Genomic DNA, 288,358 nt, shown 5'->3' with positions numbered 1-288,358 from the left:
TGATCAAAATTTTCTTCTCTTTGTGGGAGCATTTCAGCCAGTAAAAATGGGAAAGTAATAAAAGATGTGCTAAAATGTGAAGTAAAAGCAAACATAGCTTTACAACTATTAGGTCTGTGAATTTTATTTATTCATAGTGGTAAAAATAGCACTTCCCTGGCCCACATCCACAGCACTCTACCCTTGAAGACAAAGAATCATTCTACCTGGTTGAGTTCTATTACTTCATGCTACTACCCAAACAGTGCCTGGCTCCTAGTTTCTTCATGTACATTGTTTGGGTCCTGGTTGCTAGTTGGAGATCTTTCTGAAAAGGCTTTTTCCCTCCTAAAATAGCTGTTTCAAAAGTTTGAGTATTGTTTACACTTTTAAATGTGTAACCATCTCAGTAAGCATAGAGACATATATCTATGTAATGTGATCTATGTTTATCTCCTAAGGCTGTGCATACATTCCTTAACTATTCTTCTGGCCCAGCACAGTCCCTTACCTATACCAAAAGACAAACTACTAGTGGTAGCTTTCAGATGCACTCACCAGCTAGAAAACAAAGCAAATAGAGAGTGTTGGGGGTTTTGGTCAGTATGGTTTTTCAGGATGAGAGTAAAGAGGGGAAGTGTGTCCAACAGGCAACCCAAGCAGGGCTGCTTCTGGCTGGCTGCATCCTGTTGAAGAGATGCTCTGCCTCCAGTCCTGAAGTTGTGGGACCTCCTTGCTTTGCCCAACGAATTCACAATTTCCCATCAGCTCTAGATCTAACCTGAGGCAGACTGTCCCTGTGCTTTACTTTGAAAAATCAATAGTTATAAGAAACATGGGTATAACCAGACTCTCTCTCTTTTTTTTTTTTTTTTTTTTTTTTGTATCAGTGTTTATTTTCTGAATTGATACTGCAGTCCAAAAAGAGCATGAGGTTGAAGTGTGTCATGGGTTAGCAAGCATAGTCCCGGAAGTGATGTTCTTGCAAAGAGGTGCTTACAGCTTCCTCTGTGACCTGACAGAACCTATCAGCTGGCTAGTTTGAATATTGACAATTTTTTAAGCCGCTTAAAAAACTGACCGCCTCTGTGGTCCACATTTAAGAATGGACAAAGCCCGGGGGAGCTCTGTTTCTCATGTCTGGCGCTGGGACAGCTAGCTGCAGAGCCCGTATGGGGCCCAGCGGGCCCAGGCCAGGCCCTGTTCGGGCCAGGCTGGGCCGGGCCATGGCCATCCTGGAGCCGATGGGCCCTGTTCCACTCACGGCCCCCCCCACAGCCCTGCTATGTGCAGACAGAGTGGCCTGGCTTCTTCCCCCTCTCCAGTGCGGCCAAGATTCAGCTGAAGCTGCCCCGCTGCCCGGCAGAGATCATGTGACCAACAGCGATAAGCGAAATTCCAGCTGCAAGGCCGGGGTGAGATTAACCCTTTTAGTGCTGTAAGTGCTGCAGACATTAAGTAAAGAAAGAAGAGCTGAAATCCTGAGGGAGGAGAAGGAGGAGATGCTTAAAGTTGAAATTCTGTTGTAAAGCTATGGTGGTGATGGACTATGATAAATCAGAGTACCCGTTGTAATTTCATGAAGGCATTGCTCACTTGTACTTGTGAGCAAAAGCACCTGTGCTGGACTAAGCAAATGCTGAAGCAGCTGTAAGTTGATGAGAAGTTTGAACAGGGAGAGATGGAAGTGATGAGGACTCTTGCTCCAGTGGGAAGGAGAAGACCTCAGTTCCTAGAGATGCTCCCAGAGATAGTCCTAGAGATTAAGATGATGAAGACCCTCTTTGCTCCCAGGAAAGGAGAAGGGCCTCTATTCTTAGAGATGAAAATGCTCCCAGAGATGGGTGAAGAGAACTTTTGTTTCTGAACGGCTCAACCTTAAAATGGCACCCCAGTAGCTCAAGATTGGGCCCTTGAAAGCAGTTGTGGGAAAAGCTGCAAGTCGTGGGTAGGGACTGTCACATGATGCGAGCAGAGAACCAGCCCGGGAGGCTGTCTCATGATAATGTCTCCATAGCATGAGCAAGAGAGACATTCCTAAATGAACTGAACAAGGTTATTATGGAAGTGGTAAACAGACTGAACATCTCAAGGGTTATCTTTTTACACTGTCAGTGGGAGAAGGGAGAAAGGTGGGGGGAGGAGAAGTGTTCTGAAGGTGTGGTATGATTTTATTTTCTTCCCTTCTTTTAGGTCTATATATTCTTTCAAGTCTTGTGCCTGCTTTGATTTTCTCCTAATTCTTATCTCACAGAAGGTAAAACAGTAATGAGTATTTTGGACCAAACCACTACACTAAATTGGTGTTTCCGCCCGGTTTTCGAACTAAACCCGCTACACAGTGACAGAGGAGTGCAGAAACTAACCATGATGGTGTGAAAAAAATTCCCATAATTTCAGGACAAAAGGTTACTTGAACAAGTTAAAAATACCTTTGTAGAAAAGAGTCATCACCTGTAGATCTCTTTATGGTCTCATTTACACCACTGGTATCCCATCACTGGTGTCAGCTTTCTGGGATTTCTATTATTTCCAGGAGGGTTCACCCTTCCACTCATGTGCTGAGCAGCTGATGGTGCGGCGGTGGCCTGCTCCTGGCCTGGGGTTTTATAGCTGGACCAGAGAGGTCCCATGAACATTTTATGCGCTTATCAGCCTTCACCCCTCAGTTCTGGCTGCATGTTGCTGTCTGGAACAATGGTTTTGCCAGATCCACCACTTCTCAAAATGTTCAAAGACAAGGAACTCCACTTATTTTAGGTTTTTCTTGGTGTTGGCCAACAACATAGATATCTTTATATGATAGGCTGCAAGAAAAGTAACACTAGGCTCTTTTATGGGTTTACTGATCTAGCTACCCACATGCCAAGACACTCACTTGAGATTTAATTTTCTATCTCATTTTCCTTAGTGCCAGCCCTATTTTTCTGCAATGTCCTCCCCCTGCCACCAGCCAGACTCCCCTGACACCTACCATTAGCCTCTCTTGTCCGATGAGCTCCTCACCCAGGAACAGTTTCTTTCAAACCAACTCACACAGTATTCCTTGAAAAGGTGACACTGATATCCACAGAGATAAGTTTCTACTGTGAAATTCTGACATCCAAATGAGTTTAAAATTTCTTTCTCTCTGCTATCTCAGTGACTGTGCAAGTTGTAACTGAAGCAATAATTGACATGTTTTGGCAAGTGCAGCTTTTAAGTAACTGTTGAGGATGCAGATGCCTAGAATAACTATATAAAACAATAAATATAAAATAGCTTAAAGTGGAATCAAGTCACTCACACTAATCTTTTATAACAAGACATAAAAAATGTCCAGTTTTGCAGAATTTTTTCCATCTTACAAAGAGGGAACATGCAGATCCTCGCATGGCATATTTGGGCTTCATTTAGCAGTGAAATTGTCTGTGTGCAGTAGGGATATGTGTGCATAACTGATGGCAGTATTTAGGCCTGTATCTCCCATCTCATTGAAAATTGTGGTAATTTAAAAATAAAAAAAGGCTTTGGGAATTTTTCAGGGTCCTAATAATTAATTTCAGAAGTTCCATTAGTTTGATGGAAGAAAGACTGTACACTGGAATCATGTGCCAGCTGGTGATTTATAATTTTAAGTAGATGTAGGAACACAGTTTCAGCCTCTGGCTTCTTTGCTTTACAGAGCAAGCAGAGAGTCTACAGAGGCCTCCAAAGACTCTCAGACATATCAGATTGGATGTTCTCCACCAGTTTCCCACTGGTGTCCTAGCCTTGCAAGGAAAAGGGCACACCAGATTTCCCTGGTGGATACTCCAGCATAAGGTCAGCATGACAAAACATCTTTCAGGACAGTCCATAGAGTGCTGTAAACTACATCTCTCTGTTTTGGCTCCAGGAAAGGCCAATCATGGGGAAGGAGGTCAACAAGATCTTCTCAGCTTGTTGGTGTCTGCTCAGCTGTCAGAGCAACACTTTTATTTGGCTGGGGAGCCAGTCTCACAAGGATTTCTTACAAAGTGGCACTCTGAGAACAACATAGCTGGCTGCCGAATTTGTCTCGTTCCATTGGGACCTAGATACGATTTGCTCAATGTACAAATAAAACAGTCTTCCCTAAGTCCTGACCTTGAAAACTCAAGTGAATTTGACAGCCAGTGTGGGTTGTTTTTCCTTTTCTCTGCTAATGATATGTGAAAGTGGGAATTCAGAAGTCTCCACAGAAATGCAGTTTTACATATTTCACTTTTCTTCTTTATTTAGAGATATGGGCAAACGTTGGCATTTAGTGAGAAGCTGGCTGTACTCTGGAAGTCACCAGCACCAGGGACCAGGACTTTGTTGATGCATGAACAAGGGAGGACAGAGCTGTGACGATAATGCTGGCAGTCCTACTCCTGATGAACTCAACAATCAAACCACTGCCATGCTAGGACCAGCATTGAGAGGAGAATGGAATAGTTGCTATGTGGAGCTAGGATGAACTGACACTAGTGCCAAGTTACGCGGCATGAAGCAGCAAAAGCAGCAGAAAAGCACAGAGTCATGACTGTAGAGGAGGAAGTGAACACCCACAGTTGTGTGAAACCTTAAAATCGTAGAATCACAGAACACTTTAGTTTGAAATGGATCTTTGAAGGATGTCTAGCCCAGCCCCCCTGAAATGGACATCTTCTATTACAGGATATATTCAAGTACCTGGGGTGGTTCAGAGTCCCTTCCAATATGACCTTGAATGAGCCCCAGGAATGGGGCATTTACCTGGGCAGCCTGTTCCAATGTTTCACCACTGTCATTGTAAAAAATTTATTCCTTATATCTAGTCTGAATCTGCCCTCTTTTGGTTTAAAACCATTACTTCTTTTCCTGTTGCAACTGACCCTGCTAAAAATCTGTACCCATCTTTCTTGTAAGACCTCTAAGTACTGGGCCAATAAGGTCTTCCTGGAATCTTCTCTCTTCAGGCTAAACAGCCCCAACTCTCTCAGTCCTTCTACACAGGAGAGGTGTTTCAGCCCTCTGATCATTTTAACCTCCTTTGGACTTGCTCCTTCCTGTGCTGAGGACCACAGAGCTGGATACAAGAATCCAGGTGGGATCTCACCAGAGCAGAGCAGAGGGGCATAATCCCTTCCCTCAACCTATTCAGTCTTTGGATGCAGCCCAGGATATAGTCGGCTTTCTGGGCTGTATTCTGAGTGTATGCTGCTGGGTCATGTCCAGCTTTTCATCCACCAGCACCCCCAAGTCCTTCTTGGCAGGGCTGCTCTAAATCCCTTCACCCCCCAGCTATATTGATACTGGGGTTGCCCCTGTCAGGTGCAGGACCTTGTACTTGGCCTTGTTAAAACTTACGAGACTCCCACGGGCCACTTCTTCAGCTTGTCCAGGTCCCTCTGGATGGCATCTCATCCTTCAGGCGCACCAACAGCACGACTCAGTTTGCAGTCATCCGCAAATTTGCTGAGGGTGCACTTGACCTCACTGTCTGTGTCACTGACGAGAATATTAAAGAGTCCTGGTCCCAGTATAAATTCCTGAGAGACACTACTTGTCGCTAATCTTCATTTGAATGCTGAACTATTTTTCACAACTCTCTGGCTCTGTCCATCCATCCAATTCCTTATCCACCAAATAATCCACCCATGAAATCTGTTTCCATTCAGTTTGGAGTTAAGGATGTCAGGGGGGACCATGTCAAAGACATTTAAAAAATCCCGATAAACATCATCCATAGCTCTTCCCTTGTCCACTCATGCAGACACTTCACCAGTGATATTCACTGCAGCCCTGGCTGCCTCCAACCTGACATCACCCATGAGTTCACTTGCACTGGTGACCACCAGCTCCAGTAACAGATCCCCTCTGTCAGGGCTGTCCATTTCCTAGCTTAAGAAGTTGTCCTCCATGCATTCCAGCAGTCCCCTGGACTGCCTACAGCTCACCAGAGATGGTGGGGGTTGAAGTTCCCCAGAAGAACAAGGATCTGCGAGCACAATGCCTCCTGTAGCTGGAGCAAGTAGATTTTGCAGCCAATAGGCTCCCCTTGATCAGGGGGCCTGTAATAGGCACAATCCAAAAGGTTCTCTTTGTTACCCATTCTCTGATTCTCACCCAAAAATTCTCGACCTGTTTGTGGCTGTTCTTCAGAGAGAGCCCTTCACAATCCATTCAATTCTTGATGTACAGGGCAACCCACAGAGGGCCTTGCCTGTCCCTTCTGAACCACCTGTAGCCATCAATAGCTACACTCCAGTCATGGGATTCATCCCACCAGCTTTCAAGCTCATAGCCTTTTAGCAACAAGTTCATAGCCTTTTAGCAGCACAGTGGCTTCCATCTCCTTCTGTTTGTTGCCCACACTACACCCATTGTTGTAGAGGGACTTCAGCTGCACTGTCATCTATGTCGCCTTTTTAGAGGAATGCTCTTTAACTCTGAGATTTTTCACCAGTGTTCACCTGTAGGCTTCTGTTACCTCAGGAGCCCTTGGGTCATCTCTATAAGACTATTGGTTTCTTCTAAAATAGGGTATCTTTACCAAAGTGTCACTGTTATCTATGATATATCATGTACATCTTGGCAAATCTTTGCAATTACGAGGTTAAGATGAGTTTTACCTTAAAAATGAAGAATGGTACAATAGATAGTTTTCCAGAAGAAGAGGAACTTCTGGCTGCTGTCTATGACCTAGAATATGCAACTCTAGATTCTTGAATTTTCCAGTTATTGGCTTTGGAGTGCCCATTAGATTAATTAGTTATGCAGAGGGCACAGATCCATTTTGGTGACATGCCACCATCACTCAATAAATATAAAATAAAAATATTGTTCTCACATTTATCTTTAAAATACCTGCTTAATCAATTACACTGAACAGAGTACCTAAGGAATTACATTGGAGTCCATTCATTTTAACATGTGTCAGCTAACTCTGAAGCAGTATCGCCAAAACCAATTCATCAGCCGTATGGGTATTCCTCATTTAGGCAGTTTGATAAGAGGATGGACAGGACAGAGAGAGAGGTGCACCAATTTCACTAAGTGAGATGCATTAAATAATGACAATACCTGTTGCACTGCGCTCAGAGAAGGTGTGTCACTGCCTTAACATTGCCATAACTAAATCAGTATGTCCTTGCTTCTTACATCAGACATCAGAATCTAGGCACTTAAAGTTATATGTTTCCTTTGAAGTCAGTGAAGGCACAAGGACACTAAATTGAGGAGAATCAGCACCCTAAAATGTTTGTGGTGGTAGGAAACAGAAGGGAAATCCTGGAGTGGAACACACAATTCAAAGAGAAGATTTCAGCTTACGCCAGTCTGGACCAAGTCCATTGCTTTTCCCCATCTTTATGCCATTTCCCTGTGCAGAAATCCCTTGAAGCAACAGGTTGAGCATCAGAGATAGGCATGATCAGAACAGAGCGTGGGGGGCTCCTGAACAAGATTATGAGCTCCGGCTGGCTCAGGCCAAAGCTGCTTAAATAGCTCCCCACACCTTCCTTCTTCAGCTACCACTAACAGTAATATTTAATAGAAGACCTTACTGGCAATGCCTCATTTTGGGTACTTACAAGCCCTGTCTACCTGAATTCAGGTATGCCCTGTGCTACTGCATTGGCTCTGCTGTGGTGGGATTCTGGGTACAGTCACCTGCTCTGCTGTTGCAGCTGTTTGCCTTGAGGCCTTATGGATCCTGATTCCGTTTTGGGGTATGGACTTGCTGCCAGGTTTAGTGTGATACATTTCCCTTGGGGTCATAGATTCACTTTGCCTACAAGACTACCTCTTGTTGTGCTACTGCTGTTTGCCAACCTTGTCTCCTGTTCTAGACGCTGGAAGAGTCATTAATTTGGAAGAGGAACTGTCAGGTTCTTGGCATATCCATTGGGGCTTTTGATGTTGCATTATGTAGTTGATAGGTCCCATGGATTCTCACAGGAGTTTCAAAACATGCCAGTGCTCCAGCTTTGGGTACTCTGTGGGACAAAAGGCTAGCACGTGACATCCATGCTTCATTGCTCACATCCAGGTAATGCTATGGGCAGACTAGACTCCAGATCCACAAAGGTGGAGTTGGAGTGAGCCTTAGGGGTGGGAGTTCTGTGCTCCTCAGGGTTGCAGTCATTGCAGAGCTTCTCCAAAAACTCCCCTGTGCCCTAAATTCACCTCATCCCCTAAGCACTGCTGGGTGCTTAGGGTTTCTTTCCTCCAGAATAGAGCCAAGAGCTCTTAACAGAAAATAGAGGGAAAACTCCTGTTGTGTTCAGCTAAATTAAAAAATTAAAGTACAAAAGGCCAAGAAATTTCTTGTTTACTTGGTTTATTGAAAGGTCTGTGCATCGGAGTTATTTTTATCCTGAATAAATGTAGTGTATTTTCAAACATTTGTCTTTAAATCACAAAGTAAGCAGCATCTGTTATGGCACAGAGTGGTTTAAAAAATACACCTGTGTTACCGAGGAAATAGGTCTTATATAGGAAAGAAAATTGCGCCTTCTAACTATCATAACTAATAAAGCAAGAGAGAGCTCTATACCTCCATTAATTTAGGTTGGTCCCTTAGTTTCAATATTATCAATTACACAAATTATTGCACACCGTTTTAGTGGCAACTCTTTCTCTCTTACTCTTTGAGTGAACTCATTCATTTGCAACTTCCCACTGGAGGTCCAAAGCCAGGCTTTGAATGTAAATAGTCACCATGGGCAGTTTCTGCAATAAAACAGTGTTGGGGTCTCCCACCCTGCCACGGAGCCCTGGGAGAGGAGCCCTGGTGGGGAGACACGGGGTTTCCCTGCCCCTGGTCAGCCTCATTTGCCATTGGTTGGTTTGTGTTCCCCTGTGTGGCCAAGGACCCTCGGGTCCCGTGACTGCGGAGTTCCTGAGCACAGCCCCGGCCATGCGGCTGGAGAAATAAACATCTCTGAAACATCTACCACAAATCTGTCCATATATACTTCTTTTCCACGGGCCTCCTGGTTTGATATATGCTTGTTGCAGTAATCCCCGCTGTAACAAAACAGAATAAAGTAATTCAAAGGAACTAGTGGCTTAATTTTGATCTGCTTGTTCATCTCCTCCCTGAAAGAAAATTGGAAGACACCTAAAGTTTCATTTAAATAACACCCAGTGCTAGGGTTCTGACTTGTGCATACTGGACAGAAAATAAAAGGGTTAATTCAGTCCTCTAATCTATTGTTATAGGCCTAATTATTTTACATGTCTTCATTTCATTAATGAATTGCTGTTTTTTCCATGCATCTCCTTCCCCATTGCTTTTGTTTAAACCTCCTGGTGGGAAGGGATAGATTAATTTTGTTGTGCTTAATGAAACTGTATGCTACATTAGATTTAACCATTTGGCATGCACTGCCAACATCACCATTATGCATAATGAATTACTTTTTGTGAGTCCCAAACTAACACAGATCTTCAATGTTCCTCTGTAGATATTGCAACTGCACAGCTGGCAGATATCATTACCTTGAACTTACATGGAAACCTAGAGCTTGACGCAAGAAAGCTTTGGAAATTTTTCGTTAAAGAAATGGGAATTTCCTTTAAAAAATGCAAACACTTTCCTGTGAAGATGTGGAAAGCTCATTAAGCTTTGCCATTATCTACCATTAACCATGTTTGATATGTATATGCATGTGTGTGGGTGCATGTCTTGGGTGTCCATGCAGAACCCCCAGTGAGGCAGCATGTGCTTTGTGTCAGGACCAGACAAGCTTCCTGTCCTCTGAGCAGCTTGCCTGTGAGTATGGAGATTAATAGTTGTCTCAGCTGCTGAAGCTTTTCATATGTGAACTCTTTGCCTCAGCAGTCAGTCTGAGGACCCTGACAGGATTTCTCTCGCACACCTTATTGCCAATGGAGTGATACACGGAAATAATTGATTAAACATGAAAACTGAGGTTCTTTCTCCCGGGTCCAGTGTCTGGTCACCTTTGGTTTCTTTGTTTGTTGTTCCTCAGAGGTGCTTAGCCAGTTCATCAGCAGGGCACCATATGCAGTTCTTCATGAGTCAGGCACTTGGAGGCTTCTTTCACCACTTCTACAGTCACCTGGTTAAACTTTGGGACATGGGGGCCCCAGATGCAATCTACCACAGCAGAGCCCTTTTCAAGAAGCATGATGGTTGAGTTATCCAAGGAGAGGAGAATTAAATGTGGTACATGCACCTGCTCTTGCGCCTTGTTCCAGGACCAATTGAAGTCTGGACACTGTAGCTCAACCTAAATCACACCTGTCATCCCATCCATCTGGGACATCTCACAGTTACAAAAGTTGTTTGTCCAGGAGTAACAGAAGTTGGTCAAACCAAGAGACAAATGTGGCAACCTCAGCATGTGTCTGATAGCTGGTAGTTGGTCAATATGTCCTGAAGAGCCTCTACTGGCAATGTCTGCCTGTCTCTTCACCTCCACCTTCAGCCTCCTTGCACCCAGCTCTGAGCACTCAACTCTGTCTCTTTCACATGCCCCCTCTGAACTCTCCTGTCTTTGCTGGACACAACAAAATTAGCCCTGCAGCAACACGGAACTCTCAGGTAGAGACACAGGACTCTGAAGCCTGCCTGTATATCTTTTCCATGCCAGTACAGCTGTTACGAACACCAATGTGTGTGCTAAGCTAAACAAGGGTTTCAGACAAAATCTGACATTAGGCGAAACAAAGCACAGGGAAAGCCAGTTCTGTGAACTCTAAACTGATCAGTGTTCAGGACTCATCAATGAAAGCTAGGAATATTCCCTGCAATTTTTAATTACAGACACTGAAACTAATGAGTGCAGTATTAGATTGCAAGCAGGGACACTGACTATAAAACTAAATTTAACTTGTGGAGATCTACTCTTTTTCTGTTCAAATGTCCTTGAAAATTACAAATAAAACTGCTTGGCAACACAAAGAGAAGCTGGCAAGGTTCTCTTCTAATACATTCTTTGTTTGCCAATGGAAGATATATTACAAGGACTGTACCTGAAGGGAATTAATGCACAAAATCTTCATTAAAGTTATATTAAGGTCTACCTTGTAAAGTTGTATTTATTTTAAGTCTGTGAAAGTAAAGAAATTTATTGTCAAGTCTGAGTGTCTCAGCTGAAACTCTCCACTTACACTGGACTGCTCTGTCACTGAGGATTTGGAGATAGGTAATTTCAGGACGCTCTGTTAGTGCATTAATGGTGCTCAGGACCAAGCAAGCAATTGCCTGCTACTTTTCCTGATCTGAAGAGAGGTCTGCTAATCTTTCTGCGGGTCCATATTTTTGTGTCTGATGCAATGACTGGAGAAGCTAACTCATGCATTTGTGAAACTTTGCACCACAGTTACGACTGCTGTAAACTTTATCTTCTGCTTTAAGGAGATGTAGGTGCCAGATGAAGAACAGTGAGACATGAACTTCTGTGACCTCAGTGTCAGAAGAAGGGCTTGGCACTGCTCCTGGGTTAGCATCCCTTATCCTCCGAAGCTGTAGAGGAAGTTGTTGAGAATCCAGTGAGTGCTGACTGACTGTGCAGATGTGCCAGGATTCAGAGGTTCGAGTGCAAAATGTTGGTGTAACACCCCGACTGAATGGAGTTCTTAGTCTACAGTGCAGACATCACCAGGTTTTACTTCAAGTTAGGGACTGTTCCTCTGGAGAAAAATAACAATAGCTTAATTTCCAAGGCCCATCCAGTGAGAGTAATGGTCTCAGAGCTCTCAGGAAGACCTTAGATACCACACGGAGGAACATCTAGGTGTTTATGCTGCATGCAGAGCTGTCCCGAGAGACACACACAACATATGCTGCATCCTAGAGGTAATCAGCTGTAGGGGAGCCAAGAGTAATGCTGGGTGTCAGGATACCTTGGTTATTCTCAGTCTAGTGATTGGATTTAGGGCTGCAGATTGTGTAATCGGGAATTTCAATTTGGCATGTAGAGGGAACTGACTTAGATATGTCACTTTGGAGACTGGAGTTCTCTTCCCTGACAGAAGAATGAAAAGCCTAGCTCAGTAATGACCATGGTGCCTTGTGGAAATATTAGCAACAGTCTTTGGAAGAGATACTCTTAGAAATTCGGGCTTTTGGCCCAATACTTCTTTCCTTTGGTTACAGGGTGTCTTAAACAGGGAAGTTTTCCTCTCACATTTTGCCTTATCTGCAACAGGCACAGGAAGAGGTGTGGCATGTGACTCCCCATGAATTAAGGACTTGCAGTGTACTAAATAAGATACAAAATGTAGCCCACTGCCTCAGTGAGATGAGATAGTCATTTGATCGATTTTGGATCTCCTTATAGCATTCATATCACTCAATCCAACTTGCTTCATGGTGCAGTATAAGTTGTGGAGCAGCAAATCCCACACACAGGCCATGAGGAGGTGTTGGAATGACTGACTGCCTGTTTACCTGCCTTACTAGTTTCTGTAAAACAGTGTCAGCAAGGTTCATGAGTCCCGTATTTCTGGTCAGATGTTGTCACTGAGCATCAGCTTCTTACACAAAGGTGAAGTGAGAGCTGCTTGAAGCAGAGGCAATGCTAATGAGAATGCTGGTAGCACATGACTCCAGGGGTTGGGCTCTTGCAGGCCTCACACAGAGACTTTTAGCAGTATCACTACTTAGTTGCTGGCACCGAGAGGGACCGATGGGCACAATCAGGCAGTACAGGTCCCCTGAGTCAGCTTCCCGAACCAGACCAGCTCTTCACTTCCCCTTGCCCCCAATGTCAGTGTGCAGGTGAGCTGGAGAGAACAAGTCTACCTTGTTAAAACGTCATGTTTGTGTTACCCACACAGTCTGACTGCCCCCGATCTGCCCCAGATCTGCCATTTCTCTTCTGCTGTAACTCAGTCACCCCAAAATTGTTATTGCACTGAACCGTGGACCACCATCATATCTGGCTTCAATCCAAAGCCAGTAATGAGTGGAATGAGCACACTCTGTCTACCTGTTTGTGTCACACTGCTAACATATAAACAGATATTGAATTAGAGGATAAAGATAGCCAATAGTAAAACACAGATGGTGAATCACATTTGTCCAGTCTTCTAAGGTGCTCTAAGAACTGTCAACAATAGGATCATCCACTGTGTCCCAAATAGTTAGATTAAGGGACATAGGGAGATCTCTGAACTTCGATCTTGGGGGTATGCAAACCAGGGGTAGTTTTATTTCATTTCCCCAGCATCACTTTTTTTTTAACTGACGCTCACTGTTTTGGAAATTGGAAATTAAGCTTTTTATTTGAATTTTACATTAATTGAATTGAGTCAGCATGCCTTTTCCACAGCTGAATAAAATAAAGATATTCCTCCTTCAAACCAATGTGGCAAGCCTAAAAGGAGGAGATTAGGACACCTTAAAAGTGTTCTGGTGTTGTAAATGCATGCAGTAAGTGAAGGAGGTGGTCCATCTTGTCTTCCCTGCCTCTCATGTGTGTTCCTACTGCCTCTCTTGCACCAGATTTTGAAATCACATTGTTAACAAGTGTGTCAGACTAGTCTGCTGACTAAATAGACAACCACTTACAAAAATAAAATACACATTTTCCTCTAAATGTGCTGTCTTGGGTAAAATGTGGCCACCCTTAAACAGGTGCAGCCCAGTTGTACTGGGGGCCTAAGGATTGTTGGGGTAACTCTAATCAAGATCCATGAAAACATTTTGGCTACATCCAAAAGACAAAGCTTCAGAGCTGTTCAACTCACAGAATTTTGCTGAGAATACTGAGCTACAGCACCACTTTTATGTATTCTAATTTACGGTCAGGAACAACCCTTTAAAGATCAACTATGCCTGTGCTTTAAATATACGGAACATTTTTCTTCTGGAGTAATATTTCTCTTAGCTAGCACAAAATTTAGCAAAGAGCCAGAGTAAATCTTTTTCAAAAACGTAAAAACATTGACACTTATTTATCCAAAAGACCGTAGTCAGAGCCATGTTCCTGTGTTCACACAGGTCAATTGTGTAAAACAAAAATATTTCTTAAAATTCTTACAACACACTAAGTAGAATACCATGCTTATTTTTTACCAATATTTGGTGCATGAATACAAAAGATGCTTGGAAGGAGTTCCAAGAATGAAAGAAAAGTCGTGGAAATGAACAAGTACCACTTTCATAATAATTGTGTAAGGTCCATGTGGAAAAAGTCATCTCCTATAATGGGTTTGGGCTTTCTCCATTAGCTTTGGTTCCTTTACAGGAACCGAAACACATTTTCAGTATAGTCCATCAGTGGCTGCTTTCGTCCAAATTAATGTAATTTCCATTTCACATTTCTACACCTGAAGAGTAGAACATACTACACTTTTTATAACAGATCCCGAATGCCTTTTTACAGTCTTGCACTGAAATTTTGATCAGGCTGTAATTGTCCAGGGAGAGAGGACCAACTCAGGAGAGATTCCTCCCAGCTCTAAAGTGGGAGTGGGAATTGAGAGTGATCAGCTCAGCCCTGAGTATGGAGTTCCCCAAGTTTTGTGGAAACAGGAGAAATCATCACTGTGCGCTTTCCTGCTTCTTTGCATTTAGGTCTAACTTGATTCCTACCAAAGTTTATATGATTTAGAAGTTAATTTCAATGGGATCCTTCCTGAATCTTTCCTGGCTATTGCTGGGATAAGATACAGAAATCCTGGAGCAAAGCCCTAGACAACAGACATGAAGATGAGAGGGAAAAGAAGAAAAAGAGATCTGGACCAGTTTGCTCCAGGTTCTAGATGTTCCCATGAACTCCATATAGCTCCTCACCATTTCCTGCTCTGATGTTGCTCTGCACACCTGAGCAAGAAGCATTTTGTAGAGATGTTATTCCAAACATGTCCCTTTGCCAACTGTGTTGTTGCAAATTCCATTCTGCAATGGTCACAGTAGGCGCTCACAACTTACCAGAAATCACAGCAGGCAAAAGGTGAGCATAACATGATTTTGCCCTCATTTCTTCTGTATTTCTTGCATGTTTCTTGGAGCCATATCATTGCTGTACTGCATTAATTGGGTGATATTTACCTCTGGTTCTGGTCCACCTGCAGTCAGACAGTTTGTGTATGCATATTCTGTATGATTACTCATTTATATTTTACATACTGCGGTGATATTTACATTTCTAAATAATACTATTTAAGGTGTGTTAATTAAAAAATTTTAGGTTTTTTTTTTTACTAGCCATGTATGGGAAATTCAAAGAACAAAAATATGGAACAATTCTCTCACATTTTAAACATAGAGGAAAATATATTATTAAACATAATTGATAAATCAGCTTTTTGTCTGAAATTAAGTGTTTGCTAAGAAACTGGATTTTTTTTCCAGTACTCCAAGTAACTTACTATTATTTTTCGAATTACTGGATTCACCCTGCCACAATATGCTTCGTTTCAATACTCTCAAGGCATTATTGCAAGAAAGAAATTTCTGTGATTTTACTGCTAAATTATGGATACCAGACTGAAGAAATTTGGGGTTGTATTTCTTTGGCCGTGTAGATAGCTTTTAGACAGACATCTCAAAGTTTTATTGGCAAGTAATGGAAATTTCTAATGCATTCTTGCCATTTCACAGTCAATGCAATAGTGTTCCCTCACTATTTAGTTGTTTTGGGTTACCCCATCCAAGAACAAATTCAGGAACTTTTTATGGCCACAGATTTCCTTGGGGTATTATAGTCATTGAGCTTCTATTTTCTCTGTGCAGTGTGTGAAATGATTTGTATAAAGTCTGTACAAGTTGGAACATTTTTAAATGTTGTATGAAATACATTCATATTAGCAATTATTTAAGAACTATGAAGCCAGCAATTAAAGCATATGCATGAGATTAATAATCAAAATGGATATAAGTCATGAGCTTTTCTGATGTGGCAAAGGACAGCAATCATTTAGGTGAGACACCTCCTGGGTGGATGAAAAAAAATCCCATTACCTTTGGCACTGACCCAACTTATTTACAATATAGCTTGTTTTCCTATGATACTGCGATTTAACTAATTTTGCTTCCATACTATTTTAAGATAATTACCCCCACAAATTATTTCTCTCCACATCTGTGCAATTGATGCAAACCTTCACAACTGAAAGGAAAATGGTATCCATTAACTTAATATTTAAATGACTTTTAAAGTTTTATTAGAAATTTTGAAGTATTTGCTGTACTTATCCCAGAAGTTTTTACGCGTCCCTCAGGTGAAGCATGGTACACACTAGACTGGGCATCAGTAACAGTATTGACTTACCTCTCAAAACAGTTTTCCCTTTATCTGGCATGGGATGAAAACTGTTGTTCTACATATTCTTCTATACTGATGAAATGTATGAAAGAGAGACTTTTGAAATAGTATCCTAATTTCTTTCCGTGAATTATTAATATGGCTTCTTTTACCAGCCAGGATGTGAAATAACTGTTATTGTCAGAAGCTAATTTTATTTTGGTTTCCAAAATCTAGCATAATAGTTACACATTTTCTGTCTTTTGCCATCTAGTGAGAGCCTCTCCCAGCCGTGTGTAGTTTTATTGCTGACTGCATTTTATTGCAGGCTATAGTGCACAGTTGCTGCTGCAATTTCTGCTTGGTGCCTCACAGGAGATGACCACATGGTTGTGATGCAGGACAGGTGCTACATACTGTGGGGCTGCAGAGGTGGGGTGATAGCACCTATTATCCTAAACCTTGGCCTTGCCATCCAAGCACGTGCCTCCCCACAGGCATGGGTATGCCACGAACCCTCCAGTGAAGGTCTTTTACTGCAGAGCTGTTCTGCCTAAGCCATTGAGGAGTTCTTGGTGGATTGCCTGGGCAGTGGTGCTGCAGAAGAAGGATGTGCCCTCACCAGACAGCCTGCCCAGTTGGCTGATGCTCATTGGAGCCAGCAGTCAACCCATATTGGCAGAGAAAAGTTGGAAGTATGAGGACAGGCAGAGAGGATTTTTCAGTCTGAACAGTGAACGAGGATGGGAAGAAAACAAGCAGAGGAAAGAGACATAATTTCTGTTTCAGCCTCAGGTAGCCAGTCTGTTGGAATCAGGCTTTTCCTGAGTCACTTAGGCTGTCTGGGTTGAACATGCTGGTTTTCACATTTTCAACTGATGCATTAACAGTGGTGGCATGACATAAGAAAGCTTGTAACCTCATGCTGAGCAGTGAAAGCATGTAGTGAAATGGACAATTTCATGCAGTGAATGCAGCTGCAAGTTCAATGAAAATGGGAGCCTAATTTCCGAGCTTTGGTGGGGTGTGTTTGTGTGTGTGTGGACTGCTGGCACAGAGAGAAGAAATGCTGCAGCCCTCCATGGCCAGCTTTCTGGGAGGACCTGAGTCAGACTTAGGCTGTGACCCAGCACACAAATGCAAAGCTACTGACTCCTGAATTAAATGGTGGACAGTGCCTTTGGGAACAGATGGAAGGTTATGGAGTGCAGGGTGGGTGGAGGGGAAAGCAAGGAATACAAGAAAGGGAGAGAGTAGAGAAGAGATAGAAAGAGAGAGCTTTAGCAGCAGAAAAAAAGGTCCCTATTCCTTAAAAACATGGGCTATCACTCCATTCTGTGCTTATCTCATGGCAAAGTCCTTCTGTGGCTTTAACTGTGTTTGAGACAGGCAGCTGCACTCCTTGAGTGCTTAGAGTGGCTGATAGCAGCATAGATCATGCAATTCTTCCAGAAACAGTATAGTTTTACACAGAAAGTGCTATGTAAAACCCTATGGCAACCAAGCAGGGATTTGGTTAGTGCTGCAGCTTGGCAGTCATCCCCAAGGGACGGTGCAATATCAGCCACAGTTGGCTACTTGGACATATGTATGTACTCTGGAAAAAAGGGGCTTTTACCATCACATTCCTCTTTGGGTCCATAACCTCATTTGAAATGATCTTTGGCAGCAAATGCAGAGCTGGCTTAAGACAACATTGACTAAACAAGATTATTTTTCTTTCATCTTCCAGCCTCTCCAGGCTGATACAGAGGAACAGGAAAGAAATTCAGGGAGTGAGTTTCTGGGGGATGTTCTCTGATCATTCCTTTTCCTCTGTTACATAACACCTAAGTGATGTGTTTTGATATTTTCAGTTATAAATTCTCAAGACAGATTCCATGGTAAATTTGCATAATCAAAGGACATGTTCCCCTTTTCATTGTTCAAAGTTAGGGAAAAAACCACCCAGACAAATCTGGGAACTGTTTCACTGTGGCAAAACAGAAACAATGAAGTAAACTACTTTTACAACATCTTCTTAAACTGTTAAATTATTAACAAGGACAGAAAATGCAAAGTAACACCTTTAAAAAAATTACTTTGATGTGTTAAAATGATAGGAACTATAATTTTCAGACCTGTGTACAGTATTATGTACAGAAAAGTAATAGTTCTCTCCATTAATTTTTAAATCTTTCTCCAGCCTTAGTCAGGGCGCTGTTTTTCAGCAGGATGTATCATTTGTCTGTTGCTCAAAAGGAAAATGTGGGAAAAGAGAGAAGTAGAGTCATTAGGGGCCAAAGCATGCTTCCACAAAATTATTGGAAGTTTTTCCCATTGTCTTCAGTGGAAGAAAAACAGTGAAAACCAAGACCTCTTAAATTTACCTTCTGTAAGCATTGAGAAAATCAAGCATGGCATGGTTTGAGACTAGGAGGCTGCTTGCTCATATGTCCATATTCAAGTAACAAACTTGCTTTTATTTTGAAAGAGTATTTCAAAACAGGAGACAGTAATCTTCTGATCACTTACCCTTCTGTCTGTAATGATATCCCCTGGTTAAAAGAGAGCTGACATAGCAAGTTTTGGGCAAAACCTAAATTTCCTGAATTCAAGTTCTTTGGAGTGACAATATGGCTCAGAAAAATTATGTTTTCACAATAAGATTCTGCATATAAATATTTTTGTTTATTTGCACTTTAGTAGTCTGATCTTGTAATAGTAAGCCTAGTGCTAGGACCCAGTTTTCAGGAAAAAGAAAAAAAAAGAAAAGAAAAAAAAAGAAGAAAAAAAAAGTCTAAACCACTCGCACACCTGAAGCTCTAATGGATGTGATTGTGCCCTGGCTTCTCCTGACTCCTCCCCCAGTCCAGGCCCACAGCTGAGCTGTGGGTCCCAGCAACAGCACCATCCACATACCTTGTGCTGTTGGTTTGATGCAACCAAGTTAGAGAGAGGCTACTGAATCAACCTGTTTTGATGCTATAAAAATCTGTCAACAAAATGTCAACTCAGTTGCATCTAAAAACCATCTAAAAACCACAGCAGACATTGCAGCAGAGTAGGGTACAAGGTTGACCAGCCAAGACAAAGTGATGTCATCTACCTGGACTTCTGTAAGGCCTTCGACATGGTCCCACAAAACATCCTTATCTCCAAATTGGAGAGACATGGATTTGAAGGGTGGACTTCTCAGTGGATAAGGAATTGGATGGATGGATGCAGCCAGAGAGTTGCAGTCAATGGCTCTATGTCCAGGTGGAGGCCAGTGATGAGTGGTGTCCCTCAGGGCTGTCTTGAGGCTTGGGCTCTTCAGTATCTTTATCAGTGACAGAGACAGTGGGTCCGAGTGCACCCTCAGTACATTTGCAGGTGACAGGAAGCTGAGCAGTGCAGGTGACACAACGGAAGGATGGGATGCCATCCAGGGGCACCTGGACAAGCTTGAGAAATGGGTCCGTGAGAAATTCATAAAGTTCAACAAGGCCAAGTGCAAGGTGCTGCACCTGGGCTGGGGAAATCCCAGACAAGAGCACAGACTGGGAGATGATCTCACTGAGAGCAGTCCTGCTCCTGAGAAGGATTTGGGGGTGCTGGTGGGTGAGAGGCTGGACATGACCCAGCCATGGGCACTCACAGCCCAGAGAGCCAAATGTGTCCTGGGCTGCATCCAAAGCAGCGCGGCCAGCAGGGCCAGGGAGGGGATTCTGCCCCTCTGCTCTGCTCTGCTGGGACCCCACCTGCAGTGCTGCATCCAGCTCTGGGGTCCCAGCACGGGAAGGACATGGATCTGTTGATGCAGGTCCAGAGGATGCCACAAAAATGATCTGAGGGCTGGAGCACCTCTCCTGTGATGTCACACTGAAAAAGCTGGGGTTGTTCTACATGAAGAAGAGAAACCTCCAGGGTGTAGTGGTTTGGTCTAAAATACTCATTACTGTTTATCTTCTGTGAGATAAGAATTAGGAGAAATGCAAAGCAGGCACCAAACTTGAAAGAATATAAAGAAGTTTATTAACAGGCCTAAAAGAAGGGAAAAAGAAAAAAAAAATTATACCACCTTCAGAACTCTCCTCCTCCCCCCACCTTCCTCCCTTCTCCCACTGGCAATGTAAAAAGACAACCCTTAAGATGTTCAGTCTGTTTACCACTTCCATAATAACCTTGTTCAGTCCATTTAGAAAGAGAAGTCTCTTCTTGCTCGTGCTATGAAAACAGTATCACAACCAGACAGCCGCCCACTTCCAAATATTGTTCAGTCCATTTAGGAAGAGGAGTCTCTCTGCCTGCATGTGAGTCCCTTCCCCCAACTTGCAGCTTTTCCCGCAACTGCTTTCGAAGGTCCACTCTTGAAGTTTTTTGGGGTACAATTTTAAGGTTGAGCTGTTCAGAAACAAAAAACAGAGGCCCTTCTCCTTCCCTGGGAGCAAAGGGTCTTCATCATCTTCATCGTTAGGACTATCTCTGGGAGCATCTCTAGGAACTGAGGTTTCTCCTTTCCTATTTGGAGCAAAAGTCCTCATCTGGTCCATCTCTAGGGACTGAGGTTTTCTCCTTTCCCATTTGGAGCAAAAGTCCTCATCTGGTCCATCTCTCCCTGTCCAAACTTCTCATGAAATTACAGCTGTGTCAGCATCTGCCTATCTCAGCACAGGTGCTTTTGCTCACGAGTTGAACACTCCACCCCCCGTATCTTCATGAAATTACAATGGGATACTCTGATATATCATAGCTTCACAACAGAATTTCAGCTTTAAGCATCTCCTCTCTCTCTTCCCTCAGGTTTTCAGCTCTTCACAGCAATAAAAGGGTTACTCTCACCTCGGCCTTGCAGCTTTGCAGCTGGAATGTTGAATTTTTCTTATCGCAGTGGAGAGGGGGGAGAGCCGAGCCGCTCCGGCTGCCCACGGCAAGGCAGTGGGGGGGGTTCCATGGCTGGAACAGGTCCATCGGCTCCAGGATGGCCGTGGCCCGGCCCGGCCTGGCCCAAGCAGGGCATGGCCGGGCCCGCTGGCCCCCACACGGGCCCCGCAGCCACCTGTCCCAGCGCCAGAAACGAGAGAGAGCTGGGGGGGAGTTTGTCTACTCTTAAGTGTGGATCACAGAGGTGGTCACAATTTTAAGTGGCTTAAAGAATTGTCCATATTCAAACTGGCCAGCTGATAGGTTCTATCAGTTCCCAGAGGAAACTGTAAGCACCCCTTAGCAAGGACATCCCTTCCGGGACTATGCTTGCTAACCTATGACACAGGGAGACCTCATTGCAGCCTTCCAGTACTTGAAATGTATAAAAATGGGGAGAGTGACTTTTTAAGTGGACAGATAGTGACAGTACAAGGGGAAAGGCTTTACACTAAAAGAAGACAGATTTAGATTAGACGTTAGGAAGGATTTTTTATTGTGAAGGTAAAACAGGTTGGAACAGGTTGACCAGAAGCATGGAAGTATTAAAGGCCATGTTGGATGGATCTTTGAGAAACCTCGTCTAGTGGAAGGTATCCCTGCTCATAGTAAGGGAGCGGGAATTAGACGATCTCTAAGATCCCTTCCAACCCAAACCACTCTGGAATTCTATAAATCTCCCAATGGTTAGAAAGAATCAGGAGGAGTCAAAATAAATAAGATTATAATTACAATATAACAGTCAAACATAAAGTGATCAAATTTTGCCACCCAGTTCCCAAATGCAGGCAAAAATGGTATTCCACATTTGCAAATACTTCTGTAAACTGGAGTGATTATCTTTCCCCTCAATTAGCATTTCTTATGTAAGCAGACTTTAAGGGTATTTGGACAATGTACATAGCCCAGACAGCCTGGGACAGGTAAGGTCATAAAATGCGTGCAAGAAAGAGTAGCAGAAAAATATTGATTGGCAGCACTGGCATTCAAGCAGTGTTTTGGTTTTAGAGAGAGGTGCAAAATTTAAATTTGTTAACCACAAACGCCTTTGATCATCGAGTGAGCGGCCTACACAAGAGGAATATTTAGTGCCGTGTCCCACATACGGCTCCTTAGCAGCCATTCCTTGGAGAGAGCGAATCTCCCCCACTCTTGAAGAAACAACAAACAGTCTGCTTAAGTTTGGAAAAACATGTTTGAATATAGATCATAATTTAATTTTGCTTTGTTATTCCTAAATGTATTTGGAATGGCTAATATTATTCTTCTACACATGTCAGGCAACAAGACCTATAATTCCAGCAGAAATCTTTGGCAAGTATAGAGGGAGAGCTGAATACCCTGTAGAGTCCATGAATATTCTATGGATAGCCAAGTAATCATTCTCCAAATAAAGGTGCTTGTCAGATCAGAACAGTCAGAGCTGATTAAATCATGCTTGTTTTATTGGCATTGTCTCAGCATCACACAGATTAAAGCAGAAACTAGTTTAATAGGACATGTGAACAAGATTTGACTTTTTTCTTTTTTTTCATTAAGCTGATAAAATTGGATGTTGGCAAACAAGTTGTGATTAAGCAGACCTGACTCTAATTGACAAACATGATGGTATTTTAGGATTTTTAACAAGGTTCTCAGGCTTTTCAATGTATTTTTGATGACCAGTTCTCTGTGATGAAGTTCTGCTGAAGGTGATGGCAACATCCTCCCAGGGCAGAGGTTTGTCCCGACTCTGCTGACCATCTGGACCAAACACAGCTGACGGATGTCAGGTCCGTGTCAGGATGTCAGTTTATACATCTGTGTTAGCTTCAGAATCACAGCAAGCATAAACATCAATAAGCTTTGTTTGGGAACAGAATATATTTGACAAGATCTTCTTAATGTCACGCAGGAGCTCCACAAAGTGGCAGCGTCTTTGTCACAACCCTGTTTTTCCCTCTCACGTCTGCCTCACTTCTGCATGGGCATTTCCATCTCTCCACTAATGTCAAGGACAAATACTTCTCATAAAGTAAGTCAGGAAGTTACTGAGCAAAGAACAAATGAAATTTCAAAGAAAATCCAGCAATGGAACAATCTGGAAATAAAAACTCCAAAGTTTGCACAAGTGTCATACCCTCTGTTTGAGTTATGAGTCATACTTCCTTGTCCACAGCACCAAGTTATTTAAGAATCTGCTTCACCAGATACTTGTATCTGGAGTTTTTCTAGAAAGTTTAATGGGCTATGTGTGGGAGACAGATCTTCTTATCTCCAGATTACAGACAGAATTCAACCCAGGTCAACTAGCTGACAGCATCTGAATAAACATCAAGAGCATAAGGCAGCAGAAGACACCAAAAATTCAACAGCATTGCTCACAGAGAGTCTAAAGATGGAATATGAACACTTTTCAAGAGAGAAATAGTATATCTTCTTAGGCAAGGTAAGAGAGAGAGTGGACAATTTTTAGGACTTACCTTTCCTTCACCTGGTCTGACCAAGCAGTAAGAAACTTCGAGTCAAAACAAGTCAGACACAAAGAGGCAGTGATTCAGTGTGAAAGAGACACTGGCCTGAGGTTCAATAAATCATCCTCATTTCCCATCCACTCCTAGACCTCCTCTGCCCTGCAAATGCAGAAGATTTGTTTAATTCTCTGCATGTGGGAACCGTCATGTCTCTCTGACCTGGCTATCAGTCAGCTTCTCGTCTCAGTACCTCTGCCTATTTTATTCATTTTTCCACCTCTGCTCCTTCCCAGCAGACTCACATGAAAATGCTTTATGAGGGAGAGGAGGATGAGAGAAGATGGCACAGGCCATCTTTTTGCTTATTTTCATAAAGCATTTGGAGAGTTAATCTCTGAGGCCTTTTGCCTTGATCCAGATGAGGTGAAAAATGGTGAATGAGTTGGGAATTTACTGAAAGACTTGCTAAAAATATTGCAATACTTGATGTTTTTTCTTACTGAGTACTTCACATTCATCTTATCTAGTGTTCACTGTAGCTACTTCAGCACAGCTGAAGATGCTGCCTCCACTGTCTTCCTGAAGAACTGGAGTTTGACTCTTCCTTTTTCATACTGCTCTCATACATGGAGTAAGTAATTACAAGTAATTACATGAGCCTCTGACTAAGCATGTCAAAGTCGTCATGGATGTATCTTGGACTTTGGACTTTGACAAGGTTACACTGAGATAATTTAACTGGTGCAAACACCACTGGCCCTCATGTCATGAACTCCCATTCAGGCTAGATATAAAATGAAATTAGGATATGCTCTCACAAACCCACATAGAGCAGTATTACATACTGACTGCCAGCTGTTTGTTACTCCCCACAATGTAAGGACTATCTCCCTAAGCCAAAGCAGGTGCTGAACTGAAACAAGCACCTCCATACAGAGGGATACTCAACCATCTGAATCACCATGTTTTAAAGATATAATAACTGGTGTTGTCATAAGGCTGTAGGTGGACAAGATTTCATGCGTTGGCAAAAAATGAACTATTACTGTTTAGGAGCCCTCACATATGCCAAGCCCAGCTAATGGTTTTTAAAAATATTCTTGCTGGGTGGTGAGGGACAGCTTTGTGAAGTAAATAGTCCTTTAGTATAAGTTTCTCAGAGGCTGTATACAGCACTGCGTTATTCACCAATGTCTTTCACACAAATTACATCATCTTTAATTTGTTGCACTTGCTTTGCCCTGAGGGCACTGAGAGATCCCTGTGTTGTGCTTTACTGCCACTCATGAGGGTTTATGTCCTGCTCTGACTCCTAAGGAGCCATTCACCTGGCCATCCCAGCTGGGACCTTTTCAAAGTTTCGTCCTTTGCTTCTCTGTGCCAGGGAACTGCAAGTCCCATTGGAAGAGAGCAGCCCTATATCTTCCATCTCATTCTCGCAGTGAAACTGCAAGTGAATGGCTCAGTGAACTTCCAGAAGGAATTCTCACAAGGCCAGTCAGCAAAACAGAATGAAGAGATCACATTTAAAGTCCAGCTGCCCATCACACAGGCTGTTTGGTGAGATTTGAAAGGAAGCTAGCTCTTTTCTCAAGGAAAAGGATACCAGAACACCCTCTTTGTTCTTGTTCCCTGCTACAGTTGGAGATTTGGGGTGTACCTGGAAAGCTTTTGTCTCCTGAAGCTGGGTGTACACTGATAGTGTGCTATGGGATAGACTTCCATTTATTATGGTATAGAAGGATATAGGCCCATGGAGGGTCCTGGATACATTTTGATGAGGTGACTCTCACCATATTCTAAGTGCTGCTGGAGCAGCTGAAGCCTCAAATGTTGCTTGAGAGTATATTATTTGTTCTTTCCTGACAGGAACCAAATATAGGGTTGGCAGGATAAAGATACATTGAAATGGTTCTCATGGAAACCAGGTGAAAAAATAGCATAGAAAGTAGCTGAAGGGGACACTGGAGAAAACTGAATAATAGTGACAGGTAGATGCTAATTGCCAGTCAAAATTTAATTGAGATAAACAACTGTTTTTCCACCACTGTTAGTAGGAATGAGTCAGGATAAGTGTGAAAATCAACGAGTATGCACAACAGTTTTGTCAACAGAGGTGATGTGAGACAGTTTTAGTGTTTTCGGTGCAGACAGAAAAACCAAAGGAGGGAGAATAGTGAGGCAAGCTGAGAAGACCAGAGGAGGAGAGTCAAGCTGGCAAAATGAAGAGGCCTTGGTTCAGAGAGTCAACTGAATAGAATATGGGGGACCAAAGATAAAAAGACAGAGTAACTAGAAAAATCAGGACACAAATAAGACACCTCGCAGACATAAAGGGAGCTTGATGGTTCAAAAAGATTTGACATGGCGATGACCAAATAACTTTAGGCCATGAAAGTCCTTGAAGCCTCAGACAATATCTCAAACCCACCTGGGACAGTGTTCCCATTAAAAATTAGTTGGGTTAAGAAGCTCCTAACCTACTGTCTTTGAGATTTAGATGTCCTCAGCACCTAATAGCAGTAAGGGCTGCATGGCAAACAGCCACCACCAACTGAGAAGTGTCTCAGAGTGACCTCCAGAGCCTCTTGCAATGACAAGTCATGGAAGAAGGTGCAACTAAAGTGTGCCAGCCTGGAGAAATGAGGTCCAGGGTGGCAGAGCTGGAAGGAGAGAGACCTACTTTAGGACAGGTACTTCTTGAATAGGCCCAAAAACATGTAAGCAAATCAGACCACTGGACATGGCTCTAGGTATGTAGAAGTGGACTGGCAGTGCATTTGACAGGGTGGGAATGGAAGGTGGGTCTTGAAGACCACTCAAAGCTGAACACTCTTCAGAAGAAGCCTCCACCCCATGCTTTCAGGGAGAAGCTTGCCAGCACTCCTGAGGAGGGATGGAGCTGTGGTCTCCACTGTTTTGAAGCTTGTATTCAATCTGGGTTCCTATTTCTGCTACCAGGGGCCTTCCAGCCCTTCACAGTCTTCAACACTTATTTCTGATTTGCCCAAGAGTAGCTCTTCTCAGAGACAGACCGTTCAGGCTCTGTTCCTCCAAAACAGGAGGTCAGTTGCTGAGTTTAAGCCACAGAGGACTGGACATGTCTTCGTTGTATAGTTCTATTCCCCAGCAAAAATAATTTATTTTAGCAAGGCCTTTTTGTGAAGGTCTAATAACTCTAAGCTAGAGCTTCTGCTGCAAAAGCAATGTCATTTAAGAAATCACTGTCCTAACCACCCAGTGTCTGGATCAGCTGAGGCTTGTGCAATTTTCTATTTACCATGATTCTGGTTTCCCTCAAAGGGAGAAAAACAAAGGGGACAGCTGTGTCCAAAACTCTCTGGATGTCTGTAGCAGCTGCAGCAGTCTGTGGGTCTGCCCAGGCTCACAGGCAGAGGAAAAGAAACTTGTGACTATGGGACTCTGCACTAGCACACCACATAGAGGAGGAGAGCAGATACCTTACATCCCTCTTCATGGTTGTTTATACCCAGCCAGAGCTAACCACAATCCATCCCCAAGTTATAACACATGGCTCAGGCAGAAGTGAATGGCATTTCTTAGCCAAGCTAATTAGATTTCAGCAGTCTCAGCCCATAGGACGGTACTGTCTACTCTGCAGAATACTCACTCCAGAAACTGAACTCAACAAACAACACTGCAAAAAGTCTTGCTAGAAGGAATATATATTAACATAGGAACATAATAAATAATAAATACTGTTAATACTGCTGTAAATAATGTATCATGCTAGATTTGTGCAATAAATAATGCATAAATATATAACCATCTTTTGAAATACTATAAAATTAGCAACTGTGAGCTTAACCTATTAACATGCTCCAGGAGAAGAAACTCCAGGTTATTCAGAGCCTGAATCACTGTGGCATTGTGATGGTGTAGCCCTAACAGCAGGAGCACCACATGAGGATGCAAAGGACCAGAGTGTTGCCTGGTGCATCACAAAACAAACAGTAATGTACTTCTGAGTTTTGTCTTCAGGGCTAAAGGTCAGTTGATCTACTGGGTGTGCTATGTTTTTTTGTTTAAAAAGTTAATTTATTGCTGATTCAAGGCCTTGAGCTAGTTGTTTTCTAACAACTAAGATGAAATAGAGCAACGCAGGCAGCCAGCAGATTTAGGAGAACAGAAAGATCATTCCTGTGGTAGAGCTGCACAGAATTACTCAGGACTACATCAGGGAGACATGTTTTGGCTCCATTCCCAGAGTCCTCATAACACCTTTTATCTCAAGGCACCTTACAAATTTGGGGAAATTAGTATGCAGGCAGTACCTTTGTGGTCAGCCTGTTTTATTTGGTTTTGTTGCCAGAGGGAGAAACTGGTATGTAGATTTCTGGGGCAGATTGCTAAAGATTCCCACTCTTCTTTAGAGTGTGCTAGCATGGACTAGTTAGTGAGCCCATTGTATCTATGGCCAGACTTTCTGAAGATTGTCATCAAAATGTTCTGTACTTTTCAGCAAGTCGTGCCATACAGTTTTCAGGGCTAACTGACAGGAGCACTAATGAGAATAATGTCTGAATGATTAATTCAAAAATTCAGCAAGACATTAACTAGAAGAAAAGTATTTACGTAGCTTAAAGAAGTCATGAGTAGTTTTCAAAACTGGCCTATGAATTTTCAAAGGTATTTGAGCTAAAATTGCAGGTGTGCTCCTGGCAGTATTTTCGTGAGCATGCAAAACAGGGAAGTAGCTAATTCCTTTCCCTCAGGCAGAGCGGTTAATTGCGGAAAGGACCTGTGAGAAACTCAGAAACTAATCATGTGAAAACACCACTTGTCACTAAAAGCCGGGTCTAAAGCTTGTGCTTCTCTCTTAAATGAGTGGTGAATTCCGTGACTTACAGCTCTCCTAAGAGCAAGGGGAATGGAAATCTCCAATATTGTTTCAGGATGTTTACTTTGCAGCCATGAAAAGAAGCAATGTCCTCTACAAAACCATGTAGGCAGCAATAAGGTGAATTCAATATTGTGATTCACTAAATCTCAAATCCCATAAAACTAGAATGAGGGAGCACTAGAGATCAATTTAAAGCAGGTAAAAGAAAACATTTCTCTACAAGGTTGGCGTAGGAATTTGCTGCTACAAGAGATGGCAGAAGTGGACAGTGTCTGTGGGCCCCATGTGGGCTCGGGCAAATTAGAGAGTAGAAGACCCTAAAAGGGCTTCTAGAAGAGCTGTGTGGGGAGATAGACTCTGGATCCCTCCCACCACATCCCTCTCTTCTGGAGAAGTGTGTGGAAATCTGCATACAGGGGCAGGGGTTGGCCAGGCAGGTCATGGCCAGGCTCACAAGCCCTCCCAGTGCAGCATCACAAAAGACACAATACAGGGAGGGATGAATTGTCTCTTGGATCCAGCAGGACACTTCTTATGGCCTTGTGTCATGGTGCAAGGCACGTCAGCAGAGGAAGCACTGGCATACCCCCTAAAAGAAGGAAGCAGCAGCGTCTGGTTATGTGTGCTACAGCCCTCATTCAGTGGCAGCATTTGATGAGAGGACCACAGCGTCAGAAAGCAAGCCACACTGGCTGGGCAGGCAGCATGAGCTCTGACAGGGACAGGGCTGCCAGAGCACTCACCACCCTCTGGGTCTGCTGCTAAGTCCTCACCACAAAACAGGCTCTCAATTCATGCGTCAGAGCATAAATGGCTACTCTGCCTCAGTGGGGCATTCATTTCACCTTGCTCACATTGAGCTTGGCTAGTCTAGACACAGTCAGGGTTGCCTCTGAAGGGAGCCAGGCTCAAGTTCTCCCCACCAAAGACTCAGCTCTGACACTGATGAGCTAAAAAGCTTCTGGAGCCAGCTGTGGCTGGCTCTAAACTGCCTTGGCTAACTGAGGTCAGTCAGTGAGTTACCAAATTAAGAAGCTCACTTGGATTGCTTTGTCTTGTTTGTATGCCCTTCTCAATTAAAACTGAGGAGTTTTTATTCTGTATTCTGTAAACCAGACCCCAATGCCAAGGCTAGTGACAATTGCATAGTGCATCAAAGATGTACCATCCTCAGAAACCTATGATCCGAAGATTGCTTTCTTGGAATTTCCTCTTAGGTATGATTCAGACAGCCAGACCTGGGGGCAAAAAAATGGTGTTTTTCCATCTGGAACTATTCCAATTGGGCTTTGAGATTGCTGAGTCTCTCACTGCTGGATTTGTAATTCCTGCCCAGACCCTTCCCATTCCATCAGCTACAGAAAGCAGAACGAAACCAAGTAATTTGTCCTGCTCTCATTCTAGTGTCTGAGGAAGCACAACACCTTGAAAGGCTGTGGCAAGCAGGGGAAGACTCAACATGATCACCTCTGCTGCTGGCTCAGCCAACAGCCCAAATATCCTGATAGTCAGGATATAAATTGTCTTATTGTCAACTGTGAAGACTTAGAGCAGTCCAGCAAGCAGGCACCTGGGGTGAGGGACACTGTGCCATGGTATGACATTCATCAAAGACTGGCCTGGCAGCTGGGACACCACTCAGAGGCACTGATAGGCCTCAAAACAACAGGAAAATAGCCCTGAAAAAGGGTGTATTTTTGCAGGGCAGGAGTGCTTGTGAAGCTGGGGAAGAAGCATCATGGAAAGAAGACCCATCAGCCAAAAATCTCTTCAATGCAGTCTTGAGGGAAGTGAATGAGACATGGAGTTTTGCAGAGAGATGTCAGAAGTATTGAAACTGAGTGATCAAAGCCTGAGAAATTTGAACCAGCTCCACCAGAACCAGTTTTGTTTAGTTCAGTAAAGGTTTCCTGAAGGGAAAACTCATTACAGTGCTGATTCCTGGCAGCTCCACCTCCTCTCTGTACCAGAGGCATGCACCATGCACCATGAAGGATGGGGATTTGTATAGTCATTGTGACCAAATACACTCTACATCTGACTTTCTTCCACCCCCTGCCACGCAAGAGTGTGATCACTGACAGTGCTCCCATGAAAAGCAGGGGCTGTGTCCCTGGACTGCCTCTGGGGTTCCTTGCAGCCAAACTCTGGGGAAGCAGGCATGCTGTAGCTGTCATGCCTCGGCAGGCAGAACCATGACTTCCTCAAGGGTTAGCACAAAGTGCAGGCAAGGCCCAGAACCCCTGCTTTTCATGCTTTCAGGTTTCAGTGATAAATTAACTCGGCTGCTTAAGATAAACTTCAGCCTACTGAAGTTGGTGGGAGCTTTGCTACCAAATGAATGGTGCTGAGATATTACCTAATGAATGTAGGCATTTTTGAGGTAAATTGGTCTTTTTCCCTGAGATGAAGAGTTTTTAGTGTATTTTGAAAGGGAACCACCTTTGCAGGGAGAATATAAGGAAGGGATGAAAAGAAAACCTTGATATTTGTTTCATTTGAGCCTGTGTACAAATTTATTATTAACTTTTAAGAACTCCACAACAAATTACTTATTTCTGAAACACCTTGGGATATATGTTACGATCCAGTTCTAATTTTTCTTGCACTGATGATTGATCTTTCTGAGTATTGCAGCTTGCTACCACTGGGTCCATTAAACTTGGGAGCAAAAACATTGTGGTATTGTTCCTGCATTGCAGTTTTCCGCCTTTGTTAATTTTGGATCTAGTCCTAGATGTAGCAAAATTATTGAACTTGGTTTGCTTAGGTGTCTAATTTCTGTAACTCCTCTATTACTGTGTAGCAGGGCACCATATAGGCACAATAAATAAATAATACAACACTGAAGGCTGTAACAAATCACAAAATACATTATTAAAAATTAAGAAATAAATATCACTCTCTTACTTAAATGGAGATTGATTTAGTAATGTGGAATGCTGAGGAGAGCTGCTGGAAATTACATGTGGGTCTTGGGACGTGGAGAATACACTGTAATGAGTGATTTTCACCCCCAGTTAGAAAAATTTTAAAAAAACAGTGAATGGATGTATTCGTCAAATGGAAACTGAGCTCCATGTTCATGGCCCAGGTCGGGCGCAGTGCTTTCTTCAGTCCTTTGGTTCAGTAGGATGGTGCATCTGCGCAGCAAAAACACCAAAATAACATAAGCTGGCACTCAAGGCTTACTCTTTACACCTTAAACTCTGCAGCGGGATACATGAAAAGGTTTCAGAAATGAGATGCAGGCAGTGCCCTCCCTTGGTTGCTGGGACACCTCTCAGTGGTCTTTCTCAGACCTTGAGAGAGGGTCCTTGGAGGGGATGGAAACACACCTGGGACATGATGTGCTGTGGATCCAATGTGGGTCCCAGCAGGCCCGGCTTCTTTTCTACATCCTTGGCAGAGATTTGATCACTGCAGGGCACAAGGAGGGGCAAGCAAAGGTTTGTTTGCTCCACCTTGTGCCCTTCGGTGATCAAACCTTTGCCCAGGTTGCAGCAAAGTGGCAGAAATGTGGAGCACTGCTGAATGATCAACAAGTCTTTCTTGTTTTTCAATGAAAGGAGGGAACCCTTATGCTCAGTGCCTCATTAAAAGGCTTACAGCAGAGTCAAGCCCTAATCACATTACAGATGCCCTTTCCTCCTTGCCTCTGGCACCTTCTTACCCTTCCCCAAGAGCAGGAGAAAAGAGGCGCTCAGGGAGCTGGGCAGTTCACTTCTGCGCAGTGGAAGGACCTGTGACAGATCCCCACCTTGGTCACCGTGGCACTCCTCACCATGTACATCCTTCTTTTAGAGTACAACATCCCTGCTGTGAAATCCCAGAGCTGTGCAGTCATTTTGAGTACAGCTGTTGTCCATAGCTGAATTTTAAGAAGTAACACAGGAACTTACTCTTACACCTTTTTTTTTTGTCAGTAGAACTTCTTTATGCACCATTTTACCCACCCATTGTCTCTGGCTCTTTCCAGTGCTGAAAACCTTCAGGGAGGATTTCCAGCCTCCCTGAACAGCCTGCTTCTGTGCTGAACTCCTCACCTAGGAAAGAAATTTCCTCATGTTTACTCTGACCTTCTCAAGGCACGCTTGCAGCCATTGTTGTTTTCTGTATCATCTTTCAGGAAGAGTTTGTCTCTGTCATGTTTCTACATCCCCTTTGAGCTGTTGGCTGTTGAGCTGTTTGAGCTTTGGCCCCTTCTCTTGTGATTGAACATCACCTCCTCAAGCCTCCCCTTGGCAGCCATGTCTATCCTGGCAGTATTCTCCTAGACCTCATTTCCAAATCCTTCCTTAGCCAGGCTCTGTTCTGGGAGAGCAGTAGCACTGAGTAGAGGGCAATGAAAGCATCCCTTGACCAAAAGCCTTACTCCATCTGATGCACTTCAGTGGGCATCTGGCCTTGCTCACAGCAAGTGCCTCTACCTGCAGTCCACTGCAAGTCCTTTGGTCTATTTCAGCAGGGTGGTGGCATAGCCTGGCACTCCCCAGCTGTGCCGTGCTTCTGACTGTCCTGCCCAGTGGACAAATCCTCTGCTGCTTCAGAGGCAGCTAAGCCTCATGGGGCTACTGGTATCTGGATTGACACCCTGAGGTGCCTTACCTTCAAGGTGATTCTAGACTGAAGTGCTGCTGTTCCCTGCTAGGCTAATCTTCTTCATTTAGTGTCACCTGCAGATTTGCTATGAGAGGGGGTTTCTGTGTCACCATGCAGGCCACTGATGAACATACTGAACAGCTTCACAGAAACTAGACTCTTCTCATGGCTGGGCTTCAGGAGGCCACATTTCAATCTGTTACCCATGCTGGAGGCTGAAGAATGGCAGCACAACCTCACCATACTCACCAGGACAGTGCCCAGGTTTACCAAACACAACCCTCTATTTCCCCGTTCCCTTCCTATTCCTATTCAGCTCTTACCGTCTGCAGTGTCTTTCTCTTTGTGAGTCAGAGTTGGGTTCTGCATCCCTGTACTGAATTTTCTGCTAAGAGTGCCATGGAAAGGGTGCAGTGTGGTAGGGAGGGTGGTCTTCTGTGATAAGGACTAATGCCTCAAGAAGAAGACAGCCACTATTTGCCCCTAGAGAGCAGGGGTACTGAGCTGCTCTCCAGGTTCATTCAAAGGACAGAAATTACCTCTTTTATATAGAACTACTATTGGCTTGTACCTCTATTTGGTCTTCATGCTAAAGTTAGTCTCTTTGGTTTACAAAATGAAACAGAGCTGAGTTGTTATGCACATAACCAGAATGGGGGATAGTGACGTAGAGGATCTTTAGCCAAGCCAGCAAACCTCCAATACACTCTGCTATATTATTATGAGCTGGAAAACACTGATGTAGAAATACCTTAAAGTAGAACTGCCTGCAGGCTATTTCTGTTCTCCATTGTCTATAGACAGGCCTGAACCAGCTTTAGAATAGCCAGCTCGGCTATTGCAAACATTGTAGTTGTGTGTGGAGGCCACCTGACACAAATCAGTCCCATGGATATTCCCTCATCTCCTGCATGAACTCCTCCACTGCCCCAACTGCATCACCAGTGGTGCCTTCCACAAAGCTGTCTGGAAGTTGCATGGCTGCACAGAGTAGTGGTGTGTCCTGCACCTCTGGAGGAAGAGTACGGCATCCCCATATGCAACTCAGCTTTCATTTCATGTTCCAGAGAGGTGGCCAAGAGACAGCAGCCTAAGCTGTGGGGGTTATGAACAACAGCCACTGACCTTACTGGGCTCATGGGAGAGTTGGGTAACTGGTCTACAGCTCCTTCCTGCTGCCCCTGTTTCACAGCTCCTTTTTTATCCCTTCTTGCAAACTTCCCTGTGGTGAAGCTGCATTTCTTCATGGTACCACAGACATCTTTAATGTTGCTTATGCCTATGCAAATAGCTCCACTATTTTCCTAGGAAGCAGAAGGATTAAAGGGATTGTTTTATTTACTGATACCCAAATGCTCTACATCATCAGCGGCATTTTTATGTATTCATATAGCTACCATTTAGCCACTCAAAGACAGTTCCTATATGCACTAGAATTGGGATGTATTTTATAGAATGACTGTTGCTGACAGCACACCAATCCTGGCAAACCTTATGGTAACACATCATGGCAACAATTCATCACAAATGTCCCTTTGTTATGAAACCATTTTTGCTTTGAACTCAGTGTGTTGCAACATTGAAACAGACAGCATGACACAAGCTTCACAGGAACCGTGAGGTGACATGTATTTCTCCTCTTCTCTTTTCACCTCCCATCATCCTGCAGGGAGACCCACCTCCAGCAGCATCTGAAGGGATGGACTTGGTTATTTTTGATGTTGCTAAAGAACAGAAGAGAACATATTACCCTTTGTGATGTGAATGGTAACTAAGATATTTGAAGGGTATTTATTCAACGCATGAATTAAATTTCAGGGCTTCAAAAATAAACATGATTGGAAGTTTAAAAATATACTTTTCCAAGTGCTATTTTTGCAAGGTTTTTATTTGCTGAAACACCTTTGTTTTTACAGGAGATTATATTTAACTGTAATGTGAAAACATTATATACTCTTTAATAGGTCATTCTAAAATTAATTAACTGTTTAGGTATAACGTGTTTATCTGAGGGGCTGTCTTGAAGGACCAGAGCCTCTTAACGTAGGGTTTCTGCTTCATCTCAACAATATAAGAGCAGGGTCAGGATGACTCTCCATGTGATGGAAGCCTGCAGTTTTCAGTGATCAAGGAGAGAGGCTGTCATTGCAGGACTAGCGTCATGTTTCGTGTCCTGCCAGCTTTTGGCCATAAAGGCTTTGGGACCTTGACAGCAGCACGTTGTGAGCTGCCTGGGTTAACCAACCCAGCAAGCTTCTTCATGGGGCATACAGCATCTGTAAGTACTGTAAATGCCACCCAGCCACCCAGGCCTGACACAGAGGGGAGGAAGGCCCATGACTGGAGGAGAGGATCAATATGCCTTCTTCTGGTCCTTGCTGTGGTCTCAAGCTGTTGTGTCTGGCCAGCTTGGGGAGATCAGGCCGGAAGCATGGCAGGGTGCAAAGGTGTAAACAGAGACAAACCTATTCACATCCTCTAGCTCAGGAGCAACACACACAGATATCCAGGGGTCTCCCATGACAAAACCAGCATCCAGTCTTGCTCTGCCTGTGCCACTCTCCTTTTCCTTTTGCAGTCTTACTTCCCCATCTCACCCTGTGACTTCTGCCTCCCGCAGAGGCTCTGAAGCCAGCACTGAGGCTGCCTCATACTCGGGTGCAGGGCAGGGCAGATCTTTTCAGCCTGCATGGGAGATGGCAGCAGCAGCAAGGACTTTGTGGGAGGCTTTGCTCGGGGGCAGTTTGAAGCTCACCTTTGTGCTTGCCTGGTTCTGTTGACTGTGGGGAGTGAGCCCAGGCTGGCATGAAACAGAGAGACCAGAGTGAGAAGACAGCAGATCCTGTCCTTTGTTCTATGTCCTGCACGACAGCTTATTGCCAACTCCTAATTACTTTCCAACATTTTCCCTTCTAGTATTAACACCAGTGTTTATTAATAAAGACAGTGTCACTTGATTTATCAGAGCCAAGATGGCCAGTCATTCTGGAAGTGAAATGGGCACAATCAATTCCTTTTTACCCATTTTGCGTTCACATACTCACTACCCTTACTGGGCGCTCTGCTTCTTTACAATTTCAGGACAGAAGGAAATTTTGTTTAGTAAATTTTCTTTGAGTCACCCTTTTTTTTTAAGAAGCCAGGCATACCTTTCTGGACTTCTCTGTCATGGGGTGACACAGGAAATAATGCACTAAGTAATTTGATCTGGCAACTAAAAGCAAGGCATTAATTACACTAACAATGATCATGGACAGCAAATTAATTCTCATAGTTACACTGGTACTGTAAATGAAGTATTACAGGTGATTAAAAACCGATTGTGCTGTGTCAAACTGTCTCAGAAAACCGAGAGAACTTTGTAAACATGCTGACAAGCGCAGTTCTGCACCCTAGGTGTGAAGGGCCTGAGCCCTTGCTTTACAGTTTAAACTGCAGTCACTGGGAACATCAGGAGGGGATTGTAGAACCACTGTGTGAGTAGATTACATCAGTATTCACCTTTATACATCACCAGCAACTTCCTGTTAGCTTTAATGAGTCTCCTCAAATGTAATGCTGCATGGCATCAGTTAATGTTCTCTGTGACTTCTGAGGGCAATGGTGAGGAGGAACTCCTCAAGTTACCACGTATGAAACCTCATTTCTGAAGTTAACCCATGTCCACAGCTTACAGCCTTTATATCAATTCTGACTTTCTCACACACACAAAACCAAAATAAAATATAAAACCTAAACCAAACAAAAAAGCTGAAAAACAAATTCTGGTTTTCCTTTGTGTTATTCCAAAATTAAATTTCTTAATGGGCTGTAATAAAGCATGCTGAATTTTTTCCCTAACCTCAGAGCACTACATGGGAGAGGCCAGTACCAGCCATCATGGCCAGTCTGATGCTATCACAGGCTGTCACATCATTGAATCCATCTCATTAACTCACAGTACAGAGAACACAAGAACTTCATTGACTGAGAAAATTTACTGCAGGGTGGTGAATGAAGAGAGAATGAGGACAAAACAAAAATTCACATATGTAGTGGAACAGAAACAGAGCAGCCTTTATGGTCATGATGCTGTCATACAATGCATGAGTCCAACAAGTCTATCGGGAATGTTATGCCTGTCTCCCAGCTATTTACACATCACTGCCATAAAAGTGTGCATAAGAGGTACACAATAAACACTGTCCTCAGAAAGCTGTTTTGAGAGTCATAAAATCAATTTCAGTAGGTTAGAGTTTCATAGTCAGTCAAATCTGATTTTCTCTGACTGGTCATCCTGGCAGAGCAGATCAGGTAAATGTCTTGAGGGCACCTTGCCAGCAGTCTGATGTGGCTCATTGCAAGTCCCAGCTTCACAGCACCCACATGTCCTTCTCATTTGTGACTGAAGGCAGAGTGAGGGTTCCTTCACTGTGCATGTGCCCACCCTGCTACTGAGCAGGCCGGGGTGTGGCTGCTTGTACTTCCTCTGACAAAATGCACACTGTGGAAATTAGGCTTTACTCACAGCCTGGCCTGTGACGGGTGAGCTTCCACCCTTTCTACCATTACTTTACTGCTTTCTTCCCACTATTTGGCCCTTCCTTGTCTCGCACTGTTTTCACAAGAGAGCTGTCCTCTACCTGTCAGTAGAGATGGCTAGTTAGTAAAACTTGTTTTTGTGGACCAACTGGCTCAGCTGGATGCCAAATTGAGAGTAGGAGTGGGGTCTGTTGGCAGGCTTCAGTGACTCAGCAGAGTGAAGCCCTGCTACAAAACTTGGATAACAACAGCAACCTTTTTGGTGGAACATGGGAAAGATTTGAAGAAAATTGTGCAAAATTCTTCCAACTCATTAAAATGAAACCAGTACTTTGCAACAACATTTCTGGGAGAAGAGCTGCTTTAGTTTTCACAGGTTTGCAGAACAGGAAGTATTTGTCACCCTGAACATGCTGTGAAAAGTATTTTTAACTTGTTTAATTACAACTGGCATTCCTGCAGCACAGCCAAACGCTAGAGGTGCCCAGCTCTCTGAAAAATGATCATTACCAGACTGGCACTATGGGAGCCCTGCAGGGGTAACTGTAAGCCAGTTTCCAACTCTCTTTCATCATTAAGCCATCTTTAACAGCTAAGCTCCCTGCTTCATTTGAAGTGGCTGAACGCTAAGTACTTTAGTCAAAACAGCATTAAAAGCAGGAATAACTTGGTTTTTACTGTCAGACAGATTGTCTTTCCACTTAGCAATGATAGGAGAATTGTAACCTTTGCCATAAACTGGCTATCACCATCCAGTTCTAGTTATAAACCATGTATATACATGCAGATATATATGAATTCCACTTGTATGGTTTGGGGTGAGAAGTGCTTGCTTCTTATCTTCCAAACTCTTAGAACAAGACACTGACAACAATTTTAAGTCCTTTTCTCTTTGTGGACTAATTGCTGTTAAATGCCCTCCCAGTGGGCAGCTTAAGACTGTGCTGGTTAATAAATTGTCATGGAAATAGATCGTTTGGGAATTTGTCCCTATATTCATTATGATTCTAGGACCTCCCTCCCAACATCTATAGCCAAGTGTCAGTTGCTTCTGTCTCCGTGTGGCTGCTTCCTCATCACGGTGATGTTTTCCTCAGTCCTGCAATGAAAAAGGACTGATAGCAGAAACTAAGAGCTGTGAATTGCCGTCCCAGGCAGAGATTCTTTGGCACATACTGTTGGGTCATGGTCATGATTGCAAGTCATCTCTGAGGCTGGAAGTAGCATGCATGCACACAGGCATCAGGGTGACATGATTGTGGGTTAAGTCCGTATACATGGTGAGAGGTCTTCTTAGTGGCTGTCCCATGAGGAAGCCAGGCAGCTCCCAGCAGCATCCTTCTGTGATGCTGCACTCCCTGCACAGGCGCCCCAGGACGCACAGGGACAAGCAGAGCTGTCTGACACGGTGCTGCACCATCAGGCAGAGATGCGCCTGGAGCTGTGCTGTGCTACAGCAGAGGTGAAGTAACTTGAAGGCTGTTGCCAGGAGCTGCTCTGACTGGGATGCCGTGGAGTGGAAGGAAGGTGTTAGTGATCACAACCATTTCTTCCACAGGAGAGCTAGGAAAACAGTTCCTGAACCATGGAAAAAACAGCATTTCCCTGCACCAATTCCCCACGCTGGGTATTTTCTTTATTAGCATCCATCATTACAGACTTTCTTTCCCCTTCGGACTTACTATTGTTTCAGCTTTAACAAGACTGTAAAGTGTTAAAATTACTAAACAATGGACCAGATCTGTAATTCTTTAACGTCTGTTAATTCACGCTGTCTCTAAAAAGGGAACTGCTACACTGCAACAACATGACCAGATCAGTATCTCTCTAGTACCTCTACAGCAGCTTTTGTATCGTACTTATTTTCTACAAAAATGCAGTGTGTTATTCAAATAAGACCTTGTGATTTATAAGTTTGCCACAACAATCAATTAAAGATACAATGTCTTCTGTCATTATTACATTTTTATTGTAAAAAGTAATACTTTTTACCATTTGCTATTCTGGTTACAGTCATGAAGGATTTGTTGAGAAATAATACATTTTGTACCACTTTGTCCTCATTATAGCTTTAAGATGTTCTCAATAATGGATTAATTCAATGCCACTTTTCACAATTTATCCTGAGAAAAAAAATTAAAATAGTTATGAAACTTCAGCAGGCAGTATTCTCTAGCTATTTTGTTTTCAGTCTAGAGATTTTATCAAGAAGAAAAATAGTAAGAAGAGGTATAATTCTGCTCGAGAGAGAATGCAAAGGGAATGAGTAAAATGGTGCAGGTGACCCAGTCCTTGTGACTGTCTCAAGGTCAAAATCTCAAGTCCTGTTCAGATGCTATAATTAAAAAGATCTGAATTTCATTAATTCACCATTTCCCAAGTGGAGTGGAAACAATTATTTAAAAATTATTATTTGAAAAAATTAAAGCTGTGCCATTCAGATTCCTCACAAATTTATAAATGTTTGCTCGTTACGAAAACCTGAAATAAAAACTAATAAAAATAAGCAGAGTATATTCAAAGAGCAACAGATTGTATTAGTAATTGAATACATACTCTGTCTCTACCAGGAAGATACACTTCTATCTTCTCTTGCCATATGCTGTTTACTACGAGTACCGGATACCTACCTTGCCTTACCTTGCCTAACCTAAGGAAGAAGCAGAGCACAAAGAGTAAGTGCCAGGCTGCATCCAAGACAAAACTGGATAAGAAATTCAAGTTTTGTTGTTCTGGGCTTTGGAAATTAGTTCTGTCTCCTCAAAAACCCCAATTGTGATATGAATAAACTAGAGCAAGGGGAACTTTCTTCTGCCTGCAGACAACTTCTTTTAATCTGCTGCATTAAATAAGCCGGTGATCCTTAGTATGACTGGATATACATAGCTGGCATCTTCTTAGCAGCCTATTATTGAACTAAAAATGAACTTCTTTTGATGAATTCTTCCAAGAATCACTTTCGCACCAAGAGTTTGTCTGGACAGACTGGAGATCTAACTCCTGTGCCCAGGGCCAACCCTAATCTCTTCTGTGGCGAGCTCAAGGCATTTGCTTGGCCTGAGACTAAATAAACTCTAAATCTTGTAAAATTAATGAAAGGAATGTGTCTTTCCACATAGCCAGCATTAAATCCCTAATTTTTAACTTTTTAAGCTATTAAAAAGTGTTACAGGGTTTTTCATAAGTAACATTTACAGTTTAAAATTGTTACAGTCTGAAATCGCACCTGGCTTGCCGCTACACAATTTGTAAGATTTATAGGTGCAGATTTTCGGTACTGTCTGCATAAAAGGGAGAACAGAGAGGTGGAACAACCAGAGAAAAATAAACAGGCACTGTCAGGGCCAGCAGTGCACTGCCAAACCTTACCATGCCTGCCCATCCCATCCCTCATCCAGCCAATCCCCAAAAGATGCCCAATGCCTAGGGATGTCCGGGCACCCTGGGGCGAGGTCTGGCACCCCAAGAGACACTCAGAGCAGACAGAGATGTCCAGTGTAGCCCTTCTGTCATCAATATTCAAGGTGCTTGCTGTGCTGGGCCGAGATGCAAATATGAGCCTGAGGCTTTGCTGGAACAGGACTTCATCATTGCCAGTGGATGGGAAAATGTTCTAAACAAGCAAAGATGCTTCATTTGATCTTACATGCTTGCTTGCTCTGATGAAATTCTTAATTTTTCTGAATTTATTCTGTAGATGTTCTCAGAAGACATTTTGGGTCAGCGCGCAATTTATAAAGAACAGATGTGGCATGAAAGTATGAGGAATGCTACTGGCAGCGATCCTGTTTGAACTATGAGCATAAATAACACCCCAGCTTGGTCCTGCGGGGTCTGGACCCTGCAGAGACTGCTGGGTCTTGTCTTCCTGCTCGCCTTTTACCCGTTGTTCTGTGCAGCTGATTCTTAGCTTTGGTTTGGTTTTTCATAAATATTTATAATTAAAGACAGACATTAGACTTTACTGGAGGTGCCACTGATAGCAATTATGAGAAAATCAAATGTTCCTCCAAACCATTTGTGAAGTTAATAGGATCCTAATACAGGACCAAAATATGACTCAGAGAGAGAAATGCTGAAGTTCAGTTAGTTAAAAGCATAATCCAACTTTAGCCATCTGTCTGTCCTGTAGATTTGCGGAAAGGAAGAAAGGAGCAAAACCTGCCTTACTTTGTCAACTGCTATTGCATTCATATTCTGCACTGCATTTGGACTGACATCAGTACAGTCTTCTGCCAATTAATGTGATTGCAGTTGCCAAAATGCTTATTCACACATAGGCTAGACTGTTGTCTGTATTAAGACCTATTTTTAATTAATTTTTCAAACCAAAAATTACTTGATCAGGAAAAGAGGCATGTAAAAAGACATTTCAACGCATGATTTTCATTAATATTTTACATATGTTTCATGTTACTATTACTTATTTCAGTCTCTGAAAGCTCTCTAGTTCTTCTCCTAGTCTGAAAATCTTGCCTAAAACGAATTCTGGGCAATCAATTGGTTTGATTACAGAAGTCTGGTATGCTCACAGTTAAGTCCTGTCATAAATTCCTTTGTATTCTCTAGACACGTATTTTAATAAAGTTTTTATCAGTGATTCTTCTCTGTCTCCATCTTAAACTTCAGCAGACACTTTAGGAGTCCGTAAAAAGGAAAATTATGTTCCTGGAGCAGGAGGTGGAGTTTTCACAAGTTCATCTACTCCCAGAACAACAGATCCATCTGTGTCTGCCAGTTGTGCAAATGTGGTCATGTGGTGTGATTGACAAACCAGATCAATCACGCTCCTCATCATTACAAGGTGATGGAATTGCCCAAGACGGCTGAAAAGATGCCGGCACCTGGGAGGAAATTTTTTTTTTTTTGAGTGCCTCTGTACAGCTTTGGGCAGATGGGTGTCTCTTTGCAGGGCCTGGCTGGCACACTCAATGTGAGAGTTTTGTTACCGGGCCTGTAATTAGCAACTAATGAAATCCCCCTCACCCCCAGCCTCCCCGTAGGCCAGCAGCAGGTGCTCCTATTTTCCGACGTATGCGAAATATCTGCCAAATCATTTGGCACATCTCAGCGAGAAATGTGCCAAATTACCTGTCACAGCTAAACCGCCTTTTTAAAAGAAAGACAAATGCTCCCGCGGCTGGTTTGCGTGGAACGCGAGTGCCCTCCCGTGGAGCCGCGCTGCCGGTGGGGACCCGGCCGGGACCGCGGCCCCGCGCCCGCCCCCGGCACCGTCCCGCCGGCGGCACCGCGCGCTGGCACCGGGGCGGGACAGCTGGGCTTGGCCCCGCTTCCAGCTGAGGAAATGCGCCGACCTCGGAGCCCGCCGTGCTGCCGGGAAGCCGTGAGAGCTCCCCGGCTGCGGTCGCGCCCTGCGCGGTGCCAGCGGCGCGGGGGGAGCGGGGCCGCGGCTCTGCTGCGCGGCTGAGCTCGGAACGGGCACCGCCACGGCAGGGCGCCGCTGCAATCTCAGCACCAGGCAAATGACCCATCTCAGCAAAAAGCGCCTGCGAGCAGAATGGAATGAACTTTTCTGGAGGACAGAGGAAGAGGGAGGTGTTTTACTGTTAATAGCAGCTGACGGCGACTGATGAAATTGATGAAATTCTCTTTCATCTAATTTTTTTTTTATTGAGATGTTTGAGTCGTCATTCTTGGATATTTCCTGATTTTTCTTCCCTTTCATCATGATCTCAGGCTCCCTCTTTGGAAATTTTAATTATCTTGCCATGTGTTCTTTCAGTATGAATAAGTTATTATTTTATTTATAGCCATCTTTACAAAAGATACTTCAAAAACCTGATCTAGCAGAAACTTAGCTGCAAGTAATACTTGACAGTGTTCTTGCTGTGCTCCCTTCTTCCAGCTAACAACCCTCATATGACCAAACTGCACGGGTGATAGCAAGACAGGGTTGACTGTGTCTCTAAAAAAGTCATCTCACCATGTCACAAAGCTTTGGCTTTCAAATCTGTCTGAGTAAAGGAGCAGCCCCCCAGGGTAATCTTGTAATTATCCGCAGCTCATCTATTGCAAAGCAGAGTGCAGCCTGAGCTCACTTACTGACTTTTCACTTATCTATGGTGATTGTTTTAAATACAGTGAAGTCCCTAATTAAAAAAAAAGGAAGACATTTAATCCAGTCTTGTGACTGCACCAAGCAGGACCCTGGCCTGCATAGCCTCCTCTGCCAAAGACATCAGCAAAGTCACTGAGCACCTTCTGGTCATATATCAGGCAATGTGACCAGCACCTGTCCTGTTTGTTTTCTCCACTTGTACTTGAGAGAGAGGCATCTCTGTGACTTTGCACTACTGACACCTTGCTATGCCATTTCTAGCATTTTCTCAGCCTGATGTCTTCTTGTGGCTTCTCTTACCTTTCCACGGCCCCTGTCAAACAAAGCAAAACAGTAAAAGAGCACTGAAATGCCACCTCCTTGGGGCTGAAGAGTGGTTGATGTTGCACCACACGCTATACAACTGGGGAAGAAATTATGTTTGGACAAGCACACAGGGACCAGTTCCCCTAATAAAAACACCTGGTGAGCACACTGAGAAGATTGCAGAGTGCAGAACAGTCTTTTTCCCAATTCCTTTTCACACTGTGCAATGAAGAACCTACTTTCTTTGGGAGATGATGTTCTCTGATGCTCGTACAGAGAAACCCTCTTCTCTGGACTTTGCTGTAAAGGCACAGCCATCCCTTCTCTCTTCCCATGCTGCCTGAAGGCTCTGAAAGGCAGATCAAGCAGACATGGATTGACTGTGTCCAGGCTTGTCGGTGTGCATGTGAGTGTCTGCATGTACATGTGTGCGTGTGCACATGCATTGGGCACTCCCAGGCTGTGGGACCTCTCCAGTAGCTTTTAGTGGATACATCCACAGCTGTGATTCAGCACTTGGCAGCCCATGAAACCATTTCTCACACTCACTCTCTCTGTACTGAAATGTTCCATCTTTCCAGTCTTAAAACATTTACCATGCTACCTAAATGCACCCTGTGACTAAAGTGATGACAGTGTTTTCCCTGTGTGGTCATCCTGCTTTCAGGAAGGAGCATTGGGGCAGCTGAGAGCAGCCCAGTAAGGATGAAGGTGCAGCCATGGGAGATCTTGCATGGGAGACCTTGCACGGGAGTCACTTTGAGCTCTGAACCACACCAGGTTTGTAGTTATTTTTCTTGGCTGTGATACACAAAGGTACAGCTCTTTGGCTTTGTACAAGAGAGAAGGAGCAGAAGTGGGAACGACCTCACTGTGGGAGACCCTAACCAAAACTCCTGCCACTGATGGGGCCAGTAGGTCAAAGCCTGAATTAATTAACTTTACCAGCAGAACCTGAGGCTTAGAGTGCCTTGAAATACACGGGTCAAGCCAAAATGTCTGGCCTTGTCCCAAACTGGCTGCAAAGGATGGTACCTTTCCTTCCCCTTGGGTGGGAATATCCAGGCTCACAATGCCACTTAAAGCAGGCACTCTTTCAGCAGTTTGATTTTCTATGTGGTATGCCATGCATGCACTTGCAGAGGGATAATTCACAATTTTCACTGCAAGTTATGAAATAATAATAGGTGCAGCGTGGTCCTCAGGCACTTGAGCAGGTGCAGCACCAACAAGATGTCCCAAGGGTACATGCTGCAGCAGGAGCTTTGGCAGGGAAAAACGAGTAGCAGTGAAAGGCAGGCACTCGTCACATGTGAGCAAGCCAGTGATTTGCTTGTTGAAACAGAAGTTCTGGTTTTAGCCCTCAATTAATGGAAAGGGGAAGGAAACTGCACAACAGGCCTGTAGCACTGAATCGGAAGATGAGTAAATTACATGCTTCAGCTGAACACATGTAATTGCTTCTTATGCTTCCTCTGTCTTCCTTTTCCCTCTCTCCTCCCCACTTGGAAGTAAGGCTGGGAAGGCAAGGATCACAAGCTCGCCTCCTGTTTGTGCATATACAAACAAGCAACAAGGCGTCTGGATGGGTTTTTCCACATGTTCAGCAAAGGGTTCACAGTGGTTTGCCTCAACTAAGAGCTGGTATCAGTAGTTAACTAGGCTTCTCCCCATGGGCGAAGGTACAGACTCAGCAGCAGAAGGGAACAAGGACTGTTCTTCCATTTCCTTTGCTCTGAGCAGTATGATGAGTCACTGACAGTCCACAATGATGGAAATGGCATTTGTTTCTTTTTAAATTGGAGCTGAATTTCTTACACACACACGTGCACTTGCTGACTTTGGATATGTTCTGAAACACCCTCCCACCAGTCCTGGTAAATGCAGGAATGGAGAAATGGAGAAAACAGCAAGGCCAATGTTTGCACACTTCAGTGCCAGTGACAGAGAGAAAATGTAGAATAGAGGAATACAGTTCAAAGTGAGATTTGGTTGCATATGGACATTAGACTATCCAGAGTGGCTACAACTACTGCTGACAAATATGTTTTTAAGCCATGCCTTCCAAGCCTGACTGCCAATGCAGGATGTCCTGTCTGACACACAGTTCCCATAGGTAAAATGTTCTTACTGCCTCTCCTGAAAACCTGGTATCAACCATAATTAAAGATGGAGTCCGAGAGGAGATAAACCTTGGGTCTGACTGAACAAGGCAGATCCTCATCCAGCTATGCCAGATCCCAGGTCTGTGGAGGCAGAGCAAATGAAATAGAAAAAATTAAAATATCAGAGTAGCCTTTAGGCAGTAAGGTAGAAATAGACACTGGTAACTAAAAATACTAGCAGAAGTGTACTTGAGCACAGTGAGAATGCACCGTCATGAGCTGAGGGTTTTCAGCCTCCAGGCATCCATTGGATGCTCCCCTGAAACACAGGGGATAACCCCTGCAACACACTGAAGGTCCCCACAGCTGTTGCGGTGGTGGATGGAAGATGTCAACTACACCAACTTTGACACGGAAACCATTTCAGTGCAAAGCAGAGCAGCTTTTAGGAGATTTACATTTTGTTTGGCCTAAATGGGAATAATCCCTCTTGCTCCTGCACTGTGGAATGGCCTGGAGAGAGGAAGGCATGGCCTTGACAGAGGAAGGCATGGCCTTGACAGAGGAAGACAAGGCCTTGCTGGAAAAGTTAACTCCTATTAATACACAATGTTCGTGATCCCCTTCCATAAGAGCTGGGAGTTTCTTCTGTGCAGCGTGGTGAATTCAGCACTACTGAATGTGGAGAGATCAAATTCAGTGTAAATCTGTTGCATCACTTAAGGCTCATTTTTTTCAGTCTTTTTTTTTGGTCCCAGACACACAAGGTAATCCAATTATATGTGAATAGATTTATGGTATTTCAATACTGATGTACCTCTGTTCCTTCCTGCAAAACATGTCAAAACAATTTATATGCACATTTGAATAAGTCATCTATACAAACACTTTACTTCAGGTAGAAATTGAATTTCTTCCCTAGAAGGTTTCTGTTGCTGTACAAACATGTGTAAGTCACAGTTAATAGCATAGCTATCCCTGAACTTTTCTTTTTAAAGCTAGAGAAGTCATTAGAAACTATCCCTGGATAGTTTGGTAAACACAGATATTAAAATTAAACCATTAAAGAAGATTTCTTCAGAGAGTTGATATCTTTAAAGAGGGGCGTTTCTCTTACAAGTTGTCTCTTCCCTGCTCTTGCACAACTGAAGAGCTCTCATTAGGACTACGTCCATGGAAGTCACATTAAACAGAGCTCCAACCCTTCCCTCCTGTCTGTGCAAATCTTTGCTCAGAGGAGCAGGCGGAACAAGCACATTATTCTGGAGGGAAATTATATAAATATGGGACCCATCTCAGTGCGAGAATAGGAATTAAAACAGTAATTTCACATAGCACGTGCTGGCTCTGCTGAAGGGGAGGAAGGGCACTGGATTCCTGACCTTGAAGAACAAGTTCATAGTTACAACCTTGCTGTAGGCTGGCAGGAGGTAAAATGTGATGTCAGCAGGTCTTAAAAAACGAACGAAAGGAGCTTAATGGAATGGGGAATAGTGAAAGTGGCTATGAGAAATTCTGCTGATCCCTGCAGAATGATGTCTCCCCAGGGGAGACTGCGAAGATGTGGGTCTCAAAGTCTCTCTGGCTGGACAGCAAGAGTCAGAGCAGTGAAGAAACACAGCCTCTAAAGCAAAAGAAGGAATTAATGCTTGTGCAGCTAAGTTTGATTATTAACTATAATAATTATAAATTTCTAATAATATTTATATGATTCTATTTTACATAGAATCATATAAATAATACATATAATAATATAAAATTATAATAACTAATATATTATAAAGAAAATAATAATATAATTATAATATAATAATATGTATAATAAATAGTATAAATACATATAATAATTGATACTAAACATATAAAATTTTTTTTTTTTCCAGTCTCCTCATGACCTCACTTCACCTGTTGAGGGCCTGATTTTGCAATTATTGCTGAGGCTTGAAACTGAGTGCCACAACTTTTCTCTTCCCAACCACTCAGTTGTTCCTGAGTGCAGTTTGCTGCCAAGTGCCATTTCTAGTTCAACCATGCAACATCTCCGGTAGCTGATATCAGCATCCATCTAGGGCTGCGGAGAGCTGGGATACGCTCTGGGATAGGCTGTGACAGACCAGGGCTTGGATGGATAGACGAAAGCTGTCAGCATCAATTGGTCATAAACAGATGTGGCAAGACAGGACTCTCTGGGACACGATGCTCAGATGTCTTCCTGATGGTGAGATTGGTGTGCACAGGTAGGTCTTCTGTGTCTCTTTCTCTGCCTGAACAGGTACAAAAATGTCTCCCTGTCACACCACTAGGGAGATGGATGCACAGACACAATGCAGGACACACTACTACAGAAGCATCCTTCTACTACTCAAGAGCAGTCTTTTGGCTTGGGATTTGCTGGGCTGCTCCAGAAACTCACTGCCCTCTCTTCCAGACCCTGGGCCATGGGTCACTTTGTCCTGCTATGTTCATTTCACAGAGCTATCCTTATGGCTTTAGTCCTATGGCACTAGATGTGCATGGACAGTAATCAGTTTCCTGAAGTTGCACTGACAGTCTGCTGGACAGACTGCACTTGCTCCATGCAGTGACTGAAAACTCGAGTTTGATACGCACATATCTCACTGCCTTTTCTAAGTGCATCCCTTGGAAACTACAGGCCTGTCAGCCTCACTTCAGTGACCAATAAAATTATAAAGACAATGATCTTGTGAGTTGTTGAAAAAACATGTGAAGAACAACAAGGTCACCAGTCACAGCCAGCCTTCATGAGAGGAAGCTCTCCTTGGCAAATCTAATTTCCTCTTACAACAAGGTAACCCACTCAGCTGATCAAGGGAAGCCAGTTGATGTAATCCTTTTGGATTTCAGCTTTTGGTACTGTCTCTCACAGTGTCCTGTTGAACAGAATGTCCAGCCCACAGCCTCATGGGTCAGGCACAAAGGGTTACAGTGACTGGGGTGACATCAGACTGGGGACCTGTCCCAGGGCTGCATCCTTGGCCCTGAGCTCTTCAACATCTTCATAAATGACTTGGACACAGGACTGGAAGAGATACCAAGTAAGTTCACAGGTGATGCAAAACTGGGAGGAGCTATTGACTCCCTTGAGAGCAGGGGGGCCCTGCAGAGAGACTTCGACAAATTAGAGGGCTGGGCAATCACCAACCATGTGAAGTTCAACAAGGGAGAGTGCTGGGTTTTGCACCTGGGGTGGGACAACCCTGGATGTACAGACAGACTGGGGAATGAGAGGCTGGAGAGCAGTGCCATGGAAAGGGAGCTGGGAGTCCTGGTGGATGGCAAGTAGAACATGAGCCAGCAGTGCCCTGGCAGCCAGGAGGGCCTGGGGGGCATCAGGCACAGCATCGCCAGCCGGGCAAGGGAGGGGATTGTCCTGCTCTGCTCTGCACTGGGGCAGCCTCACCTCCAGTGCTGGGGGCAGCTTTGGGTGCCACAGGATAAGAAGGACAGTACTAGAGAGTGTCCAAGGGGGGGGCATGAAGATGGTGAAGGGCCTTGAGGGGAAGCCTTATGAGGAGCAGCTGAGGTCACTTGGTCTGTTCAGCCTGGAGGAGACTGAGAGGAGACCTCACTGCAGTTACAACTGCCTCGTGAGGGGAAGAGGAGGTGCAAACACTGATCTCTGCTCTGTGATGACAGTGACAGGACCCAAGAGAATAACCTGAACTTGTGTCAGGGGAGGGTTAGGCTGGATATTAGGAAACGGTTTTTCACCCAGAGGGTGGTTGAGCACTGGGACAGGCTCCCCAGGGCAGTGGTCACAGCAGACCAGTCTGCCAGACTTCAAGATTTTGGACAATGTTCTCAGGCGCATGCTGTGATTTTGGGGGCTGTCCTGTGCAGGGCCAGGTGTTGAACTTCAATTATACTTGTGGGTCCCTTCCATGTCAGGATATATCAATGATTCTATGAACTCATGTTCTTTCCTTTCCAAGTTCAAGTATTTTCTCAGAGCCACACTGGCAGATTACAGACCTTGTAAATGCAGGAAGAACCAAAAGTACCCAGTGTGGTCCTTGGATAAAAGGTTGGGCAAATTGATGCTATAGAAAGTGCTCAGTCTCAATTAGATTCTTATTAAGTTGGTTGGGGTAAAGTGACCCTGCCTGTAACTTTGCTTTCCTTTATACAGATATGTCATTACTTCAAACAATAACCTCTGATGTAAAGGCAGGAGTGAGTCAGCTCCAAGGGGCTCTCTGAAGAGGTAATACACCAGAGGCACAGAAATTACTTCAGCTTTTCCTCAGAAATTTGATTGAATTCGGTTCATGCAAGATCCCTCTCCAGCCAAGGACTGCACATCTTACCCTTACCGACACAGTACTCCAGCTTGTTCCAGCCTGTAGTGGCTGCTGGCCATCACAATTGACATCAGTCACCAAGACTTCTGTCCATCAGCCTCTTCTTGAGTCACATATCACCTCTACAGCATTTCTTGTACATGTGATGGTGCTCAGAGACATTAAGTGCCTGTTCTGGCAGATGCTTTTTCCACACCCAGAGTAAAAGTGAGAGCAGGAGGAGAAAAGAGCAAAACCCACAGCCACTGGCAGCTGCTGGCAGAATTTAACTTTCAATGTGTATCATGACATTGGGATAGGAATTAATATTTCTCACTTTAGTAACCTGCATCCTCTAAAAGGAGGTACTGAGCTCTGCAAGGCCTGTTCCCCCTCTGGCCTCCCTTTGCACTAAATTGATGCTACTCCAGTGTATAGCCCTTTGTTCATCTGCAGTTCAAGTACTCTAATGAGGTGATAATGTCCAGAGGAGGTGAGCAAAACCTATGAGAGGGCGGGAAGGAATGTCCTATGAGAAGTGCCTGAGGACATTGGTCTTGTCTAGTTTAGAGAGAAGGAGGGTGAGGGGTGACCTCATTGCTCTTTGCTGTTTCTTGAGGAGGAGAGGTGAAGAGAGAGATGCTAATCTCCTCTCCAGGTATCCAGTGTTGGGACACACAGGAATGGTTCAAAGCTGTGCCATGGGAGGTTTAGGTAGTATTTCTTTACCAAGAGAGAGGTCAAACACTGCAACAGTTTCCTAGAGAGATGGTTGATGCTCCCAGCTTGTCGGCGTTTAAGAGTCATTTGGACAATGCCGTTTATAACATGTTGTAGCTTTTGGTCAGCCCTGAAGTGGTCAGACAGTTGGACTGGATGAAAGTTTTATGTTGCTTCCAACTGAAATAGTCTGTTCTACTGTATACTGAAGAAACACTGAAAAGATGTAATTTTGAAAATGCCTGGGGTTCCCATTTAAGACTCTGTGCTAGTTTGAAAACAAACCAGTGGGAGGCACCAAGTCAGAATAACAATTTAATGGAAATTAAAGAAAAGGGGAAAAAAAAAGGTAAAAGAAAACACTGTCAAACTGACAGAGTCAAGGTACAACCTGACACCCTGTTAGGCAGGGTGGTGGTAGCAGTCTGGTAGAATGGTGGCTGCAGTCCCCTGAAGCAGTGATCCTGTAGTAAAAGGGTCTGCTCTTCCTCAGAAGGTCCAGTGGTGGCTGTGTAGTTCCTGTCCTCTGGAAATCCAGTGGGAAGCCAGTGTCTCTGGTGTTCAGCCTCATCTTATATCCACGCTGGGATGCTTGGTTCCTCCCTCTGGGTGGAGCATCTCACAATGGGGTAATGAGTCATGAGGCCAAGTGTTGATTAGGCTCATTAACAGAAGATAGTCTGGAGGGAGTTATCTCTGAGTCATGTGGCAGGACAATGATGGGCAATTAACAGCAAGATAGTCTGGGGGGAGGAGGCAAGGAAACACTGCCCCACCTGATTTCAACAGCTGATGGGGATGGTAATAGAATACACTGCAACCCAGGACAGACTCTAATAATCATCTAGAAAAAAAGAGGGGGAAAAAAAACCTGAAAAGCTGTCTACCCTAAACAAGAGTCAGTTCTCCACAGTTAGACATGAGCCAATATCATAAAGTGGTACACAGATCCTGCCAAGCCTAGAGCATAAAAAATTAGATCAATTTTCTGATAGTCTGCATAATCTAAACCCAACTGAGTTGGGTCTCTTGTAACCTGATTCTCCCCATCCATGAATGAGAAGAAAACCTGAGATCTTCTGCCCAATGATTCTAAAATTTCAGCAGCACAGCTAAACTGCAAATTGCAGCCGACATTAGTAAGTAAAAATCCAAATGAGTGGGATAAAAATTAAAATCTTAATTATCCTGGCCCTTTTTGACCCAAAGTCTTTGTGTGAGTACAAAAAGCCCATGTAGAGTGTCCATATTAGTGGTTTTTATCACTTCGTACTTCTTTCTGTACCTGCTGTATTCTCTCATGCAGCGCAGAAGTGAGTGCTTTTACATGATGAATCACAAGATACATATCCAGCAAACAGTTTCCATTTTGGGTTATTACAGCTCCCAAGAACAGAGTTGGAACTTTATGAATAGCAGCATCTAACTGAGATTAAGCTGGTGGTTTTTTAAACCATACACTGCTTTCTTTTCTCTGATTATGCTCTGAAATATTTTTTTAAACATATGAAATACTAGTAAAACTTTAGTAAACAAATGATTAATAATAAATATTAAGTTAAATAATCTAGGCATTTAGTCATTCTAAATTAATTCTTTGCACAAAAATAGAAGTAAAGCACCAGAGAACAACAATTCATAGAATCACAGAACCACAGAATCACAGAATATGCTGAGTTGGAAGGGATTCACAAAGATCATCAAAATCCAACTCCTGTCCCTGTGCAAGACACCCCAAGAGTCACACCTGTGCCTGAGAGCACTGTCCTAATGCTTCTTGGACTCTGTCAGGCTTGCTGTTGTGACCACTTCCCCAGGGAGCCTGTACCAGTGCCAAGCCACCCTCTGGGCAAAACACTTTTTTCTTGATATCCAGCCTAAACGTCTCCTGACACAGATTCAGGCCATTTCCTCAAGTCCTGCCACTGGTCATGAGAGGGAGGAGATCAGTACTTGCTCCTCAGCTTCCCCTTGAGAATGATTTTGAAGAGCTCAGTGAGGTCTCCTCCATCTCTGCCAGGCTGAACAGACTAAGTGACCTCAGCCACTTCTCATACGGCCTCACGTCAATCCCTTCACTATCCTCATGCCTTCCTTTGTACACTTTCCAATAGCTTTTTGTGGTTTTTATGTTGTGGCACCCAGAACTGCCCTTAGGACCCATGCAGAAGCTGCCCAGTGCAGAGCAGAGCTGGACAATCCCCTCCCTGGCCCACCGGCTGATGGTGTGCCTGATGTACCCCAGGACACAGCCGGCCATCCTATATTACCACTTAAGTGCTGAGGGTTGCTGCAGATGTAGTTTTAAGTATTTTATTGCTTTTATGAAATGATGAACAGTATTTAGAGTATTGATATTCCCAACACACCACCATCACCACTGTTGTTAACTGCTTGGAGTTGGAATAGTGAAAATAATATCTAAAAACAAATTACAGCCAAGCCTCAAAACAATTAAAAATGCATGTAAATTATGGTGCTCCAGAAGTTAATCACTGCAACAGATGGCTGGTAGCTTGTTAATAAGAGTGAAGCAGACATTTGTCCTTTTTTTGGAATCTTGTACCTTGAAGAGAATAGGAATGCCAAGGGGCCACCAAAAATGGGATTGCTGAAGCAAAGGGATCTGACAGTAAAGTAATGATTAAAATGTCTCTAGAATGCCAGAAACAAACCATTTGGGGTAAATCTAATCCAGTTTTCCACTCTTCCTTATTCCCTGTCCTGTTATGGCCTTGAATGTAAACAGTATCCCCTAAATGCGGATTTGGATATGGACTGTGAATGTGGGCTGTGGATGTAAGTTCACAGGCTGCCTTACAGCTGGGATTGCAGCTATGCTGACAGCCACAGAGACTTTTCACTGGAGATTTGCAGAGCAAACCCTGGTGTGCAGAGGCAGCTCTTGGATCCTGGAAAGCAGAACTTCAGCTTACTCTGAGCAAAACATTCCAAAGTTGGCTTTGAAGATTAAATTCCTTTAAATACACCTGTGGGACTGAGAGGACAAGGTGCTGGTGGTCTAGAAGAATGTGTGTTCTGTTGTGCTGTTTCCTATAACCAAAAGAGAAAAAAGCCCCTTGCAACAGTGTTAGAATAATAAAGTAAAAAGCAGACCTTTTATTGGAAGTTTCCAGTTGTCCCAGTGGTGATGGGGCACACCCAGCACCCAATATCCACAATTTTATGAGGCTGGTTAATTAGGATATCTAACAGATAATTCCAATAGGAAATTCAGTTGCCTCCGTAACCCACCCCTGGGTCAAACCCTTGGAGGTGGTCCAAGGGCTTCTTTGCCCCACTTTTTGTTATGACTTCTCAGATTCTGGTTGGAAAACAAAATGTTCTTCTTGTAGGTCCTCTTCCTGACAATAACACTATACAGTATTTCGGGAATGTGTTTAGAAGGTCAGCTTATTGTTCTAAAATCTAAGAGAAAGGGTAGGAAACATACTAGAGTTTATTAAGGAGATATATAACTATGTAATAGTAGTTTACAGAGCTACAAATATATGAAAAATGTTTAAAAAGCAAAAATCTTTTTGGCATCAGTGCACACATGAACATGCATGTTATGTACAGTGATTTGGTTACGTCTGGTTATTACATAAAGAACATTTTCACAGTCACTCCAGGCCCTCAGGCCATGCCGTGCTGTGTCACGGGGCCAAGGGCCTGTCCTGCATAAGGAGTACAGGTGAAAACCTTAAGCCAGCAACATCTGAGCTAGCTCCAGAAGAAACATAAAATCATCAGCATAGCAGGGCAGAGCTAATTAGTAAATTAGAGTATTGATGCCTCTGTACACTTGCTTCTAGGATCTGATCTATTGTCTTCACTGACCATGGTCCTGTCCTCTGTAATTTTGTGTGGGATACTGTGGGTTTTTATTCTCTATTTTGGGAGTTGGTGTGGCTGCATATTCCAGTTTCAGGCTTCAATGCAATGTGGTTGTGTACCCCAACTTTCTCTCTGCACAGGGGTCACAATTTCTAACACATAAATTTCCAAATTCAAAAACTCGGAACTTTACTGTTGCTGTGAAATTAGTAAACCAAAGCCAATAGTCTAAATTAAAGATTGTGAACAAAGGAGGACAGAATCAAATTCTAAGAAATAACATACCACTAATTAATTCATAAATAATGTGATGTTGGAAAGCCTATATTGCAAGATAGCACTTGACCTCCTGAAATGACAGCTCACAGATAAATATCACTGTGCAGTCTCTCTCACACATACCATGTGGCTATTAAAGCTTCCATTTAGTCAGCATGCCCAAAGGAACCTCTTAGAAAGCACAGATTTTGTAGATATTTAGGCTATATTCAGATAAAACCCCCCTACCCTTTGCTGTGCAGTGCCACTGAGGGGAGGCTCCCACAGGCTCTGAGCCCTGACAACAGCTGGCAGGGGAGAACAGCTGCCTGATCCAGCACCTGAGGGTGAGGAGAAGGGGAATTGCAGACCTGACCTCATGGGATGTCAGTGGTCTTGGCAAATTAAAAACAGTGTTGGGAGTATCAGAAGTACTCTATGAAGACAGTGAAAGTTCCAATTGTATTGAATGGGGGCGATATTTGTGGATAAAGGGGATAGAAAGGACTTTCTACATAAATTACTAATCTGGAATGAGAAACAGTCCTTAACTTTTTATTTCTTTTCTCTCTCCTTTGCCAAGAATTACAGTGGTGAGAGGTGGTACAGGAGATGCTAAAACCCATTTTAGAAGCTTCCTTGATGAGTAAGATACTTAAACCTGCTTCTAAAATCATAAAGTGAGTTTCTAAAGAAATGCACACCTTTGTGATGTAGCTGTAAGATAACCAACAGGTCATTTTTTGCTGCACAAGAAATACCCTCTTTTCCCTCTTGCCAACTTCTCCTGCCTGCCTGATCTTCACTGCTATACATCTCTTCTTCAGTCCTACACATCTCTAAGCTTAGTTTTTAAATTGGTTTTTTTGATGGTTGAACTTACTTTGACTTTCACCAAAATGCATCTGGAAACATTGACAAAACTCAGATAAATTGCAAATAAAGGAAAACCTCTACTTCTTGAGCAAATAACAAAGCCTTTATATTGAGCTCACTCAGTTCCTTGTGCAGCTTCATACAATTATAAGGTTACATGATTGTAACAGTCTCTCCTTCTATTCTGATAATTCCTGTAATGTCTTCTGGAAACATTAACATAATCATGATAGAATGCATTGATACATATTACAAACCAACATCAAGAATATTCACCACTTCACCTTTATCCTATATATGCAGTTCACTAAAATTGAAATCCAGTGGTCAAACATTATTATTTAGTTTAAGTAACTTGCTGTTTTCATGCTCAAACTGAGTTTCCTCTGTACTGAGTACATTACTAGGCATGCAACACCTAAATTCAATTGTTCCTGTGTACCATGTCTGAGATCAGAATCTGACCAGTAATATACTCTTCCTGGATAGTTCAGAAGAATAATTCATTTGCAGATTTCCTCTGTTCATAAAATTTTCAATACTCTTACAACCTGTAAAATATCTGTTTTATATAAACCAGGAAATGGCATTTCTGACTGGAGAAAACCACATCAGACCATCTTATCTTGTTGCCTGATTGATGGAAAGGCATTTGTGTTGGAGCAAAGCTCAGAGAATTTTGAAAATGTGAGCACAGAGGTCACCCAATAAAAATCATATGTGCATTCTAAATATAGAGTTCTTGATGCAGTAAGGCATTTGAAAGGGTTGCTATGATGATATATGAATGTCAGCATGACCAAGATTAAAGGGCAAGATATTGCATTATGTTGTTTCTTATCACATAAAAAAACTACTTCCCATTCAGAAAATGCTTCAAAATCTAATTATTTTAATGTAATATGTCACTTCACCTCTTCTTCCCAGTTTTATGAACTACTGGAAGAGGATCCTCTGCTTACATGGATTTCATCTTAATGAATTGCCTGATCTTTTCAAGAAAATATGCTTTTATATATAACTTTTGAGCCCAGTCCCTAGTTAACAGCAGGAACGCTTGTGGACTGAAAACAAAGCCAGTTAGTAAGCTATAGTAATGCAAGTGGCCACAGCTACCCTGACTCCAGAGAAAACTCTGGATTCCCCTGTTTGGTGGTCAGACACCAATGTTTGAAGCCTGCCTTGGGTTAGGGTGAGATCCCCTCACCCCTTGGTGTGGTTATTTACATGTTCTAAGTTGGTTGGTCCTTGTTCTCCCCTCCCAAGTTTTATGTATAAGTTTGTAAATATTCATTCCCCTCAGTTAAATATGTATCAGTTCTAGAAAGTTCTGTGTTACTTGATACCCCCATTGGCTATCTCCTGTAGCCCCTCCTTTTAGTTTTCCCCATTGGTCACCTTATTGTAAATCCCACCTCCTTCACCCTATATTGGCTGGATCCCTTATCCCTGTTGGGGTCTCCCCCCCCCCACCATATGGTCCTGGGGGAAGGGCCCTGGGGGGGAGGCACAGGGTTTCCCTAGCCCCTGGTCAGCCTCGTTCCCCATTGGTTGGTTTGTGTTCCCCTGCGTGGGCAAGGACCCTTGGGTCCCGTGATTGCAGCAGTTCCTCAGCAGATACTCAGCCATGCGGCTGGAGAAATAAACATCTCTGAAACATCTATCAAGAATCAGTCCATATCTATTCTTTCCATGGGCCTCGTTGTTTGATACGCATCTTGCAGTTTCCCCACTGTAACAAATGGTAGGGAATTGCGAGCAGAACGATGCCCAAACCCTAAGGACAGTGACTGATTTGTGAGTAAACTCTGGATTTCTCTTCTTGTTTTTGTTTTGCTGTTCCATCTCTAAATTATGGAGGAACTGTGGAAAGACTCTTGGCTCTCAGAGCCGCATATGGACATTTATCTTAAACTTGAAAAGATTCTTGAACAACAATTTGTAAATTTTAGCTTAATTCAAGCTCAAATGAAACTGAAACACTTCCTGGCATGGTTGTTTAAGAACTTTTTCTATGTTTCTTGGGATTTAATTTTTACCAAAGACTTTTGGAAGACTGTTTGGACACAGTTAATCTCTGAGTTAAAATATATGCCGATGGAAGAATATTTTCGTGAATATTATTTAATTACTGAGACTGTTGAGCAATGTCAGCTGTGTCTTGGCGAAGGGAAGCCTGGCTCAGGGACCGTGCGGCCTCGCCCACGTGGGCCGAGAGCTCTCCGAGCAGCAGCGACGCAATTCCCGCGCGCGGGCAGAGCGGCGCAAGCTGCAGTGTCGGCAGCAGAGCGAGGCACAGCGGGAGTGATGCAACCTGGCGGTGGCCGCCCAGCCCCGCGCAGCGCGTGGTGGAGCCAGCCCCATGAACGCCCAACCGAGATGGGTGGCATGCGGGCAGTGGCTGGTGGCAGTGGAGAGGAGCCGCACCCAGCTGAAATGCACACTGGAGCAGGGCAGGGGGTAGTCATCGCTCGGGGGCCCAGACAAGACATGGGTGCAGCCCCAGGCGGTGGCAGTGCAGCTGAAAGCAGAGGCGTCAGTGTGCGGGGAGCTGAGCAGTGTGGCCCAGCCCAGCCCGCGCAGCCCCAAATGCAAACCCGGGAAGAGCGCGCATTGACAACCCTGGCAATTCCAACACGGGAGCAAGCGAAAGAGAAAGCACAAATGCAGCGAGACAGAAAACAGCAGCCACTCAGAAAAAGGAAAAGATCACTGTAGCTAAGGTTTTAGGAATAGTAAAATGGTATCATGTTAAACAAAATTATGGTTTTATAACAAGATGTGACAACCAAGAAGACATATTCATTCATAGAACTGCTATTAAAAAGAATAACCCTGAAAAATACATCCCAAGTTTAGGAGATAGAGAAGTAGTAGAGTTCAAAATTATGCAAGGTAGAAAAGGGTTACAAGCAGCAGAGGTCACTGGACCTGATGGTGTTTCTGTAAAAGGCAGTATATGTGCTAAAAATCGTAGTAATGTTAGACAATACCCTCATTATAAGCCCCTCCTACAGTCTCCCTTTCCTAATCCCTCCTTTCCCTTTTATCTTATATCCTCTTACCCCCAGTGTATTCCAAATCCATTTTTTCACCCATGGTTTCCCTCACAAAACCATGCCTTTACCAACTGTTTCCCCAAAAATCCCTTTCCAATGCCAAGTGGGGGATGAAGAGGGGGAGGGAAGAAATTAACTATTGTGGTTTAGAGTTCCAACAGGTACAAATGGAAGAAACCCTCTCCTACCTCAGTTTCCCCACAAAGCATGCTCGGAGAGTCATGTCTCCCTTCTGTCAGCCTTAAGATGTTCCACAGAATCTGTTTGGACATTTAAAGACTCAGGAGGGTGGCTTGGTTTTTTTTGAAACTGTTCTTGTTATGTTTATCCAGTTGTTTTCAATGTTAAGTTCTAAATCTCTTTTTGTTAAAAATAAACGGGTGAAATGTTGGGGCCCTACCCCTACCATGGAGCCCTGGGAGAGGGGCCCTGAGGGCACAGACACGGGGTTTCCCTGCCCCTGCTCAGCCTCGTTCCCATGGGTTGGTTTGTGTTCCCTGCGCGGGCAGAAGGACCCTCGGGTCCCGTGATTGAGCAGTTCCTCGGCAGAGCCCCAGCCATGCAGGTGGAGAAATAAACATCTCTGAAACATCTATCAAGAATCCGTCCATGTATATATTCTTTCCACAGGCCTCCATGTTTGATATGTGTGTTGCAGTTTCCCCACTGTAACATATCTCCACCTTTCTTGCCCTGAGTATAAAGTCCCTGGACCCTCTCCAAAAACTAGCTCTTTGTCCCTAGTCCATTCACTTGCAATAAACCTACTTGTGGAACCTATATGAAGAGTCCCCTCCTTCCTTCTCTGCCTCCGCCAGCACGCCCCGACAGCTTGCTCAGGACAAGCTCCGGACATAAAGGGTGCAGCCAGACCTCTGGGCTTCTTGTTACCTGGCTAGCATGCCCCTCAGTAAGCCTTGAAATAACATTCAGAGCCAACTGCTTTGGCATTAGCACTCCTGAACCGAAGTCAATATCTAGTTCCTGAACTGTGCAGTGACCCAGGAATTCAAATATGGAATAAAAAGCTTGGAGTACTGCCTTACCCAGGAGCACACTCTGCACACGGTAAGGTGAGCCTCGCCTCTATTGGCATGGTAACTCTCCAGCCTTTCTTTTTCTTCCCACAGGTCGTGGGGAAGGTGGAGTTGGTGGACTGAGGATGAGAATACACATTTTTTTAAACATTGTGAATGTCCTTTCAAGGACCAGGAGTAAGGCCGATAATCCTTTGAATAATCTCTCAAAAATATCCGGCACTTTTTTTTTTTTTTTTTTAAAAAAAAAGAAGATTCTGTGGGATTTTTTTCAGTTTCTGCATTATTAAGCATTTTTTCACCTTTTCCACTTGAGCTTTTCACCTGCCATGAATAGTCAAAATTTTAGGAAGTATATCAAATATCCCATGATGAGCAATAAACTTCAGACCATTTTACATCACTGCTTCCAACAGCACTACTTCTAAGACCAGCTTTGCCAGCCCGTGGTTGGGCCAGGATTTGAGTCAGGATCAAGAACCCAAAAAGCCACACCCTGCACGCAGCACAGTGTTCTAGTTCTTCCAGGACAATCCTTATCGTCGATCCTAATCTTCTTGCTGGAAACCCATGAGGTTTGCTGATGCTCTCTGGGATGCCCAAAATAAACCGGCTCAGGAAAACCAAGGTTAGAGGATCACTGTGCTGTGACCACTTCCCTGGGGAACCTCTTCCAGTACCCAACCACCCTCTGGGTGAAGAACTTTTCCTGATATCCAACCTGAACCTCCCCTGACTCAGTTTCATGCCATTTGTTTGGGTCCTGTCACTAGTCGCCAGCGCAAAGACATCAGTGTCTGCCCCTCCCCTTCCCCTCACAAGGAAGTTGTAACTGCAATGAGGTCAGTTCCTCAGTCTCCTCCAGGCTGAAGTGACCTCAGCCACTTGTCATATGGCTTCACCTCTTCACCATTTTTTTGGCCCTTCTTTGGACACTCTCTAATAGTTTTATGTCCTTTTTACATTGAGGTGCCCAAAACCCCACACAAGACTCAAGGTTAGGCTGCACCAGCTACACTCCAACCACATCCACAGCTTTGGTTAGGTCTGTAAATTTTTGCCTGGGAAGATATGGTCTCCATCATTGTCTCGGTTTTGAAAGACAGGTGTCTGCTAAGGAAGGCAGAAGCCCCCCCTTGAAGTGGCAGATATAACCCCTTTTTCCTCTAAGTTATTATATTTTGAAATCAAGGGCCTTTAGGCAAAGATGTGGGAAATAGGAATAACACTTCTTTACTATATATATATATATATATCCAGTCAAACAAAACAACAACTCTGGCAGTAACAGCAAACACAAACCCAGTCCCAGCCTTCTCGGCTGTCGGGCCCTTTCCCCTCGGGTGCAGTTCCGCTCGCAGCCGGCAGGGGCGCTGGCGGCTCCCGGTGAGCAGGGCAGGTGCGATGGTTCCCCCGCGGCTGCAGGGGGCGCTCCGGAGCGAGCTCAGGGAGCACGCGGCACCGGTGCCCTGGGATCCCGGGAAGGGATGGGACAAAGGCTTCACAAACCCCTGGGCAGCCGATCCCGGACTCTCAGGAACAGCAGGCTGGAACGGCAGGCTGGAACGGCAGGGACGGACGCAAATCCCGGGTGGCAGGCGAGATGTATCCAGATGGGAGAACCCCACGGAGGCCCAGGCAGGCAGGGCGAGCAGGGCTACAGCGTAGCGAAAGCTCGAAGCAGCAGCGGAGCAGGGCAGCCACAGCTCGGCTTCCAGCAGGGCAGGGAAAGTGGCTTTTGGGGTCCCGGTGTTGTTTCCAGCAGGAAGAAAGAACGGCCAAAAAAAGAAAGAAACAGCAGCTCCTTTCTCTGCAGCTCCTCTCTCCGAATGCTCAGAGCGAACTGCCCCCACACCCACGTGTAGACAAAGGAGTAGCCAGGCCCGCCCCACTCCCCTTTTTGTCTTTCTTAAGTACAGCTATTTGTCCCCTAGCAACACGCATATGGGAGAAAATTCCTTTAACAGGAAAAAAACTAAGACTAAACTAAAACCCCAACAATCATCAAATGAAATTTATATGATCCATCTGTTTCTGTTCAAAGGATTATCTCTCTCTTTCTCTCACTGTGCATATAATGAGTGACCATGGATCCACCCTTCAGATTTTCTTTTCTGAATGAAATTATGATATTGTAATGAGAGGTCTCAAAGTCCCCTGAAGGAAATAAAATGTAGCATTAAAAAGTACAAACCAAGTCCATCCTCAAAAGTCTGAGTCCCACACGTGCAGTGCTGGCAAATTTTCCACTGGAAGCAATCAGGCCTGCAGCTCTGTTCTACACAAGGGAACTCCCACTGCAGTGGCTGAGAAGGGATACCTGACACCTCCTTGGGACACTGTCTTTGTCTTGTAGGAGACAAGTGGCCAGGCACCTCCTTAATTGTCTTCCACTTCCCCATTATCTCTTCCTGCCTTTCAGGGCTAATATGCCCTTATAAATGTGAACCCCTCCCTTCTGCTCCAGGTCATCAGTGTCTTTTCACTATCTCTATTCTCTTTCTAATGAGTAAGTTTCTTCCTCACAAAAGGGAAACGGTTATTCTTTGTTCCAGAAACAATTATAGGTTTGTTTTTTTTAAATGGTTATTAAAGCTTCAGATTATTTTCATACCATTTATTTAGCAAGGTTTAACTACATAGTCCTTCCTAGAGAAGGTGAAGTCATCTTTGGCTGCTTTAACTAGTTACTTTTCTAGAGTAATTGGCCAACTCATTTCAGACATGGATATTTCCTCTTTCTTTTGTCCTCTGTGCTCTACCTTCAGTTTTCTGAGCACAAACCTTTACATTTTCCCCTTTTCTGCAAAAAGGCAAGGTACCAAATTCACTGACCTAAGTAGGTGCAACTTCTAATTAAGTCAATGAATTTACACCTGCCTATGTCAGCAATGAGTTTGGCTCAACATACCTAGTGAGCAAAATGTCACATTACCTTTGCTGAGCAGGACATTTCAAATAAAACATTAGCAAAACCAATTAACTCTAATCCATTAATCCCACTGAAGTTACTTTCAGCCTCCTCAGGATTGAAGTCAATTGTCAGTAAATGTCTTTGCCTTAATAGATAGTGAAGCTTTTGCATGAAATATATTGTTGAATGACACTGAATTAAGCACCATCATATTGTATTTCTATATATAAATTATATTCTAGAACACATCTGACAACTTTTAACTATAATACTTAAGGAACTATTAACAATGGAGGAGACCATGCAGATCTTTGCATTCTATAACACCTTTGAATTTTTGCAGAAATATATATGACGTTGATAGCTGTATATGTATAGTTCCCAGATATGGCACACTTTTGTATTTCATTACCAGCTCATTTTATATCAACAGACATGGAAAATTTATAATAGTATTGTTCCCTAATTAATTCTATTTGGCACAGAACAGGTAGTATCAAATTTGGGTGAGTGAGAGGTAAGAATGAAGTCTTGCTGTCAACACCTTCGTTGCAGCTACAGAAGGGGTCAGCACGTTATCTAAAGAGATTTAAAACCCAAGTTCAGTTCCGAGCTAGATTTCCCTGAGCAGCACATGACAGCTCACAGCCAGGTACATGTGGACCAGCACCTCCACTATTTGCATACTTGGGTGCCCTTTTGCTTTGCAGAGTTAATAGAACTACAGGCTACACAGCCTCCCACATCAGAAAAAGGTTAGAATTACCAATTCTTGTAGGCCAAATCTCACTGTAGGCAGACAGAAGGAAAAACTGGAGATAGAGATGGGTGTCCCTGGGGATGAGGGAAATAAATTTCTGCAGGAACAGAAGATTAACAAAAGACTTCCAAAAATGCAAGGTATCAGTTATATTTGGCCCTCAGGTGAAAAATCTCAGCTCCCAAGTCCCTGAAGCAGTGGGGGAAGCCCCCCCAGGCACCCATGCAGCACCACTGCCCAGGTGCCAGGATGAGCAGGTAACAGAGGAGGGAGAGGAGCATGTGCTCTCAGATTGGTCCATGGGGCCATGGGCAGAGAGACACTCCAAGATGCTGCAGTTTCAGTGCACACTGACAGCACAGCTCTGCCTGGTTAAATCAATGAACACTTTGCAATTGATTTCTGGGGTAGCCGCCATAGGGTTTTATGGTTTCATGCCTTGATTGCTTTAGTACTCACCTCATTTTAAGCACATTAGCAGCTTGATTGAAGTCAATGGTACAGTTCAGGTACTTAAAATTATTTAAGTTCTTAAGTTATTCTGTTGAATTGAGGCCTTAATGAACATTGTTAATGAAGGTGGGATCCTCTGAGATTTGGAACATCTTCCAGTCTCGCAGTTCACATTTCACAGTCACTTGAATTCAGCAGAAGTCCTTGTTGTCACCAGAAGGAATGTCACCTCCCTCTTTCCCAGAAGCTGGTCTCCGCCACATTCCTGGTGTTGGGACCTGCAATCACGTGGTTGTGCAGTGTGACAGTCTGGATCTGTTCCCTGCACATGGCTGGGCAGGCAGCACACAGAAACAAGGTGCTAAGGGTGGCGACAGAGGTGGTAGGTGGTACCACCTCCTCTGGCAGCAGAACAGGTATATGCTAGTTTGAAAGGATCATATAACCACAGCACCACCAAATCAAGGAGTAAAATAGCTTGTTAAACCACTGGAGGGATTATCTGGTAACTAAGTATTCAGCAATTACATCAGAGGTTTAACAAGCATATCAAAATTCTGTACCAGGGAAAACTTAGAGACTTCAGCATTTACGGAAACTGTCATGAGTGCATTCAGACCAAAACTTAACTGCGAAGAGTATATACAACGAAGAAACAAAATGTTTTATGTGTGTACCACCGAGTGGCAAAGGTCTGGGATTTCAATGTTTTATTTCTGATTGAAATAATATGCACATTCTGGGAAGAAGATCCTGTTAACCAGCTGTCCAACTATTTTGGATTTCTCTGGATAAATGTTTAAATCCATTAGCCTTTTTCATGCTGTATGCCTAAAACCTGCACTCACATTGTGAGAACATTTTAATGGTTCTGGACCCCCTGCGTATGGTGCTGATATATGCTACAGTGGGGAAGGAAATTGGGTAGTAAATGTGACAGAATCAGAGAGGGACGTACAAAGTAAGGCAATCAGGTATATACAACAAGCCCAGTGGTTTTAAGGTCAATGCCACTGCACACCTGTGGTTCATTAGAGGCACATTTCAGGGTGTCCAGCAGCTCAGATGCAATGGAAGGAAATTAAGGGAGAAACCACAACTATGTTTTCAGCTGGATCAGGAGAGCTAACAGGGTAGTAAGAGAAATCCTGTTTTCTGTATGGTAGCCCTATGACTGTTTGATTCATGTGCTGTCCTGATGATGTCTTAGGTTTTAACTTTTATATTTTTCAAATCCTGTACTGCCTAGTGTGTAACACTGAAGTTTCGTGTGGCCTGCTAGCTGCTGTTCTCTCATGCTGGTGAGACGTAACAAACCTCTCTAGGTTTCCACATCAAGGACACCAGGCCCCAATATGTGCAAACTAAAAAGCCTCTGAAGGGGGGCAAACATGGGGTAATTACACCATGAACTAAAGTTATAAGTGGACAATTAACCCTGATATGCAAATGCACCAAACTTTAAAAAGTGTGAAGAACTTGTGACCCAGGGGTCCATCTTGGATGTAGCCTTTGGCCTGCCCAGGGTGTACCTTGAAGGCCCTTCAAATAAATACCTACTTTTATTCCCTTATCTAGTCTGTTTTTAGGTGGCTACCCCAGGCATCACTGAGAACTCAAGGGTGAATGCCATGTTCTTTTGGATCATTTGCAATAAAATGTGAACGGGTTTTCAAGTGGAAAGTGCAAAAAGAAAAAGCCTCTGGATGAAAATACCTCCAGACATGGCAAATTGTTAGACAGGAACAATGAGATCATAACCCAAGAGAAAACAAAACACATCATATTGCAGACATTTTAGCTGAAAAATGTTCCACTTGAAAATCATTAGGCATTAATTTTTATAACCTGTACAATAAACTTTTCAATTATAAAAAGCATAAAAATTATGCTTATCCTTCACAACCATCCAGTCACTCTATTCTGAGCAGGTAATCCCATGCCCACACTTTGTGACATTTTCAGCGTCATCAACTAACTGGAAAAGGGCCCACAGATAGACAAAATGGTGTGGCAACAGACTGTCACTTGGGTCTGGTAATGCGCAGAAGCACAGCAGTTTTCTCTAAACAGGATGAGGAAACCTTCAGGCAGACCAGCCAGTGGGGATCTCCTGGCTCTACTGAGCACCTGTTTCTCACGGCAGATAAATCAGTAAAAAGGTCCTCCTGAGACTAGGCATGAAGTCCAGCCATGCTGAAGTTGATACCAAAACCTCTCTTAACTGCACTTGTGGCACAATTTTACCTGGTGCTTCCAGAGATTTACAGCACTCCTGAATTCGATTCTGGATTAATATGTTTATTAGTCTCACAAAGCCGTTTACAAAGTGAGGCTGCTTGATAGGACTGCAGCATGCATTGTGTGGGGATTATTCCATACCTGTTTCATCATTTCAATCCTGTTTGTCATACATGAAATCCCTATTTGTGCTTGGTCTTTGCATATTAAGTGCTTTAATTAATTAATTTCGAGTTAAATATTTTTAAATTGAATCTTAAAATTAACCCACCAGCCCAGGTACAAAAATCAAGTTCCATTATCAGTGTTTTCAATTGTTCAAAGTGGTTTATTAAGAAAGTTGCACCCTTCCCAGTTAAAAATTCCCCAGTTAAAAATCCCCAACTTAATGCTCTCTTTTCAAACTTCAAACCACCTGTACACCATAAGAGTTACCTTTCCTGTGTTTACTGTATACTTTTACAAGTGTTTTAAGATGTGTTGGATGTATTTTAATACCTTTTTTAGGTGTTTTCACTTGCATTCTGGTTCCAAGGCCAAAAACCCCAGTTCTAACAGCCAGCAGCTATTTTTAGCCACAGAGCCATTACTCTGCAGGCAAGCTCCATGGCAACCTGAATACCTGAATTTTAATGAAGGCATTGTAGCTCCCTTATCTCAACTAATACCACCCCTCTGACAACGATGAGCCATTGGTGGACGGAGATGATCTATCAAAGGGAAAGCACCAACCACTTTAAACCGAAGGGGCGGGCTGTGGGCGGGCTGGGGGGGCGGAGCAAAGACATTATAAAACAACGAGGCAGAGAGGCAGGGCTTCTTCCTCTCGCTCTCTGCAGACTAGCTGTGGTAGACGTCGGTGCTGGGCATTCAAAGCCTCACTCCTTTTAAGGGGCCTTTAGTAATTTTTTTAAAGTCAGCCCAGCACTGCAAGTTCTTTTTCTCTACCTGGGGTCTAGTGCTGTCTCAGCCAAAAGATCTCAAATCCCTGCGCTCCTGGGGCATACCATCTATTGAGCCATAGGATCCCAAATTTTTATATTTTTCTAATTTCTGTAATTTTTCAATTTTTCTGTTTTCAATAAATTAATCTTTTTAAGAGTTGTCTCATTTCTCACACTGTTGTTCACTATCATGTGAACAATACATTAACTTCAGCTTTGGAAAGCTACTAATAGTTGCAATTCATGAAGTTGTCAGCTAATTCTATATCAAATCACTTTTTAAAGATCTACACACCAATAGGGGTGGAAAAACCCACAACTATAGGTGGCATTGTAGCACCCTGGGCCAGGGCATCAATGCAAAGAATTCTTGCAGCAAAGAGAGCAGAAATGTAAGAAATTTACTTTCAGATTTAGAGAAGACCCATGGGTTTCACCTTAGATTAGCAAGAGTCAAGGTCTCTACTGAGAGCCTGTCTGAAAGTGATTTGTCATTTAATGACAAAAATAATGACCTGATAAGGTCATTAAATTACAGGTCCACTAGGGATATATGTACTGCAGAACAAGAACACAGTATATTTTCTTCTGTAACACTGAATTTCAGATCTAAGTGCCAGACAGTAAATAAAAGTTCTTTGAAAAATAAGCTAAATACATCACTCAGAGTCCATCCATCAGATCAGCTTCCCTCGCAAGCATCTGCAGCCTATCCTGTGTATGCCCACATACCCTCTCACAAGTGAAGCTCTCAGAGAGAAAGAAAGTAGGTGAAATAACAAGGGCACATTTATGAAACTGCAAAACTCTTGGTTGAGAGGGCATATACTCCTGATAAATAAAAACAGTCTTGTTCTATCTTGAGAATAGAGTGGATGAAATTAAACACTTTTCTTGTAGGAATCAAGAGTCTGTCTTCGTTAGCTGTATAACAAGAAAACATGAGTTTTGCCTGATGTTCAGAATTACTGAAATCTGTCAAGTTTCATAAAATTCAGTGGGTAAGGCTGCCCTTCAACCATATGATGAGAGACATTTCTGCATTGTTTTTGTCTGAGTTGATTTTCCTAAGCTGGGTCCCTATATAAATATTTCTGCCTTATAGGCAGAACCTCTTCTTGCTCAGCCCTGATACCTCCTGTCAAGGGAGAGTGGGTTGAGTTTGTTGTGGAAAAGGGCATGGCTAACACTTGTGCAGGCCCATAAAAGTGGTCCCATTGCAGGCTTCTGTGTCACATGTACATTCCTCCACATCCTGAAATAAACTGCGTTCAGGTCTCTGTCCTTTTCTACCTGCCCACTTTGTTGTCTTCCTTTTCTGGTATTACAAATACGGTGACCTCAGACCAGATGGCATTTAAGACCTTAATGTCAGACTGAAAAACAGCACCAAGTATTCCATTCATGCAGAGGCACAACCAAAGTATGTATTGATTTGAAACCATAACCACGGAGCAGCCATGCAGAGTGTAGTGTTTTCCTGAAAAAAATACTACATGAATATACTTTATTGAAGCTGCACTGCAAGTGTCAGTAATGGTAGGAAATAGCTGGATTGATAAGTATGACTTCTGAACTGCTCCCTTCAAGTATAGGAGAAAGTTTCCACAGAATCTCACAATTCACCTCACATTCCTGTCCTGGAAAAAAACATTCTTCCAGCAGTAAAGGACTACCTGTTTTGTCTGGACAATCAAAATTGAAGTGCCAGACCATAAGGTGCCTTCCTACAAATTACCTCGATTTCAAGGAAGCTTGGAAGCATCTCTCAAGTCAAATGTCAATACTGTCACTTGGCTCTGTCAGTTTAGCAACATATGCCTTTCCAAATACAAAAGAATGTTTTATAAAGTTTTGCACTCCTCAATTACATAAGTACATTTATTTTGTTTATAACCGATAGCTTGATAATACTCTTGTATTGCTTGGAGAGTGTTCCAACTGGTTAGAGTTTAACACAAAGATGTGAATCAAAACTCGGGCAAAACAATAACTGTCTCTCCTACCTTTTACTGATTAACAAATAGTTCTTGGCCTGCTAATGCCATTCTTGATTGGACTACACTGTGAGTAGCAATTAAGACTAAATGCCCACTTGCTGAGAGCTGGTGAAAAAGAAACTGCAGCTTTAGGCATTCATATTCTCCAGATAAAGTGTAGTTGTCTTAATTTGATGTTAAAGAAAGAAGCTTAATTTTTTAATGGCTTCGTATATTAAAAAAGAATGATTCAATTCACAGCAGGGAAATTGATTTTGGGTGGGATTATATTTTTTAAGGTCTTTTTTCTCTAAGACCACTTTGTAGATTTAAAGGCTCTTGACTGACAGCACTGGAAGTGGGACTCTCCAGTCCTAGAGAGAAGCAGTGACAGCTATAGCTGCAATAATCTTGCCACACTGACTCACCTGTAACTTGACAAATTCATCCCAGAACTAGAAAGAGATTTTCTGATGTAGTCCATGCACTGCTGATCGTCAGATAAATACTAGATGCATGATTTAGCAGTGCAAATGAAATCTACGTAACTATTCACATCTCTAGATAATCCTGAAGGTCCTATCAGCCCATGTAAGATCCTCCCTCTTCACATATAGACCAGTGTAAACCATACCTCATGCCCTTCCTCTGTGGTGGTTAAAATAAATGCCTACAGTGAACTAAATTATCTTTGGAGGATCACAAGTCATTATTTGAGAGAAACATCACATTCACTTCCCTATGGCACCAGAGGAAGGAATTTGCTGCAGTTAAGAGAAAATTTTATATTCCTGAATGGTTAAGCCTGAGGAGGACCACTGACCCTCACACCTGGCACTCTGCTGACTTTCACTCAAGCTAAAGCTGGGATCCTGACAGAGTTTCCCAAACTGCTTCGTCTTCTAACCTCAGTGCCACCCTGCCAGCATGCCTCCTTCCAACTCTGATGCTAAGCCAGCTGCCTATCACTCAGCTGCTTCCATTCCCAGGACACTTCTGAAAAGCCAGTGCCTGGACACCTTCTCTGTGGTTTAGCCACCACAGCCCTTATCAGGGCCTTCAGCTGCCGACTTCTCAGCCTGCCTGAAAGGATTTTGTCACTGGAAGCCTTCTGCAGTCCTCTCTAACTGGGAATAAATCCCCTTGTGGGAGACACGATCAGTGCAAACTGGCTGGATGGGAACAGTGAAAAAGGCAGCTATGGTTTCAGATGCTTGGTCTAACCCTAGACAAAAAGTACAATCAATAGGATATCAAGTTTTCTGGAAGGGAAGCCTATATTTATAAATGGACAAAGAGTTCAGTCAAGCTATCAGCTGTAACCTCTAAATGTGTTTCTGAGCTCTGAATGACAGCTTTTCCTCATTGGCTTGAACATAAGGAGATCTGATGGGTTTTCTAGGAAATTAAATTGTTTCTCTGACGCATCCTTACTGAAGAAAGATCTTTGTGAATCCCAGTGCTCGCATCACTTCCACATGGACTTTAAAAGCCTGTATGCCTAAGGATTTGTCTAAATCAATTTTATATCACATGCTAGGAATTTTTAGCATGAGTTTTTCTTTGTATAAAACATTTAGAAATAGGTAACATATCGGTTCACAATGTTGTCTGTATGCACATTTACATACCTTTTACGTTCCATATCCATTCTCTCCCTCCACAGAGACCAAGATCTGAATGCACTTTAACCACCACTGCAGGAAGTCTCAATATCATTAGCATTATTACATCACAGAGTATTATCTAGCAACACCACTAGATTGACTTAGCCTGATGAGATAACACTAGCAACACTGGTATTTCATTACTCCATTCCCCAAAAGGTATTTCTTTACAATTTAGCTACTACTTGGCAAAAATACTGTTGAACACCTGCAGGAAATAAAACAAGCTTAATCTGATTTATTTTGCAGGTGCTAAGTGCAAAGGTTCTCTGCCACTCATGCAGCTTAGAGATCAGACTTCGGCACATTTTAAATAAGAATCAAGTTGTTTGCCTTGGTTGTGGTAGTGATGATATAAACAAATGTAGTCTGTCTTTCGATGATGTTGTGTGCCTGGGACAGGTCAGAGCCTATGTGAGGGAGGTGGAAACACAAATGTCTCAAAGAAGCCAGGTATAAATCAGTAGCAATGGAGAAAGAAGCTGCTTCACTCTCTGTTCCTCTGACCTCTTGTGCATCTGATGCCAGTCAAGGCAAAACAGAAGGGCTCAAACAGAAAGCCACTTCTTACAGCAAATGATGTGCAGTGGGAACTAGACTCTGAAACACACTCTGTAATCTGTTCTGACTCTGAGACCGGACGCAGCTAATTGGCAGAACTCCTTAATTAGCACAGAGCTGCCATTTCTGCAGACAGTGCGGGACTGTGTGCAGTGTGCTGCAGTGGAGCACAGCACCTGTCAGTCAGGAGCCCTCTCCTCCCACAGTGATGCCCTGGCTGAGAAGGTTGCCCTTGGCTAGAGAGGAAGACTGGAGGGGAAAGAGGAGAAACTATGAAATGGTTCTTCCTTAAGTGCAGGGGCTCATGCAGCTGAGCAGCTGTCATGGTTCTCTCCAAGCTGTACAATAAGGAGGCTGTCCCTGGTGGACTGAAAACAGGAAAGCAATGTGCAAGTGGTTTCTTAGACTTGTTACCTCCTTATTACAAAGGAAAAAAGGTGGTTCTTCCTTTGACACGCTTTCACCTACATTCTCTAAATGCATTCAGCAGCACGAACCTTTCATGTCCTGGAATGGGCTGTTGTTTTCACCTCTAACCCACAGATTTCATTGTCACTTCAGTACTGCCATATGCAAACAGTTGTTCTGATCACAAACCAAGCACCTTTAACTAAAAGTTTTTACTAAGCAATTCATAAAGTAGTGAGGTATCTCTTCTAAGAATAATATAATATAATATAGATGAGGCAGCAAATTTTTCCTATCTACCAAAGCAGCCTTAAACAGGCAAAACAGCATTTTTTTCTATTTTTGGTTTCTTGGGAAGAGGAGAAATTTTGCAGAATACTTCTGAGGTTGCATTCGCAGAAGCAGTTACATGTTCTGTTGTCCAAAGGGATCCATCCAAAGTGTCTTCTGCCACCCCTCCTTTTCATGCTTACTACTCCTCCTGGAGCTGCTGAAGCAAGGGAGTCTCCTGACACTTATGGTGATGGGTAAGGATGCAGAGCAGTGATGTTTCCAGGGCCTTACTCAGAGCCCAGTCGCACTGTGGGAAGGCCACCGGGATAACTCGCCTAGTTGGGTTACCCCAAGGCATCTCTCCCTCTCAGAAACAAGGCAAAGAGATACAGACGCACTCACATATCTTGCAGACCGAATTCTTTACACTGTTACTACTTAAAATATCTGCAATAACTCCAGTTGAGCCAGGTTTCAATGTTTAGTTACATCTCTCTGCTGGGTTATTCTGGGTTGATGTTGCTGCATGAAAACAGAATTTGGCCCTTATTACAAGCATATTTTTATACAGAGGATGACAAATATCAAAAATGCATTTTTTTTTTGCTGGAAAGAGCTACGCTGTCCTTGAAGGGAAGACCCTAGGAAAGCTTCAGGCTAAAATAAATTTACAATTGTATGAGACCTTCTCCTTCTTTCTCCTGGAAAGAGTCACTACATAAAATTACAGTCCCATATTTTGGGCCCAAATAGCTTCCCATATTTACAAGCCATTGGTAGGAAGTTTTTATACATGAAATGCCAGTCTTTGTAGCTTGTGCTGGCATTTCTAAACTGGGACATAGAGCTATGCTTTACCAGCTTTTATCCAGGAGAGATAATGCTGCCAAGTTAACAATGTGGCTGTAAGCTTTTCATTAATATTCCAACGTACTTCGTCTTTGTGGGCACTGTAGAGCTGAAGTTCAAAATATTCATGGAAAGAAAAAGCCTGTTAGGAAGTCAGCAACTAATGACATAGAGCAACACAGTTAGCCCCAAGTTTTTAGGGCTATAACACAATTACTGTAATTACATGAGCTGTGTGCAAGTATATTTGCACAACAAATCCCAATGGACTGAGATGAGGTAGGCTGTGTTTTGGGTATTTTTTAAATTTGGAACGTTCTTGGTGGAAAAAATTCCTCTCTCTCTTGCTGGAGCCCTTTACACATACATATACAACTCCCAGACCTTATGTGCTTCATCCCATTTATGCCATTGAGGCTGCCCATGTGCATAGGGATGGAAGGGCATTTGTGTAAGAATCTCTGCAAATGTAAGCCAAGCAAGCAGGCTTGGTTTGGTTTCCAGGTCCTCCTACTCATGGGCTGGAATGGTAGATACTGAGAAAATTACCTGTGGCTGCATGAGAGTGTGCATGAGAAAATTCGGCAGGAGTTTTCCATAATTTAAACAGCTTGGGATGCTCTCCCTCATCTTAAAGGGTTCAGGTGATTCTGATGATATCCAGGGAAGGGAAAATAAGGCTTGGGGGAGGAGGAAGGACCTGGCTCGTGACTGGGTTCCTTCAGATCCAGTACCAGGCTGGATGTTTCAACATCTCCCAAGTACCTATCTGTGAACCAGTATTCAGATGTCTTTTTTCATAGTCTCCTGAAAAGTTCATGGTACTCCCACACCCTAGACTGTATGGTACTTATTAAACTGTTCATGATAAATATACAAAGTCTGCATTATGTCACTCAAACAGCAATGTCTCAATTCTGGTATCAGCAGAGTCACCTGCCATAAAAGCAGTATGATGCAAGTGAGAAAAATATATTTTTCACTGGCATATTGCTGAGGATTGTGAAGATTGTTTCTGGCTGATGATAATAATGTGGCAAAACTAGAGACACGATTTACTGTTTGTTTGAAAACAGTGGAAAATGTAGGTTGCCTAGGGAAAAGGTGAACTATTTCACACAGATTAAACGGAAAAAACCACTTTGGGCTCCATTATATCTTCTATCCTTAATGTTTTATGGGTTGTATTCTGCATTTTAAAACATTTAATGTCCTGGGGCAGGCTAACTCTACAAATGTCACTTCCTGGGTGGGCTTGTCCTTTTGCAATTAAAAATAAAGCACGGAACATCCATAGCAGATGGAACTTCCACACAGAACAAAATCTCCTCTATTCTCTCTTTTTCCTACCCAAATACTGTTTCCAACAGAAGAGACTTGAAGTTTGGAAAAAATGAGAGCTAATCAACCACAGCATTTTGTAATTAGTAAGAAAACCACATCCCATATGGAATGATGGAATTTGACAACCTATTGCCAAGCCTGTGGCTTTTCCACCCATTTATCTGGGTCGAACTCTGTTTTCTATGGAAGAAGAGTAAGTGAGGAATAACTCCACTGAAAGGCATGGAGTTACTCCATATTTATATATTATAGATATAGGTCCAGAGCCTTTTTTTGAGTAGCAGATGCAGATTCAAGACAATTCAGTACTGTGGCAGCCCATTACAACGGACTGTAGGAGGGGCTTTACCCTGCAGTCCAGGCTGTGTCTCCTCTGAGTGCTCCCACTGGTGTCACTGCATCATTCCAGCATCATTAGTCCTGCTGACCTCCTGCTATGCAAGAGCAGCAGGAGTTGAGGATGTAGTAACTCCCTTTGCTAAAGCAAGGTCCCTCTAAAACTCTAGGAAGAAGCATGAAAAATGGAGGAGCTCCCCTGACTCCAAATTTCCCATGTGAGCAGTACCCAGGCTCACTTCCCTCCCAGCAACTACAGAGAATTCTGCTGCAATCCTGAGATAACGGGGTGTCCCAAAACAACACCACCTGTGCCCTGCATCAAGACTTCCTTTGTTAAAAAGAAAAGAAGAGTAGTTATAATGGGAATCTCCTTTCTAAGAGGAATGGAGGCCAGACCAAACTCACACAAAAGTCTTCTGTCTCCCAGGACCTGGGGTAAGGGACATTACTAAAAAACCTCCCAGTCTAGTAAGGCCTTCTGATTACTATCTGTTACTGGTTGTTTAAACTGGCAGCAACAAAATAACAAAGAGAAGTCTGAGGGTAATCAGAAGAGACTTCAGGGCCCTGGGGTGATTGGTAGAGGAATCAGGAGCACAGGTATTGATTTCAGAGATGGGAGTGAAAAGTATCTGACAAGACATTCAAAAAACTTTGAGAAATATTAAGGCAGAACCCATCTGATAAATCTCCAGACAGCTGAGTATTCAATTCACATGCACTTTGTTTATCCTTTTACCTTGCATTGTCCAGACCATCTATTTCTGGATGCATACCGTGCCACTGCATTGCAGAGATTTTCTTCTGGTGCTTTGTTCAGTTTTTACTGTCTTCTAAGCAGAAGCAGATCAGTGGAGATATCATAATGTTTATTTTAAAACAATTTGTTCTTTTATGTAAAACATTTGGGAATTCCAGTAAACTGGCATTACTTAAGTGCTATCTTAATATTTCTCCCGAGGCTGATAAGTCTAAAACATTCTACCTGAGTTGTTTTGTGACATAGTTGTGGTAATTGCCTGAGCATGAAGATGTAATCCTTTTTTTATTTTTTCTTGTACAGGAATGACACTGTAAAGGACTCTTTAATTTATGGGGAAGTAAAAAAGTATCTGTTGGTAAATCACATCATGTCTTTCAGACATATAAACTGAAAAATAAACTGATGCACAAATGGCTTCATTAATGACAGAATTATTGAACACTTAAACCAAATAGTGAATGAGACCAAAGCTGTAGAAGGCTTTGTCCCTCACTTATTTCTAAGTTATTTGCTTCCTTACAGAATCATTTTCTCTAAATGAACTTCTGATTTCTAACAGCAAGTGTGTCTTCTGTTGGCTCAAAGCAAACAGGAACTAAAAAATAAAAGCCCTATCACACTGGTTTATATTTAAAATGCAACATGTTATACATAAATATGCACAGAGTCAACAAAGCAGCTGCATTTTACAGAAGAGACATGAGAGAAGTTCCTAGAGAACTGTTGTTCTGAGATAATAAATTTCTCAGTAGCTTTAGAGTACTTTTCAGATGGATAGAGATATTCCCTCTAATTACTAAAATACTGAACTAATCTAATTAGTGTCCATCATTTTCAGGACTTGTCTTACTCAATTTAATGGGAATGCTAATGGAAGCACTAGTTTTAAAATACTTCCAGGATATCTTTGTTTTTAAAAAACAACATGATATTTTCTCCAGACATGTTATGCAGATTTCAGCTGTGTCTACCACCCAGCCACTGTGAAAAGCCCTGTCATTCTCAAGGATGTGCCTGGAATCCCGATGCAGAAGGAAAATGCTATCCAACTGTCAGTTGTATTCATTTTTGCAAAGCCCTTGCCAAAATACAAATCTATTTATTTGGAATAAAACACACTACTGTGCTCCATAAATTCTAGGGTGGGTCATTCTTCTGGGTGTAATTCTACAGTTTTTATAGCGAGATCACTGTTGCTCCATGTGTGGGTTGCTTTCAGCCATTTCAGAAAGGTCAGAGGAGCCAAATAATGTCCAGCTATTCCTGCAGTGAGGCTCTCCTGTACAGGCACCCCTACCTCCCTTCAGTACCTCCATCACCGAGCAAAAAGCCAGAAAGTGAAAAGGAGGTTTAATCATAAAATATCCCGAGTTGAAAAGGACCTACAAGGATCATTGAAGTCCATCTCTTGGCACTACACAGCACAATCCCAGAAATCACATCACGTTCCTGACAACATTGTTCAAATGCTTCTCAAACTCTGTCAGGCTGGTGCTGTGACCACTTCCCTGGGGAGCTTCTTCCAGTGCCCAGTCTCCCTCTGGAAGAACATTTTCCTAACAGGCAACCCACACCTACCGTGACACAGCTTCATGCTGTTTCCCTGGGCTCTGTCACAGGTCATCACAGAGAAGAGAGCCCGGTCTCTTTCCCTCACAGGGAAGTTGTCAACTGCAATGAGGCGTCCCCTCAGTCTTCTCCTCCCCAGGGTGAAGAGGCTGGATATTCCTTGTAAGGTTTCACCTCAAGACCCTTCACTATCTTCATGCCCTCCACTGGACACTTTCTAACAGATCATTGTTTTTCTTACATTGCCATGACCAAAGCTGCCCCAGCACTCGAGGTGAGGCCGCCCCAGTGCAGAGCAGAGGGGACAATCCCCTCCCTTGCCTGGCTGGCGATGCTGTGCCTGATGCCCCCCAGGATGTGGGTGGCCCTCCTGCCTGCCAGGGCACTGCTGACTCACATTCAACTTGCCATCTGGGGCACTGCTGACTCATGTTCAACTTGCCATCCACCAGGCTTCAGGAGAGTTTTTGACATAAAACTGAACGTCCCTGTTTTAGATGTGTAAAACTGGAGATAAATTGGGCTATTAAAACATACCAGTATTAACTTCAGGGAAAACACAGCTGAACCAGCCTGAAATCTAGAGACCAAGAAGTTCTGGGTTTTATCTGGATATTTTAGTGACCTGCTTTGAGCTAGGGAGGGGTAGTCTTTGGTCCTCTGAGAAATTTTGAGTCTTGTCTCCTGCTCCAATGAACAGAATTTTGGTATTTATCCAAGCAGAAATTGCAAATGTGCAATAATAACATGGGAAAAGACAAAACATGGATGAAAAGTATTTACAGATTGAGGACAGAGCTTTTCTTTTGAGAAAAAGAAAAGCCTTAGAAACAGTTATCTTTAGTTTTGCGCACTCATGGGCCACAAACTATCACCAAAACCACAGAACGATATTCCAGCATCTTAGTGTTTAATGCTGGTTTATTAGGGATGGGAGATAACTTCCTACTCTTCCCATTCAGGACCAGCTCTGCTGAAGACTACAGACATTAATTATAGCTGTAGCTTCATTGTTTTTTATGGCACTGACACACAGCTGAATTTTTGTCACAGAATGTGACTGCAAGGAAGGCAGCTGCCTTAAAGAAGTGTAATGGTTTGGCCCAAAATACTCATTACTGTTTATCTTCTGTGAGATAAGAATTAGGAGAAACACAAAGCAGGAACCAAACTTGAAAGAATATAAAGAAGTTTATTAACAGACCTAAAAGAGGGAAAAAAAGAAAAAAAATTATACCACCTTCAGAACTTTCCTTCCCACCTTCCTCCCTTCTCCCACTGACAATGTAAAAAGACAACCCTTAAGATGTTCAGTCTGTTTACCACTTCCATAATAACCTTGTTCAGTCCATTTAGAAAGAGAAGTCTCTTCTTGCTCGTGCTATGAAAACAGTATCACAACAAGACAGCCACCCACTTCCAAATATTGTTCAGTCCATTTAGGAAGAGGTCTCTTTGCTCGCATGTGAGTCCCTTCCCCCAACTTGCAGTTTTTCCTGCAACTACTTTTGAGGGTCCACTCTTGAAGGTTTTTGGGGTACAATTTTAAGGTTGAGCCGTTCAGAAACAAAAGTTCTCTTCACCCATCTCTGGGAGCATTTCATGTCTGAGAACAGAGGCCCTTCTCCTTCCCTGGGAGCAAAGGGTCTTCCTCATCTTCATCTTTAGGACTGTCTCTGGGAGCATCTCTAGGAACTGAGGTTTTCTCCTTTCCCTTTTGGAGCAAAAGTCCTCATCTGGTCCATCTCTCCCTGTCCAAACTTCTCATGAAATTACAGCTGCGTCAGCATCTGCCTATCTCAGCGCAGGTGCTTTTGCTTACGAGCTGAACACTCCACCCCCCATATCTTCATGAAATTACAACGGGATACTCTGATATATCATAGCTTCACAACAGAATTTCAGCTTTAAGCATCTCCTCTCTCTCTTCCCTCAGGTTTTCAGCTCTTCACAGCAATAAAAGGGTTAATCTCACCTCGGCCTTGCAGCTGTGTGGCTTATCGCTGTTGGTCACCTGGCCTCTGCCGGACAGCGGTGCAGCTTTAGCTGAAATCTGGGGGGTTCTGCGGATGGTTCCATCGACTCCAGGATAGCCGTGGCCCGGCCCGGCCTGGCCTAAGCAGGGCCTGGCCAGGCCCGCTGGCCCCCACATGGGACTGCAGCCACCTGTCCCAGCACCGGAAACGAGAGAGAGCTTGGGGGGGAGTTTGTCTATTCTTAAGTGTGTATCACAGAGGCGGTCACAACTTTAAGTGGCTTAAACAATTGTCCATATTCAAACCGGCCAGCTGATAGGTTCTATCAGGTCCCAGAGGAAGCTGTAAGAAGAGCATCACTTCCGAGACTCAGCTTGCTAACCTATGACAAGAAGCAATTCAGTTTATAAGAACACCACTAGTGGTCTTGCACAGGTGTTGAGCATTCAGGCAGAGTCCTGCAGCTATTTTCACAGACAAAGTTTGCAGAAATTTTACACAAAACACTGTACAGCAGAACCGAGGTAAGTATAAAGATAATGGTAATTATCCAAATATAAACAGAAACTGTTAAAGAAGCATCCTGTTTGATAGCTTTTTAGTTGACAAGTATAATCCAATTACTCAGATTTTGTACTAGCATGATTCCAGAAGATATTACACAAATTAGAGTAATTTTTCCAAGCTGTTATTCCAAAATAGGTGAAGTAATTACACAAGCATCTAAGTTAAATTTCTCCTCTCCAAAACCTGAAAACCTGTATAGGACATGGGTTTTCTTTCATGTGCAGAGAAACGAGAGAGGATGAAGTGAAGAAAGGGTCTGGGTAAATGAAGAGAACAGGGAGAGGAATGACACAGTGGTAAGGGCCTGAGACCAGAACGGAAAAACACAGAGAACAGGAAGAGGTGAAGATAAGCAAGAGGTGAGGCACATCCTCCATGTTTAAAAATTCTGATGAAGATGTTTCCTTGAAGAGAGCATGAGCTTAACAGGGGACATCAAGACCTATGTTGAATCAGGGCAGTTGTATATTTGCAGGAAGAAATAAATACCTGGTGCTCTGTCTCCCTGGAATTGCTACACCCCATACATTCAAGCTGTCTCAGATCAGCCATGCTTGTGGTGCCCACAGTGAATAAACAAGCTCTTTCTAAACTATATCAGACTACCTGACTTGTGTCTCACACCATGCAGGCAATTGTACATCTTCTGCAATTGTACACCTTCTGCCATTTATAAACCTTCTGCTATGCAGAATATCCCCGAATCCTTTTTGATAGAAATAATTTCTAAACTGAAGTGGAGTTGAGGAAGGGGTACAAATCGAAATGTGAAGGTAGTGTTCTTGACTTTCAGTTAACAGGAAATAATGTTATTGAAGAAAACAAAATTTCTCTAGTTCTGCACCGGTATAATTGAGGGCAGCCCCTGACCCTGTGCTGTACTCACCTAACATTTAAGAGGGCATTGTGCTCTTCTCCAGCTGTAACTTTCATGATCTTTAAGTCTAACAGAAGAGGCTCGACAACTTTGAAGGATATTTTCTGGTCCAAGATGGAAATTGAGGCAAAGAGAAGGGAGGCAGGCTTGCCTGGAGGTAAGATCACCCAATTTATTAGCTCAGTTCCACTAAGCTTCTGAAGCTAGCTTGAACATTCATATGTAACCTGAAAGAAGAAAGTTAAAACAGCCACTTGCTATTTCAGAAAGGAAAAAAAATATATTTCTGTATTATGCTGACTAGCTGCACCTGGCAGAGGTCAAAGACAGCATAGCCTCTCTTGAGAGGGAGCATGTTGCTCTCTTCTGAATCTGGAATGAAATCTATTATATACACTGCATTGCACTCAACAGTGAAATTACTTCCAGCTGGGTTGCTGCTATTTTTGCTAATCTCAGTTAGACTTTAGCTGTCTGTTTGCTCCTGGAGAATCAGTGTAAAGAGGGGGAAGATAATACTCTGATTACTGTTTCACTTCAACATCGTATACTCAACAGTTTTTGCTAGGCTCCTCTAAATATAGCAGTACGTTTGGTAGTAGATGCCGTACACACTGTTCAGATTCACAGTGCTGCATGGGAGCAGTGACCTTCTGTTGGGGTGTTGGGAGTTCTCCTTTTGGGTTTTTTTCTCTCTTAAGGAATGTTCCCCCATATGTTTTGCTAGGAGACAATAACAACTGGATACTTAAGAGAGACAGAAGACCTGGCCATAGGGAGAGGGGTCCAGCTGGCTACTCTCTTTTATCTGAGGTTTTCTCGTGTAGGGCAGAGATGCTGCAAGATTCGGACTGGGAAAAAGGGGTTGCATGGAGCCCCCAGCTCTCTTGTTTTCTCAGCGTTTGGAGGGGAGAGAAGCTGCGGTCGCTGTGGGGAGACTTCATCACCACTGCGGGGCTCTGCCTTCTGCTGCCTTCCTTCTACCATGAGTGGAACTCTGCTTGCTGGAGCGGCTGTTACACTGGGACCCTATTTAACACCCTAACTCACTAAAAAAGGGACCTTTTCACCATCTGCTCAGGTGCCTCAGGGAAAACCCTGGGATTCCCAAGCTGGCCTTTCCCTGCCCCTCTGGGAGCCGGGCTGCAGCTGCCCTGCCCCTGTTGCTGCTTTGAGCCTTTGCTGCTCTGTAGCCCTGCACCCCCTGCCTGCACAGACCTCCCAGGGTTCCCGCCACAGCTCTGGAGTTTGATACATCTCATCTGCCACCCAGGATTTGTGCTCATTCCTGCCGTTCCAGCCTGCTGTTCCCGAGAGTCCTGCTGGGACACCGGGATCGGCTGCCCAGGGGTTTGTGAAGCCTTTGTCCCATCCCTTCCCGGGATCCCAGGGCACCGGTGCCGCGTGCTCCCCGAGCTCGCTCCGGAGCGCCCCCTGCAGCCGCGGGGGAACCATCGCACCTGCCCTGCTCACCGGGAGCCGCCAGCGCCCCTGCCGGCTGCGAGCGGAACTGCACCCGAGGGGAAAGGGCCCGGCAGCCGAGAAGGCTGGCACTGGGTTTGTGATTGTTTGCTGTTACTGCTGTAGTTATTGTTGTTTGTTTGACTGGTTATACACATATAGCTATATAATAGTAAAGAACTGTTATACCTGTTCCTCACATCTTTGCCTGAAAGCCCCTTGATTTCAAAATTATAATAATTCTGAGGAAAGGAGGTTGCATTTTCCATTCCAAGGGAGGCTCCTGTCTTCCTTAGCAAACACCTGTCTTTCAAACCAAGACACCTTCCCAAATGCCTTGTGTGCAAATCACTTCCGCAGCCTTCCTCATCATCAGTTGCATCAGTTTCTTCTTGTTTAATAGTGAAACAAAATTGCAACAGGGAATTAATTTTCACTGGCTGTGTTCTTCTGTCTCATTCACGTATTTTTCAGTTTTTAGCACACAAGTAAACAGGACTCAGACAGACTTGTAATTAAAGTGACTGAAGATCCAAGGATGAATCAGATGTGTATTGAGGAAAACAATTTCCACCAGAAATAGCAGTTAACTGAACCTAGATGGCTTCCTTCAAAACATCTCAGGATGGTCCTTTTGCTGGCCCCAGAAATAGATTTGGTGTTGCTATCAGCTCCTGTGAGGAAACCTGGAGCAGTGTAGGTGCCCCCATGCAGGAGCCAGGCCCCAAGTCCTGCAGTAGGTGCTGCTGGCCTGCCCATCCCCACCGAGGGTTGCTGGATGTGTCCAGTACCTCCTGGCAGCAACTCCCAGTTTTGCCCCAGAGCCACAGCTGATTTCCAGAGCCCCTGTCCACAGCAAAGCTGACAGTGACAGTCATTCCTGTGGCAGGCTGCTGGGTTGAAGGAGCCTCTGGTTCACATGAAATTTGGGTCCGAGAAAGATTTTCTCTCAAAATACATAAAAAACAACTACAAATCCATAAAGCTGCACACCTGGTTTCGGGGCAGTTCTTGTGTCCTTCCAAGGTATAAAAATAACACTGTCTGTATCAGCCATAAGCTTTGATTAAGAGACTAAGGGGAATCTTATATCCACATGCAAATCCTCACAGCCCCAATCCTGCAGTTTATAATGCTCAGGCAGACCACTGTGCTCAAGTGGAGCACTATTAACTTTAATGTGAATTCCAGCCATGCAGTTTAAATTACCAGATCAGAGGCTAAAATGATATGCATACAGGGGCAGGTGTTGTCTCCTGCATCTTCTACAGTGTGGAGCACATTGTGAGCATTTAGCAAAGGATAATAAAAATATCATAATAATAACTATAAAAATACCTATAGTAATTATGATATTAAAAAAATAGATCACATTGTCTACAGTATTCAGCTTAAATTTTCTTTGAGTAAAAAACATACCAATTTTTATTGGAGTAAACTAAGATTTGTGACCCACTATGCACGAAGCTGAGCCCAGTTTGAGAATATTCTTCCTGGAATACGGAATTATTTTGCTGAATAGGAAACGTCTTCGTACAGAGTTGTTTAAATAAGAAACTTTTTATACCTCATGCAGCTTCCAAATTTCAGGTCATAGACTAGTGATGGACTTTTTCAGGGCTGGAGGGACTCATCTCAGATTCAGCAGACTCATGGCTCTCTCCTCAGCACCTAGACCTGGTCCATTCACCCTCCCCAGGGCCTCTGGATCACCTTTCCTCAAACTCCGGAGGCATGTGGGCAGCCCTTGGTCAAATCCCTCCTCTGAACCTCTTGGTCTGTTCAGCCTGGAGGAGACTGAGGGGAGACCTCACTGCAGTTACAACTGCCTTGTGAGGGGAAGAGGAGGGACAAACATTGATCTCTTATCTCTGGTGAGCAGGGACAGGACTGAGGGAATGGCCTGAACTTGTGTCAGGGGAGGTTTAGGTTGGATATCAGGAAAAGCTTCTTCGCCCGTAGGGTCATTGGGCGCTGGGACAGGCTCCCCAGGGCAGTGGTCACAGCACCGAGACTGACAGAGCTTGAGAAGCATCTGGACAACGCTCTTGGACACATGGTGTAATTTATGGGACTGTCCTGTGCAGGGCCAGGAGTTGGACTTCAGTGATCCTCACGGGTCCCTTCAACCCAGAATATTCTGTGATTCTATAAAATGTAGAGAAGCAAAATTCTGTAGCCATGCCACTCTGTTGTTGACTCCCCTCACTGTGAAAATCTGAAAGTAATTTGAATTCAGTTGGTTTCAAGATAACTGTATCTTTTAACTGGATCTTTCTCTGGGAAACTCAAGCACACTGTATTAATGTTCTGTATTTTCTCCCCTGTAGGCACTCATATACCAAATAATTTTCAGTATTAATTTTGGTAAGACAAATGGCTCAATCTCCTGAAGTTTGTTCTTTGCAGCATTTCCTCTGTGCTTTTTCTGGACCTGTTTCTGTATCTAGATTGCTAATTCTTTTCTCAGAGGAATGCAACCAGCCCCAGCAATGCAACACTGCCAGTTTGGTTTATCCTCTTATCTGATACATTCTCTTATCCTCCTGTCTGATACATCTATGCTTGCATATAACAAACAGCTCACAGTGAGAGACCTCTTTTTGTGTCTGTCCTTTGTGTCTTTTTGTGTCTGACGGTTTTATCACTACTTGCTTTGCCTTCCACAGATTCTGGATTGTTGTAATGCTACACTTGCCTACAGTTGGTCAAGAAAAATATTCAATAAAGCAGGAATAATCCTGATTTCTGCACAATTACCCTAGAAACTCCCATGATGTGAAGATCCAGAAACTTGTAAAAATATGCTTGTTTCTGAAATATTCATGTCCTTAAGAAAAGAACAGCTGTTTCTCAAAGCTGGTGTTAAACTAGCTTTGAAACTAGTAGGTGTGTGCGTATATATATATATATATATATATATATATATGTATGTATATGTATAAAGATCTTGGAAATTATCTGTAATTTGTGACCTCCAGTCTGGATAGATTCAATGTACTCATTTTCAGGCTTCAGAAGAATATTGCTTAGAAATATAAACTAAGACAAAATAGAGAAATTCCCTTTGGCATGATCTAGAGTTTAAAACCGGAGAAATTTTCTTTATCTATATATTTTAATTTACACGTTTACTGGAATTGCTAAGAGGGATTATATGTTGCCTTGCAGACCAACTAAAATTTGAAATCCTGGAAGATCACTTCCCTAACCACATCCTATCACAGCAGATTGTGACACATTACAAGAGACTCTAGATATGAATTCATCAGGTCTTTCTCAAGTGTGAGATATAAAAGGCTTCATAAATCTTTATTAAATACTAGAAATTACTTATATCTTTATTGTTAGATAACTTACATTACTTAATATTGGACTGGAATTTCTATTTCCTACTTGAGCCCTTGAGGGTGGGCATAAGGACTTATATGGAAATGAATAAGCCAAAATGGAAGAGGGATATAATTTTTAAAAAACCTCAAACAAACAGCAACAACCAAAAAAAACCCCAAACAAACAAACAAACAAACCAAAAAACTAAACAAACAAAAAATAAACCAAACCGAACCAAACCAACAACAACAAAAAAAGAAACCAAACAGAAAATCCCTCAAAAAACCAGTAAACTCAAACAACCAACCAAAAGTAAAATCAAACAAACCAACAACCCAAAGCTAAACAAAGAGGAAATTCTGTTAGGCCTTTGTACTCTTGGCAAAGGCCATGACTCAGGAGGCCAGTTCCCCAAGAACGTGAGCAGTGCTGGTACTGCTGGCTCCTGGGCAGTCCTGTCCAGTCACTCAAATTTTGCTTTAGACAGCTCTAGACTTGTTTTTGTTCTTGTTCAGAGCTTTAATCTCAGTTTGATCACCAGTCTGTCTTTTTGTAGCTTTCAGAAAACCCAGGTATAGTCTGTGAAGCTGTTAATTGCTGACTCATTAGTATTAATGTGTTTAGTACAACCCATTTGTTATAAATGTGAGAAAGAACAAAGTTTTTTCTAATCTATCTCTAAGCAGAGATAGATTGTACTTCATAATTTATCTATAAAACTAAGTTTCTTGCAGACTATTATTTTTTAATAATGTATGGTATTTCTGTAGGAACATGTTGCTCATTACAAGTCCTTCTTAAAAGCCATAATGTAACTAGGGGAAAAAAACCAGCCTAACTTCATCATATGTCCTAACCTTTGAGAAGAGCAGCATGACCTTAAAGTATTGAAATTATGTCTGTCTGCCATTAAAGAGACTTCCATAAAAAACCCAGGCTTGATAAGTACAAGCTACAAGGAAGAGTGCATTTTTATAAGCACAAAAGCAGCCCAATACATAAAAAGAAATTTCAAAAACAGTGGGGCAGTTGAAGGAGAAGACAGACCCTTTCAGTAAGCCGCTCAGTCCATCTGGTAAATCCTATAGATTTATCTTCATCCCAGTGTTTACTGCATAACTTCCCTGTGAGTAAAATTAGCTCTTTTTCCCCCTTTACTTAATAGCAGCACTCATCTACTGAATGCAGGTCCATATTTGGATTACTGCCTTCAAACATTTAGAATCTCTTATCCTTTGAAATACAGAGTCTCCCTTTCTCTCTACAGACTATGTGTTCTTTCCTCCACATCAGCAATGTAAAACAAAACAGAATACATGGTCTCATGGTGATGTAATAGTTGTTTGCTAGTAGCACCTAACCACATTATCATTTTCTTCCTATTTAAAATATTTTTACATTTTCTGTCTTAAATAACTGTTTGTTGACGTGTGTAGCCATAGTCCCCTGCAACATGTTGACTTGATGAAGTAGTACATGTTTAGTATTGGAAAAGAGATATCAGTTGCTTCCTCTTAAATGGCTTGCAAATATCTAGTGAAGGATCCTACTCTGTTCAGATTTTTATCCTCAATACAGTGCCAGTGCACCATCTAGGAACTGATGAAGGAATGGAGCTAACTGTTCAGTGACTGAGGGTTCTTGTTGCATTCTTGACTGGGATGACATTTACTAGCCAAACCATGACTTGTTTGATCTACTGTTGTGATTGTCTAGATTAACTCGTATGTTCTGGCTCCCTGACTATATCATTCAATTCATTCATTCATTAGCTTCAATCATTTCCTGTTTCTGAGTCATTTACAGCATTATATCACATTATTGATTGGGGAGAGAGCCCTAGGTTGCAAAGACTGTCTACTTCACCCCAGGAAATCTGTTTAGCTTTTGATACAATACAGACTGTCAGAAGTCACAATTTCCCTCTTCTGCCTCATTTGGGTCAGGAAAACCTTGACAGCCTGCTGAGATGAAATGGAAGCAGAAACACAGTAAAACAGAAGGAAATGATACTGGGCTACCATTATCAGCTCATGGACCAAGCACAGGTTCCCAGCAGCCAGTCATCCCCTTAAGGTAAAGCCATTAGCTGGAAACAGAAAATCTGTTTGTTTTGTATTGTGCCAGGAGCTATGTGCTGAAAGCTTGTGGTCTAAGACACAGTGAAGATAAGCGTCAATGGCCCTGGTGTACTTCACAGAATTTGTTTCCAGCCTCTTAAATAAAAAGGAAATTATAGACAAAGTGAGTATCATTTAGATTTGTGAAGTCAAGAGGTGAAACACCTGATTGAAGGTAGTCATGCAGTGCTGTCCTTTGAGACAGGTGTTACACAGAGGGCAGACAGTCAGACCATGGCTCTGGGGCAGGCTCTGTGTGCGGCACAGGTGTGCACTGTGAGGCGCATGGTATGTGGTGTCCAGTGTGCAGTGCCCTTTCCAGTAAATTGTTCTTATCTCAACCCAAGATCTTTACTTTTTGTGCCTCCAATTCTCATCTTCAGCCCTCCGCAGAGAGGGGAGAGGAAGAGGAGAAGGGGCAAGGGAATGGCACATGGTTTGGAGAGTCTCAGTGGGAGCACTAAACTGGGGAGTACCATTCCTAAACCACAACAAGGTGCAATGGTGCCAATATGAAGATTTAGATGCATGACCTATAGGGTCAAGATACAAGTATTAAACGTATTTGAGTTACTAAAGATCCTTGGTCTTGTTCATTGTTTTTATCATCAGTTCAAATTATATGCCCAGATACAGCCTTTCTGTCAGCTTCTGCCCCATTCATCATCCACAAGGGATATACAGACAGGGGTTTAAAGATCTCAGCACTCTGAATGTTGATGTTTTTATTTCTTTTAAACTTTGCAAGCCAAGCAAAGGGCACAGAAATGCAGAACAGGTGTGATGATAGTTGTCCTGGTAACCATGGGCTGCACCTTGCTTAGGCCTCCCTTGTATTAAGGACTGTGCAGCCATGAAGAGGGATACAGCCTCTGCTTATGAGAAATTCTTAAATATGACTGTCTCAGAGGAAGAAGGATATGTGAGTGTGATAAAAAGCATGTGAGGAGAAAGAGTCTGAGATAACATTTGAAAGAGCAGTTTTACCCAAATCCATGGTGATATTCCTTCAAATCTTCCTCTGTGATTCACATAGAATGATAACCTTTAAACACAGCTTCCTTATTCTGAATTGGGCAGTGATAAACTAAAATATCTATGTTTAGCATGTTCCTTTGTTTCTGCTAATAACACCATAAAAGCCCTTTATCTGGTATAATCATCAGGTGAACTGGCTGTGTGACTATTGAAGACCTCTGGCTATCCCTTATGTCCTGAACCTCCTTTTGTTTGTTTGAACTGCCACATCTTTTCTTACCTTAAGGTTCTAAACCCTTCAAAGAAGGGGTTGTCTTTCCCTTTTTTATCCTGGTTGTTGCTTCAGTCTATTAGAAACCAGAAGAGACTGCATTAGAAAACTAGAAGAGGCTTTATTAATGAGAATGAGAATCTTTTTTTATTTGAAACACTCATAATATTCTTGGCATACTTTTAACTGTACAGGAACAGAAGGGATACAACCCAAAACTTAACTAAAGCAGCAGCATTTCATCCTCAGCCCCCATCACTTTGTTACTATCACAGTTTTAACAGTCAAACACAAATAGTGGCACTAACTTAAAACCCACTTTCAGTAAAATTAACTCCATCAATAGATGGTCACACAGTTGGGTGTGTTGTGAAATGTTTGGAAGTTAAACATGTGAGGGCACATCAGAGAGTGGGAGAATACGTGGCCTTTTAAAGGAAGTAATAAAACCTTGATTGCAAAGTCATCATTCTGAATCATTTGAAAGCTCTAAAGTACATAAACCTTATACCCCTTGGTAAATAAACTAAATAAAGCTTATATCCCCATTCAGTCATGGAAGGTGACTTTGTTATTCTGTTCTTTTTTCTGGTTTTGTTTAGATCTTGGTCCATGTATCTGCCATGCTTTCCTCCTTAACTTAAGGCAGCAGTTTGAGTGCAAGAAGCAGTAGGAAGCAAGAATGTGAAGGGCCTTTGTATTATCAAGAAATGAGATTTTCAAAGCAGTCATCACTAACACATTGAATATAAGGTAGATGTGAAAAAAGGAACTTTAGAAAAGAACTTCCATGTGATGGTTAATAGAAGGATAAGGAAAAGATTCACTGCAGCTGAGAAAAATGAGTTCATCTCTTCTTTGAGTGCTGAAGTATTATGCCAGCATTATTAAGTTTGGGAAAGGCCAGAAGAAGAAGAGTAAATCCAAGATGTATGCAGGTAATGATCTGACTGAAATTGTTGAATAAGAAGAGCAGATAGGCAGGACTACAGTTTATAAAGTACTGGGAGGATAAACATGGCTGAAGGTAGGTATGCAGAGAAAGTGAGAAAGAAGTGTTAAAAATTCCAGTTCAGCTGGGAACCAGAGTAACAGAAAACAATGGTACTGGTGTGATCGGTGCTTAAGAAAAGCATGGAAGTTGGCAAAGGATTAAAAGGAGCTCAGTTTTGACCAAGTTGATTTTAAGCTAATCATTAGCTATCTGAAGAAAAGAGAAATATTTTATTTGATCAAAGGAGATTACCTATGGGTGACAGAATAGTTTAAAATAGTTGTGTGTTTTTTTAAGGTAGTTCAAGCATATTAGGCAGAGGATGTCATCAAAAGAAAGGTCATAGAGTCGACAGGACAAAAAAATGTTCTTCAAAAGAGAAAGGGGGGGAATTACCTAAAAGAAATCTTGAACTGGTGTTAGGGAGGATGAATAGACACAAGAGAAGACAGCAGCACAGCAAGGAGGGTCAGCAAGAGCTTCAGGTGTGGAGTGTATTCAGCAACATCAGAAAGGGTAGAGAGATACAGAGAGAGGATGAGATGTTTCTCTGTGAGGTGGTTGATACAGACCTTAGTCACAGGCAGGAAGCGCAGAATGAGGGCTAGAGCTGAATATAAGAGTTGAATCTTTACAGTGCTAGGCAGGGTGCACCCCTTCAGTGAGGTGCCAGCTGGTGGCAGGAGGACTGTGAGGCACTGAACGAGCACTTTGTGAAGCTTGCCTTCTGCTGACATCCTACACTTTCTGCTTCTCCATTTTTAAGCACTAAGTGCTGCATCCTGGTGCTGCACTCATGCTTTCAAAAAGCCTTTATAAATGCATTTCCAGATGTACCACTACCTGTGCTTTTCACGTTCTTGTTCCTGGTGGTGGAATTGTAGACTGGACCTGCCTGGTCCAGAGCCCTCATGTCCTGATGGGTCCTCCATTGTCCAGCATGGTCATGTAGCAGTGTCTACCATTTTTGCCACTGCTTTCTGTTAAAGTCACTTGGAGATGGATGTGTTTCACTGGAAGCTTGGTCATATTTTGAAACTTTCTGGGACTCTCACTCACTGACATCATTTAATTAACTGTACATAATTTGACAACTTCAATAAGAAATATTGTAGTCTACATTATTTGAATTCACCCTTTGGCAGAAAGTGTCCTTATTCTTTCAGTTTCTGTAGTATATTTTCAATGGTATGGAACAATTTTGGGTACCATATTTATATATTAAGGAGTGTTTTTACAGATATTCAACCTGTGGAGGTGTCAACATATTGACCATTTGGCAGGTCTTCTACTGAGATGTAGGGTTATAAATTCATGATTAATTTGCTTAAGCTCTTTCTGTTGCCTCACAGTGCCCTTTTTCTGCTTATTGCCTGTCATCAGCTCGTGCTCTTCCTTACATTCCCCAAAATTTGCCCAGCTGTAAAAGGAACTGTCAAGTGAATCAGATGTGTCACTTCGTAATTCAACAACTTTGTGAACAGATTACTGTTGCAAAGAACACCTAATATGCAAGATGAAGTGTTCGTCTGTGGGTACAGAATCAGTATGTGAAGAGCTAAAGATGATGATGAAGAGATCCAGCCTTGCCATGAAAGGGACTAAGACTAAACACAGACCAAGTGTTTCTGAAATGCTCTGACACTGGGAGGCTCGAGCACTCCAGAAAGTGCCTTATTAAAGCAGGAGGTTCCCCAGTTATATACACATGATTCTGCTTTCTCAATAGTCCCCTGTTCAGAGTAGCAAGTCAGAATAGGAGACATGGACAAGGCACAGCTAGACAACGGCGCTTGCTGAACTCAACAGCAGAACACCTGTTCATTTACAGAGAAAAGAAACTGCATTTCTAGGCAATTTTATTGCTGACAATGGCAGTGGTATAGGGGAGAAAATATATGTCTTGGAAACTGTTTTCCACTAATTTGCTTTTCTATGGATGGAAGCACTTGTGTGTTGTTTTATGAAAAGAGGCGATGACCTAGAAAGAAATCAGCAGGAAAAAGTAGGAAGTAGCAGAGTGTGTTTTACTCTTAATTACTACTTTCTTGCATTTTCTCCTTCTGTTCAGTCAACAAAGAAATTGCAAAATGATAAGAGTGTATTTGAGATGAAAATTAAGCTGAAGAAGCATTATGGGATAGTAGAAAGGCAAATGTGCCTCACAGTGGAACAAGATTGGAGAACCAGGAAAAAAGTCAGAAAAGACAAGTATTTCGAAGTGTAGATTTTGCCAACAGACATTGTTGTTCTTTATTGTAACAAATATTAGCATGTAAATATTTTATAAAGAAAGAAAGTAATTGACTAACCTATTCTTCCAAATTTAATTCTTGAATGTTTATAATGCTTCTATGGGAAAACATGGTCCACAGTATCGAAAAAACATATATGGATTGAGCCTACACCTGAGCATTCAGATGACTTATAACAAATTTATTACTTCAAAATTGCTTCCTCTGTTACATAAAAGCCATTGCTATAGGTCAATTAACAGAATAATGATCAGGGAGACAATATCTAATTGGTTTAATTTGTTGCATGGCTGGTCAAATTTCGTTGTGTTTATTTATCTGAATTCAAGCTTTGAGTTTCACAGAATAGAGACTATGACAAGTTATTACTGTGATTCTCTCATACAGTAACCTTCACTTCATTTCAAAACATGAGCATTTTAAAATAAGACTAACGTTGTGCAAGCTTTCATGCAGCATCAAAATCACACAAAACATACTCACAAATAAGCACTGATTTTTCTACTACCAAGTTCCTTAATTATTCTGTGAGGTAGGGTGACATTCTGTGTCTTGGGGTGACTTTATGACGTTGTATCCCATATCGTTGTTCTATGCCCAGAAATTAATTTCTTGCCTTTCTATGCCTTTAAACTGAGCCTGAGAGAGGGAAGAGAAAAAAACTGAGCAGAACTTTCAAAGCAGTGTTTCAAGTACACGCAGAGATAGAGGCAGCTCTGGGTTCTGCTGCGGCAAGAGAGAGAGCGGGAGGAAGCACTGCTTGCTTTCTCAGCCAGCTTTTGGCCCTTTTTCTCCAGACAGAGACAGAGTTGAACTTTGCTTTCCTTCAACTTTGTTTTGGTTTTTTTTCCCCCTTCTTCTTTTTTGGACTGTTTCAACATCAGAACACTTCAGCACTTTTTCCACTGAGGTGGAGGCCCTAGGGGAGGGGGCCCCACCTCTTCCCAGCTCTGAGGAGGAGGAGAGAGGCTACCTACAGAAGGACTCTGAAATTTTCCCAGGTTTTTCTCTCCAAAGCAAGAGGTTTCATTATTTAGCATTATTATCCTTTTCCTGTGTGTTTGTTAAATAAATAGTTTTTATCTCTTTCACTTTCCTTCGAGGAAAATTTATTTTTCCTGAACCTGGTGGGGGAGGGCTGGTTGTAACCTGCCTTCTCTCAGAGGATATATTTCCAAATTTGTCCAAACTGGCACACACTGGAAAAACTCAAATGGATTTGCAAAACACTGTAGCTTCACTCTGCTATTTCCCTTGCTACACACAAGTTTAGCTGCCTGAAGGATTTACATTGTCACTCATCGCCTTTGTTTCCTAGTGACTTCCAAATCAAATTTTGAACATCAGTGAAATATCTAAAGGAACCTCTGTTTCAGTAAGACAAGGAAAATGTCAAGTATCTGTCTCCAAATGACTCAATCTCACTGCAGAAACACCATGTCTTAGGAGTATTTTTGTCCATGACTCTTACTGTGTTGTAAGACCCCTGGTAGAGTTTATTAGAATGACTTCCAGTTCTCACACATGAGGAAGGAAATAAGCTTCCACTCTCGTTTTCTTCTCCTTTGAGTTCTTTAACCTGTGAAAAAGAAACATATCAAATTAAATTCTCATTGGGTAAAAAATGGTACATTCGCATAGTGTTATTTCTAGTTGCTGGATTAGCCAGAGACAGCTGCATGAGATGTCTGTGTCCCTCATATGGAATTCAGCAACAACATTTCCATCAGTGCAACCAGCTTCCTTCCACTGTCTGCCTTGGAGGTCACTGCAAATGCCTTAGAAATAAAGCTGGTCATTACTATCCAACATAAAACTTATATAGCAAGAAATACCTTGACCAAAGGCATTTTATTTAGCACAGGGCATTTAATTTAATATTTATCTCCTGTTATCCTCCTTGCTAATATTATGTGCTTATATTCTGAAAAATATTCTGTTGATGCAAACTTGCACTAAAATCCACAAAGGTACAAGTGCTGTATGTTTTGTATTTCACTGCTGATCTTTATTATTTAATCCTACCATGGAATACCATGTTTTCATAGCTTAGCTTTTTGCTGAGCCAAGTTAATGAAAAGATTGCCCTGAATTCAGAATACCTGGAAACAGCACAGGAGAAATTTCATTTGTCAGCATTCATTTCTAGTAAAAATGGTGTGGTTGCACCATTCTGCAGCAGTGATTTTTGAAGAAATTGATGAAGCTAAATGTACTGAAAATCTGATGTGTTCCCTGAGCAACAAAGGAACTCAAGGCAAACGTTACAGTGTTACTGACAACACCAGTACTGCTTGTTTGCTTCATAAACAGTAAAATGAAGTACTAAAAAAGAAAAAATCATGCAGGCCTCTCTGCCTTTTCTTTCTCCTTGGATCAGTTTTCTTATGCTGTTTCTCTTTATTATCTTTTTAATTAAAAGCTTGTCTGCAGTAGCTGCTTATGAACTTCGGTGTTCTCTTCAGTGGCACTTCCTGCCAGATGCCCTTGTCCTTGAAGGTTTTCTCCTTGACATCAGGGAGATTTTTATTATTTATTTACTGGCCTTGCAGTATCACCTCCTGTTCTCAGTAACTGCGCAATGAACAAACCATAGGGAAGCTTCTGACCTGAAGACAGTGTATTCTGTCCTGTAGCACTGCAGAAAAGGCACATTACTGGCAGGTGAGAGTGTTGGGTTGGTTCATTCATGGGGGTTTGTGTGGTTTTGCATTTTATCCAGTTCACTGGCAAACTCAGGCTAAGGGATCTGAAGTCCCATGGTCAGAGAGACTGGATATACATTTTGCTCGGTGTCAGAAAGCCTGGGAGGGACCTCAGGTACCGTGAGAGACTGGACTACTCATGATAAATTACTCAAACCTTTGACCACTTGCAGTGACCACACAGGTGCTGTAAGAGACTGGACTATTGATGCTAATGGTTCAAACAACTGGCTGGGTGCTTTACTAGAGATGCACAGGGTAGGTGCAGAAGGGCCTGAGGCTACAAACTGGGTTTCCAGATAAGGGAAAAGGCTGATGAGAGGCAAATCCTTCAAGGTGAGATAAACCCTTCCTATCATGCCAGTGTCCTCCCTTACACGACTCAGCTGTGAAAACTCCCCTCCCAAGTACTGGGTCATTCGCCGGTGGGATGAAGGATTCACCTTGGCTGATGGGCCATGACTGATTCAACTACACTAACTTAAGAGACAGCAGCAATATCTAGGAAGATATAAATATGCAGAAAGTGTCCTGTGATGCAGTATTACCTCAACCAGGGGAGGTACGGGGCATTCCTACCTAGCCTCAGCATAGTAAACCCCACAGACCTGGTGTTTTGTGGACTTTTTCCCTCAGCACTTGATGGATACAGTCTACAACCACCAGCTCGACAAGACTGCAGTCACTGAGAAAACTGGAAGAGGACCAGCAGGATATTGTTGGAACCTATAGAGTCATGATATTTTTTCTACTTCACCTGTTTCTCTGTCACTCTCTTTTTCTTTTCCCTCCACCCCTTTACCTATCTCTCCCTCTGCCTCACATTTACTGTTAAAAATAAAGCTGTGCTGTTGGCATCAGCATATCTCATTTGTACCTTAATTTGGGCAGAAGCATCTCTCTAATAATTTTAATTTTAATAACTGGATCTTAACAGATACCCAAACTCTTTGTCTCTTGGTCTAACTCAAGAGATTTTTTCAGATAAAATACTTCTCTGATTTCTCCCTTTCCTCACTTTGTGTTGTCTATTTGCTTGCTTTCTTCCGTAAGTTAAATATTTTCACTTTAAGTAGTTGTCCTTCTTCCATATTTTGATAAGAAGTTGCTCTCTGCTTCCATATAAAATCATTACCGGTAACCAGTCCTGGAAGTCCAGCTCTCGGAACCCCCGCAGTGAAGTCACAAGACACTGCTCACCTGAATCTCTTGCAATTCCTTTGGCTCTAAATTAGGTTTCCTCTCCATCTTTCTACCTCTTGTCTGCTGTCTTTACTACAATCCTTAATGGCAACTGAATCAACAAAAGATATAATTATGACTCAGATACAGCATAAAAAAGACCCCAACCTTCACATTTATCTCCTGTTCTGGTGACGTCTGCTTGCAGAGGCCAAGTGAAATCCTCAGATTTCATGGTGTGATTCTGTAGTAGTTTAACACCAAGTGTTGTGTTACAAGATTATAGTAAAGTGAGAGACTGAGCTTATTTTGCTTTAATTTCCTGTCAGTTCTGTCAATATTCTGTCTTCAGTACCCTCATAGATTTTATCCAGCTGGGATTAATGACAAAGAATGTGGAGGAAAACCTGCTCTCTTCTAAAGAGATGCCAGCTTGGAAAAATCTGGGGAGGTTTCCAAAGAAAACTGACAGGAGAGTTTAGGTCATTATTTGAAGTGACAGGAGGTAGATATACTCATTACAAAGTAGCTGCAGTGGCTAAACCTCTGACTGTCAACATTTTCAAAGGAAAGAATGACTACTTTTTCTCGTGTGAGTTTTTGAATTTAATAACCAAGAAAAAGCAGTGGCAGCCAAGCACCATTTGTGGCAACTGTGTAGCTGCCTATTGGTACCCACAGGAATAATCAGAGTAAACTGGAATGCTAAACGTCAAGACTAGGGAGACACGTACAGAATTTCAGTTGAAAATCTTAAAAAACTCTGTTACCATGAAATAGATCTTCAGTGCTCTGAAGACATCATAATCACAACACACATTTGAGCATATTAGAAGTGGCTGAAATAAAAAAGAAATGAAACCTTATGTTTTCAAGTTCCCAGAAAATAAGTTGAAGGATAAGATATATAATCCTTGAGGTGCTCTGAGACTCCAGGCTGTAAAGCTGCACAAAGAAGTAGCAGCTCTGGTTGTGGTTGGAGCCATGGTTACACAGAGGAACCATCCTGGGGACACCCAGTGCCAGCACGGCTCAATCCAGACAACACTCTGTGCCAGAGAAACCTGCAACAGCTCACAGCTGGCAGGAAGCTGATTTTTGTTCTTTCTATATTTTTTTTAAGGATAAAAGTGAGGGCTTCTTTTCTAGACATTGAGAGAATGTTTGAAGAAAAGGTTTGAAGGGCAGTATTAAAAGAGAAGAAGAAGAAAAAAAGCAAAACACTGACTTCTCCAGTTCTGGAATGTCCTTTCAAAACATTTTTCTTGTATTTCTTTGCCACTGAAGAAGTAGCTACAGTACTAAAGCCAACAGTAATTGGAGTTACAAAGAGATCAGAAACAAGACCAAACTAGGTATTATCCTCAAAAATTAAACCCTAGAAAATAAGATATCCCACAGGTATAAAAGGTCTAAATCTCAGCAGCAAATCACCACCAAGCATGTTGTGTGCACTTAGTGTTAGCAAGTGGCAAAGGAAGGAATAGTTCCCATCACTCTCAGCTGCAGAACTCAAGAGCAAAATCAGGAGGAAGGAGGAAGAAAACAGATGGAAAGGCACCAGTGGCCATGATCACCTGGTGTACTCCAAGACCTTCAGTTATTTGACTCACTATTTATTAGGGTTCAGGTACACCAAGGTTATTCTGCTTTTGATAGAAGTGAACATGTCTTCACCTCCAAAAAGGCATCTGGAATGATGTTCTGGATGACACCCTGGTGACTCTGTAAGCACAGTGCTAACTCTGGCATGTGAGAGGAATTGTCTATTAGTGATAGCAGTAACATGTTCCATCAGCTTGTGCATCCTACGGGCACAGTTTGCCTTCTGACTGGTGATGTTTGTGTGCATGGTTTCATGCCTTCAGAAAGGAGCCCTACACCCTTTTTCAACAACAATGAGCTAGAAATGCCAGCAATTATGAGAAATTAGGTAGTTGCCCAAGCTGTAATATGGGGCAAACAGGAATCTTTTGTGAATATTTAAATGTAACAATTTCTTTTTTTTTTTCTTGTGAATATCCAATATGGTGATCTCAGTTTGAAGTGATAAGTATTTAAAAGTGCAGGTATCAATTTGGACTAACAAGTGAAAAACCTACTGGGTATTACAGAATTTGTAAATACCATGATTACAAAAGAAACAAATAGGTTTAGGTTAGGGCTTTTTTTGTTTGTTTTTTATTTTTTTTCATAGCATCTTAAAAACTAGAGAAAGATGGACATAAGTATTATCTTTCTCACTAACCGTGAAGATGGGATTGTTCCCTACTGAGACACTGAAGGATGCCAGTGCAGACTTGTGTACATTGGGCTTTCAGTACATCCTGGTGGACACTGCTGACCAATATTGCATGTTCACAAGTGCAGGGGTCTTTCTACTACTAGCTCAGCTTCCAGTTCTGATTGTCACCATCACTTCTCTATTTACGTAAGTATAACATTTCCTAATGACTATACTTTTCACAGGTTTTTGTTTGTAATGATTGCCTAAGCAAACCATACACGTTTACCTCCACTAACCTTGCCTGAAAATCTCCAACACCTTTGCTTCTGTTTCTTCTCAGGCTAGCCTTAATGATTTCAACTATTTGAGAGCATGCAGTACTATTCTACAAACACATTTCTGGCTGTGGGAGTCCTAGTAACGTAAAATCTCTGTACTGCTTCTGCTTTTGCGTTTGCTTTTGCAGATTGAGAAATGCTTCTCCCAATCTATATCTTTATGTGAATCATTTACAAGTGGAAGTCCAGCTGAGGCTTTGGCGGAAAGGCAGGATTTCTTCAAGTGCTCTACAGCATCATGACATGCTTAATTTGTTTTTTTATTAATTTGGTTTTTTATTAATTTGTTTTTTAATTTGTTTTGTGACCTGCTAAAAGCTGTCAATCCTTATCTGCGGTACTGCTGCCAGTTTCATTGCCCCAGGCCCCTCACAGCACTGCAGTTCATTTTTTCAGTCAGTGGATAGAGACTTCCATTTATCCTCATTGAATCACAGCCTATTTATTTCAGTCCATTTAGACTCATTTAGATCTCATTTTCATTGAGATCCTTCTGAATGCCACCCTGTTATCTAAAGCATTTGCAATCCTTTCCAGCTTAGACTTATATGAAAATATGTCAGGCATCCTCTCTCATTTTCAACCAAGTTTTTATTCAATGGTAGGTAGCAAAAGATTGAAGCCCATACTATGCCACTCAATATATGTGACCAAGCTGGAGTGACCCAGTGATTGCTATTCCCTGTGGGTGGTTTTCTCAAGACCTGTGTCATGGTTTTTGGTCGTTTCCCCTTGACAGCACTGCTCTAGTCTGCCTATGAGCATGCCATGGGGACAGTGCAAATAAACACACTAAAGCCGAGATAGTACATCTCCACTTTCTCCCGTAATCACAAAGCTACTTACACTGTCATTCAAGGAAATTAGACTGGTCTGACATGGTCTATTCTTCACAAATCCATGTTGCCAGTTGTTGAAAAAGTTCAATGACTTCGGCGGGGGAAGACATTGCAGACAACCAATGTGATTGATAAAAGCAAGCTCTGTTTATTAGCAATGCAGAGGCACTTATATAGTATACCAGCTTGTTAACTCTTAATTGGCTTAAACCTATCAAAGCGCATTTCTGCTTCTACGTAATTAGACTACATTGGCAAGCTTCTACTAGTGATGTTATGATTAAAGAATTCAGAGTTCACCCTCCCTTCTCATGGTCTTATCTGCACAGCTGCACATCCTCAAAACTCCCTTTTTGTTCTCAGGCCTGTTTCTCACACAGGGATTTTCTCATGCAGACAGTTTCTCACACTAACCTTTGCTTGCAGGCCTTTTGCTTGTACAGTTCTTTTATTGATCCCATAATTCTATCAATGACCCATGCTCCTGATCCTCTAACCATTCTTCAACAGCCAGTTACTTACCACTTCATGAACCTCTTGGCACTGCCCCAGAATGTGTACATTAACAAAATCCTGATAGCACAATTTGGCTGTATCTCAGTGGCAATAAGTCAAAAAAGGACTTCCAGCATCCTTCTGTTTTTCTGTATTTGTCATCTCTATCGATAGCATCACGCAAAAAGCCCCATGACTGCACTGCCTCCCCTCTGTTTGAAGAAGAACAAAGTGATGTGGCCAAAAATTTTAGTGTGACTCCTTGCTTCTCTTGGCTGAATGCGCTCACCCACACATGGGTCACTTGTACTACTAAGGGCATCGCTATTCTGTGTGGAGAGACCTTCGTGTGTCGCTGGTTCACAAAAATCACAACCTACACTCTGATGTTTTATAACATTAATAGTTTGCCTGACAACTTTATTTACTTCATGTTGGTTGGAATTGAACCAGCTGTGCAAACTGTTTTCTGATGGTCTGGGGATAAAGATGGGAAAGAGGGAATATGAGGAGAAAGGACAGGACAGTAAAATGTTTAGGCACAGGAATGTGCAAAACACATAGGTAATGTGCGTCATTAACAGAGATATCACAAATGCCTATGGAGGGCACATGAGAAGACAAAAATGGCCAGATCTGTGTGTGAACTGTAGAAGTGCAGTGAACACAACCATAACTCATACTTATGCTCATTTCTTTGTTCATTTAAAAAATGTTGTACCCAAATGTCTGGCCTTTACCTTTCTGAAGAGAGGAGAAAATACTTCACGTGAATCCATGTGTTCTTGTGCTTTAACAGTAATGGCAGACAAACCAAAGTGGGTCTGGAGATGCTCGATCTGCCTTCTCCATTTAACAGAGTTCTCATCCCACCAGCATAGATGAGAACATGTGAACAGTGGATTCTATTTATACTGCTTCTAGTCAGAAAGGCCATGGGCACAACTCATGGGGTTCTGAGTTTCCCAGGTACATCTTGTTTTTGTCCAACTGAGCACAGTATCAGAACCACTGTGGGTACCAGCACAACAACACGAATAAAATCAGTACTGCCTTCTCCCCACTGTCATTCCCCTCTGTAGAAATTTTGAAAGAGGAAGTTTAAACATGATCCTAGTCCCTTATACAAACATTCTGCCTCTTCTCTTTCTTTTTTTTTTTTTGCCATACTACAGTGCTTTGCAATCCTTCCCATCATTAAGCCATTTGCGTGAAATACTGAACTGATTAATGTGGCATTTTCCACTAAACCATTTCAGGAAATGCTGCACCTTACCAGTGGGCTGCTTTTGAATAATTTAATCTCCTTAGTATAATTAAAACTACGTTCTGAAGTTAGTACCCATTTTCCCTGAAGGCACTCATCAAAATGTCAAGTGTTCCTTCTAGTGGAACGGCAATCCCATGCTACAAACAAATATATTTATCCACTGTTGCTTGCAAGCAGGAGACCTTTGCCTCTATTCTCTGTCACTTCATTATTTAACATGAGCAAATAGTGCATGAAATATTAAACAGTCTTTATGCACAGAATGATAGAGTATTTTTAAAAGCCTGAGGAAAAGAAATGAAGTACCATCGTTAACAATGATTAGAAGTCTTTTTTGTATTTTACTAATGATTTAAGTGTGGCTCTTAAAATGAAGTTTAAATGCTTATTTTAAAATGGAACAAATATTGTGAAACAAAATGTTTGCTTCCCTTAGCCTTTTCAGGGCATTATTTCGCCTTAGGGAAAAGCAGGGTTGTGGTGCCACCACCTGGAGAGTTGCAGCAATATTGTGTGTAGATTTCAAGTTTCTGACGGATGTTGGGACTGAATCCACAAATTTACAGCTGAGTCTTGGGCAAAACTCCAGTTAAAAGGACAGAAAATCTATTCAAATTGTGTTTGAGAAATGCCAGTGGCAAGAAGATGCATCTTAAAAATCTATCACATGTATCGTTATATTCACTACAAAAAACTCTGACTGTGTGCATGGCACGCACAGCTGGTCAACTCACTTGCTCTTCTCTCTCCCATCGCTGAGATGCTCTGAAAGTGAGGACTGGCCTTTTTCTGCAACACTCAGCTCTGGGCCACATGACAGTAATTACCTATTCTGAAAAAGTACCAGGTAGAATGCATGTCCACAGCCGCATTACTTTGTACACTTGGCCAGATTTTACAGAGTGTATTTGAGATTCTTTGCACTGTTTTTATTTACTTTTCTTAATTTAAATGAAAACCCAGCTAGAAGTTATGGTATGCAGTTAGGGAACTGAATAAATTTCAGCTAGAACTCATATTATATATGAAGGATTTGCATCTGTTCAGCATGTTATTATTATGTATAATTGCTCTTCTTGTTCAGTTTGGATATAAAGTACAGTACAGTGTTAGATAGAGATAAAGATAAGACAGTTAAACATCTGTTGATCATTAACTTCCTCTAAACTGAGCTAGAGATAAAGATAGAACAGTTAAATATCTGTTAATCATTAGCTTCCTCCTCCTAAGCTGTCATATATAAGCCATTGAAGTTATTACAGGAAACAGTGTTTGTTTGTGCAATAAGCAAAACAAGATCAAAGCTTATTATTGTCCTATCTAACCTAGGCCACCTAGGAAGTATGCATCTAGTCTAGGCTCATCAGGTAAGATCTTCTATAATCACTGGGGACAGAGAGACACTGCTGGAATTCTTTCCCCCGCAACAATTTCCTAAACCTCATGCAACAAACTACCCTCTGGAAAAGTCCATCTGTCCCCACCAACCCTAGACACAGCCTGCATACCCTTCACACACTACATAACTCAACTTGCAGATGTCCAAATGCCTGGTGGTTGTACCTCACCCTGTTTCTAACAACATTAAAGGATTCATATAAGCCTAGTGGAAGCAATTTCTCTATGTTGTACAAGAGAAACTAAGTGAATGAGAGATTTCAGATACATCTTTGGAAAAAACCAGTTCTCTAACCAAATCTGCAAAGATGTTGCCTTTATTCCCAGTGGTGCCATTTACATACATATGTATTAGTCATAACTACTCTGTACTTCCTGCAGCTAATCCTCCTGTTTTTCTCTTTGCCTGCAATGCTCCTATTATAAGATCACCAGACAGGGGGGGAATGACTGTCTGACAACACTGATTAGTTTAATGCATAACATAACTTCATTAGTATCTCATAAGTACACTTGACGTTTAAACAGTCCCATTTCATAGTTTGCAAACATTTCAAACTTAGCACATCAATGCCATACAAGGCTAGCTGCTCTTACTAGTGCACTAAAGGCAGCCTGTTGCTTTTGTATTTAATGGAAAACCACAACACATTTCTTTCATTTATTGGTCTATTTTATCAAGCATGCATAATCTTCAATCAATGCATAGTCTTTTAACAAAACTTTAAGCTGAGCCTCCTTAAACCATACATGTTCTTATTTTGTATATGTCCATTATCTATTAAGTCTAAAGCCCACAGCATCCAGCAGTTGCCTATGCAGAGGCAGACAGATAGCAATGCAGCCACCCAGTCATCCCAAGGATGCCTTTGGGAGACTGCCACCAGGCATAAGCTTTCTATCTTCTGATAAGTCAAAATTGTCAAGGATCAGTTTGCTGGGGCTTTTTAACCCTTTTTCAAGAAAATAAATCTCTGTGGTTTTAGTTGTTTAATAAATCTTGAGAGTGTCAGTCATGTACCATTATGGTGTCCAAATGCCTGTGTGTGGGATGATTCTGAAGGATGAATTACATGGTATGGTTCCGGATTCAGAAGTGCCACAAAACCTGTTCATCACAGCAGTTATTAGCTGTTACAAGAGCCCCTACAGTGCTTCTGTCATGGGCCAGCCTAGACCCTCCTAAAGGGCTCCTGGAGCAGGTTCAGCCATCCCTCCTGTCACCCTCCTGAGTCTCTCAATTAGTCCTGGTCTGGGCATTGCTGTCCCACATCTCTTCCAATCCAGAGTGTAAGATGTGTCTTGGCTGGCACAGCCCAGGACCAGGCAAGCCAGCCTGCCTTCATGGGCAGATCACAAGAGAGCAGCCCCAGGTGAATAGTCCACTTGGGTAGTCTGAACTACTACTGCAGGTAGTATGAGCCTACTACTGCAGGCTCATAATAGCGATTTTTTCATTCCTCAGCTTCATCAGTGGGGTAATTTATTTATTTGATAGCATTTTCTTTATCTGTAGAATGAGGATTACAGTATGTCCTACTTATACAGCTCCTGTGGAGAGCCAGGATGATTGAAATAGTGGATATTTGTGAAGGGATGTGTCATGATTTAACCCCAGCCAGCAACTAAATACTACGCAGCCATTTAGTCCCAGTGGGAAGGAGAAGAGAATCAGAAGACTAAAAGCTACAAAACTCATGTGTTGAGGTAAAGACTGTTTAGGTAGAGCAAAAGCCATGCACGCAAGCAAAGTAAATCAAGAAATTAATTCAGCATTTCCCTTGGACAGGCACGTGTTCAGCCTTCGCCAGGAATGCAGGGCCCCATCACATGTATTGATGACTAGGGAAACAAAGAGCATCCCTCTGAATGTACCTTCTTCCTTCTTCTTCCCACAGCTTTATCTGCTGAGCATGATACCATATGGAATGGAATATCCTTGTGATCAACCATCCCTACTGTGTCCCATCCCAGCTTCTCATGTGCCCCCAGGAAAGGATGGGGCAAGGTGTTTTTAAGATTTATTTCGCTTCATATCCTCCTACTCTGATTTAATTGCTAAAAAATTAAATTAATTTCTCCAAGTCAGGTCTGTTTTCCACATAAGAGTGATCAGTGAGTGACTTCTTTCTGTCTGTTTCCCAGCTTGTGAGACTTACATTATAGTTTCTCTACCCTGTCTGCTTGAGGAGGACAGTGATAGAGTGGCTTTGGTGGACATCTGGCCTCTAGCCGGGGCCAAACCACCACAAGCACAAATCCAAAACATAGTCATATACTAGCCATTGTGAAAAAAATTGACTCTAGCACAGCCAAAACCAGCACAGTATGGTATTACAGCTGGTGATGGGGTCAGCAGCTCTGACCCAGGAAGAGGTGACCGGTCCGGAGGGATGGTCCCGAAAGGAATGGCCTTCCCGAGGCCCTGTGTCTTCCCTCAGCTGCTGGCAGGAGGGCCCTTGCAGAGGCTGTCAGCTCTTCAGTGATTGTCAGCTCGTGATTCCAGCTCAGCTCTGCAGGGCAGCCTCCAGGCCAAGCCAGACCAGAGAGAGAGACGAGAGGTTCGTGTGGCTGGTTCCACACGAAGGTAGCTTTATTGTTGGTCCCCTCCGGCGAAGGGGGAAGCCAGGGACGAGAACTCTCTCCACAGCGCCAGAGGGCTTGCTTTTATAGGGATACAGGGGATGGGTGAGGACCAATGGGTTACAAAGGATCTGGGATGGGTGAGGACCAATGGATTACTAAGGATCTGCATAGGGTCTCCTAAAGGATTGTGGGTCTGTCTTTTCTCGCCGTGACCAAAGAAGTGGTTGCCTTTCCAGGGAGTCCTGCTGGGTGATTGCAAAATCTCTTATCTCAGCAGAGATCCCTCCAGAGCAGGGGCTGGGCATACCCCACAGTATGGTATGGAAATGATGGACTTGAACTGTGGGGTAGGGAACACTGAAGTGGAACATTTTCCTCTTTTCATCTTTCAGCAATCAGCAGTATCTGACAGGAACAGTAATCTGTAACACTGAAAATACCATGCCCTCCTTTAATATAAAATAAATCTTAAATATAGAAAGGCCCAAAATAATAGCATCCAAATTCATAGGGATGTCACTGAATGTGGTGATTCAACTGATGCCTTTTCCTGGTCTTAAAACCAAGAGTCATACATGGTTAGAAGGGAAAAGGGATTTCACCTTGGTATTTATTTTAAGGATCCTTAGGTGCACATGTCCAGGTCATATGCATCGAGATGCACGCCGCTGAGTATGCCCCAAAAGATGGGGTATAACATTATAGGTTTTACTAATTAGCATATCTATCAAAGATTCCCCAATGAGAGGCTCAAGTGAGCCCCCCTCCCCAAGGAGCCTTCCTCTGGATGGTTCTATCTTAGTTTACAGAATGTGTTCTGGAGAGAACCTTGGGGTCTGGGGCACACTGATCCCTAACTACAAAGCTTCTAAAATGTTTAGTCTCTTAGCTTCACAGACAAGTCCAAGAATGTAGGCAAAAAGCACCAGGAATACAGAAGTTGTAAAAAGGTATAACAGGGGTATAAAAGAAAAGGCAAAAAATCTTCATGGCATCAAACTGTGATGGAAAATAGTCTTTCTCAGGGGATACGAATGGAAGCATCAATTACCTGCAATAGTTACACCACTTTTTGCAGCAGAGGAGAACTGTAGATACACCTACCATACTAATGCAAATTTATTTCATCCTTGAGTCTCTGGTGGAGTTTGTAAAAGCTGATTCTGCCTATATTTTTTACCAGACACTACACAAACTGTTAGACTTCTCAGTGTCACACATACAGGCTCACAGTATGAAAGAAAATGGCTCAAATTGCTAAACATAACACCAAAAGATCTAGGGAGAGACAATATACCAAAATAAACTCTCATTGATTTAATAAATGGACTGCATATGAAGTACTCTTCGATGTTCTTAGAACTACCACTGATACATCTTCATAATCTCTGAATTTACAATATAGAATGAAGAATAATATAGAAATAGAAGGAGTTGTAATGAAAAAACGTTGTAGGTAAAAATCACTGCAGGTGCTGTGACCAATATACCTTTAGTTATTGTGTTCTTATCAAGAAGTATGATATGATAATTTTCCTCAGAAAGGACCCAGAGAAAGAGCTAGTCTTGACCTTTAATTTGAGGGAAAGAAAAAAGAAGTATGAATATTTTCATTAGGAATATTGAAATGTATTTCCTCTAGAATGAGGTAAGTGCCTATTTGGCCTTCTGCAAAATTAATTTTAATATTTTAAAAGATGCTTAGCTTGCATCTGTTGACTTTTGGTTTGGTTTGGGGTATTTTTTTTGTCTTACTGGTATTATTAATTTCTAGACTTTCAATCTCCTGAGGCTACTTAATGGCCAATTTGCAAAGCGTGCTGTAATTAACCCTGCTGGGTAGCATCTTGGTGATGGCAGTGCTCTTGCAACTAGGAAAAAAGAATGTCAGGATGGACGTAATCCCACCCATTTCCAGAGAAGGGATCTGGATTACCACAAAATCTCTACTGGCCAGTTAAACAGTCACTTTTTATAGACCCATCTTCACCACTTTGGCACTCTGCAGCTGATGTGTGGTTTGGAGAATGAGTATTTCTACCTCATCCAGATCTGAGACCACTCTGATGGAGCAATAGATGTTCCAATCTCAGGAAGCACTGAATACTTCTTAACTATGATAATCCTCTCATCAGTGCAGTGGATGTCTGTTTTAAACTGGGATCTTTTAAACTGGATAGAGGGATGCGAAGACTTTTACCTCAAAGGAGTTCATACATATAATATGAAATAGCATTTTATTTTTTCAGCATTTTGTCCCCCCGGATTCTTATCCTGACTGCATTTTAAAGATGTTTTCTTCCACATCACAGCAGTGTCTGCCATGCTGTTTTTACAACCCCAAACCATCTACCTTGGCTTACTGCTGAGCATGGACAAAAAGTTCAGATGCCAACCCAGCCTGGCCGACCTCTCTCCACAAGTTGCATCGTGTCCTCAGACCTCCTCACACTGTCCCCACTCTCGGCTGCTTCCACGTGCTCTGAATCACCCACACAATCAGCCACCCACGCAATCAGGCTTCCGCCTTTGTTTAATCATTGCTTGGAGCCCTTCAATTTAGCCTGGCTGCACTTTGCACTGCCAGGCACAGATTTACGTGGGCACAGCACAGAGTCACTGCCAAGCAGCCAGGCTCCTGCACCGCACACAGGCAGGATTGCTTGCCTGTCTCTTTTTCAGTCAGTATCTGCCTTTATGTGCATGCAACAGTTTTCCTGTACTGCCTTGCTCACCAGGGAGGACCACAGGCTTCCTGTGATATTAGGTTCTGCATAAGGTTGGTGGTAAAGCTTTGGCTGATGCAGAAAAAAAATATCATGTGAAGTTCCATGTGGTATAAATCAGTGCTTAGATACTGAGAGGGTGAATGCCATGAAAACATAACCAAATCAGCATTGAATCTGACCCTTTTTTTCTTTCCACGTGGCCTGTTGGAGACTCAAAGCTTAAATCTATTCCTTCACTAAAGTAAACATCTGCAGCCTGTTATAGGGCTGGTTTATTATAGCACTGCTCATGAGCATTTAGATTACTAACACTTAAAACATATTTTTAATTTATTAAATTTACTAAATTTGAGAAATGAACCTCTGAAAATGACATTAATTTTGCCCAAATATATTCACAAAAATAACATTTCTGGCTTTAACAAATTTAGTTTAATAAGGACATATATGATTAGGTCATATATCAAGAAAAGAAATCTGAATTACTTAATTGGGCATATTCAGGAGCATATTCTATGATCCTGAAATATTTAAGTTCCCACTGTAGTGGTTTTTTGAGATATAAATAAAGAAATTATTTGAAATGTCTATAAATCTATCATTCCAAATGTTGAATTCAGCTGTGAAAACCAGCTTATTCTAAAAGAAATATGGAAGAGTTTCTGAGAGCTGAAATCTGTAGCTCTCTCAGCTCCAGTGTGGAATATCACAAGGAAGCCCATGCTTAACAACAGCCATCCCTTTCCAAATGTAAAGCCAATCCAAGAGAGGTCTGACACCTGCTTTGACACCGGGTTTGTACAAAGCAATTGAAATGGCTCGGAAACACACCCATTTCCACTCACAGTTTTCACTGTTTTGCCATGGCTGTGCATCAGCACAACCAAAAATAGATCTTATCCCCTAAATTCTGTTTTGATTGCAAGTACCTGGCTGTAAGAGGAAGCAACTTGGAGCACCTTTGAACCAAATCTTTTGCTCTGCTTTTGAAAAGGTTGAACATCTAGAGTTTAACTGGCATCATTCAATACCACTTTGGCCCTGTAACTCTTTGGCTTAGAATATATTAACTGGGGGGGGAAATGACCAAAGGGTTTATACAACTAGTTCCTGAAGAATTTATTTAAAAAAATACAAGAATGCTTAACTTATTGAGCTTGAACTTGCTGGATGGGTTTGAACTGGCAAGCAACATGGGATTATAGAAATGAAAAAGGTTTATTGTGGATACAAAAATGCTGCTAGCAAGAATTTTTCTTGCTATTTTCTAAGTCTATGGGATACTTTTCTCTCTCACAGAAGATATTCGCAGAGTTTATAAACCACAAACACCTGCGACCTTGCCGAGCTTTGTTTATAGTACAGTAGGAAAATATTTTGATAATGGATCTTTTAGGATTTTAGCCCATCACCCCCAAGGGGTGACTGATCCTTGTCCAATTAGACTATGAAGAAAAAAGTCTATAAAAGAGTTTGTAAAATAATTAAATGAATCAATCTTGCTGCACAATTCCTGCCTGCTGGATATCTCTCCTCCTCCATACGGCTGCAGGATGAGGTTATAGTTTATCTCAGTATATTTTCTTTCTAAGGATAAATAGTGATTGCGCTAATAGAGACTAAAGTTCCAGAAGAAAATACAACCATAAGGTTAAAAACAAGACGTACAGGTGAATTCTGACATAGTGTCTCCTTTCAGCCTGGGCCAGATATCTTCCTTCTCACAAAGAGGAATCTACGTGGTGAGTGACACTACAAACCCAGTGCCACTCCATCCTTGTGCTCCTGCTCACCTGATGCCAGCCCTCATCCAGCACCCACCCAGCTGCTGCAGGGTGGGTATGGAGCATGTCTCCAGGCACACACCAGAGCCAGGTGGTGCCTGCCTGCTGTCAGCATCCCCCTAGCACTGTGTGCATCATCACAGCCTGTCACGTGCTGCGTGATTTATCTGATGCTGGTGAGAATACTCAGGATCTCGCAAATCCAACTTGAAACCATCACTACAGACATCAGAGCTTCTATGAGGGAAAACCATGTCTGGAACTAGCTGTATTTCCACTGCACAGCAGCAGAGTGCCTGATTTATGAGCCTACATGGCATTAACGTTGTTCCTCTGGATGGGTCTGCTCAGGCCCCCATGTGCATCCTTTTTCAAAATCCATCCTTCTCCCTGGCCTATGTGGTAGTGTGCTCCCCTCAGCACCAACCCCAGCTGGCATTATAATCACCAGTGGGGGCTGTGACGGCTGCATCCAGCTTACACTAGACTTTGGGGCATGGATGAAACCTGGCAGCCACGGGCTGTCTGGACCAGTGACCCACACATCTCGCTGCTGTGCAAGTGTGACTGTAAGCCAGTCGCCTCACCCCATAAACAGTGGGCAGCCCAGGGTGCGGGGGCTCTCCTGCAGGGTGCTGGGCTGAACACCAGGATCTCCTCCTGAGCAGGAATGCTGTCCAGGTTATGCCTCAAGGGTGAGCCATCCCTTGCAGCAGCACATTCTCAGTAAGTGATTAACTGCATGCTAAACTTTGACATCTCAGCCAAGCGATACAAAGGATTGATTGTGTACATATGATCCTTCAGACATAAACCATTGTCCAAGTCTGAGCTGCTACGATTGGACCCAGCCCTACCTAAACTCCTCTCTGAGAAGTCTGGAAAGCAAGGGAGCCCTGTCTGAAACTCATGGCTCAATGAATGGGCCTCCCCAACAGCTTTGTCTGACTCTGCCCTCTGTGCTGTAAATAGATGAGTGGACCTTCCCATCAAATCTTGTTAAAACACAGTTACATCTATCGCTGAAATTTGTTATATCAACAAAGCATATTGTGTCTTCTCTGTCACAAATGAAGTGCATCACTCCATCTGCAACAGACTACTCAAAAGTACAACTTCACAAATCCACCACCATTTTCTCTTCTTTCCTATATTTCATGTTACCTGTGTGGTTTCCTACTGTATATCCTGCATCTGGAGTCCTTCAGGAGGGAAGACTGACACTGGGGGGAAAAGACCCCAGTAATGTCATGAGGGGCAAGAGGTCACAGATGTTTCTGACAGCACAAATTTATTGATTGCTTCAAGAACATTACAAAACTGACCATTTTTGGTCGGACAATTGCTCTTGACCAAGAGACAAGCAACAAATAAATTTTGAGGTAAATTGCATATTACAAGCCATCATGGCAAAGTATTAGCAACAAGATAAGGCCAGAAGACGACAATGACACCCCCCTAGGAAGCCAGGAAACAAACATTTTCTAGGTCAATAAGCCCTTTCTCTTTCCCTTTCCATGAGGAGCCCAGGCTACAGACAATATGTTTTCAGGGTTGGAGAGGCCACATATTATCTACTACAGCAGAACAAGTCAATAACATGAACTTACATGAGTAGTGTGAACTTGCCTCTAATAGGTCAGGTAAGATGTAATAGAGGTTCTTCATTTTATCCAAGAGCAAACAAAATCAGACAGAGGTCTCTTGTCCCTTGTTTAAACCCAAAGGACTTAAACAGGACAGGTTTCCAGCCTTTTTCAGTTTGCTGATCCCTCTGCAAGTTTCCCATACTTCTGGATGCTAATGTAAGATGCCTGGCAATAGCACTTACCTGCCAAAGATATACAAAAGTTACCCTGAGACCTTGTTATTGGTAGGTCTCATCTCTGTTCAAGTCCAGAAAAATTAAATAGAGGAGTCTCTAGACCAGGATTCTCCTCCAAATTATGATAGCCATATCTGGCACAAAACTTGACTTTTCCAGTGTTGGAGCAAGGCTCCGTGGGTTGTTGTAATGTTGGGCAAGGTCCATTTTCCTTGATGGTATGCCATCAGCCAGTTCTCTCTTCCCTGGATGTCAGAGATGTCCGTAACACATCAGAAAAAGGCCTCTAGCCAGGGAAGGATGATTCAGCTCTTCATCTCAGAGTGTATACCATCATGTTTTCTAGTGTCTTCTAGTGTCCTGGTCAGCCAAGCAGATGACCCTTCAAGAACTAAACAGACATGGCTGAAGGAACTCCCCCATACACCAGGAAGGGTGCCAAAATTTCCCTCTTATGCGAAGACTGTTCTGTATAATGATAAGGTTTTGAGCCCTGAAGTGTGGTCAGTATAGGGGCATACAGGAAGGGAAAAAGTCTAGAAAGCCAAGTTTCCATGGTGAGGGAGTCAGCTGGCTCATGCTGGATGAACTACAAGTGCAGACATGTAAAAAAACCAGTGATAATGGACTAAAGCAGGAGTTTGAAGCAAGTAAAGATGTATTAATTGAAGATTTTGACTAAAACTGTGACATCCCCTAAAAGTAGCTCTGCATGCCAGACCCAGCACCAGGAGCATCTCTCAAATGCAGGAGGGTGATTACACAGTTGAGCATTGAAGAACTCTTGTCATGGGTTCTGAGTGCCCAGCCATGGACTCCTGGCTCATGGATAGAAAAGGATACAGCTTTTATTTTCTTGTTTAGAAGGAAAATAATTAATTCATTTCTCTTGAAGAGATCTACCACCATAAATCATAGAATCACAGAATGGGTAAGGCTGGAGGAGACCACGGAGGGTTCACAAATGGTGTATTGCCATTTTACTCATAAGCCATACATGTGTCATACATGTGATTTTTTGTCATAGTCAGAAAAGTTATGTCACATGATGGGTTGCCCAAGCAGAGGCAATTTATAAGTGGCGGAGTTGCTTTTAAGTATCCATTAGTGACCTACGTCCTTTCTCACTCAATTGTACTATTCACTATAATTCACAAATGATTTTTCCCCAGCAGCATTAGGATTTAAAGACTAATGCTTCTATTCAAAGCAAAAGAATACAAATGAAGGATGTGATACATGTTATTAAAAAGTTTAAATCAAAACAGAATAGTACATTTTATTTTAAAGGGTATGACTTGAAGAAATCTTATTCTAGGGGGTGATTTTATTTTACTTTTTGTCTCATGCAGAATGTATATATTTTGGAAATGTCCACAGTTCCAACAAAATACAGACATCCCAGGGTCAGGCTCTCTTGTCCCAGAGCTGCTGTGTTCTCTGCTCACCATGGGATGGAAGTAGACCGTGCCTGGCACAGCAACAATCTGGGAGGCTTATTTACTGCCTCCTTAAATGTAAACAACGTTTCTTTCTAAATCCTTTTTTAATCTGTGTCTGATAAGACTGAGCAATAAAAATTCTAGCCCGACTTGTCCAGACTTACAGATATTTTATTGATGCTGAGCACAGAACACTTCTAGGAATTAACTCCCTCCTGTGTACTTTATTTAAGCAAATTCCTATAAAACCAGCTCAGCTGACAAGTGCAAAGTGAGTGTTAAGTCTAATACTGATATTCCAATGATTTTTTTTTTGTATTCACCAGCTCTTTTGAATGAAGACTCTGCCAGTGTTTTTCAGATGGAAAGATATTTCCTTGTTCATTTAAAAATTCTTGCGTGAATCAAAAGACAAGTGAATTCCAGGATTTTTAGATATCAACAGTCACCATTATAGGTCCTATCAAAACAACTTAAAAACCAATGGCAAATGACAACAAGGATGATAGCTGAATTAACAGTTCAGTGAAATTGTTGTTTCCTTGTGAGAATTAATACAAACCTACTCATAGAATCAGTTATTTCCTGGAAGTAGGATTGTTCAAAAGACATTAGCCTGAAATGTTTCAGCCATCACTGAAAACACAGAGTGCTGAAGGAGTGATGGTCTCCTTCACAAGCTAGTTTTACAGAAGGGACTATAAGCTTGAACTAAGCAAGCTACCTAGGAAGGACCTAGGAAGGTTCTAGATTTTGCTGTGTTTAAATCTTTCAGATCAGTGATTTCCAATCTCTTTCAAGTTATGGAGAGCTACTAATACTCAACACCTCTCAGGGAGCTTCAAGCTATTGACAGCAGTCTCCTGGACTTGAAACTGAAGTTCTCTTGTTCTGTTTTCCATGGCCTCCTGCCTGTCATCCTGCAGCAACACACTGAGCCATCACAGTGTGATGAGAGGAGGCAGAGAGGAGGGAGCTGTTGGTTTTCTGTCAAGCTAGCCAAAATGACATCTGCCTCTGTAAGGATTCACAAAAGAACAAAGCATGCAGCTAAACAAAAAAGCATTCTCATAGATGTATGAAAGGGTAATATATGCTGCTTAGACTGAAGTCATGATAAACTGAGATAATATTTTCTGAAAAACTTCTTGCTCACATTAATCCACACACATCTGGCCCTCAGCGAGAGTAGCACAACATTTCATTTATTTTTAAAAAATTAGTTTAATTACAAAAAAAAAATTTGTATGGATATATCTGCACTAGTGAGTGCATGGGAAAATGATGGGCACTTTTGAAAGCAATGAAAAGGAAACTGGGCTTGCAGGATTTTCCTGTTAGTCACACATCTGTTTTTACCAATCCCATGATGTTCCCACGTGTTTGGCGGAGTTATTTGCTTGGCCATACAGATGCCAAACACATGTCAAGTGACCTGATTATTCTTCTTTAAGGAATCCTGCCTACAGAGCCACAGCCACAGCTCCTCATGCCTTGTTGCTGCTGTGTGGGATTACAGACAGTTCTTTATTACTCCATGACTCACATCATGAGGGGCTAATTGTACAAACGCAGCCAGTGTATTGTGCAGCGCCTGTGGATTCAGCTCAGCACTCCTTTGTTCTGTGCTCACTGTTCTGTGCCAGGGCTGTTGTCCCATCTCTTGGGTAGTCAGTGTTGCATACAAATACCTTGCTTTTTGCCACTAACTCTGCAGCTGAATTGCTAAATATGAGTGCTAAAACCTCAGTTAGCTACAAGTCAACGGGGTTTTGTTACTGCTTCCAATGGGTTCGGGTGTGTGTGCACTCCTGGATGTTTCTTCCCTATCAGGCCATTGCTGCTGTTAGTCAGATCTTGTTTTCTGGGATTATCAGTTTCTGTATTCTCTGTTATTATCACCTTAAGCATCATTTCTCTGTTTCAGAGAGCTGCAGGTTGGTCATTGAGACTTCAGAGCCTTTGAGAGAACAAGAATGAATTCTTCCCAACTGCAGAGCACCTGAGGGGCTTGGCAGGGAATATATGGTCACAGGGAATGGGAACAGACTTGATTTATTAATGTACAGTATGCTTTGTCCATGGCCTGGTGGCCTTTAACAGGATCTCTGAAGTCACAGACAATCCCTGGAGTAAGATATTTTTTTAAAAGGCGCAGTTTACTTTCAGTAAAGCTACAAAAGTGTTGCTGTACGGTCTCTGAGTCCTTCTTTCCCAGTGACAGTAGTGGTGCTGTCCAGTAAAAGTGGGCAAGTAGCACACTTAAAATTCAAGTCAATTGAGCCTTTTTAGTTTCAAATAAAGCACATGCTTTATATATATAAAGCTGCAGCAATCCTCTGTGGATACCAACCCATCTCCAGGAAGATGCCCAAGGCCCAGGGAGAGGGCTGCCTTGCTGTCCCCTCATCCTGCCCAGCTCTTTGGCTGTGGAATTGTAGTAAAGGGTGAGAATTGTACAGTGTTGCTTTAAGACAGAGAAGAATTGATGAGACTGATTGAAAAAACATGAGCTGGACCCCTTGTTTATCTTGCACCTGGCTTGAGCGAGGACTACCAACTGAATGATGTCTAGAGCAAAGCGAGGTCTCACAGCCCAAGGTTGTTTCACCTGCCCTCTGTACCAGTCAATGGCCACACTACCTTCACTATGAAAAATAAGCCTTGTTGGAAATCTAGTTCATTAAGAAGAAAATGATAGGTGCAATGGCCCTCTGATGAGAAAGCCTTTATTGCCACTTCAGAATGTGGAGCAGGACCAAAGTGTTTGTTCTACTTTTTTTGTCAACTATAAATCTTCAGTGGAAGTAAGTGAGGTACTCATTAAGCCCCATTTAGATATTAATTTACATATCCCTCAGGATGCACTGAAGGAGAACATGGGGCATGTAAAGCACGCACAACATATGTCGCCAAACCCCACCTATAACATGCGATTGTTCAAAAAGCATTATTCTGGCCTGCCCCACTCCCTTGAGACAGGCCAGAATCTATGGTGTAAAAGGGGAGAGCTGAACAGGTTGCAGGGAGAAAACACCTCTGGAGGAGTAAAACATCTCTCCTTGCTTGGGATCTGTCGGTGGACCGTGTCTCTCCTCCACCTCTGAAGGGGCTCCTTTAGGTGAGCTTTTTTGCCTCCGTGTTTGTGTAGAGCCATGAATATGCATTTGTGCATATGTATATATAGTGCTAAAAAATCTCCTTTACTATAGTTTCTGTTGTGCCACATGTTAACACTCTTTAATTAGTACATGTATCACCAACAGTCCTGAACCGGCTTTCCTGCTGCTTCAATAAACCACACTATTTATGAATCTGGATGGAGCAAACCTATGTTGAATGTGATCATACCTATAGTACTAAATTGGTAAATGGGATTATTTGTGTATCTGTGCTCATGCAAATTCTTCTTTTGAGCTCAACCAGACTTACAGCACTAAACTGGCTATAACCAGAAATTTAGCCCAGCCACATTCAGCACTTCTGATATCTGAAGACAAGCAGGAACACAAGGGGGTTTATTTCCTGCTAAATTCCTATACCCTTAATGCAACGGGAGTGAGACAGTCCTGGCTGTGAAGTCCTGTCTTGCTGCCCTGGGAAATTCCTATGGTCCTGTCCCTGGGGAAGTGGCTAACCCTTACTGTGCCCTGCCATGTGTAGGGCGCAAGAAACAAAACCCCTCTGAAATGCAACTGTCCATCACTGGTCTGTGCCCAGCATGTCCACACCAGCTTTCTATTTTAGCGAGGCAGGGGGGGGGCGGGTCCCGGGTGCAGGGGAGCCAGCGGGAGACACGACACGAACACCGATACGATTTGAGCATCGTGCTTCAGTTTTATTGTTTACCCTCACCAAGTTATACTTTGCAAAGTTCACACCCCTTTCCCATGCGAAAGCCTCTAAGCAGCGGGGGAGCTGACCAGTGTATACCTTTTCCCAAGGCTGTTCAAGGCTGCCGGCCAGCAGGTGCCTTACAAGCCTATCTTCAGCCTAAGGCCCTGTCAGGGGTACTTCTGCAACAGCCCTGGGGTGCCCAAGCTCTTCTGGGGTATCCTATGCCCCCGTTCCACAAGGAATTCCTCTACATTCTATCAGCTGAGGTATGGCAATACCCATATGCAGTTCGGTGACATCAAGCACAGCATACTGAAAGTAGAAGAGGACTTCACAGATTCACACATTTTTAACCTTGTTTTAAAAGGCTGTAGCACTCTGATATAGCATTCTGTGAATGTCAAAGAAAACGGATTTGTTAGTCAGGGGAAAAAAACATTTATCATTCCTTTGTTTTTACTATCAATCGCAAGAAGAAAGCCCCAAGCATACCACAGACTTACATTATCAAAGCTCAGACAGAAATAAACCTCCATGACAAAATCTCACAAAACTTCAAAAAGATTCCACTTGGGGCATTACAAATCTGAAAACCTATCAGGATCTGCAGTGCACATTTTATTTTTATGGACTATCTCTGAAGTGGTGTTCCACAGCACAGCAGTGAGGCCAGGGTTTGACATTAGTACAAAAGATTAAAGAGAGGCTGATTCCAGTCACTGGCTCCACAAGACTTACATTTTAGAGTGTGATAATTTACCATTTGCAAAACCACAGAGGATCTCACTGCAGCTTCCCACATGGAATCAGCTCTGAGGAACGTGATGTAGGGGAACATCCTTCTCACTCAACTCCTCATGGCAGTTCAAGGAAGATGGATGTGATCCATCCTACAGCTGTCAAACTCTGGTGCTGACCAGCAGGGATCACGTCATGGCCGTGCTCTCAAGTCCTTCTTCATTAGGAAGTAGAGAGGTACACTAATAAAAAATGCTGTCCTGCCATTTCCTGTTTGGACCCTCACAAGAAGGCATAATCCAACAGGCAAAGCTTTCTTCCCTGGGTGCCCCGACCCAAAGGCCACTTCAGTTACGGGAGAACACTTCTGCTAATTGCAGTGAGTGCTGAATCACAGACACATGTTCTCAGGCACTCGGACTTCACCTCTTCTGGCTAGGGCTGAAACTGGGAAAGGGAAGCTGAACGCCAACGTTTTAAATGACTTGTTCTCTCCCAGCCAAAGTACAGAACCATGCAGCAGACTTATACTGTTACTGCCACAGAGGGAATGCAGCAGTGAACTGGGAAGGAGCAACTTAAATCTTTTTAACCATATAGGACTAAAAAGTAAGTTGGTAAACTCTTGGCTTAATCCTCTCTCTACTGCAAAACCAGTCTGTCATCAACAGTTTTGGAGCCATTTTACTTTTGTCGTGAAACAGCAGTTGTATTTTTTGGCATTTATCAAAAAGGTATTGCTATGCTCTACCCCCTCTTCAAAAATTAAGTCTTCATTAAAAAAAAAAAAAAAATCTGGCTGTGCCTGTGGTACTAAATGATGTTTCTTGCATCATTAATGTCTCCTTCTAGAAGATTGCTTCAGCTATGAGGGAACAACTCAGGCCAAGAGAGGCAACAGTAGTATAGTACTCAAACAGATCAAGTGCTGTAGGTTTCTTCTTCGTTCCCTTATATGTATTAAAGTCTGTGGATTTTTTCCATATTAATCCCAGATCTGCCCACATTTTCCATTAAAAAAACCCAAAAAAACCCAAACCCAGCATATCAGAAAAAGAGCCTGAAAGACATAGGCAAATAATCAGCCTCATTAAATATGTAAAAAAATTAAAAGGGAACAGAGGCAAGCTGGATATAAAATTGTGTGCTGGACCAAGTTATTTTAAGCGTCCCAAGAGAGCCAAAGGTTTTAATTTCACAGCAAATTTTGGTGAATCTAAATAGTAAATAAGCTGTAGATAACACTAATTACGAAGATGCTTCAAATGCTGCTACTGCAGCTGCCAAAACACTTTCTAAAGCTCTATTCCGTGACAATGTTTTTATCAAGAGTTTGAAAGAAATAGCATCATTTCAACAGGCTGACTTACATGTTTATATGGCTATATTTAAACAGATACTGCCAAACTTCCTCCCTACAAAGCTTCAAGAATACTACAGCCTTCTGAGTGAAAAAAGTGGAATACCTAACGAAAGTCACAATCACAGCAGAAAATACAGACCTTTTAATTAAAAGATTCCTAGCCAACAAAGATCCAGTGAGATATGAGCACACAAGCATATTTTTGTAATCCTTGGCCTAAAAAAATATCTGCCAGGTTTAAGTATTCTAACTGAGTCCACACAAAACAGAAAAGTCATTGCAAACATCCAGCTGCATAACTGGGACCAATTGTATACTTCATGCACCCAGAAGTTAAATCACATTCCTTCCTATCTCAACAGTATTTCAGCAGCTACAGTGAGGTCCTACTTCTTTTGTGCATGAGATTTAAAGGTTTTATAGCTGGTTGCAGGTTTTATAACTACTTTATAACAACAATTATGTTTTTCAAAGTTGAAAGGGATAGAGTAGCATTTTTCAAAAAATGAATGCATTATCAAAAGTGATATATTACTGACATTAATCTGTCATTGTAACTTCTTTCACTAAGCCATTACTTGTATCAAAGCACATTGGAATAACTCAGTGGCCTCTACCATTTACTGCATGGATTCCTGCCACAGTCTACGGGGGACACTCTTGCCTGAAGAGGCTCCAGAATTTTGCAGCAAGCCCATCTTTTTCCAGACAATTATCCCCAGATGTATCAAAATCTATGGACTGACACTGTGTAACTCCTGATTAGCTCTGGCAAGGGTAAAAGTTAATTTTTTTTCATATCCTACAAAAAGATTGGGTTTTGACTAATATCAGACCTATTGTAACACAGGAAAATCCAAGTCAATCACAGTGATGGTTTCATTACACTGACACTTGGTTTGGGTATTTTTTTCATTTGTGAAATTGCTGTGTCCACTAAGTGATCATCTACAGAGTTTTAGAAAAGAAGGGATGGTGAAACTTTCAAGGTGTTCTCCTGTTGCTTTTACAGGCTCCTTGTTTAATTTTCCTCATTTACTCTAAGCAAAGGAAGTAGTAGAAGCAAGCTTCTCAGAAAGTTCTTTATTGCACTTCAACAAGATATAATTAATGAAAAGTACATTTGTGGTATACTGGGGAGATAGTTATTTATTCACAACTATTGTAACTTGTTATTATGGGATGTCTATCCAAGGGCAGAAAGCAGGAAATGGAAGTTTCCAGGCTCCACTTTGAAGATTTTTTTTCCTCATATTGTACAAAACAAAGGAGGTTCATCATAACAGAAGCAAAAATACCCTCTTGACTATAGCAACCTCATTGTGCTGTGTTTTCAGGAGAGCTTGTCAGCAGCTGTCTGATCAGCTCTGATCTTGGTTCCCACTCTAAACATCAAAGATATTTTTTGTGGTTTACCATAAAAAAACCGTCAGACTTCAGCAAGGGCTCTTTTGGGTTGTTGTTTTCTGGGGACAACAAACTGCAGAAGTCCTCTCTGCAGAAGCACCAGAAGATATCCAAACAGTTTCTGCAGCTTCTGCTTTCCCTGTTCCAACAACCTTTGGTTAATCGTCTTGTTTCTCTTACCAAAGTTGCACCATTTAATCTTTTACACAGGCAAATTTATCTCAAAACCTGTATAGTGGCTTAAGTGCCAAACTTGAAATACTTAATAAATATCTGTCCAACTCTCCTTTTACATACAGCAGACCAGATCTTCAACAGACCCTAACAATACAATGGCTCTATGGATTTTGTGTCAGATTCTGTACTTGGTTACACTGGTAATGTTCACTGGTAAGTATCAACCTACCAGCACAACAGAGTGGGATTTGTACTGATGAGAACAGAACACAAACCCTCATTTTTAGAATTTATGAAAGCATCACAGCTTCCTTGAATATCTCTATAGAAAAGAATGATCTTAATGCTATGCTTGATTTAGGCAATACTGACAGTCCCTACTGCTGACATCAATTCATTCCTCAGAGAAGATAATTAGAAATCTACTTCAGCCACAGTAGAATTGTTACTCTGTTGAAAGGTCTATCTGCAAAAAAATTGTCAAGGCTGTGACATGCCCTCTCTGCAGTCAACGTGAAGACACAAAGACCCATGACCTGTGTACAGGGCTGTTAGAACACCACATATCTTAGTATCATTAGGCTGTTCTCAAAGTAATAGGAAAGCTCTCAGCATCACAGAATATCAAAAGCTTTCTTAAAACATTAATGGTATGTGTACTCCAAAGACATGCTCCAAATCTGTCAAAGATCAGTAAACAAGGAATTTAGGAAGAGATTACCTTTTTCTTTTAATGAACGCTTCTGTGTAATCCATTTATTATTGTGATATAATTGTCACTTGGTTTAAATAATCACATCCTGTGTTAAATGAAACACCTACTAAATATATTATATATTTTTTATGCAAATTTGTTGAAAAAGTAGCGACTGGAACTTGGATTGTATCTGGTGAGTTGTGACAGTGGCATACAAGCATGACTGCATTTTACATGTGTAATGCGTTGGCCAAGTTTGCTTGTATTTTTATAAAACATTGAATAAATAAGAACCATAAATAAATGGTACAGATTTTAGGTATTAGTGAGCATAAAGACCTTTAAAATAGACAGCATTCATGCATAAAATAGACAGGATCAGCAGTGCTGGTTTGCATGTATTAAAAGTCAATGCACCTTTTCTAGTTGTCCCAAATGAGTGTGCTGGGGATCGCTCAAAAAATCACTAGCAAGGGTGTGAGCAAAAGTCAGATTTAATATTAAAATACAAAGCACAAGAGATTCAATGACAAGATTTACTCTACTTACAAAGAACAACTAAGGCACAAGAGGGAAAGCAAGCAACAACAAAACCAAACAAAATCCAGGAAATCAAAACAGAAATTAATTGAAACTACCTAGATATGTGTGTGTCTATGTGTAAAGATAGTGTAAACAAGGATGAAAAGCCTAAAGCTTAACAACACTTAAACTTAACAGTACTTTAACTTAACTTATACCTTAATTTATATCTTAACCTTAACAATCTAACAGAGAAATAACACTTAACAGCATTTAGCCTAAATTACAACTATAACATAACTTCCAGATTTGCTATAGCATGTGTGCAAAGGGTATGCACGCAGACAGAAAGAGTCAGTGCAAGGTAAGGTACCTGTGGAAAAATCTCCCTCAGAGGTCAGTGAAAATACTCACTTTGGATGCTTTTGCATCTCCTAATGGGCAAAAAATGGGGTATCAGTGAGGGTATTGGCCCAGGACATGTCATGGTTCAGGGATCCTCCAGGTAGAGCAAACCTGAGGGTTTGCTGGGTCTGAGAGGCGTCCCCCTCAGAGGGAGATGCTGGTTGCAGGCCCACTGCGGTCCAGGAGAGCTCAACAGGTCCCATTTTGGACTGCTGTTTATAGGGTTGCAATAGAGTGGGCTTTAGTCAGAACAATGTTTCCTCCTGGCTACAGTTTGGGTCCGCACTTTCTTTCAAAGTGTGAGAATAGGAATGTTATGCCATTCAGGCCAGAGAAATACTTTCCAAGGCTGGTCACGAGAAAAACAGAAGCTTGTTAGGAGCTCCTGAGAGAAGACAATGTTTTTTGATAAGCTCAGGAAGAGCTGAGCCCAGGTGGTGTTTCCAAGGATGAGGCCTAACAAGAATTTTCTCAGATCACACTGTAGCCTGGAAAGGAGGGCAGGGGGAGGGGAGCGGGTGGGCAGAGGATGCACCACCACACTGGTAGAGTGATCATTTTATAGAACATGATCCCCATAGCGCCACAAAAATGGGGATGTCCTGAGGGACTCTAGAGTAAGTGTCTCCATGAAGAAGCTTGCCTTGAGACTAGTCTTATCCTGCAGCAAGGGAGCAGTCTAAACACAGTCCCTCTAACTCAGAGAGGATGGCTGTGAGCTGAGTTCACTGCCAAACCCTGACATACTGGGGTTTGTTCTCCCAGGTGCTCACCAGGATGTTCTCCAGTGTGCCTTCTGGAAACACTGCTGGCATAACCACCCAGCCCAGAAGGCTCCCTACTCACCATGCCATCCTGAGCTGAAAATCTTATGATGACTTTCATAAGAATAGACAGTTAGCACGGGATTCTAGGTGTCACTGCTGGAACAAGTCCCACAGAGTGTTGGGGTCTCCTCCCCTGCCATGTAGCCCTGGGAGAGGGGCCCTGGGGGGGAGACATGGGGTCTCCCTGCCCTTGGTCAGCCTCATTCCCCATTGGTTGGTTTGTGTTCCCCGGGGTGGCCAAGGACCCGGGGGTCCCGTGACCAAGTCCCACAGAGGGTCCTATAGCAATGACTAATTTCCAGGTACCAATAATTACACTTCGCATACACATACTGTTCCTGTAGGGAAGTAAACAAAACTAAGCCTATGTAGCCAGTTATCAGGTAAAATGCAAAGGGAAGAAAGGAATCTTTGCCTATACCCTTCATGGTATTTTTTCCTACATCTTTTAATAATTTTAGTGTTTAGAGTGCCAAAGGACTGCTGAAACTCATAGAATTGCATTGTATGAAGTTACTGCAGTTACATTCATTATTTCTGATTATCAGAAAAAACAACTTTAATCTCAAAACATGCACTGAGTGTTGAGGAAAAATCTAGGGCACAAGAATGTTCAGAATAACTTTAAGGTACAAGGCAATAACAGTTTCTTCTCCATCTATAAAAGAGGATTTCTTTTCATGTATCCAAGATGATACCCTACTTTTTTTCAGCTTTAAAATTCAACAGCTTTTTCTTATGAGAAAGAATAAACCGCTCAAATCTTTTTCTAAAATATTAACTACTAAGTGGATTGTCTTGAGGTTCTCTGAATCATCTCTTGGAAGATGCCATGACTTCCTAAGTTACACTGCTGCCAAATACTTTTGCCAAGTGAAAGGAGAACTGGCATTCACAGTCAGGAGCAGCACAAGAGATAAATCCTCAATTACTATGATTTCAGATTTTGTAATATTCTGAAGTCAAATCTAATCTAACTGATATAAACACTTCCTTTCAGTGTAAAAAATATGATTTTTAAGGAACGCTTATTTATGAATATGTTACTGTTTTAACCTGGGCAATTGAAGTACAGCATCAATTTATCCTTCATCTCTCCTTATGCATGGAATTCACTGTTGATTTCAAATATGAACCTATTGGTATGGACTGAGTGTAACTCTATACTGGAGTAAAAAGATGCTATTAGGTTTGCCAAAATTCCGTTTATTTTTATATTAAGGGATCTATTTTCTTTTTTTCTTAATTCTGGTAGTTTTTAGCTTTAATAATCCTTAGACTTTGCCTTGCAAATACTATCAAATTCTTAAAAAGACAGAATTAGCACACTTCAAGGATTAAGTTTGAATTTAAATATTTAGCACTTCGCATAAAAGTGACCCAGTTTCAAAAATATTATCAGGAAAATTCCACATATGGCTGCAAAGCTGGCATTGCTTTCTGTGTATGATTACTTATACCATGAGCAATTTCCAGTCTAATTCAAGAGAATCTATGAGAAATACTAGAAATATGTTTCTCCACATGAATGTTTTAGGAACCAATCTAGGATATTTCAGAAATGTGCAATCATACAGGAAACCAGGCTTTAAAATTTTTATTGATCCTGGGGACAAGACATCTTCATTTTGAATGTGATATGTGGCTATGGCTTTCATTGTCGTGTTAGTAATTATCCAGGAAGACTCCCATTCCAAAAAACATATTTGATGGTAGCCTAGCTGAAGCTAATAAAAACAATTTTTGCTTTGAGTAGCTAGGTTTGAGATGGAAAAATTCTGAAATGACAGGAAATATAAGTCATTGCTCTGGTCTTTATAAAGGAAGTTACTGAAGAACATTATGACATTGGAGTTTTGGGAAAGTATTTATTACAATTATCACAGTGGATTTTGACAAGCATTACCACCAGGATTTTCAAAGGGGCTTGTCTCAGCAGTGGCTGGAGCCTCATCATAGAGGATGAAACATGATGCCGCTCAGAGTGACCTGGAAGAGCTTGAGAAGTGGACCTGTGTGAACTTCATGAGGTCCCATAAGAACAAGTGCAAGGTGCTGTATCTGGGTTAGGGCAACCCCTGGTATCAACACAGTCTGGGGATGAACAGACTGAGAGCAGCCCTGCCCAGAAGGACTTGGGGGTGCTGGTGGGTGAGAGGCTGGACATGACCCAGCCATGGGCACTCACAGCCCAGAGAGCCAAACGTGTCCTGGGCTGCATCCAAAGCAGCGCGGCCAGCAGGGCCAGGGAGGGGATTCTGCCCCTCTGCTCTGCTCTGCTGAGACCCCACCTGCAGTGCTGCATCCAACTCTGGGGTCCCAGCACAGGTATGACATGGACCTGTTGCAGTTGTTACAGAGCAGGGCTATAAGGATGACCAGAAGGATGGAGCACATGTCCTACGAAGAAAAGCTGAGAGCTGGGGTTGTTCAGCCTGGAGAATAGAAGGTTCTGGGGAGACCATATTGTCCTAGTACTTAGAGAGGGCAGATTCAGACTAGATATAAGGAAAGATTTTTTTACCATGAGTGTGGTGAAACACTGGAACAGGTTTCTCAGACAGGTGGAAGATACCCCATCCCTCGGGCTTATTCAAGATCAGCCTGGACCAGGCTCTGAGCAACCTGATCTAATTGAAGAGCTCCCTGCTCATTGAAGAGGGGTTGGACTAGTTGACCTTTAAAGGTCCCTCACAACTCGAATATTGTACGATTCTATGAAGAGAGGAGACAGACAGTGCTGCAGCTCCCCCAGAACAAGTTTCACTGTGCACATGCCCATTGTGCAAACAGGGATTCAAAGGCACCCAGTAAGTGTTGGAAAGAGGAGCTCTGCTGCTGAAGTTGGAAACTCTGAGCTGGCCCACAGCAGTATGCACATTATGTACACTAGTCACCCCAGTGGGGCTCCTGGATAAAGCATGTTTTGTAAGTGACTTTTATTTCCTTAATTAATGCAAAATTGCCTGGAAAGGTGATAAGGTGGCATGGTAAGTTATTAAAAGGACAGGTTGCCATATCTCAGTTACAGTTTTTCAGGGAGAGAGAAGGCTCTAAATGCATGTGGAATAATTACAGACTATAAAGGAGGGTACAATGAAAACGCAGAGTTGCTCCTCATGGGCATCACAGAAAATGATTGGGTTGACTTCTGGACAGGGTACTTCAGGGCACTTCAGGATGAGGATGAGCCTGCTGCACTTCACAATGCAAGGGTCTTGTAAGGTGACAGACAAGAAAGTAAGAGCTGAGAATTCATATGTACTGAATTTCTGATCATATGTTTTCATCTGTTACAAGCATGCCGTTAATCTCTAATAATAATTTTATTACTGGTATTCCATAGAACATTTATTCTCCTGTTCAATACCAGCAGCTTTGTTTGATAAATGTTTGCACTTTTCTTTGGATAGGTATGATTTATAAAAATACTAAGTACAGATCTAAAAGCTGGGGAGCAACATGTCATAGAATCATATATATCTTTGGCAAGACCAGACGGTTTCTTACAAGGGAGAAATCACATTATTTTTTATCTGGTTAAAATCTACATCTTCTGCAGAAAAGTGTTATCATTTGCATTCCTGTTGACGTACTCTAGAAGCAGAGAGAAAAACAAAAGCCACAAAGAAAAAGCTCAGATGAAAATCAAACTGAAGATTTATATCCACAAAGTGGTTAAGAAAGAATGTCTGAAATTACAATCTGACAGAAATATATTTTTTGGAGAAATCTTTGAAGTGTTGATGGAATTTCATTAAAAGGAAGGATCTTATCTTACCTAAATGATATAATATTACTCAGTGCAAACTGCTGAGCTTTGTAAAAGGCAAAAGATGAGATAAAAATGTGGAAAAGCTCTCAGGTAATAAACCACATCCTTGAGCCAACAGGTACTATGTTTGTCCACTTGGACTAGTGAGATTCCTTAGTAAAGCACTGGACTATGATATGTGAGTATTTATCTAAGCAAATAGTACTCCACTGTACCATATCTATTACTGATTGTGCAGCAATAATAGGCTATATTGTCACTAGGATGATTGGTCTTTAACATACAGCTTCATATGTAGCACCAATTCCACACCAAAAGACATATCAGCTGTTAGGTGGACTGCTATGTTTGTTCAGCCCTTGGAAAAAAAAAAACCCCACAGAATAGGGAATATGTGAAATGCTGACCTTCTGCATGTACTTGTATTTTTTTCTTACTCAGTGTATTTGGATTGAAGGACTCCTCATGCCTCCAGTTTCCTGGGATACAAGAATCAAATTTGGACCATAGAAATAAATTCAATAATTAGCTTTGTTTTCTTAAATATCAGTGTAGGTTGGAAAGACAAGCTTTTCTAGTAGAAATAGGACATCAGAGATAACACTAGGGTTAATGGTCTTCTCTTTGGCTTCATCGAGGTCTGCTGAATGTTGATGGTCTTGTTTGGGGCAGGGGCATAACTCTGCACATTCCTGGTATCCTAACACCAGCAAGGGTGTCTAAGTGTCATTGGTCTACGTAAAAATCAGCTTATAGAGGATGCCTTAATCCCAAGAATGTCTTAATAAACTATTTTAGCCAGGCCTAGTGAGAACTCTTTTTCTACACAGCAACAATATTTAGATTTATCTACTAGGCAGCTTCCTGTGATGCTGTCTTATATTTTGCCTTTTTTTCTTTCATATGTTGTCTGCATTCTTCACACATATATTTGGAGCTCTGTAGCCTATTACTGTATTCTAGCTAGTTTTCCCAGTACTTTTTCATGCCCTTTCCCTAGGCAGGAAGACAAATTCCAGAGCTCCAAGCCCCGGGGTTACAAGGCCCCTATCCTACCTTCGTTTTCCTGGGAACCAAGGCTGAGAACAAGGTCTTTGAGACACATTTTCATAAACAAGTACTCCCAGTACCGAGGAGAACAAGACTTAGAAGGGGCTCGACCCAGGGAGGAATTGCGTCATGACTTGTCCTCCTAACTGGTACTTTTTGTCAATTCTGCTAATTTGCTAAACCTATAAAAACTGTATTCACTCCGTGTGGTTGAGCTTTTGAGGATATCTTTCCATAACTGCCCCTGAAGGTCTTCAATAAAGACCCACTTTTATTTTACCTCTTATACTAAATTTACCTTGAGTTTCATTTCCAGGTTGAAAAAAGCAACAGCTACATAAGGTACTGCTGAGCCATCCTTTTCACACAATTTGCTTCAATATGCCATTTTGTTGCTTATTCAAAGTAAGCCTTTCCCACAGTCTTACACAATTATTATCACAGTCTTCCACTGTGGCAGGTATTTTGTAGTGATGCAAGTTTTCTTTACCAATTATTCTAATGTGAATACTTTACACTTGCGTGTGCAGTGACACGTCACTAAAGAGGATTATGACAAATTAAAAACATTTCTGTGAACACAGTAAAACTTCATGCAAAAAGAGCTGTATGTTGTTCACCTTGGGTCTGCTAAGTGCCAGCACCACTCAGAGTCATTCTGTTTGCCTCTTATTTGGTGAACACTGGGAAATCATGGGAAGATGACTTAATAAATATGTGACAATCTATAAGATAGTCACAGAATGAAGTTATGAGCTGATCTTTTATCTCTGGGGTACATAAATTGAGCACCTAACTACAATACCTCATTTTTAGAGTGTTTAGTACCTACACTTGTCTCCATAAGACCTATGAAATCAAATTCTTCAGATATTTGATTAAAATAAGAAATCACAGCTGAGGGGGGAAAAGTTACAGTTTCTATAAATTAGCCACTGTGAATTAAACAACATTCTCTAAAATGTATGGCAACTTCATGGATTGTAACCTGTAGAATGGAAACCTGTATGTCCCCCATTTCAGAGTTTCTCAATATGTTGCAGTATTTCACTAATTTATTTTACTCTGAGGATGAAAAATTTGTGCAAAAATCACCTGTTTGTCTAAACCTCTTTTTATTTCAGAAGGAGATTAATATTAAAAAATTGTAAATTATGAAGACAGGAAAGTTACAAGACAGGGATTTTATTCTCATCCTAACTAGGTCTTGTTACTTTTCTATTTGCTTTGTATAGATGGCTGTTGACATCTGAGCAACAGAAACCAACTCGTCTGGGAAGTTTCTGATACAGGTGTACATGTACTGCATGTTCTGGAATTACCTGGGTTCGCCTGGTTTTGTCTGTTGTTTCTGATTTCCTTAGAGGCGGTTATAACCTCAGAATCAGAAATGAAAATTGCTAGTAACTCTAACAACCTCAGTAATTACTAAGTAAGTTCATTTTAATGCTACTGAAGGGCACTTAGATGGTTTTGTATGTAATTATACAGAAAAAAACCCTCCACCTCTTCTGCCAGCATATTGAAAGGCAGGGATTCTTTCTCCAAACTCCTGAGCTGCATGCTCAAGCTACCCGGTAAATCATCTGAGCGGTGGTTGAATACACAGCATTAAACTTGTTGCTAAAATTATAACAGCTATGAAGTTCAAATGAAATCTGTTAATCCAGGTAGGAGAGAAGTTTTAAGCGGGAGAAAAAGGATTTGTCATGATTACAATACAAACGTAAGGTTGCAAGGATCTGAAAGAGGTCATCTAGCCCATCCTCCTGCACAGAGACAGGGTATATACCATCCCTAAGAGATACTTAACCTCTTCTTGAATCACCTTCACTGGAGAATTATGACAAACACTTCATATAATCTGATCCAGGGGTTAACTACACTTAAGGAGAAAGGGATTTTTTTAATCTACAATGTACCCCATGCTATTCTTCAAGAACACATCCAGTCTGAACTGACCACTGTTTCTGCAACCTTGACACCAGGTTGTATTAAGCATAGTTATTTTATATATCATGGGAATTTTCAAGGCACTCTTATCACACATTTCAATATTTTACTTCTCATTTGTGAGTTTGATATTTTGATTAAGACATTTAATCATGCTGATATATTAATTTTTGGGAATTGTAACTTTCTTCCACATGCCCAATATATCTTCTTAACAGCATGTTAAGAAGAAGAAAAAATGTCTCTTTTAAAATGAAACTTGGAAAAAAAAATCCTGTGAATGAGCTTTTGAGGGCTCTCTACAGAGCATCATTGTTAGCAAGTCCAAAGGAGATAAAATGAAAATTGCTTATCTTTCAGAACCTTTTCTGCCATTTGCGTGGATTTTCATCCATGCTGCACTAAAAAGGAGAAATTCAGTTATACCTTTGTCAGAGGAAATAAGAAAAATAAGAAAGGATCTTTCTTAGGGTAAGCTTTGTGACTCAGCTGATGCTTTATGGCACTTTAAAAGTATATATCAGAAGTTTAGTAACCAGAACTTAATACGAATATATTTCTTTAAGCTTAAAGAAGAGCACAACTTCAAAACATTTCCTACCCACTTTCAGAGCTAAACATAAAAAGCAGTTTTCTCCCCAGTCTATTTTCACTATCTGTATACTACTTAGTACAAGTATAAAAAGCTTAAATATATTTAAAGATATTTCATTAGGTGGACCCAAAAATCTTCTGAGTATGTCATGCACTTGATGTAGTGAGCTTGGAAACATTTGAACTCAATTATGAATATTTAGGTGAAAAAACTTTACACCAGATTCACAGTGTATTGAGGCATGCTGTTATTTTCAAATAACTGCTCTCCTGTGCCACCAGCAGCTGTCTGTGACTGTAGCCATACCAGGCCTTTCAGCCACTGGATCTTCTTCGAAGGTGCCTCTGTCCACAACTCAGTATGACAGCTTTTATGCCTCCAGCTTGAGAGAGATGGAGACCCTCCACCCCCTCATCCGAGCAGAAAAGGAGTTGCCTAAGCACTGATGCCTGTTGGAGTCCTTCCACACAAAAGTGCAGCTTCTCCCCATTTATGTTTTGATCCTGGGAGGTGTCTGTGCAGCAGAATCCATTTCAGTACAATTTATTTCTTAAAAATGGGTAGGATTGCATTGCCACAAAATGCCTGTGTTCTTTCAGAGTTGTCCTCCTACACACTGAATCTAAAGGAATCCTTGATTTCAAATGATCTCAAAGTAGCAGTTCAGCCACAACTATACTGAGCTAAACATCTGCTTTGACTGGGAATTTATTACAGTAAGTTCTTCAAATCATAACATTTCATTCTCATTGCTTTCGCAAAGTAAGAAGTGGTAAGACATTTGCCCAGGGACTGGAAGGCAATAGGGTTGTTCAATTTTATAAGTTTCAGCGTTTCTGAAACCCAAGAAAAAGGAACACAATTTGACTATAACCCTTTAATATAAAAAATAACACATGGGTTATTTTACAAAAAATGTGGGACATTAATAACTTTCAGCTCTTGTGATTGTTGCAATAAGTAGTTACAATGTCTAAGATTTTTTTAAACTTTGAGGACAGAAACATTATGCTTGCTGTGCTTATAAATTATAAGACCTCCCTAAACACAAATAACCTTCGTTACAATACTCCTAAAAGTCTTCATTTTGATACATACATGCAACTTAATTTGTCAAATGCACAATTGATCAGAATAGTCTGCACGTGTCGTTTCTCTCTAGTTTCCAAGATGCATATACAGGAAATGAAGTGAAACTTGGAACGGCATAAAAGTTAATAAATCCTTTCAATTTTATTTTTTCTCTGATATTAATGAGGAAGAAAACATGCATGAATCCACTTGCATGCAAATTTATTATTTTATCCAATGAATCTGTCAAATTATTAGACAACAAATGCATTTTAAGAAAATAAATTTATGTAGCAGTGATTTTTTTTAATAAAGCAACTTTTACTGTTTTTTCTTTTTCTTAGAAGGCTTGATGAAAGTTTGCTATACGAAAAAACACAGGGAACAAAAACACGCCTGACTGTTCTGCAGGAAAGTATGGATGAAAAGCTTTGTTTTTATTACTTTGATTTTAAAAAGAGTTTTATCATGATTTTTACTTCATAAAATTATACATCATTATAGTTACAAACGCCCTCCAGTTGCACAGTCAGGGTACTAGTAGAAGGACATCTACTGTCAGAGGTCTATGCTAGTGCTTGGAAGAAACCTTGGGATTGCTGTGCCATCATACTCATTTCAATGTTTCTGCCTTCCAGGATTTGTGTAACCAAATCCACTGCCTGTCTTCCTTTAGAATAAATATATTTTTAGCTTGAATTTAGGCCCTGACTATCATACAATTGAGGAACTGCAAATAGCCCTTTTTGCACTTTTTTCACTTGAATGTTGAGGAACAGGCATTTTCAGGATAGAGCTCTGAGTCCTCCAGGCATATTACCAAGCCCAGTGTTTAGGTGTTGACACACTATTACGCCATGAAGTTCTAGCTAGTTACACAAATGTTACACTGGATGTATGAAAGGACATCAAAAAGGGGTGAAACCACAAAACAAGCACATTGACAACCTACATTAATTCAAATTTCAACATAACAATGCAGTAAAGTGCTGTGTGTTAAGACAAAAATACCTCATGCATGAATATGTGGTTTTGCTAACATTGTGTGCTACTAGTGCAAAAACTTACAGACAGCTATAGAATAACGTTTAAGGACAAGCAAAGAAATCCCTCAGTTTTTACAAGGCAGAATAGTTGTACATGATTTGTTGCAGAAGCCTTACCGATGGTGCAAAGATGGGATGAAAATATTAGATTAAGCTGTAAAATAGATGCATACATGTTAAAGTTAGTTTCACAGGTAAGATGTAACAGGGTATTTCCTTCTGACAGAAGAGTTAAATTATATAGTAGAAGGATGTAAGAAATGTATGTTTATCACTCACTCAAATTGCCTGACTGGAACCCTGTGTTACCACAATCCCTCCAAGATTTCCCATGAAGACCTGGAGGGGAGTGCAAAAGGGAGAAAATGAAAAAGGAAGAGGAGGGTGAAGACTTAATACAAATATCCACAGTATAGTTGTTCTGGGCTAACCTGTAGGCAGCAAGAAGCTTGGACAGATGTTCATCCTCTCCTAAGTTTTTTTCCAAAGCAGTTTGCTATCTAGTAGGAATTCTGCCTGTCTGTAGTACAATCAGTAGGGAAGCATAATGATTTACAACCTCAAATACATAGCTCCCTTGGGCCAAACACTCAGCAGCAGCATATGGAATGAGTAAGAGGTTATGTAATGTATGCCACAGCCATTATGACCACATTGCTGTCTTCTGCAATAAGTACACCCAGCTTTCTTATTCTTCAGTGCTTCCTCTATTATTCTGTGACTTTTGAACTAGTGTAGTTTTTTCTCATACTGTCATTTTCACCTTAGGGACATATTATAACTAATCCCACCAAGTGCACAAGTAGCTATGAATACAGGGAAGAGTAAAAGATCTTGCCACCACTACTACAAATGCAGAGCTGGAGTGAAGGGCATGCTAAGAGAGGGAGGTATGCTTTTCCTAAAAGCACTTTTTTCCTCTCATGTCTCCTTGTTTGAAGAGATTGAAATACATTTACACTTTTTTCACTTCTTGATTCCTTTATCTAGTACTCAGCAATGTTCTGATTTTCTGCATGCAGAAGCTCTTTAGAGTGCAGCTCAATCTGGAATAATAATGCAGTAAGTGAAATAATAATTTTATTTCTATAGTTGCATTTGCTTTGGGGACAACTTTGCTCAGTGATTACTTTTCTCCACACTTTTGGCTGACCATTCAAACCAGTAGAAGTGTACTAAAACTTGTGGAGTGTTGGTCTTTGCACGTGTGGAGTGATGGTGTTTGCAAGAGCAGAGATCAGTGATCTTGGGTAGTTTACTGACAGCTCTGTTAAATTAGACACGTGACAAGCATGTTTGAGCTTTACAACAATGGTTTCAGCACCTACATTCTCAATGCAGAGAAAGCTATTATGCTTAGAAATATTTGTTTAAATCTGAAAATCTAATCATCTGTGTTGTTTCTAATACATAATTAGTTAATTATAATCCCAAAAGCATTGTTACTCAAATGAGTCATTTGTTAACTTGTTGAGGATAACAAGCAGATTTGTAGACATTTAAAACAATGGAATCTAGAATGCATGTGTGGAAGACAAAAGGTTAGTTATTAAACTTTGAGTGCCCAGTTGAAAACATTCTGACTCTCAGATAAGGCAGATATGCAAAATTATGAATATTAGTTACATGAAAATCAGATCTTTATAAATAATAATGCAGCAGGAAATACATTGAAGTATTTTATCATCAAGTAAGGCAGTTCTCTCCTTATTACTTTCTGGTACTATTGTATAGTGCAATTACTCAGGAAGTGCTGTGTCCATCAGGGGGTAGTTTTAAACAGTGATACAATACAGATGAAGAGATGCTTAAGAGGAAAAAAGAGCAGGAAGGGATCTGTGAGACAGCTCAGCTGAACTGTTTTCACCAAGGTGAGAGTGGACAAGAAGAGTCTATCTGTCTAAGCGGGCAACTGGGCAAACTACTTCAGGCTCTTCTTGCATATTTTCTTATCCTTAAGTGGAAGAAATAATCTATTATTATTAAATCTGCATTTTTTTTTTGGAACAGGTTCTCATGATGACCTGAGAAGATACAGTTGTATAATGTCTCCTTTTAAAATTTGTTTCTATATAATAAATATTTTGACTTATTTTTTTAATCTTACCAGTGACCACGCATTCCTTTAACGTGACTGCTATCTGCCCTGCATACACATTTGGTACCAGATGCATTAATGGAAACAGAAAAATATTTTCAGAGTTGAGCTTTAAAAAGAAATAATTTCGTATCAGTATGATTATAAATGTGTACTGTGATAAATTTTATTTGTTCATATGCTGTGAAATAGTTAAAATACTTAATAATAAATGATTTCTACGTTATCAAGCAATTTTTATATTGAAATACAGCAAATTAAAAATTTTAATTGTGTCTGTGTGAAATGCAAGCAGATGCTAGTGTTTGTTAAAGACTGAAGAATTCCTGCTAACAGTTGAAACATAACTGGTGCATGATCGTTTTCCACTATTTTGGATGACTAGTCCAACAGCAGTCAAAGTTTTGAAGTGAATGACAAAGGTTCAGTAACTGTATTATTTTTCTGTATTGGCAAGAGCAATATGTACTGATGCTATTGATGCATAAAAAGTAGACACATATGGCTCTTGGAATTTTGTAAACATTACTTTAGAAGCCATAAATATGCCTTCTAAAAAATGATCAGAGTAATTCTACATTGGGGGCCCATAAAATGCTATATTCTATACAATAAAATTTTCCTATACCTCAATTAAAAATGCATAACTAGATTTTGGAACTCAAAGCTTTCATTCTTCTATTTAACACTGGATTGAATATACATTAATATTAATGGCAATTTGGAAGAGCTATGTATTTAGTATACTAGGTAAGAAAGACCTGGCACTCAGGAATAAGTTTAGGAAGCTTTTTCTTAAAAAAAATAATAAAAAGAATACATTCTTACAACCCCAACCAGTTAGGGATCTTTAATTCCACAGGAAAACTTCCTATAATGCTTTTTCATATATTTAAAATATTTTGAATTTATTTACTATTAGCCCTGTTCATTTTCCAGGCACAAACTAGCAGTTTTCTGGACATTGCTGACTTGCTCTATGAAAGCCTCTATGTGTATTTCATGACAATAACAAAAAAATCTCAGTTAACACAGCGTATACAGCAAAACAGTAATTGTGGGTCTTCATAAGTCAAATTCAAGTATGTGTTTAAAGTTTAGAATATTTTAAAATTATTTGCTGGACTAAGGTCAAAGTGTTTCAGAGATTTCAGGGTTATGTCCAGATCTATGTGTGCTTAAGACCTATTTTATTTTAGAGTAGAACCCAATTTTGTAAACACTTAAAGTTGTGTATATTTTTCTAGGATACGGCTTTGTTACCTCAATGGGATGATTTGTTTGTAAAAGTAGTCATCTATTTCTGCAATGACAGGAGTCAAATAATTTTCCAGAAAAGCATACATAGTTTACCATTCACATGTTAACATTTATGGAGTAACACAAAGCAAATAATACGAAAAATAATGTATTGTTTCATATTTAACTATTTCAAATGAGGCACTTTTCCATTACTCTGCATCTGACCAGAGAATCGGAATGGTTTTAATTTCACATTATATAAAAACATCAGGGAAGGTTTAATCAAACCAATCAGAAATAAAACAGTGCAGGTGAGCACAAAGGGTTTCATGACCACTGTGTATGGGGTCACAAGAGAGTGAGCTTTAGTCATAGCAATTTTCCATCCTGGCCACAATTCAGATCTGTAACTTTCCTTGAAAGTTCAATGACAAAAGTGTTGTTTGACTTGGGTTGTTTTTCAGGCAATAAAAATAAGTTTCCAAGCTTATTGATTAAAACACAGGAGCTCATTAGACAAGGTAAGTTCCTGAGGGCAGACAGTGTTTCTGATAAGCTCAAGAACAGCTTAGCTCAGGTGCTGTTCATCAAGGCCTAATGAGTATTTCTGAGATCACAGTGTGGTGGGGGAAGTTGTACCACCACAGCTGCTACTCTACATGAACAAAGGCTGTAGGAATCGGGAGCTCTGATTTCTTGACTCTGACTTTCCAGGTGTCATACTGATTTCAGTATGGAACTGTCAGTGGGGGCTGCGGGAAGAGGTGAGGCAAGGAGTGTGGCAGGCTGACTGGGAGGGCATAGCTCTCAGTGGGGTGGCAGGGTGTCAGCTGCCATTTCGTATCACCCTTTGATGTGTGGATTGGGGGATTATTTTTACTAGACTGGCTTTTGTTTGGCAAGTAATTAAGGAGTTTATTGTGATGATGTTCAAGGTCACCAGAAGCTGTGCAGGAAGGACAATTTTAAACTGGTGGCAGATTCATCATATGTGGAACTGCCCTTGGAGGAGAAACCCAAGGGGCAATGTGCAACACAGTGGCTTGCCTGGGATGCAGAAGTCACAATAGGGAAATGTGGAAGATGAAGTGTGTTTTATTTTTATTTAAGCTGTATAAAGACACAGGGCATGAGGCAAAGGTCATAGAATTGTAGAATGTTAAGGAGTTGAAATGAACCTTAAAGATCATCGGGTCCCAGATCCTCTTCCATGGGGCAGAGACATCCCACTAGACCAGGTTGCTCAAGGACTTTTTCAACGTGGCCTTGAACATTGACTGGGTTGGGACTTCACCTACAACCTCCCTGGGTAACTGTTCCAATGTCTCACCACTCTCACAAAGAATTTCTTTCTAACATCTAACCTAAATTTCCCCTCTTTCAATTTGTACCCATTATTCCTTGTCCTATCACTACAGTTCCCGACAAAAAGCCCTTCTCCAGCTTCCCTGGAGGCTCCCTAAATGGATGGAGGCTGTTGACGGGGTGGCCTTCACAGCATCAGAGAGTATGCTGAGTTGGAAGAGATCCACAAGGATCATCGAGTCCAACGCTTAGCCCCGTACAGGACATACCCAGGAACGACGTGCTTTCCTTGGACACAAGAAGTGCTGGCAGGCTGGGGAGCAGGACGGCTGCTCCTAAGCAGCTCTGCTGCGTACACGGGAGCCGCAGGAGCAGGCAGCAGGTAGATAAAGCTATTACATTAGCGCTCCAGAGCAGCTCGGCCACCATCTGGTGCCGCAGGCCAGGGCAGGCCCCGAGGCGAGCCCGGCCGGAGCCTCCCGCGCCCTCTGCGCGCGCCCGGGGCGAGGGGCGGAGCCGCGCTGGGCGGGGCGCGCGGGGCGGCGGCCGCGCGGCGTCCCCGCCCCCTCCCGCGAGCCGGTGCTGCCGTGACGCCGCGGCGGCCGCGCAGGCGCAGTAGCGCCCGCAGCGCCTGTTGTATCCGGCCGGCGCCTTTTCTCCGCTCCCCCCCCCGCCTCCTCCCCGGCCGCCCGCCGCGCCCGCCCAGAGCCGCCGCCGCTGCCGCCGTGCACGGCCTCCCCCTCCCTGCACCCGGTGTGCCCAGCCGGCAACGCCTCCGATCTCCCCCGTGCGCCCCATGAAGCGATGGCAGCGGCCAACTTCGGCAAGATCCAGATAGGGATCTACGTGGAGATCAAGCGCAGCGATGGTGAGCGGGCCGGGGGGGGGGGGGCGGGGGGCGGCGGCCGCGAGCACTCTCCCCCCCCCCCGTGCTCCCCGCATCCCGGCCGGGCGGGGCCGCGCGCGCCGGGGCCCATTGTGTGCGCGGGGCCGGGGCGGGGCCACGCCCGGCGCGCGCTGCGGTTGTCACGGGGGCACGGGCGGGGCCGGGGGGGGCTCGGGGGGACCCGAGGGGGACCCGCCGGTGGGGCGGGCACCGAGACGTGCGGGGTGGCCGGGGGTGCGTGGGTGGGGTGGGGTTTGGGGCGTGGGTCGGTGGGAGGGGAGCCGGGGAGCTTTTGGCAGGAAGGTAGGAGGGCCTTCGGGGGGCGGGGGAGCGGGATGAGGTGATGGAGAGAGGGAGGGAGGGAGGAAAAGCCTTTCATATGAAAAAGGTAACTTCTTGTCTCCTCCGGTGCTCTGAGAATGGACACAACGGTAATGCCCTGACAGGAATGCTTTTGGACATTTCCATCACTTGGCAGAAAGCACGATGTTATTATTTTAGATGTTCTTTGTGATTAAAATGTAAGAAGAGTACTTGCTGTTTATGCTCGTGAGTTGTAATTTTTCTGTTGGAGATCCAGTGTTTCTCGTCTTGCCCAGCTTCTCCTGGTGGGAGGATGTGTGATGCTATCTGGAAATCCATGTGAATCAAGGAGGCGTGCATGACAGGTTTAGGGCGCCAGCTCTTCATATTTGTCTCTGGAGATATTCAAAGCCCACCTGGACATGTTCTTGTGTAACCTGCTCTAGGTGACCCTGCTTTGGCAGAAGGGTTGGACTAGATGATCTGCAGAGGTCCCTTCCAGTCCCAACAATTCAGTGGTTCTGTATGTTAGGAGACATCTGAAATGGGAAGTTGACTGAATCAATGGCAGGTCACTCATCACTTCAGCTGTTGGATTTGAGTGGAAATGTGTAGTCTTTTCTCAGCCTCTGTGAGGTCTGTGAAACCTGCTAAACTGGGGTGGGGTTCTGAGGGATTTTCTTGAAAATTTTTGTTGTTGTGGTTTTTTTTGGTTTTTTTTTTTTTTTTGCTGGGATCCAGGAGCTTGGAATAAGCAGATGTTTCTAAGGGAAGAGAGATGTGGAAGTCAAAGGCTCTGAAGCTAGCATGTTTTTGTCATGAGGCAGGAAAAAAGCAACCAACAAGCCTTATGTGGCTTGTCTTTCTTGTGTCCCGTCTGCAATTCAGCCGTACAATAAAATAATGGTTGGTGTTGGCTGGACACTGGATTACACCCAACCCCTCAATTTGTGCTGAATGGCTTGTCTGCCGCGTGAAGAATCTGATTGGTCTGGCAATTATTTGCATAACTCCTGTGGGTCTCTGGCATTTCAGAAAGCCTCGCAGTAGCAACCTGTAAAACTTTTTCTGATGTCTGTGTGAACTCCTAAGAAACTTTGCTGTTTGGTTTGTATGCCTTTGGAAGTTAAGGCACGAAAATGCTTTGTTGCTCTTGTTTTCCCTTCTATAGGGTTCTGCACACTTTTTAATATCAGAAGTGAGTTTGGTAACTCTCGAATGTAACAATATTTATTTTCCTTGCTATTAGTGGTTTATGTATTTTGCTGTATCACTGAAAAAGGCAATGTAGCACATTAAGTATATTAAACATCAGTAATATATACTAGGGATATGTCTTCACAGCAGTTGCTCAAACTGTAGGGTTTTGAGGGTTTGTGTTAAGTAGGGCCTTGTGTGAACAAGACTGAAGTATCATAACTAAGTGGTGGGTCCTGGTTATTGTGAAGCATCCTTGTTTTATTTTGGGACTGAAGGAGAGGTCCTGTTCTGGCTCAGCCTACTGCAGCTGTCATTCTCTTCCCATTAAACTGCAGGAGAAACTGTCCTAGGTATCTGGAAGGGAGCATTTTGTGAGAGGTATGGAAGGACAGCCAGCACTAGATTGCATTGCCTCATAGAAGGTAGTTTTCTAACCTCAACTGTGGTTCCACAGCAGTGGAAATTGATCTTGTTCCTGTTGACAAGGGGAGGGTCTTGCTGCCTGTGCCTCTGTCAGCTGAGTTGTTCCTACAGGCTTTCTCCCATCCAGTGTGTCTAATATTTTTTTTCTTCTGATTATTTAATATGTTAATTGATGATTTGATTCACTAAACACAGTAGAAAACTTCTGGATGTGCTAGTTTTCTGCACAATTAGTGTGTTCCAGTAGCTTATAGAGGGATCTGTGACCCCAGCAGTATCAGTATGTAGGAACTACGTAGTCAGGATGACATGGAGGTCTTTACATGTGATATTCTGGATCTGCTCTCCCCAGAGCTGTATCCTAGGAAGAATCAGGGCTGTCTATCATATCAGCTGCCCTTGGCTGAGAAAGCACCATTAAAACTGTTCAGGAAACTTTTGGAGAGAGGGATGTGTTCATGTGGGCTTTTCTTTTTACATATTGTCTTATCTGTAGTGATGTCTCTTTTTGAAAACTAAATATTATTTTGAGAGTTAGATATAGTAGTTGTTTAAGTTTTTCTTACTTACCTGGTTATTTGCTGAATCCAAAAAAGAAGAGTTTTACTTCGTTAGTGGGGTCAGTGAAAAAGTATGCAGGTTTTTTCATCTATCTACCATCTTAACTTCTGAATACAGAGTTTTATTAATTCCAGAGAACTATTTTTTTAAGTAAAAAGGAAAGCTAAAAGAAATGCATTTGTTTGGTGAATCATGATTGTTACAAGTAAGACCAGAACATTCTGGAAAGAAAAGTCACATATTCTGTCATTTTGACAAGTTCTAATTAGCCTGAAGTGAGAGATTTATTATAGGCCTGAATAGAAAATAAATGTTGTACAAAAGAAAGGCATTGTTAGAAGTTATGGCCAAAACCACATAAAAACAAGTTTGGATAAACCCCAGCATTTTCAAGAACAGATGTTGCAGAGCTGCTTGCTGTTTTTTCTCAGTGGGTAAACATTGTTATAACTGTTGCCTATATGTACCATAGCTGCAGATAGTATTTCCAGTTACAACTGGAATAACTAGTTATGTTCATGTATTGTAAGAGGTACTAAGTGGTTAGCTAGTTCAGGTTTTTATAGTAACTTCTGATACTGAAATTTACTGCTTGGTTTAATTTATGTATATTGCTTGAATATGCCTTGGTAGTCTGTCTTGGAAATGGGAAAGAACAACTTTGTTTTAGGTTGCAAATTGTTAAGGATGGGCTGCATTTCCACATTTGAAAAATGTGCCTTATCACATGGAAGCTTAGGGCAGTGAGGAGGAAACCAGAAGGTTTCCAGAAGGAAGGAAACCAGAAGCCAGACTCACTGTAATGATCTTGTCCAGAAGATGTCCCTTGTTCAGGTCTACAGATGGGCATTTGTCAGTTGATGAATTCCCTTTACACAAAAAATAATAGCCTGCCACTTTATGTGTGAACTTATACCTGTATCTACACTTTCTTGTGCATTATTCCATTAATTATGACAAAGACCAGTAGAACTACTTGGAGAAAGAATCTTTCACGTTTTGTCCCCATAAATGCAGTCTTTTGCTGAAATAAGATAAATCACTTCTACTCTGCAGCTCTTTAGTAGGTTGATTAATTTCTTTTTCTTTTTCTGTCCATTTCCTCCTCAGACTGTTCCTGTTCTTTCCATCTTTGCATATCTGAAATACTACCTAGAAAGACAGAGAAATTAATTATATATTTGCTCATTTTGAAAGTAGGGTGGGAAGGAGGGAGGAAGAGGCAAGTAAAATTCTGACATCACTGTGTCAGAAATAATGTAGAGGCATGAGGAGAAGGACACTCTTGTAATCAGGAGAGTGACTTAAGATCTGACTGAACTTTCAGGAAAGGAAAAACCCTGAATTTTTAAGGATTAACCATCAACTGGTGTAAAAAAGATCATGATTTTATGCCCCTTTTTTTCATAATACAAGAATAGGAGAGCTGTCAATGTTTGAAAATGAAAACTTGACATTTTTAAAAGGAGAAAGGACTAGGTACAGTTATCACATGGAGCTTGTTACCAGAGGAGATTGAATGTAGAAGCATAGCAGAATTTTAAGAAGGATGATAGAGATACCCAGTTTTACAATAAAAACAAAAAATACGCCAGCAACAGTGAACAGTAGTTTCTGTTCTTCCTGAGTCTGTAGTTTAGATAACGTCCTGCTGATGTGACGTAGGAAGAAATCTTGCCCGTGGCTGTGTTGTTTTTAACTGCCTAGTTAAGAATTTTCTTCATTTGTGTCTAGAGCAGCTGGAACTGGTCGTGGTAGAGAATAATCCATTCTGTCCAAAATCTACTGAGAGCTCCTCTCTCCTTAGTCTTGCTAAAACATCATGGTAACTGTTTTCACCTTCAGATACAAATGAGGCTACATTTTGGCAACAGTCAGGGCTATACTTTGTTTCTTTAAAACCCAGTTTCTGTGAAACTCTTTTCTCAGAGTTGAGAGGTCTGTAGCATCCTCTGTCTTCTGGGTAACCCTGTATCTTTATTTATGTACAACTCCCAATAGTAAGAATGATTTTATAGCAGGATAGAAGGTTTAATGATGCTATAAAATTTCTGTTCAGGTTTGGGTAGTCACCCTATTTTACAAGCTCTTGAGGATAGATTTAAATGGTAATGTGCTTTTACTCTTTCCTTTGGTGACGTACATCTATTTGTTCCCTATGATTAAGAGTTTTTTGTTACCACATTTAAATCATTTGACTCAATTACCTAATCCCTATGTAAGCCGTACAGACACAATGTATCTTTGTGCTTCCATAATAGCCAGAACACACCAAGGGTTTCAAGTCTGCTGTTGCTGGTCCAGCTAATGGGTCCAACATTTAGGCTTATCCAGTGTACATTATCATGGTTACATCCAAAGTTTTTGGTGATTGTTCCCTCTGAAGAGTTGACCAAGAGGATATATTAAATTTTCTGTGTCCTTTTGGAAATAACTTTTTAAGCGTTCTGCTTTCATTAAGCCATGAATTTTCACTGTAACTCACAGATTCTCAGATGTTTATATAGGCCTTTTGTGTTGTGTGGAAATAGCTTTTTTGCAAGGTGAATAACAATAGTTGAGTCCTAATCTTAAGAAAATCTTCTTATCTTTGTTCCATAAGTGTTTAATACAGCATTATTTACTGGCAGTAATGCCCCTAGAACTGTACATGGCAACTAGGATCACAGAGCTTGTATTGCATGTTTTTCCCCCAATAATCATGTTGTGGAGGAATCTGTTCTTTGTTTCTATTTAATAGGTAGAATTATTGTTCTTTGCACCCACGCTCTGTGGTGGCCTGTTGCTGGGCCCAGTGTTGCTTGTCTATCACTGAGTCCTGCAGTGGTAGGGAGGAGAAGAGAGATCCAACAGGCAGCAAGATTCTTTCATTTAATTATTTTACAACTCTTTAATAAGACTTTTTTCTTCATGGTCTAGTTGGTCAAAGGATCAGCCACCCCTTGGGGGGGATTGGCTAAAATCCTAAAACATCCGTTGTCAAAGTATTTTTCTACTGTACCATAAACAAAGCTCTGCAAGGTCACAGGTGTTCTTGGTTTATAGAACTCCACTAATATCTTCTGCGAGAGAGAAAAGTATCTCACGGGACTGGAAAGAAGCAAGAAAATTCTTGCTAGGAGCAATATTGTATCCGCGCTCATCTTTTCTTCTTGTGGCTTTATGAATGGAAGATTTTGGTGCACTGCTATGGCACCAAGCATCACTTTTCCCCTTGTTGAGGTGGGACAAGACAATAAATCATGGGGAAGAAGTCATGCTTGACTGAAGAGTAATGTCATTGCAGTAGTATCTCTTTCTGTTTGCTGTAGGAGATAAACTAGCCTTTTGAGGTTTTTTTTCATACATCCACTTACTGTGGAACAAGGTAGAGAAATGAGTGTGAAGTATTTACCAGGTGAGGTCTTTTCTCAGAGCACAAAATCTGTAGCATATTTATTGTCCTGACTTGTGGAGTGTACTAAAGTGGTTTTTTTTGATTCGGTTTGGTTTGGTTTTCTTTTTATGTTTTGTTTTTTTGTGCTTGAGGAATAAGTAACAGTAAATGGAGTAAATTCATTGCTCTATTACTGTTTGAGTTCTTTCTTTGTAAACATTTATTGCTTGTATCATGAAGGGCAATTTTTTTTTTCCCCAACTTTTCTTCCTGTCTTATATTTTGTTGGGTTATCTTGTCTTCCTCACCATACTGTATGACAGGATTTAGGATCAAGAAGAGAATGCTGTGGTCAACCCATGGTGAGCACTAAAATGTGTTCCCTATAATTGTTCACATTATGTCTATTCCAGAGAGGAAAAGAATTCTGTTACTTTTGATACATAGAAGGTTTATGTTAACTTCAGAATTAAGTTAAATTTCTAATGTGATACAAGAAGTAAGATACAGAATTTCACAGTAAGGACTGTTAAGCAGTCTTTACATTGTCCAGTAGTGAGAATGTATATAAAATATAATATATGATCAGGCATGAAGGTGTTTGTAATTTAAAATTGAAGAGTTTTTAAGAAGACATGGGATTTTAATAGTAAATTTCTCGTTACACCTCTGTAGCATAGATAAAGCTATTTGGAGGTGTATATGCTTTCAGTGTGTATTTCCAGATGTAGGATAGAAGTTTTTTGTGTAACTGCAATACATTCTTTGTTATATCTCTTTATCTATTTCTAAAACACAAAAAAGCTTTCAAATATATGAACAGTTCTTTTTCATTGCTTGAAAGCTTACGTATGTTTTCCAGATTTACAACGCATGTCTTTTCAGAAGTCTTTTTATGTTTTTGAAATTCCGTCTAACAACCTTTTAAAACATTTGCTTGTAGTCATATGTTCCAAACCTTTAGGTTTTATTGTGACTCGGTATTTGGGGTTTTATTTAAATCGTTTTCAGTAATGCACTGAATATAGACATGAAACCAAGTACTCCTAGCTATGGTGTTCGGAGTAATTTTTCTTGGGTTTGGGCAGATGTTTCCTTACTTATGTAAGACTGTTAGACGCTTTTCATAATTACATTAGCTACAGTTAGTTTTGACTATTAGGATGTTTAACTTTAGACTGCTTTGCTCTGCCTGCTGCATTGGCTTAGCTTTGTGTTAAATGTGTGAGGAAAGGAGGGCAGGGAACTAAAACTATGATTTAGATACATTGTTTAGATATAGATTGTCTAAAACTGCTATTAGCTATATCCTCAAACCTGTTTGTATTGTGTATGTACAGGCTCATGTGCTGTTTTCTTTTCCTGCCCTAGTTCCTTTCCTAAAAACATTTACAGTTTTATATTGCTTTTGGGTACAATTTTTTTTATTTTCACTCAAAGAATGAAACAGTCTGTATTTTTCTATAGTGTTCCAAATACAGAGATAGATTGACATGACTTTCCTACACCTTTGACTGCTGTAAAGGGATGCTTTGTATTCTGTACTAAGTGTTTAGCCATGAGACAGTGTTGACTGTGTCTGATAACCTGGAAACATGCTTTGTTCATAGCCCCAGAAGGTATCATGATAAGGTCAATTGTGACTTTAGAGCGTTCACATACCATTGATATGCTAGAAGTCAGTGAATTTATCTACCACCGTTAAATGCTTTCCTGGCATGCAGTCCCCCATGGAGGTAGAACAGGAGGCTTGATGATTACTTGTACCGCTCTTCTCCATGCCTGGTAATTGCTCTAGGGAAATCGGGCAGCCACAGGTAGTAGTTCTCAGGGAGGGTGTTAAAAAGATGGCATTGCCATTTCATTATTAAAAAGTGTTCTGCGAAGCTAATTTTGCTGCATTTGAATTTGGTCATTGCTAAATATGTAAAACTAGGTTTTGCATTTGTTAGACAAAAGGCAATAAAGCTGTGTGTAAAAATACATTAGATTTACCTTTCCTGGAAAAAAGTATGAATTTATCAGACTATGCTTATAAGTTTTTTAAAAATGTGTGTAGTGCACTGAACCATTGAGCAGCACATGCCTAGAAGACTTCTGATAACTCTACTATTACAGTCTAAATTCAGTTATTTCTTGTTGCTAGGAACCCAAGTTAATTTTAGAATTGCTTAAAAGGAGTGGGTAAGGAGTGGCTCTAAAAGACAACTCTGTAAAACTGTGTCTAACCAAAACTTTTAATGATTGTTTTCAAAAATGGGAATTACCAATTAGATTTAATTTAATTAAGCCACTTGATCAGTTTTTTTCTTTTGTCTTTTTTTTTTTTTTTTTTTAATTGGGTCTTGTTTAGCAACCCTGGATCTGATACTGTATTTTGACTCTTGGAAGAAGAATGGGGGATTTAGTTGCTTTAAAGGCTTGAATGTGGTAGTAGAGTTTTTTATTTTGCTTTATTCAAATAAATATGCTTTCAGAGTAGCTTAGTTTTTATTTAGTGGCAGTTCTTGGTTCCATCAGGCATAAGCTGCTTTTGGGATTCCCAGGCTTGCTAAGGGGCAGTCTGCTGCATTTTCTGCCACTGATGTAACACCAACACCATGTGATACTAATTGTCTTGTCCCAACCAATAACAAAGTAACTTGCAGATAACAAAAAGTCTTTTACTTTGTTTTAATTTTTAAGAGCGTGTAGTAATGCTGTTAACTTAGTAGAATGTTACTTACTTACAAGTTATTGGAAATCTCATTGCAGCTTTGCCGAGTTTTCGAAGTTTGATGTTCTCTTGGCTCCCATCAGGCACTCAAAGATCTGTGTAATTCCAGGTATTAGAAGTGTATTTTTAGTCTTTTCTGTTAATGACAGAATTGTTTATTTAAGAGCTGTCTTCAGTGGATGAGCACACTGAATGTGTGGGTGGAGGGAGGTGGATAGTGGGGTTTGTTTAAAACTTTCTCTTTAGAAGCAAGGTGTGTTGCATACTTATGCCCTTGCAGAGTTTGGCTCTAGAAATTTTGTTGCACAGGGCTGCACATTTTGTAGTCACTAAAATGTATTACTGTTATTCTGTGGCTAAACTACATACAGAGTTTGAGGAGTATTTCCAACTGGTGTAGTTTGCACAACTGATCTGTAGAAGTGTTTCATCTATAGAGATGCAGGAATGCATAGTGATGTGCTAATGAGCGTCTCTGGCTCTAGGAAGAGGTCAGTGGAAGTAAAATCAGCTTGAAAAGCATATGAACACTTAGGTTTTTGAATACTCAAAATTTCTAATCCTGCTTTGGGTTATATTTTGTTGTACTTCTGTATTTTTATGATCTGAACTTCCGTGTAAATTTTGGCATTTTAGTACAATAGGAATTCAGGTGGTGATGAATAATGTCAATATTTTAATCACGACCAGATGATTTTTAAGTTACAATAAGCTTTCATCAAGCACAGAAGAATTAAAATACTACTTAAAGTTTTCTTGTTGGTTTGAAGTTTCAGAACCTTGCTAAGATAAAATACAAGCTTTAAATTTGTGTGAGAATAAAGTCTCACTTTTAACCTGGAACAACAGTTGGCAGCTCTGTAATGAATTAAGTAATGGTACATGTTCTTCCTAAATATAATTTTGTAAAGTAAAGAGAAAAAAAAGCTCCAACAAACCTCTGTTTGACAGGATGGGTCATGAAAAGCAAAGGTTACCATTTGAAAATATCTGTAGAAGGTGCTGGTAAAAATTTTCTGTGTGATGCAAGAAGCTATTGTTTTTAGACAGGTATGGTCAGCTTCAGAGAAAGTAGAGAAAATCATGAAAAGGATGTCTCTGCCATTTATTCAAACAGCAACCAATGTGAAAAAGGAGGGAAGGGAGGGAGAAGACTGGCCAAGTCATGTCAATCTTTTGCAGATTATATTCACCACACTATTTTAATCCACCACAATCTTAAATCCTGTTACTAAGCAAATTTCAACAACCACTAAATCCAAATGCTGTTTGAAAGACTATCACGGTGTCCCGCAGTGGTGGGGAGGAGAAGAGAGATCCAACAGGCAGGCATTGTGCAGCAAGATTGATTTATTTAATTATTTTACAAACTCTTTTATAGAGTTTTTCCTTCATAGTCTAATTGGTCAAAGGATCAGCCACCCCTTGGGGTGTTTGGCTAAAGTCCTAAAACATCCATTATCAAAGTATTTTTCTACTGTACTATAAACAAAGCTCTTGAAGGTCACAGGTGTTCATAGTTTATAGAGCTCTACTCGTATCTTCCATGAGAGAGAAAAATATCTCATGGGACTGGAAAGAAGCAAGAGAAATTCTTGACCAGCAGCATATTGTAGCCACAAATGACTGTCTAGGTTTAATCCCAGATAGCAACTAAGTACCACAGAGCTGCTTGCTCTGTCCACAGACCTCCATCCCTGGTGGGATGGGGAGAAGAATTAGAAAAAAAAAAAGAAAAAGGTAAAACTTGGAGGTTGAAAAAAAAAAACCAGTTTAATGGTTGAACACTACTACTACCCCTAGTAGTAGTAGTAGTAGTAGTGGTAAAAACAGTAACATACTTGTAATGAAAGGGAGACAGCAGTAGGAGAGAGAGAAATAAAGCCCCAAAAAAGGCAAGTGATGCACAGAACAAGGTCTCACCACCTGCTCACCAATGCCCAGTCTGTCCCCATGCAGCAAGTTGGGCCCTCTCAGGTGACTTGCCCTGGTTTATGTACTGGGCATGACATTGTAAATATGGAGTGACAGGATCATAGAATGATTTGGGTTGAAAAGGACCCAAGAAATCATCCGCTTCCCCTACCTCATCACCCCTGCTGTGGGCAGGGATGCCTTCCACTAGACCTAGTTGCTCAGAGCCCTATCCAGTCTGACCTTGAAAGCTTCCAGGGATCCACAGCTTCTCTTGAGAACCTGTTCCTGTGCCTCACCACCCTCACAACAAAGAATTTTTTCTAAATAGCCAGTCAAACCTACTCTCTGTGAGTCTAAGGCTGTTACCCTAGTCCTATCACTACATGCCCTTGTAAAAACAAAGAATATCCCTTTGGCTAGTTCTGGTCAACTCTCCTGCTTATGCTTCCTCCCACGCTCTTGTGCACCTGCTCACTGGCAGAGCATGGGACACTAAAATGTCCTTGATTTGGGGTAAGCACTAAGTATTAACAACCAAAGCCTAAGTGTGTTTTCAACCCTCTTACTAGACCAAAAATGCAGCAGTATACTGGCTGCTAGGAAGAAAGATAACTCTATCCCAGCCGCCATATAAGGACATACTTGAGCTGAATCTAATAAATAATAAATCTAATAAATGCAGTGAAATTTATCCTGAACACAGAGGTCCTGGATCTGCAAAAATATGTGAAGAAGTATTCTGAGAGTAATTTTGAGAAGCAGTTTTAGAAGTTTACAGAAGCTGCCTGCAAAGTTGTTCTAAAGGTCTCCAAGGAACTGCTGACTAAATACAAAAAAGATGTCAAATTATATTCAGTTTTACAAAACTATTAAAAAATATATATAAGATACTGAACTATTCCTGCGACTTGTTTACACATTATGAGCTCATGGGACAGGAGCAAATGTTACCAGGAATTGAATGGAACCTTCACTTATGCTGCATCAGTAAAAGAAAAATTTGCTAAAGGACAGCAAATATGATCATTTTATACATTGATGTCTTGTTCTTATTTGAATAAAGTTTGCATCTCTGATTGCTTAATCTTTCTTAAATACAAGAACTGAAGGGGATTCATATGGGCTGTGGAAGGGACCAGCAGGTGCTGGAAAACCTCGCAGGAATTTTGAAAATGGGTAGTTTATTATTGTTTCATTTTGGGGTTTTTTTTACACTTTAGAAGGGGTATTGCTGTGGGAATATGTGACAAAATTTTTACTGTATGAAATATGAATGAAAACTTTTTATCTACTCTCCTTATAAGACTTTTACTGACATTGGAGAAAGTTGGGGGGTTTTTTGTTTTTTTTTTTTTAATCTGCTGAAGTGTTTTTGCTTTTTTTGGAGGTTCCTCAGTCTCCTTACTACTTACAATACTTCAGTAAGCTCACCACTTCTATATGAAGTACCCTAGTGGATCAGATGGGTGGTTCATCTAGCCCAGCAACTAGAGGCTATTTAGGGGAAGCACATCAGCCTCGTCTTTGTCCAAAGTCTTTGTCTTCCCCCACTGTCCAGAATTATATCTAGGATGTTAGAAGTATGACTTTGCCTAGTCCTAGCCATTTATAGACCAGTCATCTGTGAATTTACTGAATACGTTTGTGACCAAACTTACACTGTCTGCCTCTTGCAGACACAAGATTTAGAAGTTCCTTGCTTTCTGCATACAGAGGTACATTACCACTTTCATCTGTATGTAACCTGTGCCTTAAGAGACTGCTCCCAGCTTTAGTCTTGCAGAATTTCGTCAATAGTAGTTTTCATTCATTTTGTCCTTTATGGATGTAAAGTTTAACTAAGTCCACCCTCAGTCTTCTCCTTAACAGTGAACGGTCTTTACCTGCTTAACATCCTCATTCTCTTTGTCTTCCTAGTTGTCTTCTCTTATTCCACTACATCTTTTTTGAGGTGTAAAGACTTGTGCCACAGTACTTGAGATGTGGGTGTACCAAAGTTTTATTTATAGCTTGAAAAGGATACTGGCTTTTAAGTTTCAACAGCTTTTTTTTGTCATTGCAGGTTCATGGTTAGGCAATGATGTTTTTAGAGAGCTGAGTCAACTTAAGGATCTCTTGATCAGAGATTTCAGATTCAGCATTGTAAAGCCGTAATTAAGATTCATTTTCTCTGGATGTGTTGTCTTTCCTTTGTTTTAATGTTGAAGCTCATCTGCCACTTTTTTTCTGTACTCCTTTATTTTTGGGAGGCTCTTTTGGTGTCATGACATATAACTACCCAAAAAGCTGTTTTGTCAAAGGATCAGATGGAAAATTCAGTGTAATACAGAGTGTTACTAAACACTAGGCTCAAGACGTTCTGTAAGTTTGTAGCTAATGTTTTGAAAGGCCTATATAATAAAAGAAAACATGCTTCTCTTTCCCAATGCTCTACTTCATTAGTACTTGTTTGCATGCAATCTTCTCATACAGAGGGTTAAAATATTTCACAATTTGTACTGTTTTGACTGTGAATTTATCTTGCACCTGATTTTAGTCTAGTGTCCTGGTACCATGATAATTCTCAGTGCATATGTGCCAGTTCACTTCCGGGCTCCCATCTGGAGTGAACCAGATGACCTGCCTCCTACAGAAAACCTGAACTCCTGTGACTGGTTCTCGAGGAGAGGCCTGAATCGCATCATTTTGTCTGTCACTTCTTGGACAGTCCTTTATTTTAGTAAGCATCATACTTCCATATTCTTGTGCATGTATGTGGATATGCAGCACATGCACCTATTCATGCTCTTAAAAGCATCATAGTGGGAGATTGCAATGCAATTTTCTCATTTTTGTTTAGGTCAAGGTGAATTAAGGGGTCTTGATGCTCTAGATGTGCCATTTGGGTCCACAGGGGTGCGCATCTGTAACAAGGATTTCAGTTCATATAGAAAATGGACTTTGGACACATGTCTTCTGATCATCACTTAACTTCCTTCTGCTGTGCTTTAGTTCGTTGTTAAAGTAACCAGGGAGCACACCAAGTTCCTTTTGGATGAAATGTAACTGAAGGGTACATTCAAGATAGGTGCATGATGCACTCTGGCAAGGGGTGTTCAGACTGTGGTGCTAGACCCCCCCCAGTGCCCTGCAAAACATATGGTATGAGACCTCTCTGCGCCTGCTGCAGCAGTGCTACTTGCTACCACAGGCACAGCTGAGGGACCTGGACTGAGCACTAAAGTGCTCATGTCCAAGCAATATGTCATGAAAGATGCTGTTGCAGGGCAGTTGTGAACATGAACCAATCCCATACCAGTTGTCTTAGGGTTTCTGTCCATAGTGAGGTCTGAAAAAAAGGCACAGAAGGGATTTCCAGGACATTTTCTGTTACATCCTAGTACTGCCTGATGCTTGAGAATGAAAATGTTGGTCATGGATTATGCCATGGCTCATGCCACAGTCTACCTTGTCAGCAAATGCTAGATCCTTGTAGGAGTTCCTTCCCCTCCTCATCACAAAGAGAACAGACTGTCGTGGTACCCCAACAACAAAACCAGCGTAAGTGAATAAAAAGATTTTAGGCCATGGAGCAATTTGCCATCACATTAATATTAATTTCAGAGGAGATTACAGCTCATCCTAAAATAAATGGAAAAATAACATCTAATTGAAGCATTCTAGGAATGTACAGTGCCTTGACTAAAAGTAGTAGCAAACAGTGGAGGACAGATGCTGGAGTGCTTCTAGTCTCTGTGTCCTGAACTAGTGTGATAGAGATGAAGCAAGTTAACATGATATTGAAACCTGGCGCTGAGATTGGCCATGGCGGGGCATCAGGATGAGAGGGGCTTTGTGCAGTATTGCCAGTATCAGCCATTTTGTGAAGGTTAGGCTGAAGTTTCTCTGAATTTAATAAACTGTTTTGTGGAGTATGGGAAATGATTCAGATGAAGTTTAACACAAGAAAGGTCATGTGCTTAAGACAGGTGATGATAGTTTACCTGGTAATTTTAACTAACAACATGCCTTCTGGAATCAGTTTTGGGACTGGCTGGCTAGTTTTTCCCATTCATTAAAGTTATTAATTCCTGGTCATAACACAGAAAGTAACACTGCTTTTGGGAGACTTCATTACTTTGTTAGAGTGTGATTATCATCTATCTGGAGATATAAGTTGTGCTGGAAGATTAAGAGGTGTGGAGCAAAACAACTGGGGTAGAAGTGGCACAAAGTGAATGTGCTTTTGCTATAGATTAGGAGATCATAAACTGTAAATGACAGGCATAAAACCTTGATATTCTAGCTAGTCACAAAGTGTGGAGAGGGTAAAGTGCTATTTCAGAATTACTGTTATTTGGCAATGAGTGCTCCTGCGGAAAGTGATCTGGAGCTTCCCTGGGATATTTCACCTCCTGGTTGATGGTGTTGGAAAAGCAGATGCTCTTAATGGACTGTAACAGGTAGAGATAATTCTTGTACAGGTGTGTTTGTACAAGCCATAAAGGAGAGCATAGAGTACTAAATTACTGTGAACACATGCAATCTTTTAAAAAGTTTGTATATATTGACAGCAAGGCGCTAGCGCAGCTTTTTGAGTGAATAGCAAAGGCAGACCACTTAATAACATACATGAAAGTGAAATATTTTCAGTTTATTTAAAGTTTTCAAGGGGACTTACAACATCATGTATTAGATATGACTAGAAGGTGCTCCCTTCCAAATACTTTTCTCTGTGGGTGAATTAATAAGTTGAGAGCTCATACACTCTTAAAAATGATAGGATGACTGGCATGGTACAGTTGAGGTAACTTGCTGGTAAATGTCAAGGTATCAGTGCATCTGTTGGCATCACAATGAGACACTTTGTTATAATTCAGCTGCTTTGGTAACATGTATCCTCTTCCGCTCTGACACTGACACCTCCAGAGGCAATATGTAGCATAAACTTCCCAATGTTACCATGGTGAGATGGTATTGAAAACCTCTTGTGAAGCCGGCGGTATGACTGCCATTGATTACACTGGCAGCTGAAGCTTCTGAAAGCAAATAAAGACAAGATGTTTTAAGCAGAGCTTATTAATGTAAAATAATGCCCTTGGAAAATCTGCTTAAAAGGATATTAACACCCCACCCCCAAAGGAGATTGGACCTGCCTTGAAGGGAAGCAAAAAGCAAAGTGTTCCTCTAACTGGGGAAACCACAGAAAACTTGTTTTGAATGTAAAGGGAAATTTTAGAGATCAGCTTGCAAAATGAAACATCAGCAGAAAAACCCACCAAATCACAACATGACAAGACTGGAGATAGAGAATTATTAGAGAAGAAAAAATCACAACAGACAAAAATGTGAGGATGCAGCTCTTAGTAACTTCTTTAGAGAAGGTGCTTCAGTATGGACAGCTAACAAGTTCAGCTAGGTTGAGCACAGTGAGCTGTAATTTAGTCGTTCAGAGTGGAGCGGCTTTTTGGTGTTGGATGGAAGGGGAACCAAAAAGTCACTTATATCCTGTTTGCTGTATGAGGGACATTAAGTGTACTATTTGTATTTTGAAGCTAAATATTGTACACAGCTCATTGACATGTCTGTGTGTTGTTTATTTCTCCCCTCCTTATTTCTTTGTGGACTGTCAGTAATATCTGTGAACTCTATTTTTCTAAAGCACTATGTTTGATTGGTACTTGCACAGAAATTACCTACATATCTAGCTTGGGATATATTTGAGTTTGGTAGCTTTTTATGTAGGGGCAAGAGTAGATTAAGTTGGATTTTAATTCAAAGCTGGAACATACAGGCAGAAATGGGAAACTTGATTTGGGTAATACTGCTTTCTGTTCTCAAAATCGCTGTCTGTTACATTGTAGATCTTTACAGAGATGATAAGATGGGGTTGTAACATATGTGTCATATGAAGGACCTGGGTATTGTTGTGATAATTTTGATAATACAACAAAATGAGTTGGTAGCAGCTAGGGATCATCCACAAAAATAAATACTAAAATATATATTTAATAAATTATATGTTATTTTTAGTATTTAATAACTGCTTTAGAGATATTGGAGGGACTGTGCATGTTTGATGTCCATTTGACAGTGTGATAACTCTAACTAAGGTAACAGACAAGACAATAGGGAGGGCTGGCAAAGCTGAAATAAATCTCTGTGATTAAGTAAAACAGAAGTTGTGTAACACTGGTAGATACAAGATTAAGTAAAATGAAAGTGGTGTTGCAGTGGTAGATACGATGAAAATAAAAGACTATATCCACTGGTTTGTGGATAAATGAAACGTTGAAACAAAATGAAATCAAATACATTTGGTGTTGTGGAGGAAGTAACATCAGTCAGCAGTTACTGCTGTTTTTTCCTTGGAGGATGAGCAGCAGGACTGTCTGTGTAGTGTGGGGAGGACCATGACAAACAATGATTAGTCTGAATAGAGACATCCCCATAGTTGACACTGATGGAGACACCAAGCCAGGAGTTCTCTTTTTATTTGGGATTTTTTTCCTTAAAGTTCGCTACAGGCATTATTTGGTGATTTTTTTTTTCTACCTCCTTGAGCTCTGTGAGAGCAGGAAAGCCCCAGAGCTGCCAGGACTGGAACCTGTAGCACAGAAGGTAATTTTATGGACAGTAATTCTGTCTGGTAAGTGCTGCTTCTGAGTTTGCAGCTTCCTGCTTCTCTGAAACATATTTCTTTTTATATATGTAACTTGGAGTTTGTATTACTTAAGAAAGAGTGAAGAAAACAGTGTTCTTCACAATATTAATTTTTGACTATCAGTTGACAGAGGTCAGTCCTGTCCAGGTGTCTCTAGATGAGGTAACATTCACATTAGTCACTCATGAACATGAATAGGAAAATCATGGCTATTTCACAAATGTGTATTATAATCTTCTAAGGCGTGAGTAGCATCTGTTGCAGTGGTCGTCCTCAGCAAGACTGTAGTAGGTGTGAAATTGTAGTATATTTTTACATTCACCTAAGAACATGTTGTGTTAATGCCCTTAAAAAAGCTAAGTGCTTGGTTGATGGTCACTGCCAGAGCTAATGTAACACATTTGTGGTGCTGAAGATGTGGCAAGTACAAGGGATGTAACATGAGCAAGCCGTGAGCCAAGGTTAGGTCTGTTAACACTGCTGTAGCCTGGTCCTGCTCAAAATAGTTGCCTGGGTTTGGGCTAACAAGGCTTAAACTGTATGATGGTCATAATGTAACACTGCTGGGTAGGGTCCTCCTACTGCTTTGGGGGTGGAATGAGAGGATCATAGTGGAAATTTTAAACCTCTCTTCTCCATAGCCCAATCCAGAGCCTGAGTGTAAATTTTTAATTATTATGGCTCAAAGCTATTTCTAAGATTTCATAAAGCTTTTGCATGAGATGTGTGAGTACTATATCTTTTGGGGCAGGCACACTTCAATTATGTGGAAGGGTGGGGAAGAATGCGGTCCAACTCCATGTCTTGAGTCACTTGGGAGAATTCAAAGGAGTTTGTCACATATCAGCCACTGCTGTAGTCCAGACTGTAATTTAGACACCAACTCGTATTTCACACTGATAACTTACATTTCTGAAAAGTAGTAGGAAGATGAAAGGGCCATGGGTTTAGTATTGATCACTGCTTTTGATTGATCACTGCTTTTTTTGATTGATCACTGCTTCAAAATTGTGGTTTGGAGAAGTTTGGCAGGTAGAAAATGTTCTCTTTGCTTAGAGGTAAGGATCTAAGTACATTTGGTATTTGCAATGAGTTGGCACTGCTACCTAGGCTAGGGGTTAATAAAAATGTTTGATTAGCCCTGGTTATTTGCTTGCACTGCTGTTCCTGAACCTTTTTGTGCACTACTAGCTGCCCTAAGAACTTTTACAGTAGAGGATATTTGTATCATATGTCTGTAGATCAGATCAGTATGCTTGCTTCCTTCTGTTTGTCAAATGTTCATCAGATGACTAGAGAGAAAGGGAATGGTGAGTTGATATTGTAATGTCTGTATATTTAAGGTATTGTGTCACACACTTTTCTCTCGTATTGGCAGCAGCATTTTTTATGCAGCAGTATTTTCTGGTCAGTAGGAGATTAGTCAGATGTCATGTGCTATATGACAGAGCATACTTACCCAAATAATAGCTTTTTCAAATAATTTCTCCATTAGTTTTAGCCCCATAGAATCACAGAATATGCTGAGTTAGAAGGGACCTGTCAGGATCACTAAGTCCAACTCCTGGCCCTGGACAGGACAAGAGCCACAACATGTGCCTGGGAGTTGTTGTCCAAACACATCTTGAACTCAGGCTTGGTGCTGTGACTGCTTCTCTGGGAGCCCTACAGAAATGGAGCAACTTCTCAGAAAAAAAATGTTGCTTGTGATCTGAATTCTAATCATGTGAGGAGAGGCACTAGAAATTAAGGAAATGCCAAGTGAAGAGTTGTATCAGCTCTACTTCTTCTGGTTTTAAGGTGTGTGTGAAGATGGTCTTGAATCACTTGTTACTTCTTCAGCTTATAAAGCTGGTTCATGTTTACATGGACATGCTTACATGTCAAATTTTGATACAGCTCTAGAAAGTGCACCAGAAATTAAGGTCATTGCATTGAAACATTCTTGGCAGATTGGCTCTTACACTTCAGCATTTGTAGCTTAGTCTTGCTTTATATGCTAGACGAGGTTTATGCCAGCCTAATTGGTTGTTGGCATTCCTGAATTTCCCAGCTGCTGTATTCAGCTGTGTACTAGAAAAATATAATGGAATACTGTTTCCAGAGAGCAAGAGGCAATTGTAAAAATGTAAATGCTCTATCTGGCACTTCAGTAGCATGTAAACTTTTAGTAACACAAAGAATTTTTGGGAACAAATAGTATGAGTACCTTGCCAGTTTAAACACTGTAGTGAACATTTTCTGTTTAAGCTCAGAGTATTTGGAAGATGGACATAACTTTTATTTTTGTTAGTATGTGGGGTTTTGTGTTTTTTATTCAGCCCTGACTTTCTTGGCCAGGGAAGGGATGAAATCTGGCACAGAGAGGGAAGATTTATTGTGATTCTTTTGTTAAGGCATGCTGGCTTACTGTGTTTGTTAGAGTGTGGGGTATTTTCTGTTCATTCATCAGCCTGCTTTGATCTCTTTTCACTTGTTATGGCATAGATGAAACCTTTTTTAAATATTACTTGTTCTCTGTCAAAAGTAACAGAGCACAGAAACAGGTAGTAGGACTTACATGATGGCTCTGTGACTAATACAGTGTCACAGGTTTCAGCTGTGAATAGTGGTTTTCTGCAAAACTTTTAAAATTTGGTAATGAACAAAGTATTATTGTAATATTGTATAGAACATGTTTTACTAAACAGATGTTTTCCATACACTGTTTTTCTCTTGATTCTGAATTGACAGCTGGGCCAAGCCTTAAAACAGCAGCAGAAGATCATACCAATGTAAGCTTAAATTCCCAGTTCCCCGAGCTTTTGTGTCCATGTGGCCTGGTCTCAGCACACTTTGCAGAACAGGCAGGAGTGACATTGCTACAGGAAGACAGCAGCTTCTGTTGCTACTTTGCTGAAGGACCATATAGCTCATTGAAACAGTTCTACAACAGTGTTCTTGCACAAAATTAAGTCCTGAGAGGTTATTAAATGCTGAAATATTAATGGAGAGGAGTATTGAGGGTAGCGAGAATGGTGCTCAGGAAGCACAAAGGGAAGGATTTGTTCAGAAAAAGCATGGGTCAGGGAAATAAAAACAAGAGAATGCCAGAGGACAGAAACCAAGTGAAGCAAAAGGGGAGGCTTTTTACTTAGAATGTTAAAAAACTACTTAACCTTCTTTAGTGTGGGAGCAACTGTTATGCTCTGGGCCAGAAGCGTGGAGGCTGTAAATGCATGTATGATGTGTGTTGCCAGCAAGGTGAGTGCTGCGATGCTGCCCAGGGCTGCTGGCTGCTCCGTGAGTTCCCTGAGCACTACGCCTCGCCTAAGCTGCAGCTAGGCTCTTCCTCCACACACCGTGTGACAGTACAGGGATTTGCTGTTATCTTCCATGACACTTCCCCATAGACTCTCTTCTTTCTGAGTCTTAACTAGATGTGAATGTTTAGGCAGCCTTTGTAATAAAAGAAATATTAATGGTATACATTTGTTAGTCTCACTGTTAGCTGAGTTAATCTGGGATATCACTCAAGGCTTTTCTTTCTTTCTGTCCCTCTGCAGGCCCTAGAAAGCTTAGACTGTAAAAACCCTTTTTTTGTTTGTTTGGTTGGTTTTTTTGGTTGGTTTTTTTTGTTGTTGTTTTTGGAAAACTGTCAAATTGTGACTAAAGTGGCTAAAACAAAAAGTTGAAACAATCAGTGGAGCAGAAAACTAAAAGGGATTTGTGGGGCCAATAGCTTTAGAAAAGAAGAGTAAGTACAAGGCAGAGAAGGCCCAGACTGAAGCATGTGTGCTGATTGTGCTGTATTTCACCCTGAGCAGATGCCCAGCAGCAGCATTTGCACAACTGCTCCAGGATGATCACTCATGCTTTGGGAATTGCGTGTAGTCCTAGGTGGCAGCTTGTGGCAGGTGGAGTAAGGGATTGCTTCTCCATAGTATGGACCCTCATTACAGCAGGGTGTGAGAGGAGAAGTTGCTTTGGAGTCGTGTTCTTTAGAAACCTCAGTTCTTGGTACTTTAGGGTAAAGCATGGATGTGAAATCAGTGTGACACTTGGATGTTGATCCTTTTGTGTCGGTGCATGGCTATCCTGCTCTTCCAGTTGCTCTTTTCACTGTGCATAGGACACACAAAAATTGCAGTGTACTACATATTTTAGAAGAAAAATCCTTATTCCTACTGAAGATTTACTAGTTTTATTTTACTCTGTGGGGGCTTGCTTCCTTTGGGTCTTTCATTGGAGAAGTCAATGCAAAAGCACCTTAACTCAAGCTCAGCAGTCAGTGTAAGTAGCTCTTTCTAAAATAATGGTTTGTGTTGTTCCAGGCAGTTTATTTTAGTTGGACTACCACCTGACTGGTGCCTTTAAAAAATATGTATCAGAACACAATTTCAAAGGCCTTAATTTCTGTGTTGAGATGTGTAATGTTGTGTCAGCCTAGAAGGGGAGACAAACAAGCCTTTGTGAAATGCACTTCAGGGGCCTTTAGCACCTGTGGGTATCTTCTGGTATTGGAGTTTTCTGCTCTCAAGGAGAGAGAGTCTAAGTGGTGTGGCTTTCCTGAGGTGTTCTGTTTACTTACCACTCCATTTTCTGTTCATTGTGCTTTTCACTTGGATGCTGACTGTCGTATTAGAGCCTCCACTGGTGGGTCAGGTCTGAGCCACTTCACAGTGTGTGACCTAGAATCACCTTCTATTTATCACCTCATTTTTTTCAACCATCTTCTTCCTACCTCTCTCTATTATGTCTCAGTGCAGGGATGAAAATAAGTTCTGGAAATTTTTTCTACCAGTTAATAAACGATCACTTGTATTTGCTTTCTAGGCCGAATTCACCAAGCTATGGTAACATCCCTAAATGAAGATAATGAAAGTGTAACTGTTGAATGGATTGAAAATGGAGATACTAAAGGGAAAGAGGTAAACTTATTTATTTACAATTTTTAAAAAAAATGTGTAATCTACGTGAATATTGCTTTGGAATTTGCGCTAGAAACAAAAATGAGACATAAATCTTAATTTACTTGATGATTCTTTGGCTACAGACTGTCTTGAACAGGAAGTGTTGAGTAAATTCTGTTTTCTTTGTACCTGAGCTCTGTGTCATAGCTTTTAAGCGGTTCTTATCATCTGTTGATTTTGAACCAAGTTACAAAGGCTGACTTTGTTATCCTATTTTTACAACTAGAAAAATCAGATTTTTAGGAGGGAGAATGACACACAGTTCAGACAGGAAACTGGGAGGAGAGCTAAACTAGACATCGTCTTGTGTTTGTATTCTTGAGGAATTTAACTACCAGTTTGTTTGTTTATTCAGTTATTCTTGGCAACAATTTTCCAGCCTTGCTTTCCTTATGAAACTGTATCTTTTTGTGTAAGACTTTCCTGCTCCATCTTCCTTTAAATTTTGGACTGTGTTAGCCAGTTTCGGTTTGGAGAAGCATGTCAGAAATAACTATGCTTTACACTTCACTGGTTTTGTGAAAACACAGGAAAAAGAAAAAAAAGCCATGAGGAAGTCCTGGTGATTCCATCAGCTGAAGACACCCAGAATCTATACAGTACAGAGGTCTTTGAAAGGTCCAGCCAAGAGAAACAGAAGTCTATAGTGACCAAAGCTCTTCAACACTTTTACAAAATCATATTTTTAAGATCTTGCCCCTCCTCCCTTACATTTTATAGCAGTTTGAATTGCACTTAATAATACCTGAAAAAAAGAAGCATGATAAATTTAACATGGTTTCAGCTATGGTTTGATTTTTTTTTTGGTCTTTGTAATTTGTTTCTTTTGCACTGTCTGGGAAATTAAAGATAACTGAAATTTCCTTCTTCTTCTGTTATGGAATGTCTTACCTATTTTGCAGTAATTGTCAAATTACCATAATAATACTAGCTAGTTTTCTCTTAGTTTGATCACTTTACAAAATTATACTATCTATTGGTCATTTTTAATTCATCCTTCTACTGAATGATGTGTTTTCAAATAATACAAAGACCAAAAATTAGTCTGTTTTTAGTGAACAGAAGATAATTCAGGTCTTAGAATGAACAAATTGTGGGGCAAAACCACTAAATATATTAACTGTTTATTGTCAAACATAACAGGAGATATAGAGAGGATTTATGTTAAGAGTCATTAATGTGTTTTATGCTCTTTTTCACAGATTGATTTAGAGAGCATATTTTCACTTAACCCAGATCTTGCACCTGATGAAGATATTGAACCTGGTCCAGAAACACTACCACCACCTGCTTCATCAGCCAAAGTAAACAAAATTGTGAAGGTTGGTAATATCTATGCAACATGTTCATGACAACTGTACAGTAGCTCTATACATGGTGTTCTGCTCGAATTTGTAACTTTCGTGTCTGTGGTACTGTTTGATAACTGTGTTCCTTTCTTTTTCCTGTAGTGAATAGGGATTTCTAAATTTTTTTAAGAACAGGTTTGGCAGAGAGGGAGTTGGGAACTAATATTTTTATAACTAAATGTCTTAATGAAAAATATATATAAAAGGTTTTGGAGTTTTCTGAAACAGTACATACAGTTCAATCAGCCTTCACCCCTTCACTTTTACAGAAAGTTTTTTCTGTAGTTGTTTCCATGTTGTACAGTGAGCTGGCCTTCACTTGGAGTGTCATCTGATCAAAGCTGATACTTTCACTTTTGTACTCTTCTGACACACTCTGTTAGAAGTGTGTGCAGGAAATGGGTCAGCTGAAGCAGAGCTCATCGAAACAACTATTTTTCATGGTGCAATTTGGCAGCAATAAGATCTCTATTGTTCGTGTGGTGTTATTTTCATTCACTGGAAAGAAGCAGCGGTAGGGCTGCAGTTTATGTTTTCAATAATATGGTGATAAGTAAGAGAGACTTCTTTCTTTATAGAGTCGACGAACTGTGTTACCTTCTAAGAATGACCCTCCTGCCAGAGATAATAGAGGTAAAAGTTATCTCTTTCCATTTCAATGAGGTAAAAAATATGGTAACATTTTAATCTCCTGTTTATCCAGTATTCTTTAATAGTTTTACATTTCTCATTTGGTATGTATGCCTGTGACATGTAAAAGACATGGTATATAATTCCTAGAATTATTACTATGTATACTTAGGAATTCATGCAGTACAAATAATATTTATGTGCAAGTTTAAGCAATATAGCATTATGAAAGTTAAGCTGAATTACCTGAAGGTGCAAAAATTTGAAGATAATTATGCAGCATTAAAACATGCAGGGACTTTTCATATAAGTGTCCTCAGCTTATTTGAATGTTTCAGTATACACAAAGTAGTGCACTTTAAATTCTTAACATTTTCAATTTTTTAACTTTTTTTGTTAACAGGCTGTTGTTTTGTAACAGCCTGTGTGTAAACAGTCATTCAAAGAATACTTAAGTCCTACAGATTTTTCATCACTCTACAGTTAACAGTGAAAAAAACTGAAAAAAATTGCTGAAATACCACAGGAGGATAGGTGAAAAGTATGTATTGGATGAATACAGATGTAATGCATCTATAGCATGTGAAAAATAGTTACTGCTTATTGTTTTCATTTTCTCTCCTATGTTCAGCTTAATTAACTTGTACTGGTGATGGTGATGATGATGATGACTCTTCTTCCAAACATTAATCTACTAATGTTACTCCAGACTAGATTCCAGTCCATCTGTTTAAACTTGGAAAACAAGTGGGCTTGCATATCTTTGCATGTGATCAGACTCTTCTGATTGGGACCACTTTTGCCCTTCTGCCATTTGGCTCTGGGGATATTAAGGAGATTGAAAATACAGGAGTGGTTTGGTTTTTTTCCCTGACCTGGTATGGTTTAAATATGAGATGTCTTACTGATGGACTGTCCCACATCCATACATTTTGTCATTTGTAGTAAATTATCTGTTTGGTATGAAATAACCCTGTAACTTATATTTCAGTAAGTACCATGTCTCTTACTATTCACTGTTGGCCTAAATATTTTTCTTTTTTGGCCTTACAATTCAGCTTTTCTCAGCACACTGTCTTATTTTGTGTAGTCAGTTTGTGCTATAAGGTAGATCTCCTATGATATGTGGAATGATCTGGGCATTTGTCTTGTCTGTCCTGTTCAAAACCAGTTTCTGTAGTTGTTTCCATGTTGTACAGTGAGCTGACCTTCACTTGGAGTGTCATCTCTAGCTGCTGATCAGAGCTGATACCTTCACTTTTGCACTCTTCTGACACACTCTATTAGAAGTGTGTGCAAGAAATGGGCCAGCTGAAGCAGAGCTGATCGAAGCAACTACTTGAAAAAATTTAAATCATTCATCTGAATCACAGAGGCTTGCATGCTCACCACTCCCACTGCATTCACTGGAAAAAGACATCACAGCTTCTTCAGAAACTGGCATTCTTAGCATAGAATCATCTTAGCATATAGAATCAATGCATAAGTTTAGACATATTGATTGTATCTGTATCCCTTCCAGTACAGAGGCAAAAAGGCTTGTTTCTTCTGCTTACAGATTGTGCTGCACTTCACTGGCTTTAATTTCTAGTGCTTTGCTCCTCCAGAGATTGGAGGCTCAATGGGGTTGGAGCATTTTGTAGAATCTAGTGAATTTGAAACAGTGGGGCTTCTTTTCTTACTACTTTTTTGGGTGTAACTACAATATAAATAAAATTGAAGCATTTTATGCTTCAGGACTGTATATCTCCAAGTAAACACTTCATTCTGTGGACATAGTAAGTTGTACTAATTCTGCAGCATTTAAAATTATGCATGTGCAGCATTGGCACTTAATAACTATGTTGTGCTAGTGTACAGCATTAGGATAAAAGGCTGTATACCAGATGTTTTTATTAATAGACTTTCTGTGAGTACAGCTCCTCCTCATCCACAGTAAATTGTTGTGTCTGGAAAGGGGCCTCATTTCAACTCATCTTAACAAAGCATTTCATAAACGTGTGGAAAGGTTAGTCCTCCATGTCCAGACGAGCTTTGTGCTTCTCCTTTGCAGTGGTTGGTTCTGCGCGTGCACGACCTACTCAGCTTCCCGAGCAGTCTTCCTCCTCTCAACAGAATGGTACTGTTTCAGATATATCTCCAGTTCAAGCTGCAAAAAAGGAATTTGGACCCCCTTGTATGTAAACCGTGTATCAAGGACTCGTTCATTCTGGGCATTACATGTACATTCTCTTGGATTATGTTGTTATCCATAAATGACAACTAGTCTACACACTCAGTTGTCAGCTTCCTTGAGGAGCTTTAACAGAAAGCTGTGGCTAAACAAATTCATTTTTGTCATAATTGTACTAGTATTTGGAATTTGTTTTTCCTTTATTTTCTTTTAACCATAGTGGTGTGTTTATCTTCTTTTTTTGTTTTTTTAATTTTTTTAAAAATTTTGCCTGGGCTTACTTTTATTTCAAACCAAGAGATCACATGTATCTGTCCAAATATATTTTCAAGGTCATATATTTTTGTTTGTGTAATTATTGTCCCATTCTCATGACATTTTTTCTAATAAATTTTACACATTTTAGAAATTTAAATGCCATAATGATTCTATACTAATACAGATTTGCTTGAAGATATAGTTGATAGTTGATGCATTCTAATTATTGATACATTAATTAAATTGAAGTTTACAGTGTAAATACAGAAAATATTTTAAAATTGCGTCTTTTTCTTTAAGCACGTAGAAAATCTAACTGTGTAAAAGAGGTAGAAAAATTGCAAGAGAAGCGTGAAAAAAGAAGGTTACAGCAGCAGGAACTTAGAGAAAAAAGAGCTCAGGTTAGTATTTTTAGCTCAACTGGAAATCACACGTCAGCAAGAGAAGTTTGCAAAATCATTGTGCTTTTTTCAGTGTTCAAGAATTTTTATGAATTGTGATAATCTTGAAATTAAATATTTTCATTCTGTATACAGGTTTGACAAATATTTTGGTGTTTGGTAGCCTTGCTCTCATAACTACTACTTTAGATGGTTTTCTCCCTCTTTTTCTTCCTACAGAAATCATAGCTTTCAATTGCTGTCTTGCTGCATGTTCTTCAGAGAACAAATACTGATGATAGCTATTTCTTAGGGAAAATATATTTTTGACAGTAACCAACCTTTTGACTTTTAGAGAGGTCTGTTATTCTACAGGAGGTAATACGAGATTATGATAAATTGTTCTTTATGATCTTTGATGCTTTATAGATCTACTTGAGGGTCAAGTTTTAACAGTGACTTTTAATGTTTCTTTCCTTAAACTAGTCTATATATTTATAATTTCATCATGCAAGCAGCTTGTCAGACAGTTGTTTAAAACTTGTATGAAAGAAATGAAGTTGCTAATCCTTTGAGAAAAATGTCTTAATATTAAATGACTTTCTGTCACAATGGTGTAAAAGCTTTAGCAAAACTAGGAGTGTAATCTTGTTGGCAGCCCTGTGCTTATGTGTTAGTCTCTAAAGACATAGTACCAATCTGCTGCTGACATGAGCATTACCATGATCAAGTACATCATTCATACAATTTACTTTTCATGGTTTAATGATGTTTCCAAGTTGATCTAAAATCACCTATGTTGAATTTGTGTTTTATAATTTACATCGTTTACACAAAACATTAATATGTCTTCATGGGTAAGGAATGACCATTTTAGGCTTTATGTATTAAAATACTTGGAAATGGTGTTAGTTGTAAAATTTTCTTTTTATTTCTCCTGTGAACACTCCTTTTGCATCTGAGTCTTAAACTTCTGTATGGATAGGTTGTTGTGAAATGCAGCAATAATTCACCAAGCTCTGACTTCTAGTATGCAAGACCTTTAAACAGGGCTTGAAGAATATTAGGTAAATGCTTTCTCTGTGATAAGCAATACTCTTTTCTGAATGTTACAAAGAAACATTTTGTGAAGACTTACTGTCAGCAGTTTTTAGTTCACTGTAGTCAGAGTGAATGACATCAAGGTACAGTCAGCTTCTGATTACCAGGGCAGTTTTTTCTGAGGTGAGGATTGGCTGTGTCACAAATACAAAGAATGAGCTGGCTCCCTTTCAGCTTAGTAACCCCAATCCAGTGCTTTCTGAGAGTGCCTACACTGTGTTCACAGCCAGCTGTGATTCAGAAGTTTTGTATCATGTGGGGGTAGCCATGCAAAACATAGTAGGGTGTGAGCACCAGAGTTGTCTGTGTTTGGCATCAGCAGCATGTCCTGAAGTGTTGCAGAACATGTATTTGCAAGGAGAAGTGATGGGAAGTTGTTAAATCAGTTCTTCAGAGAACAGGGTAGGCTCAGGCTCAGCTTAGTGGTGCTCTATGCATGGCCTCTTATATGTCATTTCACTCTGGTACTGATGGCTCCAGGTTTAAGCATGGGTTATGTTCTGAGCCTGTGTTGTGGGGTCAGCTGTCCTGGCTGTGTTGGCCACCTTGCTGGTGGGGTTGGGTGAGGACCAAGAAAGGATTTTGCTGTGTAAATGCTGCTCAGGAATAGCTAAAACATCCGTATATTATCAACCCTGTTTCCAGCACAAATCCAAAACAGTGCTGTATACCACATCCTTCTATGGAGAAAATTAACTCTATCTCATCCAAAATCCTCACAGCCTGGATGCAGCCTATTGAGTATCCTTGGGATTGCTTCTGCTTTGCTGGGGATCTGGGACCACCCTTGGAAGAATTTGTAATGCATCCAAGTATCTGTGTAAATTAACACAGAACCAATAGTTAGGACCAAGCTACTTTAACTGATTTGTATCCAGCAAGATTGTGTTTAGAGCAGCTAGGGCTCCTGCACTGTCCTCTGTGGTGTGTGTTGTACCTGTGTAGTGGAGTATCTGTGCGTCTGTCAGAGTGCCATATCTGATTAGGTGTTGACTGTATGTTTCTTCAGTATGAAGTTCTGGCAAAGGCAGCAGTAATTTCTCTTTCTTGAGTAGACTGAGTCCTCAATTAAAAAGTATTTTCTATTATATGCCAACCAAGAGCATGACATTGGAAGGATTTAGCTGTTTCCTCTATCATCAGTAAATTAACTACATCAGAGTGGAAAAAGGCATTAACCTTATGTTAAACTTGCAAGAGACATTTCTGATGTTTTGCAGAAAAAGTAAGATTTCAGTTAATGTGTATTTTTCTTACAGATTATTAATTTAGGCTTTTTCTGGAAACAAAAAGTATAATAGAAATTCTGTTGCTTTTTCTTAGGATGTTGATGCAACAAACCCAAATTATGAAATTATGTGTATGATAAGAGATTTCAGGGGAAGTTTGGATTATAGACCACTGACAACTGCAGATCCTGTAAGTATGCCAGCAACACGGAAATGTGATATCCTTCTGTGTTTTTGCTGTATGTTTTCATCTTTTTTCAATGTATACTTCTGTCTATTAATGTGAAAAGTAGGTATTTTAATATACATTAGTATTCAGTATAACATGAGTTTATTTTTTCAGAAATTTGTTGATATTGAAATGAGTAGGTTTTGGAAGTCCTAATTTACTGAACTACTGTTAAGTTGTTTAAGTATCTTTTTACTATTAAATAATGCCAATATGTACTAAGTAGTTACTCAGCCTTTGTATGATAAAATTTTCCTGGGATACTGGGGGATGTGCACACAAAACCATGAAACTTTTTTGAAAAGCCCTTTTCAGCATCATGATTAATATTTGATCTTTAAAGGTGATGTGGTCTTCTGGTTTACAGACAAGTCTGAGGAGAAGAATCCTTAAATGATGAAGACTGTCAGATTCTATGGAAATCAGAGAATGTGACAATTTCTGTCAATAGCATATAATTTCTGTCAATAGCCCTGTTAAAGCTGGATTTGCTTGCAATAGTCCAATACCACTTGTTGCTCTGTAGGATTAGATCACTGTCTGCAGAGAGTTTTCTCATGTCTGGTTCTCCCTTTTGGGTTCTAGGCTACTGTGCAGACACAAGGGGCTTTTACATGCTCACATGACTCACTGTCTTAGAAATTTCTCTTTGTTTAAATGATTGGTTATTTAACTCAAAAAGAGAAGTCAAAGTTAAATATTTTGTAACTGGAATTGGGGTATAGTTCACTAAATGACTTTCCTTTGCAGATTGATGAGCACAGGATTTGTGTTTGTGTACGAAAACGACCGCTCAATAAAAAAGGTATGATCACTGAAGGTTTTGTTGATTTGTTTATCTGAAAAGCTGGTTCTGGTAGTAACATTTTTTGTGTTAAACAACTCAAGAAGTACTGACCAAAGGTGAAACTCTTATATATAAGACAATATTTTGACGGACCTAGAAAATTTGTAGACTCATCATAACCTGCATAGCGATGGGGAGAAAAGTAGTTTAACTACCGCAATTTTATGTATTAGGAGCTGAGGCACAGGGAGAGTGCGGTTTTTTCCCAAGGTCATCTAGGATGTATTTAGTTGATCTGGAAATGAATTCTACTCTAATTCCTTCAGTAGTCTTACATTGTGTTAGGATCACTGTTATTTTAAAGTATCCTTGAAGTGATCTCCTGAGAAGAGAGTTACACAGTGAAAACTTTCATACATGTTTTTGTACATATATTTTTATACTTTCAAGTGGTCTTGAATCAGACATTAAGGAAGTGTCTTATGACATGGTAGGTCATGCCTAAACATGTTCAAGACATCCTCACAGGGCTAATGGATTACAGACAAACAGAAAACTTGTACACCCTGGAGTTGCTGCTCTGGGCTGGCAGAGTTACCCTAGAGCGTATCAAATGCCACTAAAGAACTGTTAGGTACTAAAAGAACTCCTGAATGACTTTTTTTTTAATGTGATGAGTGTTAGAACTATTTTTCTTACTGCGTGCTCATCAGACTGGAGTCTGTATTCAAAAAAAACCAAAACCAAACAACAAAAAGCTGTTCAGCTTTCAACTCCAGTTAAATCCCAATCTTCCTAGGAAGTTCTTTACTGTCAGTGGGAATTTAGGAACACAAATGGCTACTGAATTGCAGCCCGTGTGAATCCAGTGTTGCAAGATGTTTCTCTCCTTCTCTTTCTCTTATATTCTGTTCAGCTGAAGGACTCAAAAGAGCATCAGTCTGATGCTGAGGCAACTTGGGATGCCATTTATTGTTTTTATACTGTCAAAACTACACATTTAGGCTTATCTGAAGCATATCCAGAGGAAAGTGGGAAAAATGTTTTCCCTTTTCCCATACGTATGTTGATACCAGTATATAGTTAGGTTTTGTCTTATTTTTCTCCTTCACATTGCTGCTTCTATTTTTTTTTTCATTTTTACTTTTACTGTTGGGAAAAATGTCACTTTCTACCTGTTCTGAAGGTGGACAAAGTGAAATTGCAGTAAATGAAAACAAATTGTTATGGGACATTAATTGGGATTCAGAAGTAGGATTGGATTTTGTGAAAGTGGCATATCTTAGGTATTAGTGGTTGGGAGCTATTAAAAAAGTAGATCAGAGGTGTTTGTAGAAAGATGAATATCTAAGTAAAAATGAGGTTGATACTAAAGCCATTTTGCATTTTTAAGAATAAACTGCAGTAAAAAAGGTGTTAACTAAATAATCTATGGAGGGGATGATAATCTAGTACCCACATGATACAATCTCAGTTCATAAGAAACAGTATTTCTCATAAAATCATAGAAAAGTATAAAAGAATTAAGGATACTAGACTGTTGCCCTATGAATAAAAGAAATAAAATTAATTTGTTTTATCATCTCACAAATGCAGAATTATGACCAAAAACATTAGGTGTTATCAGCGCCAATTTTTCTGCAGATTGACTTTGCAGGAAGTAGGTGTTCAGAGTGACACCTTAAGATTTTAGTTCAGTGACATGAATTTATAATTGTGAAACGTGTGGTGGGTTTCAGAGACACTATTCCTAATTTTCATCAGCAAGGAATGCAGGTTCTCATACCAAATAGCTGGCAGGAAGTAAATGTCTTATTCCAAACAATTGTTAAAGAAAAATCCTTTTCTGACTGGTTAAACTATAAAGTTTTTGCTGCAAAGAATTGTCCATCATACATTTCTTTTTGTCACTGTTCCTTACTTTTTGTCTGTGATTACTGCAGAATAATTGCATTTTATTTTATTGCAGTGCAGTTGAAAAATTGATTATACTGTGACTGGAATGTGTGTTTCCATTGGTGTGTAATGTAATGCAATGGTAACCATTGTACTGTTTGATCAGGATGTTAACTTGTGAAAAGGTTTCTATCTGGTTGTATAAAGTCACATCAAATTCTTGAACTGCATGCCTTAAGAAATTTTACATAGAAATGCAAGTAGGACACATTAGTGAATCCCAACTGTACACACAAAGGGTCTTTACTTTTGTGCATATTATGGATCACTGGGTTCTGTGTTTTGCTGACTCATATATCATACAACAATTAGCAGTAAATTGCAGTGCTGTATAGTAATTACAATCTGAGATTTCACTGTTGAAGTCACAGAGGTAGGAAGGATCATTATAATTTTCAGCTTTTTCTGCTTACAAGGTAATCTTCAGAAAGGATTTTACTTTAGAGGAATTATATATTAAAGATATGTACTGTAGGTTCCAGAAGGAGTACACAAATTAAGATGCCTGTGAGGAATGAAAGTGAAATTTAAAGAAAATATATAGATAAAACTTAAAAATAAAACATATTATCATAAAAATGGTAATTTTGTTGTGTTTTCAGTCGAAGCAGCATAGTACTGGCATCTAGTTTCTCCACTACAGAAGGTATTTATAAAAACTCAAAGGATTCTTACAGTAAGCTGTAAGACTTTATAGTCGCTGAGTAATAAGACCTCAAATCCATGAAAAGTGTTATAGAAGACATAATGTGTTACAATGACAGTGCTGTAGTTAATGATCATAGTCTTTCTAAACAGTTTTTACCTCTCTTTAATTTCTATCAATTGGTAGGATAGGATGAATAGACTTCCAAAATGAAATCTCTTCCGTAGCAGATTACTATCTAGGCATCAGAAGCCCTAATCCATTGCAGTGTTGTTACTTGGAGGAGCTGTGTTATCTGAGATAAGAGTGTAAACAAGGGGATAATGTAAAAATAATGATGTGTTGTTAGTTAAATATATATTTCACTTATTTTATAGAAACTTTAATGAAAGACCTTGATGTAATAACAATTCCTAGTAAAGATGTTGTGATGGTACATGAACCAAAACAAAAGGTGGATTTGACAAGGTACCTAGAAAACCAAACTTTTCGTTTTGATTATGCCTTTGATGACACGGCTCCTAATGAAATGGTTTACAGGTATGTGTATATGCTTTTATTTGGTGAATCTTTTTTGTCGTGTTTTTTTCCATGCTAATAACTGTCACACTTAACCTTGGTCATAGACTTTCTTCTTACTATCTGTGTTACCAGATGGTATATTGCTACCTCCATTCTTTTACCTGTTTACTTTTGTTTTAACTCTTTATCCCTAATTCTTCGCCTGCAATGTCATCTCCACCTCTGTGACCTCAGTCCTGCTCCCAATCCTTCTCCAAGCCCTGCTGCTTTCCAGGCTCTTGCAAGTATTGCCTGCCTCCTCAGCTGCTGATTACGTGAGCCACATAATGAGTTCTCCATCTGCTTCCGGGTTATTGTCTTATTTAGTGTGTGTGCAGCACCTGAGAAGCCTGAGTCGTGGCTTTTGGTCATCAGGAAACCTGGAAGAAAAGGAGAGCCCTAGCACCAAAGAGCTTGCAGTTTGAATATAGGATAATTAAGAGATGGAAACAAATCAGTAGAGGGTGAGAAAAGAGTTCAAATAAAGTGAGTGAGTTTATATTGCAGTATTGCCGAGGTACCTGAGCTAACTTACCTTCTGGAAGCAATCTGGCTGATATAACATGGAAGTGTATGGAGCTAAGTTATCTTGCTGAAAATGCCAAATCTTCCTAATTTAAAAACCAACAGCAACAGACACATATCCACTTTTAGGCCCAAGGTAATTGGATCTCCATTTTGTTCTTTGCTCTTCTGTTTCATTTCCACTGTTGGTACAGAATAATTCACACAGCATTTTTAAAAGCATGTTTAGATTTAACTATTTCCCTTGAACAAGTAACTAAATGAAGTACATACGGTTGAGGTACAACGGCAGGGTTAGACACTGTGACATAATCTTGGTCAAAATCTTGGTATGCATCTAAATACTGTGAAGCTTTTTGCAGGGAATATTGATAATAAAAAGAAATTTGGTGAAGATAATTTTTCTTATGCTTGGGAACTGCTTCCCATAGTCTTAAAGAGTATTGACAGAGAAATATCTTAATTCTTGTTTTTAATCCAGAACTAGGAAGTAAGTGAAAGTTAGGATCATGACCTCATTGATAGTGGATAACAAAAAAATCATAGTAAAAGAATTCTTAAAAAGTTGTGAAAATAAAAACTTCTGTCTTATGCTTGTTATAATTAGAGAAGGGGGTGAAAGGAAAATCTTATAAACCTAACACTAACAAAAGAGTTCTAAACAGCAAAGCTGTGTCCTTGGAGATTTCTGTCTCTGCTGGTTGTCTGCTAGTAGCATCTTTCCTTTCCTTGATACTGAAGAGCTGTGGGAGAGCTTGCTGATTCATGATGCATGAAATAATTCTCTTGCTTGACAATCCATTCTTCTAATCTCCCTCCTTTCTTTATTTATCTGTGTGAACATAATGTTTAAGTGTGAGAGGTGGCTTTGGTATACAGTGTTGTATTTTTGTGCTGAGTTTTTTCAGCTTTTTTTATTAGTTATGTAATATATTAATGGCAATATAGCAATATATTTTAAGATTATTGTATTCATACTGAAACAGTGAATCTCTAGTCTTTCTCCCTCTCCCTTATATGGCATAATAATGATTTTTTCTTGAAGGGTAGTCTGCTTTAAGGTCTCCTGTAATAATAGAAGTAAGAGCAAGATGGGTATCATGCTGTGCTCTCACCAGAGCCTCAGGGTCATACTGAGGAAAAAAATGTTGTGTCAAGATGCTCCAGTTTTCTCCAATATGCTAAATTTACTGTATGTCTATACTGAAAAAATGTTGTTCAGTCCAAGGTAGAAAAATACTGCTCTATTATTACTACTACTACTGCCATTAATACCATTATTACTACTGTTATTATTTTGCTTAACCTGTATTTTAAGTATTTTTAATCCATGAGGCACAGCCCTGAGTTGCAAATTTTTGTTAATATTAAAGAACACTCACTAGCTGGAATGGGTATGCCTTGGGAGTTTTAAAGGAGAACCAGTTTACATTTCTGAAGGACCAAGATTACAAATAAAATTTCTGGTAAAAGTAAAGTTGGACTCTTTCGACATACTCATTTGGAGTTGTGAATCCTTTACCAAAACTTTTTTAGATATGTTTATATTTTGTCTTGCTTTAAAATAGATATCTTTAAGTCCCTTTTAAATAAATCAGTAAAATAAATAGTTTGAAATTCAATCAAACAGAAGTAATGGAGTGTGCTTCTAAGATGGATAGACTGTCAATTTTAAAATTTTTATGTATAGAAAGAACAAACATCAAAATATGGGAATATCCTCTTGGGAAGACAGGATGTACATACTTAGAAGAAGCAAAGAAAGAAAGACTAAGGCTGTTCAGGAATCATCTAGTATATTCTTGATGAAAATTCACGATTCAGCTAACATAGATTCTTTACATAACCCTGGGTTGCTGCTGAATGGCTCAGTCTAGCCCATATTATTTTTGTAAGTGATGTTGTGTTTGAAAGCAGAGTGAAAGAAGGTTGGAGCATCTCAGTGTTTCTGTAATTAATTTTTTCTTTTGTTGGTCACTTATAGGTAATTTATGTGTAAACAACTGGAAAAAGTTTGGAAAGAGTTTTGCAGAGAGACTTTCTCTATGTGTAACTCTCCATTAGTTTACCCTTTGCCTTTGGAGTGTACAGGGAAATAATGGTGATAAGCAGCTGAAGTAGGAACAATAACTCTTTGTTTCTTAAAGTAAAAATTAATTCTCTAAAAAAAGAAATGATACTTCAGAAAATATTTTTGACACAGCAAATAGTGCCTCAGGGATAACTGGATTTTTTCATTCTTAAGAGCTTGGTTATCCATTATCTTGAGCCCTTTTTTAATGTATGCATGTTCTCAGTTTGAGATGTGCAATGTTGTTTTGGCTGCTTATCTTTCAAATTTAATCTTGAAAGTTGATTTGGGGAGAAAAAAAAAACCTACAGCAGAATTTTAGTATTGACAAAACTCCTGTCTGCTACACTGTCATACTTCAATATCTTATTCTGGCATCTTTAGGAAGCTCCAGACTCCATTTAGTAAACTGTGGGGTGTTGGATTATTAAAAAAAGGAAATCATTGTTTTGGGGTTTAAAGAAGAGTAATACTGTTGCAAAATGAATGAGAGAGATCTTGTAGCTTACGATGGTTTGGAAAATTCTAATACCTTAGAGCTGGTAGTCTCCTTACTTCAGAAAGTAAAGTAAGAATGTCCTTTGACCTCTCAAAGTATAGGATATAAAGTATCTATTTTGTAACTTTTGGCCTTATCATTTTAATTTTCCTTGTGGTAGTGGCATCTTAAAGTACTTCAGTTTCTTAAGTACAGATTTTTTTGCATTTAAGGTTTACAGCTCGACCATTAGTGGAGACCATATTTGAAAGGGGAATGGCCACTTGTTTTGCATATGGACAAACAGGCAGTGGAAAAACCCATGTAAGTAGTTCTACAAGTCAGCAATACTCTTTTTTTGTAAATGACATACTTAAATGACTTCTAATAAAACAGAAATACGTAAACTACAGTTCTGTGATTTTTATGGTGCTTTCCTTTTCTCCTTTGTTTTTATTTTATTTAATTTAGACTATGGGTGGCGACTTTTCAGGAAAGAACCAAGATTGTTCTAAAGGCATATATGCACTTGCAGGTGAGACTTCATTGATCAGTTGGCTTTGGGCAGATCAGTTGAGATCTATAAATTTTCTACTCTTTGTCATACAAATATAACAGTTTACCTACTTTACATTACAGTGGAGCCTTGATAACATCAAAAGTTGTTCCTAGATGTGTATCCTTTGCACAATAATGTAAATATAGATTACTTAACAAAAATGCAGTAACAGATGATGTAAGTTTATAATTTTGGTGTCTTCTGCATCTTCCAGTGTAATGTGGCAATTTAGACTGTGTTATTTTAGACTTGGTTGACTGACCCTATCTGTCATTCTTGGAAAGTATGAGATGCTGTAAAAGAGACTGTTACACATGAATGAATCTTCACTAAATGAAAACACATGATGAGATTACTTTTTATTCTGGAAATGTATTCACAGCTCGAGATGTCTTTCTAATGCTAAAGAAGCCAAACTATAAGAAGTTAGAACTTCAAGTATATGCAACATTTTTTGAGATCTACAGTGGTAAGGTCAGTACTTGGTCTTTTTCTAAGAGGGAATTTCTTATATATAAGATTTTGAGTTTGTCACATAAAAGATTTTTTTTTCCTCTGTGTATTAAAAGCTGAATTTCAAAGAATTCTTTACATTTCCCTTCCAATCGTGTATTTCCATGGAATGTTTTGCATTATTTGAAATGGAATTTGAAACAGGGATTTTTTTAAAAACTGCTCTTTTAACTATTCTGTTTTCCTCCTTCCCTAAGGTTTTTGACTTGTTGAACAGGAAGACAAAATTAAGAGTGTTAGAAGATGGTAAACAGCAAGTCCAGGTGGTGGGATTACAGGAGCGGGAAGTCAAATGTGTTGAAGACGTGTTGAAGCTTATTGAAGTGGGAAACAGCTGCAGGTATCTTCCATAGCTTACACCAGTTTTTCATTGTACGTTAAAAAATCACAACAAGATTTTTTGGGAGTATCTTTGTTTGGTATTTAATATGCAATAGATTTTTTGATGATGTCTGCAATAAGGAATCTACCTGTGTTTTAAATGGAAACATTTAGAGTTCTCTGTCTCCTAAAGAGAAATAACTTATTTTTCAGGAGGATGTGAATTGCATGCATTATGTAAGCAGCTTACTGACTTAAATTCACATTATTTAAAAACTGGACTGCTGCCAGGTTCTTCATCTGTAAAAGGCCTTGATGTGTACTGGCAGAGGTTAAGCACTTTTTTTTTTTTTTTTTTTAAGACTTCAGCTTCATTGTTTTTAAAATTAGCCTTGAGCATGGACTGCTGCATGATCAGATAAAAGTGCCATCAGCATTTTTTGTGTAAACTCTCTGATAATCTGAAATATATGAAGATAAAATTTTAAAAGGCAGGCAAAATGTTACTAACCTTCCATTTCTTTCAAAGAGATGGAAAAAGAGGCATAATTGCACTATGTATATCCAATTATTAGGGTTCTATGTCTAGTGTCCACAAGAGTGTTAGACGTGCTGTCAACATGTAAGAAAATACAGGAACCTGGCTTGAAAAACCTGTCATTGTGAGGTTAGTGTTTAATATGTATGGTCCTCCAGTGGTTAATATCTTTCCCTGCTCTTCTCTTGTTTAAAGGACATCTGGCCAGACATCTGCAAATGCACACTCATCTCGAAGCCATGCAGTGTTTCAGATTATTCTCAGAAGGAAAGGGAAATTGCATGGTAAATTTTCTCTGATTGATTTGGCTGGCAATGAAAGAGGAGCAGATACTTCGAGTGCAGATAGGCAGACTCGACTGGAAGGTGCAGAAATTAACAAGAGCCTTTTAGCACTCAAGGTAACTGATAATGTTTCTATTGCCCTTGAGTAGGTGGAAGCCTACATATAATAGCAGTGACAAGTAAAATTAGTGTTTTTGCAGGCTTTGCTTGTCTACATTGTCTACTGATATGACAGATAAAACAGTGTATTGATTTTTCCTCTCCATGCCTGAGGGAACACTTAGTAAGTCCCAAGTAGAAACAATGCAGAAACATTGAGCTATCAACTTACATGTAGTTTTTGTAAAATAAAATCAAAACACCCCACCATAACCAACCAACCAACTGAAAAACAGAACAAAACCCCCAAACAAACGAAACAGAAAATATCCCAAATAAAACAACTTCACAAGTCCCCAGTGGTTGAATTTGCAGACATTTCTGATATATATCTGAAATAGGAAAGCAAATTAGTTACTTAGGTACTCAAAATATGAAGTACTAACAGGAAATATTCTTACTGATCTCACTATTTATTTCCCTTTTAAATAAAAAATAAAACTACACTGACAACATATTTACTGCTGTTAATATATTGACTATAGCATAGCAACAGCAACATGTCCAGAAAAACTAGCAAATAATTAAAATAAACCTTGAAAGGTGAAATCCATTCTTGACAACTCTTCTTCATAGCAAATTGTCTGACACAGTCACTTTACAGATTTTCATACATCGGTCCAGGACATATAAACAGAGCTAAGAAATACTACTTAAATATTCATCTGCCTTTTTTGTATGATGTTTTATGGTGCTTAGAAAAGGTTCAGTCTGAATAGGGAAAGTAATTTTTTGATTTCAAACTGGAGAAACAGTAATTGTGAATGTCTGAGAATTTATTTCTGGTTTTGGTTAGTTTTGCTTAGGTTTACTACTCTCAGCACCAACACTGGTTTTATATAAAAAATCTGAACCCCAAGATCACTGTGGTTACTTTTTTATTCCCAATATAAACTTGGGAGAAAACTGGCATCTGACTAAACAGATCTCACAACACACCACAAAATAGTGATGTATAATGTGTCATTACAAAATTGTATGGCATGTTGAAAAACTGGAAGCAGCAGTTCCAAAACTGTGGCCTATTCTGATTTAGCATCAAAGAAAGCAATGCAGGGACCATTGGGTTGATGTTACTACTAGTTTCCAAATGTAATTGAATAAAGCTATCTTGTTTTGGGGGTTTGGTTTTTGGTTTTTTTTCGAGTTTATTTATTTTGTTCTGGATAGTGCTCATACAACGTATTTGGTTAATTTTTATACAACTTGTCTTTTTGATTATAGCAAAAGGTTCTGCTGCTGCTATACCAGTGATTTTCATCCAAATTGTATGGGGGAGGGGGAAATAAAAAGAAATTGAGGTCTTTCAGAGGTCTAAAAGGTGGTACAAAAAGATAGAAGTTTCTCAGTGATATGTTTTCCATTTTTCATCTCTTGCCAAAAGCATTACACAGCCTTTTCCATTTGTATTCAGGAGCCATGAAGTTATTTTCAAGTTCCAATTAAACTTGTATGTTCTGACAAAATGGCCTTTGTTGCTAATCCAAGATTTGCTCTTTCCATCTGTATATCAGTCCTGTGTTAACCTGTTCAGGATTTTGGCACGGGAAGTTGTTTGTATAATGTCTTTACATGGAAGTAGTGTGGTCATTTTGTTACCTGGTTTTCAGAGCTGTAATGAAAACCAAAAGTAGTTTAAAACTGTTTCAAATTTAGAAGTTGCTGGTGTCTTTCTATAATCTTTTACTAATAAGGAGATAACCCAATTCTAATTTTTCAGGAGTAAGCAAACTAAAAACCATTATAGTAAATTAAAATATCTTAATTAAACTTGCTGATTGCCATATCAGTAATTCAACATAGGACGTGTCTGCAGCTGGAGGATTAGTTGAATTTCTGTAGAATTATTCATGTAACACCGAGGCCATTCCATCTATTAGTGCAGCTAAAAGCAAAGCTCTAATTTGAAAAACATTTGAAGTGTGGTTGGTTGTAAAAGTTCTGTGTGTAGATTTGTTAGAAGTGCACCAAGGAAGCCTTCCATCTGAAGAGATGTCTGTTAAGGCAAAGGCAGAATCTGGAATTAACAGTCAAAATATTATGATGACAACAAAATTTAAAATTAAAATTTCTTGGCTTATTAGACAATCTTAGAGTGCTGAGTGGACAGAACTGATGGTTAGATTAATGGTATCTTGGTTTGCACTGTTGTACTTCGTTGCTGCTGTAACTTCTGTAGTAATTATATCTATACAGTATTGCTCATTGGAACCAAATCAGTTGCAAATATTAGTGTAGCCTCTTGCCTCTGTGAATGGAAGAGAAGATCTTATCCCTGTTTCTTCACATAAAGAGTATTTTAGAACAGGGAACTACCGTACGTTTTCAAGTGTCTTCCAATGCTAAGTAGAGAGCTTGCTTCCAGTAGAGAGCTGTGCCTGCTTGGTTTGTGACTTGTGGAAGCTTTCAGAAAGTTTGTTTTCTTCTAAGCTGTAAAGAAAGACAGTGGTAGAGTCAGAATCAAAGCCGCTGCTTTTAACTGATACGGTTAACCCATGTCCCTGTCCATACTGCTGCTGCTGGCAGAGGTTGTATGTCATTCAGGCTTTTGTAGCTGATAATCAGGAATAATTGTAAGCCTGAACATTTCACATCAACACTGTTTAGTTTTATTGTTGGATACAATAGATGTAAGCAATTTGGATGGCATCGAGACAGTTTTTAGGCTTCTAATCCTTTTTAAATTCCTTCCTCTCTACTGAGCTTAATGAGAGGTAGAAGCCTAACACTTATTGAATCCAACCTTCAGTGGTAAATTTTAATGATATTTTTGGGGGAGACCATCAAATATAAGGCATGTATTTTCTGATTCTGAATTGCATTTTTATTATGTTTATTTAACCCATGATGAAGAACCTTTTTGTTCTTTTAGGAGTGCATAAGAGCCTTAGGCCGAAATAAACCTCACACACCCTTCAGAGCAAGTAAACTTACTCAGGTGCTAAGAGATTCATTCATTGGAGAAAACTCACGTACCTGTATGGTAAGTTGATTTGGTTTATTACAAAGAGAAAAGACACTGCAAATTTAGGCTTTTACGTTTAAAATTGGTTGCTTGCTACTGGCAGTGTGTTGGACTTAAATTTATTCACTAATTGACATTGTATGTGGAGGGGGATTTCAATAGAGACATTTCTCAATGGTTTGGATTGAATATTAGGAGAAATTTCTTCACCAAAGGGTTTGTCAAGCATTGGAACACGCTGCTTAGGGAAGTGGTCTAGTCACAATCCTTAGAGATATTTAAAATGCATAAATGTTTAATAGCTGTAAATGTGCATTTGCACCAGTCTGAAAACCAGAATTCTTGTGACAGATGAGGGAAAAGACAGATAAAAGTCCTGATGTCCAGTTGTTTTATTTGTGCATCCTTAACATTTCTCCTTATGAGAATGTGAACGCTCTGCAGTGCATACTGATAACTAGGCTTGTTTGTTTTGGTTACTTTTCAAAAGCTTCTTTGAATTAATTAGTCAAGAGGCCAGAGAAGTCTGCAGACCACAGTGTGAAAACCATGGTCTTAGGGCAGCTTAATCTTCCCTTAGGTGTTAGGTATGGTTCTAATTTGAAAATGGTGGTAAAATAGCATTTTATGAACCTTTTTTACTCCAGTTTTCTAATGAAATGACAGGATATTTTTTTTTTCCATTGAGACATACCTGACCAAGCTGAAGATGTCCCTGCTCACTGCATGGGGGTTGAACTAAATGACCTCTAGAGGTCTATTCCAACTCAAATCATTGTATGACTCTGTAACTTCATAAATCCTATGCAGGATTAGATAGCTAGATGGTGCGATTCTAGCAGGTGTATCCACACTGCTGAAGGAGGTTTGAAAAATTAGCCTGTTGGAAGTTACTCTCTGCACATGGAATAATTACCATTTGTGAGTATTTCATGAAGTTCTTAATTAATAAAAAGAATCCCCTCTGAAAGTGGAAATATGCTTGAATTATTTTTTTTATTTTCTCATTCACATAGCTACAGTCTCTTTTCAATTAAGCTTAAGAAACCCCTTTGATGATAAGATACTGCTTTCAAATTCATTTTTCTGCTATTTTTCTTAGTATTAAGACCACTTGTGACCTTCTGGTTTTAGCGTTTGTTTACATGAATTTTTTAATTAAGAATTTAATCAGCAGTTTCATCTTAAGATATTGTTGTGGTTTAACCCTAGCCAACAACTGGGGTTATTATTAAGGAATTTGTCAAAAGACAATTTGATCCAATGTTCAAATGTGCTTTTTGAATAAGACATTTTGTAACTATGTGGTGCTTTTTAATACGGAATGTGTATAAAATGATGTAGTAAAATCTTGTGATTTTTAACTTACTAAAAGATTCCTGAAATAATAAAATACCTGTTGCATGTTTTCCACTTGCTTTCTGATGTGAATCTGTAAGCAGGATATTTGAGTAAAACTCATTTTTATGTGACTCTTCCTTTTATTGTTTCTGGGTATATTGGAATTGTAAAAGTTACATATTTAGGGATGGAGTATTCTCTCTGTATATAACATTAAACGATGATTTGGAAATTTTGTTTTTTCAAATGTCAGAAAAATATTTTGAAAATAACTTCATAATGTGGACAGTTAGGACTAGGATTTGCTTCCTTCAAAACAAATCCAGAGACTTACAGTCAGCATAAATAAGTTTTTTTAAATTTTATCAGTCGTTGTCGTTTTAGTCTTTTCTTTTTTAAATAGTTTGAGAAACCATTTTAAGTTGTTTTTGAACAGTTGCATGGTAGGATAATGTATCATCATTTGAAAGTTGCAATGTGACTACACAGAACAGTCTCATTTTTTAACCAGTGCTGCTCTTTGACATGTTGCATCCTTGATGTGCTGCAGTCATAGCTGAAGTCAGACCCCTCAGCCCTCCAGGATGGGAGTAGGAACCTGCAGACTTCCGTGTCCCAACAGGGCCATTGATCCCACTGTGATGGCTTATAAGCAGTGTAGACACAGTCAAAATAGGAAGAATGGTTATTACAGGTCTATGGATACTCCTGTCCATAAGTAGTGCAGCTTTTTCCATTCTCATTTGGAATTAGGAACAAGAAAGTCCTTCTGTCCTGCCTGGACTGGGCTTGTTGGGGCATGAGGAGAGGTCGTACACCAAGACTTGTGCACAAGTTCATGTGCCCTGAACAGGGTATCCACACAGACCAGGGCACCTGCAGTGGCACTTCCCTAGAGCAGCTGCACCTTGTGCTCTTTAAAATGTTGAAGCAGTCTGCTAGTGTTACAGCACAGTGGTAGTAAATAGGTAAAGCAAAAGCCACACACATAAAGCAAAGGAAAACATAAAATTCATTCACCACTTCCAACTGTTGGGACAGTTCAGCTGTCCCCAGGCTGTATCACATGTAACAATGCCTTGGGAAGACAAATGCCATTATTCTAAACATCCCTGTCTGTGGCATGCTCTGAACACTGCACTGGTGGAAGAGATGTATGCATTTTTCACGTTATGTGAGTATGGAAGGGAACTCCTAGGTTTTGTTAATTAACACCCAGAACAAGAGACATGCAGTTGTGTGATCTTAAATATAAGCTTGTTGTTTTCCTTAGTAACTGATGCATACCAGTATTAGAGGTTTAAACATAGGACTGTGTGGTAACAGGCTCTATACTTTCTAACCCACTTCCGCCACATATTTTTCCTTTCTCCCCAGAAGGAGAAATTCCTCTCAGGATGACTGGCTGTACTTTTATACAGGAATGTCAGCAGCAGGATGAAAGAGAAGACTGGGATTATTTAATCACCATCAGTTTCAGTCTTCTGAGTCTGTGATGCCACAAAAATGTTAGTGTGTAGGATCATAGAGGTGTTTGTTCTGGGTAGAGCCTTTATGACTCTTCAGAAAAGAACACAAGTGGAAAAATTGGACTACTGAGAGAAACTAGGACAAATAGTGATCCCAGTTTTCCCAATCACTGTTTTAATTTTGCTGATTTCAGGAAAGGTGGTGCTATCTTCAGAGTATTTCATTTGACTGGAAAAAGAAAGACCTTCAGATTCCAGATAGGTCTCATAAAAGGTTTGCCATCAAGTATTGTTTACAGATAATTTCTAATTGAGAAAAAATACATCTCTACTTAGGAAAATAGTTAAACTCAAGCTTACCTTTACTATTATTAAGTGCAGTTTCTGATGTGGCCAAAATCAGCATAGAATCTCCTTGAACAGAGGACAGCCTAAAAAGATACATAAAAAAATAATGGCGTAATTGTTTGTAGGATATACTAGACTTAGGGTCTATTGAGTTGCATATTTCCATTTTTGACGAGTTTATTTTTTCAGTTAAAATTTTGCATTTACACAGTATGTTACCAAGATGGTTGGGGAAATTGAATTTCTATGAATTCTTGATATTCCTTGTACAGTTAAAAAAATTAAATTGAAGCTTTGACTGGACATCTGTGTCCCTTAGATGATGTTGTATAAGGACAGCTATACATAGTAGACATTCTTTGTAGAAGTTCAGAAATTAAACTGGAGATTAAAAAATATATATATTTAAATTCATCTACCCTTTCATCTGTACAAAGTGATTTACTAACGTGTGGCTTGTTTTCTCCAGATTGCTACAATTTCTCCAGGAATGGCATCATGTGAAAACACTCTCAATACATTGAGATATGCAAATAGGTATGAAAAATGTTATTTCTTAAATCTATACTATATATTGATGACTGACATTTGAAACAGTGTTGTTCCATGATGTATGATTATTTTAGCTACTTGAATAATTTGATTGTAGTTGTGTTTCTTAATAAGATTAAAACCAAATTATTGATCCAGGCTCACATTTAACTTAAATTATCACTTTGTACAACCATTAGAAAATACTCTATTGAATCTGCATCTGTGCCATTATCCAAAGATGGATAATGTGGGTTGCGAGGTATGTGGAAGATGCTACTATTAGTTTTGCCCTTGCTTTGAAGGGACCATCTCTTGCATTAGGGATAAGTTGCTGTTTATGACAATTCCCTGGGGTGTTGGCTAAAATACTTTCCTGTGATGTGATTTTTTTTCCATCCCTTTGGTGGAATTGTGTGCAGTTGTACAATCCGTATTATATATACATATAAAATTTCATGCTTCCCAAATTCAGGCAAATATCTGAGAACTCTAAGTAAAGAAGCAGAAAATCCAACAGGCTTTATGGTCACTTTAGAGAAATTAGCACCTCCAGGGGCAGATGCATCACTTGAGACCTGTATTGCTCTAAGAAAGTGTTCAACTCTCTGCAGTGAGTGTGCAAGGAACCCTCACCTGCTGCAGTTCTCCTGCATTTAAAGTCTATGGAGATGGGGCGATCAGGTCCTGTGTGTCCCTGCAGCCAGTCCTGTGACCCAGAGACACGCCACGCTTTGCTGCAAAGGACAAAGGTGGCAGATGGCCTCTGGGCCATCAGAAGCCCTGGCTTTGCCAGAAGAGGCCACCATCTGGGGACCTGCTTGCCCCAGTGAGAGGTCAGACAGGACCACAACTGCTTCTGCTTGGCTAGGCACAAAGGCTTGCTAGGAAGGCTTACTGCCTGCTCCTGTCAATCTCCAAATGTCCCTATGTCTGGAGTTAGTAGTAAACCTGCCTGGCTTGGACCAGTCTGTGTCATTTCCTCCCTGAAGAGAAGGAGGTATCTACTCCTCTGCTTAGAGTAATATGATGAAGGACCTTGCACATTCAAGACTTGTTGGAACTTCTACCCCTTACAGAATTTGGGTTGCTGAAGTGACTCCATGAGAAGTCACTACAAAACAAATTAAGCACCTCTTTCTACTGTACTTAATAGTTGTACTGAAAGTGTTTCCTTCCCTTAGTGTTAAAATTGCTTGTTGTTATGGAGTATATACCTGCCACTGTAATGTTGCTTCATATGGTTTTTTTTTTTTTTCCCTAACAATACATCATTTTCATAGTACAGTTAGTTTTTCGGTGCTGGACACTAGTGTGTGGGCAGTGACAAGAGGAGGTGAAATAGAATTTACATATTTGTAGCTGTAGTGATTAGATATTTTAAAAGGAGCCATTTAGTGGAATATTGAGTGTAGACCAAATAATATTAACTGTACAAATGAAAATCCGGAATTACTTTTCTCAAAACACTGCTGTTATAGTCCCCTGCAAATTAGCAGCACTGCTTTTGCTCAGTTTTGTTAGTGATCTGAACTGTTTGCAGAGTTTAAATATGTCAACACACTTGTGTTATAAAAATAATAATTTTGTAGTTAAACTATTAAAGAAGTATGCTAAACAAAGAGTTGTCATTTTAACTGTGTTTATGAGAACATTTTCTTTTAATTTGCCACTGTATTTTGCTGCTGCAGAGTAAAGGAATTTGGAATTAGTCCTTCGGACATTCCCTTCTCACAGGGTAGTGGCAGTCGCTCTGATCTGTCTCCTTCCTATGAGTATGACGACTTTTCTCCTTCAAACACCAGGTCTACTTCATTCTATACATGGAACTATATTTTTAAGTTTTCTTTTTTGCTATGTAATTTTACAGACCGACCTTTCATTAGTCCACTTGCCTTGAGTCACACATACTTTGTTTTTATTTTAGTTTGGCAGGTGATGGTTCTGCATGATCTGCAATCATCTTCCCAGTATTTTGTTTACCCTCCTTAAACATCCATATTCTGTATCCAGGCTTGCTAGTTTCCTTCATACATTTAAAAAAAATAGAAATGGTGATGTCATCTTTGTACATTTAGTGGACCAAATCTAAGAATTCTAGGTTTAGGGTAATTTGAATATCTCTGAAAGAGAACATTTTCTTACATATATATATATATGTTTTTAAAACTTTTCAGCACTCTGAAGATAAATGAAAAATATTTTCCATTATAGTAAATAAGTGCTACTTGGAAAAACATTTTTCCCATTAAAGAAATTAAGAATACGTTCTAAAACTTGCTTTCAGACTTTCATGCATCTTTCATAAACTTGCTTTTAAATGGTTTTTTTTTGACAGAATCATCATCAATCTTTTAACTACTTACATGCTGCAAGAGCCTACCATTTTATTAAAATATTTTCACCTTTGAAATTAATGAAAGGATCTATTTATTCTCTGAAAATATTTGGTTGCAAGTTATTATTTTCTTCAGAATTTTTTGGGTGATTTGCTTATAACAGCTAGTGCAGAGCTGGTTGGCTAACATTTTAAAAGTACTTTTCAAAGTGTATGCAGAAAAAGAAAGATTGTCAGGTCTAGGGTGCTAAATGACCTTTTCTTTGAAATATCACTCATTCTTAAAGAGTTAATGTTGAGGGGTTTGAAATTTTTGCCCTCCTAACTGTTAACAAGAAGTAAGATTTCAGTCAGAAAATACTTCTAGATTTACTTAAATTCACTTAAATTGCAAGTAGTAAAAATACCAGGATCCATACCTTTTAGGAACTGGACTAACATCTTTTTGTCAGGGAAAGTACATTAAATTTGTGAAGCTGACATCATCATCTTCCTTATTAAATGAATTAATTGTGCATAAACCCGTAGAGTTTTATTTTTGGTTGTGACTCTGTTGCACAGGAGGTTACTCATTTTCAAATGGAACATTTTCTGCCCATAGGGTAAAAGAGCTGACGGTTGATCCTAGTGCCGCAGGAGATATTCGTTCCATTATACACCATGCTCCCAATCAGATGGACGACTTGGAGACACAGTGGGGTGTGGGAAGCTCTCCTCAGAGAGATGATCTCAAACTGCTGTGTGAACAAAACGTGAGTGGTTTACAGAATTACATGGAAAGAGATTATGACATACAGTGGCAGAACAAACCCAGATTAATGTGTAGTTATAGCCTGTTAGTAAGAGCTTAAATACATACAGCATACCTCTTCACCTTTTCTCTTCATGGTATTATGTTCATTTCCATACAAAAGAAAAATTAAACCCAAAAATGTTTCTTGAAGGTTTCTTTATCTTCCTTTCTGATTAGGGCTTTTAATATCTAGGTAGGCTGTTGTGGATACAAATATTGCTGCTAGCAAGAATTTTTCTTGCTTCTTTCCAGTCCCGTGGGATACTTTTCTCTCTCACAGGAGATATCAGTAGAGTTCTATAAACCATGAACACCTGCGACTTTGCAAAGCTTTGTTTATGGTACAGTAGAAAAATATTTTGACAATGATGGTTTAGGATTTTAGCCAATCACCCCATGGGGTGGCTGGTCCTTTGACCAATTAGACTATGAAGAAAAAAGTCTATAAAAGAGTTTGTAAAATAATTAAATAAATCAATCTTGCTGCACAATTCCTGCCTGCCAGATTTCTCTTCTCCTCCCTGCCACTGCAGGATACCGTGATAGGCTGTGGTGATGAACTGTAGTATGCATTTTTCCATGATAGCATCACATTTTTTTAGGCAGTTGGAAATCATCTGTTTTATTTAATACTCTTTGTGGTTTTGAGCATTATTTTTGCTGCATGCAAACCCCATTTCAGTTGCATTTGCCTTTCCCTGCATGTAGAAATCTGGCTACCCATCATTCCTCTTCCTGGCATCCTGGGTTTCGTAGGGTGAAACCCCAGTGCACTGTTTGAGAAGACAGACATGTGATGTTTTAGTATGTCTCCCTGGGCTGGAGGACTAGGGAGCTGAGAGGTGTCTTCTAAAGGGCATTCTCCCTCATTGCTGATTATCAGCTTTAGTCCTGGTTCTTTAAATATTCAAAAGGGATTAAAACTTGATGACCATGCCAATGAAAATAGGAAAGAAAAATAGAAAGGAAAAATTCTTACAATCCTGCCATTTTTCACAAGACTCTCTCCAGGACTCTGTTTCCTAAGAACATGCTAGTGATTCCTAGAGCTTCCCATTGGACAGTCCTTCCTATCACCAGATATCCTTTCATATCACACTTGTTCATTGCTCATGTTGAATGAATTTAAGTCTTAATGTTTTAAGAAATACTTCAAAGGCATTGTATAAGGAACTACACTGTCATGCTAAACATTAATTACAGCCTACCTAGTACTTTCCTCTTCTATTGTTAACTATTCATTTCTAAAGAAGCCTTCTTTGTCCTAGTTTGTAAATTCATGTGTGCATTCTTCTAATTTATCAATCACTATTTACATTTTAGATTTTTGCCTTCACATTTATTTAACTTTTTTTTCCAAAGGTTTAATTTAATTTTGAATTCCTGAAATGTATTGAATGTAATTGTTCTCTTTTTTTGAAAACTGTTGCCTGTCTGTGGTAGCATGCACAGCAAAATGCCCTGACAGAAACCCGAAATTTTCTGAGAGTATTAAAATCTATTATAAATTATAATTCTTCCGTTGTGACTTCCTCTTCCCCTTATTTTAAATTGTTTTGTTTTAATGTGGAATATTCTGATTTCCAGTATTTGCTAGGATTAGTGACTGGAAATTTTGGTGAACATTAATTAAATTTAACTCTGTAAATATTTTGGATTTATTGCCCCATCTGTTCATTGCTGGAGATTTTCTTGATACTTAGAAGTATTAAATTCTGTCTTTGACAGGTTTTGCCTTCTGCATATTTTTTTCTATGTTCTGTGATGAAATGGGTGACATTCAGTATATTTCTGTAGCCACAGTTCTTTCCAGGCTAACAAGGTTAACTGCTGTTTCTAGGAAGAGGAAGTTTCTCCTCAGTTGTTTACTTTCCATGAAGCTGTGTCACAAATGGTAGAAATGGAAGAGCAAGTTGTAGAAGACCACAGGACTGTCTTCCAGGTAAAAGACTGAGCTCCACTTTGTTTTATCCAAATTCAGGATTTCAGGTTTTCCAATGAAAAGTGCATACACATGAAGATGGAGGAGCATCTGATCTGTAGGAGCCATTCTGTCTGTCAAAGATTCCTAAATTGATTTATTATGTTAAGCTGATTGTGTCAAACAAGTAGGAACGGATCCCGTAACAACTGATCTTTGTCCCCATGATGAAAGAGAAGTATATTTCTGTATCATTCCAGAATTTTAGTAAAATTTTCCTTTGCTGGGCTGGCAATTAACAATAATGTCTCTGTCACCACCATTTCTGTTTGGTCATGTCCCTCCAAATACTGTGTCTGAATCTGAGTATCCTTTTGTGACATCTCCCTCTGAGATCCAGAACAGACACATGTTTTTCAAACTGCCTGTTTGCTTCCATGTTACAGCTATGTAAAGATTTCACTAGCTATTAGTCAGGGCTTTTGGAAGGAATACTGCCCATGTAGTGCTGGTCAGTGCTATGGAACCTTTTACATCCACAAAATAAATAGTGGCTATGAGTTACTTGTGGATTGCTTCTGTTCATAACCTTAAAGCCTTTAGGCAGGCTGGCTGTTTGGCACATCTGTTCCTAGAGAACAGCAGACCATCAAACTTGTAGGGTATACACATATCTCCTCAGCTGAGGTATCTAGCTTTGTGGAACATTGATGTGTGTCCATAATACAGCAAGATGCTAACTAAAACATCTTACAGTGGATGTAGAGATCTAGTTATTATGGAACATTAGCCCTGAAGTAAAACATACAGAAGTGTGAAAGTCATGTGCCATATGCTGTGGCTGTGTTCTAATGCAGCTTCTGGAGAGACAAGCTGCATTAGTCTAAGATGTAATTGCCTCTGTGTGTCCATCTGGCCTTCTGCTGGAGATTACCGCTCCTTCTGGCAGTCCCTGGGAGGAAATGTATCCAAGCCTCAGATCCCTTTGTTCACAGCATGGCTTTTTAGTTTATGCTTTGTGTGTAGGTGGGCTGCAGCGATACAAAATGCAACAGCTGTACCAGCCATCTTCTGTCAGTGCTCTCCTGGAAGCAGCTGATATACAACATTCTTTCCTAACAAAACTGGCTGAAATAAACCAACACAACTAACTGTGCTCTACATGTTCAGGAGGCTTGGTCTTCGATGTACAAGGTTCTGTTAGATGAGATGAATCTTACCCCAGTGTAAGCTCCATCTGTCCTGAAAGCCAAAAAAACAAACAAGGGGTTTGGACTACATTTTCAATTTTGCTTGGGCTATGGACCACAGAGGAAAAGACTTCATTTTAGTATGTCAGACCAAGTTTTCCAGTATGCCTAGAACTGTCAGCTGCTTTATTTTTTTAAACCAAAGCATTTCTAGTGGAATCAGTTATCCTGATCACAGTTTTGCATGGTTCTGTAAGGTTTAAACTCCTGGCTGCATTCTTCTTTGCTACAAGATTTTTTTTTTTTAACATTTTGCAATGTTCAGAGTACAAAGATGAGGTGATTTAACCAACCTTTATTGTATTCCTGTGTGTGGATTTAGGTCATACAATAGTGAGTTTAAAATAGGTATTCTTTTATACAGCTTCTCTGAAAACAGGACAGAATTCTATTGGCTCCTTGAGTGTAGTAATGACTGTGTGACTACAGTGGTAAGCAGCCCATACTTAAAGCCTGACTTCAAAGTTTGACTCTTGTCTAAGGAGACACAAACATGACAAAGTTCTGTTCCCTAAATTTCTTAGTTTTACAACCACCTAATATTCTGAATTTGAAGAGGACTGGGTACCTGGGGTTTACCTGTTGCTGATGTGACAGCTGAAATTAAAAAATGATGTAGAAAACATGCAGTTTTGATGAATTAGGAATAAGGTTTCGTTTTTGGATTGAATTCTGTTTTATTGAGGTGACTAGACAGTAAAATGTGTGATCATTGTGAGAAAAAGTCTGACTCAGCTCTTTGTCTTAAAACTTTGTTGATGTATTTTGTTGTATTTTTAAACTTTTATCTAGGAGTCCATTAGATGGTTGGAAGTTGAAAAACTCCTTCTTGAGATGACAGAAGAAGTAGACTATGATGTGGATTCTTACGCTACCCAACTTGAAGCAATTCTAGATCAGAAAATTGATATTCTGACCGAACTTAGAGGTAAGTTGTTTCTAATCACTTCTCTGTGCATTATTAGCATATGCCATGGAAACTTTCAGTAAGAACAAGGGGGAAAAAAAGTGGTTATATTCTAGGGTCTTTTTTCCCTGCTTATGCTGGCCTTCAGTGGAAGGAACATTTATTCCGTAGTCTAAGAATAAGTTCACATCTATGATCAGTCCATCCTAATATAAAAGAAGAGTCTATGCTTTATCTCCAAGAAGTACAAACTCAATCCTGCAACTTTTCTTTTTTTCCAGAGCACTAAAGGAAGGTAAGAAAATCCAAATGAACTGTATAGAATAAGAATAGAAGGCCAACCAAAGATGAGGAAAAAGTAGTAGGAATTCCCAGTCCCTGCTGTTGCATTGTGTAGTGTAATAGGGAGCCTGCTGTCATTTTTAAGACTGTGCTTAAGAGCAGCATCAAGCTCTGAGTATCTTAGTTGTTAGTTTGTGGGGGCATTAGTTTACTTTTTTTTTTCAACAGCCTTTGCTTGAATTTTGTCAGCCTGTCTTTGTTGAGAAACAAACTGCAGCTAATTCTTAGTGCCCAAAATTAACTGTTCCACTTGTCTTCTAAAATCAGCTTGTCAGGTGGGTACATCCTGGAGATGAATTCTCCTTTTCATTTTTTGTTAACTGTTAAGACTCCAGGAGACATACTGCTATACTGGCAAAAGTTCAAGGGTAGGTTTGGAGACTGATAGAAGAATTTTCTTGATCTGTGTTAGAACACTGTAAGTTAAAATCTCACTTTTTACTCAGTCTGAGTATCTGCTCAGAATACATCAAGCAGATCAGACTACTTGCCTCCTAGGCATGCCAGTTACACTTAGCTAGGAGTTGGAGGTTCCTTTTGTTTTTATGATGATGGCTTTCTCTTCAGAAGATGACAATTTGAGACACCAGCAATGAAAAAATGCAGTTTTGGTGACTACCTGTTCTTCAAAAACTTAGTAGATTTGAAAAGGCTCCTGGAGGTGAAAATGCTAGGAGATCTCGCATCCTTACAGCCAGCTTAATACAACTGTAGTTTTACAGGATGGAACACGTGTCAAGTCAAAAATTCTCTCTCGGTATCTTCTGTGTTCTGCTCATGACACATAATGGTCACTAAATTGTTCAGCCTTTACTTCTGTCACTGTGGGACTGACATATTTTTGCCATCATTTTGTTCCTTCTTTGCATTCTTGGGCATATTTCTGAGAAATGGAAGGGAAGGGAATAGAAGTATGAGGATGCCACACTTCCTTTCTAAGATTTCTCCCATTCTTATTGAATTATAATGAAACCAGTGAACAATGCTTTTAACTATTTACGGTGAATGAGTTCCAAAACTTATTCACAAATGTTTTTCACATTCATAAGAAAACAGAAGGAACTAGAATTTACTCTTCTGGGTCTTAGAATGTACAGAAATGGCAGATTATACACTAAATACAATTTTTTATGGCCCTAAGAGTGATTTGGAAGGTGCTGGGAAGGAAAGGGTAATAGGTGGTGTGTATCTCCCTAGACTCTCTAAAAGAGGAGGAGAATGGAAGTATGAACAGTTTACATGCTGGGAATACAGTTGTGCCATTTACAAACCTATCCTGACTAGAGACACAGGTAGTATCCAAGAAGAGACTAAGTTGCTAAGCAACTTGTTTGTATGGTTTTGAATGTAAGCTTACTGCAATCCTCTTGTAGTTTGTAGTGTCAGCTATTTTTGTGGAGGAATGTTCTTTGTTGTGCATTAGGGCTGGGATGTGGAGGATCAGGATCAAGATCTGTTGAGCACAAACACAAGTACTCTTTCTTTTCTTTTTTTGTTAAAGACAAAGTGAAATCTTTCCGGGCAGCTCTACAAGAAGAGGAACAGGCCAGTAAACAGATCAACCCGAAAAGACCACGTGCCCTTTGAAAAGGGCCTCTGCTGCTAAAGGAATCCACGAACCCGTACTGCTGTAGCACACATTTGTTACAAAACCTAGTGGCCGAGAGAACTCAACTACTTGAAAGTGTAAAAATGTTAGAAATGTTTGTGGAAATGTCCTGTTTCTTATTCACTTGAATGACATTTTCAGTTTTATGTGAAATGCTCCTATGATGTCTACAAAATGCTTCTAGACCAGACAGCACAACCATGCAGGGTTCAGATCTGTGAAGCACTTTGTTTTAAATATTTCATTTATTCAAATAGTGAAATGTTTGGAATTAATTGCCATATTTTTAATAAAGTAAAACTGTGGCCATTTAAAAGTCACAGCACTTCCTTCTGACCATGTTCAGTTTTATGACAAAGACCAGCTGTGCAGTTTAAAATTGTGGCGTGCATGCACACCTCACTAGTGGTTTTACGTAACTCCTCTTCCACAGACAGCTGTGCTTACTTTTCCCATTCTGTGCCTTGATGAAGGCTATTTAACCCTAAACATCCTCTTTTTGAAGCACAGCCTTAAAAAAATACATTCCTTATTTGTCGATATAAGTTACTTTAGTGTGTGTACATTCTTGATGTGTTTCAAGACTTATTTTTTGGTGACTAGTTTCATTTCATAGGATGTGCCATATCATTTTAAGAGGAACTGCATTTTAAGAGTGGACGAACAGCTGGACATTCCATTTTCCTTGTAAAAATCTGGAATCTTGATTTATTTCAATACCATAAAGAATGGTTATATAATTCTAACATTTTATCTGTAACAAAAAAAGAAAAAACCAAAAAAAACCAACAAATCAACAAAACCTGACAAAAATATAAATTAGTTGATGTATATTAAAAGGTAATGTTTTAAGTACTGAGGAGAGTTGTATCTTAGGATAATGGAGATAATATGATATGTGGTATGGTGTGATAATGCTATGTATGGATAAGTTAACTATCAAACTTTGGGGATAAAATACATCCATACTGGCCTTTCACATACTGTTTTAAAACTTGGATTTTGATGCATGACAAACTTACATGTACATTAACCGTAGTTTGCAGGTAGTTTGAGTAGTTCTGTTGCTTTAAGGAGTAGCTAATACCTATTTTTCCCTTTGTACAGTGCCAGCAGCTGAAAAGTGGGGTGAAATTGCATCATTTGACGATTTTGCACAATACCTCTACCTAGCGCTAATAGAAATCCCACAGGTACCTGAATTCTCACAAATGGCGCCATGTGTATCAGCACTTTTTAGGTGGTGGCACTCAAGTTATTTTTGCAAGTCAGTATCCAAAAAAGATTGACCTTTCATGTAAGAACTTCTTGTCAAATGAAGAACAGTAGACCTCTCTAGGAGTTCTCCCTCTTTCCAGGAGTTTGTATCAGCAGACTTGCCCTTGGAAATGTTTAAAAATTACTTTTGGAATACAAGCCTGTTTGTTTGTGCCAGGCCTGGGGGGGAGAAAAAAAGGGAAGGCAATGAAGAGAGTTAAATGAGCCAGAACTTCTTGTAGTGTTTAATGTTTGTATCTCCCATAGAAAGGTAGGCTATGGGAAGCTCTTGTCGCATCATGGTTAAAAATAAAAAAAATCTTCCTGTGTGTAACCATGAAAACTGAAACAATGTAGATTTTACATAATGTGTTTAATAAATTAAGCTATTAAATGAATTACATCTGAGAATTTTTGTTATGCTTTGGGAAGGGTTTCAATTTATAAGCGCATTATATTTTTGAAAAGGCCTCTAACTTCAAAATGAAGCCAACTCTTCTGTGCAGGTTTGTTATGTAGAAAGAAGTTCCCCAGACCACCGTCCTGACTTTAGTTTTGCAGCAGATGTTAAAAAAAAAAATCACACCTCTTCCTTCCTGAACATTTTTTCGAGATCATCACCCATCACAGCTAAAAGAAAAAAACAATTGAATGGAAGGCAGCAGATTGTGGTATCAGGCGCTAGTACAAGTTATCATATAATGTCAGAGGTTTTCTCTGAAGCTGCTCTGGAGAATTCTTATTTTCTAAAAAGCTGAGGCATCCTACAGGAGTAACAGTGGCTTCCATACTATTCACTCATGCAAGCCTAGCATCACAACCAGGCTGTGGCTTATTGTGAGTCCAAAAAGGAGAGTCATCTTTCAGCACCTTTTTACAAAGCCCTGTAAATTACATGTGTCCTGGCAAGTAGCACATGCAAGCTGAAACTGTGTCTACTGCCAATCTTTGTGCCAGAGGCTGCTCCAAGTCAGAGCTACACTGATACTGAAGCAGTGAGAATCAAGAAAAATTGATAGGACTGGTTGTGGCACTTGAATTCCTGCAGCCCATTGCCATAATGGACTGAAATTATTTGAACAGGATTGGAACAAGCTTATCCTTAATTCCTCTCCTGTAAAACAAAAGCATTTAGGAAGTGTGACACGTATCTTCAGCACTTGTTCCTTCTGTATTAGTCCTTGTGGCTATTTACCTGACTCATCATTTGGTTCTGCATGAAGTGAAGCAGCATTAGAATTATTGAATTATTAAATTGTGAAATAAATGTGCAATTCAGTTTATGAAGTCAATGCTTCAGGATGCCTGTAAATTTGAGTGCGGATTTCTATACATGCTTCTGAATCAATGACTTTTAAAAAATTGACACAGGACGTCAGTGGGGCTGCTAGCTGCACTCAGTCTTAAAACATCTTTTCCAAACTTACTGATTCAATGATGCGGATAAATGAAGATTTTCTTAGAGGAGGTTTTGCTAATTTGCATGCATTGCTGTAAATGTCACTGAAAGCTATGATTCATGCTAAAACTTCTGCCTGCCTTAAGGGTGAAGTAGTTACCTTAAAAAATAGCTACTTGAACTTAGTTAACAAAAAACCCAACCCTTCTGTCTGTGTTTGAGCCCTGGCCCATTGGTGTTTTTTTTCCAGTTCCTACAGTGGAGGAGAGGTTAAAGGCAATTCTCTAAGTGGTATCAAGCCCACAAGGTAAATTCTTTTGTTTTCTGAGAAACACTCACTGGGATTCTCTAAGAGAAGCAGATTACTAACAGGCTTGGAGTGCTGGTATTTACCACAGGGATGGGAGACAGGCATCTCAAATCAAAAGGAAGTGTTTAAATACATGTTAAAACAAACACACAAACAACTGATACCATAAAAAAGGAATTACTACACCTTTCTTTTTGCTGTCCAGACCCCTTATGGGTTGTACTGTCGAGTACTGTGCGTGAATATACCGAGGTGAAGTCTGTGATCAGAGAGCACAGATTTCAATTATCATCAATCCATGTTTGGGGTATACTTAGAAAAACACTGTCGTGAGGTAGTCCAGCACCTCACTTCAGCTCTGAAAGAATTTACTACTTTTAAAATACTGAGCAGCAGCTTCTTGCCTACTGTCTGTGATAAAACTGCATCGAACATTTTATTGCAAGTCCAAGCACATATGCTATATTCTGTTCATTGCTTGTTTGAGAAGAGCTTGTCCCACTGCTCTCACTCTGGCTTGAGTAAAACTTTGGTGAAAAAATACAGCATCTTTCATTCTTCTAGCAGGATCTATGAAAAATGGATGCCTTCTGAATTGAAGCCATGTAGTAATCTGAAAGAGTGAAATATGTATATTACAATTCTAGCAATTTAAACTTCAGCTTGAGGCATTTCTAACATGTGCTGGCTGGCAAAGAAAATAGCATGAAAGCAGCCATCACTGATCAACTGCAAAGAAAGAATTTTTACAAATCTGAAACTAGAAGTTATTATCAAATTTGCCATTTTAGAGATGCAGGTTTATTTTCAGTGCAGTTACTTATGTTGGATCCTACCAGGTTCGCTGTGTTTCTTCAGAGAGCAGTACCTGTCTTAGTTCTCCCGAAGAGAAACACCTAGGAACTTTTATCTCGAATTAAGAGAGGATTCATGATGCCACCAGAAGAGTGGAATGTAGCAGTTAATTGCTCAGGTTTAAAATTATGCTATAAACTATGACCTAATCCTCAAGACAGAGGCTGTCTAAGACTCCAGGGAAATTTTAATAACCAATTTACACTATGGCCATTTTTAAAGGAGACAGAAAAGGGTCTAGTAGACGAACACCTGAAACAGGGATTCTTAGCTAGTTGTTCCTCAATATTATTAGCAGCATTTAAAATACTAAGTGTTTGCTCGTGTTCAGGATTGGAAGCAAGGAGTGTCTGGTACTGAGAGGGAAACCCTACTATTCCTGTGCAACCCAATACTAATCTGTGCTATGTAGGTACACATGCAGATAGAAGCTTAAAAAGGAAGGCATAAGAGAAAAAAATACCGAATGAAATCATCTATATCCATTGAACGGGCTCGTTTTTCAGAGTAACCCGTATCTTTTAGGACTGTCTGTATTTTCTCGGCAATTTTGAAGTTTTCAGGGATTTCCTGTCAATGAAAAATGGGATAGAGATTATTTTATGCTCATAACACAGAGAAAGGTTCATTTAAGTAATTTCTTTCCTGCTCTTAGAATAGTTCTTGTTTCAAGTGATAAAAAGTAAATTATACTTTTTCTATTATGGATTACTGTATTATTCTACTGTATATGAATTTTTTAATCTCAGTTCATTGACTATATATATGAATTGCAACAGTAGTGCAAAGCAGACACAAAATGTTTCATTAAATTAGTAGAAGACCTTGAGACATATATATATGGACAATATTTTAATAACATACTCAATTTTAAGCTTTTTCACTATGATTTAATGGCCTTTTTAGATTTTTCTGTAAGAGAAGAGGCAAGTTCCTCCTACCTTCAAACCCTTTTGGAAAACTTTAATACATTAAGCTTTTCAATGTTAATTTTTTACTCTTATAGAAGTCAGTATGTAGGCCACACTACACAGAAATAGAATGTAATAGATGTAGAAGAAACTTACTGTATTATGTAAGGAACAATGAATTCGGTAATTATGATCCAGCAACTGCTCTACAGCACTTGACCTGAAAGAAATACATGTTTAGCATGAAAACTGAGCTGTAACTATTGTTCACTTGATTGGTTGTTAAAGTCTACTACAAAAAACTGTAACGACTACACAGAGCTGTTCTTTTTAAACAGCTGCCTAGTTTTCTTCCAAAAGAAAAAGTCTGCGACATCAGTATAAATCTTCCATTATGGTTTATCCCTGACTGTGCTGGTATGCATGTAACACTGCTAAGCATTTGCACAAAAGAAATGGTTTACTGAATAGGCTTTCAAACTTCAAAAATATTACCTTTGATAGAAGATACTTACTTAAATGCTGCAGAGAGTGTCTTGTTTTTCCTAACAAAGGCTATCCTTACCAGACCATCCCACTCCTGAAATCAACAATTTCAGAATTTTAGAAAGTAACATACAGTTACTACAAACAAGAACAGTCACTACTGACAACTTCAGAACAATACTGGACACAAAGGAAAATCCTTCATGAAAATGTCTTTCTGAACAACACAAAACCAGTCCTGTCTTGGACAAAGCAATACAAAAGGAGGAGAAAATACTTTGCCCCCAAAACCCTTTGAATTGTACTTTTTTATGTCTAGGTGCTATAGGCCAGGTCTTACATGCAGAGAAGGCAGATACTTGAAGAAAATCTGCCTAACCTTGGGCAAGGCTGAAATGGTCTTGAAGTGTTTTAAAAATTAAGAATGCTCTTCTGTAACATTTGTCTTCTGAGATTACACAAACTCATTGGAAGATAAATCTCATGGATATTCCTTTGACCAAAACCTGCAAAATCATCAGCCAGAAACATCTCTGGGAGACATAATGACGAAATCTCTTTCATCAACCATGATGAAAGAGACCTTACTAGCAGCTCTCCAACTGACCTTGGTCTTATGAGAAATACTGTACACAAAGCTGCACAAAGTTGACGGTGGCATGTTCTGTTAATGTCCTAACATAAGCCTGATCAACAGAGGAATAAGTATTTTGGAAACTCCAGTGAATAGCTGGTAGTTTGTACTAGAATCAGCACATGGAATTGATTAGTAAGTGGAAAGAAGAATGAAACGAAGTATTATCACTAGCATGTTATGTTGGGTATACACTGCTCACCTGGAAGTTGATAGGTGGTGGGGGATTCTTTGGCTCTATTCTGACAACACTGGATTCCACTTTGGGAGGAGGCCTGAAGTTGTTCTTTCCAACCTGTTAGTCAAGAGGAGTCAGGCAGCTGTGTGAATAAGCAGCAAGTTCCTCACATCCCTTGAAACACTCTTCTTCTGCCTTTGATAACTGAGTTACCTAAACGCAGAATGACGTACCTTCATCAGATGGTCCACTCGAGCTAATAACTGAGTATTAATAGAGAGTCTGCAGTACAGTTTACTTCCTGGTTTTGCAACCAAACGAAGTGCAAATTCCCTTTGAAACATAAGTATTGCACACCTGAGAGTAACAGGAATGAGAAAATCAATTCTAAGTAATCAATTTTTACATCAGAAGCCAACTAACACACTTGAAAACCACACAACTTGTCCCAGCACTTAGAAGAGTAAAAGTTTATAATAAACAAACTCCACTTTGATTAGAGCGTGTTGAGAAAAACCCAAAACCCATCACAAAACTTGGGGAAGCCATCTAAGTATCCTTAAAGCTGTTACATAATTTGATTATTCATACTGCTAAATGGATCAGGATCAAAGAGACAGTGTAGTCTCGGAGTTGCTTGACTGTAACAAACCATTTTGAATAACTCTATGGTGAGTTGTTCATATCCAAACTTTCCAAAAATTTACCAGTAATGTCACCAACATTCATCTTAGAGAAATCAAGAGCTGCTGACATACTGATGTCTGACACACAGACAGGGCAGTTACATTTTTAGACCAGACAACAAGAAAGTAACTTGGCATTGATTCTACCCTTTCCACCCTAACTTTTTTCTAGGTAGGAAGGTATTTGAAATGCTTTGATTCCCTGCTTATCCCCGCAATAATAATTAGTTGTAGTACGGAAAAGGCATAAGTCCTGTTTTTATCTGCTGGGCACTCACTGTTGCCAAGTTTAAATATCCTCTTTATGCTCAATACATCGCCATAAACTTAATTTCCAAGCATGGTCAGGATATGTAATAGAGAAAAATTTTGGTGCAGCTCTGATCCATCAAACCGCTATTTTAGAAACTAAAAAAATATTGGATTTGAAAATATTTTTAAAACTATTTTCATTCCTACCAGGTAATACAGAACTCTCTTCTTCCACTTACCTGAAAAAAGGTCTGTGAAGCAATAACTTGAAAACAAAAGGTGAAGAAATCTGAGCAAAAAAATTAATAATGTTAGTGTAATTTCTGGGAAATTAGCATTTAAAAAGAACATTTGTTATGTTGTTGTACAGTATGTTGTTTGGCCCATACCTGGTAAGGCAAGTTAGCCACACATGCATCAAAGAATGGTAAGTCTGTTTTCAAGATATCTCCAACCTTAATTTCAAGTTTGTTTGCTAGACACCTGGGGAAAAAGATACATTGTGGTTATCCTCAGATAAGGACATTCAAAAATTTTTTGCTAAAGTAGCACCACTGCTTTAAGTGCTCCCTGTTTCCACAATTGATACTTACGTGCCCTGGACTCTCTTCTGAAGCTCACCAACAAGTCTAGGGTCAATTTCACATGCAATAACCTGAAAAAAGTATATATTTGCAACTCTATGCAACTCCTCCTAACTGGAATTTAATCATAAAAGCCCCAGCACTGTATCTATTGCTATGGGTTTAAAGAATCCTTTAGAAATCCCTATTAGGCTATGCACCTTCCTCTCTCTCAAAATATACACAAGCTTTACCACACAAATGGATAACAGCAATGTACTTTGATAAAACCACACAAAATTTATGTGATCAGCTAAAAACTTACTGGGATTATTCAAATGCTAAGAAAAATATCAATGGAGTAATTCTACTTACGTGCATCACACCTATGAAGACCCTCCCGTTTGCCATAGTCTAAGCCACAGCGTGGTCAGAGCTTGGGAAGATGGTGTATGTGGGGGAATTTGCACTTACTTTTTTGACTTTCTCCAGCATCTTTACTGTTAGATTCCCGGTTCCCGGGCCCACTTCCAGAATGACATCTGTGCGGCGCAGGGCAGCCTAAGGACAAACAGCATTTTGGGAACTTCCCTAGCACCGATTTCGTGCAATCAGTTAACTGCAGAATGAAAGTCAGCGCTTTTTACACAGTAAAAAGCTGGAATTTGCTATCAAGGGGGCGTGAGAGTCGTTTAGAAAGGAACGACTGGGAAACGGGGAGAACAAGAATGTCCTGGCACTGGTTTATGCGGGATCGCTGGCCACGCGTAAAGAACCAGCGAGCAGCCACGTTAGAGAGAAACAAACAGAAGGCCCATCACACACACAAACACGCAGCACGATGGCAATAGCCGCGGTTCCGCAGCGCGTCCTCCCGCAGCCCGGGGAAGGCCGGAGCCAGGGCGGGGCCGCGCCCCGGCCGCGCTTTCCCGGCACCTCGCGCCAGCCCCGGCTCCCCGGGCCCGCCGCCGCTCCCACCTTATCGATGATGCTGTTCACGACGAGCGGGTTCTTCAGGATGTGCTGCCCGGCCCCGGTGTTGAAGAGGATGCCTAGGGCAGAGACCGGCGTGTTACCGTGGGCAGCCGCGATCCGCCAGCATCCCGCCGGCCCCCGCTCGGGTGCGAGCTCGGCTCTCGGGACCCTGCCGCCCGCCCGCCCGGCCCGGTCCACACTTACCGCCGGCGCGGCCCTCCCGGCGCTCCGGGCGCTTCCCGGCCCGCGCCTTGGGCATGGCGGCGGCTCCGCTTGGATCCCTTCAGGCCCGCTCGGCTCGGCCCGGTCCGGTCCCTCTCGGTCCGGCTCGGCTGGGTTCGGCCCCGCTCGGCTAGCCCCGGTCCCGCGCCGCACGTGCTACGCGGCACCACAGCTGGAGAGCGGCCCCGCGTGCGGCCGGCGGGCGGGAGAGCGCCGCCTGGCGGGCCGGCGGACCGCCGCGGCGCAGCACGAACGGCGCGTCCCGGCCCGCGTGCTCGGTCCTCCCGGGAACAGCGGCTCCGTCCCACCCTTCGTGGGAAAGGGAGCAGCCGTGAGTCATAAGTGCCAGTGGTCGACAAGGACGGCAAAAGTCAGCAGGTTCACAAAAGCCTTCAATTACACACGGCGTAGAAATGGGTGTGTTAGTACCCGGACCTACTCCACAAGCACACGTCAGTGGTCTTGGGAAAAGAGGTAGGGTGGAGAAAACGAGAGATGAATGAAAGAGGGGAAGAGAGACGAAGGAAGGAAAAAAGAGAAGAAGAAAGGGTTAGAGAGAGAAAGAAAGAAAAAAAGAGAAAGAAAAAAGAGGGAAAAAAGGAAAGAAAATGAAAAGGAAAAGAGATTCTTCAGGGCGACCCTCATCAGTTTCTGCCGATAAGGTAACGGGGCGCTTTAAGCCCCCGACTCTGCACAAAGCGCCTGTCCGCTCGTGGTCCAGAGCCGCAGTGCCGGTGTAATCATTCCCAACCGCTGGCACGCCAGTAAGACATACTTTCTTTTTTACGTTATTTTTGTATTTTTTGATTGAGTTTCTTATATTTTTTTGGCGTTATGCACTGACACCAATACCGCGCATGTGGGCCGTGAGGCGCACCCCGCGCCGCAGCAGCCCCACAGAGCGCGTCAGCGAAGCGCGGCAGAACCCGCGGCGGGAACACCCAACCCACGCGAGAACGTCCCGCACGCGCGCAGCCGCCCCATGACGTCAGCAAGCAGCGCGCGCCGGGCGCCCCGCCCCGTCCCGCCAAGGCCCCGCCCCCGCCCCGCCTTTGCCGGCTGCGCGGCGCGGGCACCGTTCGGGTGTCGCGGGGCAGTGACGTCAGGGCCGCGCGCCGGGGAGGCGGTGGTGCCGCCGCGGTATTCGCTGGTCCCGGTTCGTGGGAGGCCGGGAAGGGACGGGGAGAGGGGGAAAGGCGGCTGCGGCTTCCAGCGAGGTAGCGCTCGGGGCACGGAGCCCCGGGGTTGTGTCGCTGCGGGCGGCGCTGTTCCTACGCGCTCGCCTCGGCTGCTGCTCCGGTGGCTGTTGCCCCCGTTTGCGCTGCCCGAGCCGGCGCGGCTCCGGCGTGGAGTGCCCGCCACGGTGCCGGCTCCGGGGCGCCGCCCCCGGGGTTAAGGCAGCGCGGCCTTCCTTACCTGTTATACCGGCAGTGGCAAAGAGCCTGCTCGGAGCTGGAAGGAAATAACTGTTACCTAATTCCTGGGAAGAGTTTCCCGCTTTCTCCTTGAAACAGTCAGGATAGAATTCATGGGAAGGCATGGGAGGAAGATGAGGCATTAACCTGACAGAACTTGTGTTTTGCGGGAAGGGGCGTGTTTTGGCCTTTATTATAGGTGGTTGTTTTCTTCCTGCAGGCTGAAGAACAGCAGTTTTTCTGCAGAGCAGTCTTCCCTTAATCAGAGGCAGGCTCAGTGCAGCAGTGGTGAGTTTTTTCTCCAGTTTGTTGCCTTAGAAGACAGCAGTGTGTGTAAAATAAAAGAACGAGGCCCTAAATGCAATAGTGATGCTGCTTCCTACTTAAGCTTCCATGTGCCTTGCTTCCCATGTCTCATACATGAAGTCATGTCTGTAACGTATTTAACATGGGTTTTAAATTAGCCCACAGAACACATCAGCAAAATGCTGCCAAATTAAAATTATATTCATAATATATAAGATACACCTCAGATTTTGCAAATAGTGTGTTACTTACGGAGTTTGGCTTCTTGAGACTTCATGGCAACACCAAGTTTGTCACTGCTCTCTGTTTTTCTTCTCTCATTGTTTCTTTGTACTGTCCTCATCAAGGCCATTTACTGTAATGCTTATAAATGATAAAATAAAGGTTTTTGTCACCCATCCTTTACCTATAACATTTTGAAACTGTATCATCAGAAGGGGGGTTTAAGTGTAGTTAAAATGAAAAGGTTTAAACCTGTTCCAGAGCGTGAGGGCTGACTGCAACTTGCATTTCCGTCTCAGCTGTTGGGCACTAATTTGTTCTTAAGTGGTCTGTCAGGTCTTTTTGAAAATCTGTTAAATTAGATAAATTAAGAAGTCAAGGGAATGAGATCGACCTTGTAGTATTGGTCATCCTAGAAATTTACTATTAAACTTTAAAAATATCCGTACGTTGTCTCTGTATCCATTTGGCTTTTCCTATGTCATCAGTACTGAACCCTGAAAGTGACAGAGTATTTTCTGAGTTAATCCTTGGAATTGTCTCACTCATTTCTTTACTGCCTGTTTTTTCTGTTGGGAATTTTTGGTCACTTTGGTGGTTTTTGTTTAATGTGAAAGGTCATTCTTCTCCTCACAATTTTTAACATAATCTGATCAACTTTCCTTAACGTTGTCAGCCGTCCTTGCTGCTGTCTTGTGTTACCATGTTCCTCATTGTTCATTGTATCCTTCATGTCTTCTGCATGCTTTTTAGGTTTTAGTTTCAATGTTAAATTTTTGTAAAAATGAAATTTTGGAAATTATACTCCTTGATTTCTGTCACTAACAGTATGGGAAAAAACCACCTCTGACTCTTTCCTGCTCAGACATTTTTATTTGTCTTCTTTACTGTGGCTTAAATTGGGCAAACTATAGATAGCCTGGTTCAATTACATGAAGTAAAATTAATATGTAGGTTTTGAAAAATCTTTGTGACATTTAGCATTAGTCATTGTGATGGTTTTGACGATTGCTGTAGTTGTTAGTGAGTTTAAGTTGTACCTTCAATAACCAGGATATTATTAGTTCATTTGGGTTCACTCCTCAGAAGGAGTACTAGCATGTGGCATGATTGATACAGATACTGGAATGCTAGAAAAGAGATTCATGGAAAAGCTTGTACAGGGTTGGAGAGGCATCAGTGTAACTACCAACTTTTCCTGAAGGTGACAGTATACTTGGTAACGTATCAAATCTGTGTGACTGTGAATGCCAGCATTTGTGTTACTCATTTCGGGAGTTCTTGTGGCTTTTCAGCATGGAACCTTTGTTTTTCCTGTTTTCCTTGAAACAAATGTGCTGTAAAAGACAGTCGTAAGTTTCTGCTTGAGCCTTCTAAGCTGCCGGGTGTAGCAGGGTGTTGTTCATTAGTTGTATAATCTGCTGGTAAGATGCAGGAAGTCCTCTTTGTAAGTGCTGTTCAGGGAGTTAGTTTTAAGTGTCTGCGAAGTCGTCCTCAGGTTCCACTGTCTTAAGCAAGTCCTCAAACTCTCCTCACAGTTAATTTGCTTTAGACCACAGACTGTCCTAGTAGCTCTGGTGTCTCTCCAGTTTTTTCCTTCTTGAACTGAGGAAAGGGAGAACTGTGAGAACCATGCTGGAAATGGTGTTCTAGAAGCAGTCTCAGACACTGTGTGAAGAAAGATAATGACATCCACAGAGCCATTTGTGCTCTCGAAGTAGCCCAGCATGTGTTTGCACTATGATCAGGGAGAGCACACTGTATTTTGTGTAATACGTTTACTGCTTTGTCTCCTGATTTCGTAAAATCTTAACTGAATTTATTCTTGTGTCTTCTTACAGTGGGAAAGAATTTATTGAATTCTTAACAAAAGAGAACAAAAATACACAGAATTAATTGTCTGGATAGGAGTGAGTTGTTATACTGCGTTCTCTCAGAAAAAGTGAAGTATGGAAACGTTTAGTGGTGAAATCCTTCGTTTTGTACCCCTTCAGATGTTTAGCAGTCACCAATTTCTTTTCACAGTGATGCCATGATGATTTTTTGCCTTTTATTTTTATATACCTTTATGTATCCTCAGTATTCTTAACATGCATATTTGTAATTCTTTAAGCCTGATATCTTAGCATAGTCCTGGTATTTTGCTAGGCCAGAAGACCAAACACCCTAAAGGCCTCGTAGTTGGAGGCTGGAAAGCCTTACGCTATCTTGAGAAACCAAGGCCGTCTCTAGAACATATTCTGTAAACTAGGATTAAGCCCATCTGGGGGGGAGATGCTTTAGAATAGGGAGATGTCACGCCATCCATTTAACCCTCTCATTGGGGTATCTTCGTCAGATATGCTAATTTGTAAGGTCTATAAAATTGTATACACAATATACGTGGGTGTGCATTTTGGCGTATTCCACCTTGATGAACTGTTGCACTGTTGGGATCCTTATTAAATACTGAGGTAAAAACCCTTTTATCCCTTAGCCATCTCTGGCTCTTAGTTGTAGGAGCAGGGAAAAGGCATCAATAGCTGATGCGATTTTAAAATTAGGATATATTTTAGTGTGATGGGAAAAGTACCTAGAAACTTCTTTGTCTGTATGAAAAGCATTGACTGTTCAGGAAAAACATTAAACTGGCACGGCTAGTATAAAACTAGAACATTTAAAACATGGCTAGTATAAAACTAGAACATTTAAGACACTTGAAATATTCTTGGAAGTAAAACATGTTTGCAGATACCTCCTTAGAAAGGGAATTAAAGAGTAAAGAATAGAACAGAAATGAGACTTGGGTTTTTGCCACTTAAAGGAGATAAAGGAGTTTGAAAGTGGGAATGGAAGTGCAGAACATTGGATGATAATGATGAGGAACTGGTATTGGTATTTGTGGTCACTGAAGCCACTAACTCATTGTGCTAAGGGGTGGCATTTGATGTGTTTATATTGTAGGTGCAACTGTGTTTGGTTTTTTTTCCTGCCAGCTGAGACTTGAGAGTATGCCATTGTCTAGTTCAGTACTGTTGTATCCAGTGGGATCTTGGAGAGCAGCTTTTTCTTGTTCTGTGTGGATATTCTCTTTATCCTTTTGCAAGCCGGAATTCTGGCATGACAATATAGTCATGCCAGGGTTTGCAGCTGACAGCATTGAACACTTTCTGGTGAAAGGGATTTCCTTCCTTCCAAAATGTATGTGTGCAGTTTGGTTATCGTAGCAATGGATGTGGACCACATAAAAGCAGGAGAAAGCAGCCAACATTCCTGATATTGTTCAGTGTTTGTTGTGAAGACGCAGTCTGACATTAGTAAGTAAAAAAGGGAATTGATACCTTTACTCAGTAATCAAACGTGGAAATTCTGGCTGTTGTGACACGAATGCAGACCTTGTCTTCCTTCTAGAGTGTGTTGTTTATAAGGTTGACAGACTGCCAAAAATTCTATACATGCATCATGTCTCTGAAAGTACCCAAAAGACAACAGCTTAATTAATTAAATTAAATTAATACTCACATCCTCAGTTTCACCTCTAGGACAGTCTTGAAAAAATAGCTCAGTAGTGAGTAAAGCTGTAGAAGTCCCCATAAGCTATGGAGAAAGTCCTTGTGCCTGTCATTTAACCAATCTATGGGGTAACCTATGTCCCTTTGCCTTTCCTGTGCAACAGCGAAGTCAGATATATAAGAGGTGAAGATTGTCTCTATCCCATATATTAGAGCCCATATTCATAGCCGTTGCAGTTCTGTGGAGTCTAAGAGCATCTGTATATCTTCTGCGTAAATTAGGTCTGAAGAGCCCTGGTTCATCGGTTAAAAAAGAAAAAAATGAGGGCAGTGTGAGGGGATCACAACAAGCTAAGATTGGAGAGATAGATCTGGCTTTAAACTCCTGAAGTACAGCTATGTCTGTCTGCAGGAATAAATTTCACCCATGCATCTGTACATGACAGTAATTAAAACTGTATTTTGAGCAGGTCCTGCTGAGATAGGAGCTAGTGCCCTCCTTGAGTCAATCGTCTTTAGAGGGAGCATGCAGAGAGTAAGTTCCCCATAGAAATCATGAGAAGGGAAGGTAAGGACTTTGTCAGAGTTGAGATTACGTGCTAGGACCTGAGTCTGTGATGGCTTGACATAGTTGAAAGTCACGTATTCCTCCTTGCTCCCATAGTGTCCTCTGGTGTCCGTGGAACAGTGTGCTCAGATGGCTTGACTTCTTGGCTTGTTTGGGTTTTTTTGTTGTGTGTGCCTCCAGTATCCCGTCCCTGCCTTTTGCCCTTTGGTGGGCAATTATGGCTCAGTCACAATGTGTAAATTTGTTCTCAGTTTACATCACATTTTGACAAGAGCATGATATAAAAGCTGCTTGCTGTTCTGTCTGCTTTTTTATGCCTAGCATGTTTACCTGTCTAGCAATGTGGTGTGAAAATGATTGGAAATCTTGATCCAACCAAAACCTGCGTTTTTCCCAGTCCTTCCATCTTCAGGTATTTAAGGGGTACAGGGAGAAGCAGAGGGTTACATTATTTATTTTGGTGACCATAGCTCTTTGTTTTAGCTTAACTTATTTGTAGCTATGTTGAATTGCAAATTTGAGTTTTGTGCAGTAGGGATTGATTCAAAATAGGTTTTTGAAATTTTTTTATTTTTATTTTTTTTCTGTTTTTTTAAAAATAGAAATTAATTGTACAAGTAAGACTAGCGACTTTCTATAATAAAACAAACTGTTCAGAGGAATTTTTTGAAAGTAGAAGCAATAGACAGCTTTCTGTTCTAATGATAGATGTGCAATTGACTTTGCAAAATCCCAGTCATAATGAAGCATTGTTACCTTTTTTGCATCTCTGCCATTTGTATTTGCTACACATTTATTAGCTGTTTTCCAGTTAATTTTTTGCTATCCAAATCATACAGAATATACCACTTACTTAAGTATTTTACAGTATTTATAAACTTTATCTAAAAGTTGACTCATATTGAGGGAGGTTATTAGTTTTTAGTTCAGTTTTGCTATTTGGCTTGTGACAGCCTCATCCAATATTGTGTGAGGACTGTTGTTTGCATGGGATTAAAAAGCAACTGTGCAAATTCATCGAAGACTAAATCTTGACGGCTGTCAAATTCCCTGCCTCTTAATAGAAAATCCTCGAACCAGAGTTGTCTGGATGATGGGCTAGAATTGCTTGGAAATGTCCTGACCTGGGTATCTGCTGTGGTTTTGACAGAGAAAGAACATTGGGTTAAACTAATTTTTGTTCTGACCCACTAAGCTTAGTTTGATTTTTCTTGAGGTTTTTTTGGAGCAACAGTAGCTGCTCCAGTTTTTACATGCAAATACAAACCTTTTCAAGAATGAGAAACATTAACTAAAAGAAAGAGAATATATACTTTGATTTTTGTTGTTGTTTGTTGTTGTCTTTAGAACTGCTGGCTAATCATTTTGAAATAAGAAACTGCAAAAAAAAGTCACCTATTTTTTGTGCTTGCATTCTACTAACTTAAATGTTTTCTAATGGGGACTGTTCTAGATGAAGTATATAAGTTCTCAGTAGAAGCAAAAGCCTTCGGGTTTTTCCTCCCCCTTCTTAAGCACGTTATCCCAGAGGTGCTACCACTATTGCTGATGGGTTCAGCCTTGGCCAGTGGCAGGTGTGTCTTGGAGCCATCTGGCACTGCCTCTGTCAGACATGGGGAAGGCTTCTTGCAGCTGTTCACAGAAGACATCCCTGTAGCACCGCTCCCCCCTGCTTCTGCTACCAAAACCTCTGCACAAGTGGTTAAAGCAGAAAGATTAAAAGATTCTTCACATGGGAAGTGTAAAGCAGAGATGGAGTCACCTGTTCAATTTTCCTGTAAAGAGAGAGGTGATTTTGTGTTTCATGGGTTTGTAAATAGCCTTTCTTTAACCTGAGGACCTTCAAATTTTAGTCAGCTTTTGTTGAGGATGATCGGAGATTTGGAGATGAAGAATTTTTTTTTAGGGGTGTTTAATTTTTTTGAATTGTGCATTGCTATTACCGGTATTAAAGGTCTTCAATATTTTGGTTAGTTTTGTTGTTAAGGTGATTTCTTTAAAAAATCAAAATTTTAAACCTATATCAGAATAAATCTCGTTTCTCCCACTTCCTTACCATTACTGTAAAAATTTTAATCTTGATCTTCTTCCTGAGGAGAGAGAAATAAACCTTTTTTTCCCCATTAAATAAAAGTAAGTCGTAGAGTCATTTAGGTTGGAAAAGACCTCCAAGATGGAGTTCAGCCTTTGACCAATCACCATCTTGTCATCTACACCACAGCACTCAGTTCAACATCCAGTCATTTCCAGGGATGACAACTCCACGACTTCCCTGGGCAGCTCATTCCAACGCTTAACAATCCTTTCCGTGAAGAAATTCTTGATGCGCCACCTGAACCTCCTCCTCTTTTCTCTTTGAAGAGAAGCTGTTCTTTGTTGTTTATTTAGAAAACTTAAGTATATGAATATTTAACTGTGTATGTGTTGTTAAAAGTTAGCATAGGCTTTAAACAGTCTTTTTTATAAGCAGAAGATAGACTTCATAGTTTCTTTTATATATGTGTCTTTTTCTTCTTGTGCCGTTGTTTCTGTGGTCATTATAAATGTAATCTCTGTCATCTGGAGAGCAGTGTTTTGTTTTGTCTTCATAGAGTACAAGAGTGTATAAGGATGTATATACATTGGAAATTTGGCAGTACACATTCATAGTTCAGTGGTTAGTATTTGTGTGCTAAATAAGAAGGAAACCAAATATGTTGAGAAAAATTCTGTTTCATATAGGATTAATTGTGAGACTTAATTCTTTCTTTTTTAATTGATACAAGTTGTTTCAATGAATTTGAATTACAGAATTTAATTATCTAAATGTGTAATTTTCTCTCTTGAGGGAAAAATAAAATGCAAAACTGTTAATAATCTGCATCTTTGCCTTTCAGACAACCCCATGGTTTACTCTGCTTACAGCTGAATAATCATCTCTAGTTGCAGTTTTGCTCTTAGTTGCTGTGCTTCACAAGAGAGGTAACTGTTTTACAATCAAAATACTTCCTGCAGTTCCTCAAATCTAGTAAATATGCTTGTAATGATAGATTTAATGCTTGCTCCTTTTGCTGAGAGATTTCTGAAAGCAAATAGTTCTATCCCTGTATCTCAGCACTGCCTGTGAGTGGGTGTCATGCTATCTTTACAGTGTGTAGTCTAATGAAAAATGAGTGTAGGGTGTTCAGATAATATGAATGGAAAATACCTGTCTATATTCGCTGGTTTTTTCTCCTTAAGTGTTTTTTCTCCTTTTTAAATGTTTTCAGATTTTCATGGATCTCAACAGTGCTAGCACTGTTGTTTTGCAAGTCCTGACTCAAGCTACTAGCCAAGATACTGCAGTGTTGAAGCCGGCTGAGGAACAACTGAAGCAGTGGGAGACACAGCCAGGTTTTTATTCAGTCTTGTTGGTAAGATACAGTGGAAATGTGCTTCTAAGTAAACTTTGAATAATTTCAAGTACTGCTCTCTAGAACACAGTTGAACCGTGACCTCTGGTTGAGGGAAGCCCTGAGTTTTCATGGTCCAGCCACTAGCATCCTTATGCTGAAGGATATGATAGGTAGGATATGACAGTGGTAGGCATTGTCATCACTATGTCTCAAAGCAAGCTCTTTTCCCAGCCATTCAGAAGGTGGAAATCCAACCTCTAGCAGTATGAGTGGGCAGTGGTGCTAAATCTTTTATTGGCCTGTTGTGAGTTGTATATGGTAGAAGGCCAAGATGGCCCTTGTAAAAGGAATTGCCTTTACTGCCTCAGGAGGCAGGGACCCTTCTATATACCAAGGCAGCAATCACCTTTTCTTTTTTGTGGAGGTTATGCTTTACGAACATTTTAATAGAAGTTCCCTCATGCTTTCCATTGTGCTGTTTTATACCTCTCTGGGGTTGCTTTCCTTTTTGTTACTGGAGAGAAACTCTCAGGCAAATTAGCTGACATGGCTGTGGTAGTAAGATCCTGGAATGGGGAAGGTGAGTACTTCCAAAAGTATTTTAACTGTTGGTGAAATGGATGCATTGATATGGTCAGAGTGATGACAACACAGTCAAAAAGGAAACCACTGTTTCGGTAAAGACACTTAAAGCTGACAGTATTGTTATTCTCAATATCTGTGCATATGTTTATAATAGTCTTAAAAACACAAATAAAATGCTTTTTCTAGAAATGTCTGCCCTCAGTGCATAGATTGAATGATTCGTAGAGTGACATGTTCTGTTCTCTGTAGATCCTCTCTTTCATTTGTTTGGGAAGTTGAAGGCAAGCCAGATGATGTAGGGAAAGGAGTTTCCTAGAAGAAGAAGATAAAACTTTTGAGCTGTCAAATTGCCTTTTACCCACTGCCTTTGCCATAGTGTTGCTGTGGTGGTAAATGATCTTGATAGAAAACAGCAGAAATTGCCACTGGTGACATTTCTTTTTCTCTGAATATTTGCTGTGAGAGCTGACACCTTAAGGTGTAGACAAGTTGAGCACTCGCACGTGTAACTGGAATTTATATGAGTGAATTTTAAATATGAGGGCTAAAAATGCAGAGGTTTAAATGCTTATCAAAGAGGATCAGATGCTGATAATTCCTTTTATGTGGTTAAGTGGATTTGTTGGGGCCATGTCAGCCTTTCTTTAAATGTGAAATATCAACATAGTCTTCCAAACGAAAAAGAAGTAAAGTGTCTCCTTCTTTGTTTAACATGATCATGACAGGTGGGCTGTCTGGGAGAGAAAATAGTTGGCACCTTCTTGGTGGAGAAGAGAAGGGTGCAGGGAAACAGGTAATTGTAAATGGCGAGTGGGTAAGGCAGCTGATATCTGTGGGATGTGGCAAGTAATATAATTACTTACTGTGATATACACTTGCTTCTGGGACACTCAGAGTAGAGAAAATTATAAGGAAACGTGAGACATGCATCTTTGATCCTACCATTTTTAGTACCTAGTGGAATTGCTATCATTACTTTCTATGTTTCTCTTTTGAAGGTATTATGTTTCTCTCTTTCGATTCAGAGATAAATTGGGTGGTTTTGAAAAAAACCTCTGTACAAGTTGTATCAGTTCGTACATTGGCTTAATTCCTGTTATTTCTGTGACAGCATTACTGTGTTATATTAAATACTTCAAATTTTAGGAAGTTCATGTGAAGATGCTGAATATGCAAATAAGTTCTGCTTGTTTTTATGTAGATACTTTGGTCTTCTTTTTCGCATTTTTTATCTAGGCCCTGTCTAGTTTTAAGGGGTTTTTTATCTGCGGCAGCTTTTCTTCTAATAAATGTTTTAGCAAGGAGAGGAATAGTTGTTTGTAAGATCAATGGAAGTTTCAGTATGAGTAGTTTGGGTTTTCTATGTTTCATTTATTTTGAAATGTTTTTTTATCATGCGGAAGTGATGTTAGAAGTTAGCTCTTTGTATTTTGATATGCTTAAGTTGCATTGGGGAAAGGTCAAGTCTTCTAGAGATTCAGTCTGTCTTCCTGAATAAGCTTTGGGGAAGAAGGGCATATTACATAGGGATCATTTTCATGTTGCGTTGTATTTGTTGGTGGGCTACCATCTTTCTGATATTTTTCTACAGTTTGCTAGTTTTGGAAGTCGATATCATTGTTGGCATGTAAGTCTGTTTGCTTTCTAGTGGTTGGAGTGTGTTAGGGTTTTTTTCAGGTTGGCCGTTACCTCTAGAAAGCTGTTACTATTAATAGAAATAGATTTTGAGAGAAAGTTACATTTCAAATTCATAGTGAAAATAAGATCCCAGGTTTCTACAGTGCTGTGTTATTTGAAAGGTTTGTTTATAAGTCTACAGGCATGGCGCCCAAAGGTAACAGATGCTTTTGACCAGAATCCCTGCATTTTTCACGTCCCTTCATACTGGACTTCTAAAAGCGATGAGTACAAGTTGTGTACTCTTTCTGCAGTGTACTGTATAGTAAGAACACTGAGCTCACACATACTTGCTCCCTAAAGGAGGGAGTAATAATGTCTCACCCTCTTGAGAAGGATCCATCTGATGCAGTAGAAAACAGGAAAGCTGCTGTTCAGGGTAGTACCCATGTTGAGATTCAACAACCTACCTTTAATTTAGCTTTTCTTGGTTGGTTAATTTTATGACATTACTGTACAAAGTAACTCCTCTATGTTTGTCTGTATATACAGATACATAAAAGCATATGTATGTATGTATCTATAGATACATAGCTTTTTATTGGTAGAAACTGATTTCCTAGAATAAGCATAGTCAAATTTGGGAATTGCAGTCCTACCAGGTCACTGTTTTACACAGTATTGGTAGACAGGATGGTTCTTGGCATATGACAAGGTAATGAAGAAATAACCTGAAGACTGGATTCTGACTAGAATAAGGAATTTTCCTGTATTCTGCAGTGCCACAGACTTCTGAGACCTATGTCATTAAAGAGTGTAATAACTGTCTGGTTCTAGTAATTATTACCCTTATATTTCCTTCTCTGCCAGACAAGATTAGCAATACATTTGCCATATAAGTTGGATTTTTTTTTAATAAATCAAAATTTGTGCTAGTGATAAACCTTTTTTTAATCTCTAAAAGTATATGTTTAACACAGTGTTTCATTTGTCTGTCAAATGATGATTAAGACATTTTATGTACACTCATAGCACAGAGGTGTGTGTATTTCTACATATACCAGGTCATGTGTTGATACAATTTCTGTCTTGCTTGTGGTGTCTTAAGCAGTTTTTGACTTAATCTTTTCTTTCCTCTCTTTTTTTTTTATTTTGTAAACAGAATATTTTTACAAATCATAGCCTGGATGTGAATGTAAGGTGGTTAGCTGTGCTGTACTTTAAAAATGGAATTGATCGCTACTGGAGACGGGTCGCACCACAGTAAGTTTTGGGTTCTTCCGCTTAACTGTCTTAAAGTTGGCTTTGTTATGGCTGCCGGACTGGAAAAACAGCAGATCCTTAGTTCACAGAAGTTACTTTAGAATTTATGGTGAAAGTGACAGCATCCTTCAACTTCAGGACTCACTGATAAAACATTTTGTCTTTATATTGCTTCTTATGACTCTGTTCATGATTTACTTTTGAAAACAGAGTTAGAAGGCTGTTTCCTAGGTAAAAGATTTTGAAGTGATGCAATAAGTGTTCCAACATTAACACCTGGATTTACTGACAGTGACAGATGTTAAAGATAGTCAATCTCGTAGAGAGTGAGTGAGATATTCCATTTTGTTTAAGCTGATTTGTTTTGAATGTGTACTTGGGAAAGAGGCAGTAGTTACCGTACTAACAAGTTCTGGTCTTCATTTTTTTGTTGTTCTGATAATGCAGGAGAAAAAGCTCTCCAAAGAAGATGAGAGATATAAGCAGTTTTCATGAGCACCATGTAATTACTTAAAAATTACAAAAAGTGCAATTTTAATATGTAACACCTAGAGTTACATCTCAATCTTTTGTGTGAAGGACTTTTTTGTTTCCTTTTAAAAACAGGTGTGCTTTCACGAAGAGTTTCAATTCCAGAACTCATAAAAGCTTGCAAGTGTTCAGTGTCTCTGGAAGTGTTCAGGCTTTCTTAAATGCTAGTGAGATAGGTGGGACTGCCACTGTCAGATTGTGGGCATTAGATGGAATTCTAGGTACAGTTTTTCTGGATCACTGTTCTGGTTTGGCCAAATTTAGAAATATATCCTCTGAGGGAAGGCACAACCACCCCTCCCCCACCAGCTTTGGGAAAAAAAAATTTTCCTCGAAGGAAAGTGAAGGAGATAAAACTATTTATTTAACAAACACACGGGAAAAGGAAAATAATGCTAAATAATGAGATCTCTTGCTGTGGAGGAAAAACCTGGGAAAGTGTTAGAGTCCTCCCTTTGGTCTCCTCGGAGCTGGGGCTTGGCCCAGGGCCAGGCCCTCTGTGCCTGGTGGAAAGTCCTCCCGATGTGCTCTGATGTTGAAGCAATCAAGCAGTCCAGTAGAAAAGGGGAAAAATCCGAAATTCCAGAGAAGGAAAAATTCAACTCTCAGTCTCTCTCTGGAGAAAAAGCAGCTGAACCACTGGCCAAAAACTGTCCTGGGAGCAGCCAGCCGGTTGCTTCCTCCCTCCCCTTCCCCCTTCCACAGCTGGGAAAAAAATTTGCTATCTGTGTGTGACCTTGAACAAGCTGCAAACTGCTTTGAGAAAGTTTTGCTCAGTTTTCCTTCCCCCTCTCAGGCTCAGTTTAGAGGCATAGAAAGGCACAGGAATTAATTTCTGGGCATAGGCAGCGATATGGGATACACATCATAAAATCACCCCAAGACAATCACAAATCTAAGTTAGTGGTATGGTACAAAGTATGATTTTCATTGTTTGAGATAGTTCAATGTATTTTGCCTTACATTGTAAGCTTTTCCAAAGATCTACCAAAAGATGGAAAAATTACAAAATTCTGTAATTACAGCATATTTAAATAGTACTCCTTCACTATTGCATAGAGCACTACAGGATTTGTATGTGTAAATTAGTATATAATGGCAAAACATCTGCAAGCATTTGGATTCTTTTTTATGTGAAAGGAAAATACCATTTTTTTCATGAAGGATGGCGTATATCTTTGACATTTCTGGTTAACAGGATTCTGCTTACAATACTGGTACTTAGCAAGAACTGTTGGAAGAAGTTAAATATTGTTTCAATTTGTTAATATTTTTAGACACTAGTAGCATTTCTGGTGAAAAAAGCAGGGTTTATTTCTTGCAGAACTAAAGACTAAAATTTTACTGTTTGAGGTAAAAATTAAATAACAATCTTGTAATGTAGTTTTCCTGTAGTTTTAAAGGAAATGTAATTTAAAAATTAAGTTTTTCTTGGCTATTAAAGATTCAGTGGGTTAAATCTATATTAAATTTCCAGTGCAACACTATTTTGCCCCATTTCTGATTTTTCTGCCACTAATTTAATGCAGTTAAAGTATAAAATAAATGTGTTCAACTGTTCCCCCGTTTCTGTTTTTCTTTCTAAATTTCTTAGATGTGACATTTTGTCAGCACTTACCCCAATCATGTTTCTCTTAGAACGTGTTGAGACCATTTTGAGAAATTTTGATTTGAACTGTGAATTCTCGATTGTTTTGTGAACCAATCATACTTTAAATGTCATGATTTTTGAAGGCTTCATTGTAGAGGCTGCATTTTTGTTCTTGCAAAATTTTTGTCTTTCATCTTGTGTCCCATTTCAGCAGCTGTCCCCTCTCCATCCATAGGAGTACATCAAAGCATGTTTTGATCTACAGATCAGACTTAAAAGAGCATTTTTCAGTGAGAGTGATTTTGAAGATGAGCCCTGTGAACTTTCTCCCTCCTGCTTTTTCAGGCAGCTTTTCATGTAGCTGTGGAGAAGACCCTAGAGTTGTCATAGCCTCTTTTCAGGCACAATTTGGCCTCTTTCTGAAATTTGTTTTCAGCCTCCTGAGGTGGTTTCACAGGATGATTTTGTATGTGTTTTTATTTTCTTCAAAAATTATTTGTCTTGAATTCAAGAGTTGAACATGTTTTTGATGTTACAGACAATTACTTTTGTATCCTGTCTCTTGTGGACTTTGTTCCCTTATTTGAGTACCATGTTAGCAACTTTAACAGTACTTTCCAATACATGTTTTTGCTTGAGTGATAACTCCTCATAAGCCAGAAATCCAAATATGAAATATCAGACTTTTTAAAAAAAGGTCCAAAATTATTTTTTAAGTATTTGGATATATATTTCTCCATACCACAAACACAGAGAAAGATCAAAGTAATGTTGAATTGCAAATTGTGAAAGACTACAGCAAAGTAGATAGTACTTAGAAGTTTATGTCTAGATGAAGTTGTTTTAATTATTGGGCACATATAATTAATTCAATGCTGAAGGGAAATAACTTGCTGAGTGAGACACAGTCTTCCCAACTTCTCGCCTGCCTATAACTTTTAAATACGGGATTGTGGAATTGGCTTTCTTGCAATGCTTTGGGATGCTGAGGACAGTGGTGCCGGTGTGTCTCCTTCAGGGGCTGAGGGTGTCCCTGTTCCCCGGCAGATGTCACTGTCGTGTTATTTAAACGGTGAATTCCTCCCCCCGCGGTCTGGCAAACCCTTATGGACCCTGTCACACAGTGCTGTGTGGCACTTGCATCGGCATAGATTTTAGATTTTTTGTTTGCCATTACTGTTTTCCAGTTTTGCTTGTCACGAGGTTATGTATTTGAGGCGTTCATCCTCATGAATCTATATATTTTCTTTGTCTGCAATGGCAAAAGCTTAATTACAGTGTTTTTATTTACAGTAAGTGATGAACTAAATTCTTGCTCCTCTTGGACTGTGCATATGAGTTTAATATGAAAAAGTAATTAAGGCCAGGGGTCTTGTGAGCCCATAAAAAGAGTAAACGAAGTAATATAGTTAAATAGGATATTTTTTTCTTTACAAACCAGGTTTTAGGTGCTTTCTATTATCTCTGAAAGTGAAGTATTATACAATCTACATTTAATTGAGAATAATTTTTTAAATTGTATTAATAAGAACTTTTAAGTTTTAGAAACCACTTAGAGTATGCCTGTATGTGTGGAAATTATATACTCCATTTTCATATTAAAAAAAACCCTGCAAAAATTTATTCTCCTGAAATGTCATCTCCTGGCTTTAGATTAATAAATTAGATAGTTACCTGCAGAGAAACGTTTCCTGTTGCAAATATATTTGTAAATTTTAACCAGAATGTTTTTAGGCTTAATTTAATTCTATGCAGGAAAAAAACCTTAAAGCCTAAGTCTTGATTTTAAAAAACAAAAAATAAAATCATGGCTTCTGAATGCTATAATTACTGTTGAAAATAAGACTTAGTGTACAGTTCTGAGTCGCCAGTGAAACAATGAATTGCCACCCTTTTGTACTAGGAAATAGCGAGTACTTGTGTTTTGTGCAGGTGTGAAGGGAAAGTGAAAACTAGAATAGTTTTGCAAATTTTATGGCAAATCCTGCCTCGATTTTTTAGTTATTTTGAGATTAGTATTTGTCTAGATGAGTGCAAAACCTGTGCTTTAGGGAGCTTTAGACATAATTTTAAACCTCAGTATATAAAACTAGCTGGTTAATATCAGTGCCTGAGGTCAGGCAAGAGGAAGTGGTTGTGTTGGTGTGTTTAATCCTAATTTCCAGGCACTAGTCTGCATTGAGATGTGATGTCTGCATGTATGCTTCCAAGTCATTGCAATGTTAGGTGAAACTGTTGCATCTGAACAACCTTGGATGATAGTTTAAAGGATTTTTATGAAGAAGAAACAGCTTTCTAGGTACTATCAGTAAATGAAAAAGTTGGGGCTTTTTGTTTGGTTTGGTTTTGGTTTTTTTTTCCCCGATAGTATACTCTGTAAATACCAACGATGTGTTTTTCAAAGCAGTGTGTTATGTTTCCTGCCAAAAATTTATAAGAAAATTGCATGAATCATTTAAAGTCTGAAGTAATACAGGAGCGATATCATACTACAACTTGCAGTCTTAAACTGATAGAGGTCACTTAAAGTTAAGATACCACAATGCTGCACTTGAATGAAAATTAACCTTTATGGCTTAGAATTTGCCCTGCTCGCTATTTTCCCCTGCATTTTATGGAGACTGTATCTATGTACTTTTCACACAAAGTTATAATTTTCAAAGGATCTGTACTTTTAAGTGTAACTATATGATTTGCTTGTAGAAAAAGATTTGTAATAGAAAATACTTACTGCTTTTACAAAACGAGCTCTCATCTGATATGGTGATAGCCTTATTCTGGACATTTTTTGGCCATTGTCCATTAGTATACATGGGCAAATTCATGTTCAAATCATCAGTTCTGACAGTTATAACTGTATAGTAATTGTGTAAGAGCAATCAGTTTGTAATTTGTACAGTTTTAAGTTTTTTCATTCTGTATCTGCGTATCTGACTCTGTGAACTCTCTTTTGTGATTTATCTTTACAAAGGTCACCTCAGGTCTCAAAACCTGAGATTAAAATGCCTTAAAAGTATTTCTTTCACTGTTCCCTCTCTTTTTAAAGATACTTGAGGTTATGGAAGAGCAAAGGATGTTATTTTGTTAGTTTTGATAGTGTTTTTGATAGTTACATATGAATTGATAGTAGTTTTTTAATTGAAAATAAATAATATTTTAATAAATATATCTTGACAGTGCTCTTTCTGAAGAAGAAAAAACTTCATTGCGTGCTGGACTTATCACCAACTTTAACGAGCCAGTGAATCAGGTCAGCAGTTGATTGTTTTTCACTCTCCCAAGAGCTGCTTGTTTTGTCAGAGAGCTTGATTTCTTTCTTCACAAAGTATTTAATTATAATAATAAAGTTGCATAATAAAGTATTGCTTTCCAGACAGATCTTAAAGTGAGATCTTTTACCATAGATCATAATTCATTGAATTATAGAATCACTTTGGTTGGAAACATGTTTTGTCTCTGTGGTTTCTTTCTTTTGGTGTTGCAGTGGCAGTTTGTTGTCCCTTGCTGTTTACGCAACCATTTGGTGAAATGGTTCAGGGAATCGATGTAGCGCAAAAATAACATTCCCCTGAGTGATTTTTGGTCTTTTCAGCTGAGTTTGTTCTCTGACCTGACTCCCACTGTGGCCATACAAGGAAGTGTGATGGTGGCATAGCAGGAATGAGCTGTGGAGGTTGCTGCTGCATAAACCCACCTAAGCAGTATTGCTGTTGCATGTCTGGTTACAGCATTAGTGAATTTAAATAAGCTTAATAAAGCTTCAGTGTAATAGTGTCCTTTCTTACATAAAGTGACTAATTGTAAGCCATGATTTTGATTAGAATAAGAATTTATTATTATATTGAGTATAGAACTAATGTTAGGGGCACAGAATATGCCCATACTGGATAAATCAGTCTTCTGCTAACTTCTTCACCGTATAAGATTCTGCAAGGAAGTATTTGCTAATATTTTGAGCTAGATCTTAACTTTGTCAAGAAAATACAGAAATGATTGGCATAAGATAAAGATTAGAAAGAAAAGGTATTGGAAATAAACTTCTGTTCTGTAGACAGTTCAGTTTTAACTTTTTAGGATTTCTTGACAGGATTAATGTAACTTCTAGTATTAGAGCAATTTATCAAAATTAGAGTAATTTTGTCTCTGTAGAAGCCTACTGTGAAATGACAGTTTTGACTAGAATTAAAAGTTTTCATAGCAAATGCAATTTTTAAAAAAGCAGATACGTATAAAGAGTTTTAAAATTTGTTCTGCACATATAGTTTCAATGTAAACAATACCACCAAATATTATTCACTTCTGTGTTTTAACCAAGAAGAGCTATGAAGTAGGTCAAGCTGAACCATAAAGCATGTGTACTTTATGCTTCTACTAAGTAAATATTTAATTTTGAAGAGTTTGTATGTTTTTTGCATGTATAAATAGGTAAATCAGTTATAAAATCGTAATATTAACTACATTGTTTGTAAAACAATTTGAACTTTTTATTAATAGTTTTTCCATACCTTCATTAGTATTTCATCAGTTTGCCTGCTAAGATAATAGCACAGCATGTTTTATAGCTAAAAATGCCGGCTTGGCAGTTCTCAGACCATAGTTGCAGTTGAGATTGGAACCTTTCTAACTGACATTTTAAAGACCAGTGGCTTCATGCTTTCATTTGTGTGTCCTTATGATATTTTTTGGGATGTCATTTTTTTAGGATGCAGAGAATTTTGTTTGGTTTTATGGCAGCAGTCTAAATAATTGCCTGAATAATTATGTGCAGTATTGAAATATGTTAACAGAGTCCAGCTCCCTTTCTTTCTTCTTGTTCCCCAATCTATGTTGTAGGTATCCTGAGGTGTCCTTTCAGAGAAACCTTTCATTTAGTTCCCAGACTGCTTGATACATCTGAGTTTTGATATCCTGTGCTCCTGATAACTGCACTTTTCCAGTCATAGATAGTTCATAACACAGTTGCTATCAGCTTGTGCTTTTTGCATCACTGAAGGCAGAAAAATTATGACTCTTGTATAGAAAGAAAAACAACACAAAAAAGTGAGAAATAGGCATAGTATGGAGATGTGATGATACAACTTGACTTCCAGGGGAGGTGAAGATGAAAAAGAGAATATACCATCTGCTGAGAGCATATTTCCATGCCCTCTGAAGTTATTTACCATATGGAGGGAACAGTGGAACAAAATACTTCCTCAAATATATGACACCAATTTTTTTTTCTCCCAATTAAAAAGCCAGTCCTCAAGATAAAAGTACTTTTGGCCTTCCTGGGAGGTTGCTTCTTGCTGTGTGATCATAGGAAGAGGAATTTATTTGCTCCCCCTGCCAATTGACATAATTTGATCTGGTAATAAGTAAGACTCCCAGTTTGTCCTTGAGAATGTTGATGTCATTTTCCTGAAGCAATTCTTCTCCCTAAGGAGCATGGTAGGAATAAATAGTACAGAAAACTTGGTGGGGTTGTCAGACTTCAGATGAAACATCTCAGGAAACCGTAAAGAAGGAGAAGGGCATAGCTATCCCTCTTAGGCCTGTAAATCACTTGGATTCCTTCTGGGGGCCTAAGAACTTGACTGCTTCCCCAGGCTGGAAGTGTGCTTGTACTAGTGTGTCGAAGGAGAGAGTATCTGCTTCAGTAATCCAGTCAAGGACCTTTTCAATTAGAATGGGATAAGAACAGGGAAAACAAGAATGTGAAATTTTTGGATATTTGAGGTGGGGTTTTGAGGGACCATACAAAATATATTAAGGAATGTTTAGGGGTAGGGAGTTGCACAGCAGCCAAGTGTGGAATAGACAGAAAGAGGGCATAAGAAAGGCCAGTCTTATGTAAACCATGAGTGGTCTGTACCTGTGTCTGAACAAACCCTGCACCTGATGACCACTGCCTGTCCTGTGTTCTGATTGCATCCCTCACCCATCTTGCTGTGTAATCTCACTCTGTTCATCCTGCATGTGTGCTGCAAGGACCAGGTTCCACCTGCTGGCAAGACTGGTGTGCGTGGGATTTGGGCCCAACAACCAAAGTCAGATGGTACAAGTGGTGCAGGTGTCCTTGGCCTATGGTGTGAAGATCTGGAGCAAGAAAGAGTCTCAGTCCCATCTACTGGGATGGGGTTTAGACTTGCACATACGTGTGCCTGGGGCTGGGAATGGCTCTGTCTAAAAGTCAGGTAGAGTAGAATTAAGGGTAATATGTATTCAACAGTGTATGTTCATGGAAAGTGATAGAAAAGATCATTAAGTAAAAAGTGGCTCCCAAATATTTGTGTCTTCTTTTACGTGTCTTCTAGAATAAATACAGTTACTGGTCTTTATGTAAAATTTAAACCAGGTGTCAAGTTCAGTATTTCATGTAAATACTTGCTACAAACATTAAATACAGTATTTTTTCTCCAAATTTATTTGCATTCAGCAAATGTAAAAATAGCTTGAGAAAAAGCACAGAAAAATCTAGCAATCCATCCTAGTCTTTTTTGATTCAGGTTTTATTTGGCTGTTGATCTCTTCATTATTCATTTCCTAAATGCCTTTCGATTTTGTGGTGTCTGTGTTTTTTTGCAGATAGCAACTCAGATCTCTGTACTGATTGCTAAAGTTGCCAGAGTGGACTGCCCAAGGCAATGGCCAGAACTTATCCCCACTCTTGTAGAATCTGTGAAGGTGCAGGATGATCTTCAACAACACAGAGCGCTACTTACGTTCTACCATGTTACAAAGACCCTGGCATCCAAACGGCTTGCTGCAGACAGGAAGCTTTTCTATGATGTAAGTGATGTAATGCAGTATTGTAGAGCATGCAAATCATGTATTGTACATGCTTGCTTCTTCCTGAGTTTAGCTGGCAGGGCATTAATGGCATGTTTGTGGACTTTAATGTTTGCCCTTGAAACAAAAGTTATCTCATGTTGTGGGTATATGTATACTGTGGAATAACTGGAAGTTAGTTTCTGGGTGAGCTGCTTGAGATCTTTATTAATTTTGCATACAGCTTGAATGTTGTTAATTTTTGTAAAGAAGCAGAGCTTCATCTACGGAACAGTATTTGCATATCAGCCTTATGACATACATGATCTTACTTTTCTAGGAATTTTTTGAGGTTTTTTGAAGTGTGTTCTGGATTCATAATTCAGTATAGTCTTTAAGAAATACTGGGATTTAGACTTCCATATTACCATACTTTGATTTTTTTATCATCAGCAGGAATATGTTTGAGGTTTTTGTAGGCCACTTCTTCAGGTTAATTAAAAGGCAAGATGTGAATGCAAATGCCAAATCTTGTGTCATTCAGTTTACATTCTCCACTGTAAAAATCCACTGATTAGAACACAGATTTAACTTCGGCTGTAGGCCATGCATGTGCAAACACATTTGGAGTTGGACAACAATGTAGCACAGCTAACTGAATTTAGTGAGTTAAACTTTTTTGTCAAACATGTTACCCTTCAATTTTTGAAATTTTAGTAAGCACAGAAAATGAAGACTGTTTACAGAGGTTTAGCTATTTATCTGTGTAACAATAAGATCAAATTTTAACCATCAGGAGTCTGAGGTATTGAAGACTGACTTGTAAATAGGACCTTTACTTACCTTTACTCAGTCAAAGCAACTAAATAAACAGGTCACGTGCTTGTGACTCCATTGATGTAAGGTGTAGCAGACTAGCTGCAGATTTCCGTAATTATGAAGCTGTCAGGTGCTACCTAACTGAGTGAGAAAAACTTTATCTTATGGTTGTAATTCAGATATCTTTGTCAGCTAAGCACTGTCTGTGAACTGTAATGTGAATTAAGTTTCAGATTTGTTCAGTTCTGCCTAATTAGAAACTATTTGTCATTCTGTATTTTAAAAGAATTGAGGGAAAAAAACAGTGTTTGCAGCTATCAACAAAGTAAAGTTAGTTTTGGAGTACGCATTGTTCAGTACTATTGCACCTGTAACTGCCAAGTGTGTCCCAGAGTAAGTTGATTCAGACATTAATTTAACTGTAAGATTGACAACTTGTCTTGTGGGAGAAGAGGTGATGAGGAAAGCTGATAATTTTTTGAAGCATTATACCATATTATACCAGCAGCTGTGTTTACAGAAAATCAGGTAAGAAAGGAAATAGTTTTCTTTAAGGTAAGAGTCATAGACCCAAGTAGTCAGGGAAACCAGTGAGTGTATCGTAACATCTTCAAATTAAGGCAAGGTGTTTTTCTGGAAAACATCTTTAGATTAGTACAACTCAGTACAAAAAGAAACAAATTAAACATTGTGGCCCGTGATACAAGAAGCTGGATTAAATATTTTAATAGTCAAAACCAGCCTTTGAAATGTAGGGATTTATTATGCTATAGCAAAATTCAGGAAACAAAATATATTCTTCATCTTCCTTTTTGCAGCTTACATCAAGTATTTATAGCTTTGCGTGTTCCTTGTGGAATCATCATACAGATACATTCCTACAGCAAATTTGTGCAGGGGATGAAGCTGCAGCTGCAAATTCACTTGAAAGGACCTTGTTGTCATTGAAAGGTAATAATATAGAATGATGTTAAGTGTAAGGAATCAAATAATTTTCTTCACATTGTAGAATGTGTAGAAATTCTTTGGTAAATAGTTCCCATTCTCTAACAAAGCCATGCCCATTGGGAGTAACTATATTCTTGGTTTATTTTACCTGTACTGTAAGGCAGAAGGAGGATTAATCATACAGAAGGGGGAGAGAGAGTAGTCTTGTTTCTCAGTATGTGAGAAACTGTGCATTCCACTGTGCATGTTGTAAGCAGTCAATGTCTAGGAGGTTGGAAAGTGGAGAGCATAACAGGATGTTTTCTTACATGTGTTGTAATGTAGGCTTTTATGTCTTTAGCACTGAATTGAGGAAGCTGAGCTACAAGTTTCATTCCATTAGGTTCCACCTGTGTCCAGTGAAAAGCTAGCCTTAGCAGTCAGTTTGTATTTTAGTTTGATGCTCAAAGGCTTTTGAGTGGAGTAAACGCGTATCCTGACTATTTTGCCGCTTTGAACAACTGACATTTTTGTGTGCAATGCTTGCAATGTAGATAATACATGTCTTGAATTGTTTCAGAGGATGCAGCATGCAGCTTTTCTGGGTTATTGGCAGTGATAAACTTGAGAGAATTCACAAGTGTCTTAGGGGCCTTACTTGACTGTACTTGGCCCTTTTCCTACTGCAAAATCATTCAGGAGTTGAATACTTAGAGTTTTGGCAGAATTCTTCCTGATTGAGTAATTCTTGGAGTTCTCTTCATGATTTTACACAAGATGTATTTTAAAGTAATTTCAACAAAGGTGAATGTTAGGTATGGATGAGGCATCCAGGGACCTAAAATTATGTGTGTTTTTTAAAGCTTTGAGTTGAAAGAAAGGCATGGCAAGTGGAATTGTAATTGTGTTCTGAAATTTGTTGAAACAAGAGCTGATAAATAGCTACACAAGTAATTTCTTTTTCCTAGTTCTTCGAAAACTAACGGTCCATGGCTTTGTAGAACCTCATTGGAATGCAGAGGTGATGGTAAGTGACATGTGCATTTCTCGTTCTTGATTAGAAGTCTTTTGTGTTGATTTCCGGTTTTCTTAGAGCTATGTTTGAAAATCGTTGAAAGGCACACATTTTTATTATGCAAAGGAAGATCAAGCAACATTCTCTCAAAGTTGTCCTACCAATAGTCTAGAGCTGTCAGATCCTAAATAGATTCTAAATGCTAGGACACTAATGTTTAAAAAAAGACGACACCTTTTCCAATTTACACACCACATGATGGTGACGCTTGTTGCTTACTGAAAGATGTCTTACATGTGCTATCTTCCCTCCAGTTAAAAGCATTTTGTTTAGTGATAAATGTGATGCCATACTTGTCCTATCATATTCTTCTGATAAAATTAGTTTGATTGAGATAAAAGCCTGTGGTATGCAGCCCATGGAGAGGGTAGGGTCTGAGAAAGAAACCTGAACACCTTCCTTAACTGCAAGTGCTGCCTGTTTTGCTGGAGGAATTGAGTACCTACAGCCTATGTCCTCTGCTAGGAAGTTGAGAAGAGGGTAGAACTGGATAAGCATATTTTAAAGGATGTGTCTGTAGTTGCCTATCCTTCCTATTGCTAGAGTTGCTGTGCTGTTTATGTAATACTAATAAGGACAGTTTGGATCATCTATGCAGTCTGCTTGCTAGCTAATTATTAATTTCACAAGGAAATTGTTCAAAATAATCAAAGAGTTCAGTTAAAAGTTATGAGGTCATGTCTGAGCTGGTTACACACCTGAACCGACTTCAGTCTGACATAACTAGTGCAGAATAGACTTCATCTTTAAAAGACACTTTTTTTTTTTTTAGGGTTTTCTACATGCCATATTTGAACGGCTGAAACAGTTTCTGGAGTGCAGTAAGTATCTGAATATTTTTCTTTGTCTTCACTGTTAAACATTAGAAGCTGGGTGAAAATATACAGCCTAGTGCATCATCAGTAATCATTTAGGTGCAATGTATTTTTGTATAAGTCGAAGCTACTTTAAATGCTGCTGAAACTATCAAAGAAGAATTCAGTAAAAGTGTCTTTTGGTATCCAGAGTAAAATCACCACAATTTGGTGTCATACTTCAACAACACTTTTTATGAGAGTAGATATCTAAACTGAATAGAAAGAATCTTTTATAATAAGTTATGTGTATTTTGATATTTTGGTGAAGTTCCTTTTTTCAGGAGCCTGTACTTCAATAAGATGGCTGATCTGGGCTTTGAGCCTCATTTTTAGAAGAGATGGAAACTGCCACCATTTGCCACTTTTACTATACTACAGTCAGGCTCCTTCTGGCTGTCCTTTCATTTTTGACAAGAAAGGTGCATAGTTTCAATAGAAGGAATTGAAGGCCGTCCTGTGCTGAAGTTTCTTGGTTATTGTAGTCCCCTAGAATATGAGGACTGTGGGGTTTCTTTGTCCTAAGACAAGAACTGAGCTGAACCTTTCAATTTCCACTTTTCTAATCAGTAAGTTGTTTTGCAAAAGCAGGTACAACTACCTTGCAGGATTAGTGTTTACATTTATTGTATCGTGTTTCTGCCTGTACTCCTTCAATATGCCCCTTTTTGGTTTTTCCTTTTTTTAATAAAAGTTTTATCTGTTTTTTTTTCTAATTCAGAATGTTTTCTAGTGTCCATAATAAGTTATTCTTTAAGGTGCAGTTTCTAGGAAAGCACATAATATTATGCAGTAATAGTTTTATTAAAAGGACATTTTTATATTTTCAATGCATACTTATTTTTTGTGTATACTGGCAATTGCTTGCATTATTTAAACAGTTGTTTGTCATTGAATTTCTGTAATGATGTCACAATTGTTGTAGCCTGATTGCATGCAGTGAATTTCACTACAGCTGAGAGAAATGTTTTAAGATTTTTTTATTCCCAGTAATCATTACCTTGAATTTGACTTTGAATTTATTCTGCCCTAGAACTTTTTTCTGCTGACATAATCTCTTAACTACAGTAAAAATAAGTTCTTTTCCAGTGTTAATTTTTTAAAATTTAGCTATCTGGAAAGAAAATGAAAGTCTGAAAATTTATAGTTGTTAAATGTCTGATTTACCAGGTAGAAGTATAAGAGCAGAAAGCATATGCAGAGATCGTCTAGAAAAGACCGTAATTCTGTTCACTAAAGTGGTAAGTAAGATCTCCTTCCAGTTACTGTATAGTTTGTAGTTCTGGAGGAGCAGTCCTTATCCAGACACGTGCCTTAAAGTGAATACATTTCTGACGTTTCAAAGAAATGGAAGGTACTGCAACTTAAAACTTTTTTAACAGATGTATTTTTGAGGAAAAGGGTGTCTGTTTACTCATGCTGATGTAGGTTGCAGCAGTGAAGAATACATTTTCTTAGTTCAAACAAAATTAAGTGCATTCCAATAAGTAAATTATTTAGCAAGGATTTGTTTAAAGAAGAGTTCCGGAAGTATTGGTAAAGCAATGGTAATAGTATTAAGGAATAAAGAAGAGATAGGCTTTACATTTTATTTTTTATAGGTAGTTAGATCACTATTTCCAAGGCTTTGTTAGGTCTATGGAATTACTGTCCACACTAGTTAATTGAAAGAAAATGAACAAAAAACTATCTTGCCTTCTGAGACTTGTATCATGTAATACACTTGGACTTGTCAGCTGGTTCTGTGTAACTGTTATATGCATATTGTATTGGAAAGTAATTTTAATGTTGACACTTGGTCTGGTTTTCTGGTTTTTTTGGTTTATTTTTTTAAGTTAACCAAACCTACAGAGTTCCCATTGTTGTCACATTCTATTCTATGTCCTCTGACACATTATTTTTGGTCTTTGTCATAGTACTTACATTGCAAATGTGCATATTTTTTCACAAACCTGAAGAGAAAGTAAACTCAATTAATAGGTAATCTACCACCTCTAGAAATTCAGATGCAAGAATATAGGTTTAGGCATTTTTGCAGTACTAAAAGAGATTAAAGGAATCCACCAGTGTATTTTAGACCATTAAATGGAAAAGCTAAGTTGAGGAAGCAAATACTTGTACTGCAGTGTTGGTGTTGGGCGAGAGGAAGTTATATATCCCTCATACCTCTTTTACTTACACTGATTCTAATAGGGATGAATTACCTGCTGAAATATTCACTGTTTTAAGTATGGCTGATTATACTTTATTTACTACTAGCAAGCTGGTCCATTTGAAAATGGATATTGTTCCTCATACTTAAAAAAAAAAATTTGAACGCAAATCAAGAATTTAGCTGTTAAATAATGCTTCATTAACAATTGATACTGATGTCTTCCTAATTTCCTGTCTGTGTTCAGTTTTCTATAATTTTATATTAATTGGCATCTGTTTTTGATAGCTAGTTTACTAAAGCATTTAATAAGACTTCACTAAAAGTATTTTGATTTCTTTTTTTCTACTTTCTTTTTTATTTTAAGCTTCTGGACTTCCTGGATCAACATCCTTTCTCATTCACTGCTTTGATTCAGAGATCACTGGAGTTCTCTGTAAGCTATGTTTTCACAGAAGCTGGTGAAGGAGTTGTGTTTGAGCAGTTTATTGTACAATGCATGAATCTCATTAAGATGATTGTAAAAAATTATGCATACAAGCCATCCAAAAATATTGAAGGTACTGCTACTATTTACTAAAATAATTTTTTATGTCTTGAGAAACATTTTGCTAGCTATTCCCAACAATTTAACTCCTTTATTAATGTTTTAATAATTATTGAACTATTTATGATTCTGTCTCTATATTGACAATTGTTATTGTAATTTTTATAGTATTAATGTACATAGATAATGATGTGCCAAAAGAATTTTAGATGCAAAAGGAGCACAAATATCTTTTCTTTTTTGATTGTTTTAGTTTCCATTGAACTAATTTTAAAACGTATTGAGGTATAGAGTTTGGTTTATTTTCATCAACTAGTTTGTTGCATCTTTCCCGTGAGGTATGGTTGACAAAATGGTGTGTTCTCTGTAATTAACTGATACCAGTACAGTGAAACACAGAAACACAGTGGATTGGAGATGCAGTTGAATATAAAGAAGTTCATATGTTCTGCTTGGTAGGACTGTGTTTAATTTTGGAACTTCATACACTGCTATATGTACGAATTAAAAAAATACCGCAGCCTTTCACATTAGTTTTACATGTGGCAGTGACTAGATAACAATTAGCATTCTCTTTATGAATTTGAAAAAAAGTTTCATAAACATACTGGTATGTGTCAGAATAGATAACTTGCTTAAAAACCTGCTTACCACCTGAAAGTCAGTTAAAATCTGCCATGAAAATACACTTTTTTTGTTTTTCCTCAGAGGATAGAAATTTTTTATTTATTGATTTCTTTTTAATTTTACTTGATTAGTCTTTGATCATTAAGCCACTTAATTGTAATCTGAAATCTTCATGTTTTATTTCAGACAGCAGTCCTGAAACTCTTGAAGCACATAAGATAAAGACAGCTTTTTTCACATACCCAACATTAATGGAAATATGTAGGAGACTAGTCACTCACTATTTCCTGCTGACAAAGGAAGAATTGACCATGTGGGAAGAGGATCCAGAAAGCTTCAGTAAGAAACATGCTATACAGTTGGTTGTAGTTTAATTAGATATTTGTATATGTGCTTCATATCCACATGGTCTCTACAAATTGCCTGCTGCAATATTGGCCATTTTATTTCCTGCAGTCTTACATGGACAAATATTCCCGCTAGACATTCTTTTCATAACAAGAGATTTCTCAGTAGTCTATGATATCCTCATATCCAAATGCTAAACTTTGTTTGAGCCTTAGTTGAAATAATACTTTTTTTTTTCCCTTTGTGAAATGATAGCTGTAGAAGAGACTGGAGGAGATTCTTGGAAGTACAGTCTCAGAGTAAGTGTTTCAATTTGAAAGAAACCGATTAAACATTCCTGAATGCAATTCTTGATAGTCTTGTAACCCAGATGGGTAATATTTTTCAAAAAAATCCTTAAGTTTCTTTAGATTTAGTCAAGTTTAACTTCATTCTTTTATCAGTGTTCGAACTTGCTGAAATACACGGGAATCTATGCACTTCATATTTTAAGAGGGAGGATAAAGGAGTTTGCTTCAACATTTGAATTATGTAACATCTGGTTAAAGTCAGCAGAAGCTGTCTCTTTTAAACTGATAACTGATGTAACTGCTTATGACTTTGTTAGTAGACAGTAGACATGATGAGTGAAGGAAGTTCCAGGTGCATCTTTATTGGTTAATTTTATTCATTAATTAGTTATTATAGTAGTTAATTCAGTTCAGATCAGAAATACGCTCTTGTAGTGTATCTCCCAATTGTAACTGCTGTGGTTTCCTTTGCAGAGAGATCTCAAGGTTTTTCTGCTGGATTACTTTTATTTTAAAACTAAAATACCCAGCGTGGTACATCTTGTATGTTCCACTTGTAAAAAAGGGTGTTCAGTCCAAGTCACTGACCTAGAGCCAATAAGCCAATACAAAAACAACCTGTGACACACCTACAGTGTGGTCACTGGCTGCACAGCACCAGCTGTTTCACTCCACAGATTCATTGTTCTGCCACAAAACTGGTTGATACAGATGTAGCCATCAAACTCTTGCTGAGTTAAAGCACAATGTATTGTAGAAAGAGTGGTATTTCTTACAGGACTAATTTTGCTACAATATATTGTGTTTTAAATTACGACCTTCAGTGTGAGGTATTCAGCACTGAAAATTTTAGCATAAAATGTATTTTAATTGCCTTTAATAGATTCTAACCAGATCTTTTAATTTTTCAGCCGTGCACAGAAGTTCTTTTTATTGATATTTTTCATGAATATAATCAAACTCTTACCCCAGTTCTTCTAGAAATGGTTCACAGTCTACAAGGTAAGTTCTTTAAAAAAAACGAAGGACATAAAAAATGTAGAATTGTTTACATTCATAACACACTCTTGTCAACTATTAAACAATTTGACCTTGTAATATCTAATATTGTATAGTGCATTCTCTCTGTATTTTTGAAAGTACATCTTAATATTTTAAAATTACTTCTAAACTTACCATAATGAAATGCACTGTGTATCTAGGAGGAGGAAGTCCTAAAGGCTCTTTGCTTTTCATCATAGATGTTTTAGAGGATTGACAAATGTGGCATTTCTAATTTCATGAGGTTTCAGACTTTCTTGACAGTGATCCACAAGCGGAATGAATTCTTTGGGTTGTTTTTTGTTGGGAACTTCTTATTTAAATATTGCAAGGCAGTTCATGCTGTGTCTCTGCCAAAATCTTGGGGGGAGAAAAAACTTCAAAATAAAAAGTTTGTTATACTGTCACTTTGGAGAGTCTAGAGGACTTTCCAAATCTGAAGAATCTGCTTTAAAAATTCATGGGGTTTCTGTATGAAGACTGAATTATTCATAGGTTGGGGAATGATTCATATTTTCTTTGTTTTACTTTGTGATTCTTTGTCCCCAAACTAAGTTTTACAATGGCCAGGAAAGATAATAAGTGGGAGTGGCTTTTTTTTTCCCCTGTCATTTCAACTCAGGTTGTTTCCCCTAGTTGTGCCTTAGTTGACTTACAATATTTTGTATTCGAGGTTATCAGAAAGGATCATTAAATTTTATCAAAATAAAATACTGATTTTCTGAGTTTACAGAATCTCTTCATAAATTGCTTTGTGTACATAGGTTTTGAGATGGCTCGTTGTGCTGTAATATGGGGAGTAGTAAAAGATTCCTTATCATAGGGTTGATAGGTAATGTGTTTTGTTTTCCTAAAATTACATGAGTTAATACTACCATGATAAAAGATATATCCATACTTTTTTAACTCTCCTGGGGCCCATAGCAGCTTTCTTCTGCTCTTCAAATTGAGATTTACTGTTGAAGTACTAGATGATATGAAGAATCCATTAATTCTTAAAACTTTGGAAAATATTTACTTATAGGCATGCTTATATAAAAAATAAGGGAACTAGGTCTAGGACCCTCTTGGATGTAGTACTATGTGGTTGACAGTTGTCTGCAATTTACAGATTTTGAGTCTGTTCATTTAAAATACTTGCTTCTGACTTATGTTTATGTTGCTATTAAAAATGTTCATCTCCAAAGAAGTAAGTCAAAAATAGGGTAGGAAAGCAGAGATTTGCTTTTGGTGTATTCACTGAACAAAGTATCAAAAGTGAAATGACTGAACTTGTAAATGAAATAAAAGCAGTGAAAGCAGTCTTAATTCGTGTCTTACTTTTTTGAAGCATTTAAGTGCTTTAAATGCAAGTTTCTTGCATTCCTTGTTTTAGTGACACTTTTTTATTTAACTTTGGCTTGTAGGATCTACCAACATGGAAAATACCAATGCTATACTGATCAAAGATGCTGGTAAATTAAATTTTACTTTATCTTTGAAGTAACAGAGCCACTTTTGTGTATGTGTTTGACTTCTTAAAATTTGCATGAATTCTCCTCTGATTGATGTTGGTCTTGACCTTTGAAAATGTGTATGTAAAAATACACTGCTTTTTGGCTTTTTTCTGGAGCAAGCAATGTCCTTTACTGAACTGTTCTTTCTGCTCTGCCAAGTAAATGACTTTCAGTGCTTTCATGGAGATGCTCTGTCCATTTTACAAGTGAGGAGATTTTATGGCAAAACATAATAATTGTTTCTTATGGAACCATCCTTGATGATAGAATAAGATCCTTATTGTTCTTTTGGCTTCTAGCTCTTTTCAAGAATCTAACCTTTCTTCTATAGTGTCTTTCTTCTACTATTTCCACCAGAGCTCCTTTTCACCATGGTCTGATAAAACTTTGTAAAGAAAGATATGCTTTAGTTTTGTTTGCTTTATTATGTTCAGGTTACCAAAATGTGGTTTGAATATTAAATTAATCTGATTATTTAGTATTAAAAGATTAACATTTAAGCAAACAATAAGCATAACTATTGTTTTTCCCCAGTGTATAATGCGGTTGGACTGGCTGCTTATGAACTATTTGATAGTGTGGATTTTGATCAATGGTTTAAAAATCAACTATTAGCAGAACTACAGGTTTCTCATGACAGGTAAACATCTTGGTTTGTTATGCCTTCATCATTTAAATACAAACTGTTGATACAAATCTGATAAGATATAATGTCTAATAATCGCTAAGTTGAAAAATACTCAGCCTTGAAACACATCCACTAAATGAGTAGAGGTATGAAATGCATACAGATAACTGATACAGTCACAGAAGTGACAGTGTTCTTGATAGTTTATGTTTAAATTACTGTGTGGTGGATACTTCCAGGGTTCTGTAAAAGTACATTGTCTGTCTTCTTGCATACGTTAGAGTTGACAAAACCTTCTAAGGATAACCACCTTCTCTCATTTAAAGAAATGAGACCTCCGGAGACCCTAGAGTCCTCTAGGCAGCAAGTCCAACTGAAATCTGTGGAAATAGTCCCTATAAAACTGTAGTTTTATAAAATAGCAATTCGTTCTTCTCTTTAAGTTTAAATACAAGCCCTCTGTAATTCTGTTCTGTTAATTTTGCTGCAATAAATAGGGGAAATAAGGATTTGGGTTGTGTTGTAAAGAGTGAATGATTGCGGGCTTGTTCTACATGAAGAGTTTTTTACAGTCCATCTGCTGTGGTGTTTCCTTCTCACCAAGGTCACCCTCACTTGGATGGCCTTCACATGAGTACCTCTTATTTAGTGAATATCATGGGGTACTTTGAAAGATCATTTTTGGCATCTCAGTACAGACTGAGCTGTCGCTATCTGGAAGACACTGTTCCTCCCTTTTCCTCAAACTCACTCTTTCCCCAGGGGAAGGACAGTGACCACTATTGTGCATGCTGATCCTTATCAGACAAGTTCAAATCAGGCAGTGACTCTAAATAAGTATGTCCTGTTTTTCTCAGCACAGTTATTAGTGCTGACCCGAATGTCCTTTGAAGACTGTAACTATGTTTTTCTTCTACATTTGCAGTTCATCTTACCAGTGACAATCTTTATGTGAAACATCAACTAATTTGTTTCCTTATACCCTTAGGAGCTACTATAAATTGTAAATTATTTCTGTAGTGGGTCACTAGTCAGCTCTTTTATTTCCAAATGCTCTGTTTACATAGAGAGTTCGTGTAGAGTGGAAGATCCTGTTAAAATACTAAAATGCTTCCTTTCACTACAGTATACTTTTAAAAAAATTAATTACTTACTTTGAGATGTATAACCTTATGTTAGTGTCGAAGAATGATTGCCACAGTTGTTTACCTGCTGTCTCCTAATGCTTTTATTCTTTTTCTCATTAGACTATTTTTTAAACTAAGATTTCACTTACTATTTACAAGTGGCCAAGTATTCTAATGGTTAAGCTAAATGTCAGAAGAGCAGGAAAAAATGGGAGATCTTGTATAAGATTGTTCATTTGCTGTTGTGCTCCACCAGAAGCAGTCTCTAAATAAAGCTGCCATGAACTTTGCAGCACATGCTGGCTAAGGCATTTTTATGCTATTCACCCATATGGCATAAGTAAAACTTACTTTGTGTTGTGACAAGTTTTGTGTTGTTGATACAGTTATATTACAGTTCAGAAAGAGAGCTGGTATAACCATTTGGTTGGCATTTGCGATATCCCAGGATGAAATTCCTGTGGGGCAGAAGCTTGTAGCAGAAATTGTCTGGAATTTTGAAGCCCTTTTTGCTTGAACTGCTTTTAATCGCTTCATCATTGGAGACCACCATGGCAATAAGGGGAGGCAGTAGTTTGAATGGAGTGCTGCTTTACCAGCAGCTTTGGAATACGTATGCAGTTCAGATAGAGTGGGTTGAAGGGTATGACCTGCTGTCCCACAGAATGTCCCATGGTGACTCATGCTTGTTCAAGAACTAGTTGATGTTTGGAAGCACAAACCTGTCTGTTGTCAGCAATGAGCGTGGAGTTTGCAGTGTTTTGTTTTCTCTGAATGTTTCATTACCTGTTGATAGTAAACCCATCAACCATGACCACAGCAGTAGAAGAAATATGGAATTAATAAAAAAAATTCTAAAAGATTTTTAGAAACAGTGCATTGCCAAATTTATAGCTTGCCATTATCCTTAGTTTAGTACTGATTAATGAGAAACTTTTCCTTAATATGAAAGTAGTTTACTGAATACCTTCTTTTTTGTGGTAACTCATTTGTAAAGCAACATTTTCTGCTGAGAGACAAAGTAAAATAGTTTTGACTTGAATGTCTTATGCAGTCCAGACTGCCTTATTTTGGAATATGGTCACTTTTCCCATGTGAGCTTTAGGTCCACCAGGCTTAGTGGTAGACCTGTGTTTAGTCAGTGTGTGCTCTTTCTGTGAAAGCTAATGTTCTGAGGTGAGCTTTTCCCAGAAATAGTGAATGTAGAAAAAGTAGGACCTCAAAAATGAGCACCTATGAGCAGAAGAGTTCCTAGAAACTTAAGTATTAAAAAGCAAACCCACAACCCCCCCCCCGCCAACAAAAAAATCTCAACCCAGACAAAACCCAAACGCACACCTACCCCAAAAAATCTCAAAAACATTTTGTATTTTCTCTATCATGGAGACAGAGAGAGAAGTAATATAGAGATGCAGGTAGGACGTATGGATCACACAATAGATACCAGCAGACCTGAAAATCTTTGCTGTCAGCAGACAGTTATGTACTTAGATCATGTCATTTATAACTTTTATTTGATAGTGGTTTGAAAACTGTCCAACTCCAATCTCAAGAAAATCACTTAGTTTTTTTAATACTCTGATGTTTACAAGTTTGTGTGTCAGATACAGGCCTTCTAAGAGTAGAAAAAGTTGTATCATCACAGCTTCTTGAACAAATCAAAGGATTTATTAATGAGGCAATGTATTGTGTAAGTCATGCTTCAGCATGCGTTATTGATGTTTTACTGCCACTCAGTAAACATTGAGCAACCCTGGATGTTATTCCTTGTTAGATTAGTGTTCCAGTCTAATGAATTGCTTTATATATGCTATTTCCACAACTTTCATGTTCTCTGAAGATGTTCTTTGTTTATAGTCTCATAGTTATGGGAATGTTTAATAAAACATACTTACTAAATGTAGAGAAATGTCAACTTCAGTTTATATGGCATCTTGATGGCTAACAAGACATTCAAATGAATCAAATGAAAAATACATTTACAGTAACAATATATTAGTTAAAATTCTATAAATATGGTTCATCTTTCTTAACTTCACATATCTGCAAGTTAAACATATAAATCTGAGTTATTTGATCATTGGGGAAAAATAGCAGCTCTGTGAAATGTTTTTCTCAATCATTGTTCTGGTTTGTTCTTTCCATTGACTCTAAAGCTGTTTGATTTGTGCCCTTGTCATGGCAGTAGTGCAAGATTAGGTAATGTCTGTTCTTAGAATAGTTTTAGACTGATGAAGTGAACTACTCTGACAGTTGCTGTAGTGCAGTCCTTAAGTTTGCATTTTTAAATTGTATCTGACTTAAAATTTTTGAGCATAAATAGAATGTCAAGGGAATTGCTGGGAACTATAGTGAAAGCAGTAGATACCATGATTGCCATAATAAATTTAACATTTATTTTTATTTTTTTTTTAATTGGTGTGCTGTATGCAGAATGAACTGTATCTTTAGGGAGACATTCAAGATGCAGTCATTTAGGATGAAAATTATCTTTTTCAGACTAAGTTGGCTTTTCCTGAGCCCTTCTTGTGAAGAATTTTAATGGAAAAGGTTTTTGCTCTGAAGTTGATCCTGACAAACTAAGTCTTTTAATTGTTTTGGGCAATAATATTTGCATCGTGATTCTTGGATATCTTTTTCATCAAAATATTCTATTATAACTAGTGCAATGAGTTCACGAGTGCAATTTTTTTTCCTCCTACTTTTAAAGGTATAAACCAATACGCCGACGAGTAATATGGCTGATTGGACAGTGGATTTCTGTAAAATTCAAATCAGACTTGAGACCTGTTTTATATGAAGCAATTTGTAACTTGCTTCAAGACCGTGACTTAGTGGTAAGTATAAATAACTAATCTTTTGGATTACACATTTGTTGTAATCACAGATGAAACAGAAATACCTTACTTTGTGTAAACTTTATTGAGAATTTCATATCATCATGCCTTAAAGTCTGTTGTGTCTTGCAAAAGATTAACCATTGGGAAGATGTGGTGATGTTTAATTGTGGAGATACTGAACAGTAATGTCAAAGACATTAAATGAGCCCTGAAGATGTTCAGTCAAGTGATGACTTTGGTGGGAAAATGAGTTCTGAGAACAACAATCTGTTTTTGTAGGAATAAAATTATTGAATATCTTGCAGTAGTTTATAAATGAATGGATACTTTATGTAGTTAGAACAGAGTTATTCTGTGACTAGTCCCTTCACTATACAGCATTGATTGAGTGAGTTTGCAGATGACACCAAGCTGGGTGGGAGCGCTGATCTGCTGGAGGGCAGGAAGGCTCTGCAGAGGGATCTGGCCAGGCTAGATCATGGGCTGAGGCCGATGGTGTGAGGTTCAACAAGGCCCAGTGCCAGGTCCTGCCCTTGGATCACAACAACCCCAGGCAGTGCCACAGGCTGCGGATGCAGGTGAGGGAGCTGGGGTTGTTTTGTCTCGAGTAAAGGAGGCTCAGGGCAGACCTTATCACTCTACACCTGCCTGAAAGGAGGCTGTAGCCAGGTGGGGGTCAGTCTCTTCTCCCAGGCAACCAGTGACAGGACAAGGAGAATTGGCCTCAAGCTGCATCGAGGGAGGTTCAGGTTGGACATTAGGAAAAATTTCTTCACTGAAAGAGTTGTCAGGCATTGGAAGAGGTGGATTCACCTGGAAATGTTTCAATAATGTGTGGATATGGCAGATAGGAACATGGTTTAGTGATGGTGATGCTGGTTTGACGGTTGGACTAGATGATCCTAAAGGTCTTTTGCATCTGTAATAATTCTGTGATTCTATGGTTATTTAGGCGTTAAAATTACTTGCTAGCAGGATATGATAAAAGGCATTGGTTGCTAAATTGCTTGAGTACAAGTCTGTGGTTTTAAGCTACAACTTCAGTTTGCCAACAGGTGAGATGAAGTTGAGATGCTGGTTTTGCTGTTTATTTTGTTTTTATTTCTGAACAAACAGGGTTAGCAGCCCACAAAAAAACCCAAAAAATAAACTTTGCTAGTTTGGTAGGTATGTATTAGTTAGTAATTGCCAGTCATAACAATAATTTCTGTGATTCCAGACAGCTGTAGCAGAGTAGGTTGTGTTTCTGTGTCAGATGTTTTTACTGAATGCTTTCTAAGGCATTTCTAAGCATCTACAGGAAGAACAGTGTAGTTTGCTGAGTTTATTTGATTCTGTGCTTCTTGATTGACAGCAAGCCATGAGATAATTCCAAGTTAAACTCCTCTATTGCAAGAGTTTTATCACAGTCTAGATAGATATCTTCGTGTTTAATTACTTCTTGTCCTTGAAGGTTTCACCTCAGTAGGTTTTTCAATTTCTACCACTTTAGCAATGACAAATAAAATGTAAAGGGTACTAAAATAAAAGTGAATGAAAATGAACTAACTGCATTTCTTAGAGGATGATAGGACACAGAGAATGATTCAATTGCAAAAACATCAGCTGATTTGATATTGTCAGATACTGTGTGGATAATCAAAATGCTTAATGGACGTATGCATGATGCTTCTTGACTTTTGTCTTTCAGGTCCGTATTGAGACAGCTACGACGCTGAAGTTAAATATCCTTATTTGAAAAGCTGTTTGATTAGTTCTTAATTCTGAGTTACTGAAAAACAATTTTAAACTTACTACCAAATTCTTCACATTATATTTTTGCTCATTTGAGTCTTGGTATCCATCTGCAATCCGTATTATTTTTCCTTAATGTTTGTTTACCTGTAGATGACTTTGAGTTCAGAACTGACCAGTTCTTACCAGTAAGAACATTTATATATTCTGAAGAGTTGATAAATCCATAGAGAAAAGCAGGAAAAAATACTTTCCCGTTTCATTTTGAGCTACACTGTCTAGTAATTGATGTGTGTGCATGTTTATATTGTATGTTCACTCTTCATAGACCAAAATATATACTCGTACTGCTGCTGTTAAGGTTGCTAATGTGTAGATACAAAGTTCAGAACATTTTAATACTATGGCTGTTACAACTTCATAGCAGTGGGTTTAGTACTCTATACTGGGTGTTGCCAGATAGTAAGTTTCTTTATGATAAGAAAATATTAAAACTGTATCTAACGAACACATCTCCACACCACTGTGGCTTTCCACATGCCCGTTTCATGCAGTTCTTTCCAACCTGCTGCTTCTTAAAAATATTAAATACAAGTGTGTGGTTAAAGTAGTGCCTTAAAAAGGCGCTACTTTCTGGTTCTCCTGTATTTGTGTTCTTTACTGTGGTCATTACTGTTGTCATTAAGTAAACAGTGAAAAGAGATAAATAGATCAAAGTTTTATTTTCATCACTCAAATTTAGTTTTTTCTTATTTTATTATGACTTCCATGTTAATTTCAACTCGCTTGAGAACAAAGAAAACAAAAATGCAGAGTGCATGTAGACTGTAAACACTGGGATTTTTTTAACATGTCTTTTTCAGTTCAATATTTAACTTTTATCTACTGCCCCAAAAGCTGGAAGACTGTACCTTTGCTTTGACTCCAACAAAGTGCTCCTTCTGGAGAGACAGCCAATTTTACCTGTGAAATCATGTTTACACTTACCAAAACACGAAAGTCGTATACGTTCAAACTGATCGTGTTTGAGCTGTTGTGTAAGAGCATATCTGAATATTTTTGCCTTGCTTAGGCAGTGATTGGCTAATGTGCTTTTTTCCAAGTGAAAGAGTAACATTTTGCATGCTTTGTAAGTGTTTTTCAAAGTTTATGGATGTCGTAGAGTTTTAAGGATACAGGAAAATTACAAGTTCATGTCACCAGTTGTATTTTTGATGGTCTAATCTGCATTTCTTTATTTTTCTTTTAGTACCTAGAGTCCATGTTTACACTGCTCTTTCAGCTGCTTCAGGAAGTAACACAGTGTGACACCAAAATGCATGTTCTTCATGTTCTGTCTTGTGTGATTGAAAGAGTCAATATGCAGGTATTTAAATATATATTTCAGTTTTAGCTTTGTCCTAAGAACACAGAGGAGAACTTGATGTGGAAGGAAAATGTCATCAATTAATAGACTGGTTATTGTTGTCAGAGATGCCTGCGCTGTTGGCATTACTTGGTTCTCTTTTCAAGTCTCATTTATCTTTCATGTAAAATGTTAACTTACTTTTCCTAAGTTACTATGTATTTTTTGTATTGAATCAGCTTTTGGAGTACAGAAGGATTTTCACATCTTGTGGCATTTCTTGTAATTTTATTTATTTATTTGTGATTTATTTTAATTGTCTCATATCTGAACTAGTATTTTAATCTATCTTACATATTAAAAAAGATGTTTTTTGGGAAAAATGCTTTGCACTCCTGTGGAGTGTACAGTTAAATTTGTAATTTCTTGTTAGTACTGGTCTGGGTCAGAGTTGCCTCTACAGCACTCTCCTTAACTGCATGATAGGTTTCAAATTCACATTATGAAAATTCAGTACTTTAGTGTTAAAGTATGTGCTTCAGCTTTTACATAAAGAATTTGAAGATAGTTTTGCAGAATTAAACTGAATAGCTGACTGCTTTTGTCTCAGGTTTTGTTGTGGTGGGTTTGGTTTGTTTTTTTTTTTTCCAGTATTACTGTATTAAGGACAGAGATAATGCATGTTTTTGAGCTTATCCTCGTCTTTCTACAAATAATTCTGTCTGAGAGCCAGATTAAGCTTTCATAATTGTCCCTTGCAGGAAAAGTCAGCATGACAGCAGATTTCCCTGCAGTTTAGATCATCTAGAGAAGCAGCATTAAAGACAAGTTGAGAAAGAACCCTTGAATATGTTTAGGTTAATTACTAATTAAATACTTTAGAAGACAAATAGATTAACGTTTTAGTACTGAAGAGCATAATAATAAAAAATGTAGGCTAGGACAAATCTCTGGAAGTTACACAGTCTAAATCCTGCTCAAAGGATAGGTAACTTCAGAGGTTATTCAGCTTTTTTTTTTTTTTTTTTTTGGTTTTACTGGGACTGTTGTTTCTGGTCTTAAAGTATGATGTTGTTTAAGAATCCTGTCTAAGTGAAGAATGTATTAATATGAAAATATCTCTGCGTATCAAGTTTTGGATATTTTTAGTGTCCTATTTACTACATAAGCTTGATTGCCATGCACAAATGTCACCATAAGTAATATGTTCTTTTCAAAGTACTCTGTAGTCAGAAGTTAATTCAGTCACAAAGTAAAGAATATGGTGTTTTAGTAAGATTTAAGCAAACTGTATTTCTACTGTGACAAAAGCAGCTCCTACATTTTTCAAAAACTATGCTTGGGATAAATTATTATTCTTGTTTCACAACTAAGAAGCCAATTTTTATTCTGAACTTTAGATACGACCATATGTAGGATGTTTGGTTCAGTATTTACCACTCCTTTGGAAGCAGAGTGAGGAGCACAATATGCTACGATGTGCCATTCTAACCACCCTAATCCATCTCATCCAGGTAAGGAATCAGTCACATAAAAGTTGTCAGTATCTGCTACAGTTCTTTCTTGATGATAAAACAGTATGTGGCTATATTGCCTGCAGAATCCATGCTATTAACTACCTCTTTAATACGGATTCTGTGCCACCCAACCTTTCCAACCCCTGCTGCATGTCAAAGAAGATATAGTAGGACTAGCAGAGACGAAGAGAAGTGCTCTTCTACAGTGTCTGTACAGGAACAGACTTAATATGGGTGCAGTCTTGATATTGTGGAAATGCATGACCTAAGAGGATGGTATTGTAGAGGTTAACAGCGGAGAGAAAATGAACGGGAAATGACAAATATTATTATAAAAGGAGAAATAAAGGTTCTTTAAAAAGTGACATAACTTTAAGTGAAGAGGAAACACGTTTTTACCATAAACAAATTGTGGAAATTCTTGTTTCTGTCCCCTGTGGAGCCTGAAATATCAGTATTTTTTTACTAAAGGTTTATCTCTTGGTCTAGGTAGACACAAAAAGATGAGGCAAATTTATAGAAGAATCTTTTTCTTTTAAGGCATGTTTCTTTAAGTAAGTAGATAAATCCACAGAGAAGCTGCAACTTAGAAACATCAAATAATTAAAAATTTTCCATTATCAAAATACAGGAATTATGCAAATTCAGCATTCCACTAGCCTCAGTTCTCTTAAGCAGTAATATTACAGTATTTTGTAATGCTGTTCAGTAATTGGCAGTAGTTCCCAATTTACTCTTCATTGTTCAGAAGTCTCATGGATCATTTAAAAACTAAATCACTGTCATAAGTCTGTGAATCTTTGTGTAGCTATAAAAACAAACACTTCTCCTGATTATTAGAATATGTAAACTATTTTGTAAATGATAAGAACCAAAGAGTAATTACTTTCTTGATCTGTAAAACATTCAGCTTTTAGTCACTTGGTATTTGTTAGACTTGTGACTCTTCCAAGAGAGAATGTTTTTAGGAATGTATGTTTATCATTTTTTCTTGCAGACTATTGATAAATACGCTTAGGAATAACAGACTATTTTATTGTTGTACGAAATGGAAGCAAGTTCAACCTCTGATTTCTTGAATGCATGTTTACGAGTGAATATAACAGCATTGTAGATCTTTTCCATGCTGATTTTGAAATGCTTGATTTAAGGTTTTTGACATACTTTATATTTCTTACTTATTTTGTAGGGACTGGGAGCAGACAGCAAAAATCTTTATCCCTTTCTACTTCCAGTTATCCAACTGAGTACAGATGTTTCTCAGCCTCCACATGTCTATCTTCTGGAAGATGGTTTAGAGCTGTGGTAAGAATGTTTTCTATCTGATTCTAGTTTTGAAACAGTTATTTTTGTATCCCCAGAAGAAAAAATTGTCAAAAGCTTTGAATATTAAAACTGATATATTCTTGTTACCTTACCTTGACATCACCTGTATCACGCCTTTTCTCAGAAGATAGGAGATTAGGAAATTTATATACTCAGCTATTTTTAGTTGTGTTTCCTTTATAATTAATTTTCAGGCAGTTGATACTGAAGATACCATTCTGTAGTGATAATGAACAGCAAGACAAAAAGTCTAGATTCACTATAATGTGCGTGCTAAACTAACAATTTGGTGTGCTTGACTTCAGAAGAACAGTGAGCCAATGGATCTCAGAGCTAGTTACAGGAATTGTCAAAAGTACAAGGATAAAATGTAGAAGTTACCTTCTATATCTCAGACTATTTGGTGACTGAACATAAAATAAGAAGTGACAGTCTCCTCAGTTTGCCATGAGCCTGATTTATTTGTTTCTGGTGCAGCCGATGCTGCAAGAGGGGAGAACAGTTACCTGGACCTAAGTCAGCACATACTTCTGAAGAATTGGAATTCATAGTTTGTGTTAAAATAGTAAGCAATTCCTTTGATCTAAATTGTAGCAAATGAGATCTAAATTGTGAATTTCAATTACAAATACTTAACCTACAAATGATATGTTCTTATGTACAGCAAAACTGAAATTTATAATGCTGGTGGCAGCAAGTTAAAGTGCAAGAGCTTCTCAAAATTTAGGATAGGGGCCTTTTACATGTATCAGTTCAGAACCTTTATATATTCTTAGTAATACTGATCTTGAGGTTGCTCTTCTGATGTCTGTGCAGAAGAGTATTTTTAGATGTCCAAGAGCATCAGAGAAATCTGGATGGAGCTGGCAGAAACAGTTGAGACTCTAATGGCTTCTTCAGCCAAGAGCAGGAAAACAGCTATTCCACATGACCAGATATATTCTTTAAATATGGTAGTCCCATAAGATCTAGGAAAAAAACTGGAATTTGCTGCTGTGCCTTTAAATGCAAACTTAATTTATAACTACTGTTTTCAAACCTCAGGAATTTTAAATTGTTATAAACAATTTCAGGCATAAAAAAACCCATAAAAGTGTGAGCTGGTCTAGCACATCTTCTCCTTTGAGGTGTAGAACACAACATGTGTTGTCCTTGCACCTTTCTACCCACCTTCTCTGAGTTCCTTGGCTGGCTACTTAGACTTTCTCACTGTTGCAATTCAGAGCTTATGTTGTCTTTATTTTCCTACCTTGGCAAGACCTGTGCGTATACTGATGAGCGTTTTGTAAGGACTATTGCTCTGCTTGAAGTATGCTTCTGGTAATTGTTACACGTTGTTGATAATATAGATGGTTTCTGGAAGTTAAAATGTTTACATCTGTCAAAATGATTGCTCAATGTTACTTGTACATCATCTGAAATATTTGTCTTAATCTGGTTGTAGGTTAGTAACTTTGGAGAATAGTCCATGTCTTACACCAGAACTCCTGAGAATATTTCAGAATATGTCTGCCCTTCTTGGTAAGTCTTTTACTAATAAAATTTCAGAGTTTTTTCCTGCTGCTTGTTGTTCATGCACTAAGCAATGCTCCTGTGGCTGCAAGTACTATGGGAGCTTGCAAAATTGGAACAAAAATACAGGAACAGGTTTCTATTGTCTGACTTGCTCCTCTTTTTTAATATTTATCATCTACTTACCCAGTTCTCTATTTTTTAATAAATTGGAGCTGCTGTACCCAAAAGATAAGACAAATTTCAGTTTATCATTTCAGAGGGTATTTTAAGAAGTTTCTGAACTTTAACACCAAATGTGCCAAGTGTTACTGATATTGATTATATGGGATACTTGCCTGATCTGTTTACGACCAATATGAAGTTATTAGCTTTTCCCTTATTCAGTTAATAACAATGTAGGATGTTTTCAAACTACCTAAATATGTCTATAAACATTTGGGTCAAGCACTAAAATTAAAAGCAGCAGTTTGTTGGCAAAATATAAACTTAATAATGAGAATTAAGATTCAGTGCTTAGGAAATACTGATATTTCAAGTGCTTTTGCTTCATAATTAAAAGGAGTATAAAAAGTCTGTAGTTTAATTTTATTATGTTAATATGTTTGTGTTTAGATCTTTAGCTGTGCTTTTGTAGGTTGCAAAGCTAATAGAGCAAACTGGTTAATTTTTTTAGGGAAATGTGGTCATAGAATTACAGAAGTTAGCCTTTAAATTGATAATTGTTTTCAGCACTTACTATTTTATTCTGACTAAAGGTTAGTAGAAAGTTACATCACAGTAGGTAGGTGCAAGGTGATGTCTTCTGTTATTTCTCCTTGTATACAGAATCTCTAATGACAAAACTGCTCTGTTAAGTAGTGGTTTTATAGTTAAATACTCCAGAGCTACCTCCAAAATTCTGTAGCTGCTGAGTACTTACTGTTGCCATCATCTGTAACTACACACCTACTGTTCCGCCTTCCTGTTGTGTGTCAGTCAGAGGTAGTATCTGCTACAGGAAGCTTGCACTGCATGAATGGCTGTGATTTTCATAGTTTGTCACACTGCTAATCTGCTTGAGTTAAATTCAGAAATACTCTGTATTTGTGGTGTGTCTGTTGCTACAGATGTTTTCTCCCCAGTTCTCATGTGATACTTTTCAGTATGAGTAGGAATGGCAACCTTGGCGTACTCTGCTAACGAAAGGTGGAGCTATTCAGGAATATTCTATACTTGTAGTGACTTCCTTAATTTATGAGTGAATCCTGGAGAATAGTGATGCTCTCCTTTGGGAAAAAAACCCAATGTTTTTAAATAAATGTTATTTATTCTGAAAAATGAAAGCTGTATGATGCTGGTACAGCAAGCAGTACAGTTAAGCTGGGTGGGCTTTCCTTAGGACAAGCCTTCAAACATGCTTATGTCAAAGGTTTTTTTATCAGGGTTGGGAGTGAGTGGCAAAAACACAGCAGCTGATGTGTAATCACAGAGTGATTTCGTCCTGTGGGCTTCTGTACTGCTTTATTTCCTGAGCATTTTTCTAAGAAACTTCTTTTCTGAGTGTTGAGTTCATCAAAAATTTTGATTGCTGTAGACCAAAATGATTTTTTTCCCGGCACATTTTGCCAGGAAGTGGAAACCATTCTGATATGCTCTTCGCCTACAAATTCTGTCTGTTGACATCAGGAGAATCTGACTAGACAGCCTCCACATAACACAGCCGTGGTATTGTGATGCTTAAATGGAGCTGGAATTTTGGATTAGTGCTAACCTTATTTTAAAACATGGTAGTTAGAAAACCAGTATAATACTGCCCTCAAGCAGCTACTTAATTCACAATGCTTGAAAAAGAGATTCTTCACTTAAATCAAGTGCAACAGTACAGTTAAAGGTGTGGCATCTTGCAAAAGAAAATATATTGATCGGTGATGATCAACTGTGCTAGTTAATTAAATAACTAGCACAGTTAATTAAATAACTGTTCAGTCTTAAACCGATAGCAGAGTTTTTCCAGTATACGAGTAGCAGTGTTCACCTGAAACTTCAGCACTTAAAGTCAGACTCTTCCTGTCCTTCTTAGCATGATGATGTAGCTGTCAGAACAAGGTGTTTTAACAGGGAAGTCAAAATTGCAAAGTCTTGTGTGACTTAACTGTCTGAGATAAGGCAAAAAAGATAATTTCTCAGATACTGGTTTTCAATTCAGTCTGTAGTCATCAAAGTAAAAGTCAAAGGACACATAAGGTGAAGGGAAGTTCTAAATAGATAGTTACCATGCTTATGTCTTTTGAAGAAGGGTGGAGAAGTAGAGACAAGATGCTCCAGAAATTAGTTCTTGAAAATACAATGTAAGGAATGTTTACCTTCTGACCTTTGTTTTCTGAATTTATTTTTACTGAGTGGAATTACTGTAATAGACCTTAATGTAATTATTTTTCTGGTATGTTTAACTTCTACATCAGCATGTAAGTCATTCAGAAAAAATGTCAGAGCTCAACGTGGATGAACTAGAAGAGCTGGAAGGCAGGGAGAGAATTCATTTGTGAGATTTTTGAACTGAAAGGGAAAAAGTATATAAATATTTCTAATTTTCCTTTTTTAACTAATCTGAAAATAATATGTAGTTTTTCCTTTCCAGATATAATTGTCCTTATGAAAACATCATTTTGTACGCGTTTCAGGGTACTACTGCTGTTGGAAGTGGATGTCAGAGGAGTTATACAGATCAGTTAGATTTGCCTTCAGGAGCAGAAAGTTGCATTTGATATGAAGGCTTGATTTCACTTGCATAAGTGACCGACCTTCAAAGATTATGGTGCTATCACTGATGTACAATCATTATTCACAGCATAATTGTCATACTTGATTTTCAGTTCAGCACTGCTGCTACTGTTTAAATTCTGTTGAAATGTAATTGCCCTACAGAGGGGTTGCAGAGTCTCTTTAATACACATCTTGCAATGTATTGAATAATGTGGAATGGAGAGGCATTTCTGCACTGAGGCTGCTTAAAATGGCAGCTGAATCTGATACAATTTCAGGTTGAGAATATTGTCGAAATCTAGACATACCTGTTCCAAGAAGCATCAGGTTTAATGTGCATGGGCTGTATTTTTAAAGGTACTGGCAAAAACCAGATTACTGGAACTGGACTAACTCCTCTGATCCAAAAAACCTGGCAAGAGAATTGATGTATAATTAACTTTTAAATGTAGTTAGTTGAACATGAGATCTTTCCAGAAAATTTTGGTAAACATTGAGCTACAGATGAGTGAGGGAAGTTCTGTCATTTCCATTGCATCTGTCATACCTGTTTTTTCCTTTTGACCTGAAGTACAATTTTTGCTACACATACTTTATTACCTTTCATCAGTTGTCACAGAATCACAGAACAGAAAGTTATGGAAAACTTAGTAGTACTTTATGTTTTTATGACCACTTATTTACAACTGGTCTACTTGCTTCAGTGTCTGAAACTTCAAATATGGTTGTGTGCAGTAAAGAAAAAACCACAAATGCAGACCTCTAAGGAGAACGCAGTGTGTAACTCTAATATGCTACTAAAGCTAAACTCATAGATATATTGGAATCTTTTGATGAGCGTATTGGATTGATTGGTGATATCTTTTCAAGTCAAGAGACATAAATACTCAAAATAAATAATAACAAGAAGTGACCTGTCTGAGTACTGACATATGAATGTACTCATGAATGCAAAGCTGTCCTATGGCCATGTCAAATGGAAGAACATTAGTTAATGTTCTTTTTGTTAGGTAGAACATAGAATGTTCTACCTAATGGGTGGGGAAAAAAAGAAAATCTGCTGAACCTCCCCAGAACTTTACAGATGTTATAATGGAAAAGCAGCCATGCTCATGGTATTCTGTTATCTGATACTTTTTATGGTAGAAGTTTTTATATATAAATATCACTAGGTGTAAGCCACACTTTCATACAGGCTGCTTTCATCTAAGCCACGGGAAACATATGAAGTCTTAGCCAGACACTGATTCCATCTGGTAAAGGTATTTTATTTAAAATTCATATAAAAGAGTTTTCCTGTTTCCTCACCATGATGATTTTATTAGATATTTTAAAGATGATGGAGCTGAGGTCCACTTCCTTTACCAAGAGTAGTTTGTCTCCCAAACTGGTTTTAAGAAAATTTATCCCTTTGATGTTTTTTGGTCTCTTTTGCCTTGTTTTTAGACAATATGGACTTTCTGCACTAGTATCAATATCCATGTGAAACTTTTGAAATTTTTCGTTTTGCTGTGACTTCTGCTTATACATGTTTCAGAGTGATTTTTTTTTTTTTTCTTAAACAGTCTTACAGGTAGTGCCTGAGGATATATCTTTTTTTCTCTCTTCAAGCTGCTACTGTACATCATCTTCTGTGTGTATGTGTCTCTGAGATGGGGATGCTCTCATCACTGAAATAACGGAGCTATGCCCCACAGCTCAGTGTTTGTCAGCTCAGTGCCATTTGATGTGGCATCTGGGTCAGACAGGGAGAACTGCAATCTTTATTTCATTCTTTCTGCTCAGCATTTACTGACTCAATGTAAGAGAGATCATTTATCAGTAATCGCAAGTCTCTAAAGTACGTGTTTCATTTATTCTGTCTTTAATGTCTTCTTACCCCCGGTATTACATCCAAAACCTGACTTTCGTTTGTTTGCTTTTTGTTTTTAATTATCATTGGCTTTTGAGGTCATAGGATTTCTTGTGCCTCCATTTGAGCATGAGAGCTGTTGTCATCCCACTTCTGTAACTGTCTCTGCAGGAAGAGGGAACCTGATTGGCGCTGGATCTAAGATCTTTCTTCTACTTGTTGGCATCTGGCACTATAAGCTGTGAGAGGAGAAATACTTTTAGAAGCAAATCATCTTGGTTATACTTCAGTTTGGTGATCAGGTTCTGAATTGTGATTTCTGTTTTTTCCAGAGCTGAGTTCAGAAAACCTCAAAAATTGCTTTAAGATTATCAATGCTTATATTTTCCTTTCATCATCTGAATTTTTGCAGGTATGTTACCATTATATAAAGATTCATATTACCACTTCAGTTCCTTACTGGCAAACTGGTTTTTCTCTCATCTTGGAACAAACCATACACACAAACATTTATAGTCTTATTCATTTGTGGGTATACAAATACAGTGTTCTAATGTTAGCTCTTTATGGTGCACAGTGGACGCTCAAATCAGATTTGAGAAATACTATTATTTAGAATTAATGCTTTGCAGATTGATTTAGTAGTTTGGTATCTGAAAAGGTCCTGTGTTGGGTAATAACAGTTACTCTAATTATCCTACCAGATGAAAATTATGAGTATAGATTCTAGCGAGAGTTGAACTAGAGATATTATGCCTTGTTGTCACACCTTCTTCATTGGAAAAGTCTTTGAGATTGATTGTTTAAAAGTCCTGCCATGTTAAAAACTCAACAAAATGCTTAGATTAGATTTTAATTAGTTTAGGAATGATGAAAATTTTAGCAGATACAATCTTTGAAGAGAAACTGGGTCTTTGGACATATGTAAACTATAAGGAATTGAGTTTTTAAATACATACAAATATATAAAATGCTTGGCATAATACCTTCTTTTTCGTTTTATTTCAGATGTATGCTGCTGACTTATGCCGGTCATTTTGTGAGCTTTTGAAGGACATAACTACTGAAGGTCAAGTTCAAGTTTTAAAGGTGGAGTATAATGAAAATAATATCCAGATACTCAGCTCTGTACATGTAATATTTTCAAGTGGAATGTAGAGCATGTAGAGGAAGCCAATGTATTTAGCAGAACTTGACATTGGAGTCAGTGGTGGTTTAACTATTTATTAAAGTCTGTGCATGTGTGTAGAGACCTAGTGAATATAGAGCAAACTTTTCCAATCTGTATTGAATGCTGTGTGTATGTGGTCTCCATGAAATTCCTTTGCGTCCCATACTTGCATTTGTACTTGACACAGAGTGCAAACAGTCTTTGTTTTGTTTGCCTTTGGCATAAGTTGCTGTTAGAGTGGCCAGAACTGCTTAAATGGAGTTGCTCAAGGTTTTTCAAAGTTATATTTTCATGTAGCCTTCTGATGGTGTTGTGGAACTCATAAGCTTTTGAAATACTAATAACAGTACTTTGAATGTGTCTTTTGAAGAATTTCAGGAAAAAAAGTTGGAATATACATTGAAAGATAACTGAGTAGTAGCTATAGTGTACTACTACTACTTATATTTCCAGTGGTTACACTAACAGGGGGCTGGCTCTGTGTTGCTTATGAAAACTTGGACTGGAATTCAATTAATTGTAAATGCAATGAAGGATATAAATAGGATCCCACCTGTCTCTTTGGTGGGTCACACAGCTGCTTGCAGAATCCAGGACAGAAAACAGCTGGTGAAGTTGATAGCCTTCCCTGTTTGTAGTTACTGTTGTGAGGAGCATAAGGACTCTAGTTCTGAAACTTAAAATGTCAGTTCCAGGCTATCAATGGTATTATTTAAAGTCTATAGCTGGGCAAATGTTTTATGCAGCAGCTTTTAATCAGATTTCTAAAATGGAATTATGCTGCTAATACAGAATCATTTATTCATTCACTTGGGTCTCAGTGTGGTCTTGCATTAACTGCAAGATTTGTCTAGTAAACTGAACAATTTCCTAGTATGCCCTCTTGATTCCAGAGGGATAAGTGAGCTGTAATCCTTGTAAATATTTTTAGAAAAAGCAAAAGTTCTGTCAGACTTCACTATGCTGATTTGTTAAACAAACAAAAAAATTATCTAAGATAAGCATTGGGAACAGAAACACCCAGGGGTGTTTTCTGTAATACTTTCCTACAAACAGCTTTAGCTGGATTGAAAGTAGGCATTAGAACAGTAAATAAATTAATAAAGTTTAAAAATACTAATTTGGACTGATAAGACAATTTTTTGCAAAATTGCTGGGGCTCGATGTGACTTGGTTTGCTAATTATCTGACACAGACAATAAAAGGTTTGAAAAGACTGTGCAAGGAACAAATGAGTTGACCAAAACTTCCTGTACCCAGAAAGATGAGTGGGGGAAAAGTTATGTTTACCTCTGTATATAGTAAGCTTGTTTTATACCTCTGCATATTAAAGGTCTACAAAATTGAGAGGCACTGAAAAGGGTCAACTGCTTAACACTTTTCTCAAGGCAAAAAATAGAAATTAAATTAAATTAAACTAGTAGAAACAAGGTTCAAGAAAGAGAAAAAATGTTTAGGAGAGATTGGACAAGAGCACAGAAGAGTAGGTCTTTGTGGAAATTCCTCTGAGGTGGAAGTCAATGGAGACTAAGAATATTTGAGTGAGGTATCTTTATGACACCTTTATGTGCTTTATAAATACATCAGTGTTTTTATACATGTGTGGTCTCTGTCTTTTCCTGGAAGTAGGAGTGAGCAGCTCTCAGCCCATTATTCTCACAGCCTCTTCCCATCTCCATCTTGGTACGAGGGGAGAGCGCAAACATCTGGGCAAAAGGAAAACTGAAGAAGGCAGGAAACAAGTTATTCCAGGGAACAGCACATGGTGGGGGGAAAGGAGCTGAAAAACAAAGAGTAAAGAGTTTATACATTGGGAACCAGAGCAGGGTACACAGAATAGCACCTCTGAGAGCACACCTGCAAAGAGCAGGTAGGTCCTAACCAGTGGTTTCTCAGAAAAGCGACAAGACAAAGCTATGGAAATAAGCCCTGAACTGCTGGTACTTTGCCCTGTCAAGCACCTCAGTCTGCTGCTTTTCCTGGAGCATGAACAAGGTCCCTTCTTCCAAACCATCTCATCAACTTTTTCTGGGCTGTGGGGAGGCTTGTGGGGTGCTTGGCTAGATGGGTTTTATTGGCATGTCAGCTTTCACCATGTGTGTTTATGCAGATCAGGTTTGCAGAATACTAGAATATAGTTTCAGAAATCTGGGGTTTGCTGGTATTTAACAGTAAGCATCCTATATATGTATATACCAGTACACATAGTTTTAAAGCTTCAGTTAACATTTATGAATGTACTTTACTAATTGTCTACTTTTCTTTTGTTCTTAAGGTTGTAGAAAATGTCTTAAAAGTCAACCCTGTGTTGGGTCCTCAAATGTTTCAACCCCTTCTGCCATCAGTATTCAGGGGGATTATAGATGGGGAGGTAAGAGTTGCTTTAACTACTCTCTACTTTTCCTTTTGAAAATGACATTTCCTTCCATTATCTGGCCCAGTCTTTTCATACTGATGTTGCATTTTCTCTTAAGAGCATCTGATAGATTTTTGACATATATTTTAAAAGTCTGCCAAAGTAACACAGTAGCACAAGATAAAAACCAACATACCTGTCACTTGTTTTGTCATGTAGTGTTTATTTTAATAAAACAGCACAAATTTTATTCTGCTGTTCTGTCGTTCCTTCACTATTAACAATTTTAAGGGCTGTAACTCTATGCCTAGTTTAATCCTTACTAGGTGTTGGAGTTTTTTGTTGTGTTTTTTTAAAAGATACATACTATTCCTTTTTAAGTGTACCTGGACCAGAGAAAAACAAACTGGACCAGGAGAGGATCAACTTGACCTTCTATTCCTAATTGGCATATCTAATATGAAGAGCTGAAGGATGTGAGAATGCTTTGTGTGAAATAGAGGTTTTACGATTTTGCTGGCTTAGATGTCTTAACTTCTCCCTTTTCTCTCTGTGTATTTAACAAACTTCCATGTTGGATGAAACTGAGTAAAATCCAATATGCTTTAACTGTGTTGAACCTTTCAGTTCTAGCAGGAATGAGTGGGTGGAATTCTTCATGTTTTTTGGCTTCTTTGATCAAAACCTTTGGTTTTTTCCAGTTGAAGACTTTCAAATATCAATATGTGGTTCCAATTATTGAGTTAAATAAGATTTCCAAACTTTAGCCAAGTAATACTATGTAGCAAAGTACTTTCTGCTGTACAAAGCACAAAGATAGTGAGTGGATTATTAAAATGTCTTCTGATGTAAGACTAATAAATTCACTATACCTTATTCAAAATGTATTAATCTGGGTTAGCATTTTCAGGTAGATGTTGGCATTTGTTTTTTAAGTAGGCTATTCTACAAAATACAGTTATATTCTTATGGGCTGAATTTAATATGAAAAAATCTATAGCTCTTTTAAAAGTAATAACCAAAGATAATAAACTAATGAACTTATTACTTTTTTATTTTTAAGACACCTACAGATTAGTTATTGGCAAATGTATTATAGTTTCTATCTGAAAAAAGTAATTACTTCAGTAATACTAATTGTTCTTAATGTTACTGAAATAATCAACTTCCAAAGTAATTTTTTAACAGTATAAACTGTTAGTTCCTTAAGATACATGTTTTAAAATTTAAAGTGAAATCAGCTTGCAAGTATTCTTGACTGTTTGGACAAAATCTACTTTGAAATTGCCATGGTTTTCATATTGTAAGAACTGAGAACTCTGTAAAGATTGCTCACTCAGTTTTCTGTTCCTAGAGGCTCTTAAATTGAAATTTATAATTTAAAATACAGTAAAAGACATAAGGGCTGCATACAAGTATTTTCCATGTATTGCTGCACTGTGTGTCAAGTACTTTCTTTTAGTTAAACTAAGCAAATTTTGTTTTGGTTCATTTTTGTTTCAGAGATACCCAGTGGTGATGTCTACTTATCTGGGGATCATGGGTAGAGTTCTACTACAAAATGCAAGGTTTTTTTCATTACTTTTGAGCCAGATGGCATGTGAATTGGGTCAGGAGGTAAGGTCCTTTTTTATCCTTTTGGGTTTTTTCTATCTCAGTATTTCAGCTGTATTACATAGGGAAGTTTTGCCTTCTTTTGACCTGAAGAAACTTTTGCCTCGATTATCCAAGCTCCTTGAAAAGGGGCTCTTCCCCTTCCTGTTCTCTTTTCCCTGAACACCCTGTAACAACTTTTACATGTTCCTGTAATTACTTAAAACATCCCATTAAAATTTTTATATAGTCCCTAAATTCTCTTCCTGCTGCATCGCACAGTGTAAACCCCCTTAGTTCACATGCAATTGTAGGGTGAGAATTTCTTTCCCTGTGCCATCTTGATGGGTCTTGCAGGGTGGAGAATGGTCTAATCATTCTCCCTTAAGTTTCTAGAGTATCAGGTTAATTGTACTACAGTTTCCCTGCTGAAGTTACTGAGGTTCTTTTGCTACAAGTGTTGCATTATGTCTTTAAGTGAAATTTTAATAATTTTCTTTTCTGGGGTATAATACAGTTTTCAAACAGATAATGACAAGTCTTTTTTTTTTTCTTTTTAAATTTGTCACTGTGTAAGTAAAACAGAGTAAGTCCATGTGCTTTGTCTGTATGAGACTGTTAGGGGAAAACTGAATAATTCACTGTCCTGAATTAGTTCCCTCTCCGTAAATGAAATGCAGTTCAAACATCTAGGTTACAACTAATGGTATGGAGGGTTCAGCGCCTGGAAGCATTGTCATAGAAAATTTAAAAAGTACCTGTCACTTGCTACTTCTGTCAGATATACAACTGTATAGTGTCTTTCCAAGACTAAATAATGTATTCAGTTGGTAGAAAAATTAAAATAAATTATTTCCTAAACATGCTCATGTACTCGTAACTGAAAAGGAACGTTGTGTCTCCTGTTGCAGGTGGACCAAATTCTTGGTAACATGATTGAAATGTGGGTTGATCGGATGGATAACATCACTCAGCCAGAAAGAAGAAAACTTTCTGCTTTAGCATTGCTTTCTCTTCTGCCATCATTGAATAGGTAAGCAAATGTACAATGCCTTAAATAAGAATGCTTCAAAGGCCCTTGGTATGGTTTTTAAAGTATTCCACAATTCTGCAGCTAAGTATTCTAATATGAGTAGTTCTATTTATTCTTTTTTCTTTCCCCCCAAGAGAAACTTAAAAAGATGGAATTTCCATATTACATTATATTTTCTTCTTATTTGGTTTCACAGCATTATAGTAACCTTTCTTCTATTTTATAGGAAATGTCATTTAGTAAAAGTGAGGAACTAGCACTGCAGATTTATTGTCGATTCTCATTAACTCTGAACTATCTGCTTCTCTCATCTGGCATGTTAGTATTTTGGTGTCCCTTCCAGGGAACAATGTTCAGTTTTCTTTCCTGTTGTGGGTGATCTGAACTTTGATCCTGGTTTTCCCCTTCATGACGTTAAAAGGAACAGTTGCTGTGAAACAGTTTTTGCACTGTAGATTTTTTAGCAAGCAGATGTTACTGTTGTCCTTTCAGTAGCCATCATCATTGCTGGATGTACATAGAAAAGGAAAGTTTTAAATGCAAATGCTGAATACACTGACTTGTAAGTTGTCATTACTAGAATTCATGTATAACACATGTTTAAGTGAGAGTTCAGTCCATAGTTACCTTCAGATTATTTTTAACTGTTTGACATTCAGGAAGACAAAACTGCATGAGTTTACCTTTAGTCTGCTGGGTTTCCTGAGCAATCTTTAAGTGTTGTCTGTTGGGAATTTAGATATTGCTCCCAAATCCTAAAAGCTATGTTAGTATCTGTAGAATATGTAATAGCTGTCAAACCTGTAGACTATGTAGTCACTATCTAAAAAAAATGAAGGAACACTTACGTGTAACTTAGAGACTTCATTGCTTTTTATATGCACAGAAATTTTCCCTTTTTTTGTCAGGTAGATAATCAGGGTAACCACCTAGCTAAAGGTGAACCAAGCAGTTGCTTTATGAGAGGCTTTTCCCAGTAAATGTAACAGTATTATGTTGTCTATAAGTATATTTGAAATGTGTTTAAAGAGGTGTTAGCTAAAATTTAAGGTGCTGAACTATATCTGTCTTCCTGTGAAGTTTCTTTTAAAGAGGAAGGAAAAAACCAAATTCCTTTAGATAACCATGTTGTTTTGGACTACCTTCAGCTGCTCCAAATTTCCTGCTGTAAAAGCCAATTATTTCTGGCAGTCCTTAACATCATAAAACCTTCTGCAAATGACAGCTTTATTTTTCAGTTACTCAAATCATTTAAGAAAGCTGCTTCTTAAATAAAAAGCCTCTCTTTAGTGGACATATTTATGTCAAAGCTATGAAAATTTCACTTGTACAATTGATAGACTGCCAAACCTACCTTCAGACAGAGTGTGTGAAATGGATTCTGCCAATTGATTGTTTCTTTTACTAGAACAATGTGAGTCACTCTGGTTTTGCTGTATCACAGGGATTATACTTGCTGCATCCTGTATCTGTAGGCTTCTTGTGCAAGTCCATTTGCACAGTTGAAGCAGAAATGTTTTAAATATAATATAGTATTTAAACAAAATGTTTTGATTCGTATAAGTGTTTTCAAGACGAGCTAAAGTAATTATTCCTGTTGGAATGCCTCACTAAGCAAGTTCCGGATTAGGTTTTGCTTTGGATATCAAAAGTAAGTTCAAGGTTTCTCAGCTGCAGAGGCAGAACAGAATTTTGTCTCCTGAGAATGCTGGGCTGTCTTGGGAAGGCCAAGGTGAGGGTGAGATTCTTCCCTCAGCTTTCTGCTCTGTGATGGTCAAGATTGGTACCAGTAGCAAGCTCAGACTTTCAAAGTTCTGCTGTAAAGAAAACAGGCATCTGTGCTGTGTCTAGCACTTTGTGAGAATTTTCCTCCTTTTGCCAGTTGCTTCCTCTAGCCTATAGCTGAAGCACTGGTTTATTTTTGGGAGGAAAGAGAGGGAGCAGACAAAAATAGTGGGAGGGGAAATGAAGGTAACATGTGTTTTCATTCTTCCCTCAGAGTTGTTTTATGGATAAAATGTTAGGGGAAGTATTAAACAGTGACCTTTTTTATTCTCCATCTAAACTCTGTAGTATTACTTCATAGATATTAGGTATTTCTCTAGGTAGTGATTATGTTTATAATTATAAATATGTGGAACTCGGGATTTTCTGCATTTTAGGGGAAGGTAAAACTTCCATCGTTATTAATTTAAAACCAGTATGACACAAATAATTTTCTGTTTCAAGTACAGCATCTTTGACAGTGTCATGAGTGAAGGATTTTAGAGCAGATAATACAGGATTCACTGCAGAGCAATTGTTCACAGTGGCTCTTGGGCTGACTAGTTTGACTAAGCAGGTTATAAAGTGACAAATTATTAGCCACACTGTAATTTTCTCATGTAGGCAATACCATCCAGAGACAGATGCAATGACATGCTTTTGGTACCAACAGTAGTGCTGCATTTTAATAATGTATGCATGTCCTTCGATCTGGCATCCTGTTTATCTTCCCACAGCTGCACATTGTGTCAGTGGTTAGAAATGCATATTAAAAAAAGAACAATAACTGCTGCTTTCCTGTTTAGTGTGTTGCAGCACCTTTTCACTTAATGGTAATTTCCTGGTATTACTTAGGGGTTTCCCCAAATTAAATGATACCTAACTGTCTGCATTTGCTATCCAAGTGCGGTCAATCGATGTTAGCACTTTTTTGTGTTTGACAGATACATGCATTGGCAGTATTTTCCACATTTTGTATTCTTACTGCCTGTTTGTCACTCATATCCATCCATGTCTGTTTTCATTCGTTTATTTAAAAAAATCTTACTATTTCAAAAAATAGGTTAAAGACCTTTGCCTTTACTCTGTTGTATATAACAGTAGGGTGCAGTAATATTCAGGCAGTAAGGGTGCATTTGTGGAGTTACAGTGTCTCCATGTTCAGTACATGAGGAAAGTGTGGACAGACAACACAGTAGCTCTACCAGGAATGGCTTTTGGAAAAACACGTGAGGACTTGAAGTTTTTTGGAGGAAAATAGTATCTGAGCTAGAGTGTTAGACATGCAATGTGACAGCAACATGGATTGAGTAAATTCACAAATGTCATGATTTCCTGGTCTAGTTAAGTCATATTCAAGCTTGTCTACAATTTTAATGGCTTGCTTGTGAACATTCAGCTTCAGGAGTGCTCTTCAAGACTGAATTGAGTTTTATTAGATGTGCCCCTGGTCCCTAAAATAGTGCCTAGTGAATATGGTCAATAGCAGCATTCTACCTCCTATTTATTGTGGAAAATGTGTGGGGCCCCCGCCACTACCTAGGGTTCTGCATTTTGAGATTTTCAGCATCCTTTGTAGTTCCTGATGCGAAAGTGGTTAAAATTGTACTATGTTCCCTTCTCCTACATATATATATATATATGGAAATAATTAGCTTGCTTACTGCAGTATAATGTCAGTACTAGTGTTTTGGAATGTCCTTCTTTGGTGATATTGAAAGCTTTTAATGATTTATTTGGCTAAGTAGGTATCTTTTTTATTCCTACAGTTGTGTGTATTTTAGTAGAACACAAACAACACTGAAGGATGCTAAAGAGTGATAGGAACCTTTATTCTCTAATAAAGAAACGGAAAGAGATTTTGGAAAGATTATAGTGTCAATGATCAGCTTGGTTTGGGGTGGTACCTAACTGTACCCACAGGTAGCATTTGACACCATGCTGAAAGCTAAGCACTCCCCTTCTGCAGGTGAGTGTTATTTCTGCTATGTCTGTCACTCTTGAATGGGAGGTTGCCAAGTTTCCTTTTATTCAAAGTCAGTCCTTTCCAAAGTAGGCCACTAATTTTGGTCCTTGAGGATAGGCTCATTTTTGGTGGACCTACCTGTGTAGAGTGGTACCACTCTAAAGTAGAGGAGACTCTAAAATACAAAGTATTTTAATTTATCTTTCTTCATTTTGATTTCTGCTACATGAGTAGTGGCAGTTTTCATTTTACCCCTTTGAGTCAAATATGTTTATGTATTGTGGGGAAAGGGTTAAGAGGTGCTCCAGGTTTCTAATTTTTATGTAAATGAATGTCTGCTTTTTCTCATTGTGTATCAAGTCTGATATGTCAGCCAGTATGAGTTCTGCCAGTTAGATAACTGGCATTTTGTGAGTGTAGGTACTTGCAGTATGCAATTATAAATCTTCATTAGGTTATTATAGAGTTTTGCCTCTGTCATTTGTTAAAATTAGTTAGAAATTTTAATTTTCCTCTCAAAAAGTTGTCTATATGTAATGTTAGTAGATGGCAAGAAAGTGCCTAATAAAATGTCATATTCTCCTCAGGATAGTTATGTCCTCATTTAGAAAGTCAGAATTTCTTGCATAATTACTTGTACATCCTCCTTTCTTTATAGGGATGATACTCTGAAGCTATTTTATCTTCCTCTCCATTTTTTTAATCCCTCTAGTTAAAGGTACGCTCACCCACGCCTCTAATAGACTGTTAGCATTTAAAGGAGCTCTTTAAATTATGATTTTGCAGTTGTCATCACTGTTTGGCCTTGGATTTATTTAGCTTGCCTGACAGGTATCAGTGCAGTTTTAATGATAAGAGTGAAAATTGTGGCTTTGGTCTTAGTCTGACTATCAGAGTCTGCATAATTCAGAAGGTTACATGGAGCACTGCCAACTTCTTTAATTGCATGTCACATTATGGCACTGGCAAAAGGATGCACTCATTAAACTTCTTGTTCACAGTGTCCATCATTTTTTCTCCTACACTTGATTGCTAATATGGTCTGGTCAGGAGCACATTATCTTTTCCTCTAAGACCCTTAAGCCTTGATTTCAAGGAAAATTGTACCAAGTCATGGCAAAAAATTATGTCACTAATTGCAACTAAACTGTTGCAAAAAACTAAACTGCAGTCATAAGGGTTTGGTGGCTGCTGCTATCTGGTTTTTGTTTATGGCCTATATAAAAAATTTCAGAAGTCTATCCTAAAACTATTTTAATTATGATTTACCCTAAAATTTAGCATTTTAATTATATAAAAGACAGTGAAAGATAACAGACTAACTAGCTTTCTTCAAACTCTTTGCAATGTATGATTTGCATGTTTGCAAATTAAATATTGAGTAAGTAGTGACTGAAGTATAGCATACTGCTAAAAATGTGTAAAAATCACAAGATTTTAACAAAAGTAAAAAAAAAAAAACCCAAAGCATAGATTTACAGCTGTTTTTGCAGCTGGGTTTGTTCTGAGCTGTTTTGGTATCTCTGCTTATCTCTCTGTGCTATACTCTGTGAAATTTGAGACTGCCAGAGAGCAGCTGAGATTTTTCAGTGACTTTCTTTAACAATGCCAGACTATTATGATAAGATACCAGAAGTGATAAACACTACAACCCATGTCTCTACAAGAACTTCTGCAAATAAGTACTGTCTTGAAACAATAATGTTTCATATTCAGACAATTTAATGAGAAAGTGAGGGTTTAAAACAAAGCATCAAGTTTTGATATTAAAAAAGTGCCTAAGTATAAAGAAAGCTTGTACTTTTAAGAAACAGCTTTTGTATTTTGTGTGTGGGTAGTCTCTGTAGTAGTTGTTAGGAATTGTTGAAATTTTCTCTTTTTGTTAAATATCTGGAGCTATCAGTTGCTAATGCCAAGTGTATGCCCATCCTGTCTCCTAAACTAGCAGGCAGAGTGTGGTTTTGCTCTTGGGTTTAGTTTTGATTAAATTTCTGGAAGTTGAAATTTAGGAAATTACTTTGAGTTCTTTGGACCTGTTGGTTTGAATTGCTTTCATATTGAGTACACTAATGCTTTTATACTTCAAACAGAATTTGCTAAATGTTGCAGTGAATAGTAAAGGCTAAAGCTATAGTGTTCTTGTCAGCATATCACATCTGTGGGTTACATTCATGGCCAACCTTCTTTATGTTACTGTTTTGTTCACAAACTTAGTGGTTGCTCCATAGAAGACTTAGTTTTCTGAATAAAGAGAAGAAATTAATTCTAACAATTTCTCAAAGTGAGCTTTTAGTTTCACGAGAGCTTTCTGTCATATTATTTTACTGGAGTCCAAGGTCAAATTAGATTTATAGACTGGAAACTTCTTTTCATATCCTTAATGGGAAAAATAATTCTGTAGTTTTCATGCTGTGGAAGAGAAATTTTCAGGAAACAGAGCAGCAAGTCAGGGTTCTTACTTAAACAGAAATATTAAATACTAGAAGGAATCTGCAATACTGGAAACAATCACAAATTTTTAGATAAACTAGATAATGAGAAACTGAAAAGTGTTTTGGGATCTGATAAGTTAATAAGGTGTCAACAGTTCACCTGCCTACTGGATGTTAATTAAATGTTGATGTCTATGCTACCCAAGCAGTAGTTTAGTACCTGAATTACTTTGATTTGTATTCGTATCTAGAGATAGTGTGGGCAGAAGGAAGTAGGTATTTGAAAAATAAAGTTGTACAATAGCCTACCTGTGGGGAATAAAAGTAAGACCTGCAAGAGGAGATAATTGCTAAATATACAATGGGAGGGCAATAGATAGATTCACTCTTGCAAGCTTAAAAGAATAATTACAGTGCTAAAAATTGGTTGTCCTCATTCATGAGCTTTACCATAATTTTGTAGTTATTATGAGCATGAAATCCCTTCTCAGAAGTTGACTTTTAACCTGGTTTTTGAACTTTTTGCAAGTTTTCTGCTATACGTAAATGGGATTTGGATGATTATTTTGTGCTACCTAATATTCATTATATTGGCTTTAATATAACTTGGGTGGAGTGCTTGTATCTTCTTTCAATTACTTTGAACCCATAATTTTATGCACAATTTGACAAATTGCTGTTACTCAAGCTTCATGCTTGTATTTATAAGGAATCACTGTTGAACGAGATTTTTTTGTTAAAAAGCCAATAGCATTAGTAACTTCAACAATATTAGTATATTAAGATAAAATTCACTTGTGGGTTCAAAAATAATATTCTCTGTTACCATGTGAAGCTGTATTCAGGTACAAACCTAGCAGTTCTCTCACTGCAGAACAAAATTGTCAGTGAATAAAATGTACTACTATGAGAGCTGCCTAAGCTTGTTGTGTTTCCTGAGTTTTTTCATACAATGTTCAGAAAGTAATGAATTTTATTGTTTAAGTACAAGCCAGTTTGAGAAATGCTGATCCAAGTTATACGTGTATCCCAGCCTTTTTTATGATTTTCCCCAAAATGGTATCAGTTATGTGGCACATAATTTTGCATCTTGTTCTTAACAGATACTGCTTTCAGATACTTTAACAATACGTAGTATTAACAAAATAGTATCTCTAAATTACATTGCAGTCAGACCTGCAGGCCTTCAGGTGCAGGCCTTACACTTACAAAGTGTAAAACAGGACTTTCTCTATATTTCCTAGTGCAGAATGGAAGAAGCCATGATCTTGATTAGGACTTTTTTTTCCCCCATTTTGGGCATGGGATTCAACAGCAGAAGGGTCAGCGATGTGCTCAGAATGACAGTGGAACTATGGTTCAAATAAAAATTTTGTCAGTATTCATAAGGTACTTTCAGTACAAGACCACAGAGACATTCACTGGTCATCAGCTTTCTTTTATGTGGCCACTGCTCTACTGGTTCCTCTAAATTTTCATGCTGATGTACCATAGAGCTTCACTAATTCCTTTTGTTTTTCAAAATGTGGTGCTTCTGACATTTTGCAAAAAGAGAGCTCTATGAACATTTGCCTTTTAAATTTTTTTTTTTTAATTTGACTTACTTAGCTGTAAAGGGTTGTTTCATATAGCGCACCTTGGAAGAATAATTTTTTGGGGGTTTTTTGGGTTTTTTTACACATATAGGTATCCGTATAAATAGACTATAGGTAGTGAAGCTTAGGTAGAAGATAATAAGCGTTTGAAGTCACTTTCTATTTTTGGTCAATCTCTGATTATCCCCTCATCTGACTCCATTTGATCTGGATAATCCTTTTCAGTTACTCTTCTGTCCCCCACATCCAGGATACTTCACCAATCTTCCTGGGAACTATACAGTGTTTTCCCATTAGGTAAATGACATGACATCTTATTTTACTTTTCTCTATGTCAACAATTATGTTAAATACTGTGAAAAATGTAAGCATGACAATAAATATTCAAGTCTAAAGAGCAATTCGTTTTCCTATTGATCTACTGGTCTCAGAAAAAAATAAACAAATACAGTTCTAATTCTGGGTTGTAACTGATACGGGCTTTGTCTGAAATGGCCCATAGACCAATTTTACTTGCTAATTTCTTATTTTAGACAAGATACTTGCAAGAAAGCTTCTACAAAAGCATGTCCTTGTCTATTCTGCGTCCCTTTCTCATATATTTCCTGCATTTCAGATTGGATTATATAGGCAAAAACATTTGGGTTACATTTCACCCCGTACGTGAACTCATGCTTCCTGTGTGAGATCACTGATTCTCCTGCTGTGTTGTGCCTCTTTTTTGGCTATGGCTACTGATGGGCTTTGTCATCTTTCCTTTGCTGAGCAGAAGGTCTCGTTGAAGTAAAATAATGGGATTACAGTTACGTTGCTATTTGTAGGCTTAATGTCCCCCTTCCTCCTTTGATGATGTGACTGGACTTTGCGAGTGTTTCTTCCCTGTGATGGGTAAACTGAGGGTGTAATCTCCGGAGCTTAGGCAAGAGGGATATTTATAGCTTGTGTAGCGTTTTTCTGCAAAGGGGACACTGCAGGAAACGAAAGCTGTGCACTGAAGGTGTGGCTCTCAGAATCAGAAACCGTCCCATAGTCCTCTGTGGATAAATTTGCTTTAAAAAGTGTGGCCTAAAGTGAGACTTAACATAGTGCTTGGGTCAAGTTGGAAATAACACAAGTGCATAGCAGTTTAGTACCACATCATATGGGTCTCATATTCTAAGATTTCACAGGTTTCTCTGGGATTGCTGGCAGGGTGTGCCTTGCCAGGGGACAGGAGGCACTGGGCTCTTCCCTCCAGAGTGTCTCTTTTCCCTCTAAGCTGGACCACTGGAATGTGTGTGCGTGTGGCAGCAGTTTGGCTCTGTAGGCAGAGAACAGTGTACATGTTGCTACTGACTTAATAAAGGGTTTCAGATTCTGGCTGAAAGATAAGGGAGTTACAGGTAATGCAATAGTGCTGTTGCAAATAGTTGTGCTTTATTCTGAAAGTTATACCTAACTAAGATAAAACTCCTTCGAGCTCTCCTAGTTAAATCAGTTTAAAAAAAAAAAAATCGAACCAAACAACAAAACCTAGCAGTTACAGACTAAGATAGTTCTTGGTTTTCTAGAAACAAATCATTGAGATTTCCTTTCCAACAATACTTCTGAAGCACAGATAAAATGGCTTCCTGTCCCAGGGTTTCCTGTATCCATGGCAACCTGACTTTAGGCACTTCTTTCTTAGTTTCCTGAGCAAACTGCTGCAAACCCTGGGGCAAAAATGTGAGTGCTGTAGTACGCAGCAATACTGCCTTTCCAAAGGTTTCACAGATAAGTGTAGTCAGTCAGCTTATAACTTAGTCCGGTGGACTGCCAACAGCAAAATAACGGAAACAATGAACTTCAGATTTGGGGTAAGGAATTGCTTTTATTTATTTTAAATGTAACTCAGCTTTATAGAAGTAAAATTCAAATTGTCAGTGAGCTGCCAGTGAAAGCTAACTTGTTTACAGTTGGCATTTCTACCTGAATGCTTTTGAAACATTTCTTAGTGATGGTTAACTATAAGAAATAGTTGATAAATAGTATTTTTAATTTAATAGAAGCTGTTATTTTGACAGCTTAGATGCTTTTATGCTGCAGCCAATTAAATATTTTCTGGCTATGTTGGCAGTACATTTATTTAATTGTCTATTTACTTGGAAAAGTTTTTTCTGTGTAGTTCAGTTAGTAAGTTTAAGTTTTAAACTGCTTTTCGGCATGAAAGGATAATATGTAAAATACCAATCTTGAGAGCAATGCTAATATTTAAAAAACTGTACGCATAGATTTAAATAATTAATAGTAATTAATAAATATAATGAATATATTTGAATTAATAATATTTATATACTTCTTTTTATCTCTAATAGTGAAGTCAGAGATGAGTAAGAAGGCCAAAGACAGGGATATGTGTGTTCTGCAAAGTTCTCCACCCTGCCCAGGAGCATTCCTGTATATATTTAATTGTTTTCTTTTGTTGCTGCTTCAGAAGGAGGCTTTTGGCTGTCCATCTGCTTGTCAGCTCTGCACAGGGAGACAAGTTAGCTGTCGTAATGCAGGGCTTTCAAGCATCCCTTGGAACCTTCCAGAAACAACAATTCTTGTTTATCTCAGTGGAAATAATATATCACATGTCACTCCAAATGGACTAAGAGGCCTTCAGAAGCTTGCTGCACTCTACATGGATAACTCCAGTATTTTGTATGTACACCCAAAAGCTTTTATGGAAGTCCCCAAACTGTGCTACTTGCATCTAAATAACAATAATATTAAACACCTGGATCCAGGAATCTTTGAAGGCCTTTCCAATCTTCATTGTTTATACCTTCAGAATAATCAAATAGCTTTTCTTCCCAGAGGATTATTTAGTGATCTCCTTTCTGTTAGGTATTTAACACTTCAAAGAAATCGTCTCAGTGTCCTTGGAAGTGGGACTTTCTTGGGAATGATAAGACTCCAAACACTAAACCTAGCCAATAATAAGATTTCATGGATATCAGATTCAGCATTTCATCATCTTGAAAATCTTGCATATTTGTTTCTTGAAGGTAACAACTTAACACTTGTGCCATCAAATGCTATTGGAAGGCTCAAAAATCTTGAAAGACTTTCTTTGTCTCACAATCCCATTGGATCAATTCAGCCTTTTGCATTTAAGGGACTTAACAAGCTTAGATATCTGTCTTTGAAAAATGTCAAGCTAAAATGTATTGCTGTAAATGGATTTTTTGGATTAAACAACCTTAGCCAGCTAATCTTAAGTTATAATGATTTAGAAAATATAAATTCCAGCACTTTTACTTTATTGAACAATTTAATGTATCTACAGCTAGACAGAAATAAAATAGCCACTATTAGCAATGGTACCTTTAAAAAAATGGGGCAGTCACTTAAAGTACTCAGTTTAGCATTTAATAATATCACAGAGTTACAACCTGAAGTGCTCAAGCCCTTAGTGTCTTTAACTCATCTACAGGTAAGTTCTAATCCTTGGAACTGCAGCTGCAAAATGCTTGGGTTACTTAATTGGCTAGCATCATCTCTTGTTTCTGCAAAAATCCACTGTCAGAATCCCCAGAGTATGCGTGGGAGACCTTTGCATTATATGAAGTGGGCTCGGTTTTCAAACTGCATTGGCCCCACAGCCGGCTTGGGCTCTACCCCGAGTCTGGGATCCTTCGGGGTGCGTCACAGCACTACCGCTGTGATGATGGCCTGGCATAAAGGCAACAGGCACAACACACTGGAACAGTTTGTCAGTGCAGAAACTAAATATGTTACTTTCTGGGAAAGAGCTACATCTACATCTTCTACCCCATTGCCCTATGAGGAATATGCTGTTGAAATTCCATCACAGGCAACTACAGTATTATCAACATTACCAGTGCAAATACCAGCAGAAATTATACCTTCTAATAGAACTGTAGAAGGAGAACAGTTATTTACAACAGATGCTGCTCCTGTATCATTAAAAACAACCCTGATTTGTACACAACAGGTTGAAAAGCTGAATCAAGCTTTTGACATTTTACTAGCCTTTTTCATTCTGGCTTGTGCTGTTATCCTGTTCTTAACCTGTAAAATTATTCAGTTTAGGCAGAAACTAAAGGTGCTGGAAAACTCAGGGGAAAAGAGTATAGAATATTATGGCTTTTATCAGCCTGGCAGATACAACATAACTGACTCAGTGCAGTCCCTAACTCAGAAATCAGTGGGACATTCAGAACTGGATCAAATAAGGCTGCTCAAGCGAACAGCATCAGAAAGTCAGGCACAGGTCATCTTGTTTGAACATTCATCATTGTAATTTAACTCATTTGATTTGGTGTTAACTGTCATATGAAAGGTCAAGAAATCAAGAACTCAATTTTGTAAAAATACTTCCACTGATTAAAATCAACTGCTTGATAGAACTGTGGAAAATGGCACAATTGGGTTCTGCATCATCATTTGCTTCCTGAATGTTTTCAACTTTATGGATTATTTCATTATATGTCATTTAAATCTGACATGGATAAGTTTATTAACCTCAGTCCCTATTTGTAGGAATCTTTCATCTATGGCTCAAGTATACATGCAGTATAAAGTACCCTGTAATTTATTTTGCTTAATAATGATGTAAATTCCTATAGAAATTCCATAGCTATTGTGAAGCAAGCAAGACATCAGTTCTTAGTAGGATCACAAAGCCAAGAAATCTTGGAGAATGAGAAAACAGTGCTTCATGTGTTTATTGTAATAGAGTTTGTACTCTTCCTCTATTAAATAAAGCGCAGTACATTTACAGCTAGCATGTTCAAACTCTTGAGTAAGAGAAAAATTTAAAACTATACAAATTCTATTAATACCTATAGCATATTTTAATATACGAAGGTGTGTGTTCAGTCTGTATAATGAATATATTAAATATAAATTTATATAAATATAAATAAATATAAAAATATATAAATAAAAATATTTTTTATTAGTGTGTATCTGTATCATTTTATGAAATACCCCAAACTGGAGTTAAGAAAAACTAAATTTCTGTTGAAATTTACCAAAGTTTAATGACCAAATTTATTATGTCTAAGACATAATTACCTTAGACACTGGTTAATTATTGTCAATAAAAGATACTTTGGCATCTACGTAGTAATATTTTGAGGGACGTTTTAGCTAGATAAGAGGTACAAATTGAAGAAATACACTACACTGTAAATACATAATGCTAAATTAATGGCTGAAAACATTTACGTATTTGGTTTATATTTGGAAGTGTTAGGTCAAGGTATGTGTTCTTAGTGAAGGCTTCATCTTCAAATACAGATATTTTCTTATATAGTTTGCATTTAACTTTTTACTTCTGTTTAAAATATTGGTGTTCCGTTATTATCCGGTTATGTCTAGTATGTTGTAGCTTTATTTTCAACCCGAATTTCTGCGATTTTTTTTTTCCTGGTTGTTACTTCAGTAATTCATACTTTATTCAGGAATTAAAAGTCATAAAACTATGTTCCAAATAGTCCAATACTGTAAAATTTTCAACTAATGGGACTTAGTTTTGTAGATACTGTTTATCTTCTCCAGGTGTGTGCCCTAAGATTTCAGCCGTGTTGCTTTTAAGTTACACAGTTTACAGTTAGACCATTTTCTTCAAGAAAAAATGGGGAACAATGCTTTGACAGACTTTCCTCCATGGTGTTGATTTAAGCTGTGTAGAAGAATGTTGCTGTTCCAGGCTTCAGCCTGGACCCTGTGGTGTTCTCCAGCTGAGCCAGAACTGCCCTCAGCATTCTTATTCTATCCCCTCTCTTTCCTGCTCGTGTAACTCGTGCGTATCCAGGCTGTGCAGCTCCCAGTCATCCTGTTTGTCCATCTGCAGTTCTTTTCCAGAAGGGAAAATTTATTATCTGCTACCAGGACATGCATAAATCTTGACTGCTCTGAATGGGTGTGAATGTGCAGGTGTGCCTTCACTGTTGTTTGTTAGTAATGTAATGAAATAATACTGTATTTAACTGTAATTTACTGTATAATAGATCAAATACTTCCAGGGAATACTTTGGACAAAAGCTTAAACTGTTTTGTAGTACCTGAGTAGAAACTATTTTTTAAAATAATTTTCGAACTTCAGATGTTAAATATAATGGGCAAATGCTTTTAAGAAGGGAGAACACTGGATGTAATTTATGCACTTTTTTCCAGAGGCTAATCCACTGCAGTCTCTTCCTCTTTAACCCATTTTTGTTACTTTATGTCTGTCCTACATAATTCCTTGTGATAAATGTTAATTTTGTTTTCATTTAGTAACAGCTGCACAATCAATGGTTGCACAGTAGTAGGTTCAGCAATTTTATGTGCTATATTTCTAAATTTTTAATTTTACATGGGCACCTTCAGAAATAATGGACTTCAAATGCAATAGAAACTAGTTAAGTTTTTCTTGCTAAAAATGCTGCTATGCCTTTCTTACAGAGGAGTTTTGGGTGTGCACAAAGGTTGAAACTGAATAAACTTAAAGAAATGTGGCAGGGAGCAGCTGTTATTTTAGGCTCTGGTTTCCTACAGAAAGGCATGAGAGGTTCTCTCAGAAGGTGCATCTTTTTCACTGACAAGCTGTTGTGGGAGTTGTTTGCCAAGTATGAGTCTCACCATCTGTAGATGGAGCATGAAAGGAAACTGGTGTTGTAGCTGTTTGTGCAAGCTGAGTTGGAGCAGTTGAAAGCCGTCCTTTGGAGTGGAGACATTCTCTAATATCCAGCTTGCCAACACAAGGATCAGACTAAAAAGGAACTGAGAGATTTATTATGCAGTTGTGAGGGAAATGCCTTTTTTTTTAGCAGTCAGTATCTTTTGTATTTAAATGTTCACTCCAGGAAACTGACCCTTTCATGTATATGTGTGGTTCATATGTCTATTAAAATCATTAGGGAATACATTAGAAGACTTAGTTGAGTCTGCCCTCATGAAGCAAAGTGGTGCTTCATGAAGATCAGGTTTATGGTCAGTCATAGGACTCCCCTTGAAAGATTGTCTTAGCTGCTGCTTTACTGCTATAGGAGTTCCTTAGTACTGTGCAGCTCCTAAGGGGTGTTGGTGTAATAATCATTTACGTCACTTACAGTATGTGCAAAGTAATCTCTATTTGTCCCACTCCACCTCTTTCCTTGGCTGAGATAAGAATAAAGAATTAATTAAGCTTTCTCAATATGTACACTAGTAAAGATATGAAATGAAACTTCTTGGTGTTTATTGCTTCATCCTGGTGAATGTAGAAAAGCAGAAAACATTTTCTTTTAATCTCCAAAAAAATATTTTTTCTCCCTCTCTGAGGGATGTGCAAAGCAGATAGGGGGTCCATTTTATTTAGGCACCACTAAAAATTTGTCAAGACATGTTTTAACATGGTGATAGAGCTTTATCTACAGTAGTTAGCTATATAATTGAAGTAAAATTTTGAATTTTCACATAAAACCTCAGGATAATAAAAAAGTTGTATATGTAGCTGAGTGCATTAGAAATTATAGACAGAATGAAAAAAAAATCCTGCCTTTTTTTTCAGAACAGATGTGGTCTGTGTTGTCCTATGCAAAGCTTTTATTCTTTTATCTAAAAAGTATGCAAAGTTTGAAATAGAAGGTTTGAGTTTATTCATATGGAAGCTGCAATGAATGCTAAATTTTGTTTTTGTTACTGGTAAGGTGAATTTTATTAACAGGCAGCATAAAATATCCTTTCTGTAATAAAAAGAAAATATAGTCATTGTATCTTTGAAACTTGGGTTATGGAGTGTTTTAGGTCCTAATTGTGGGTCTTTTATTTTTGCTGCATACCAAATGAGGCTTTGTCCCAATAATTTAGGAAAACTGCATGGTTATAAAACCAGTTATAGCCTGATGCTTTTGTTTGTTTCACTGCTAATCTGGATTATATGCAATTCAAGGGGGGAACTGCTTAAATGCTGCCTTCCTCCAGGTTTAAGATTTTAGTATGAAACATATTAACTGTTTGAAAATTCATCTGAATACAGCGTTTGTCTTCTTTGAATCTGCTCATATGACTTCTTAATTATTTCTTGAAATAAGCAGGCTAATTTTAGTCTCTTTGAAAAGGTATTACATTGAGTGGCATGACTTGCTTTCTCATCTATGAAAATAAGACCTGATGTATTTTATATTGCCACTGAACTTTAATTGAGATTTCATTTTTTAAAGCATGAGTCTATGGTATCTTTATTTTTCACATGCATGTGTCTTCTTTTCTAGAAATAGTTGCACTGTTTAATAGCTCCATGCTTGGTAAATATTTCAGTGGGTTTTTGGTAGAAAGAAACTGTATGTCCCATTTAAAGGGGTGACACTGACCATGCCATAATTATGCCTCTCCTGATGGGAGAGATCTTTTAAAGTCCTTGCCAGGGGTTTGAGAGACAAATGGGACTCTCAGCCTTCGCTACTTCTTGATAGTTGTTTATTAAATCTTACCAGAGAAACAGTCTCTGGCATGATCCAGACATAGCACAAAGGAGAGAATGCAGGAGAAAAGCCGAATTATCAAGATTAAACGGCCTTTTTAAAGGTAAATCAACCAATGGTTACTAAAAACGTACATTATTTTTACTTCTCTACCAATTACTTAGTAACACAGCCAGGAACTGCGGAATTCTTTGTCCAATCATCCCAAACTACTTTTACGGCAGAGTATGGAGTAGATGAAGGAGAAGAAGAAGGAGGAGGTTTGGAGAACAACAACAATCCTCCATTTTGATGTTTTTTGCTTTTATTTATTTACTACATTAACAAACCCAAAACCTCTAAATTTTTCACCCTGTGAGAATCTTACATAGTAGCCTATCACCTAATTTACACTAGTGTAGTTTCTAATTCTTCTCTAAGAGTAGGCAGTTTTTTCCAAGGACGAAAGTCAAAAACAGTGTTGTTCAGTGGGATAAAACCCTTCAAAACAGGCAGAGAAATATTCTCTGCACTCTGGGTTCCTGCAAGGGGGAAAAAAGAAAGGGGAGAAAAGAAAAGGTATTAGGTTTACTGAAAGCTGCAGGCAAGCAGTTTGAAAGGTGTTCTACATACTTTGTTTTCCTTAAAAAAAAGAAAAACTGTCATGAATCTTCCACTAAAGAAAGAAGTGAAATACTATTTCTCATTTATATCATAAAGTAAGAATATCCTTTCCAAGAAATTAATGATTTCCCTATGTGCTTTTGAGGAATTACCAAGAAAAATGTTTTTGCCCCTCTGCTCTGCTCTGACAAGACCCCACCTGGAGTGCTGCATCCAGCTCTGGGGCCCTCAATATAAGAAGGACAGGATACTTCCGGAGCGAGTCCTGAGGCCACAAGGTTGATAAGCGGAGTGGAGCACCTCTGCTATGAAGACAGGCTGAGAAAGTTGTGGCTGTTCAGCCTGGGGAGGAGAAGATTGTGTGCAGATCTCACAACAGCCTTCCAGTATCTGAAGGGGCCTACAGGGAAGCCAGAGAGGGACTGTTCCTTCAGGAACTGTAGTGATAGTATAAGGGGGAATGGCTTTAAACTTAGAGTAGGTTTTGATTAGATGTCAGGAAGAAATTCTTTACTGTGAGGGTGCTGAGGCACTGGAACAGGTTGCCCAGAGAAGCTGTGGATGCTCCATCCCTGGAAGTGTTCAAGGCCAGGTTGAAGCTTTGAGCAGCCTGGTCCTATGGCAGGAGGGTTGGAACTAGGTGACCTTTGAGGTTCCTTTCAACCCAAACCATTCTGGGATTCATGAAACTTGGAAGGAAGAAATAATACAGGTAGTGGACAGCAACCTCTATTATTAAATAGTGTGTATGAATGGGGCATAGTTTACTTTTCCAGGGTGCAAAATGTTCACATTTGTTCTCAGTTGAATGGCTCTTGTCTACTATTGATGTGAATCTGAGGGCAGCTTGTTGGAAAATATTAACCTTACTCATGTTGGAAAATACTAACCGTGTCAATGGCATTTTCCTAGAGAAGTGTTTCAAAGAGGAGGATGAGGCAAAAGAGTCTTAATGGGAGGTGTGGTAGGCAGGACCTCTGACTTGGTGAAGAAACCTGCTGTGTCTTGGAGGGCTCATTGTGCAGGTGGCTGAGGTACTGTTCAGCTTTCTCAGCTGTGCTGTGAAGTCAGTAGGTTGTTTGCTTGCTGTCTGCAGAACCTCACAGGGATTCAGTCTCACAACATGTTATACTTTGCTCTTCTGAATGTGATTGGCAAAGGAGTGTCTTTTAAAATACATAGCTGACAATCAGGCAGTAAAAATTATGTCAGTTTTCATGTTGTGGAAATCAGGAGTTGCAAGACTGATGATACAAAATACACTTCAGATCCTGGCATACAACAGTAGCTGAATTTAAAAAGCAGAAAAAAACTAATCCCTTTGAAACAAATGATCATGAGTGAAATTACAATTTTATCAAAACAAATATAAAGAAATATTTTCTATGCTTTGTATTCTAGCTTCATAAGCACTTTTTCCAAGGCATCTATTGCTATATAACTGTTTGTCATATGTGTAAAATTCTGTTGTGTGTCTGACAAGAAATTTTTCAAAAGCAGTTGCTATTGTATAAGAAGCTACAGTTTATGCATGTCTTCAGTTTTCATCCCAAATAAGAAAAGGAAATGGAAGAATATTAAGAAATTGATGTGTCAGTGTTAAAACAATGATCAGTTACAATCAAACTACAATATATGAACTTTGTGTTCAGTGCCTGTAAATAAATGGAATGTGTCTACTTCTGCATCTGCCTCTTAGGGAGCAGCAGCATCTTTTTGGGAGAATTGAGCCTGAAATCCAAATGGAGCAGTAAGGTGCTTCAGTCAATGGCAGTCCCAGGAAAAGAGTTGTAGTTTACCATCACCAGTTAGGTCCTTTCTCTTTCTTTGCTGCATGTAGCTAGAGGTATTCCTGAGATGAACATCCTTTCACTTGCAGTTTGTCTTTACCCTTTCGCAGTTCCCAGAGTAGGAGTCCAAGAACCAAGGTTCCACAATAGCATGTCTCTGGCATTAAATCCACAGCGGCAGGAAACAGAGCAGAAGCAGCAGTTGGCTGCTTTCCATTAACTAGCACCTGGTGGCACCGACTTTATCCATCATGGGGAGATCATGTTTCTATACCCTTAGCCTACAGGCACATCCTTTCTCGAGGCAGGGGCAAATGTAAATATGTTTAGTGCAATTTTGGGCATTGTGGACCTATCTAGGCCTTCAGGTCATGCTGAGTAAAGGTGCTCATGCCTTTTAAGTCCCAAGTGATACGTATAAGCCCTTTTCATTAGTGTTAAATAGCCTTGTGTGTCAAATGGCAGGAGGTGCCTGTGTTTAAACAGATAAATCCTGTCTGATCTTGCTCTGTACAGTCAGGAGAGTGACATTCCTGTAGAACTGGGTGTGTGCAGGGTTTTTCCACCCTCTCTGAGGAGTTGGCTGCCTAAGAGGGTGAAGAAATACTGGTAAATAGGGGAGTGTATCTTCTTTACAAGCAGCCATTGCTCAGGGGTTGTGTAGGTTTATGCATTGAATAGTGACAGTAGAAAATGTGTAAATGTGTTGGGAATAGAAGCTACTACTCTCTTCCCTGCTGGCAGGAGCATGCCCTTCCCACTCAGTTCTTGACTCCTGTGCTAATGTTTATTTTCTTCTATTCCATTTGCAGTTACTTCTAGGTTTTCAGTGGCACATTACATTTTATTATATTTAAGAATAATGTTTCTTGTGTATTTTGAAGCCTTTTTGTAATTAAAGAAAAATACTGAATTAGTTGCTTGATAGCATGCTCAGCTAAGCAGTAAGCAAGGAAAATACCTCTCAGTAAATGTACTCTACAGCTGAGCAAATTTCCTGTGCAGTTCCTTTAGCTAAGTCACTTTCCTGTTCTTTCCCAATGTTATCCAAAATAAATTTTGTTCTTTTACAGTGTTATCCAAGATAAATTTTGTGGTATCATCAACATTTCAGTGGAAGGACTGCACGATGTTATGACTGAAGATTCTGAAACAGGAACATACAAAGAGTAAGCAGAACATCTAATTTTGTTGGGTTTAACAGTAGCAATACTGTTTTATATGAAGTGTTTTGATTTGAAAAATCTGTAGGCAATTAAAACGTGCTTGTTAGAGTTCTGTTTCCTCAAGAGTGCGTATTTTAGGAAGACAGGAAACTTTTGGTCTTAAAAGAGAACAATTGCAATGGGGAAAGAGTGCTTAAAATGACAGTATAGTTTTATATTGTCCATTAAGTTATCTACTAAATGATGTCTTAAAACATTCATATGCTTAGATTTGCTTTTTGCTTACTTGATAAAATTTCAATACAACAAGCTTGTGTGTTGATAGGGACCACCCTAGCTCAGAGGTAGCTCAGAGTTTCTTTGCGTATGACATGAACCTTATGTGAGTTTAGCTAGTGTACAATATTTCATGTCCTGGAGAACTTGAAAGCATATCCCACAAGGACAGTTCTCCAGTTGTTCCACGTAACACATGTGCTGCTACAGGATATATCTCAAAAGACAGTTTCCCGAGCTAGGAGCAAGAGCTTGCTTGTGGCAGGAAGGTGTTGGGGGTGTCCACAGTGCTATGCCTCCCAGCACCACACTCATTCATTTCCTGAAGGTTCTCTGGTTACTGGTGGTAGTCCATCAAAGCTGGAAAAAAAAAACAACCTAATGAATAGTAAGATATTTTTTGGACAGAGATCTTAATGTCATTTTTATCTCTGTAATGATTATACACTTTTAGAATGGAGAGTTGTAAAACATTAAAAACAGATGCCCTGCAGGATATTCTTACAGACAGTATATGCTAATAACAGAATTTATGGATGCTCTGATGCTAAGAATCAAGCATTTTCTTTCTGATCATTACATGCTGAAGGAACAGACTGTATCTGAGCTAGTTAATTAACTGCTTAAGGGGATGTTTGCTGCCACTGAAACCAGGTGGCACAGAACAGCCAGAATGCAATGTATTAAGTTCTTCTCCACTTTGAACAGGTGGTACGCACACAGCTGTGTGTTGAGAACAGTCCACGCTCACGCTGAGCCTGAACTGTGCCTAAGAACTACTTGCCAAAGTACTTCCCACCAAACTCTTGACTCTCAGTAAAGAAGATGTAACTCCAAAGTCTGGGAATATGCAAAATGTCTGGCACTGTGTTTTGTTTACCATTGGAGACAATGTTACAGAGTCCCTTTTATTTCTAAACATGTTGCTTTGCCAGCACTTGTTGAAAAGAGTTCTCACTGAGAAATAAATAAACTTCATCTTAGTTTATTTCATATTTTAAGCCTGAAGGCTTGTAGAACTTGTCACTACTTTCCGAACTCTGGGCATTGTTTTTACTTCATAAAATATAGCCACACTGAACCAAGGACATACTTATGTTGACAGGTACTGAAAGAGCTGTTTGAAAGAGTCTGACACTTGTGTAATATATTTTGACATCATTTGGAAGTAAAGTGAGAGCAGTCATCTGAAATCATGTGCATTGTTGTGGCTCTCCAGACTGAAGAAGAATGGCTTAAATCCACACTGGTTCAGAAAAAAGATAATGTATAGTCCACTGATTATCATATTAGCTAATTATTGTAGTGCAGGAAATCTAATGATGTGTGTGTTTAACACAGGAAGATCAAGGCTGAAGCAATATAGAACTTCAGCCACTGAAGGATGAAGAGAGGGTAAACATGTACAGGGAAAATTGTAAACAACAGCAATGGCTTAAGTGGCTTAACCACTTTAAATGACTACATTTAAACTGGGATTTTAAAGAAACTGTTGTAGTTAAAGCAGTGAGATTTTGGAAGAGGTAAAAGTCTTGTCATGATTTAGATTTAGATTGGATTTTAATCAGGTTATGGAAATGTTTATACTATCTTACAATACAAAGGGGTTACACTCAGGTTTCCTAGTGTTCATGTTTCTCATTGTAGGGATAATTACAAGAGAGCTTTACAAACCTCATATATTTTGGAAAGGGGAGCATTCCATTGCTCTGGTCTTGTCTCACCAATACCCAGATTTTTCCGAATTTTATCATCATCTCTTCTTTTATTCTCTCCTCTCCTTGTGTTTTGAATTTTATGGTACCTAAAATTTATGAAGGTCTGAAAAAGTTAAGTCGATCTTGTATGTTTTGATAGTTGACATTTTTGTCTCCTTTTCCTTTAATAAACTGAGATGTAAGCAGCCATTTGTGAGCAGAGGAGATATGCAATTAGCTGTATTATTTTGAAATAACTAATCCCTTTACTAGAAATGGCTTCTGTGTTAGCATTTGACTCTGCTTGCCATGCTCTTTGGCAAGTGTTTCATACAGCTCTAAACACATGTTAATGGTAAACTAACTATGTAAACAGAGTAAGTCTGAATATTTTCATGTAAAATCATGTAATACCACGTAAAAAAATCACAACCGTTTTTTCATTTTAGTAACTTCAAAATGGGTTATTCATCTTAACTGATGGAGCATTTCACATGCTAGTGGAATGCAGCAATTAAAAATGTGCAGGACTGAAAATGAGCAATAATCTGCATCTGTCTTGGTGCTTTGTAATATGTGAATTATGTGTCCTTCGTGTCTTAAATCATACCTGATGCATGGTGGCAAATAGTCATTGCCTGAGTGTTTTTTAAATCCTTTTGGTTTTTAAGGTAGAAATTCCAGGAAAAGATTGGATAAAGTGGTGGAATATTTGTCAATTCTTTCAGCATAGAGCATGTAAAGAGAATGAAAGGCATGTTTGCTACAGGAAAGCTTTTGTCAGTGCCTTTATAAAGTCCATTCAGACTGTTTCAACAGACAGGAAAACCTCTGACTTTCAAACTGGGTCTTTTTCTTCATATTTTCTGGTTTTATACTTACTTCAAAAATAATAGTTATAATAGTTAAAATATGGCTGTACTTGCCAACTGAGGGTGAAGCAAAACAAAAAATGAGTTTAAAACCTTTGTTCAGTGTCTTGCAGATTTTATTGCAGAACCAATAGCACTGTCCTTGTAAGTTTCCAGGTCCTTTTGTTAAAGATCTCACAGAAAAACATGAATGCCATGAGACATCTTTGCAATCTTTGTATATGTACCACTTTGACTTAGCATAGAGTGCTTGTCTAGCACTTTCTTGAAAAGGGGGGAAAATTCTTGCTAGGAATAGTAGGTTTTTCTATATTATTTTCTTTAAAGCCATATGTAGTCTGTTTTATATGTGCACAAATGCATTTTTAACCCACAACTTAAGCTACAATATGGAGGATAACTGAGATTGTTGCATGGTTAGAGGTGACAGAGAACATGCATTCAGGCTTCATTAGATTCACTGTTCTCAGAAAAAAATTACTTTTTATTAGATTGCCTGACTTTCAGAAAACTCTCTTATCTGTTCTGTGTTTTCAAAAGTGCTTTAAAATTATTTTTAATGGTAGTATATGTTAAAACAGTTCTTATTCCCATTTTTAGCTGCATGTTAATGTCTCATTTTGAAGAGCCGAAGGTTACAGAAGATGAGGAACCTCCCACAGAACAAGATAAAAGGAAAAAAATGGTAAGTTTTGGATCTGTTATTCAGTCATAGACCTGATTATGTGCTTCACTTCTGTTACACTAAATTGTTTTTAGGTTTGGTTGATCTATTGTTCTTGGAAAATTCATCTTTTGGATCAAAAAAAGAAAATTTAATGCCAAACCTTGCAACAACAGCAGTTATGCTTCTGCTTTCCTTTTGCATCTTGGTAACTGTTATCAAAATAAACACCATCTGTTCACAAGATCTAAACATTACAATACTAACACAATATAGAAAGAATTTATTGAAAAAAACAGAGAGCTAAACTTTATTGAAATGTCATGGCAGGCTAAATTTCTCATATTTAAAAGAATTCATATGCTTGCATAGAATTTTTTTCTAATGTAAAGAACTCTTACAAAGAAGCCAGTGTATACTTGTGGTTTGTTAGTAGATTTTTCTTTTAAATACTAATAAATATATAGGAATATATTTATAAAAGCAATATAAAAAAATATATCTATATATTTAAAAATATGCAAAAATACTTCCATATTATTCTGCTATTAGAAATGCCTTAAGAGAAATTCCTAGTGACTTGCAATTTCAGATTTAAACAAAATGCAGAAATATTTTCTGTGGTCCTTAAAAATGTATTACATAGTTCTGTAATTGTTACTCTTAAAAGCATCTCTGGACTCTGTTAAATTATCTTCTTGCTTGTGGGCTTAAATTCTAGCTGTTTGTTGCAGAGTTATAGTACTTATTCTTAGTGGTTTTGAATAATCTCTCAATATAGATATATAATGTATATATGATTATCAATAGGGATCAATATATATCTATATATCAACAGGGAGAAGGATGTTTTGTTTGTTAATCAGATTTAAAAAGCAAAGTAAATTTAAATCTACAATGCTTTTTTGTTCCTAGTTTTATTTGAATATAGTCAGACTTCATTGCTGCCTGGCTGAAGTTTTAATGGCTTTGTTGCAGATGTTAATTTTTCAGTTGCAGGTTAACTTCAATATTTTGGATATATGTTGAGGAATTTAGACATGTTAGATTTGCTATGGACTACCTTCAGTGTGGATATGTCAGGCAAAATGAAAAGCAGGGTACACTGAATTATCCTGTATCATTAAAGGATACAACACACCTTATATTGTCAATGAACACAGTCATAGCGAGGGAACTGTTCTGGGAATCACATACGATACAGAGTTATTGGCCATTTGCATAAAGATAAATGTGCTTTGATAAGGAGGAGCTTCACCAAACTGATAACAACACCACAACGAAGGTCTTGGTTTACTTCCCTTGCATATATCTTCCTTTGCATATCACTTTTTTCTCTTAAGAATTGCTTGTGATTTGTTCCTCGTCTGCTCTTTAACAGTAGGCTTAAAGACCTTTTTTCAGCCTTTGTTTTCTTGGAAGGTTTACAGAGAATAAATAATCATACATGAACATCCAAGCTTCATTTTCGTTTTGGATTTCATAGACTAAATTTTAACTCTTTCCATGGTTGCTGTGTTTTCTAGATTCCTAAGCATTATGGAAATCCTTTGTTTTTCTCCTTTCAAGCCTCCTTTGTAAGAGTAACTGTCTATTTTAGTCTTGTTCTTATATTTAGTTAATTTTTCCTGATATATTTCTGACTTAAGCCTTCTACACTGTCATTTTTTCAGCTAACTCTAGTATACACTATATTCTTATTCTTTCAAATGCAATTTCTTGCAGCTGTTAAAGCAAGTGGGCTGTAGTTGTTATGAATGTTTGCTATAAATTCATTCTGAATCCTAACTGAAAAAGCTCTGTATATGGCTTTGTAGATGGTGCAGAAATTGAGATGTGACACTTGGCTATTAATTTCAAAATTGTAGAGGTCCTTTGGGTAGGTCACTAGTAGCAGAAGTGTCAGATAATAATCAGAATTGTTAATCATGGCTTTGAAAGCACAGCTAGCATTTGATTTTAAAAACTGGATTAAAAACAAAACATCACCTGGGCCCATTCCTACCTACATATGATGGAAGTTTCTTCCTCTCTGTAGGAGCACCAGTCCACACACCCACCTGAAAACTATAGTAGCAGATACCGCTGGTAAAGTAAAAGAGGGAACGAATATGTAATGTGATAAGAAAATCAAGAACAACCTAAAGGGAATCAGCAAAACCTCTCAACTGTTTGCTTCAAGCCAGTGTTTACAACCCGTGAGGTGGAAGTTTCTTTAGTCCAGCCCCAAGGTGGGCACCTGTATCCAGTTTCAAGATCAATCTGTAAAGATAATGAAAAGCTAATCAAATCCAGGTTTTCACTGAGCAGCATAAAGCACATTTCAATAGTGTGTAGTTACTGGCCAAATTTTTATTTCCTGTCTGTAGCTGTTTTGACTAAGAAGCTGTTGGAATTTTCTGGTGTTTTTTTAACTGGAAAATAGATTTGTTTTGCCTTATCAGAATCAGGCACATTTCAATAAAACAACTATGGCCACATGCCTAGGAGCTCAGCATACATACTTAATATATAGTCCTTCGCCTGCTATGCTTACTGTTCTTCCAAACTTAAAATTTTGTTTGCTTAGTCAGTGAAGACTGCAGCTCTCTGTCTAATATTGTTGGCAAACTCATTATATCAAACTATTTCATTTGTTTTGTTAGTTCTGAATACAAGTTCCAGAGAAGTAGAGCGAAAGAAAATCAACTTTGTTGTTGTTGCAGGAAACTCTTTCATTTACTTGAAATCCTGATGGGACTATCTGAATGAAAACAAGTTAGTGTATTAACTCCTTAATTAGGTCTGAAGACTTCTAAGTCACATTTGGTTTACAGACAGTAGATGATGCTTCCAGCAGCAAGCAGTAATCATACTACAGGAGTCCCTGCTGGTTTAGAGTGCTACTGCTTTGAATGGTGAGGGCCAGGGAGCAGAGTGAATATATGTGAGAGCAACAACTCTGCAGACACCGAGGTCAGCGAGAAAGGAAGGAGAGAAGGTGCTCCAGGTGCCAGAGCTGAGGTTCCCCTGCAGCCTGTGGTGCAGACCATGGTGAGGAAGCTGTGCCCCTGCAGCCCATGGAGGTCAGTGGGGGAGCAGAAATCCACCTGCAGCCCGTGTTGGAGCAGGTGGATACCCAAAGGAGTCTGACCCTGGGGGAAGTGCACACTGAAGCAGGCTTCTGTCGGGACCTGTGGGCACATGGAGAGAGGAGCCCATGCTGGAGCAGCTTGTTCCTGAAGGACTGCACCCTGTGGAAAAAAAGGGATCCACACTGGATTAGTTAGTGAAGGACAGCAGCCCATGGATGGACTCATATTGGAGAAGTTCATGGAGGGCTGTCTCCTGTGGGTGGGGCCCCATGATGGAGCAGGGTAAGAGTGTGAAGAGGAAGGAGCATGACAAACAACATGTGATAAACTGACTGCAGTCTCCATTCCCCTGTCCAGCCCCAAGCTGCTCCAGAGGAGGTAGAGAATTTAGTGTTAAAGTTGAACCCAGGAAGAAGGGAGGGGAGGGAAGAAGGTGTTTTAAGATTTAGTTTCATTTCTCATTACCCTACCCTGATCTGATTGGTGATAAATTAATTTCCCTGAGTCAAGGCTGTTTTGCTCATAGGAGAAACTGGTGAGTGATCTCTCTGTGTTCTTATCTCAGCCCACAAGCCTTTTGTTATATTTTCTCTCCCCTGTCCCACTCAATCATACCCTCCAGTTGTGGAGGGTATGATTTAGTGGCTTTGGTCAGGGTCACAAGGATAAGAACACTTGTATTTAAATACCTGTTGTTCTGTGCAAAATTCCTTAGAGTAATTTTATACATGACTCTTCAGAGCTATGAACTTACAAAAACTAACTACAAATGCATTATATGTCCTAAATGACGATTTTAGGTGAACAAATGCAAATCATTCAGAAACTGGTAGATTCTTTCCTGATCAAGGCAATCTTTTTTTTTTTAAATTACAAAAGGATGCCAGTAACTTCAACAAATCTTGGTTAGAGTAGTTGTGATGCAGGAATTTTGTTAGAAAAGTCTATTATATTCTAGAGGTTCAAAATACATTTGCTAAAAAAACCCCTACAGAGTACCAAACTATTACTGTGATTACTTCCCCTTTGAAAAGAGTGCAATGGTAAGAATAGGTAATAAAATGATCATGTTTTACCTTGAAACAGCAAAATAGTTTCCTGACCTTCCAGCATAAACAGTAGTGTTGTTTGGGTTTGACACTAAGATGAACAGATCACAGGTCTGCATTAATTGCCATTGATTTCAACATCCTACTTCTATATGATGCAGGAAGTACCAGGTGTCCCCATCTCCCATCCCCTTCCATCCAGCCTGGTGGACTGAGGGACAAATGCGGCATAACTATCGGTATCCTGAGCCCTGCCCACGTGTCCCACGTGTCTACTGACACTGACATTTGCAATACATCCTCTGTCAATGTAGTCTCTTTTACCTATTTTTACTTCCATTAAAAGGCAGCTAATGTGGGAAAATAGTGACAAATATTCTGTCCTTCCCTTTCCAAAAGAAAATTGTATAATCCGGCTGGATTGATGAGGTTATAGATATCAGTACTGAAGTGTGTCTATTCTTTATACATATGAACATTTTCTTTTGTTTGTCATGTGGTCTAAACAAGTTCAGCTTTTTCAGTGTTTTGTTTTCTAATAAAATAAAACTGACCATAGTGCATGCCATCACTAAAGTCCTTGGTAAGATCTGATTGATTTTTAGGAATTACAGGAACCTCATTGAGCAGTAACTAATAAAGCAGCTTTGAAATTGTTTTATCTTGTAGAAGTGTGAAACCTTAAAGTGTAAGACGCATGATTTGACATGGTTTCAAATAGTTTTAAACTGATATTTGCCTTGATAATAATCAATTTGATCTTTGTTTTGCACAAGTTTTTCCTCTTGTTTCTCAAGTAAGTACAAAGAAAATAAAAGCAGATTTCTTTCTTGAGCTGTGGTTATAATCAAAATGCGTTAGTCATAGAATATTTTTTAATGCATTATTATATATTTTTCATTTACATGTTTTCCACAGCTTGCATTGAAGGACCCGGTACACACTGTGTCATTGCAGCAGTTCATCTATGAGAAGTTAAAGGCACAGCAGGAATTACTGGGAGAACAAGGTTTTCATGCCCTTATGGAAACTGTGGATACAGAAATAGTTGCCCAACTACAAGAATTTTTACAAGTCTTCTAAATAAGCAGGAAAAATATTTTCTATGTCAAATTTTTCTTTCAAAAAATATGAAAAGACCCTAGCCTTCTGTCTTGTATAGATGAGTCTGATGAAAGGTGAAAATAACTTGTGACAATAGAATAAAAATAAGTTTCTGCTGTTGCTATTAAACTATGCTCTTTGGGGTTTTTTTTAACAATAAAGGGTCAATTAAGGGTTTTATCATTAAGCTAGCATTTCCATGATTCGTAACTTGATATATGCTGCCCTAGGTAGTACCATTTTTTAGTACCTTTATGTTGTAACCGCTTGACTCTGCCTAGCAGGCTGCAGCTCCCTGAGAGCACAGCGAGGATTTCCTAGGGCCGTGCGACCAGTCGCATCCTGGAGTCCATTTCAGACAGCCCCTCGATCTGGCTCTGGCAGCCAGCAGTGTTACAATGCAGTGGTGATGAAGAAGATAGAGAAAGGTCTCCCATGAGGGTGGTAAGATGGCTTTATTCACATCTTATCCCTGTGCCCTCGGAGGCAGAGAGAGAGACCTTGTGGTCCATGCGCGGGATGGTTTTGCCAGGGGCCCAGGGGCGGTCCCTGGGCGGGGTTGGGGTACAGGAGCCAGCAGGGAGAAACCAAGGGAGTGGTCAAGGCTAGGGCAGGCAACAGGGGGAACATGGCATCACAGAATCGGGGGGTTAACAGGTTACCACACCCTTAACTGTCATGTAGTCAGAGGTCTGTCACAAAGTCAGAGGTCTGAAGGAACTTACTAATGTATATTAATGGAAACCATCTGTTAATGCAGCACTGTAATTCAGTATCAGGAGCTGATTCCTTTAATGCTGTAGATCTGTAGCTTTCTCCCTTTCTATTGCTCTTTCTAGACTGTATGTTCAACCATACAAACAGAAGGACTTAGGAAAGCAGTTAGACTGTGAGCAGAAATAGTCAGTCCTTCATGAGAGAAAGATAATTCCCATTTGAATCGTCTGAGAGAAAAAGAAACTTTGATTGTAACACTTAAATTGTATTTGAACTGTTAGAGAACATCCATGTATATTTCTATCTGAAGATGTGAGTTTTCATTTTTATCACCAAGTTTTCTCTATTTCTGTTATGAAAAAATTACTTTCTTGAGTTCCTCCTATTTCACTTTTACCTGTCATAACAGAGAAACTCACTGGAGGCAGGGGAGTAATTAATTCTAATTAATTTGTGGCTGTACCTGGACTACTTAAAATTACCATGTACAATATCTCAATTCTTTGTGTTTTTTCATCAAAGACATGTCATGAGGATACTTCAGAATTGTTGCTAAAACGTTTAAGCCCAAATGGTCACAGTTGAAACAATTATTTGCAAACATAAGGCTTACTTTTAATTACTTACTAGTTACCTGCAGGACTCACAGGTTAAAGCTGCTCCTTTCTATGTGCCTTTGTCTTTTGTACCTTGCAGGTGGAAGGGGCAAGAAAATGCTGGTTTCCATTTTCGGTTTTTTGCTTTTAAGTACTGATCTTCCACCTTCAAAATTGAAATTAACTTTGCTTCACTAAGGGATGATTCAGCTATTGAATCAATTTTTTTTTCCAGCGGGGATTAGCTCTTTAAAGACACCTACAAGTTTTTGACTATCTTACCAGATAACCAGATGCTTTTAAAAATCTGGGGCTTTTTTTACTGACCTTTTGGGGAGTAATCTTTTTTGAAACCTTCCCTCTGTTTGTAGAGGCAGGCTAACCTTTCTCTCCTCCTTTGGCATTAGTGTCAAAGGCTGTTCGGGCTCTCACAGTTCTGAATGCAAAACCTCCCCTATCCCCTGCTGCCAGCATCTGTCAGCAGAAGTTGTGTGATAAGTCATTGTTTCCTGCATTTTACCTTGGCATAGGGAGGACTGCCAGAAGAATTGCTACTATTTGTTTGTGTGTTATGTGTATGCCATTTCCTCAATCATCCACCAACATAATCTTATAATTAAGATGTTTATTTGGTTACATTTGGTACTTGCAAGGGAAGAGACTCAGTGTGCTGATGGTCCCATTCAGCTGTACACACAATTACCAGAACCGGGTGCCTTCTGACTAAATTTGGATTTGTTGCACAGTTAATCTGCAGACACCCTAAGCTTTTGGCTCAGTGTAAAACCTGTGCAGATCTGGTCACCCTTGCTAGCTTTGACTCCACCTGGGACGACTACCTGGAGAAACACAGAAACACAGAAGCACATCCTGGCAAGAAGCAGTACTGGCCTACCACCATTCTGCAAAATCCCTTGCTCAGTGCTGAGTGGTGCTCCCCGATTTTCAGAGGGAGGCAGGTCCTACCTGCTCTAGTCCAGCCCTGGCCTAAAGGCTGCTTTCTGCTGTGTGGCCAAGCCATCCAGCTCCCCTGCAGCATCTCACTGGAGGTCAGATCTGTCATCGTGGCTGTGCACAGCTGAGACAGACCTGCCTGCCTGCGTCATTCTCGGAGCAACTCCACCCCCATTACCTCCCGGGTGGAATGCTAACTGCAGTTGATGTTAATGCACGATGTTGGCAGAGACCCTGTCAAGAATGATGGACATACTTTTGGCTAATAACAGCACGATAAGTTGTGATTAACTTTCTGAGTAATGTCTCTGAATAACTGCATGTGTTCACTTTCATATGCATTAGGGAACAAGTTAAATTTGTTACTAGGTGTTTGGCTTTTCATCTTGGAAGATTTTCCTACAAGGCTTGGGACTATAATTGAAAACAATCATCATTATCATAACTGTTTATATGACAACCATTGTCAATGAGCACAATGCCAAACAAGTGCCCATCTGCAGCCAGCAACGATCTAGTGGAGATCAAAGTCGAGAAATTTCAGCTTGAAACAGCAGAAAAGCTTTTACATACTATCATTATATATTAAACCCTTATACATAGGATTAAATTTTCACTGGAAGGGTATGGATTTGGACTGCAGCAAGCTATAGCCCTTTTTGACTTTGATGTTGAAATTTTTAACTTTAGGGAAAGAACAGAAACCAAATATAGCAATTAGCCTTAAACCGAAGTGGTAAAACACAGTTCCTGAAATTTCGTGAGGAAGGATCTTTGATTCTCTTGGTCTCTAGGCTTTAATTTTCAGGAGAAAAGTAATTGAAATTGGGGTATTTTTTTTTCCTATGGCACAACTGAATATTTACAAATGGTATCAGTTTACTTTCCAGAAAAGGCAATGATAAAGGTGAGGACAAACTTTCTGCTTCTGATAAGAGTTAAATGACAGGACTAATTCTGCTGCTTCCATCTTCAAAACGTTAGCTTTGGTGTATCAATGATGACCATTTTTAGCCTCTGGCCTAACTGAAGTGTTAATAACTCATGTGCTCTCATTGCAATCTGTTAAATCTTTTTCAGCTTTAGAAACAAAATTTATCCAAGCTATAACTTATTTCTATTTAATAAAAAATACAATTAGATTAACTTACAAGGATGTTTTCAGGTTCGATAACGTGTGGGCAGGGCCTTGTGCTCTCGCAGTGCTCGTTGCTGTGCCAGGAGTGAGTCCATGGCCTCCCACCCTCCCTGCAGTGAAGTGGTGGAGAATTTTGCATCATTTGTGAGCAAGTGCAGGGGCCAGGCTGTGTGCTGGAGACGTCAGCCATGGTAGTGTCCCAGGAGGTGCAGAGGGAGTGCAGGGTGCTTGTCCCAGCAGCCCTTGTGGGCAGGGCTGCTGGAGAGAACCCTGCTCCTTACCAGTGAAGTGACTGCTTGTGGCACAGCTGGCAGACTGGCAGGAGGCGTTCTGCCCACTGTGCCTATTAATTTTCTCCGTTTCGTTTCTTTTCTTCTTCGCCTCTGTTTCGTGAGTTCTTGTACTCAGAGTTCTGATTAAAACGCAGGAGGCGCTGAGTTGTTCTTCTGATTTGATGTTTATTATTTCTTATCTCTAGCACAGCTGCACAGAGTGTGCCTCTTAAATTAACAAGGTGGAAAATTGTTGCAGTGGGGATACTGCAACACGCATCTATCAAACCAGGAGTCCCATGGAAAGGACATATATATGGACAGATTCGTGGTAGATGTTTCAGAGATGTTTATTTCTCCAGCCGCATGGCTGG

At 39.5% G+C, this 288,358-nt stretch overlaps 4 protein-coding genes across 14 annotated transcripts; 3 read left to right on the top strand and 1 right to left on the bottom strand.

The window, feature by feature from the left end:
• Positions 1-137,512: 137,512 nt before the first annotated feature.
• Positions 137,513-194,097, top strand: KIF2A (kinesin family member 2A). 4 transcript variants are annotated; one of them, XM_032097299.1, is made up of 21 exons: positions 137,513-137,769; positions 159,742-159,836; positions 161,081-161,200; positions 161,806-161,860; positions 163,911-163,976; positions 164,589-164,689; positions 167,093-167,188; positions 167,978-168,032; positions 170,994-171,156; positions 174,485-174,575; positions 174,723-174,786; positions 175,193-175,284; positions 175,521-175,663; positions 176,378-176,582; positions 179,498-179,608; positions 183,218-183,285; positions 184,971-185,084; positions 186,219-186,369; positions 188,251-188,352; positions 190,374-190,509; positions 192,332-194,097. In XM_032097299.1, the coding sequence occupies exons 1-21, from the start codon at positions 137,706-137,708 to the stop codon at positions 192,415-192,417; spliced, it is 2,178 nt and encodes a 725-aa protein (XP_031953190.1). In that variant the 5' UTR covers positions 137,513-137,705; the 3' UTR covers positions 192,418-194,097. The 4 variants fall into 4 exon arrangements, with proteins under 4 accessions (XP_031953190.1, XP_031953188.1, XP_031953192.1 ...); XM_032097297.1 differs by having other exon boundaries at positions 163,911-164,033; XM_032097301.1 differs by lacking the exon at positions 184,971-185,084 and having other exon boundaries at positions 137,514-137,769.
• On the bottom strand, positions 194,051-201,347 carry DIMT1 (DIMT1 rRNA methyltransferase and ribosome maturation factor). 2 transcript variants are annotated; one of them, XM_032097302.1, is made up of 12 exons: positions 201,150-201,347; positions 200,949-201,022; positions 200,445-200,531; positions 200,001-200,062; positions 199,797-199,890; positions 199,647-199,696; positions 198,703-198,826; positions 198,494-198,586; positions 197,687-197,751; positions 197,328-197,391; positions 196,724-196,830; positions 194,051-196,018 (listed from the first exon to the last, which is right to left on the bottom strand). In XM_032097302.1, exons 1-12 carry the CDS (start codon positions 201,202-201,204, stop codon positions 195,976-195,978), a joined length of 918 nt encoding a protein of 305 aa, XP_031953193.1. In that variant the 5' UTR covers positions 201,205-201,347; the 3' UTR covers positions 194,051-195,975. The 2 variants fall into 2 exon arrangements, with proteins under 2 accessions (XP_031953193.1, XP_031953194.1); XM_032097303.1 differs by lacking the exons at positions 200,001-200,062; positions 200,949-201,022; positions 201,150-201,347 and having other exon boundaries at positions 200,445-200,532.
• Positions 201,348-202,221: 874 nt separating this feature from the next.
• IPO11 (importin 11) lies at positions 202,222-284,436 on the top strand. Of its 7 annotated transcripts, none has more exons than XM_032097291.1 (34): positions 202,222-202,323; positions 202,803-202,870; positions 207,072-207,169; positions 207,266-207,404; positions 210,046-210,130; positions 210,418-210,561; positions 213,908-214,008; positions 219,308-219,380; positions 222,698-222,901; positions 224,518-224,650; positions 225,595-225,653; positions 226,474-226,522; positions 227,726-227,796; positions 229,075-229,267; positions 230,068-230,220; positions 230,485-230,528; positions 231,431-231,521; positions 232,967-233,014; positions 233,591-233,696; positions 237,522-237,648; positions 239,342-239,375; positions 239,533-239,573; positions 240,635-240,751; positions 242,131-242,244; positions 243,437-243,552; positions 245,018-245,094; positions 250,015-250,094; positions 250,691-250,771; positions 253,129-253,224; positions 254,713-254,826; positions 255,714-255,835; positions 275,479-275,574; positions 279,017-279,101; positions 284,122-284,286. In XM_032097291.1, exons 6-34 carry the CDS (start codon positions 210,424-210,426, stop codon positions 284,284-284,286), a joined length of 2,928 nt encoding a protein of 975 aa, XP_031953182.1. In that variant the 5' UTR covers positions 202,222-202,323; positions 202,803-202,870; positions 207,072-207,169; positions 207,266-207,404; positions 210,046-210,130; positions 210,418-210,423. The 7 variants fall into 7 exon arrangements, with proteins under 7 accessions (XP_031953182.1, XP_031953183.1, XP_031953180.1 ...); XM_032097295.1 differs by having other exon boundaries at positions 202,292-202,307; XM_032097294.1 differs by lacking the exon at positions 202,222-202,323 and adding an exon at positions 202,365-202,384.
• On the top strand, positions 265,042-268,522 carry LRRC70 (leucine rich repeat containing 70). The gene is made up of 2 exons (XM_032097296.1): positions 265,042-265,427; positions 265,926-268,522. The coding sequence occupies exon 2, from the start codon at positions 265,937-265,939 to the stop codon at positions 267,860-267,862; it is 1,926 nt and encodes a 641-aa protein (XP_031953187.1). The 5' UTR covers positions 265,042-265,427; positions 265,926-265,936; the 3' UTR covers positions 267,863-268,522.
• Positions 284,437-288,358: the final 3,922 nt, after the last annotated feature.

This window comes from Corvus moneduloides, chromosome Z (genome assembly GCF_009650955.1).
Source record: "Corvus moneduloides isolate bCorMon1 chromosome Z, bCorMon1.pri, whole genome shotgun sequence".
NCBI lineage: Eukaryota > Metazoa > Chordata > Aves > Passeriformes > Corvidae > Corvus > Corvus moneduloides.
The sequence above is the reverse complement of the archived record's forward strand: the minus strand, read 5'-3'. Positions and strand labels throughout refer to the sequence as shown.

Coding starts and splice junctions, on each gene's coding strand:
- IPO11 (XM_032097289.1), top strand. CDS start 210,424: ATGGATCTCAACAGTGCTAGCACTGTTGTTTTGCAAGTCCTGACTCAA. Junction 233,697..237,521: donor CTACAGGTTTCTCATGACAG/GTAAACATCTTG, acceptor CTACTTTTAAAG/GTATAAACCAATACGCCGAC. Junction 254,827..255,713: donor CATGTGAATTGGGTCAGGAG/GTAAGGTCCTTT, acceptor CTCCTGTTGCAG/GTGGACCAAATTCTTGGTAA.
- DIMT1 (XM_032097302.1), bottom strand. CDS start 201,204: ATGCCCAAGGCGCGGGCCGGGAAGCGCCCGGAGCGCCGGGAGGGCCGC. Junction 201,023..201,149: donor CCGGGAGGGCCGCGCCGGCG/GTAAGTGTGGAC, acceptor TCTCTGCCCTAG/GCATCCTCTTCAACACCGGG. Junction 200,532..200,948: donor TGAACAGCATCATCGATAAG/GTGGGAGCGGCG, acceptor GTTTGTCCTTAG/GCTGCCCTGCGCCGCACAGA.
- LRRC70 (XM_032097296.1), top strand. CDS start 265,937: ATGAGTAAGAAGGCCAAAGACAGGGATATGTGTGTTCTGCAAAGTTCT.
- KIF2A (XM_032097297.1), top strand. CDS start 137,706: ATGGCAGCGGCCAACTTCGGCAAGATCCAGATAGGGATCTACGTGGAG. Junction 174,576..174,722: donor CAGGCAGTGGAAAAACCCAT/GTAAGTAGTTCT, acceptor TATTTAATTTAG/ACTATGGGTGGCGACTTTTC. Junction 176,583..179,497: donor AGAGCCTTTTAGCACTCAAG/GTAACTGATAAT, acceptor TTGTTCTTTTAG/GAGTGCATAAGAGCCTTAGG.